Raw genomic sequence first — 288358 nt, 5'->3', positions numbered from 1 at the left:
CAAAATAGGGGAGAGAAATTTCTACCCAAGTGGGAGCGTTTAGCTTTTAGTCTGCCTGAAAATCCTTAAAGTTAGTTCAAAAAATAGGGAAGACATGGCTGGTTCTGTGAGGCGTCACTACGTCCTTGCACTGACTGATTGCCTCACCTCAACCAGCCCCAAGTGTTTGGACTGAATAACTGGCATTTAACCTCGATTTCACATTTCATTGGATGCCAAGTCCAAAGGCTTTTATTATTCAATAGTTCATCGAAGCAGAAGGGCGCGACTCTTTGCAGAAACTGAGATTTCATACTTGATGAGTATCAAGCTACTCCTTTATCACATATCGAATTACTTTATGATTCCTAACAGCACAGGATAGACTGTCCAGGATGTACAGTAAAACCTTGCCATTCATCAGCAAATACTATAAATGTGACCTTATGTTCCTCGAATGAGCTGTAGATGCAGTTCACAATTCCCTGACCCCAGCTGTCGCCTATTTCGCCTCTCCTGAGACCTCTCCCGGCTCCCTAAGGGCACCTTTTCCAAGAAGTAGTCAGGTCCCTTCACTTCTTTCTTGGTGTAATGAACTAATGTCTCCTTACTTCAATCTGCAGGCCATACATTCATGCCAGCTGAGCACGATGCCCTTTAGATGCTGTGGGACCTCCTCTGAAATTAAATGCGTGCTTTGGGGGTGCATAATTCAAGCAGCCCTTCTCTGGTGAACTGAACCCTGGTTTCACTTCAGGCTCAGCTCCTCTGCATGCCAGTTTTTGCAAGTGAGAATTTCCTCTCTTCCCTGCTCCAGGAATCAGGCGCTGAGCAGATTGCTGTCTTTCGACTGCTCTCCTCTAAGCTTTGGCAAACAACCCTGTTGCTGGGCTGAGGAGCACAGACCGAGGAGTCACCTTGAGACTGTAAATGTGTTTAAGGGGATGCTGCTTAATTAGAACACTGTTTTGATCTTTCCTGCACCTTTTTTTAGCCACCACTCATGATCTAATGTTAATCATTTAGATAAGGATAGTCTGCAACACAGACTCACTGAAGTTGTATGATATGCAGCTAAGTAATACATATTAAAGCTCAAACTTCGTGCTAAGAAGCTAATGATCCAGTTATCTACGTCAAGGACACCTTGACCTGGTAACCTGAACAGAGACAGCTTCCCTTTTACTGTGGGCAGATGCAAAGGGCTGTGCTTGTGTGATGGTGACTAATAACTTTAAAGCAGTGTTTTGCCCAGAGATTTCTATTTTTCCCTCATCTCCTGCAGCACGATCTTGGTTATTTCCCACTGCTCTATCAGTCAAATGCCTTCTGGATATCAAGATTCAAAGTATCCAGAATGTGCATAAAAAGTCAGTGTCCCAACAAAATGCAGCAGAGACTAACCTCTGTAATCGCTTCTATACAGAGGCATCAACATGTTCGAAAATCAAAGGTAAGAAGGAAGGGGTGCATTTCCCAGCCACTGATGACCTTTTGTCATGAGAGCTATTGCCTTCCCTTCTTTGCCCATGATAATTTCATGTTTGCTGCTCTCCCACTTTCATCCTTCACTGGCATCATTTTCTTTGAAACCAGTTGATCTTGCTGTTACTCTTTTTTTTTTTTTTAATTTTTCTTGTACACACAGTCTTCTAGTACAGAGAAACTTACCTCTCTTTTATGTTCATGAGAGAATTTTTGAATAAGAAAGGATTAAAAAGCTTGACCTTCCATTTCTCCACCTCCATGGATTTTAATCTGTTTATACTCGTGGTCTGTCCAGCACAATATATCTGCTATCTGCTGACTTTGCTCATCTGGGTCTTTGCTTTGTAATCTGTATTTTGAGAACTAGCATTTTGCCACTATCAAGAAACTATGCTTAAGTAGGGAAATATGACTTATTTTGAACTCCAACAGTATGAGATATTCATCACTAAATCATGCAGGAGTAAATTTTTTTACCTGAAGTTTTAGAAACAAAGAAAGATATTCTTCATATTTTCTTGAAGTAGCCCATTCTGCAATTCAATGAATGGCACCAAAATAGCAGAGTAATAACATTAAATTACACTGGGATACCCTAAACTCCCAGCACATTTGTTTAATCAAAAGTAAATGTTGTAACTACAGAAAATTTTTAACAATGTGTTATGACTACAGCATGTCTTATAATACGTTATTAAACACAATAAAGAAAGTAATATAAAAACATCTGTTCTAAGGAACAGTGGTATTTTAATGCAAATATCTTTCTATATTACCAGGCTGCTACAGATAATAAAAACTGTACTAAATATGACTGAATTATCTAATGTTTTATCTCATTATTTTCAAATTTGGCTTGGGCATCTTTCAGTTTTCAACTACTGACTGCTCAGCATGGTATTTAAGTTACCCAAAGACATATTATATAATTTATTTATATAATTGGTTCCAGCAATATGCTGAGTGTTGTTTGAAGCACAGTGATAAAAACAGCTCTCACTGCAAATTATTTACAATCTAGAGAGAGAGGCATGGTCCAATTCCCTCACAGTTTAAAAACTCAGGACACAAACATCCTTTCAAAATGTGAAGGATCCCAATATTTTCCAGAAATTTCCTTCAATAGTAGCAAGCTGACTGTGCACGTTTTGCTCAAAGTGCTTTCTGTTGTGGCTGGCAGTGTTACACGGGGTTACCTTCCACTCTGTCTAGAATCCTCAGGCATCCTCAGCCTGTTGCTGATGGGCTCCAGATCTGGACAAAAGTGATTTTGGTTGTGATTTCACTTGTTTCCAGTTCTCACACCTTGGAGTGCTGGAGTTTGCCAGCTCAGGTAAAAGACAAGGGACTTTCTCTGCTCCTTACACCAGTGAGGAAAAACCTGGTAAATCATAAAGGGAAGGATTGGTCCCTGCCCCGGGAAAGGAGTCTTCTGTTAAGCACTGTGAATCACATTAAATGCAGTAATATGATGGTTGTTAATTAAATCATCATATAAAAAGGGGTTGCTTTAGCAATTTACTTGCATCAGGCATTTCTAAAATATATGCTGTCCCACCCAGATTTTTCATGAGCTGTGATCTCAGGACATGTCTCTATTCCCAGCTGTGCAAGGGAGATAGCATTTGTCATGCAGTGAATCAGGAGCAGATGAGACAGAGCTGATTCCTGCAAGGCAGCTTAAACAGGTTACAGCACCTCACACTGCACATGAGCAAGCCTAACCAGAAGCAGAGCTTTGCACAAAGCAAAGCTTCAGGATTGCTGGCTTTTTTTTTACATGACAAGTATCGTCCAGCACTCACCAACTCTCTCTCTCTCTGAACCATGTTTAATTTATTGAATCATTTCATTTATCACACACACAGGGGTGCTTTAAAGCTTGAAATGTATTGCGTTGCTAAGGAATGCCTGCTCAAAGAGGGTGAACTGTCCTGCCATTACTGTCATTACTACGGTTGTTAAATAGAAGTTTTTCAGAGTTTTAATTGTTCTCTTAGTCATTGCATCATATCTTGTTTGTGTTAGGGCAAAATGTTTTACAGGCTGGTCACAGTTCCAAAAAGTGACAGAAATTAATCACCTGCTGTCTCATTGTGGTCCAGGGATGCTGACTCAAAGGAAAACAAACCCCAAATCACCTTTCCCTCAACAGAGGTGGCTGCTGAACTGTACAGCTCTGATTCCCCATATGCCGGTGGGAGAGGTGGACTTGGCACCCCGGCATTCCTAAGAAAAGACATACACAACTTAGACATACACAAAAGATAAACACACAATCCCTGCATATGCCCATTGTCCTCTGCCCACCAGGGAGTGGGGGTGCAATGGAAAGAAGAACCAAAAAGAAGCCTGGTTTTCTTGAGGGCACTGCCCAAGAGCTGAAGATAAGACCATATTGGTTTTAGATGGTAGCTTTCCAGGGGGCGTCGGCATGGCTTTTATCTGGCCAACTGCCTCAAAATGAGTCGCTCTAAATCAGTCGCCTGGAATCCAGGCAATGTAAACCTTTCCTGTCCCCAGCACATGCCAGCATTCACAGCTGCTGAGATGTGGGCATACTCCTGCATCCCAAAAATAAATCATGACCATAGCCGATATACCCAGCCCTACGCCTGAGACTGCAACTGTCCTAGAGGCCAGCTGTGGAAAATGGAAGGCACTTGGATGATTAGGAAGTGCTGGCTATAGAAGGTAAGAGAACATGACAAAACGCTTTTCATAACTTGTGAGGAGCCAGAGAGACAAGAGATACAAAGCTAAGACAGGGCAAGGTCTGAGGTGGACAGAATGAAATGGCTTTGGAGGGCAGAAAGCACTGACGCATTGATTTATCTCAAAGCCATTGCCCGTGTCTTCTCTGGGTGGCTTTGACGGGACTATGCTGAAGTACACCACTCAGAAGCTCTGACCCATGGGGTCAGGTGGAAAGAGAGCTTATGTGTGATAATTTCTTAGTCCTTATGAGAGCCGAGAGAAGAATGGGAGAGTGGCACCCTGCTGAAGCCAGGCAAAGGGCCAGATAAGATCCTCACTGGAGGGTCCCATCACCTCTAATATGGTGAACTTTGATTGCTGAGTCACTGGATCTTAGGAAAAATTAAGACCTGATGAACAGCAATGTCAGATTGACACCACTCAAACTATGAACTGATTTGTAACTTGAAGAATACTTCAACTGCAGGAAAAATAAATCTTGCCCAAAGCTCAGCATTCAGCCTTTTCTGCCCTTTGATCCCAAGAGATGAGATGATTGCCAGACTCCCATTTTATGCTGGTAAGGGGTGAGGCTGCTGAGCACCTTGCAGAGACAGATCCTGGAGCTATTTATGAGAAGCGTTTGCATGCAGTGACGATTTTAACCATTTGCTGAAAGAACGGTGCAGTCTGCCAAAGTCCCAAATGCGTCAGCTAAAAGTGATAGTAAAAGGAGATTATTTGATGCTGTTGACTGTGTTTAAATTCTCGGTTCTCCAACAGAAAAGAAACCTGAAAAAAATAAAGTGTATAAAAAAAATTTTATCCTACAAGAATAGCCTAGACACCTTTTGTGAAAGACAAATGGTTTAATTATAAACTGATGCTGCTCATTCTTCTATCATTGCTACTGTGATTTTTGGAGCTGCAGTTTGTGGCTATTCTTTTTAATTTTCATTTCGGGTGGAAGACAGCTCTGTTTTGAGAGGAAACAGGAAAGAAATGAGGCCAGGATATTTAAGAGAAGACATCACACAGCAACTTCCCTCTTCCTATCAGTCATGAAATAATTAATAGCTCCACAATACTCAGCATTCACCTTTCAGAGCTGGGAGAGTTACACAGACAAGACCACAGGAAACTCCATCTCCCTATAAAGTAAAGAAAATCACAGGACAGACTTCAAAATGCTGACACAGGCAGTAACTTGCTGCTCATAAAAAAAAAGACATGGTCAAAATGTTGGATAGAGAACATCGAAGGCGTAATTAGTCAGATTACGAATTTCCTGAAATCTAAAGGCAGTGCCTGTTGATGTGCCCCCTTTCACATGTGTCCTATTGTCTGACTTCTCCCAAGCCCATTATCAAACCACACAGAGTATGTGGTTGTTTTTTCCCCCCATACCTAGCCTGAATAATGAGCAATCAGTAAAAACTTCCTGAGAAGATAACACAAACCTGCATTTTCAAATGGCATAAAAACAATTAAGCATAACTGGGGATCCTGAGAGAAGAATTTAAGTTCACTGCATATATTTGATCCCATTGTTTAAAACATGACTTTTAACTGCAGAAGTAAAGTTTAAAATATTTTCAAGTGGGAAGCTACACATCCTAGTATTCCATGTACCAAAGACCTGTGTCACTTAAGATGTAATGTTCAGACTTGCTGATATATTTGGGAATCAAATTTAGACCAGGAAAAATTGAGCCATTCAAAATAACAGCAGAGGGTGCTGAGACCTGGCTGCCTTCTCCACCGAGACAATCATCCTCAAGGATTCCTCAAAATAATAAGAAAATTACCCTGAGAAGGAAAGTTCTGGCAGAGCCATTGCCATTTTACCATCCCCTGATAAAGGACTGGTTGGTGCTCAGCCATGTTGCCTGTACTAGTGTGACTAAGTCAGTCTCCACATCCATAGTTTGTCTTTTTCTGCAGGCCTCATTTCAGATAGAACCAAGTGAACTTGCTGAAGTCTGGCTACTCATTTGGGTTTTTGTTGGAATGTTAAGAGTCTTAGACTTATCATGACCATCATCATAACAGGAAGATAGAAATCTACTTGGTGAAAGAAAGGATGACCACAAAAAAAGGCTGGCCTCTTGTACCTCTGGGTTTGCTTGGAGGATGCACAGCTTCTCCTGCTGATCTCACAAACAGGGCTTGTAATGAGGTTTCTCCATGAGGGACTCATTCACTTACACATCTTAGCGCCTGAGGGAAACAAGTTAGGCTGAACAGCTCTGTCTGACATGGAGGCAGAAACAAGAGGGTCCCATGGTGAGTGTATGATGTTCCATCTGGGCTGAAATGCACACAGTAGGGAGGGCATGCTGTGAGTCTTATGTTTACATGTGACACGAGATCATATCACCATAAACTATGATGGCTTTTTTTTTTATAGCTCTGACAGATATAGATATGAGTACCCAGGACAACAAGGGTAATTGAGTTTCTCTGCATTTGTATGTCATAGATGTTCAGCTCCAAAATGCCTGAAGATTATTCATTTTCTCTTAGACCATCTGCAAAATCCTAGAAAAAAGGCAAAAACCTTTGGGTTAAAACCTAAAATGAAAGCTCATATTCTGCAAGAGGCAGAACAAAGAAGACCCTGATCATGGGGTTGAATTTCTAGCACAGATGCTCCTTTTGGCTTCATTTCAGGAGGCTTTGAGTGCACCATGCAATTAGGCAAACTCTTACCCAACATATCCCAGCACTAGAGCTCTACTGACTTGTGTCAGATGCAGATGATGCTCTGACCCTGCAGTGCAGCAGCCTCCTTCACACTGAACAAAACTGCACACAACCTTTTTTTTCTCCCTGGTGTACTTTTAGGAAAGATAAATTTTGAAGTGGGAAAAAGTAAATAACACTATTTCATTCTCGCTCTAGATCTGGTAGCCACCCTTTGCTTATTTGCTAAGCAGCTGAAGTCCCATAGATAGTTTCTGAGACACAGAAGATGGTAGCTGATCACAGCAAACTGGATTGGCAGGCAGCTTGGGAGATGTTGTCCATTCTTAAACTGGGACAACACTGGAGAATAGGAGAATACAGTAGACATTCTATTTCCCTTAGCAATAATCTCCTTCCCACGTAGGGGCAAAACTATTCAGTCCTTCAGCATTCATCATTTATCCAGTCAGGAAACATATTATTGCCTCATAAAATGGGGCACCTGTCTCATTTTCCGTTAAATATTAACAGCAGCACTATAGAAATGAACTGTAATAGTGTTATTATAGTAATGCTCTGGGTAAACCTTATTAAAGTGTACTGTGGATGTCAACAAACAGCAAGAAAGTAAGAAAAATATATGAAAAAATGCAGATTGATGTGATTTAGACACCACAGCATCCTTTTGGCACAGGTAACAGTACCGAGTACTTCTTCATCCTTCAGTGCTGCACTATAGAACTGGTAACGCTTATCACTTGTGAAGTATCTTTGTTATCAGTAGATAGCAAAGCCTTTGCTTGGGACTGCAAATGGCCTTTGCAGGGTGCTTCTGTAGCAGAGGAAAGCCAGGTACAACCACCTGGAGCCAGTTGCATAAGCTGCAAGACAAGCACTGCAGAAACAGGGCCAGCACCCTGATGCTGCTCCCTGGCACCCTCTCTTATCCACTTAGCGGTGCTTGCTATATAAGGGACAGTCTGCCATGTTTATCAGCAACTTACATCCCACACAATCTCCTTAGCTCTGCTGCCTGGCTCCTGACCTTTGTGGGCAGAGTACACCAAACCAGGGCTCTGAGAACCCTGCTTAAAAAAGTCACGTACTTCACTCTTCCCCGCTTCAGCCCAGGCAGGAAGCTGCAGTACAGAAATACCACACCAAAGGCTGTTCCTGCTGCTTTCCAAGCCTGACTTCCCATTCCTGTCCCTGTGGACAAGCGTCCTGAAGCCTCCAGGTTGTGCTGGGAGTCTCCAGGCTTTCTTGGGGGCATTCCTGTTGGTCTCAGGTTTAGCTGAGCTGGGAAATCTGCAAGAATGGCTTTTGTCCTGCCGCTGCTGTATTCGTGCTTCCCAGCCCTGCTGAAACAAAAGTGGCACAGGGAACATTTTCGGTGTTGCAGATGCATAAGATTTTCCTGGAACAAGTAAAAAGGTCAGATTTGACTCCCATCACAACTCCTGTGCTTTTCTAGCTCGTGGGCCTGTTCTGAGACTCAGCCACTTCATGCTCAAAAGCCAACCACTGCCTTTTTGCCCAGGTTTAGTCCTTTGTACAGCAATTTATTTAAAACACTCAAGCAAATAAATGGTTTATCATACTTTTGGGGACCCAAATCGGTAACTAGTGCTGTAGACATGAAAGGCAGAAAACCAATGAAGACTCATTTTTGATGTTTCTTCATGTTTTCCAAAATTCCCAAAAGCAAAGTTTTCAGATTAAATCATCCTTAATGTGCTTTGTTCTCACCAGTGGTATCCAAATGATGTGGCCTGGAACATAGTAAAGATGGAGCTGGGAAACTGAGATTTTGATTAAAATTTGTAAGGTCATAAGCCAGAAAAGATTACGAATTAGGCCAATTATTAGCAATAGAATCTTAGCTATACAGTACCTCCACACATTCTCTGAGTGTTATTTTGAAAAAAAAAAAAAATGAAGGGACGAAGGGAGGAAGGAAGGCAGGGAGGAAGGAAGGAAGGGAAGGAGGAACGAAGGGACGAAGGGAGGAAGGAAGGAAAGAAAGAAAGAAAGAAAGAGCGAGCTTATTTTTAGAAATAATTCAGAAATGTATATTTTATATAAGTTATATTTGTCACATGAATGAATTAGTCTGTGATAAATTCAGACTTTGTCATATCATACATCTACCATACAGGCCTTGAGACAGCCAAGAAAAATTGTGGTGGGTAAGTTCTGAATAGACAAAAGCTGCAGTAGGTTTTCCATACATTCTAACAATCCTTAAATGGAAGGAATATGAGAAAGAACATGTACCTGTCTAGTGTCTAATTTTTGCCTTGATTAAATTTATACCTGGGTATGGTCCCAGACAGTTTGTGGGAATAGACGGGAAAGAGGGACTTCCACTGTTGGAAAGTTTTGTACCAGTTTTGTAGAGATTTGGAGGGGGAAGTTAACGAGACTTGGTGTCTGAAGCTGATCAGGGACTTGTTTGACTCAGTTCCAGGACAGACTCTCAGGGATTATTACAATTATAGGGACCTGATAAACACTGCTTTGGACTATCCCAGGAGCCAGGTGAATGATGACAAGAAGATTTACAAATGTGAGTGTGAATAAATAACCTTACAGCTGCTTATAGTGCAACAGTTTTTGTTATCTGAGCTGTTTGTAGCGTCACGGTATTTGTTCCTTTAAAATATCTATCTGATCTGAAATTGCAAGAGGAGGTTGGTTTGCTGGCTTTTGTTTCCTCTTTTTTTTTTCCTAACTGCTCTTCAACGTTATTCTGTTAAACATTTTCAGCCATCTAGTCCAGGTGCTACAGTTATGCAGTATAGCACAGCATGATAAAAAGCCAGAGCAAACAACTTGCAAAATAACTACAGGCAGACATACCACTTACCCAAACCAGCCAGCAAATTTTTTCAACAAATGATATTTACAGGCAAAAGTAGGAAGGATTTCATGACTGGTGAGCAGTCCAGAGAAAAGACAGAATGTCACAGAAATGTATGCAATGCTGGCTTCAGTGATCTTCAATGATACTTTTCTTCCAATGTATGTTATTTATACACTATTTATTGAACTTGGTTTTAAAGTAGAACAAGAACCCATCAAGTACATTCTTTACCTCTATCGAATTTATATTCTGTCACTAAAAAATATTATTAATGGATACAACAGTGTTTTAGATCATAAAGTTCAATTCTGGATTAATAAAGAGCATGTATCAATACTATTTTATACTGGAATAAACAAATTTTAAAGGCTTTTCTTTCTATACAAGACCAGTGTTACATTTAATGCCACAAAGACCTCACACACTTGTCAAAAATGAACTTTAATTTCTGAAAAAGCTGTTGCTTAGAAAATTATTTATACATAGTTAGAAAGACAAAAAAGGGAGGCTATGGAGCTGAGTTCTGTGTAACGGCTCTGAGACTGAAAAATGTAAACAAATAGAAAAATAGAAGCAATAATACAGCTCAGTTGTGTCTAATGGCAGATAATGTTGGTGATAAGTACTGTAATATGTTCTGCCTTCTTATCTGGAAAGACCACAAATAATGACTAACTACTGATAAAAATAACAATTCCCTTTGCAGACTCTCTTTTTCCTCTCCAAATCTATGTGGACTCTGTGAACAAGAGCCCTGTGATGGTGATGACTTCTGAGTAACTTATGTGTTGTCTTGGAATAAATTTTTAATTTATGACTGTGTTGATTACCCTGGCTGCAGGGGAAAAAGCTTGAAGCTCCCAAACCCCCACCTCCTCTGCTTTTTCATCCTCCGATGTTTTATTTTCCCAGCAGTCCAGCTGTACTCTCCTCATACTGTGTGTATTGTTGGGATTATCTTCAGCCATGTGAACTATAAACATGGCTCACTGCAGCCCAGCTAACAGAGTGGCAAAGGGCCAAGAAGGAAAATCATCTTCTTCATCTGAGAGTCATCTGGAAAATGGACCCAGAGAGGGTCTTTCCCTCAGTCTGCTGGAAGTTCTCTGACACCACAATGACAAAGAAAAGCCCACAAAATAAGAGAGGTGTTATTGTTTCTAGGTGATGGAATACTCCTAGGTAATCATCAGGACCACAAGGATTTTGGTTCTAGATGGATTTTTTTCTTTTTTAAGCTATGAGGGAAAGAAAGACTTGTCCCCATTTCCCACCAGAGTCAGGTATGTTGTCCAACAACACATTTTCAGAGATGAGAAAGCAAAACTCGAGGTACTCATTTTCCAACATTTTCCAATCATTATGAATTTAGGGAGCACAACTCCTCTGCATCTCAGGTCCATCACTTGTAAACAGAGAAAGTAAATCTGCACACTCATTTGTAATGTGTCCTTGTAGCTATAATGTCCAGTGTCAAGCTTACTGCTACAGAGAAGCATTTTATTTTACTGAAGTCTACCTGGGATAAGGATAAAAACAACAAAGGTTTGAAATCACTTAACACCTCTGGTGGAAAACTAATTCTTTTTAAAATTATTGTGTAGTAGAGGACAAAGTGGAAATTAAGAACATAGAGAGCTCTCTGTATCTGTGCCTGTGGTGATACTGATATAACAAGGCGTACCAGGGCTAGTCCTTAATTAAAAGAGAATAGTTGTCTGATTAATGGGCAGCACCAGATGGTATCAAAGGAGCTGCCTTTTTTAGCTTTACTTATCCATTCTTCAAAAATGCTTATTTCAGGCTGTGATGAAATTTTTTTCCATAGGGCATCACCTATAAATTTATGTTCCCTCCGCAAATTCCTCAAGTGCCTTGGAAGCAGCGTTCAGAATAAAGCAGCTTATCAATCTTATTGGGAGTTGTCATTAATGCTCAAGCCATATTTTCACTTCCTAACATCACATGCACTTTCTATTTTGGTGAAGGAGAAAGGAGGACTTCAGCCCTGGCTACTGATGTGCTGTGCAGCCACACTGATGCTGGAGACAGCAGTGCCAGAGCATGTGTGGAAGCCCTGTCTTCAGCAACCCTCAGCACGCATCTAAACTTTAGATTAAAGGTCAAACTGTGCTTCTGCCTTTTTCTTGACTCAGAAAGCCAATATCCTCAGGCAGGCAAGCCATTTTGTTGTATTTCATCAGTTAGAGGAAAGCAGCTGTACTGCTTAGCATAATTAACGAGGAGGTCAGACAGTAATGCTTTGTATACAGTAGTGTTATATGCAGCACTAAGGCAAGTAATTACCCATAAAAACAGTATCTTGTAAAAAGAGTGGGGAAAATCTCCCTCCCCTGAAAAGAAAAAATGGGAGCACAGTACTTCCTTTTAGTCACCACTAAAAACATTTCCCCTTCAGGTTCTTCAAGGCCAGAAAATCATTTACCAAAATATTCAGGAAGTAATCCACAGCATTACTGTTTATTGAAAATTTGCAACTGACTGTTGCAAATATACATGAAAAATATCCATGTAAAAAGAAGGCAGTTGCACACCAGGCTGTATTTACTACCCCACCTGGTGTATCCAAAGGTAGTTTTAAAGATATTACAAGATGAAATTCCCAATAGTTTCCTGTAAGTTCCATTGCAGACAACTTTTGTTCAGGTTTTTGACTACAAAATAATATATTTCTACAGGCAGGTGGGATAAAAGCCCCCAGTATATGCTCACTCATGAAAAAAATATTTCCTTCCCAACCAAGCCTCACGCAGGAGGCACATTTTCAGAAATACTGAGCAGGCTGACTCATTCTTCAGGAAATAGAGAGTACTGGAGGAAATGGCAGGGTGAATGGCATCCCTCTTAAGCTAAGATTTTATAGAATAGAATAGAATAGAATAGAATAGAATAGAATAGAATAGAACAGAACAGACTATTCGGAAGGGATCTGCAGCACCCATCCAGTCCAATTGCCTGACCAGTTCAGGGCTGACCAAGTTAAAGCTCATTGTTAAGGGCCCTGTCCAAACAATTCTAAAACACTGACAGGCTTTGAACATCAACCACCTCTCTAGGAAGCCTGTTCCAGTGTTTGACTACTCTCTCAGTAAAGAAATGTTTCCTGATGTCCAGACTGAATGTTCCCTGGTGGAGCTTTGAACAGTTATCTAATTTGGGTTTGATCTTTTCTGACAGAAATGCGGACTGGATTTTCAAGAACCCAAAGGTGGTCAACGTGAGGATTCATGAATAGCCATCTGATTCATTCCACTGAAGAGATGATATTCAGGTCCAGTGAAAGGCATCTGGCTCTGCCCAGAGCATCTTCTCTTTTTACAACTTTTTACAACAGATGATAACACAAAGTGTTTCTCACATGTTCCTTTGCTTAAGAAAGCTCTTTCAGTCCTTGCTGTAAATATGACACCTGGAGAGTTTGCTGCCAGACTTTCTCACGCTGACTGTGTACAAAGATACCCAACAGGACTGGAGGATGCCAGGATCACAATATATATTACAGAAGTTACAGCAAGTGCTCAAACCCTCAGTATGGGGCTTTATTCTGTGCCAACACTGTGGACCAATGCCAGGCAGCACCTTACTCCATTTACAAGTATCACTAATTTTGGTGAGGATGTACAGTACAATATGGATCAGTGCAGCTGACCTGAAAAGATCTGGTCCTTATAAAAATTTTAGGACCCTATGTGAGAAGGTACATTAACCTATGAATTCCTCTGGAATCTTCTATTTTATACATTTTATTTGAGCTTATCAAATAGTGCTACTTGAACATGCACCATGCTGTCTAAAAGTAATCTATTCCTCTCTAGTTTATTGGGGAGGTCACCCAGGCTCATCGACTATAGAGGCAATTTAGGCAATAATTTTGAATTAGATGCCTAATGTTTGGGTGGCCAAAGCTGGTATATGCATATGTATATATGTATAAATATATAAATATATATATATGTGTGTGTGTGGGTATACATATATATTTCTAGTGGTTTTATTTATATATACATATATATATATATATGTCTCATATTACGTAAGTATTAACAAACTTTTATTATATAAATCTTACATACATATGTTTCAGCATTTACTGAAATCCATATAACAAGCCATTTTCCCTGTAGCTTATTACCGCAAATACAACATACCTGGCAAAACTTTTAACACACATTTAATGGCGTTCCACATTTTTTTTCCTGACTCTTCTTTTGATCTGAAGAAAGTTCCCTGGTAACTAGAATTAAAAGAAGAAATAAAGGGTAACTGGTGCTAACTGGCTTTGCAAAGGGCTGCAGAGACCTTAAGCATGTTTCCCAGGCAGGGCAGTCACTGTCTCCCACTCCCCAGTGTGGGGAAGGTGGCACTTTAACCTCTGTTACACAGACTTCTGCTCACCATGGCTGGGACATCAGCTCCAAGGGGAAGAGCATCTGGGAGTAAACACTCTTGTCGTGATGTGCTCTGTGAATATTTTACCTCAGAAACATTTTCACGTCATGGTGGCTTTGTCATGTCAGTGATTGCTTTGGGCACTGTAGAATCAAGCTGGAACCTGGGTTGTGGGGTATTTTTGCTGTTGGAGACTGGAATATTAGGCAAAATCCTCAGGCACGTTTTTCAGTGCACTGAAGAGACATGTTAATATTTCAACCTAAGACACAAAGTTAATAATATCCTAGTGGCTGGCTCTTGGACTCCCTCCTCACAGAGACAAATGCTACCCACACATTCCTTTGCCCGACACACAGACAGTCATAACTTGGTGATTAGCATGGTTCCAAGGTCTGCTGAGATAAATCACAGAAAAGCACTGCATTGCTTTATATAGACTAATATCCTGAACCAAGTTAGGAATGCAAAGAAAGCTGTAGGAAAGGATGTTTCTAATGAAAAGTTCTCTGTCAAAGATAACAGCAAGGAGCACGAGTGACAGATAGCACCAGCAAAATATGCAACATAGGAGAACCAGGGAGGAATCTGGAGCCCAAACAGTCAAAGATATAAAGGCAGTTTATAAATTCTCAGCTGATTCTGCCATCTCTGAGACGTGACTAATATGGAGACAATGACAGTATGTGGATGTCTCAGGGAGAAATAAAATGGTGCTGGGAAGGGAAGCAGTGTTTGTAATTTCTAAACTGAAAAATAGTAGTGTCTGTTTCCTTTTTTTTAATTAAGAATCATTATCATAGGGACATTGCAGATTTTAAGAAGAAAATACTCTCCTGGGAATGGTAAAAATTGGTGTTATATGTGAGCAGCGTCCCTACAAAAAGAGCACAACTAACACATAGCAGAAAAGGAAAAATCGGGGCATTCCTTTGTCCCTTGCAGAATATCTGAACTCATGAAAAGGATAGTTAATTGTCCTTAAGTGTAGAATAAAACAGGGTTGTATCTTGGCTTGTCTGCAATAATGCAAGGGTAACAAAAAGAGGGAAATAAAAGGTCTCATTTTATACAAAGGTTGCATCCATATTTTGCATGCATCCATACTGACTCGAGATGTTTTCTACTAGATTTTCCCTTCTCAGAAGCAAGGACATATAAAATATTGCCTGTAGATTTATTCTGGTTGCTGCTTCTTTGATTGTAAAGCTGAAATAATGTACCCTCCAAACCCACTAATATTTCTATTGTGACCAGACTTGTCCAGAGTTTTACAATCCTAATTAGTTTCACAGTTGTCTTGTTGTTTTCCTGTACTCCCCCTCTGTCTGCTCATCACCATCTGCTGTTGTCCACGGTAAGATCTTAAAGGAAGTACCATCTCTTTGTTCTGCCTCTATACAGCACTTCATAGAAATAGCTCATTATGGGAATCCAAGGCTGAAATTCCTAAACACCATGGCAATAAATGTAGTGTACAGAAAGAATAATGAGTCACAGAAACAGTAGAGAAATGCCCAACTCCTGGCTTTTGGGTAGTATCTCCTGCTTTTTGATTCTGTCTTTTGTTCCTGTGCCATTTCTGCTCAGCCCATTACTAGAATTGCTAGAAGGAGTTAGATGAGCACACAGAGCTTGGTCACAATGCAGCCTTCATTTGGGAAAAAAAGGCAATGATGGATGTGGGAACAGGAAAAGTGAACATCAGAACAAATCCTCTTTCAAACTCACACATGTGCAAATAAGGAAACATCACCTCTGTCAGTACCTGTACTTCAGACTGTCTGCTTGAGGCTTTTGTTCTGTTTTTATCAAGCTAGAAATATTTAAATGGAGACACATTAGGTGCTAGTCTGTCCCAACAGGGAATGTATGTGGGTGTGATCAGTGACAGTGTACTAAAATGCAGTATTAGCTCTAAGGATCAGCTCCCCTCATTCTTCAGCAGATCTTTCTCTCGCCAAGATCAGTCAGTAGCTGGGCATAATATTCAATGTATGCTTCCTTCTTACTGCGCTTCTGTCCCCTATTTCTCACAAGATCTTTATGTTTGTTATTTGTACGTACTAAGAACAGAAGATCTGGTTCATTCAGTACCTGAAAGAACTGATGACATAGGAACAACAAAACATAAATATAATTTCATCTGGTAAGGTATGGGTGGCCAGAACTGGGACCTCTGCAAATGAACTCTATTATAAATTCTTGGGGTTTAGGGGTCAGGGGGTTGCTTAGATTTGTGATGAAGGATATGGAAAATCTGAATGAAATGGATATTTTTCACTGTTACTTAATAGAAAAGGGTAACATTGCTGAGGCAGGTTAGTTCACAGGCCTTGCTTGGATGGAATGTGAAATGTGATCAAATTGACTCCAAAATCTGAGGTTTGTGGCTATTAGAAATACAGGAGTTTGGGAGGCAGTCTATTGAACCTCACTGAATGGGTTTTGGCACTTGAACAAGTCAACATCAAATGATTAAACTAAATATTCAGGAGGACTGGTCTTTCAGAATTCCTGAAGAGACATTCATTTTGATAGATTTTCATTTTACATTGTGGTCTGTGGTATTCAGTTACTCATAAAAATCTTCTAAGTAAAATTGCATTTTCAAATAAGGCTGAACTTGTTATTTGTGAAGGTTTATTAATACTTAATCAATTGTTACAAAGTTCATCAAGTCAGTATGTTGCTTATTCCCACAGTTCATGACCAATTTTAGCATTCTCTCATAAAGTACTTATACCGCACATTTATAGGACCATCATGTCAAGCCTGTAACATTCTTTTAACCCTATAAAATTTATAAATGCATCATTACTATAAAATATAAACTTGCTGGGTATTTATTTTTAATGTTTAGCACGTCCACTTTTTAAATGAATGTCCAGATTTGTGCTATAGTTTTAAAATTATATGACCACTTACGTAAGCTACAGCCCTGTTTTAAAGAACTGGATGTCTCTGCAACACATGCAGCCTGTCTAAGCCTAGGAAATTGCTGGGTGATGAGCAAATGCTAAGGTCACACTAGTTAGTTATTTAAGGTGACTTTAAAAGACTGAAATGACTACTCAAAAGATGACAGTGTTCCCAGGGAAGCCCCTAGCAGGGGTAACACAGCAACCCATTGTGGAGGGCAGCAATTAGGAGTGCCAGTGCTGACTGGAATCCTGGGATTCATTGTTCTTACTGATTTTCAGGTCATTCCACCCAATGGGCAGATGCTGGGGAAGTCATAATAGAGATTACCAGTTTGGGGATGCCACTTCAGCAGAGGACCGTGGGGTAGTGTGGGATTTTCACTTGTCTGGACTCTGCTAGAGGAAATAACTGCTTTCAAGAGGAAAAGCTAACTACAGTGAACACAAGAATTTGGTGTTTGGGGAGATAATTGCCATGTGCCTCTGGCACCTTCAGGGAGCCATTCGGGCTCACATTCCTTTCTCTCCTAACACCCTGTGATCACTGGGGTAAAGACCATCATTACCTGTTCCCTGCAGAAGTGCTCCCAGGAGGTACTGCCAGTTGCACCTAAAGCCTGTGGACACTTGAAAAACTTCAGAGCAGCAGTAAATGGCCCAGAAAATGCTTGCAAGCAGTTTGGCAAGCCAGCTTCAGGCACATTCCCGGGAGCTGAACACTTTCGGTACCGTCCTGTCTGTGCTGGCCATTCTCAAAGGTCAGCACGGGGCTCCCGGCAGGGTGTGAGAAAGGAGGAATTAGAAGTGAAAGGCCTCCAAGTTCTGCCACGGAAAGACCGGTCGGTAAAAATGATCTTTCTCATGAAGTAGGGCCCCAGTGCAAGAGAGGTCAGCGTACCCTATTGACATGCTCCTCAGGGAGCTGGTTTTGTTGAGCAATATCAGCACATTCAGACCATCTTCCTCCACCTGAGATGTTTCTCTCTTCCCCTTCCTTCTGTCTTGAACCAGACCAAATTAGGGGCACCTGTGTGTTCTCCTTTCCTTCCTTTGTCTTATTTTTTCAGCCCATTTGAGCTGCCATGAGGTTTTCCTGGCAGCAGCACAATGACCATTGCGAATGGGGTCAGGGCAAGGTGCATTTATGCAGGGGAACACACTGGGGGCTGCCTTAGTCTTAGCCTTCACCCTGCAACAGGCTCCTCACTGGGTAAGGCAACCAGGATAGCAGGGTCTGCCCCCACTGCTGAGGGATTACTCGTGTAGATCATGGGAATAAAGCAGGCAGATGGCATGGAGGCAGTGCTCAGGAGCATAGTGACCTGAATGAAACCCAGGAGTAGTGGCACACAGCTACCCTAAGTGGGTCTCCAAGTGTGGAGAAGGCACGTGAGAGTCAATAAGGGGACGAACAAGCTGGGGGGCACTGAGAAGGGAGATTCCTGTGGCTGCCTGAGGCAATACAAAGACTTCAGCTGAAAGATGGAAGAGTTACACTAGAAAAAGGGCGCGAAAAGTTGGAAAAGGTCAAAAAAGGGCAAAAAGAAAGGCTGGAAGGCTTTGCCTTATAGTAAATGACATAAGGATGCTGATCTAACCACTTAACAGTGAATGTAAGCAATTGTTAGCACAATTTACTGCAGAACATGGTCAAACCTAAATCACCTGAAGCCTTTAAATCAAACTAGCTATGAAAAAGTACAAGACAGATGAAAAAGACTTGAAACCATAAAACAACAAAATGATGTCCCATGCCCTGAGTGTTGGGTAATCCAAAGATGTTCATACTGGCATCTCAGAGGCTAAACATGCTCTATATCTTCATTATGAGCAACATATCATTCTTAGCTAAACTAATACCCGCGAGCTGAGCAAATTCCTTATGCTTGTAAGAAAACATCTCTAATTTCAAGCCAAAACTTATTTTTTGTGCCTATGTTTTGCAAAATTTTTCACTTGCTGTACGATAGGTCATGAGGAGACAGGAAAATTTGTGATCATGATCTTATATGGGTGTATAACTCTGCAGTGGTAAAGTATTTACTTGTAGCAGATGGAATGAATATGGGAGAACATCTAATGTGGTAATTGACGCTAAAACCTAAGGCATTAATTAAATGTGTGTTCTACTTAAGGAGTTGAATAAATGATGAGTGACAATTAAAAATGATGTCTTTATAATTATTCCAATTCCTATTTATGAAAGTGGAGTGTGACTGCATATTAAAATATGATTGAAGGTTTGATGACTCCCTATTCTTTCACAGTTAAAACGTTTGCAATTATTTCTCCCTTGGATTAGAGCAATGCATAGTGATGTAAAGTAAAACAGCGTAGGCTTGATTCTCCAGTCACTTAACACAGGTTTTATATTGGCATATGGTGACTCCCTTAAGCAGAGCACTCCTCAGTTAGGGTGATTTGAATGGACGATTAAGCTCAGTATGCTAAATACTGCAAATTCAATATGAACATCTGGGGATGCATTTAAGGGTCAATGATTCATTTTTTAAAATAATACTTGGTTAGGTTTGGAAAGTCTGCTGCCACTGTAAGAGTGGAGATTTGTCCTTCCTGATGAAGCAGTGGGAAAAATCCCTTTCCTTCACAGGGCACAAGATTAGCCTATTCATAGAAGTCAGGGTCCTTTCCCTCAATCTGCATGTGTCTAACATATCTCTTTGAAAAGACTTAATTAGTATAGCAGATTTAAACTTTGCCAAGGGGCTGCATATCACTGCCTTTGGATTACATTCACTAGAAGTCATAATTGGTTGCAGTACCAAGAGATGTTCTGAACCCAGTTCTCATATACTTCCACAATGACTCTCTAAGATTTCAGACAGTGGAAAACTCCCTTCTCTCACCAAGTTTTCAAAATTCCTCACAATCGCAGCCAGAGTTGTTTGGGTTTTTTCCTTGCCTATTATGTAGCCATTAACAGCCTTCATTTTCATTTATTCTTCAGAAGTTGTACTGCAAATATTTTTATTCAGGAACAGAAGTTTGATTTCATATTACACCCAAGAATTACAAGGTAGAGAAGATGAGTCGTTCCTTTATTTGAATTTTATTTTTCTTTATTTCTATTGTGCATATTCTTTTGCCTTTCTTTCACCCTCTGTAGTTGTTGTGGATATGCTGTGGAACCAGCGGTTCATATCTTTGAGGAGGCAATAAGCTCAAGGCTACCTGGCAATGCTGTTGATTATTTTCACTGCAGCTCTGAAAAGAAAGAAACCAAAATGTGTGTGTATGTGTACATATATCTACAGTTTTATTTACACACTAAAGATAAACATTCACTGAAGCTTTAAACCCAAAGCCAATCTTGAGAAGCTGGTTTTTGCACTGCAGTCTTTCCTAGCACCCAAGGCAAAGGACTCTACCCTTGTCTGCAGAGCAGCAGCATCCTTGCAGCCTCTTCACTTGCGTCTCTCTGGAGTGGACGGAAGGGCGGCCAAAAGCCTGCTTCATCTGTCTGCTTTTCATCCTCTGGTAATATTACCAAGCCTCTATTTTCAGCCTCCATGGCTCACTTCTCTTCTCCTATTTATATTTCCTCAGCATTTTGCAATAAAACTGCTACCATCTCCCACCTTGAGCCTCTTTGCTGCTGCCCCACTCTGATAGGCACCCGTCTGCTCCTGAGTGCTGCTGCTATACACCCTCCCTGCCTGCCCCAAGTCTTACACCCTGCACAGCTCTCCTTACTCTTTCCAGCTGCTATACAAGCATTTCTACATTTTCATTTTGTGTTTCTGTCTGGAAAACTTCTTCTCCTTCCCAGTCCATTAGCAGGTCTCAGACATCTCTTTCTTTTGTGTTGATTCCCCCACTTGCCTGGTGCATTGCAATATATTAGGTCTCTGTTTACCTCACTCAATTAGCTTTTATTCTGCTCTGAATTGGATTTTAGCCACCCGTAATTCGTGAGTATTTAGAATTAGATATATTTTGTAAGCCATTTGAAAAGCAAGGATATCAAGCTTCCAGATGGCATAAAATACTGGCTTCTGGATTTAGTACTTCTCAAGATAGAACCTGTTAAAATCATGCCTGACTGGAAGGGTGGAAAAAAAGCAAGAGGGCAGTCCAAGTACTGTGCTTCTGGGTTTTGTTTTTCCTCTTTTTGTTTTCTTTCCAAGAGGGCCTGTTCCAAGGAGACAGTTACATGGAAATAGGCAGAGAAGATCAGGCCAATCAGTTCCAGTATGCATAAGATGCATCTAAGACATGGTCAGGATGTGCACAAAAAACTAACTAGAAGCTCAGAGATTTCTTCCTCCTCTTCATGTTAAACAAGATGAAACAAGATGGTGGAAGTGCTGACATTGTAATTGGCCATACTAGTTTTATTCATATCATAATATAAATTTACCATTATAATCTTATTAAAAATAAACAGCTGCATAATTTGGGATTTATTTTTGTTCAATATATGTTAATGCTATGAATTAGACCTAAATCACAAAATAAGGTTTTTTTTAAGATCAGCTCTTCATAGCTCATTCAACCCTTAAAAAAAACCACTTTGCTTTTTGCTGGTGCCACTACATTTTGATCTTTCTTCATTTCTAGATTCCATTTTACTTTATAAAGCTACTGCTCATCACCTTATCTCCCCTGCAAAGCTCCCCAGACCTTTAATCTGTTTAGTCCACGTGTAATGGACTTTCTCCTTTTTTAATAGGTGGAATTAAAATATTCTCACTTTCTTTCTCTGGGAATCTAGATCCCCATTGCAGCTTTCTCTTGATGTGAACACTTTCCATGTGCTGCTCTCTAAAATGTCTTTGCCCCAAAGCAAAGGCCTCAGTATCATGCCTGGCTTTCCTTCAGCAGAACACAACTAATGAAACAATGTGTAAAAGAAAAATCAAAGTGGGAAGTTCCTACGTAGGGAGGGGAAAAATACTTCTATCACATATGGAAGACATCCAGAGGAAGTCAGGGTATGCTAAGTATCAAAGAGAGTAATGCTGCAGGATTTTGGACACTGCAGAGAGTAAACGCCAGAAGTCCATCCCCTGGCTGACCACAATATGACTGTGCATGGAGGAGAGAAAGCCACCGACTGGCAATCCCACTGAGCAGATGTCCTACAAGAGAAAGTCTTTTATCTCATCACCTACTGCGTCAAAAACTCCTCTGACGGCTCAACACTGAATGACCATGAGAAGAATCTCAATTGCACTAATGCCCATGTTTCCTTCACAGTTAGGCCTGCCCAGGAACTATGATATACCAGGCTACATTCAGTCCCTTCCCAGAAGCCCCATACTATTCTACATGAGCCATCCAACCCCAGAAGCACGTGCTTCAGCACAGCTGGCAAAACAAGGCATACACACGGCGGTCTTTCATTCAGCGATCCTGTTTTACAATGTTGACAGAGGAATGTCTCCATGTTCATTTGCCAGTCTGCTGTCAGTATTGTGGTATTTATATTACAGATGCATTTACATAATATTTATGTATTGGTGCTGCTTTCACTAACCGGCTTTCCCACCCGGCAGTTAGCAGTGAGGCTGGCACCCGGCAATCGCAGATTTAAATGATACTGTTGTGCTCTTTGAGGCAACAGGTACATACAGTTTTGGTGGATGCAAAGGCCAGGCAATAAGGTAGGCATCTGCAAGTTAAGCCTATTTATCGATGCAGACATACTAGGCTAAGGGAATCTTAAGAAGTTTAAAAATGCATAACGCCTGATGGCAAGTCAGAGGATCACTAACGTTGAGTAGAGCATTATCCCTTCCAAAAATTAGACGTGCTGACAAATTACTGCTCTAAACTAATAGCAGTGTTGAAGACCTCCCTGCTAACACTATCAGATAAATACATCTACAATCTCTGCTTCCCACATTTGACACTTCTTAAGGGCTTGCCTACACAACAAAGTTGTTCTTACATTGATTTTTAAAAATGTCATTTGGTTTATAAGTGATTTAGATTAACATAGTTTAAATAGATTCTTTCGAAAAACATGTGTTTATATAAAACTTTGGATGTATGCGTGAATAAAAATTCTACAGAAAACAACACCATCCAGCTTCTGACTTGGACAGAAATTGGATTGCTGCACAATTTCCATTCTTGGACGCAGATGAAGGTCTGCGCTTTGTTTTGGGTTTTTTTTAAATAAATGAAAATGTCTCTAGGCATTTTAAATTAATGCTAAATTTTAAAAAATGATATATGTGTGTGTGTATATACATATATAGGTTTATATACACACATATATATAGATATATTCTACTTCTGTTGACATAGCTAATGCTTTTATTAGATGTCTTTATCTGCTTAGAGACACTTTCACTGAATAAAATGAAGAGAAGTGCTATCGGAGACACTAATATAATCCTAGTATTTCTAGACTGAAGTGCTTTCCTCTGTGAATACAGAATGTTTAACAATTCCTTATCACTGATATGGTTGTAACTGATGTGACATATCCGTTCTCTGTTGTCCATCTGCTTTCTAACACCAACGTTAAATCAGAATTGACACAAGTGGGATTTCTCCTGTTCTGTGATGTAGAAAGAATAGCCAGTCATGGTTTGTATAAATTACTTCATAGTCACAGTTATATACAATACAGTTTCCTAATGAGGCCAATTCCCTAGGCAACAGCCCAAATCTGTAAATGTCTAAGCACAGAAATACAGCCAGCAGGATGTCTAATTCAGTTGAACTCAATGGAGATGATTTGGTACTCATAATCACCTCACCTCCATGAGCTGTATGCCTGTTTTAAGCAACGTATTGAGAAAGAAAAAAGTATTCAAATACTCATTCTTCAGGGAATTTGTTTAAAACCTCCTTATTTGCCCTGAGTATTTTACTGTCCATGTTTTGAAAAATTGTTTCTCTCCTGAAATTCAAAACAACCTTCAAGAAAAACAACTAAGAAATTAAACTGAAGAAGCCTTACGAATATTTAATACAATGCCTTGTGTTATGAGTAACCAAAGAAGTCTGCTTTCGACCATTTTATGGTTCCTGAAATAAAAAGAAGTATCAGTCTTTCAGATCACATGTCATGAGCTGATTTACTTTTCCTTTGGCTTGTCTCTTCATCATTCCACCTCTTCTCTCCCACATCTCTATTCATCTGTGTGAAAAGGTTTCCATTATAAATCAGTAGGATATTTTGTCTTGTCAGTCCTTTCAGACAACATCTTATGCACTTTTGCATGTGTAGCAACAGATGCATGTACTGTACCTTGATCAAAGTGAGACCTAATTTACTTCTAAAAGAAGACCAAACAGCAGTGAGATAACTACACGAGGATGATTCAGCTTGCTGCGTGTCTGGGGCACCACAAATTTTGGCTATGTCCTGACAATACTCATAAGTCTGAAATGCACCATTCATTGGACCTGATAATTGCTGATGTAAGTCACCACAGCATTACTGGGAAACCTCTATGAAATGGCCCCAAGATAGAAGGAAAATAGGCTTCGAAGTTATCCCTGTACCACTGCCTCCCAGCCATGCCAAGTGCTGGTCGGCCCGTCCTTGTCCAGGAACAGGTGCCACAGCACCTTTGCAAGGGCAATAAAAAGAGCAATCAATTTTTACTCCTCCTAAAGGACAATGCAAAGCATACATGCCTCAAACCCGAGCTTGAAAATAGACAGTGAGAAGGTTTTACTAGGTCATAAATGTGTGATTCATTACAACCTGTGTTACGCGATAGGACAGAGCTCACCTATGTGTTGGTTGCACTTTCGTTCCCAGTGAACCCACAGCAGGTAATATTAACCTGCTAGACATGAAAACAAAAAGAAGCTTGAGGAACTTGCAGGTACATTGCTCCCTATCTGTCAGAAAACTGCCTAGGGAAATGAGGTCAGCTATCTACTCAGAAACGTTCATGCTTGAACACGAGGGAGCCTAGATTTATTTCTCTAAATTGCAGGGGGTTTGGCCTTCCTTAAAGTGAAAGCGAAGGAAAATTCCTTGTGCACTTTTATCAAGATAGGGTCAGAAGCTTTACAAAGCACAAGGATATATGAAGCAGAGGGACTTGCTATTTGAGCTGAATGATAAAATTACTTTTAAGTGTATGCAGTGTTTATTTGTGTAGCGGTAAATGAAGGACTAAAATACGGACCTGTTTGGGTTTGCCTGAACTATCCTTCCACTGCCTGTCATTTAGCTTTGACTATCCTACTGCCAAGACCATGATCCAGTGGAGACACATTATCTGATACAAATGTATGTTATCAGGAATAAAAGGAAATTACTTTTCTTTAGCTGTATAGAGGGACTGGTAAGGATTTATGCTCATAGTATGATCTTGAATCTCAAATTGTGAACATTTTCTTTGCTGTTCAAGTAGATTTGAACTGCCACTTAGTAGGGGAGGAAATTCTCCTAGATCTGACTGGTGTCTCTGCTGTACTGTCAGTTTGCACATGAACTCCTTTTAGCTAATTGTGAGCAAGGGATAAAAATAAATAGCTATCGAAAGAAAGCCTCTACAATTATGTCTCTTTGGAACCAGAATATCCTGGACCTGTTCTCTCCTATGCAACATGTGAAAAAAGCCCTCTAATTTTCTCCCCTTTCTAACTCCTATAAAGATAGGAAGGAAGAAAATCTGTTCTTTTATATAAAATTAATAGGGGAGGTTAGGGAGAGTTCTCCAGCAGATACAAATGGAAGAGGCTTTTGAGGGAAAGCCCTTCCACCTTAAAGGCCTCTAGCAGGAAGATCCTAAAAATTGCAACAGAATCTAGATGACTAACTTCTGAGGTTGTTTGAGGACTTAGCCACAACACAAATATGTAAAGACTGCAAGGTCTAAGAACTAATCATCACACAAGGAAGAAACAGTTTTTTGTTTTCCCTGTTTAGCTTTTATGGGTCGTCTGTCACTGAACTGTGAACAAGTCTGGGAAAGCTGGGACTCTTCCATCTCTCATATTTAAAGTCATGGTGTCCAGCTCTGGATTTGGGTGGAGAATGAAGCATTTCATTGTGGGGCAACTCACTGATGGCTGGAAGACATTAGAGTTGTTGACATCTGTAAAGTATTTCAGAAATTATGAGGATATATAGTGATGAGCAACACAGAGGCCACATCAGACCGAAGCTTCATAGCCACCCAGGAGTTGCGTAATTGAGGAAGAAACATGGATTCTTTCCAGAGGATGTCAAATCAAGTCCATCTGTACCAAAGCAAGACTGAAAAATGTGCATTGTATTCAAGCATCAATTCAAGCAAAAGCTCAGTCAGAATTTCCCTTTTACAGCTCTGTCTGATGTGTAGTTCTGCCTGTACTCTGATAGGCTCCTTTACACTTCTGTAGCATACATTTCTCATTGTTATCTTTAACAAGGACAGATTTAAATCCACATATCAAATTCCACTTTCCTTCTGCTAATTCTTTTACTGTTGCATTTGCATTTCTCCCTCTTTTTTCTTTGTTGCCTTTCCTAGGGAGGTGGGAGAGCTAATTAATTAATACTCTAATTATTGGGAGGTAGGAAAGTGTAGCTGAAAAGCAGGAGCGTGACAAGTACTTAGCAGAGGTATTGTAGGGTCTGGGTGGGAAATGCCACTTCATCAGAAGTCTGGGACCTCATAGGTTTCGGGCAACAATGGTTTTATCTTCGGGTCCTGCTGTTGCATCCACTGTAGGGATTCCCCACTGGATGTCTGGTCCCTCACGGCTGACGACAGAGTGATTCTCTATTGTGGGTTTGCAGGAGCCTGTGCTGTTTTGCAGCATAAGGGAATGTTTTTTGTATGCCAAGCTGCTACCCTTCATACTGTATTTTGATTGCATCTCACTTCTTTTCTGCCCCTGCCCCATTCACCGAAGTGGTGATTGCAAAGTTGCCATTGTAGATTTCCTGGCTTGCGTCCGTGTACGTAAGGTGTAAATTCCCAGCAAACAGGGCTGCCATAAATTTAGCCACGTCTGATGAACACATTGATAAGCCTGGGTAACCAAGACTGAGGAAACCAGTGAAGGAGCCTGAAAGAGCATACAGGAACCAGTGTTGGAAAAGTGTCACTTAGGATGTCAGGCTTTGATTGAACAGCAAATTAGGATTTCTATATTACTATAGCAAATAGTTTCCACCTCTCCCACCATGGTTCTTTTATTTTTGTTAAGGTTTTTCTTTGCCACAGATCCACTTTCTCACATAAAAGCCATCAACTAGAAATTAAATTCCCTTTTCTCTTCAAAGAGAAGAGACAGACAGCCCACCCATTCTGGGGGGGAAAGGGGGTTACAACCAGATGATTTTCCTCTCTTACTAAAGTTTTTTCCTTTACACACTGTCATGCAGGACCTGCACAAACAAGGAGAACTGTCTAGCTAACAAGTAAAGACACTAAAACTTAAAATATCAAGAGAGCTGTCAAACACATTGAGTAAGTGGGGAGGAGTAGAAATTTTCTTCTAATCTCTTTCAGCTATTGTAAACACATCTCACTTGCAGCAGCACATCTTATCAACAGATGTTGGTTCTTGTTTTTAATTGCTGCTGTCACTTTAGCTTCTAGCAGTTCCTGCTGCTACAGCTCAGTTGTACAAAAGGACACTTCTCCTCTAACCTCTTTTTGCTCTGCTATCCTGCCCTGTGTGTGTGTGTGTGTGTGTGGGGTGGGTGCACTTTCTTCACAGCTTCACTTTCCGACTGCCATGCTTGCACTACAGTGTCGGTGTGTGGAGGTTGGCGCTGTAATCCCTCTGTGCTCAGTGTGTACCACCAATTCAAAGAATGAAAAGTGTTGTCTCCCATCTGGTCCCAGTCCTGGGAAGCTGCAGGAAAACTGTATGGCAGGTGCTGCTTAAAGAAAGCTCTTCTCATGCTCAGACAGGATGCCCTTTTTATCCTGCATAAAAAGTGGCAAAGTATTTTTCTCCACATAATCCTCTCAATTCCTGTCTATTTGCTGCTATTCTCTTCCTACCCCCACCACTGCCTTTTCTTTCTCCCATGGGACTGGCAGAATCTCAGAGGAAATAAGTAAAGCTTTCCTAATATAGAAGCTCATCTTCTCTGAAAACACTTCTCATTCTGTTAATGGAGTTCTGGAAATGTTTCAGTTCTCTCCCTACACGAATACTTTATTCTTTTCCTCTGATAGCTGTCCAAGCACAAGTGTCATCAGTTTTCCTAGCTTTATTAGCTCATTTTGCAAAGGAATGCTCAGGCAGTCCAACAAAATAATAATAAAAAATTGGCTGGAGAGTTTTATAGCAATGTACTCTCTTTAAAAAAATAAATATGCATCTGGAGACATCTTTCTGAGACCATTTCTTTACAGGGGTTTTACACTTCACAAATATATGTGCTCTACATAAAAATTTCAATGAAAGATAACACAGGTTAGCAGATTTACATATGTTCCTTCCCCCTTCCTCTCTTGCCCTGATATACGTCTGGCCCAGGGCCCTTCTTCCAGAGAAGACATGGACAACTATGATATCTGTGCTCAATATTTGCAAATCCACTTGTAAAATTTTATATAACAAAAGCATGAAATGCCTGCAAATCCTCTGCGTAGAAGGGAGTGCTTTTTCTGTGCCTCCCTCCCCCACAGTTGCACTAGTTCTGGGGAGAAGCATGGGAAGTGCAGAGCAGCAGACATGGAAACGCTCTTATTCTTCAACGAGAGTAGGGTTTTCCACCAGGGAGAAGGTGTGGCTTAATACCAGGGACAGGTGGATTCGCTGTGCCCAACGCTGTTCTTACAGGCTGCAGCAGAGAGGGAAGGAAGCTCAGGTACCCTCTTGTCCCCTCAAAACCCCAGCATGAAGATGGGGGTGGGGCAGGGTGAGCAGGGAGCCTTCCATTCTCAAAATAGAAATTGTGGGGAGCAAGGACATGCTAAGCATGAATGCATGTAAGGGTGGGAAGTTGGTGGGAAGTCAGTGGGAGGAGGAAGAGTTCTTCAGAATGGTGGCATCTGAGGAGACTATGGCTGAATGCAGAAGTATGGGCAGCACATAGGAGAGAAATGCCTGCAGTTGCCCTGGCAGAGAACTACTTACACAGAGAGTATGAAGCAGGCTCAGTAAGTACCTGCTTAAAATACTCCACCTGTATTTTGGAGACATTCATTAACACAGGCTACCTTCCTTGTGCTTTCCTCTAGCTGCCCAGGGTTGTGCTTTCTTGCCTACCCTTTTCCAGACACAGCAGGTGCAGAAATAGGAACTGACTGAGATAAGTACCACACAAGACATGGAAAACTGCTGGCAGGCAGTGCCCTGTCTTAATGGCTTGTCCCAAATGCACAGGATGGGGGGTAGGGGGATAGTTGTCTGGGATGGGCTTTCATTTCACACAACCTCACCCAGGGAAGACTAATGGGTGTCCCAGTCAGAAACAGCTCCAGACCAGCACATGCAAAATTTCCAGGCAGGTTGCAACATCTGGTCTGTCTGGTACCCTTTCTATTTGCGGCCCATGAGGATGCCAGCAGGGCAGTTCCTTATCTGTGATCCACCCAAAACTAAAAGTGAGGGCGAGAAAAAGAAACTGGATACCTACTAGAGTAACTTGGTTGCACGAAGTGTAGTTTGGGAAATGAACTGGTCTTGATGAAGGATGGCTGTGCTGTTATCATCATTTGGAGTGCAGATTTGGTGATAGCTATGTGCACAGAGTGCAGAGACAGGAAAAAACCTGAGCCAAAAAAGTGTGTTCTCCAGCAGGAACACAGAATTAAGGTGCTACTTTTATGCTGCATTTTTATTAGTGGTATCTCAAAAATATCACTTTCAGCATGCCTTTTTCACTTCTCCCACAGAAGCATGAAAATTAACATCAGCTAACAAAATTTTCTATTACTCTGGAGGAAATGTTGTTGAGAGCTGTTTATACATTATTTTTCTCTCTTTTTTTTTTTTTTTTACTTTATCAAGGTCCAGTCATAATTAAATGCCTGATTATTTTCATTTTTTAAAAATCAATGCATTATTTAATTTTTTTCCCCCTCCCAGAGCTTAAGACACACAGAGACACACCTGAACAAGCAAAACACAAGACCCTTCATGCAGAGTCATTTCCCATCAAATTTCACACTGGGCATGATATGCCAGCTCAGATAGAATTCAGAAGTGAAAGCCACATGGTCCCAGCACACATCTCCCAGGCACAGGCAGCAAGCTTGCCCCGTGGATGGCTGGAGAACATCTTCACCAGTTGGATTCTGCAATGTATGAGAGAATAGCTGTGCTGCTCATGGAGGTGAGGTGAGGTCACATTTGGGGGTTAAAATTCTTTATTCCCTACCCGTCCTTTATTCCAAGGGAAAGGTGTTTGAGCTCACATCTTCTTTTGGCAGTTGCTGTGCCACCTGGAGTGGTCAGAAAGGTCCTGTTTCCACCATCTTTCACCTTATCTCTTGGTGTCAGCACCACTCCTTCCAAACCAAGTGGGCTAAGGAGATATCATGACTGCACGTCCAGGAACACACACTTCCTCAGTGCATAGGAGGAGAAATCCTAAGCTTTCTGCAGCCCTTTTCCTGCGTACCAAAATCCCAGGGCATCACACCTACCTGTCTTTACCCGTTCCATGGCTGCAGAGCAGTGACAACTAGGTTTATTTCCCCCAGGCTGAAGTTCTACCACTTACAGGTAGCTTGTGCAATCCAGTAGATGAGTTAACTCTACCCCAAACAGGAACCTAAACAGGGTGAAGGTCAATTCCTGTGAAAATATCCTATGCTGCTGCTTGGTCATTCGTTCAAATTACTCAAGGTCAGCTTTTATTTAATTTTGCTTTCTTCCACGATTTTTTCCTTCCAATATTAAAAAAAAAAAAAAAGCAATGGGATAACTAAGCATATGTAGCTTGTTTTCTTGGATTGTTTCTCAGCTTTTTCCTAAATTGTCACTGCCCCTTTGGACTTCAGCAGTGGGATAGCTGCCAGGTTTCCACAGAGATGCAAACAAATTCTATGCAATAAAATATCATCTCTACATAATTTAAGCCCCAAATGTACATGGTGACAGTTTTATGTTTGAGTAATATGAAAATCCGAGATATTGGATGTGAGTATAATTTAGTATCGAGAGCTGCAAATATTTGTGTGCCCTGGAATCCAGTTAAAATGCACCATTGCACATGCCATGTTTCGGTGGTGAAGTATTGCTTGCCTCTGATTGCTGCAGGGTAAGAACTTTATTTTCCTAACCCATGATTTAGTGCTTTCCACCCCCTGTAAAGTGTAACTAACAATGTCCTCTATGTGAGCTCTGGTAGCTGAGGAGATAGGGAGAGATGGCTGCAGCAGGGAAAGGGAAAGGGAAAGGGAAAGGGAAAAGGAAAGGGAGAGAAAAGGGCAAAAAAAAGGAACATCTGCAATGGGTTAAAAAACATTCACAACTTGCCTTCTTAAAGAACTGAAAGCTGAATATTGGGCCAAAACCCCACTTAGATGGTGGCAGTGGAACTCCACTGATTTTGAAGGAGCTGAGCCAGTCTAAACCAGCTGAGAAGCTGGTCTACAGTTTCGCATTTAGTGCCCAAAGTGGATGGAGCAGGGGAGGTTTGAAACTGTACTCCTCACGTAGCACAGAGGGGCCTGCAGGAATAATGTTTGCTTTGGCATGCAGGTGGGTTAGTGTAGACCCAGCAGGTCTTGCACTGAAAGGCTCCTTTCTGCTCTGAGTGATGGGCACTTCCATAAAGACAGCAAATTCATCCAGAGATATGCCTTAACCCACATCCTTCTTTAATTTCTAAGTCCTTGCGCAGTGCAGACCTCAAGGTGAATCTGTGTGGATGCTCTTGCCCGTGTTTTCATCCTCTGTTTCTCTGCATGGCACAGATCTTGTGGTGTTTTCCCTGGACACCTATTCCAGACTCCCTCTTTAGTACAGCAGCAGTTGGAGTCTGTGTCAGGACCTGATAAACTCTGATGGTTTTGAAATGCCTCTTTCTACAGCTGTGGGTCTCAGTTAGAGAAAAGGAGCTGCTACATTTGCTCCATCTTCCCTTTGCCATATAGAAAGCCCCTAAGAGGAATTCTGTGCTAAGATTTTCCCATTTCTGGCATGATTTCTGAAATTTTCTTCCTTCTTATCCTCTTCTTTTTTCCCAGGATGCTTGCTCCGGCTCTGTCTCGTTAGAAAGATTATCTTCTCACAGCATGTGAAATTAAGAAGTAGCTGTGAGGAAAAAGTGGAGATAGATAAGAGGTTCCTCTCATCACAGGCAGCCTGGTGCAAAATGTTTCCACAGTGCAGGAAGGCCTGAATGAAGCAGGGGTGAACAGAGCTAACATCCACCCCATGAAGGCCACCTTCTTTCCAAGAGATGAGTAACAAAGCAGAAGACAGGTGGACAGGGAATAGTGCCTGATTTCTTTTATGATATAATAATCAGAGGATATCAAAAAAGAACAGCAGGCAACAGGTTTAAAATAGACAGAGATACCACATTATGCAACTTATAGCAAGTAGCTCCTCAGTTTAATGACAGGATTTTGTGAAGACTTAAAAATTGTATGGGTGCAAAATCTGATTGGCAAATACATTAAATTAAAAGAAGATAGCTCTCATGCAGGGAATCCCTGAGGCACAAAACATTAAGAACAGGGAACTACTGAAGGAAATACCACTTTGTGTTTGATATGCTGCTATATTCTCCCACGTGCATCTACGTATTGGCCATCCCTCCAGGCAGGGCACCGGGCTGGTGACCTTGGTCTGACCCAGTACCACCACTGTTATGTTCACAGGCCCAACTGGTCAGGAGCTGAGTGCCACCAGTTCTGAAGCACCGCTCTCTTCAAGAACTTTGAAAATAATAGGCTAGATCAACTTTCTATCAAGACCAAATGCTACCAAAGAATTGGTAATTCCAGATACTCTGTCCGGGAATTCTGAAGATATTTTCCTTCCAAGTAGAGGAAAATCAATGCCCCTGACAGATACTGACTGCTCATATCTCTAAAAATTCATCTAGCTGATGCATATCTAGCCTTCATACCTGAGTCAATGGTAAGATGGATATTCCACCAGTCCCAGAGAGATACATCAGTCATTCTTTCTTCACATCCCCTGGTCTCACTGTGTGCTGATATTCCTCACCTGACTGCAGCCATTGAAATGCACCTCAGGTGAGAAAAAGAAGGCATTTTTGAAAACCAGCGCTGAATGTGTTTTGTGTGGCAAAACTCCAGAGACATCTTTTCCCCCTTAGCAATTTAGAAGGGTGGTGGTGCTGTGGACAAAGAACATACACATGCCATGTTCAGGAATGGATGCCAACCCCTGAATGACTGCACTGTTTACTTCTGATGCCACATTATCTTTCTCCCAACATTATTTCAACTGACACCAGAAATCCTGACCCAGAATATGTGTCTGTTTTCTTGTGGGGGTATCTGCAGTACCATGGGTTTGTTACAAGCTGGTAACTGGTAGTCCTGTAACAGCTGAGATTTGGTGGTATATTATATGTGGCAACTTGAGCAAGATGCCGGGCTCTCAGATATAAATGCTTTATCACCAAAGGAGGTCTTGATTTGGATAAGCTCTTATGTCACAGCACACCACACCGCAATACTGACATTTTGCTGTTGAGGCTTCTCAGGATCTTAGGTACGAGTGAGTAATATTTACCATTTGAAAGCCATGTTAGTAACATGTCCATTTTTCAATAGATGGGAAAAGCTTCACAGTTCTGCCTTCCAAGTATCTAGGATTTCTTTTTAAGAAATACGGAGCAGATGCCACAGTTTAATAATCACAGTTTCTTCTAAATCATAGAATATATGTCATGATGTCAAGTCTCCTTGTCAGGAATTATCGGAAACATTTCACTGCTATCTGTCTGGAATAAATGTCTCCTTCTCTGAGTGCCCTGGTGTCAGCTAACGGGTATATTAATATTGAGCATGGGATCTTACTAATTCCCTGCTGAATGAGGACTTACAGCCTGAGACCATTTAGCAGTGGAACAGATCAATCATCACAACAAACTGATTATAAGCATTTCTAGGAAAATATAACAGCATATGCAAATTCTAGATTCTGTCACCCTTCCTCACATCAAATCCTACCTCAGCAAACACCTCCTGCTTTCCAGAGCTACTCCAAGAGCAGGATTCCTCAGTGAAACAGCAGTAGGGTATTTACAAATAGGAGACCAATGATGTGTTTCTTCCATTCCCCAAATTCTCTTGCTTCAGCTGCCTGAACGGGACACATAACACAAAACAGAGGACATATTAGTCCTGGTTCAAAATTGTGTGATAACTGAACTATGAGATGGTGCTTTAGGATTTCTGGGGGACCTACCTGGTAGTTCCTGAAGCAAATGAGGACAAGGAAGGAAAACCATTTTCTTTCGATGTGATTGATTTCAGTGGGATTGTCAGAGATTCACTTCACACTACTTGTAAATTCACACTACTTCATGAAGAAACATCAGACTCCTAAGAAAAATGTATGCCTGAGTTAACATGCTTAATTAGTGGGTGTCAGTTCAATGTTGAGGCCTGTTTAATTTAACTACGTATTTGCTCCCCTCATCTTTTTTTTCCTATTTATTACTGTTTGTCACATACCCTTTCAAGAAGATGATATCAGGTCCTAGGACCTTATTCAACTTGATGTAGACATCTATACAGCTGGCTAACCTGGTAATGTGGTCATTGCTCAATCAGACCTGACATTAAACCTTCAGAAATAATCTGACCAGACTTATCTTGCTAAATATTTAATTTCTTCACTATAAATTATACACCTAGCTGTCACAGTAATTTCTGGAAACTTCGTAACTACAGCTAACCCGGTGAGCTTTGATGCTGTATATAAAAGAATTGGGGCCTACCTCTGAGAATGAAGTACTTAAGAAGACAGATGAAGATATTTTACAGATAAACTCTCAAGTGTCAGGAAGATGTCCTAATGTACAGTTTGTTATGCAAATTAATTTACCCCATTCTGGGATTTCAGTAATTCTTCTGATCTTGCTAAGTGTGAAGTGTGAGACTGCCACTTAAATTCTTCTGTACAAATTCAGAATTTGGTTTGTTTTTGTTCTCATTCAAGTTTTGCTCCTCTGTAACTATTGGAAAAAAAGTGCTGGAATGTGGTTTCAGCATGAGGATTGTTAGATTGAGTGACTAGATGGGTCTAAAGGTGAAAAGATTTTGAATACTTACCTTCTTTTTGCATAAAATCCATCCAATCTCTTTAAATTTGGTCAATTATAGATCTAACCTCATTTCCACTTACACTAACTGGAGTTTTATCCACTGCTTCAGTTGGCAGAATCCTCTACTGCAGTAAGAAGTACTGTAGCCAAGATCGTATCAGAGTTCCCATTTCAAGTTGATCTTGAAATCTTTTCTTTTTAATAGTGTCTCTAACATCATGATGTGATATACCAAAGACCTGACTCCCTGCAGGTAATGAAAGCTTCAAGGAGTTTTATTTGGAGGGAGAAATGAGACACGACTTGAAGAGTAGCTGTCAAAGAAAATAGGAATTTAACTCTGGGATGAAGGTAGATTTAATTGGGAGACATGAGGGAAGAGGAAGGCATGAGAAAAGAGAGAGGGCATCTGTGTATATTATGAAACAAAAAAATATGTTTATAGGCCAACACTGCTGTGAGAGACGGAGGATAATGAAGAAGTCAGCATTACCTTAATCTTCCTGGTCTTTTCTTAAATAAATCATCATTTCATATGGCGAGTCTCACTTTCTTCATACCCGTTTCCATCACAGAGATTTAACAAATTGTTTGTCTTGAAATGTGCCAAAGAACATGCTAAATCCATGAGTAAAACTATGAGACACCAGTCTTCTGCTTACTTCAATCTAGATATCTTTTAGTTTTTAAATTTTAACCTTGCTGTAGTTGCCTACATGGTATTGGTTTCTGGAAGAGCCTGGAGTCGTGAACATCACAAGATGTACTAAGCTAAATTCTGTTTTCCTCAGGTGTGTTTTATTTCACTCAGAATTGCAGCTATCTCAAGGTAGTATCTCCAAAATGTTTAAAAGACAAGCAGAAAGCATGTATACTAGATCGATATCCTATAGCTATCTTACCCTTTGAGCTTTTCTTTCCACCTGAGTTCACATCCTTTCTCTTGTTCATTTCTTTATGAATGTGTGAAAACCCAAAGAAGGGCAGCAGAAAAGTGCCTGTGGTAGTTCTGTGGCACCTCTTCTGTTTGATCTCCTCATGGCTGGTCACTCATCACAACTGCTCACACTGCACCACACATCTGTCCTTCAGCCCCTTCTTGTCCCAGTCTACTGTTTTTCCCAATGGCAGAATGCCTTCTTCTCCACAGACCATCTCTTCCACCTTTCCAGCTCATTCTGGCTCCATTCCTTTTTTTTCCGATGTAGTTTTGCGGCTTGACAAGGCACATGTTATTTCCCCTAGAAACACAAATTGATGGGTATGGTCTACCACGTGTTTACGTTGACTTTAGAGATTTTTGGATGTAATTCTCTCCCTCAAAAATATGGACTGTAAAGCAATATGTTATTTCTTCCTTGTTGGTTCTAGAGTGTTCCATGTAATACTGCAAACTCAGTCCTCGCCTTGCACGCAGCATTCCGAAAGTTGCTGAATGTTGCTTCTGTGCTGTACATTTATTGACTGAAACATTTGAGTTGTTGCTTTTCACACTGGTAATTTTAGAGCGCAGATGCTTAGCATGTTTACTCACATACCAAGGCTCACATTTAATGAGCAAAATGTCAAGTATATTGTTATCCACCATAAAAACTGTGAAAAATATCCTTGCCATCTGCAGTGTGCCTTCTGCTTCAGCCTAAAAGACTTTTACAAGCAACTACATGAAATTAGCATTAAAGTCAATATTTATAAATGGAACCACCTCTAAAGGGCCGGATCTTCTCCCCTCCCACACCCCCTGTTCCTCTGGGATCTAATGAGCTGGGGAGGCTGGGTGCAGGAAGGGAGCCGAGTTGCGCCTGGCTCCTGGTTGCAGTCAGCCAGAATAATCTCCTTGCACTGAGGAAGAAGCAGAAAGAGAAGAGTGGTACTAAACGGCATTGACAGCATCCGAGGGCCAGATCCTGCGCTGGTGTCAGTTGGTGTAATGTCACTGTCCTTGCTGAAGTGCCGCAGCGAGCATAAATCAGCATGGTTTGGGTGACTGACACAGCAGCGTATTTGATCTGTGCTACCTGAGGAGGGACTCTGTAATAACACTCATGGAATAGACGGTGGGTAGCAGAGCTGAAACTGGGATTTGATAGACTGCCATCAGAAAAAAACAGCCTCCTCCAAGAAAATGTTTGCTAATACTCCACCAAATACAGAAAAAAATTGGCCATTTGTTCTGGCTTTTTATGGTGCTGAGGACAATGAAGATCTTGTCTGTTGCTAAAGTCTGTAGATCGTACTTCAAGAATAATAAAATGAACAATTACTAGTAAAGGATAACTGCTCCTGGGCCTTCTCTGGGCAGCCTATATGAACTTTTAATTTTGCTCTTGCAAAATCTTCAATCCAACCACGATTAGTGTGTTGCAGAACTGAGATCTAAGCACATTTTGAAAAACGTTGCTGTCCACTGCTGTTGTCCCAACACCCATAAGCAGCTGAAATTCCAGCCAGATCTTTATGGGGCAGAGCTGATGAACTAAAGCCAGAACATGCTCCCTCAGATGGGTGACCAAGTTAACTTTTGCCATTTGTTCCAGCTATTCTGCCAAGACGCCCACATACCGTCGGCTCAACCAAGCTCACATGAACCACAACCTAGCACAGACATCATGAAAGCTGGTCACTCCCACAACTGGACACTAATGAAACAGAGAAAGGTAGAATCATCATATAATCCATGCCACCTTGCCTTTTTCCTTGTACACATGTTAAACAAGAGGCTCAGGAAGAAAATTGCTGCGGTGATTAGCAAACACAGCATAAATATTTATCCAGAAAATTCCACATCAAATATATTTAAAAATTTTTATTTACAGCTCTTTAGATGTAAATATATTTCCTTAATTGGACTTTAAGAGGGCACTTGCATGTTCCCTTAGTGTATTTCTAATATAATCATTGCTTGGGCAATTAGGCCACTCACTAAGCCACAAATCTTATCTTTCACACCAGTGAGTCATAAATAAGGACTGAGTCACAAATAGGCCAGACAGACAAATGGTGTCAGGAAGGAAATAAGATTGGCTGTGAATATATTTAGGTTGGAAATTAGAAGATGGCTGCAGACTACCTGAGGAATGCAATTCTGATATAGTTTTCTAATTAGGAAGAACTGAGCTAAAAGAAGTAACTAAAATTGCTTTATCATTTAGCTTCGTAAGCTCATGAAAGGGATTGTACACCAACTAGGAGAATTTCTTAAGACTGAATTTGATGATAGAAATCCTCAAGTACTCAGAGTCTTCGCCTGCCATGACTACCTGCAATTAGAGGGTTAGTGGCCTGCTTACCCAAGTCATCCCAGCCAGTCCTGTTGCTACCAGTAGTCCTTAGGACTCATATGCAGCAGGGACAGATTGGACAGATACAACTATGCCAGTGTCATCATACAGTCAAGGTTCTGTGCAATACAGACTCTAGTGTTCACACTGTGAGTGTGAAGCTGTGTTGCTGTGTCTGTTGCAAAATCCTCCTGTTAGAGAAAGTGAGAACACCTTGACTTCCTATGATTGTATTCAAGGACAAGTTCAGTTATGGGCTATTCCATGATGGGGTGCACCTAGTAAAATGGAGATCAAATAATAGCTCTATAAGCTAATTAAATGTTTTCCAATGTTTGACCAGTGCAATGACTTTCTGTCATGCAATCAGAGTTCCTGGGAACTCTTGTAATACAAATAATGGGATTTATGGTGTTGGCTTACCTTTACTGGCTTCTGTATTTCTCAAGGAGAAAGGGAGACTGGGATTTTTGCTATTCATGGAAGACAATTTACTTACTTCCTTTGTGTAAATAGCACTGAATATGCTGGTGCAGCAAATAACATAGACTGGAAGGATGTCTGTATGTGAATGCTATCTACTAAATGAAAAGAGTCCTTTGTCTGTCACAGCATGGGTTTAACTGTGCCTTCCAGTTCCACATCAGCTCTGTTCTGCACCAGCAGACTTATCTTTAAATGTGATCCTTGCTTTGCTGTGACACATTATGACTCAAAAATATTGTTCTTTTAATCAGTCTCTAGAGCATGGATACACATGCCATAACATATTGGCCACATCAAGTCTTTTTACCATTTGTATAAAGGGCACAGTCTTCTCCCTCTTGTTCCCTTTCCTGCATGCCCTTTGGTCTCTGTCCTATCATATGATACAGGCACTGGTGTTTCCCAGAGATATTCATGCTTAGTTAGGCAGCAGGAGTTCATATGACATGATGTTGAAATTATATAGCCATGTATGATTCTCATGTGATACTGGGTGCCTGCATTTTGCTATAATGAGGGCCACGTTCTCCTGTGCACCTGAGTGAAAGGACACTTCCACTGCAGATACAAAGGCTATCTGACCACAAGGTTCAGTACGGGTATTGTACAGAACCCCAGAATGAGCTAAGTTGGAAAAGAGCTCTGAGATCATCGAGTCCAACCTATGGCCTAACACCACTGTGTCAACTAGACCATGATACCAAATGCCACATCCAGTCTTTCCTTAAATACCTCCAGGGACAGTGACTCCACCACCTCCCTGGGCAGCTCCTTCCAATGTCTAATCACCCTTTCTATGAAGAAATTCCTCCTAATGTCCAACCTGAACCTTAGGATCAGTTGCTGCTTGCTTTCTGAAAACTTACCATCAGGTAGTGTTTCACTGTCCTGGAGAAATACTTCTATTTCCTGCTGTTTCTTAACATTTGGTCTATCCTCACATGACAATAGAATGATGCCCTACCTCATTGCCTCAAAGTATGGGTAGGTGAGTTGACAAAAAAATATACAGACCTCAACATACCTCCCTTCAGTATCCCAGAAATAAAGACAAATTAAAATATTAGTGTGTAAGCAATCAAAAGAAAAAGTGACTTTTAACTATACAACATGCTGCAAAGTTTAGAGATGAAGAAATCAAGTCTGACTCCAACTCGCACTTTGACCTCACTGGAACCAGAACTGGATCCTAGTTTATAATGCAGCCTGCTTTCTTGAAAAGTAGCCTGGCAGGGTGTGAGTGTCAGCACTGAAATACACCCAGAGCAATACATTAATTAAATTCTATAAAGCAAAACACCTTTTTATAAAAGTAGCTTGCTCTTTGCAACACTACAAAATTTTCTAAACTGCTAGTAGTAAAATGGAATCTGACTCTTCAGAAATTTGTACTTTTTGTCTCCTATGTAGTTTGCCACTGGTTCTTTTTCTCCTTTGCTAACTTACATGGTGAAGATCATTATAAAGTATCTATGTTATGAAAAAGTCTACTTTTGAGTACCCATGAGAAACCACCCTTCCATAAGCATGAAATAAAATCCTTATGAGGAGAAACCCCACTTCAAATCATGCCAAAGTTTCACATCTACCTAAGTGTTACTGAAAACTTTGCAAACCATGCCATGTATTCCACAATCATTCAACGTACATCTGAAGATAATGTTTGGCTGATACAAGTTTTTCTAGCTTCACTTGCATAGAGAGTTTAGACCCAGTAAAGATCTGCTGTTGGGGATACGCACTGTAATTTACAGCCAAGTTGTTTGCTGTGTGCCCAATGTTGTTCGTGCTTGAGGGTTTTGTTTTTGACCTCACTGCATATTAGAATAAGTTCTGAGAAGTATGCAAGCTTTCTCCCTCTCTCAAGATAACTTATTTATACCATCCCCCAACATTTGGGCTGAAATTCTTCACATTTCAATATCATTACTGTATTGGTTACTATATCAGTGCAAGAAGTAGGAAAATCTTTCTACTTCTTCCATTTAAAAAATGTCTCTGTCATTATCCAGGTTTGCTCAGCCCTGACTAGGGAAACATACTGATGCCTATTTATGGAGAGTTTCACCATCTCAGCAGGTTCCCTGGATCCAGCTGTGCTGCAAGGTATAACAGCTAGCAGGTATTCACATTCAGAAATTCAGTTCCACTTTAAACAAGTGCTTAATTTGTACAAGAGATGCTTTTTGTGGGCAAGTTGTTTCAGGAGTAGCTGAATACTCCCCATGGGCTCACAGGGAGAGTCTACAAAGCACAGCCCAGAACTGAGCTGCTCTGAGTCCTGGTCCTGCTACCTGCTTTCCTGCGGGGCTTGGGAAAGTCTCCTTTTTCCAATGGCTTTGTCTCTGCCTCTAATTAGCATCCCTTAATTTCATGTGCTTGATGTTTGGGTGCCACGCTTGTGGCAGAATGCTGGGGTTTTAGAGATGCTGATTCTTCTTCAGATGGAGAATGGAATCTCTTGGAAAACTGTGGGCATGGGAATGCTGCAAACCTGGCCTGCATCAGTTTCCCCATGTGCTAAAGCAGAAAAATCCTACTAACTCTGCTACCAGGGCACTATAAAATTACGTTCATTACTGTTTGTAAAAGGCATCAGGTATCTGAGATCAATACTGCCATTGAAGTACAAAGTAATAGTGCTTCTCGAGGAGGAAGAGGATTGCCTTTTGAGCTGCCATCTGCTCCTGGCCTGACTCCAATTGCTTCCTAGTGAGTAAAATGAAGGCAATTTTTTAGAATCAATTTTGTATCACATTTTCACAATATGACATATGTAGCTCTAGGTCTTAAAGAGGGAGGAACAATCCACCAGCAGTCTGCCTCCCACTGTAGAAGCAAATGATCTAAATTAGAGCATAGTAATTAGGCAGATTCATTGATTTGCTGTAAATATCCTAGCTCTATCGTCACTCCATTGTGGTTCACAGAATGAAGTTTGTTTGGTTGTTTCTTAATATGGCATTTTCTACATTATCTCATCCCTGAGGCATGGATGAAATAATGGTCTGCTCAAACGCTTGCCAGACAATAACTAGGATAAGATGATCATCAAATCTTTGGGAGGAGGAGGGAGAACCTACAAAGCAATCAATGTAAGACCAGAAATGTCATCTGTCATCTTAGAACAAGGGCTGTTTGGAACAGAACCCACGCCCTTGAGGTGGGCACATGGTCACAGAGGAGCCACATTCCTGCTTCAAGGGAGCCTCAGTGCTGGAGTCCCAGTCCAGCTGAGGCCTTTTTGCCGTGCAGCAGCCTGGCTAAATCTTCACGGAGTAGTTAGTGTGTGTTAAAAAGGCTCTTGGTCAAGGAGAAAGAACTGATCTTATGTGGTGAGTGCAACTGTTCTGAAAGTCTTTTCTGCAAAGATATTCTCTGTTCACTTTCACTAAATATTTTGAGGTCCAATTAGCATATGAGATTAGACAGATGTGCACCTTTACATGAGTAAGTTTAGAAAAACAGAATAAATCAGAGCTAAACCTTAGGCTATTGGTGACAAGCTTGTTTGTCCCAAACTTCCAGCTAGAGGTGGTGAGAACTTCTTGAAGAGCACTAGTGGATTTCCTCTCAGCTGCTGTAGAGACTCCCTGAGACTTCTCACTGCCTGTGGACGTAGAGTGCTGCTGAAGATGAAGTGTCTGGACTACTGCGTTGTACCACATCTTTGTTTTCCTATTTCACATCTGCTAAAGCATCAGAGGAAAACAGTCAGGGTAATTTGACCTTAGTAACTTTAATTACACAATTTGATAGCAAAATGAAGAATCCTCAAAAATTTCCTTCTCAAGAAAGTTACAAATTGCTCTAAGAATATATGCAGACTATTTGTATACATCTGACAATCATGGAAAAGAGGTCCTTTGATAAAGAACAGCCATCACAGTTTTGAGAGGCGAGGAATCATAGAATCAACGTTGGAATGACCACCAAGAAATCTTCATTTTGTCAGAATAGCAATCACAGGGCAGTCCTTTCTGTTGAAAGACTGCTCTCTTATCAAAGGATGTATATCACTTTGTGTATATCATATAATTTGTCCTCCAAGTTTTTCCCTTTAATAAAGATATGCTAAATGCCTACTTCTGGCCAGACAGTATGAAGTGCAAGTCCCATCAGTCTCCTTGGATGACTATTTTTCCAAACAAAAGGAAATAATTTAAACCAGAGAACGACTCCTTACTCCTTTAGTATAGCTGAATAAATAGACAAGACTTGTAAAAAATAGACTTTTAAATCACTGCGGACACAACTTCTATTTTAACACAAGTTCTCAACACTCTCTTTAAGCAGCCAATCCACTGCTTGCTGTGGATGGAGCAAGGGAATCTTCTCCTACCAGATAGTTTCTGAGAAAGTTTTGGCTTAATTGGGTAAGAAGAGTTAGTGAGAGATTAAAACTTTGTGACAAGGGATTAATTTCAATTATAATGCAGTGTACATTGGTTTTGGTTTGGCAATTTTTTTAGTGGTTCTTGCACCAAGAAAGCAAAATATGACTTCCTTTGAAAACAGCAGTTTAAACACAAAGCATGTAGTTCAGACTTGAACTGACTATTAGACATCTGCATTTTGCTTATTTAAAGTCACAGGATGGGAATGCTCTCAAAACTCCATACCAGCTGCTCTGGAGAATGGCTTGAGACATGACCTGGCTGCTATGGAGAGTGTTAGTGCCTACAGCACATGGGGAGAACCTGCCTGAAACACATCTCAGCTCTGCATCCATACCCTGAAAGCCAACAAAAGGCACAGACTCCTTGCAAGGCTGTGTTGTACAGAGGTGCGTTTTAATTTAGAGGGTGCTGGGATCTGCACACAGCTCAGTGCACTCACTGAGCAAAGATCTGTTTTGTTTCCAGTACAGCTGGATTGCTGTGCCTCTTCTCTCAGCTTGGTAAAACCTACTTCTATGTAATCTATTTTTGTTTACACCATTTAAATGTTTCTGGTTTTCAGATGGCAGTAGCCTGATGATCCTGCTTCAGCTGTTGTGAAAATACGCTCTAAAAGCTACAGCCTGCAGGCAAGTTATGGCATTGAAGATTTTCTCTTTGTCTTTATTATTTTAATTACCCCTCCCTCAGGAACCAAGAAAATACTTGAGACAAAATCACAGTCACGCTAAGCTCCCTAAGAGTTTTGCCACTGACTGCAGTGTGGCTGGATTTCATTTTGAGTCACAATTCTTGTTGCCTTCTCTCCTTATCTGTGGCAAAGCTGTGAATGAGCACTACATTTTGAATAAATCCTGATTTCTCATGTCATAAATGAGAACATAAAGTATCGTTTGAACTGAATCTCCTCCTATTGCAGTATAATTTTGAATTTTTCTTCTAGTGTTATTTGGCATCCTAGTTGAAAACTTATTATGCATCAGGAAAGTAGCTGACTTTGATTTGGGGAAAGTAAATTCTTTTAAGGTGTCATTTCATTTAACACCTTTGATGTCCAAAAGTACCTATTTTCTTCATCACTTCATTGGAACTGAGAGAATACAGCAATTTATAATTCTTAGTGTTGAATCAGTCTATGTGTTAATTGTGGAGCTAGCAGTGGGAACAGATGTGTTTTTGTAGAAGGGTGGGCTGAATGTATTCATCTTTTTAATGTAGTTTCTGTTTGAATGATCAGTATCGCTTAAAATTCCCCTCTCCTCTACACCACCTTGTGTAACTGCTCTATTTTGTACAGTCCAGGAAGAGCACATCTCTCTCACTGGAGCTTAGGACTCCATCTCAAATTACAAAATGTCTCTGACTATTCAGCCTTTTGAAAAAGCTGTAAATAGAGATATAACTTACCTAGCAACAAAAAGTAGATCTCCACAATGTGGTCTATGAACACAGTGAGTTTATTCAGCTATGGTCATGCCATAGCTTTTCTTTTTCTGTCGCTAGTCTTTAGACATAGACTACAGAAAAAGTCTTTTCTATACTCAACTGATATTAGGAAATCCTCTTGATAACAACTGGGCAGAAGATGAAGTCTCTAAACATCTAAAACTAATGTATTTGATGAAGTTCTTGCTGAATCAGTTAAAAACCAGAATCGAGTGAATACTTGGTAGAAAACATGTAAAGTTTTGAAAATTTCAGTCTTTTCAGTCTTTTGGTGAATACTGAAAATCAATTTGTATCCTTTAGCTCATAGAGCTATATTTAGTGAGTCTTTTTACAAACGTTAGTTTTTTTTCTTAGTGCTTTCATTTCCCCTTTCAGCTTACAATCTCCACCATATATTGAGTGATAGAATAAACACAATGGAAAAGAAGTATGTAGACAGAAAGGAAAATGTTTTCCCCCCTTCCATCTTGATGTTAAAAAGACTTATTTTTTTTCTGGACAGCTTTTAAAAATATTTTAAGCCTTTGCTTCATTTATAGTAAAAGAAACAGAAATAATTTTGAGTTGGTTTTGTTCCAGATTAAGCTTTATTAAAATTCTACTGTGTTAGAAGACTTCCTGTCTATTTAAGGTGAAAAGCTTTGTCCATGACAAAAGAAACTTATTATCATTTCAAAGGTTGGTCAGCACTTTTGCCTATATACCTACTAGGCAATAATGACCAAGTTGACCCTTTTTAGATCGCTGGATTCTTTTATCAGTGCATTCTACTAGTTAAAGATCATGCTTAATGCCGACTTTCATATAATGCTTTCATGAAAGTTCCTTTGAGAGTGAAAGCAGTGGCCAGATTCTGATCTCTCCTCTTCAGATCTTCTGCTACTGGATTTTCATTTCCTAAATCAACGTAATAGAAAAGAAAATTATGCCTGTTCTCAGTATATATATGAAATATAATAATGTTTCTAAAGAAAACTTCATATCTACTAGACAGTTTTCATTAGTCTATTTAATAAAACTTTTAAATGACCTTTTTCTCTCTTGGAACTAACTGAATTGTAGAGCTTAGTGTCCTTTGGCTAAGTTCCAAAATGAAAAGTCACCCTGCAGAGTTCAAGTCTTTGCAGAAAGAAAACCAAGTCCACAGTATTCAAACTCCAACAGCCATTTATTATTAGTTATTGAGTCTTAAATGTAGTGCTAAATAGGCAGAGAATGCCTATATTCTGCTTATATTTTGGACCTGGTTTTGAACGCTTAACACATGAGACACTTACGTTAATGCAAGTCTCTGAGGAGTACAAATGGCAAAAAAGAGTATTTTCTGGGCTTTCTGGATATCTTGAGGAAGTACATTAGAGAATAAACTGATACCCTAAGTCCAAGTGTACCACAGGCTCTGAGCTTGGAAGCTGCAGAGCAGCAAGACCCTCTCCATCTAGGAGGGGACTGCATGTTCTGTCCTCTTCACCCCCAGTGGCCTGGATACCCTTGAGCACAGCCAGGCAGTCTCATTAGTTCTTCCATCTTCTTCTTCCATCATGGGTCAGAGGAATTTATCTTCTCTAGCCCAAACCTTAACCACTACAAAGAAGAAGAAAACAGGGAGCTGGGACAAACTTCTCCTGGGCACAAAGTCCTGAAGGCATCAAGGCTTTTGCACCAATGTTTGCCTTTACTTTTTAGACTGTCCTTGAGCAGGAATAATGTTTACATAGTCAGAGTACATTATTGCCAACATTATTTCTTGTGTGCTTTTTCTTGCAGAAAATGACAATCTTTTATTCTTAGAGAAAATATCAGCATTTTAGGTTGTTATTTTCATGGTACAGCATCGTGTAGGGTGTTACCAGAGATAAGTTATTTAAGGGAAAAGATAAGCATGTATTTCACTGCCACTGAAAAGATGCATTGCTACTTCTCCACTTAACCATTTTAGTGGTGCTATTTTGGATAAAAAACCTTATGACAGTACAGTTTTGTCTTGAACGATACAGCTGTAGTCTAGGAAACTAAACATATCTTTCCTGGTGTTTTTATTTGTCAGATGAGTATTTTCAATACTCATGTGTATCTATTTTTTTTAACCCACCACAAAATGAAAAATATTATACTAATAAGACTTGAGCAGCCATTTATTTTTGTATGTATTAGAAAGAAATTTAAGTATAGACACATGCTTAGTAATAATTCAATTGAACATTTTATCATTGTCAAAGGCATCTTTAGAGGAATCCATCAACTCTTCTGATTTCCATACAAGTCAATTTACTGTCTTCAAAATGTAATGTTAATGGCACTCAGTGTACACACTGTAATCCTTTAAAATAATGTACATGGCAAACGGATATGTTCTCATGCATTAATAATTTAAAAGTTAATTTTAGGTACTTACTCAATATGATTAACTGATGGATCAGCAGTCTTATATATGAGAAACAGTGAGCACACTCAAAGGAAGAGCAAACTGGAAGGCAGCCAGGTGGCTGCCTGCGTGATGCTTCCAAAATACCTGAGCTTTATCCCTCCAGTTTCCCTCCAGTGGTGGATGCAGAGCACCACAGTCATAAAGGTGGTCTGGTTTTAAGACGAAGCGTGTAAATTGCCTTAGAGGTTGAGGTAGCAGGACTTTTGGGGAAGAAGGGGATGTTTTGGAAGGCGGGAATCCCTGCAATGCAATCCTGCTGGTGGCTGGCTGGCTCTGCAGCACCAGACCAGTTATATAACTTCTCTCCTTTCACTTCTTGCTTTTTGAGGACAGGCTGTAATGCAGGGCTGTAAATTGATATTCTAGGGTGGAAATACTACAGATGACAAAGTATAACTGTTGCATTGCGCAGCTAAGGAATGTGCCGGGGGCAAATAACATTCAACAGTGTGTAGAAGAGGCGTGTGTCAAAGTCCTTGGCCGTGCCCACAGCAGCGGGTTCTGCGAAAGCAGCAAGAATTGGACACCTATTGCACAAACCCTGGTCAAATCATACAGGTACATGTACGGCTGCAAAAAAGATGGAGATTCTCTCTTCACAGGGAGACATAGGGAGCAGGCAAGCAGCAACAGGTACAAGTTGCACAAAGAGAGGTTTCATCTTAATTTTGATTCACTGAAAAAAAAGAAATTGTTTTACAGTTAGAACAATTACCCACTGGAAAATCATCCCCAGGGATAGGGTGGAGTCCCCACAACTGGAGGCATTCAAGATCTGATTGGACAGGGTGACAACCTCATCCCTTTCCCATAAAAAGTTGGACCAGGTGATTTTTGGAGTTCCCTTCCAATCTGGGCTGGATCTTCATGTGCAGAAAGTTTCTTAGATAAGCATGTGGGACTGTGATGCCAGCAATGCTAGTCCATCCACCTGGGGTCTAGCAGGGAGTAGGTGCCTCCTTGCCTCTGGAGTAATCCCAAGCAGGAATCTGGTACCACCTGCATTCGCTTTTTCACTAAATAATCTGGACAGGAGACAGGTTCTCCTTCGGTAAGGCACCAGCACTCTGAGGCTGGACCCACAAAACGCAAGGTCAGGGTGGATAGCGGCTCACAGCAAGTCAGGGCAGACCAGCCCGGGGGTAGGAAGAGAGGGCTGAACGGGGCTGAGAAGTGACGGCCCACAAAGCAAGGTCCCTATGGACTGGGTCAGGACAGGACAGGACGGGAGGCAGCGGTGCTGACAGACTGAAGAGCAGCGCTCAGCCACTGCATCAAGTGGAGACGGCCGAGGGAAGCGCAGTGCCGAGGAGAGGCCGGGGGGCTGGTGGCGAGAGCAGGGTGAGCAGCGAGCAGGCAGCAGAGTGGCATGTGTGTTCAAGAGGCTGAGGTGACACACACAAGGAAGCTGGAGAGATTATTTGAGGACTTGTACAGGGAGAGCGAGTGGTGAGAACAGAGAGAGACCAGAGCATGGCTGGAAACACGGGGACAGGAGGGGCGGGCTGATAAGAAAAACATTCCTTTAAATACAGTAAAGAAGAGCCACGGAAAAAGAAAGAGCAAGACCAGAGAAGGTATCCTGTTACATTTCAAAATATATTCAGCTCGGCCGCTTAGCCACAATACTCCCATTAGTGTATATGCATCTGTCTTAGGAGGAGAAGCCCAGAGATTTCTCTCACTTCTCTTTGGGCTCAATTTCCTTTTCCAGGGCTGACCACTTTCTTATGAGAAGTGTTTTTGCGTCTAGCGAAGTGAATTTTCCTTTCTTCACGGAGTGTGACAGCTCTTGTTGGAAGTCTGTAAGCTTTAAAAAGTAGCTCTTAGGGAAGCGTGCAGCTTCACTTCCCTTAAAAGAGCTTGTCCACAGTCCGAGTTATTCGCAAGGTACTTGCAGATAGGATGGCTCGGAGCTACCGGGGTGAGATACCAAAGGTCCCAATGCACACAAGTTCGCAGCAGCAGTCTGTAGGAGTGCTAGTGGCAGCCTGAGGATCCCGGGAGAGCAGGGCGCTTGGCAGTACGGAGGAGCTCTGAACAGCCCACTGTTGGCCCACGCCGGGAGCCTGCTCCGTGCTGTCTGGAGAGCAGGAAGGGGAGCTAGGGCACTTTCCCTGCGCAGTTTCGCGGGGAAAAATGTGAAAACAGCACCGATAAGGTTAAAGAAAAAAATCCAGGGACAAATGCCTCGCGTGTGCAGATGCTCTGTTGGTTTTATTTTAAAGAAAAAACAGCCCTTCCCAAGACAAGCACGCGCCGGTGCTACCTGCGGGTGAACTTTTGTTAGAGGGCAGGAGACCCGCCACAGCTCAGAGATCTGCCGCCTCCAGCCCCGCTCGCCCCGGGACGCGGGAGGGCGGGCAGACGCACCGCGCCCGCAGCGCCCGCGGCCGCCTGCACTGCCGGCCACCCCCCGCCCTCGGCGAGGCGCGGGCCGGGGCTGCGGCTGCGTGCGGCGGGGGCGGGAGCGGGGCGGGGCCGAGGCGGGAGCGGGGCGGGGCCGCCGGGAGTCAGCTGGGCGCGAGGGGAGAGCGCGGCGGGCGCCGTTAGCACCGGAGCCGGCGGCAGCAGCGCGGACAGGCGGGCAGAAGTTTTCTCCGCAGATCCGTCCCGCAGCCCGGGGACGCCTTGCACAGGCGCGAACGTCCCCGTTCGTGTTGGGTGTGTTTTGCCTGTTTTTTCTTTTTTTTTTTTTTAACTTGTTTAATTGCCTTTTTTTTTTTTTAATATATATTTGATTTTTAATTTAATTTTTTTCAGTTTAATTTTTTTCTTTTGTTATTGTTGGTTTTGAGGCGCGTGGCTCCGAGAGCTCGCTCTCCCCCGCCCGCGCCCCACTCCGCCCCGCCGCCCGGAGGATCCCCCTCCCCGCCCGCGCTCCTGTCCCCGCCACCGCCGCGCACGACCCTTCCCCCGACCCCCTGCGCCCGCCCCAAACTTGGCGGGTGCGTGGCGCCCGGCGGGGACGGTGCCGGCCGCCCGCCCGCCCAGCAGGTAAGGGGCCGGGGGACGGCGCGGGGTGCGCAGGGGGGCGGCGGCTGCTGCTGCCTCTGGGGAGGCAGCGGCGGGAGGCCGGGCCGGGGTGGGTGAGGGCTCGCCGGCTCCTCGGTGGCGGAGGCCGGTGGGAGGAGGAGGAGGAGAGCAAACTTCCTTTTCCTGGGGCCGCCGGCGAGCCCCCCCCAGTGCCCGCGGGGAGCGCCCCCCGCGCACCGCCCGCCGCCCGGCGCGGAGCCCCCGGGGTCGGACGGCGTTCGGCCCGCGGCCGCGGGGCTCCGGGGATCGGCCCTTTTCCCCGTCTCGGGGCTTCCTTGCCGCGTTTTGTTTGCTCGCCTGCTGCGCGCCTCGCCCCGGCGGTGCCGGGCTTTCCCGTCGCCCCGCGCTGGAGGAGAGCGAAGACCTGCCCCGCCAGCTGCTGGTGGTGCTGCTGCCGCCCAAACTCCCCGGTGTTCCCCGCGCTGCGTTCATCGTTGCGGGAGAGCTGGCGGATGGGTAGTTCGCAGAAATGCCACCCCGGAGTGCTGCCACCTTTCTGCTCATCCGCGGCGGGGATGTGCGGCGGCAGCCGGGCGGCCGTGTGCCCGCGAAGAGCGGCCCTGCCGCGCCCCCGCCGTGCCGAGAGCCTGTGGATAGCCCGGGAGACCCTCCCTGGGGGAAGTGCGGGGCTTCTCCTGCCCCAGCTCCCCGCCGGGGAGAGCCGCGCACGCATGGCTCTCATTGTATAACTGTGGTACTGCAAACCGGGGCTGAAACCGTGGCATCTTTATAAGAACAGTTTGCAGTTAATTGGTTTGGCAGATGAACTCCTGCACAATCCTCTTGCCCGCTTCTGTTGCTTCAGTGCCAGCGCCCCCTCCCACCCGTTTCCCCCTTTTCCCCGCTTTCCTTTGAAGCGTCACATAACTCTGTATTGCCAGCAGGATGGAAAGTGCTGATTCAGCAGCCGGGAGCCCCACTCCATCTGAAGTGGTGGTCTGCCTGAAATGCTCCCATTTGTTGAAATGGGAACATGTGTTGCTGGTATGTCAAAGCAGCATTGATCAGGTTTTCTAAAACAGACCCAAAGAAGGTGGTTTGCTTTTCCCTTCACTAAGGCAGAATGAATTTGGGTTTGGGGTGAAGCAAGAGAGGGCAGGATAGAAGGGATGTGAGCATCTGCCACCGTAAGTTGTGCTTCTAAGGGACAGCTGAAATTGTTTTGCCTTGTAAAGGTGCTTATGTGTTTTAACGGAGATGTTGCGGGATGCGTAGCAAGGATGCATTAATACTCCAGCTCCATCTATTCCTGTGTTTTGAGGCTAGTAGTTGTACTTACAGCTCTAGAAAAGGTACAGAGAAGGGCAACAAGGCTAATCCTGGGATTAAAGGGAGTGAGTTATGAGGACAGGTTAAAAAAAACCACCACAAACACATGGAGATTAGAACACCTGCTTGGAAAAGGGGAAATACGCTTGAAACTTTAAATGAGAGCTCTGACTGTGCTTGACGATTGTTTTGGGGCTGAGGCAGGGTGCAGGAGGTAAGCAGGATGCTCTTCCCATGCTGTTAGTCTTCCTGCAGGGCTTAACCTCTCAGTGCAGCATAAGAAGGAGAGCTACTCCAGAGCCATATTCCTCTGGCTACCTTTGTACGGGTATATGTTAATATCAGAGCTGCTTGGGTTTTCTTTCTCCAACACCGGACTCTTGTTAGAATCCTGCACAGTGTAGAGCAAACAGCAGAGCCTGAAGAGTGCTCTTTGGTAGCCTTACTGCGAACAGTAAACGGATAGAGCAGCAGACCCTGACGCTTGCCTCCGGTGATCATTTTACCATGTTATAGTCTGATCTATTTTCTTCACTTGGAGGTTATTTGTTTTTAAAGTAGGTCTTGTTTGCCCTGGCTACATATTAAAGATCTTGTGGTGCTTCCATGGTTTTCCTTTGTTTTGTTAATCAAACTATCCCCTCTCCTAACACTGTGTGAGTTGGCTTTTATCCTCACATACAGCCACACCTGGATTTCAGTAGCTCATTCCTGTGTTTTTTACTACGTAGTCCAAAAGTATTGCCTAAATGCAAAGTGGATCTCTGCATCTCAGTTCTGCTGAAGTGTATAATGTGCACTCTGTGAATAAAACAAGTGTTTGCAGCCCTCTGTCTTGCGAGAGCTTAAATGACTCCAGCAAGAATTGTCACAAAGATTTTTTAGAAATCTTTGGTCATGTTCTCATCTGTGCTTGGGATGTAAATGGGCAAAAAGTATCTGGATCTTTCTGGCAAAGGTATCCTTCCAAGGCAGGGAGTTCCCAGCTGGCAGAGGAGAGGCATAGCTGGGTCATGCACTGCTTCTGCCAGCAGCACCAGAGTGTTGCGCTGGGAATTTGTTTTCTGACAGCCCCAAACTAGCAGATGTCCCTCTAGACTATGAGGCACTGTCAGCTTCCCTGGGCGTGCGTAGCAGTGGCAGCAGGCAAACTGAGGGGCTCCCGGGTAGTGTCACTCTGGGTGGGAACCTGCTGTTGCTCCCTTTTGCTGTGCCTCTCTACGTGTGGTTAGGGAGGTGACCGTGCTATATGAGGCCAGATTTCTAGGTATAACTTCTGCTTAGACCAGCTCAGATCTGTCTTGGGAAGTGTGTGTGTATGTTTGTGTGTGAAATGCACTCAGGTGCTTCTTCAGACCACTGAAATGGGGGGTGGGGGAGTAGCTGGAGGGGCACCTTTTGATGTCCAGTGGTATGCATTTTTAGGATGCATTTAAGTATTTGCTCAGTTAAAAATTCCACTGGTTGCAGAAAACACTGTGGTGAAACCCACTACTATTTTCTGCTGGCCTTTTTATTCTAAACCTCTGAGTGAACTTTATTAATGGGGTCAGGGGAAAAGCTTTTCTTCGCTTTAAGCCAACATTTTTGTCCAAACTAAGACTAAGGAAGCCTGCTTTTCTTTGGATTTATCTCAGCTATGAGAACGTTGATGCCAGTTCATAGTGCAGTGTTTCTTAAGTGTGCCCACCTGGCCCAGTGTTTTCACAAACAAGGAAGATAACTCCTGAGACCTCTGCCTCTGTCAGGCTTGCATGCAGCTTGCCAGCTGGCTTGGCTACAGTGTGATTGCATAAGCCTCCTTCTGTAGGAAAGCAGGCTAAGAAGTTGGGATTGTTTTTCTTGGAAACTGGACCTGCTCCTGGCCATGTCCAAAATACACCAGTTGCAACTGTTCACCCAGGGAAATCTAGGAATGGAGATCCTTTACCAAAAAGTTGAAACCCCACAATCTTTTTTAGGAATTACAAGGAACGAGGTTACCAAGGAACCCTTTATTGTCATTGAGCTTTATTTACAGGTCTGCTGTCCTTGCACTGCCTGCTGGTCAGGAGAGCATGTTGCAGTCTAAACTTGGATGTGGCAAAGTAGTCTTGATTCCCTTTTTCTCCCAAACCAGTGGTTGTTTTGAAACATAATGTTATGAAGTAAACAGATGTCACCTCACTGACTTCTCTTTCTTTATACATGTTGAACTGTGCACTTCTGAGCTAGTGCCGTGCCAGGTCTTTCCTATTCTCATGCCATCTGTTGAATTGGACAGCAGTTCTCCCTTTAGCTCAATATGGCTCCTCTGTCTCATTGTGGATTTGGAGAGTACTGTCCTAGAAAGCCAGATTCCACTATGGGTGCATCATTAAAGAAAACTGTTGATCAGTATGAGGCATCCTGTCTACAAACAGTCTCTTAATGTCTTCAGTGATGAAACAACCGAAATAGCCTGACTTTATAAGATTTGGTTGGATGTATTTGACATTCCCTTTTCTTACATGCTTTATTTCCCTGGATACCATCTTGTCAGCAGGTACCTGGTGTAGAGAGACAGACACTACATTTTTCGTACAGGTACATTCATCTGAAAATGGTGGTGTTTATGGTTTCTAGCAGCTTTTGGACTTCAGATGTACATAGGAGCACTGAATCAGTGCCAAGGTATCCTGAAACTCTTTAAAAAAGAGATGTTCACATTCACACTAATATGCATCCATCGACTGAAAACTTCTTTCCCTCCTTGCCTTCCTAGGGTCCTTCATAAGTCGTAGATGGACCAGTTCATGCAGAGCAGATGGACATGGGTCTCAGGACTCAAGGCATTGCAAGTTCATCCCCTGCTTTAGAGTAGTGCCCTTGTGAACAGTTCTGTTTTTCCTGGTCTCTGTAACAGAAAAGACCAGAGATTTCTGATTGATGGTGAGGAGTCACTCACAAAAGTAGGAGATTTTGAGCGCTGGGTGAGTCACCTTCTGTTAGAAGGTGGCAACAGCTTTATGGCTGCTGCTTGGGTTTTTACAGGCAAGCAACCTGTAGTGGCATTGACCAGAGACTCAGGTGTAGATTGAACAAAAGATATAGTCAGGATGAATTAAGGATGTGTTCTTTGAAGCCCAACACTAATGCTCGTTTACAAGTCAAGAGAGCTTTTAATGAAATCTGCTAATTGCATCCCAGTTAGTTAACCCATGGGGAATGCAGATTACCACTCCTGAATGGGTGCAGCAAAAGCTGTCTGTCATGAAGATCAGTTGTTTTAAAGTGGATGATCTTTTTAGCAGAGTAGGACACCTTCTTCAGTATCATGGATTATACAACATGTAAGTACTGCTGTAAATTAGTGTGAGGGACCTTCCTGAATCCTTTCAGAAATCTTTGGTAAGTTGTTATATCCCTGGGTATCAAATGATAACTTTGGAGAGAGTAAAATGGTTGAGGAAAATGTGTAGTTCTCTGACATATGATATGAAGTAAAATTACAGGTTATATCAAGCTTGCAGATTGCCAAACTAGATCTAGAATAATCTAGCTGCATGGCATGAAAGTCTACCTGATTGACACTGAGAGAGGTGAAATGTGTCTTTCCTGGAAATCTTTGCAGCTTTCAAGACTGCTGTCTTTGAGTTTATGCTGTTTCAGGTATGATGGGATAAGGCATATTTGCTGGAATAGTTTGACCTGTTGGAGAAAGGATCAGCAGTGAGAAACTCCCCCTTTACCACGTGATGATGGAACAGACTGTTTATTCTTCCCTTAAGTAATAACTGGGGAGAGGGTGAGTGGGGTTGCAAGTCTTAATTATACTGTGCAGTGTATTTATGAAAAAGCTTTGGGACGATGGGGATAGTCACAGTCCTTGGATGTGGAGGTGGTGAGTGCCCCAGACAAACTTACTGGGAGCACCACTACCATCTCTGCATTCTCTTCTTGTGCGCAGATGCTGTAGAATATTTGGGAAAGAAATACGGTGCCCTATTTCTGTTGTATTCTTTTGCTGGACTCCAGGGGAAGACTGCAAGAGGTTTTCCCATTATCTTACCCTCCTGCTGTTGAGCTGTCATCCTTAGGCCAACAGCAACAAGTTGAGCAGCTATGTTTATCTTAGTGCTCAACAATTGCATTAATGGTTGCAATATTAACCATTGGACGGTTTTGTTGCTCTAGCTGTAATATTCAAACAATGCATTTCTTAGTGAGTCTGTTTTAGCTTTTTTGGAGGCCAAACCCAAGGACCATGGGGATGTTCCAAAAAAGACAGTTTTGCACAGACAGGGCATGATGAATGGGGTAATTGTAAACATATGTTTGGTTAAACCACAAGCAAATCAACCTCTCATTCTTCCCAGCCTCCATCAATGCCAGCTTCTACTAGCTCACAACAGGACAAAAATAGGAAATTACTTTCCTGGCAGACAAACCATAGAGGAAATACCATACCATCCTGTTGGAATAAGCCTATAGCCCAGTAGGAAGGAGCTCTCCTGCTGAGCAGGAGTGGGGATTTCTACATTTGTTCACACAGTAAACATCAGTGTGGTCCTTGCACTCCCTTGATGCTCTTGCTGCAGAATTTTGTGTCAGCAGAGAAATCTGAGAAACTGAGCGTCCGCATTCAAGCTGAGCCTATGGTTGCTGAAGGCAGCTAAGAAAGGGTGGATAATACTCCACGAGACCAGTATCATTCTTCCATTATGCATCCCTGGTGAGAAAATCAATAAGCAGGGAGAATCTGTAAGTCTGTAGACTCTTTTCGTGGTAGAGATTAGCATATGATGAACACTTAGAAACTTCTTTCAGTGCTCAGCGTCCAAATTCTGCCTTATTGATGACTTGATTGAGTGGCTATAGCTCTGTCCAAACTTACGTTGTTAGTTTGTAGCATGAACTAAGTTTTCATGAGTTACTTTTTTTACTTTGCTTGACTTTATTTCTAGGTCATCTTCAGGTGTTAATTTAAATTTTGAAACTATGAGGAAGGGAATCCGTAAAATGTCACTCAGATCTTTCACTGCTGATGTTGCTGTTAGTGAATGATCTGTGGTTCTGTGATTCTGATTTGACACTTAAATGTAGTTTTGGTCGGGGAGTTGCAACTGGGCTCTGTGTGCATGCTTCATATATTTGTAGGTATCAAAACTAACTGGCAGCAAGGATTTGAATCCTTTACTAGAGAAAAAACTGCTAGAAAAATTTTCCCAGATACTGATTCTAATGGAGGATAGTAGGACAAGAAAGTTGTATATTAGAAAGGATTAGAGCAGGAGTTTTCAAGTCTGAAATAAAAATGGGGTGGTGATTTTATTTTTTTCCTCCCTGCTTTCTTCTTTTCTTCTTTTCCGTGATGTTCATCTCTGTCAAACTACTAGGTATGGATTCAGATAGGAGAATGTTCTCTCTCCTTAAATGGGAATTGAGAGAGGGGGTGAGAAGGACTGGGGGAAGGTAAAATCTGTAGGTTGGTCTTGCTTAGTGTACTGTTAAAGCTCTGAGCATCCTTGGAAAGGAATGAGGAGCTTTTATTATATCAAAGCACAAGTGTGGAATTAAACTTCAAGGAGTTGGAAAAGCTAAAAATTCAGAAGGCACAAGACAGAAATATCACAAGCTTTCTTAAAAGGCCTGCTTCCCCTTCTGGCTCGAATGTATTAAAGTCCATTTAGGAGAATGTTAAGGGAGAAATATGTATTGCAAGGCTATCGATTCTTTCTGAATTAATGTCTTGTGGGGGATCATTCTTCATTCTAATAGCTACTCCTGCTGACATCACCCGAGATGTCAGGGGATTATGTCAGAATTCAAGCATTGATATTGTGCAGAACAGTGGCTCAAGTGCTGGCAGATGCTTTCTTGATGGCTCAGGTTGCTTTTGTTTATCCTGTCCATCTCTAACTGTGATGTTCCAGTTACTGTACATGGTCACAGCAAGAGATGTAGTAAACAATATCCAAGAGAAGTGTATCTGTGCAGCATGATTGTGAGGACAAAATGCTTCTTGCCTCTGCATCTTATGCTAGAGGCAGATTTGCCATAATCTACATGCAGAACGCATGCATTTTTAACACTTTATGAAAAAGCTCACCAGCTGTAACATTGTCATCTTTTGTTTTGTTCTGTTATTTGTTGTATTATTTTGTTTGTCATTCCAGGAATTCTGAAGTCCGAAAAGTTGAGGCCAAAAGGGGGTGGGTTTTGTGGTGGAGGCTTTTTTTCCCCCCTGGTCTGTTGGTTGGTTTGTTGTTGTTTGTTGGTTTGCTTTTTTTCCCTCCCTGGCTGTTGGGCACCTAGTTTTAGTTTTTAAATGATGATTATAATGAAGGCCCTTGTGGTTTAACCTGCCAGGCAGCTAAATGCTGCACAGTTGTTCACTCACTTTCCTCCACATCACTGGGACAGTGAGGAGAATTGGAAAGAAGGCAAAACTAGTGGCTTGAGATAAAGACAGTGTAGTAGAACAGAAAAGGAAGGTAAAATAATAACTAAAAAAGAGTATACAAGCAAGTGGTGAACAATGTAATCGCTCAGCACCTGCTGATTGATGCCCACCCAGTCTCCAAGCAACAGGCCACTGCCTCCCAGCCAACTCTCCCCAGTTTTTTTGTTCAGCATGATGCCATATAGTATGGAATATTCCTTTGGCCAGTTTGGGTCAGCTGTCCCGGCTGTATCCCTTCCCAGCCTGTTGTTCACCCCAAGCCTCCTCATTGGTGGGGTGAGAAGCTGAAGAGCTGTTGACTTGGTGCGAGCACTGCACAGCAATGACTACAACATCAGTGTGTTATCAGTATTATTCTCATCCTAAATCCAAAACACAGTGCTGTACCAGCTTCTAGAAAGAAAATAATTGCACCTCAGTTGAAACCAGGACAACCCTGTGAGGGGAAAGCAATCAAAATAGCCCTTTACGATGCTCTAGAAATGACTAGACTGGAATGTCACAGTCTATACTGACTTTCATGAACTGATTCTTTTGATGCACTTTACTGGTAGGCTATTATAACATTACACATAGTCATCACATTTAGCAGTTGAAAGGGTTTCCAAGAGGCATTGGGTTAACTTTCCAAAAGGCTTCAGGAGAACTGAGCAGTGAGACTGAGATGAGCTGTAGGAGTGGAGAGCAAATGCTGTTCAAGTTGCTGACATCTCTAATGTGTACTCTGACTTATTTCACATTCGGCATGCATTTTTTTGTTCTAGAGCTGATGCTAAAAAAGGTCAGGAAAAATCTCTGTGGAGCTCCTTGCTAGCAGAGGTGGATTACACTGTTAACACACGGGAAGTCAGAGGAGCATTGCAAAGGCTGCTGCAGCTGCTGCAGTTTAAGTGTGTGGTAACAGTTGTAACACCTGGTTGAGTTGTTGGAAAACTTTCCTCCTCAGTGGTCTTTGAAAAACAGTATTGATACCAGCCTTCAGTAGAAGAATGGCATTGCAAGATGTCTTGCTAATCTTAACCTTAACTAATTTTGGTATATGTGTAATTTGTCTTCATTTACTTGTTAATGGTTCAACTCTTCTTCCCAGGAGCAGAAGTAGTTCTCACAGGTGTTTGGAAAATGGATTATTTTAAAAAATTCAGTGAAAGAGTTCTGTGCTGTAACAGCCTGACTTTGTTTTGCATGTGTTCATCTCTGAGAACTTCTTGGGTCCCTCATGTCCAACAGTCCAGCTCTTCCTTAACAAGATTTATTCCCCAGGGGTCTCATTTAAGTTCATGTGAGCTAAGGTGACATATCTATGGGTGATGTGAAGTTGCCTTCCAGCTCAATTTGACAGTGCTCAACTGTGGTAGAGTTTCAGGGAGACAGCACACCTGCAGCTGTCAGAGAGGCAGATCACTTTTACCTCTTTGAGTGTTGAAATACTGATTTTTTGTGTGTGTCTACAATTTGAAGAGGTGAAGAAACTTCTCCCCTAGAAGAGAGGCAGATCTTCATTTCTCAAGGGATGTGGGCCATGTTAAGAGCTCACTGTTACCAAAAGATGATGATGTTTTTGTTGGAGTGTTTGGGTGTCTTACCTTGGGCCAGCTTGGTGGTTTGCTACGTGTGTGCATGGCTGACACTCTAACCAGGTAGAAAAGCTATACTGTGTACTTGTTTTTCCTGAGGTTGGTTTTCTTCTGGGTTAAAGGATAGGATCAGTTCTTGGAAGCATGTGGTGGGGCAGCTGAGGTGAGGTGCCCTTCCAGGGAAAGGAAGAGGAACAAGAAAGAGAAGAATAGGTCTCATCTCTTTTCAGTGGCAGCAAACTGCTGGGCCAGCTTGGCAACCCAGCAAATTTTTTTTTTTTTTCTTTGTACATTTCAACAGATCTTATGGTGCTACACAAGCAAGCAAGCTAAAGACTAGACCTGGCTTTGTAGAGGGTTTCCAGAGCCTGCTTGTGTTTGCAAGCTTTACCTGTTGAAGGGAGTTTTCTGCAATGTGTGGGGGTTAACCTTGTGTTTGATCTCTTTGCTGCCCTGGAATGTGGATGAAAGCGATGTTCACCTTAATTTAACTTATTTTTTTGATAAAATGGACCTGTGTTGCTGGGCTGTTTTCTTAAAATGAATATGAAATATGTCAGTGCTAGGTGGGGTTTTTTATTGAGCAACTCAGCCGTAACAAAAATGTTACTATTGCTGTTGTACATTTAAAGAAGATAAAAATATCACCTTCACAGTTTCAGAAGATTATGTAAGGTATGTGTAGCTGTATCTTATTATATGATCATCATAAAACAGAGCAACTGAGGAAGTAACTGGTAATAAATCCATCATTATTCATATTACGAGAAATAGCAAGCATAATAGCTGTTCAAACACCAGAGATTTGGTTGACTTGCTCTGAAACGTAGTGGTAAAACATACTTGTTTCAGACCAGTTACCAGCTGAAATGTTTTTTTTTCCTGGAATGTCTCATCTGTTCCCAGTCTCAGAATCCTAGAACTGCCTGTGAGCTGGTTTAGCCGTTCTGCTCTGATCAAGAAGGATTTCTGTAGCCAAAGTCAAATAAAGGCATTTGAGGTGAGTGCTCTGGAGTCTGATAGGAAGTGGTCTTGATGGCTGTGGGGCAGATCTTGCCCGTGAACTCCTGTGACTCTTGAGGGGCTGCCTTAGAGCTGCAATTTCTCATCCCTGCTAAGGCTGGCCTGCTTTAGCCTGAAAAAAAACCAACCAACCAACAACGCTGCAGACTGAAAACCAAAATAAGTTCTTCAGTAATTATTATTCTTGTCTGTGGTAAATGTGGAATGATTTTGGGAGCAAGGTGACATGTCATGGATTTTCTTCATTTTACCAGAGTTTAGGAAGGCCTGGAGTTCAGGTTCTTGGGTTCAGGATTGCACAGCAGTGGCTGGGGTTTCTCTTCAGAAACATTTCTGAGTAGTGTTTTCCATAATTTTAGCACAAAAATGATTGAGTTTTGATTAGCTTAGTCTTTCTGGCTGGATACCAATTCCATTATATTGTGGACTCTTAGATGGATGGAGGAAGGGATCTTTTCTCAGCCTTTATTACAGGGGCTTGCCTCATCTAGAAACAGCTTCTGTCTCTTGCAAGGTCATTTGGAGAATGACAAAATGTGTATTAAATGTTCTCCCCATGCCCTGTGTTTTACTTTGAGCATTCTCTATCAGCTGCTGAATGAACTTCAGGTTTTATAACAAATGCTACTCATAATGCTTCAGTTGCTTTGCGTAGCTGTGTTAGATTTTGGGGCTGTTGAGGTGAAGGAAGTAATGAACGAGCAGTAATTTCATGGGCACACTAATGTGGTTGCATACAAATAGCAAGTTTGTTCCTCTTCTCAGGATATCTGGCCAACTTGTATGCTTTCCTTCAGCCATGTCACATCTGTACTGACTTTGGCAGTGGTTCAGAGAAGACTCATCCAGCCAGAGAAGCATTCATGGGATGAGTACTTTTTAAAATTAATTGTTTTATTTATTTTTTTTTAAAGTGTGTGGGGACTGAAGCTTTCTTCCTGTGTGCAACTGCGGCTTGTCTAAAGTCAGTGTTTGACTACAGATCAAGCGGTGTGGTCAGAGTGAATTTTTGCCTAAACCTGTGTTAGAGCCATAAATTGTTGCGTTGTGTGGGCAATGATCTTCCAGTACCTGGTCTTAGTCACCTCTTCCTGCCAATATCCTCTACTTCTGCAGCTGTAACTGTGAAACCAAGCAAGGAAGTGTGTGTATTGTGTGAGGAGCTCAAGAACTCTTTAAATTCTGACTTACCATTTTGAAAGCCTGGAGGTTTCTGAGGTGGAACACATATATGTATAGCCCTTTTTTGGTTTCTGAGAGAGGTGTATCTCCTCTGCAGTTCAATGCATGCTACATCCAACACTTCTTTGGAATCCCTGGGACGTTAGGATGAAGCGTTTCAGCAACGTGGTGTATGCAGGGCTGGTTTGTGTTGAAGTTCTGAATGGGGCTGGGGGCTGCTGGGCTTGGTGGTAGTGTGGAAGCTTTGCAGGGCTGTGGCTGTGTGTGGAGCTGAGAGGCTTGGAGCAGGGAGCTTCGGGTTAAGTCTTTGTATAGTCTTCTGGGATCCTTTTAAAAGTAGTGCTGTAACGGGGTAACTCAGGATACCTGATACCTTAGCCTCAAGTGAGGTCCCTAGAAAACCAAGGGACTGCAAGGTTTTAATAAAAGTGATTTTCACCCAAGGTGCTGTCTCTGAAATCCATTAGCAGTTTAAAATTAACCAAATATTCTGGGTAGCTTAAATTAATTTTTATGACTTTCTGCCACTTTTATTAGATGAGTCTCTTTACAACCTTGTTGCTTTAAGTGCAGCCTGGATCGTGAATGTTTTATTTTATCAATGGAGATGATTTTGTAGCATGGCAGTAATCTTCCTAAAGATTTGCCTGGTCAATGAAGAAGTAACAGCATTTGTAAAAACTAAAGCAGAGTAGCTTTATCCTGAAGTAGCTGTATCCTAACACTGACCTAACCTATAAAGCTTTGAATTATCATGTCATCTTCCACTGGGAAACACCACAAGATCTCCTGCCCTTTTGCATCCTGTAAGAAAGAATCGAGCCATCTCATTATTAGGGAGGAAAAGCTGAATACAGACTAGAGATGTAAAATTTATCTAAGAATATAAATGAAGGCCAACTAAAAATGGTTGGATCTTTTTTTTATTGTGATACATACCAAAAAAGAAATATTAGAAACCATTTCAGTCTGGTTTTCAGCATTTGATTAACAGTTTCTAAGTGACCTCTCTGCTCATATGTGTGTTTTGTAGCATTGGGAGGGGAGAGGGAAAGCTGCCTTAAAGGAGAGAGTTTGGGAGCCATGCTGAGAACCTAGAAGAGGAGGCACAAAGAAGGGCAGTATTGATACAACTCAACTTTTTCATCCTCTTGATCTTTTGGAGTTTCCCTTCTCATAGTGCATCCACTTCTTAGCAGTGTGAGAGGAGAAGGAATCAAATTGACTTCCACAGTCATATGTGTCTTTCTAGTGTGATATGGAGAAAAGGCAAAGTAGGCTGCACCCCCACCCTCCTCTGGTGAAGATGATGTGATGGGTGGGGGAATGTCTTAACTCACAGCATGGCTAAATCATGGCTCTGAAAAAGATTACTGATATGATTGTCTTTTTGGAGTAATGCTAACACTTTCTTGGAGCTGCTGTGAGGCATCTGTATGAGAGAAGCCTGCAGGTTTTGGTGGATGTGTTTTGCCTGTGTGATGGTTGTATCACTCTGTGTTTGCTCCCACGTCCCAGCTCGTGGAAGTTAAATTCTCTCAGAGATGATGGCTTCTCCAAAGGTGGAGGAAGTGTTAGGAAAAAAATGGGGAGAGAAAGGAGTATTTATACCACAGTGCATAGTAAACATCCTGCTTGTGATACAGGTAGCTAAGTCATGTCTAAAACTTGGCCTGGCTTCTGTCCTGGTCTAAACCACAAGTGTTACTTTTGAGTGGATGTTTATGTGCTGGGTGTCTTGTGGCCTGGTGGCCGTTTGGACAGCCAGGGATTCCAGGGATAACCACATGGTGAGGCACCTGAGCAAAAGTGCTTCTGCTGAATGCAGACAGTGGCACAGTGGAACTCCATGAAATGGCAGTGTGTGCTTACCTTTCTTGACTTAAAGTGTTTACACCGATTGATTTTATTTTTTAAAATAATTTTATTTTTCCTTCTTCTATTTTCCAGCCCTGTCACTCTTTAGGAGTGACTTGTGCTTTGCCTTTGTGGACTGTCAGCCTCATGCTCCAAGATCCCAGTATCTGCAGTTGTAAATGTGCAAAGTGGAGAGCAGAGGGTCATTCCTGATGAAGAGGGATGGGCACTGCCACTAATCCTGTAAATCCACAGTGGGTCCCTCCCATGCACAGAAACCTGATCTTAACTCCTACATCTTCCTTTGCTGTGATATTTACATATAATTCCTTCTTCTTAAAACGAGAGGGAGTTGGATCTAGTCAGATTTGAGGAAAACTGCATGAGCTAGCCTTATGAATATTTATCTCTGCATCAGCATCTTACTCAGGGATACTCAAGAAAAGATGACAAATGACTGTCTTTTTGACATGCACAGTATAAAGCAAATGCAATTTCAAAGCCTCCCTTAAGCCTCTGTGGCATGCTTAAATATCTTCCAGTTGCATGGTTAAAGGCTGAAATCGGTCTTGTACCCAGGAGTGCTGGATTTGGGAGATTTGTGAAATGCCTATCCCCAGCTACTTCCATTGATGCAAATGGTGGAGGTCGAAGTGGTGTATGTGGAGAGGGGCTGGAGAGAGAAAATTGGCTGAATAAGATGATAGTGCTTGCAGTTATGTCTAATCAGAGTTCATTTCCTGTAGATATTCCCAGAGGTTTTGCATTGTGAGAACAAATGCAGTTTGGAATACACTGGTGCTCACAGTCCATGAGCTAAAAAAAAAAAAAAATTGAAGGGATTGAGGTTTTGTTGGTTACCCTTGCCACCCCCAAACTTCCAGATATGCTTGCTACTGAGTAAGTGTTAGTGCCAAGCTGCAGAGTGATAGGATTGCATCTTTCAGTACTGACTGAGTTAGCTGTCCTGGGGTAGCCATGTATAGATTATTATCTTCCACCCTCTTCTGCAAGAAGAAATTTCTCTGTTCCATGTATTCTTCAAAAACCTGATGGGCAGTGGAACCATAAGATTTTGATCCACAGCTTGTAGATTGAGGCTAAGCATTAAAAAATGCACATAGACATTACAGTCAAAGTGGTGTTTCTGCTATTTGTCCTCCAGAATAAGACTGAACAGTAAAATTTGTAGGGCTTGAGGGTATGGCCCACGTGCCTCTCTCCTGTCAGGTTCTGGTTTGTTTGTAGTGTTAGGACATAGCTGGATCCGTGTATCAACAGAGGCAAGTGCCTGTGTTAGACTTTAAAAGATACTTTAACACCTAAGGTTTTAACTTGGTTGGGATTTTCTTTTTTTTCTTTTTTTTTTGGGTCATTTGAGCCCTGAAGGTTACAGTGGGTATGCAGCTTGTTGGTATTCTCATTTTGGGTACTGTGCTTTGAAGAAAGAGAGGAGACAATGATTCTGTTAAGCTTATTTTTCTTGTAGCACAGTGCTGGATCTGGAGAGGAGACTTTACACAGGTCAACTAGTCAAGGAAAAGCTGGAGTTGTAGGTGTGTTTCTGACGGCAGCTTGGTGGCAGCGGTTGGGAAAACTGCTTATTCCTCACAGATCTTGGCTGTCGACTCTCTGGGTTTTTTTTGCCCCTTTATCAGTTTTGACTTAGTGCTTCTCTTTTATCTTTTCCCTATGCCCTCACTCCACCCAGTACAGTAATGTTTTCCTAAATCTTTGCTTTTTAAACCTTTCTGTTTCTTCTCAAAGTTGTGGGCATGGAGAACATAGTATTCCCTCTTTTCTTTGCAGCACGCTTTCATAGATTTGAAAGATTTCATCATGACCCTTACTTTTGCTTCTTTTGGCTGAGCTCCAGTTAATTCTGTTTTTTCTTTTTTCCTCCCAGATGTCATGTTTTTCTAATTCTGTGATGTTCCTATTGCTTTTGCTTGGATTCTTTCCAGTTGATCTTTTCCGAAATTTGCTGAAGATCGGGTACAGCTTTGTGCTGGAAGCTTTATCAGCCACAAGTAGAGCAGAACTGTTGCTTCATGATTCTCACATATGTTCCTCTATACATTCCTGTATGGTATTTGCCTCTTTCTCAACAAAGAATTTTCTAGTTTCTAAAACTTGCTTTGAATTAAGTCTTCCAGCAAGCTGACTGCTTAAAGTTAGCAGCTTCCCCAAGTTTAATGAGTGTCATTTTCTCCTTCATTATCTAGATCATTAGAGTTAGAATAGTGTGGGACCAGGGCAGATCTCTGCAAAGGTTATTCAGTATGTCAGGCTATTTTGTGAGTATTTCAGGTTTTTTTGACGTTCCAAGCAGATACAAGTCAGTGCAGTTGCCCAGTCACTTTCAAATCTGCCATAAAATGACTGTTTGCATTGATAACAGTATGACAAAGTTTTCTTATCTTTTGGTAAGAATGCAGTTTGAATCTTTTGATGTGGTTTCACTAATGTCAAGATTCAGATTCAGTGTCTGCTGCTTCTGTGTTCCTAAAATACATTATTCTGACGTAGCAGGATGTTGAGTTGGTTTGACTTGGCTTATACATGAACAACCAGTTTTTGTTGAGTTTAATCTTTTATTTTCTTTTTGGCCCTAGAAATGGGTTTAATGGTAAACGTGTGAATTAAGCAACAAGTATCATTATTAATGTTTTTCTTTCTACTCCTTTCCCCTCCCACTTCTGTAGGAAATCACTGTTTGCCATTCTCCAGCCTCTGCTACCTTCTCAATCCACTATGAACTTTCAAAAATGACTGCTAATGATGTGAAGCATTAAAAAAACAAAATCCAAACTGTTCAATTCATTACTGAGTTTCATGAAAACCAGCTAATTTGAGAGAAAGCTGATTCATCTCTTTATTTTTTCTTCTCCCTCCTATCATCACTAGTAATAGTTTGAGTTTGTTGTTGTTGGGGGCTTTTTCTTGTTGTGGTTCTTTTGTTTTTTAGTGGGTTTTTTTTTGGTTGGTTGGTTTTTTGTGGGTTTTTTTGTGTTTTTTTCTTTTGTTTTGGGTCTTTTTTTGAGTGTTTGTTTTTTTTTTTTGGGGGGGGGGGGGGGGTTGATTTGGTTTTTGTTTTGGTCTTGTTACCTGTAGCTTTTTTGAGAAGGTGTTGAGTTAGCTGACCTTTCCCTTAATTATTATTTTATTGCTGTGGAATTGCAGAATGAGTTTTTGATGTGTCTTGTTTCACTTTCACTTATTTTGATATTGCAATAATTGTCTGCAGGCTGTTGCTCTTTTAGTGGAGTGCAGATGGATGGACTTTGCTTGACCTCTCTACCTAACGAGGCAGACAGACTAACTGTTGCTTGCTTTTTGTCTTGTGTGGGCAACCGTAAAACTTAAATATCTTGGGTCTGAGGATTAACTAAAATCTGGAGATGAGAGAGAATGAACACTCAGTGGCAGAAGGCTCTCTTCAAATACAAAGCAAATTCTTTCATCCAGAATGAATATACTGAAATGGTTAAAGGGCAAATGCCAACAGGCTGAATTTTTGCCTCAGCTTTTTTGTCAGACTTGGGTTTGAGAACAACATTTAGTTTATGCTCCTGGTCAGCCCAGCCATAATTCAGAAGCCATGAAACGTTTTATATATGTTGCTTCTGCTACTGTCTGAGATTAGAATAATTGAAAATAGAAAGTACTGAAATATACTGATGAACCCAAAATGACTAGATAATGATATGATAAACTACAGGCTTAGTCTTGTGTCACCACCAGATCTAGAAGCGTGTTGGATAAGGGGATGTTGACAGAGTGGAGAGAGTGAACAATGCTAATGCTGTTCACAAAATAAGAACCCTTCTGAAAAGGAACGTACAGTTTCAAGAACAGATGGTCTGGTGGTAATAGAGACTAACAAATTTTTGTTGGCTGGCAGCCGTCTTTCAGGTTAGGATTTTGTCTTTAAAGCTCTTTCATAGAGTTGACTTCCTTGCTGCAAAGTGCTTGGTAAAAGGACAGAGTAAATTCCTCCTGGGAACTTGTTCTTCCTGGTCTAACAAAAACGAGATTACAGTGGAAACACAAGGTGAGGGACAGTCAGCTCACGGTGACAGGTAGGCTTTGTTGAAGCAGCCTATGGATATTTTGGATTTTGTTCTGCTCCCTGCACTTCAGAATTAGCATGCTGCAGGACGGTTGTCACCCCTGTGATGGAAGGTGGGAAGACTGACTTGGGAGCATGCACAGGTCTTGCTTTGATCAATTTCTTCTGCAGAAGAAGCATATTGTTTGTGAGACAGAGCTTACATAATCCTCCTTCTGTGGTGTGTGTAAACATATTTAACACAGGCCTTTTGTTTCTTGACTAGTTTAAATTTAATAGTGTATGTACGGTGTGGAAGGGGACAGAAGAGGGGTGAGTTAGAATGCATTTTGGATTTATCCTCTCCTCCAGTAGCCCAGAACTTGTATGGACTCAAACCAAGCAAAATGGAGATTTAATAATCCCATTCTTATCTTCTGTCTGTGCCCTAAAAGCAAACTGACTGTCTCTAACTAATCAGTGGTATTGCAACCCTCAGTCTTCCTTTGCTGGGTTTATTCTCTTGTTGCACAGTAGCTGGGAGAAAGGCTTTAAATGCAGAATTAGCATATAAGCCTGTGCCATTTTTGGCTGGCTGTTAATGTTTAAAGTCTTTAAAGTTGCCCACTAAAGACAAGGCAGAAGAACAAACGTTGTCCTGGGTATGTGGCATGTGTGTTCTTGTTTAATATCGGAATTTGTGGTATGGCCAGGGATGCTTGCCAGCTTTGGCAGTACAGGGCACAGTTCAGACACTTAAGTACTGTACTAAAAATAACAGGACTATTTTAGACTGGGACCCAATTAGGGAGAGAATAACTTGTTGCTCTGCAATCAGTAATCTGAAGTAGCAGGCAGGCTGCAATGCGCACGTAAACTTGGCTGTTTTGCTTGTGGAGTTGCCAGTTTTGACACTGCTTCCTCGCTGTTTTCCTTAGATGCTTTTCCAGAGGTTAAAAAAACCCTCAAAAAACCCCCAAATACCCTTCCTCTTAAGGCAGACTTTATGTCCTTTAGTTCACATTTTGATATTGCAGTGTTTAATAGCATTACAGCTCCTAATCCGCCAGTGTTGGTGTGCGAAATTCCTAGAAGGCAGGGAGCAGGAGGTGAGGAGCGGTGCTCTCCCTGACACAGCGAGTGAGCTTCACTCTGCCCCACAGAAGGGCAGCAAGGGTGAATCTGGGCAGTCAAGGAGCAGAGGGGCTCTTTGAACACAGTTGCTTTTCCCTTGGTTTGCCTCCTGGGAATGGAGAAGCAGGGAGTATGGTTCCCGAAATTTGTTGCTGCTGCTACTTAGTTTTCTGTGTCAAGAAATACAGTGAAAATGACTTGCACATTTAACCTCCTGAAACAAAGCATTACTTTACACTTCACTAGTTTCTCTCTGATGGTTTTATTTTTGGTGATGCTGCTGGCTGCCACCTTCTATTAGACCGCTTGGATTTCAGTGAAGCAAGTTAGAGGAATCTGAATTTCTCAGTGTACAGTGTGTGTGGGGCGATGGGGAAGGGACAAGCATGCTCCAGCATCCAAATCCCCTGGTCTTGGAGGGCTTTCAAGTGATTGGCTGCATCTGATCACAGTTTTCTGCCACTGCTCAGAGTGGGGTTGTGGATGAGGGAATGCTTTATGGAGCCTTACGCAAACGCTGCGTTGGATAGACTTGAGCTGATGCTCGAGATGAAAGCAAAATGCACCTAAAATTTCTGTTTTTGTAGATGTCTTTCTAGCATGCTATTTTGAGAACATGAAAAAGCCAGGATCTTTCTGGTGTTGTGACTCTCATGCTGTTTTGAAAGTAGCTCTACATTTTTTTTCAAAATAAAAAGCTGATAAGAAGTGTTCAAGGCTTTTTTCAGCTGTGGTCTCTTAGCAGCTTTCAATATGGTGTTGGCCTTAAGTTGTGATTTTGGGAGGACTTAATCAGGTTTCCTTAATCATGCAGAAATCATGTACTTTAAAACCTTAGATTTCAATTTGCTCTTGTCCTGGCCTGAAATGAAAAGGAGGGGTCTTCCTAGATGCCCATTATGAAAACAGCACCTTTGTATTCAGTGCTAAAACATATTGCATCATGGATGTAGTAGACTCCCAGGGAAATAGTGGGAGAGGCACTTTGGCGAAGCGGATCACGTTGTGTGTTGCGGAGAGCCAGCATTTAGGCATGTGCTTGTCAACTTGTGGGCTACATGTATTCTACCTTCTGCATACTGCAGCAGCCTGCAGGACTTGCTGTTTAAAGTAAATGTTACATGGAGGATGCCTAGCAACTGTAGTTTTTAGGTCTGTGCCAAATAGTTAAAGGTGCAAATCTGTTAGATTGGTGCAGTGTTTTCTGGAGGATGCAGTGTGGCAGTGCTGAGGTGGTGCTTCGGCACCACGGTGATGTAGCTGTTCCTCCAGCTCTCCTTCACCACCATCCCCATTAGGTTAATGTCTAGTGCCCACAGTTCTCAGCCAGGAATATTAATTAAAAAAGAAAAATGTTGGTTTGAATTGCAGTTGCTTAGGTAGAAAGACTGCAAGGAGTTTTTCTCTGCTTTTAGACCCTTCTGCTTCATGGTGAGCTGTGCTGCAGTTATCTGGAGTGTGCACATCTATTACTATCATTGCTATCCCTTACGAGCTGTCTCCAGTGCTTGCCTATATTATTATTATTTTAACACCTTCATTAATCCAGTCACCCCTCGGAAAAGATTTTCATGTTTCCTATTGATTTCAGATTTTCTGAATTTTTCTTTTGAGGGGGAATGCTTATTCTCTGGGCACTTTTTCCATATCCTCTATAACTGACTTGATGGCTGCCTTCTTTTCCCTCAGCTGTCTCTTTTCTGTGCCAAATGATCCAGGACTGTTAGTTTCTGCTCTAGGAATTCCTCTTCTCTGTACTCTTTCTAATTCTGTTTTACCCTTTCAATGTCATAACAGCCCACAGTTTTCAAGAAGTGGGTGTGCCCTGGATTTAATGACTTGTCATGATTCTGCTTTGCTTGTGGCAGTTCCTTGATTCTTAATACTGTATTTCCTTGTGAGGTATTGTCTGTTTTCTTTTCCTCCCCTCCCTTTCTCCTCCAAGATGATACTTCAAACAAGACTTCAGACTCCTGACACTTACTTCAGTGGTACACACAGGCAGGGTTATTTTTCTAGCACATTGGCTTGAGTTTGTGAAAATTAAATCAGAGTTGCCCTTTTGGCTACCCATTTGCCTGTGATCATGAGATCGTTCTGCTGTGCTTTGCATGAAGCTCCAGCTCTGACTGAACACACCATACTGCTGGCAAACCTCATGTCACCTCCCTGGTTGTCACATTTGAGAGAGCTTAAGGATGTGTTGAAAAGAATGGCCACTATGGTAATTCTGAAGACTCCTTGTATGGAAAAAAGCTCCATGTTTTCCTACCGTTAACTGTTATCCTTTGGCTCAATATTAAGGGGGGAACCACTCCTGCAAGGTGCAGCAGCTCAGGTCCTTTTAAGAGTCACTAGGGTTAATACTGAGTATTGTGTCTCATTTATACAGTGTCATAATAAACCTTGGGTAGATTTGAGTAATAACTTCTGCAGAAGGTGTACTGACTCTTGCTCATGCTATCTAACTGATTATTCATGTCTGTGTTACCTAGTTTTAGCTAGTTCTTTCAGAAAAGAAGTTTTTTCCTGATTTTTAAGTTCCCTGGATTTACCTTGAACTCATTTCTAAAAACTGACATAACTTAGCATCTTTCATGCTATGTCCAAGTCCCTTTAGGTATGACAGGGTATGTATAGCAATTAACAGCTTGGTAGTTTGATGTTTTCCTTTAGAAATCTTAACTGAATTCCTTCCATTGTGCAATTTATAACAACGTTTTAATGCTGCTCTTAAAATGTGATCTGTGAGTGGTTATTTAGTATACATGGTGCCTGCTTGGCTTCTTTATTTTGACTTTTTTTAATGAATAAATGTAGTATCTCTTAAGGAACTAAAACCAAAACAGTCCTTAACTTTTCTTTGTCACGAGTCCTTGAAGGTGTTTGCAGTTAAGGTGAGTTTTGACGTGAGAGGTGGGGGAAAGACTTGATTTCCTGTATGTTGCAGCAGAGCTGGTAGCTGATGCCATTCTAGTCTGGTTTTGGGTTAAATCTTGTGCACCAAGTTCACTCCAGGCATTTACTTGAAGGCAACTGTAAACATGAAATTGATCTTCACTCTCCTGACTTCTGGGCCTCCTGCCTTAGGTTGTAGGGCATGCCTGTTACAGCATCAGTACATCCTGTGTTGCATTTCTGAACTTGTGTCCCTCCTCTGCCTTGCCTGGTCTCAAATTACTGGGACAGCAAGTTAACATCTTCGAGTACACTTGGCAGAACAAAGTCAGAGGAATGTACTTCTTGGTTAGAAAACTTAAATCTCCAAGTTCTGCAGCAAAAAGATGGATATAAAATTTCCACACCTGAGTAAGAAGTCAGGCAAGCTTCCCACTAGCAGAGGAAAAGACTTGGGAAGCTCTCATGTATCTTTTGCAATGTTTCTAGCACATAATTAAATGCTGCTTTTTTGTCCAGTCTGAGAGCTTGTTTATGAAACCTAATATTGCCCTATGAAACGCAACACTCTGCTTCTTAATACTACAGCTTTAGTGATGCTCAATGAGGTGGACGGGCTGCTTTGTGTATCAGCTGTTTCAGGCGTCGTGAAGGCTAAATGCAGCACTTCCTTAGCTGGCACTTGGAAGCTTCACCCGTTCCCGGGGAGGGGGAAGAAATGTCAGTGTCAAGGCTCAACCCTGTAGCAGATGCATCCCTCAAAAAAATAAATAAAACAGCTGAGTCATTCGTTCATTCTTTTTCTTCCATGCTGCTGGCCAATCCCAGTACCCTTGTATTTCACACTGGAGGGAGAAGGCAGACAATACTGTCTTTTATTATTCATACCCTGCAGCTCACTATCTTCTTCACAAAATACGGGCGGCGTCTGTCTGTCTCCACTTCATGGGAAAGATTAACAACAATTAAGGTCAGCAATTAAGGTTGTGAAAACCTTTGAATAACTGCAACATCTGTTCTTATACTAGAATAAATAAAATAAAGCTGGAGCTCTAATTGCCAACAGAGTACTTGCTCATATCTGTTTTGTAATTGTGGGCTTGTGAAATTCATGTTAACTGGTCCCTCGATGGCCAGCATCACTGGTCAGCAGTCAGTGCAAACTGGCCCACTTTAGCCAAGAGCCACATGCTGAAAGTGAGGGTGCAGGATGAGAAGTGGGAATTGTGTGTAAAATGTGAGGCACTGTGGCAGTGGGGGTCAGATGGTTCCTGAGATGGCTGTGGGATGTTGTCAGCCCCTTACCTTGATCCCCTAAACTTCCCAGTCCATTTCAGTGTCAAATAAAACTGTTTTTCCTAAACTGCTCTTGACTCTGACTGGTTTTACTCTTACTTTGAGACAGAATAGAGTTGTTGAGGGGAGGGTTACCATTTATCAGCTGACTGATGTTTTTTCCATAAACTCAAATTTGATGGCAAGAGAGCACCTGAGTGCTCTGAGAAGGACATTTCTAGGAGTGGTTATTTGCAGTGCTGCCTCAGTGCCTGACTTGTATCAGAAAAAAAAATTACACATTAAAGAAAGAGAATTTTCTGAACTTCAGTTAAGACCATTCACTCACGTAATGCCATTTTGGTATAAAAGAATGTTCCTTGAATGGATCATTGAATGTCTGATAAGTGGAATAGAGTATTCCAATTGGAAGGTACCTATAGTTATCATTCAGTCCAACTGTCTGACCATTTCAGGGCTGACCAAAGGTCAAAGTATGTTGTTAAGGGCATTGTCCAAGGGCTTCTTAAATACTGACAGGCTTGGGACATTGACCACCTCCCTAGGAAGCCACTTCCAGTGTTTGACTACCCTCTTGGTAGTGTTTCTGTGTATCTAGTCTGAGCCTCCCCTGACTCAGCTGTGAACCATTCCCACACATCTGTCACTGGATATCAGGGAGGAGGTTTCTGGTAGCGAATGGTAGCGAATTACTTAATTTTGTCTGACTGTACGGGGTGATTTCTTAACTTGTCTGCAGAGCAAATGATCAGCAGTGTTGTACTTTCCATCCAGAGAATGAAAACTTCAGTGCTGCTCAAGTGCCAGGAGCTGGAGCCTAGTCCTTCTTGGCACATGTGGCCTCCACAGAAGGAGCTGTTTGCGTTCCGACTTGGCGCAAAAGCAGAGGGATTCTGCGCTTTCCAGTTGTCTTTTTTGGTGTGTTTAAAAGTGGATCTCATTAGAGATTTAAGTCTTAAAAGGTTTAACCTGCCTAAGACAGAGATCTGTATAAAGACTTAGGGATCTATCATCACAGTCTGGTAGAAAACCAGCCCTATCTTCCTGTCCCTTAGATCATGGGAGCAGTTCAGGTGCTTGTTTCCTGGTGTGCTCAATATTTCTCCCTCCCCATGCATTGGTAGTGGGTTTCTATAATCCTGCATTTCTTTACTTGAGCTGCAAGATCTTTTCTGACCAAGTGCTGCTACTTGCTGTCATGGGAAAAGTTGTGTCTGTGTCATTCCTGCGGCTTGCTTGTCCCACTGACACTGACTGGGGTGCTGCATTAGGCAATGTGTTGTTGCACTTCTGCAGGGTCAGAGTATGAGGGTATGCCTGTAGCTTAGGAGACAACACTAGGAAGTTCTGCAGCTGGGAACAGTGGCTATCATCACCTGCCACAGAGAGAAGAGCACTTCTGTATGGAGCAGCCTTCTCAAACCTGACTCTTGGGAGGCATCCAGCCTCAATGAACTTCTGTTTCTGTCTTGTGTTTTGGAGAGAAGCTTTTTGGTTTTGTATAATGAGGAGGTTGTCATTTAGTTAAATGGGAGAGTCCTCATGAAAATTGTGCTGCTCATTTTGGGCCATTGACTTATACGAGTTATTTGACTGGAAAAGATGCGTAGGCAAAGATGTTGCAGGAAACAAATGTGATAGTTTCCAAGCCATAGTGTAATTTATCTAAGACCAATAATGCCATAAAGAGGAGGCAATATCGGGCATTGGGGGCAAATTCTGTGGTACTGCTGTCCATTTGAAGGAGATGGGGAATATTACTCGCTAGTGATTGCTGAGATCTGTAAGCATCAGAGCATTAGGTGAAGGGAATTTTCTCTTTCTTCCAGTGATAGAAAGTAGCATGAAAGCCTGTGGGAGGTATTTGTGTAAAACAGGCAGTTGTGTGAAGCCATCTCTTCATGCAGAGCTGGTTTTTAATAAAATAGAACTGCTAATTAGTGAGGCTGAAATGAAAATCGAGACTTTTCTGGTGCATCTGTCAAATTGATTGTATTAATGATGAGCAAATGCTTTTATAGATCAAAATACAAAGTAGCAAGAAACCATTTTTGAATTGTTATTTCATCAATTAACAGCAGCAATTAGAAATTCAAATTTTTGATATTCACAGAGGCTTTTGCAAGAGAGCTCATCTGCTCCTTTGATAAATGTTTTGTTTTATTACACTGCAGTGTATTTTGAAGGGGGAGAACTTTTTGGAAGAGCAAAGTGTGAACAAAATTTCTGCCTCAAACAGCAAAAGAAATTCAGGGAAGAGAACTGAGACTTTATTTTTCATTTTTCATGAGGTTGACTGAGTTCTGCCAGGTCATCTTGCATTCTATGTTGCTGCTAAAGAATCTCTTCATCTGTTTATAGAGTTCACACTCACATGTAAATGTGTGTGTGTAATATATGTGTATAATATATGTATTATAAAGACACACACACTGAGTGAAATTAAACCCTTAAAGCTACTGGGAGAAACTGAAGTTTTGTCAGGATTGACTTCTGCAGTACAGAGACCAAAAGTCTGGGGATAGTGCGTGACTGGTCTGGCATAATTGTCAGTCTTTTCCAGAGGTGCTAAGAGTTTGAAGTACAGGTGCTGTACACTGGGGAGGGACTCCTCTGGCTGGTTTTGTGTCTCCAGATTATGGATGGCTACATCTGAACCAGTTTTCTAAATTCCTGTTGTTGTCAATGGAAAGAACCAGGTGCTCCAGTAGTGTGCTTCATTGAATTGTATAGGGTGCAAGTGGCTTCTTGAGCTCAGCTCAGGCAAGCCCCAGCTTTCTCTGACATCCAGATAGCTGCTGTGGAATGAGATGGACTGCACATAAGGATAGCCTGTTTCTCCTCCCTGATGTGGCAGTGCAGGCGTGTACACTTCTCCTGTACACATACCACCACCAGGGGTGTGTGACTGCCTTCATATCCTGTAATAGTGTTGTGGTCAGCTCCATGCGCAGCCTGGATGTTGGTTTGCTTCTGTGGGCAAACTCCAGGCCTATAAAACGATGTTGTGTCTGGGGATACTTATGCTCTGTCCTCTCTCTCCCTCCTTTCCACTGCTGCTAGTACCAGCTGGACAACCTTAGAGGTGGGAGAATGCAGATGAGACCTGTGTGTGGGTTCCAGGCTTGGAGTATTTTGTGGGTTAAAGCACATCGGTACACAGGGAAGGCACTACATCTGGAGCCTGCACCCTTGGAGAACAAGTGTTCCCCTTTGGTAGCTCCGGAGTCTGAAGGTTAACTAGGGATGTTCCTTGTTTAACTCATATCTAGTTAACCTTCAGTGCTGGGGATATTCAACACTTCATACCTCTGTTAAACAGCCTCATAAGGCCTGAAACAACAGATTTCCTTCATGGCACCCTGCAAGTACAGGGAAGTAGCTCTTAATGTAGGTGGCTTGGCAAAATATTCTAGTCATTTGGCCTACTACCCAGCCTTCGATATGTAATCTTTTGGTACTGCCAAAATACCATTCTAATTAAGTTGACATAGTCTATGAAGCCTGGGTGGTATTACTTCAGTTTTCTTCCCTGTGCTTTCCAACACTGCGTTTTGAAAGGGTTGGTGGAAGCTGTGACACTTGCAACCTCACCACAGCCTTCATTAAGTTGGGATTTTGGTCACCTCGTGACCTTCAGAATCAAAGCAAGAGTATTCTCTTTCTTCGTCTCTGCAGGTACAGGTTAATAGCAATAAATAAGTGTTCAGTAATGCACATGAAACATGTGATCAGTTGGCCAGATTTCAGCTTTGTTGAACATTAGCCCTTCTACAAAATATTAACCTGTTATGTAGGTTTGTTTTCTGTTTTGTTTACACTTATTTGAAAAAGCTATGCCCTGTTTGTCCCAGGGTGGTATATTTGCAAGTAGGTCAGCATACTTGCTTTTGAGATGTCAGCTTGAAACTGTTTTTCAAGGGCTAAAAGACATAAGAGGGTAAGAAAGACTTTTGCATTGCTGATATCCTTTATTTATTTATTTATAGAAATTCTTAGCCTGTATTCAAGAATAGAGCACCAGTAACATTTTAGTTGTGTTCTGAAAGCTGGCACTGATTGCCTGCTGCTAACCATAAGCCACCCGTGGATTTGAAGCTTGTGTGTTGCATAATGCCAGCAAATGCATTTGAGATTACAAAATGGTCTCTTTGCTCTAAGAAGAGATTGCTGTGATTCGTTAGTGAGGCAGCGTTAAAGTACACGTGGGGTATCTGTGACATCAGTATCTTAAAAAGCAGGTTTTTTGCAGCTGAGCGAGCTTTGCCCTGCTTTGCTTCATTGCATGGGAGTGAATGAGTGCAGTCTCCAAACTGGGTACAGTTTTTTTATGTTCCAGTCAATCAAGGGTGTATGCATTGCTTTAATTTGTGTGTTATCCCTTGCACTTTTTTATTGTAGCCCTCTTGAAGAGACAGGACTTTCTGTTCATCTCAAGGGCCAGCACAGTATTTGTTGGAGTTGCCTCCTTGCTCTCTTTGCAACTAGCAGCAGAGTTGGTCATTGCCTGCTTGCTTGGGGTTGGTGTAGTCCTGGGCTCTCCTGGCTCTGTTATCACTTAAAAGTCATTCTATGGTAACCCTTACCCTGCTGTGCATGAGAGTTAAAAGGGGCTTGCTTTTTTATTTTTGCTACTTGCTACTGTTACTTACTACGGTGTCTTTGTCAGAATTGTTTCAACAGTTGAATTCTTTAGAATAAATCATGTTTGGGAATAGTTACCATGAAATTATTTGGAGGGTGAATTAACATGCTGTTGATGGCTGGGGAATGCATTTCTGCTCACAGAATGTGATTTTTTTTTTTTAGAGGCTGAGCAGAAAGTCTTTTTTTGAGTGTTCCAACCATACAAATGAGGTATACTGAGAATAACCTGCTGACTTAAGTGTACCTCTTATGGTATCTCAGAAAGATACCATCTCAGTGAGTAGCTTGGAGTTTGAATTGAAATGTCTAAACTTGCCTTCTAGCTTCAACCATTTATATGGGATGAGACTATTTAAATAAACCAGTGCTTATTCATGAACATAAATCATAGATAACTGTAGAAGCCTCTGTCAATTGATTTTCTTCAAAAACATGAACTTGATGTCTAAATAAAAGCTTCTGATAATCCTAGTTAATAACTCTTCCAAAAAAAAATCTTGTACCAAGGGAACAGTGATACATGTACAATTACTGTGTTAGCTATCAGTATTAAACCCTGTAAATTGTCTAAGTAAAAACCCTAATGTCTGATGTCATTGGTCCACAATAATGAAGTTTTAAATCCAGGAAAAGAATTTTAACCCACCTGAAAACCCTGGAGAGCAGGAGAGACCCTAAGGAGGGATGTGAATGGTATTGATAAATATGTGCTTGTAGCTTCTGTGCACAAGTGTAAGTGTTGGTTTTGAAGTCAGCCTTATGGTCAGCCCTCTGTAGCCAGTATGGTGCAACAAAAACTAGCAAGTTCTTCCTCAAGCTACAGAGTCCCCTGCATAAAGATCCAAGTAAAGAAAAATAGGCTGTGAAGAATTGTAATGATTGATGAATGCATCATTTGGATGAAACAGGCTTAAAATGCTTGAAAAACTGATCAGTAGGTCATGGGATCGGAGATTGCCTTTTGTTCTTTGTTTTTCTTTTTATTTTTCAATATCTATGTCTTTTGCATCAGACAGGAGAGGAAAAAAAGGTTTCTGCCTGCTTTGGAATATTCTCCAAAATGAAGGAGTGTTGTAGAGAAATAAGGGAACATAACCTGGGAACAGGGCATCCTTGCTGCAGATTGCTACTCTATGAATTTAAAAGTCTCTCTATCAAACCATTGTATATGTATTTCAACTATTATCTCTCCTAACTTTTGTCAGGAGTCTGTAAAAGTAAGAGCTGAGGAGTGCATGCTACCATCTTATCACGTTAGTAAAGGCTAGTTGAGTCTGGTAGATTTTCCAATGGATGTTTATGGATAGGCATGTGGATTAAACTGTGGTTTCAGACAGAATCTGTAATGATCTGACTTTCTTAAAAAAAAAGCACTGTGCGAGGCTGATGAACTCACTTCAAATTGTTTAGAAAAATGTCTTGTGTGTAGTTTAGTCTCTGGGCTGGGGGGTCTAGAGCCCTTGGCTTTCAAATCCCACTGCAGAGCAGGGGGCAGGACCATTCACACCAGTTGCAGGTTGGAAACACAAAGGCTCATTAGAGTGTTGAATGCAAAAAGCAATGTTTGGGTAAGTAGGCAACAAAAGCAGACTTCAGCTGAGTTGGGGCCACAAGGTGAACATGCCTGTGAGAAAAACTTCATATTTTATTTAGAGATCTATCCAAATGTTTAACTTCTGTGAGATGCCTGGAATGCAGTAATTCTCACGGATGTGCAGTAGGAAAGGTTTGCCAGCTCCTAATGGCAGTAAACAAAGAAAATGGAAGTTCACAGGTTGCCTTGGCCAATGTAATAGTTTACTGCCACTAGAGAGGGGTGATCCTGTTTCCTTCCCTTCTTGCTCATGGTCTCCTGCCGTTCACATTGTGCCAGCTGAACTGCCTGTCAGATCTAAGTTTATTGCATTTGCTTCCTTAGCAGAACACTAACCCAGCAAAACAAATGCGTTAATTAACACAAGCTGAACTCATTAAGGACCATACATGACACAAAAGGGGGAGAAGGAGGGAGTGCCATGAAGCTTCTGGGAGGAGGTGGGGGAAGAAGGCAGAACAAGGGCTGATGAAGAGAGTGGGATGTCTGTCCTGTTCTTGGCAGTAACAAGCTATTAAATCATCTTGACTGTTGTATAACTTCACTCTAAGTCTTCAGGTTGGATAATAAAAGCTTAAAATAACACAAGGAAATAATTATTTAGACTGCTTCCCAAAATTATAAAATTTTGGATTCTGTTTTATGAGAAATGTGACTAGATTGGAGTGGGGAAGAAAGGCAAGACAGTGACAACACAGTGAATAGAGACAGTGTTTTTTCAGTTCTCTGGAGGCAAAGGATGTAGTGAGGAACTGTATATGCAAAATTAGAGACCATTAGTCATGGCATTGTCAGATGAAGTTAACTTTGGGCTGCCTCCCTGTGCATCTCATGTCCCAGTCATGCATCCTTGTACCTGGTCTACCTCTGCACATGGCTTGCTGATGGGTTTTGTCTCCTGTATATGATGTAGTTTTTTATTTCAGTTTCTGTCTAATTAACATTTCACTTAGACTTGGGTAAAAGTCTGTTTAGTTGCCAAAGTTCCTGCTTCAAAACTATGGATTTGAAGCTATTAGGAGACAGAAGAGGATTTTCAGTGATCAAGGAAAACAGTAAACTGCAGAGTTTTGTAAGTATTTCCAAAGTTTGTTATAGGTTTGGGATTTGTTGTTCGGTTTTTTGATTTTGTTTGGTGGCTTGTTCTGGTTGGTGGTTCGTTTTTTTTTTTTTTTTTGTTGGTTGGTTGATTGGTTGGTTGATTTTTTGTTGGTGTTGTTGGGCTAAATACTGTTTTTCTCCCAGGACTTTATCTTTGCTGTCAGTGAAACTGTTCTGTCAGGAGGTGAACATGAATTCATGGGCTATGAGTCTTGAGCCCTTTCAAAATTTTAGGCCGATTCAGGAAACCAAAAAATGCTGAACTGCATATATTTTATTTAATTTTATTTGGCAAGGCTCGAAGTGGGATGGCATCAGCTCTTCTGTGCTTCTTCTGAAGTATGTATCTGTTTTGGCTTTCAAAAGCCTGTATTGCCGTTGCCAAGATTCTTCACTTTCTGGCAAAAGTACAATGGCAAATGGCTTCCTTTACAAGGTGTAATATTTAGACTAACAGCTTTGCAATTAAGAATGGCAAAAGAGAATTATATTCCCTTTTTTTATAAGACCAGATTTTTTAGTAGGGTTTCGTGGGAGTGTTTGGACGTAACTGAAGTGCTTTTGATTGATGATTTATATTTTGAACAGTGCTTTTCATTTTAGTGCGCAACACTCCCTTGAAATTTTAGCTAGAACAATGCTTTGTTTTCAAAGATGTTCAAAGTATTCCTCTAGTTAGGCATTTGCTCCATATCATAGACTTGCAAATGCCTTTTGGGTACATATGTGTAACAAAATGCATGTGAAGATACCAACTCGTGCAAGGGAAATGGGGAGAAATTGGGAAAGCTGCAGCTATTCTTAAATATTGGCTGCTGCTAATCTCAGTAGGCCATCAGGGTGTTGACGATCATGTCATTAAGTCTTTTGTGGTTGCAGGGTGATTCCATTCCGGAGTGTTTGGGGAGATGTTTTGGAAGAAAAAACTTGTTTGAAGGGAAAGTGGCCGAGTATTGTTTTTCAGCATGGGCAAAATGAAGACTTTGGGTGTGAAGAGGGACATTCAGAGCTGGGGAGAGAAGCAAGTGTGTGTTTGAATTGAGTAAGCGAAGGACGTGGTCAGTAACACGTTTGAGGTGATGAATCCAGACCTGCTTGCTAAGTGATCCCTTGGGGAGGGAGAAGGGCGTTCTCAGTGTTGCAAATTGACACAGTCTCCACCTGAAGCTATGTCTAAAAGAGGGCAAGATGCTTTACAAATCCTTGCATGTACTGATTGCTGAAGCTATGGTGAAACCTGATGGCAAACTTGTGAGCTGCCAAGGATGCTTTAGTCTTCTTGGTCCAGCCAGCTAAGGAATCTGATGGCACTTTTTCAGCCCACATAGTCATTCAGGCTTCATTTTTGTGAGAAGCTGTGTGGATCTTGCATGCAAAAGCACATCTGGGTCCCGCAGTTTCAGTGCAGCTGGGGACATTGCTAGCTGTCAGGTCTTTCAACTACAGAAAATTCATTGGCATGCCTCATGCTGCTTGTATCCAACTTTATTTCCATTGTAACTATGGCAATAGGAGTAGACTGGTAAGGAAGTGTCAGAGTATGGGTACTCATGCCTGTGTTGCCGAGGGTTGCTCGGTGTGTCCATATAACTGCTGCGTCTTGTAAACCTGTTTCAGTGATACAGATACATACATACATACATACATATATATATATATATATATGTACATGTTTGCAGAAAAAAACAGAACACTTTCCTAGATGATATGAAGTAGTGGGGAGCCTACGGCCAGGAGAACAGTTGAAGTCTTGGAGACTGCTCCTTGTGTAGGCTAAGGAGAGGGTGTTTTTCTCCCTGGGTCTTCAAGATGTTAAATTTTAAGACCAGTAGACTTAACCCACACAGTCCTGAAGGAAACTTAGGGGAGAATATTGGATTGATTCAGTTTTAAGACTTTGTTCTAGTTTCTTAGGAAAATCCAGGTTTGGTCTGCTAAGCCTCATTCTGCATTGTGGGGAGAAATGGAATAGTGATACTTAGTGTCTGAGAGAATAAAAGGCATACATAAAAAAGAGGGAAAGATTTCTAACTTGTATGTAAAACCTGAGATCTTAGATAAAGGTCTTCAGGTCAAAATTAAGGCTATGTTGAAGCTTTCTCACCTTCCCTCTTTCACAGTAGTTCAGTTGTAGAAAGCAGAACATTATGAAGAAAAATGTTGAAATACTTAAAAGGGTATAGCATTCAACAAATTTGTTAAGTCACCTTTCATAAAAGAGCATAAATCCAGTTTTCAAGAGCTCTGGAGCTTGTCTTGCAACTCTGCCAGGTTAAAATCCTTTTTTTTTTTTTTTTTCCCTCCTCCTGTTCCTAACTAATCTGCAAGCAATTGCGTTTTAAAAATTATTTTTCTCTTGAATTTAAAGACTTTGACAGATGGCACATGTAGAACCTGGAAAACTTCCTGAATTGGCAGAGTGACCATACCCCTGCCATTTTCCTACCACAGTATCCGTAGGTGCGTAGGCTGTGTCTGCTTCCAGAGTGCTGGGCGAGATACCGTTTCCTCTGCTGGGAATGTGCAGAGAACAAGAGATAAATCAGAAAAACGTACCTGGCAATGGGCAGAATTTGCAGTTAACCAACAACTTAATCTGCTGGTTAGTTAAATAATTTGATTGTGACTTAAACAACCCATTCAGAGCAGTGACAGTCTCCAGGGTGCATACCTGCAGTGTTTTCCATGCAGGATTGATCGCAATCTTTTGGATGGTGTGAGTTCGTTTAACACTTTTTAGAGACTGAGACATCAAAGCTGTGCCTTACAATAGTCCATTCTTTATTCTAGAGAATGTCATACCAAAAATTAGTCTCATGACCTTTGAAACTTGGTTTATCATGACTGTCCTTTCAGGGCCTCTGTCCAAGGCAGAGCTCTGAAGCCAATAAAAGCAGATGAAATCGCTTGGTTCTGAATGTGCACAGGCTGTCTCGCTCAATGTTGCATGACAGTTATTCTCTCAGCTGAACGTCCCGAGTTTTGTAACAGTGATCGACTACATAGCTGGTTGTCTGTTTACAATCCTTTGGAATTTCCCTCCCCCATGTAAGGCATTTTAGGAGAAGGGCAGTAACTTGGCACTTGAATACTACTTTGCGATTTGTGCTGTGTAAATTGTGTGGCAAGAACATGTATATCTGTATGCAGCTACAGTCTCTGAAGAGAAGTGACATGCTAAAAATCATGTTTAAAGACAACAGCACAGGAAAAATTGATCTATTTTTTCTTTTTAAGTCCTAATATTTATCTACTGAACACGTGAATTGGTGTAGAGTTCTGTCCCTATGAAATTTATTACTTGTTGGTGTGGCACAAAGGACCTTAGACCAAAGGTGAGCAAAGGCTTTTTGTATTTCTGGGGTAGGACTAGGTTGATAAACTGTTTTTAGACAGACAAAAGAGATGAGATCTTAAATCAGTGTTAATATGTGACTGACCAGGAATGATATCATCTAGAGATTATTGCTTTCCTCTGTTTCTGCAGTGTTAACAAATGAATACTCAAGAATGTAGCAGTGAAGCAAATGGTTCTTGATAAACTATGCAGTCTTGACTCCAACTATTGTTTGAGGTAATTTATGATCTTCCATTGGTGTAATGGGGCTGTGGCGTAAACTGCAGCACACCCTAGAGTAGACAAATTGGTCTGGTATTGTTTAGGAACATATTTAATCTATCTTGCTATAAGTGAATTGGAGCCTTTTGCTGAAACATCAAAAGCCCGGTGTGTTGATACTCAGTCCTAAATAACCTACCATTAAATTTGCAGCAGTTGTGCCTTTTCTTGATGGCTAAATACTGAGGTGGTAATAAACAAAACTGTTGCCGTGTAAAGCTCAATTCTTTTCCCTTATTCCCTTTATGTAAACTTTAGTCTTGGTGGGTTTAGAGGCCAATAATACAGTTCTCTTTATTCTTAAAGCATTTTACCAACTTCATAACAGCTACTCCAGTGGCTTGCTTAATTTCTCTGTAGATGCGCTTACGAAAAAGAAAAGAAAATGCTACTCCCCCAAGTGAAAAGGTTTTAAAGAGCTTTTCTTAAATCTGTGCTTAATTCTCCCGGAACAAACTGGGTGATTAAGGTGAAATCTTCAGATCAATCTTTAAAACTGACTGCAAACTTTTAGGTGTGGAGAAGTAGTTAGATGGCTGTAGACCACTGTTTATGTGTTTAGCAATAGTGCAAGTTGACTAACGTGCCTACAGTTAGATGTTTGGTGTTGCCTACCCCACTTTGGATCCTGTAAGATTTTGGGTTTAATTTTTTTTTCCATTTACTTACCTAGAATGAACAACTGGATTTATGCATATTTGGTTAAATGGATTTTCAGACTTGCTATTGCCAAAACCAGTTTCCTCCTGAGGTAATTGGCTGTATGAATTGATCACAGAAAACAGCAGAAGCCCAGTAACTACTTCCTGGAAAGTTCCCAGGAGTTTGCCTGCTTTACTGATAGAGGAGGAGGCTACCATACCTCAGCCAAACTCATCCTGGGACTAGGTAAAATAAAGCTTCCTTGATGAGCGCATGGTTTGTGGACCATAGGCTGGAAGTCCTCTGGGAACACTTTGTCCAAGATGTTTTTTAACCCTTGTCCCTGACTTAACTGTCCCATAAATTTTGGTGGCAGCTTTGGTTTGGTGATAGTTCATGCTTACCAGAGAGCAGTGGGTAGCCTGTTTAAAACTTGGGCTTTTGTTTTGAGTACATAATCAATAATTAATAGTGAACGGGAGACACAACACAGGAGCTCGCTTGTGGTAGAAGTAAAAGTTCTGACTGTGCTTTGCAGCCTGCTTTCTCTTCCCCCAGTCATGCTTTTTTGATCTACTTGGAGGTGGTATCACTTGTCTTACACTGCAGGGATGTCTTCACCACTGGTTGGAAGAAATGCTGGAGCAGAAAATAGTGCTTTATTTATTTATTGTGGTTTATTTTTGTTTCCTTTAGGAGGCAGTTATAATAACTTTCTTGACATTGTCTTGCCTTTTTATTTTTAGTTCTTTAGCCATATGTTCCTCTAAATGTTTGCAGATTTCTTTTCAAGCTCTATCTGATCACAAAGTTGATGCTTTAAAGAAACACAACTCACCTTGCAAAGTTGCTGCTAATAATCACTCAGAAGAGCAAGTGCACGGCTTGAATTAATTTGTATGTGACACTGATATATTGTGTGAGAATAAAACCATGAGAGAAAAGGCAGGCAGGAAAGGGTAAAGGTTAGAAGTTGTGTAGCCAGGCATTGAAGGCTAATACTGCATAATGATCTTGGTGATCTTGTGGGTCTTTTCCAACTCAAATGATGCTGTGATAAGTGACAGTCATCTTAATTAACTCGCAGATTTCAGTGTTTTCTTTCCACAATTGAAAACATAGCCTCAGGTGGTGAGAGCCAGTTTTCAAATGGCTAGGGTTTTGCTGTGAAGGGAGGCTTTCATTTTTGCCTGAACAGTGGGAATAAAGTAGAAGCCACATGTCCTGAGAATAGTTATGTTGGGCTTTGAAATGAAATACCAAATTGAACGTGTTTGCTAGGCTACAGGCAGCAAATGTGCACAGTTTCTGCTTCAAGCTGATGCAAATCCTCATCACCTCATCTTGATCTTCTTGGTCTTCCTCCTCCAACTGTTTTCAATAATAAGTTGATGAAATGTCTTCAGTATGGTTTCTGACAGTTTGTTTGTACTCTGCAGGTCCTGGGAAGCAGTAGATGTAATTTGAAGAAAATTTGAAGGAACAAATGGCTTTAGCTGGCTGCCCAGACTCCTTTTTACATCTTCCTTATCGGATAGTAAGTTGTGAAACTGCATGTTCGTGTCAGCTTGTAGCATCATATTGCTGTGTGCCGGTGATTGGTGGTGCATTCAAACTTTTCATCAAACTGCTAATAGCTGTCTGGCAATTCTCTGGGTTTTGCTAACATTTGGAAACAGAGCCTCTGTTACCATCCTGTATTCAAGTTCTGCTGCTGAAAAAAATTGAGTTATTAATATATATGGATTAAGATTTGAAATTTGCCTTAAAAATAGCCATTTCCTATTTGGGAGAAGGCAAAGAAAAGGTGGCAAGCTACAATACCAGCGAAGTGCCTTGCATCAAAATGTATCAGTTTGCTGAATGCTATATTTGTAGTAACAAAGGCAGAGATTTTTACACTTGGTTAGATCCTATGCTTTTTGAGTCATTGTGCTGTATCTAAGCAGCCAATATGGCATATTACAAAGAGTATATTTTAAAAAACCCTCAGCTAAATTCAAAGATACTTGACAAAAATGCATGTGAAAGTTCTCTTTTTTCCCCTGGGCAGTTTTAGTTGGCATAATGCTTGCTTTGTATTTTCTATGAAACTGCAAATTGCTAGTTTGGATATAATCTTTTCTTTGCACTTTTTATCATCTGTTTTCATAATATGATTACCACACAGAGGATTCAGTTATGATTTTGGACCCTGTAGATACACAAATAATTAAACAGTGTCATGTGACATTAAAACCTTTTCCCTCTGTCCCAAGAGAGACATTGCTAGTAGTGATTACTACAGTCATGCTACTCATTTGGAAGACAAGCAAAAAACCAGACAAAAACGACAACAAAATTTCCAAAAAATGTCTTTAGGATTTATACATGTTGTGTAATATGTCAGCTTACAATTTTTTCTTCCCCAACAGGAAACCTCAAATTAGTTAAAAGTCTAATGTTAGTATATGCTGAGTTGTCAGCTGAATGTACCTGAATGCTTCTCTGGATAACAGGAAAAAACATAAGAGTTCTTTTATAGCTTCTTTTGCAGCTATAAAAATAGACTGGACTTTGAGAAATTGGATGTTCTGAAAACCTGTTACTATACTTGGATCTATGATTTTAAAGGAATATGTGAATAGATGTGCCTGGACTTCATAATTTGGATGCACTGTGAAATTATGCTTCCGATTCATTTGGAGCATCATTTGAGTCATGATGCAAAGCTGAGGGAAAGGAGAGCTATGTAAGAGAAACTTGACATTCTAGGCAGTCGTTTTTGGGCTGCAAGTGTCAATCTTTCCTGTGAAAATAGTGCCTTTAGTGGTTCATAGGAAGTAAGAATGTGAATTTTCATTGGTACTTCCCTTGCTCTGACGAACCTGGTAGATAACCTGCTTTAGTCTGGGGCAGTCAGCAGACTGGAAGTGTCAGAGCAACATGGGGTGACTTAAGATGGTGGGAAAGGCACTCAGTTATTTTTGGTCTAAGCTTACTGTGTATTAACTACCCTAAGTGCTTATAACCAGTTTGAAGACTAACTGTGGAAGCCCATTCACAACTACTGTGCCTTCTGTCAGAACTGAAGTTTGCATTAAAAAAACCCTGAACATCTGTTTTTCCACCCCTACTAAATCTGACTTAGGAGCTTTCATCAACTTGTCTTTCAAATTTGGCTGCAGTGAAAGCATTTTGTTGGTAAAGGGCTGAAAGAAGGTTAAACTAAATTTGCTCTAGATTAGAGTGTAAAGAAGTATTCTCTGTTTTCAGCACATTTTCTTACTTAATATGAATGAAAGGCTATGAAGGCCACTGCTCCAGAGATCCCAAGGTTGGGACCTTAATGCTGTAAATTCAGTATTAGAATAAATTGACACATTGGAGGTTGGGATTATATTCAAGGCAAGAAAAATGAGAACCTGGATAAGTGAGTATGCACTACAGAATGTGCTTTAGGATGTCTTGCTGCCAGTCCACCTTTTCTCAGGTTTTTTATGTTTTTGGAGAGATGGGCAAAGTATAGATCTCTGATTTTGTTACTGAGTTCTTTGTTTGCTAGGTTTGCTTCTTTCAGAAGCTTTCAGGTCTTGTTTAAGAGTCTTTTTGTTCTTTTTCTTTAAATTTCTCAGGAGTTAGCACATGAACCGGTCACACTGAGTGCATTCTCCTAGAAACAATCTCTAGGTCTGTAAAAAAAAAAAAAAAAAAAATCAATACTATCTTTCAGTGGCTTTCAGGAGTCATTTCCAAATTCTTGAACTCTTCAATAAAAATCCAGCAGTGAGAATTGGCAGTGTTTGTCTTCTGTTCCTGGAAATTCAGAACATAGTCCCAGAATTTCTCAGAAAAAACGGGATGATTTACTGTGTTTCCGTTCTTTTGCAATCTGTAGTCACAACAGTATTTATGTGCAGTGACTTGAACTCTTAGGGAATATTTAGTTCTTTAACCCTTTGCATTAATTGTACAAGTCTCAGTGACATAAATAACAAAAAGATGGGGTGTTTTTCTCGGTTTATAAAGATAAAATTTTGGGCATCTGGGAATGTTCTGTTTATCTTCCACTTTCTGCCTTCTGTTTGTTTTCTCATGACCAAGATGCAGGTATTACTTCAATAATAAGTAATATATTTTGGTTTTAGTGAGCTGAATTCTTATTTGAGAAAGGACTTGTAACTTGGTACAAAATGGACTACAAGCACTTGGCCACAAAGTAGGGAGAAGATGGAAGTTGCTTTTTCTTATGTGTACAGAACTGTGGATTTCAGGATTGCTAATAATCCTCTTGATCAGATAAGAGTGCAGAATATTGCACATCATACTTGAGAAGCTTTGTGCACTGCAAGAGTAGGAATTAAATACCTAAGAGAATTAATCAGAGGCTAGCTACTGTAATGAAAGCCTCTTTGAATGATGTCAGGTTTGTGGATGTGAAGGTGATTTGCTGCCAATACTAGAACTACAATAGTGACATTCCTCTGCCTTCATCTGGAGCAACAGTTAGGCAGAGGTTCTCCAGGTTTTAGTATGGCAGCTTTGATTCTTGTTTTCAATAAAATGACACAGTATGTTAGAAGACACCTTTGGAGGTCACCTGATCCAAGTCCATGGCATATTGAGGTTATACTTGTTTTTCTAGAGTGCTTCATCTTGGTGAGTGTGGTTTTCGGGAAACTCGCATTTTTATTTTCAGGGGTGGCTTGCTTAGATTGGGCAGTTAGAGAAGAGAGGGTTTCTCTTTTAGTGAGAGAAAAAACCCTTTTGATTTTATTAACTCTCTAATTTATTTAGAGAATTACCTTGATGGATGCAATAATCCTTACCCTTGTGACATCCAGGTGCCTTCTATATGACGCAGGCTTATCTCTGCCAATTTGGAATTGAACACTCTGTTATTTAGTGTTAATATAGGCATACATGCTGCAGTCCTTGTTTGTGTGCATAAAATGTCTTTTATCGTAAAAAAACCTGCATGAAAAACATTCGATTGCAGAACCTGTCTCCAAGTGGCCTTGGAAAGAGCTCTTGAAACCCTATGTTTTGGCCCTCATTGTCTGCCTAATGCTGTTTGAAAATCTTCGTTAACTTGGCTGTTGACAATTGTTTATCGATTCTTTGGAGATGTTTCTTGCCAGTTGTGGTAAGAAAGATGCCAGGCCAAGGTGGTGCTGGTCACTCCTCTCCTCAGCTGAGCGGGGGGAGAAAATATCATAAAAGGCTTATGGGATGAGATAAAGGCAGGGAGAAGCGCTCACCAGGTACCGTCACAGGCAAAACAGACTTGACTAGGGGAAATTAGTTTGATTTATTACCAATCAAATCAGAATAGGGTAATGAGAAAGCTAAATCTTAAAAACAGATTCCCCCAACTCTGTCCTTCTTCCCAGTTTCACCTTCACTCCCGATTTGCTCCCTCTCCTCCCCTCCAGTGATGCCGGGGAATGGGGAATGGAGATTGCCATCAGTTGTCTCTGACGATCTTTCCTCCTTAGGGGGAGGACTCCTCACACTCTTCCTTTGCTCCAGCATGGCCCCTTCCCAGGGAGACAGATCTCCATGAACTTGTCCAGTGTGGGTCCTTCCCACATGAGCATAGTCCCTCCCACGGGGTGAAGTCCTTCTGGAACAGGCAGCTGTGCCTTGGGAGGGTTACAAGGCAGAAACAGGGCCAGCAAACCTGCTCCAGTGTGAGCTCCTCTCTCCATGGGTGCACAGGTCCCACCAGGAGCCTGCTCCAGTGTGGGCTTCCCACAGTGTCACAGCCTCATTTTTGTATCTACATGCTCCGGCATAGAGCCCTGGATGGGCTGCAGGTGGATCTCTGTGGGACTCCATGGTCCCTGCAGGGACACAGCTGCTTCACCATGGTCATCACCATGTGCTGCAGGAGAATCTCACCTCCAGCTCCTGGAGCACCTCCTCCCTCTCCTTCACCGACCCTGGTTTCTGCAGAGCTATTTCTCTCACATATTCCCACTCCTCTCTTCATCTGCTATTTGTCGTGGTTTAGGAATGATGCTCCCTGATTTAGTTCTCCCACTGAGCCTCTCCAAACCCCACTGTCCCTAGGTCACTTGAGGGTGGCCAGAGAGGAGAATTTTAGGCACAAAGGCAAAGATAACAGATTAAAATAAGAACAATGTACTGCAAACAGCTATGAGATAAGAAAAGGAACAGTAACAGCAACAATATTGACAACAGAAGTATTTCTTAGAGAGTGATTTCACATGCAAAATGCTCCTGGAACCTGACTAGTACCAGGCTTGCTCATCAGGAAGGAACCCCTTCTCCTCAGACTCCCCTTTTTTTCCACCCCTGGCAATAAGGTGAGGTGGCATAGAATAACTTCAGTGTCCTCGCCATGCTGCCTCCCAGCTACTACAAAAATTAACCCAGTCTTGGTCAGAACCAGGACATAATTGAACAGAGGTGATTTTTTTTTCCTCACAGAAGCCACCCCTGTTCCTCCCCCCACTTCCAAAGCCTTCACATGCAAACCCAATACATGATTTTCAAGATTCAAAATAAACAGTAGCTTAATTTACTCTTATAAGGCTTAAATGTACAAGGATTCTGCTTGCATAAAATTAGTCCCAGGGTTTGGGTTTCTCATGCTAAGAGGACAGTATGGAAGGACCGGAGTGCACAAGCAGGCTTTCAAAGTCCTTGGGCGTAGCTGAGTGAAAAACCACCAGATGCATTATTACATTGCATCATTCTTCTACATATTGCATAAAGAAAAGCTGAAATGTTGCTACTGCCAATGCAGAAAGTCATCAGATTTGTGAAATATGGTGTCAGTCAACGGATCTTTTATTGACGATACTCTTGTTTTAACAGTTTACATGTATGTGGTGTAGAGGGTTGACGGACTGGAGCAGACACAAAGCACAAAGCAGCGTGAACATTAGTGAATGTTTTTACAAGACATGTTGCCTCCAATACGAAGTTATGAAATCTGTCTCCCTGAGTGGAGACTGCAAATGTTTTTTACAGATAGAGTTGATGCTGCTTGTTAGTTTTCATTGAAGACCAACTGAAGCTAGATTTCTAGCCTCTATTCTTCTTGGAAAAAAATCTGTTTAAAAAATTGTCCCAAAGCAAGTTGTTTTCATTAACATTGAAATAAAAGTGTGGGGCTTACCTCCTAAAGATGCCACTGGAAGTGTACTTGCCAGCACTATGGTGTATCATCAGAATACTTAAATGAAGCAAAATAACATCAAAGAAATTTGTATCTTACACTAAGCTTATATGCAATTGATTACAGTTTCCCTTCTTACAAGAAATGCTCATCAATTTTGTTTTTTGTTTTTTGCTGTACCAGTTTACCTTTCTACATTTCCAATCGCAGGCATGTACCTTTTTGCACTTCTGCTTTTGTATTCTAATTTATAGAAGTTGGTTGGCAAAACATGAAGTCTTTTTTCGAAGGTGAATGTGAGCAAGAAATTTCAAGTGGCTCAGTCCACATTTTTCAATTATATGAATTTTTTCAACCCATCGAGAAAAAAGACTCAAAGCACTCTAGTTGTCAATCATATTATTTGCTACTTGCATTACTACTAACACTGGTTAGTAAACAACACAGATGTTGCAAATCAAGTGAAGAAATAAAGTAAAGAAGTTTAATTTTGCATCTTCCTGTTAATGATTTCATGCTTAAACACTAGACTGAACCTGTTGTTAAATGCAAGCAGTCTCTTGGTTTACCTCTGGTTTTCATACATGTTTAAGCCTACAGTTTGCTACTTTTATACTTGAGAGAAAGCTGAGAGGGGATGGGATGTTAGGAATATATATAAATATATAAATACCTGAAATGTTGCAAAGAGAATGGAGCCCAGGCTCTTTTCCCTGGTGACCAGAGCCAATGGACACAATCTGAAACACAGGAGGTTCCCTCTAAATATTGGGTAGCGCTCTTTCACTGTGAGGGTGACTGAGCACTGGCAGAGGTTGCCTAGGAGAGGTGGTGAAATCTCCACCCTTGGAGGTAGTCCAAAGCCATCCACACATAGTCTCAGGCAACTGGCTGTAGGTGGCCCTGAGCAGGGGATTGGAGCAGGTGACAGCCAGAGATCTCTTCCAACCCCAATCATTCAGTGATACTGTGAAAATCAAAAGCAGTGGGTCTCTTTAGGTTCTGACTTCTATGCAACTTTTAATATGATAATTTCAGACTGAAAAAATACCCACATTGATAAAAACAGACTATTTTCTGTTCTCTCACAAAGCTTCTGAAGCAATGGTAACAATCAGTTTAGCAGACTATAGCACCAAAAAAATTCCTGTATATTTTTTAATGAGTTGGATCTTTTCCAAATGAGTAAATATTTAACAAGCTGTTTACCAACTGGTTATTTGGAGACTTACTGGTATGAGTTTTTTCATGTTAGTAACAGCTCTAGTTTAACAGAAGAGAGTTGATGTACCAGTCCTAACACAGCTTCACACTTCAAACACCTGCATAAATATAAGACAAGAAACCTAAAATACAAAGGAATGGAAGCATTGTTTTTAAAATTGCATTTGTTATAGCCAACTGGAATTATGTTAGTGATAGTTTGGAGGGGTGTGCTTTTAATGAACCTTCCTCCTACAGATGTTCTGTGCTCTACATATGAGTAAACAGTAACCAGCGGAGAAGATTATTTTGTTTTTTTAAGAGGAAGATAATATTGCTGTGTATTTGGAGCTGTCAGTTTTCAAGAAAGCACTGTGGCTTGGATAATTCTTAATGTTGTTGTCCATGCCAGTTGGCTCAGAGAGGTCTTTTCTATCCTTGGAAAAGACCAATGATATAATGTTGCCTTATATTTAAGTATTTCCAAGAAATGTATCTAGATACAGGCCTTGTGCAAAGTTATGCTCAGTATTTTCTTGCCTTACATAGTCTAAAGAGAATGTGTTTGATCAAAGGAAGGACAATATTTCATAAGCACTTATTTGAATTTTTTTTTTAAGTTAAAATTGGAGGGAGGAAAAAACTCTTCCAAACTACCACCCCAAATCCTGTGATTCTGCATCAAGCTGTTCATGTGATCAGATCTGAGAGGAGAATTTTCCTGTTCCTAAAAAGAAACTGAGGGTACAATTTCCAAACTTTATGTGATGCCTCAGAGATCTCCATTTCTACACCTGCAGGCTTTCTACTCCAAACTGAAGGTGCTGATTCAAAGAAGAAGGGAGAGCCCGAACTCATTGTGGCCTTGGTGTAGTGAAGGTGCCGCTTACTTGGTAAAGCTAGGGGTAAATATATCAAGTTCACCTAGCACTAGCTATGACTGAAAACAGTCTTTACCTGCTCTTTTTCCATCCCCTAAGAATTTTTCTTTCAGTTCCTAATATAATGTAATCTGAAATGGTCTTTCTAAAAAGTTATTCCTAGGTTCCCACAAAACCATGCCTCTTTTCGAGGTGTATCCCTATTCCTAGTGTTGCAGGTATGTTCCTGTCGTGGAGAGGTGGGATGGAGCAAGGACTTTGTTCTTGTATGGCTGACTTTGCTTTTTCGGGATGGAATTTTACCAAATTGATCAGCTTTCAGGAATCCTTCATGAACAAAGGGCCAGATTATTGGTATTAATGGCCTTTTATGCTAGATAGTATTGATATTTTAATCTGAGGCATTAAGATACAGTGTTTTTATTTCTGGTTTTGAAAGAACAGTGAGCAATCAAAGGTAGAACACAAACTCCCAGCAAAGCTCTCAGGCTTTACTGCTATTTTAAGATAGCTTTGGCCTGTGTGCTGGTACAACCAACGTGCATATTTGAAATTCTAGCCTCTACAATGAAAAGGCAAGCCCTCGGAAACAGCCAGTGGTTCTGGAGCATGCTGGTCCTTTGCAAGCTGAATGTTAAACAATGACTTAAGACTCTACTACACACTGGCTGTAGCTCTTGATGTCTTACACACTGGCTCCATTTTTTGACATAACTTTGGCAAGTGGGGGAACCTGGCAGTCCTTCATGCTGGAGGCCTTAGCTCTAATAAAGTGCTTTAGTTATTAGCACAAGTAAATAGTTGTCCATTTGTGCTTCATTAATGCATATTAGTCATACAGTAAATACTGTCATGCTGGCAAGTTCCCCAGAAGAGTGAATACTTCTGCACAGTTCAGGAGGGGGTTTCTGACAAATTGGTGTTGGCACCTTTCTTGAAGAAGTTCTTGAAGCTATTAGTGTAGGAGAGTGACAGGCTGTTATTTCAGCTCACGTGAGTTTTGTAGAATTGATACTTCAGTGGAGGCAAAGAGGTATCTTTGATTAATATTACACTGTTGCAGTAGGTTCTTCTCAAATATTCAGTTGACTTTTCTACAGCCTTTAGCTATATTGAGGCAGGTTGCTTTGGGCTGTGGGGAGTACAAATGAGGTGCCTACTCTTCTAATGAAAATAGATGTTCCAAAAATCCCGTATGATTGTCCAGCATTGTAAAATTTCAACTATATGTTTGAAGAAACCTAGTATGTGCAGCTAGATGAAATCAGAATCTTTGGTTTCTTGAGAGATAAGACCCTTAGTACAAATGGTATAAATTGCAAACGAGTATGACTTGTTCTTTGGAACAGCCAGTGTAGATTTACCAGTTGCTTGTTTTTGTCCTTTGCGTTCCTGGCAGTGACTTCCAGGGGGACTTGCTCCTTACTCTTGCCAACTTGTCAAGGCTGACCAGCTTCTGGTTCTTCATATTGTCATCCTCACCTGTTTTGAAGAGGAATGTGTTTTCTGCCTCTGCAGTCACCAGAATCATCCTCTGATTAGTGACTTACTCTTTTGAAGATAATAGGGAGTAGCCTTGCAGTGGTATTGGCGAGCTTCCTTAGCACCTTCTAACGCATCCTATCTTCTCCTATTTAGCTTGTCTGATCCATAACTTTGCTGTGAGTAATAGTTCAATCCTCCAGATGCTGACACTGTGCTCAAAGAACTGGGAGACATGAGGAGGAACTAGGGAAAACTGAGGCAAAAAAGTCATTGGTCTTTTGCATCATTAGCTGCTGGGTCCTGTGCACAATTGAGAATGAAGTAAACTAATATTAGCCATCCTTTTGTCCTTACTTGCCTGTATACCAATTCCTTGTTTTTTCTTGGCATCCTTTGCTTGCTCTAACTCTTCAGCATGTGTACAATCTCCATATTCTTTCTGCGTAACCTCCTCCTGCTTCAACCTTCTTTGTGTTTCAGCATTTAAGCTGAGGCAGGAGTTGCCTGTCCGTTCAGCTTGCTTTCTGCCATTCCCCTGTGACTTTCTGCATGCCACAATGGGCCATTTTTGAGGTTTGAGGAGGCTGTCCTGCAAGATCAGATTGTTGCCCTGTACACCTTGGTTCTTCAGAGAAGTCTGCCATGGGAACCTTGCACGCAGATCCTTGAATAGGCCAAAAATCTGCTTTCCCACAGTCCAAGACTGTACTTCTGCTGCTAGTCTTGCTCTCTTTGCTTACTCATTACTGTCATCTTTGCATCATCTCCACTGCCGTCAACCTCTTCCTCGCCAACTGGCTCTTCTTTGTCCACCAGCTGGCTTTGCCAGCTTGTTGGTCAAGCAGGAAAATGCTTCCCCAGTTGGCTCACTGATCACTTGTGATGTGAAGTTATCTTCAACCCACTCCAGAAATCTCTGTAATGTTCAGTGCTGCCTGCAGCTGGAATGGCACTGTTTGCTCGTGAGTGGGTCAGAAATGTGATTTAGCTGATTTGTGTCCAGTTTCTCCCCATCCCATGCACCTGGCTGCAAAAATGGATTTGTTTGGTTGGAGCAAGACAGGTATTCTGAACATTAATCTTCTTAAAGATGGTGGGTGCCTCTTTTGGGAAGAAGTATTGCGGTGAAAAATGAGGGACTTGGCAGCGTGACAGAAGCAAAGGAGAACCTAGAGGTGCTAGATAATTGGTCAGGTGCTTCCTGTCCCAGCACTGTCCTTTGTGGCTTCCCAGACAGGCTTTTGGTACTCAGTCTCCTGTCATGGCACTCTCCTGGCTTCCCTGTTGTTTACTCTCTCTCACAAGGCTTACATCCAAGTGGACCATCTCCTGTGCTGCTTTCTCTGAGGACCTACTGCCAGCTGTATCTCCCCAGGACCGCCCTTGGGGCGATGTAGGGTAGCTCCCCCTTACTGAGTGGCTTATGAGCTTCCACCCTCATGATGCTGCTGTCCTTTGGTCATGACTGCCCCTGACTCTGAGTCATTTGGTGGGGAGGCAGGAGAGTCCTGGCGACATGTTCCCCTTTTCTTTCCACTGTGGGCCCATTGTAGAAGAGGTGCTATCCATGTGCCGGGAGAGCAAGGAGGCAGCACAGGTCAGGGAGGGAGGGCTGACAAAAGCCTTCAAATGCATGAACTGTCTTATTGGTTGTAAAGAGTTCGTGCCTAGCCTGGCAAGGCTCACATCTCCCTTTCCTGCCTGTGGGTTTTCTACCTCTTCCATCTCTCTGGCAGACACCTGGACTCCCAGGATTTCTTTGAGTGGTTATGTTCAGGCTGATGGAGAGTAGTGCATGGATGAGCTTGGGAGAGGATGTTCTGGCCATCCTGGAAGGAGATCATGGGCTCTTTCTGGAACACATCTTGGCAATGATGATGTCAGGTGACAGTTAACTGTGGCTAGTATTTGTGGCTAGTCCACTTCCATGGCCTTTCTTTCCTAGTCACCCTCTACAGGCTCTGGGTCTCCTTCCACCTGCTTGAGAGAAGCCCTTTTATCCTGCACAGTCCTTCTGTGTGCTCCTACCCTGTTCCCCCTCTGCATATCCTCCTTCTTCCAGAGCTCTTTCTTCTTGGCCACACCACCATGACCTCTTGGAAAGATTTCTGCAGAAGGTAACTCCAGGATCATAGGTAACACATGTTACATACATACATAAATAATCCATTTATTAAAGCAACTTAGCATGTTTACTCACCCATACATGCCCTCTCAAGTTAGGTGAATTTTTTTTCCTTTTCAAATTCAGGACAGACTCAAGGAATTTTTCAACCCAAATATAAATGCCAATATTTGAGGTAGTCACCTCAAGTGTTTCGCAGCTGGAAGTGTTTGTAGAGCCTGTTTTCTAAGGTGTATGTGAATTAAGCCTTCAGAAGGCCTGTTTCTCTGCTTCTGGCCATACAGAAGTATAAGGCAGTATGTTGCAAATTTGATGGAAAAAATTCCTTTCTCTGTGTTTGCTGGTGAAATTTCTGCATGAAATATATTTTTTTTGCCATGGTCTGAGGAAAAGGTCTAACTGAAGTGTGCTAAAGATGTTCTGAACAAGGCATCTCTTGCAATCTTGTTTTTTCTGGAGTCCTCTATGTCCTCAGAATTATGACAAGCTGCTGGCTGTTGAACGTGAACTGCCTGTATGGTTAAGTCATAAACCATAACTGCTATGCTGGATGAGAGCAAGTTGGAAAAATAGTTTTCTGACAATGTATCTTTTAGAGTATGACTTGCCCTAAAGATTAAAATAAACCCAAACCCACAAGACCAGAAACTTCTCATCCATTGACTGTCCCAGTAGCATCTTTTGAAACAGGGATATTGACACAGTAGCATGTGTTATTATGACGTAAGATTATACACATGCTGTCAGCATTGTGGTGTGCTAATGAGCTTCTAGGTAATCTGTCACAGCTAATTTTCTTGTTTTAGCTAAATAAGTAGTCTTCTGTTTATCTGTATCCAGAAGGTGGCCCATTCCTCTCATCCACAGCTTGCTTCTGAAGCCTAGTTCAAAGTTTTCCCTGTTCTCCTTCTCATCCTACGATTCCTTTTTTTTTTTTTTTTTGTCATTAATCTCAGCAGGAATCTTTTCCACTACCTTTATTTCATAGACCTGCATTTGTGGGTTAGAAAGAATAGCTCAAAACTAGAGGAAGCAGTACAATAGATACTGGTTGTGCTGTAAAATATACCACCTTGAATTAATCACCATTCAGCTGAAGCGTGGTAGCTGCTCGTGTGCAAGCTGCCAGCCCCTTGAACTGCAAGGTAAACAAGTTACTTCCCCTACCTAGTCTTCAGCAGTGGTTTCACAGAAGAGAAAGAAAAGCCACTTCAATACTGATTGAACAGCAGCTCATCCAATTGCATCCCATCTTTTCTTGGAGCAAACAGTAGAAATCCATTTGCCGAGATGTTCTCGCGGTTGATGGCAGTAGTGTTTCAGTGTTGCTAAAGCCAGCATGATCAAACATTCCACATGTGGATTTATTACAACTGTGGGATTTCTTGAACTTTTCTTCTGGCTGACCAGTTTTGCAATCTCCCTTCAAATCTCTCCTTGTTTGGAGACCCTTTACCTGGGCAGGTCTTGTTCTGAGGTGGTTTTCTTGTTTTGTTTCATGTGCTGCCTTGGCACTGTTTGGCACACCAGACCTTCCTCCAGTAGCATACTGGAAGTTATGAAACCCTTTTGATCTGTTGAGGCTTTAATGTAGCCTCAGAGGCTTTGTGTGGAATTAAAGCAGCTGCTGCTAACCACGTAGAAGCACCTCAGTGTATGTTCTGATGTGCTGTGGGTAACTGCCTTGGATGTGTCCAGTAGGTGTTGAAAGAAGTGGGGAGGAGCTGTATTAAATAAGTGGTCACTTGACACACTTACACTGTGAACAACTTTAAAACAGAGCAAAACAAAAAGAAAACCTTCCAAGCATGAAGAGGTGATTGACGTGCTTGCTTTTAGTGTGCCAGCTTCTGCAAAAACTGAAGATTTATACTTTGTATTGTGTTTTCCTGGGACAGCATGCAATTTTACATGTAATTTGTTACTATTTAAATGCAAATTGCTAATCTTTTGTAAATTTTCTTCCTTCAGAGAATGTTAAGTCAATAAAGATTTTCTGATAAAGCCACCTTCTTAATGCAGGATAACTGGTAGAGCTACTTGCAATTAACTCCCTTTCCTCAAGGAGAGGAAAACATGGCAGCTGCCACCTTGAGATGGATAGATACAAATATGTATTTTTATTGATACTGGAACAAGTGTAACAATGAAGCATATCTCATATGGTACCTAGATTTTTGAAAATTAGACAGAGATAGGTAAACTAGGCCAAGCACTGAGAGAAGTTCTCAGGCTAAAAAGTACCTTTGAGGTGCTTGGATTTTACGACAGTCAAACTTAGTTACTTCTTTTTCTAAGGACAATGAAGATCAAGAAAATCAGAATCATTTACGTTGGAAAAGACCTCTAAGATCATTGAATTCAACCTATGACAGATCACCACCCTGTCAACTAGACTATGGCATTAAGCTCCCTATCCAGTTGTGAACACCTCCAGGGATGGTGATTCCATCACCTTCTTGTGCAGTTTGTCCCAATGTTTAACAGTCCTTTTCATGAAGAAACTCCTCTTGAATTCAGGTCCAACCTGAATCTCCTCTGGTGCAGCTTGATGCTGTGTACTCCCATCCTGTCGCTGGTTGTCTGGGAAAAAGGGCCGACCCCCACCTGGCTACGGCATCCTTTCAGGTAGTTGTGGAGAGTGATAAGGTCCCCCTGAGCCTCCTTTCCTCCAGGCCAAACAACCTCAGCTCCCTCAGCCACTCATCATAGGACTCATTCTCTGGACCCTTCACGGTTCTGTTGCCCTTCTCTGGACTTGCTCCAGCACCTCAGTGTCTTTCTTGTAGTGAGGACCCCAGAACTGGACACAGAGATTCAAAGCGTGGCTTCACCAGTGGCTGAGTACAGGGTGACCATCACTGCCCTGGCACTGCTGGCCTATTTTTGGTACAACCACGATGCCCTTGGCCTTCTTGGCCACCTGGGCATGCGCTGGCTCAAGTTCAGCTGCTGTTGACCAGTGCCTCCAGGTTTTTTTTTCTGGAAAACTTTCCAGACACTCTTCCCCAGCCTGGAGTGTTGTATGGGGTTATTGTGACCCAAGTACAGGAGCTGGCGCTTGGACTTGTTGAACCTCATATAACTGTCCCTTCGATCCAGATCCCTCTGCAGAGTCTTCCTGCCCTCCAGCAGATCAGGACTCCCACCCGACTCAGTGTTGCCCATGAACTCCCTGAGGGCGCCCTTGATACCCTCATCCAGATCATCACTAAAGATACTGAAGAGGACTGGGCCCAATATTGAGCCCTGCAAGTTTCTTTCATTTTGAGAAATGGGAATGAGACAGTGATGCACCGAAATAGTCAGGATGGCTCCTGTTGTTAGTCTTATCTTAATTTTTGTTTTCTTTCCAGCTGTTATGAATTGACAATTTCTATGTAGGTATTTCTGTAATGCAGACTGCAGCATCATTTATATTAGAATTTTTGTCTAACCATTGTGTGCTAACACTTGGGGGTGACAACTTTATGAAGTCTAATAGATCGTCACTGTGAGGATTTTTCTTTTTTTCAGGAAAACTGAGAACATCGCTGTGAAAGGCACAGTTATGTATGTGACTTCCTTAAAGCTGCACAGTTTAAGTGAGATTCATACATGATTAAGGAAAGAAATGCAGACATTCAGGCATCATGTTCTGTTGGTAAACATGTGGGGTTTGGTTTTTTTTTTTTTTTTTCTATTCTAAAGGCTTGCAAAGTAATCTGTTTCTGCAGTGTAAGCAGTACAAAAGAACTATTTATTTTTAAGTACCTGTATATTGCAGACTGTTTCTTAGACTCCAACATTTTTTTTCATAAATTACATTACTGATTTGCTCTGACTGTAACCCTGACATTTGATTAGGGGAGAGCACAGCAGTCTGTTCCAATACAAGATCTGATGCTGGGTGATTAATCATGAATAATTATTGTGCCTTAGGGGGCTATGATTTCTGTGGGGTTTAAGTAGGGTATAGAGCGATCAACTGAAGTGTAAAAACATTTACGTCATATCTGAGATTCTGAAATGTCTTTTTTTTGGGTAAGGCTTGCTGATGTGGAGATGTGTAAAGAGTTAATTCTGTATCTAATTGAGAGCAAGTCACCTGGACTACAAATCCCCTTGTCTGAAGTGAGCAATGAGTTCTGGGGCAGATGGGACCATGTAACAGGAGAATGGATCTTTATCTGAGCAGGAAGGTGTGTGGTCCAGGTAATTAGGATCACAGGTGTGCTCAGATGGGACAGACACTTCTAGTTAACTATGTATCTAGTGCCAAAGAACACTGTTGGGAAGGAGGGGAGGGACACCAAGCGCACCCTAAATTTCAGCAATTGAGCAAATTGGCTAGAACGTAGAGTCATGAGGTCCACATTGCTGATGGTTGAAGCAAGGAAGGATAGTAAGGTAGTCTTGTATGAATTTGTTCAACATGACACCTAGCATTGGTCAGATTTTCAGTTTGAAGACCTGAAGAGCAATTTCATTAGTAGGTGAGAGTTACTTTGCTTGCTGACTTCCAGTAAATTTTAATGGTCTGTGTGGGCACAGTGGCTCCTGTCCCACAGGAGGTTTATAATTTTGTAACTTCCGTTGAGGCATGTAAAGAACCATCTTCACTTGTTGGCCTGTTCAGATTCTGAGTTTGAAGCTGAACCCTCACAAAGACAAAAGGGGGGATAGCACTATTGCCTGTAAGAGAGCAGACCCACATTCAGTTGGTATAAATTCTTTTGTATTTCATGCTACTTCCTTTGTTAAAAGTTTCATCTGTCTTGATGTCTAGAGCTTCCTAGCTAAAAGCTTACATTACTGTAATTTACATGTAATTTAGGTTATCTGGCTGTGGGTGCCACTTCCCAAAGCATACAGATTTTAATATAAATTCCTGAAGAGAATGCACTTGTATGGAAATAGCGGTTCCTTCAACCCGGTGCCGTCTTCCCTTCTGTCCTCCCTCCCCTGGCCTGAGACACACAAATGTGTTGCTGCAGTGCCAGATCCAGAGTCCATCAGCTCATCCTTTCAAGCACTGAGCCTTCCAAGGTTATTTCAGGGCATCATTAGCCTGTGCTGGGACAGACTGTCCGAGACATTTTGCGGAACGTCTCCTGTCCATGTGGTGGAAGGATGCTGTCAAAACCTGACTCCCAAAGCCAGTGTTCTTGGAAGCAGCTGGCCAGCAGTGCTGCTATAACCAAAGCTGTAGTAGGTTTGATGCCAAGTAGAACAGATGAGCTACCTTGTATTTCACAGGTCTGAGCATGGGGAGGCCAGTGTGTTGGAAAGGATTAAATATCCCGTACCTTCTTTCTGTGTTACAGCTCCCCCCGAAAGAATTTATGGAGGGTTTTTTTTTGGTTTGTGGTTGGTTTTTGTTTTTTGTTTTTTGTTTTTTTTAAAATACAAGCTAAAAGGAAATAATTTTGAAGATGCTTTCTCAGATTGGACAGGTGTGTTAGCAAGTGTGTGACATGCTGAATTTTTCCATTGCACCAGGGTACAGATATTAATTCCCATTATGTTTCTTTTTGTCCTTCTGATGAAGAAGGAATATAGTCTGACCATGACTTCAGAAACTTGGACAAAACATGAAAAGTGACCCTGGTAAGGATTCTTGAATAGGCTAAAGGTTTTATGAGCAGCAACACATTGTTGTGGGTTGCATTACTCCCTTAGATTGCGAGAGCACCATCTGACATAGTAGTTAAATCGTATGGATTTGTGCTTTTGGCTCCATTTAAGTAGTGTAGTCTGTTAAGTGTCAGTTCTTTGATACAAGATCTCACTGAAAAGCCTATTTAAAAAGAAGAGGAATATGACATGCTGCTTTAGGTTATACCTTCTCATGGTAACAAAACTCAATTTTTAAATTACCGTGGATAATTACGGTTCACTCTCACAAAACCCAGATTTTTCAGGGACTTTAATGCTTGAGTCAGTATTGACCAAAACCAAAGAGCTTAGAACATGCAGCAAAGGATGTAGCTTTGAACATATAACTTTGTCAGTGGCAGTCCCTTGCCAGTGAAAGTGACTTGCTCTGGAGGTAAGGTTAACTTACAATTAAATACGAGCTAAAGATACTTTACCAGGTTCTGTGGGCACCAGCAGAAGAAACAAAATTTCCATGTAAGCATGCGACTTTTCTACTGTGATGAATTTCCTAATATAAACTTCATTTATTCAGTGGTGTTTTGTTGGACATGAAAAGAAACATAGTTTATTTTAAAAACATAAGTAAAAGGATGCTTTATCAGTAAGCAAATGCTTCATTTTTCTAAGTACTTTATAGGTGAACACACCTCTAAGGAGTGATTGCTGTCGCTGAGGACTTTGTGCACTTGTTTCTTTTCTGTATTTCAAGACTTTATTTAAGCTGTAAACTATGTAAACTGTCTCTAACAGCCACAGTGGTTTCAGTCTCTTTAAAAATCGAACAAAACTTTTAGCATTTCTAAGCCTGTTGGTTGGATTCCCTCCTTGCTAACTGATTAAAAGACAGCAACCATGATGCCCAGAATTTTCTTCTACCATAATAAATGGCAGTTTGGCCCGAAAAGTGCACACTGTGGAATATACTATCCAATTTCCCTGTGCAGAGTATGGGGAGACAGCTCAATTCTTGCAGAAGTGATTGGTTCCTACTAAGAGAGGACTGTATCTAATGAGAGAGTTCTTGCCAAACTTTGGGTTCAGGAGTGCTGAAAGCCCTGTTAATGCCAGTTTTGCAAAAATCAGGCTAGAGAAGCTGAGTCTGTAATGTTAGCCTGTATGCATGCTGTAAAAGTGCATTGCTGCAGCTGTCAGCTAAAATGGTGTGCTCACTCCTGCCTTGCTGGAGAAAAGCCTTTTTGGAGTAAACTGCTGCTACCAGATACTGATGGAGCTTGCTAGTTGTGGTCCAGCTCTTGACAGACTACATTAATTAATTAATTAATTAATTTCCTGGATGCCAAAGAGACACTGGGAGTCGGGGCAGGGGTGACAGGAAGAAGCTGGCTGGTAGATGACAGCGGTTTTTGGTTTGCCTTGATATCAGTTGCAATGCAGGTAGTGATAAGTCACATAACTAGACTCCTAAAAATAAATCTGAAGCACCTTCAGAAAAATAACTTTCTGGCTCAGCTATAGCAGTGGCTTCTATAACTGTGTCAGGCCACAGCTTTTAGGAAGAAACACTTCACTGGCCTGGGGCATGCACACTATGGGGTTTCAGTGTTGACAACAGGGTCCAAACCCCCAATTTTTTTCAGACTTCAAGGATTTCTGATCAGTGGGTTGTTGAAGCCCAGAGAGGGTCGGGAGAGAAGTTCCTCCAAGGTCAGACTGACAAGCCTTTCTGCCTTCCCCTGTATCATGGGACGTAATATAATTCCTGTGATTCATTTAACAAATTCTCTGCCACTGCAGAGACATGGACCACGGGCGCAGATCTGTCTTGTCTGTCAGCCTCATTTTCCTTCTCTCTTTGCTAGTTCCCGGTCTGTTGTAGCTATCATATACGTTGTGTGGTGGGCTGGTAAGTCTGCTGAGGGTTGTAGGAACGTGTGGATCACAACAGGTCTGTGTGCCCTGCCAGGTTATTGAATGTTTTCAGTGATTTGTGGCAGTGAGGATCGGAGGTGCTGTGGTGTGTCGGGAGGAATGTGCTGCTGCCTTTGCTGCTCCTGTAATCCTGAGCTGGCTTGTTTGCTCTTGGTCTCTAGGGTTATTGCTCCCTGTCTTGACAGCCAGTACTGTAAAATCAGAAGGATTCCTGCAGTTAGTGGCTTTGCTACTTCAGGAGAGAGAGCCCAACTTTTGACAAAGCTAAGTGGCTTTATTTTAAGCTCTTGTTTGTACAAGCTCTCTTAGCAATGGGAATGCTAAAATTCTAGGTTCACAGTTACTCTGTTGACTTACTGAGCCTTTCACTTGGCTCTTACCTAGTCAAATGGCTATAGTTAAGAGGCAGGAAACCAGGTTACAGGTCTTTAATTATGTAATATGTGGGTTGTCTGAGAATGCGCTTTAAAGTTTTTTGCCTAGTGTGCAAAGCTTGTGTTTTCTTTATTTGTATGACATGTTAAGCACTCTGGCAGAAAACAGTAAAACATACACGCTGTGTTTGAGTAAACTTGAAATCGTTTGCAAAGCAGTGACTTTGGACAAATCCAAGAGCCTTGCACTTCCCTCAGGACTCTTACTTGGGACAAATTTCCTCAAACTCTGGAGTGCCAGCTTGCTGAAAATGTGTTGTACTAAACAGCTGTCTGGTAGGGGACTGTGCTGCTGTATTTCTAGGAAAGGAGCATCACATGAATTACTAATTGATCTGGACTGCGGAGTTTGGATTAGAACTTGAACGCTGGTCTGGATCCTTCAGTCGGATTTGTTCTTGTAATAGCCTGTGTGTTTGCCTTCACAGGGCTAAGAGTAAAATTGAGTGAGCAGAAACTCTGGATGGCTGTAGATACCAGTAAGCTGTAGGAAAGTTTACTTAGATGACTAGCTGGCTACTCGGCACTTAGCATAATTGATTAATCTCCTCCTATTATCCTCCTCCTACACTTGATGCTTGAAGTAAACCAAAGCTGCAAAATCATGGTATAAAGAATCAGCGTAGCTTAAAAAGCAGTGCAGGAAGCTACTTTACATAAATGCAAACAGTCTTTTGTTTGGCAAGTGAGGAATCTTACAAAGCATCCTCAGAAGAAATGATGTCTAATCTGTTCATTGACTAAGGAAACTCCAGGGGCATATTAAGAATGACAGTACCGGGTCAGATAAAGAAATGTTTGTCTATCTGTGTCCTTCATCTAAGAGCAACTAGTTGCAGATATAAAGAGAGTGTAATTTCTCAAAGTATCCCCTTTCTGCTCCTGAAGCCTGGAGCTGTGTCCACTTTTCCACAGACCCTGGTGTTCACCTCTTCAGTGAATTTGTGTAATTGTTTTTTTTTCTGGGAACCACTTACGCTTGAGCACTCTGCAATAACTTCCTCGGTCTGTGGTAATATAAGGTACTTTATTTTGCTGTGCACAAGTTGCCTGAACAGAGTAAAGCTGTGGTGGTTCAAATAACGACTTCGCTAATTTTCTATTTACGCTCAGCTGGTTTTAAGACCTGTACCTTGGTGTGATGAAGGAGTACCGCCAGGTTGGCAGGGAGCTCCTGCTTGGCAGGAGTGCCCTCTCTGCAAACTGAGGCATATCTGCCTTGATAGTCTCCTAAATTGCGGTGAGACCCATCAGCACGTCTGACTTTGCTTTCTGTTGTGCTGGACGGTGTACAAACATCAGAAGTATGTCATGATCTTAATTTGTTGCTGTGGGCCTGCTGGCATGAGTACGCGTGGCTCTTGCTCAATTGAACCTTTTGTTCAGGGGCACGGCACTGTGGGTTTGCAGACAGCTACAGTAAATCCAAAAACAGGGGCTGTTGTCTTGGTGGTCTGGACATCCTCAGTCTGGCCGTGCTCCCAGCTCCTTCCGAGAAGCTGTGCTGCCACTTGTAGCCTTTCTTCATCTCGTAAACTTCCAGTGACTACTGAAATTAGAAGAAGCAGAAGCCTTCAGGGGATTTCCAGACCTCTCCAGAAAGCTGCTCTGTCTCTGCTAATGCTAGACCCCTTTCTTCGCAAAGAATGAGGGAGAAGGGAAGTATAAATGATACTTCATTATTTGTGCTTTCAAATCTGCCTCCTCCCTTCTCTATTTGCCTGTGAGATTACCCTGAATGACTGACTAGATAACCTTTGCTGAAAAAACTGGGATGAGAGAAGCAGCAGTAGAGTAGTAGCAACACACTGGTCTGTCTAATAATACTATCTCATACTCCCCTGAGCTAAAGTGCAGGTGGGAACAGTGGCACTTGGAGCCAAAGAGGTGATTAAAGAGCACCTGTGCAGACAGCAGAGCTGCTGTAGTGTATGTCTGGCTGATTCTCTGATTAAAAGATGAGATTTAGTATTTTCTTAGATAACTGAAATGCTTATTGTGCTAGCACAAACAGCAGCAAACATTGTATGTCATAGTTGAAGGAGTGCAACTTGAAAGGCTGGGTTATAGATTGAAAAATAAATCTAGATTGTCCTGGTTACTGATACGTAGAGATAACACTGTCTATGAGTGGACTTTGGCTCTTAAGGCGATGCAAGCATGTAGCATTTTGTGTCGTGCAACATGGGTTTGCAAAAGGACACTGTAATCTGACCTGTAATGATGGTGTGTTTGGCTTTATGAAATGCTAATGCTTTAAAGGACCCTGCTTCAAGTCCTTCTAGCACTCTTGCTAGTCACTCAATTAAATCATCCTTGGTTGCGGATGCTGACTGACAGAGAAAACAGCACATGCAAAAAGTCAGCGAGGGCTAATGCTCAGCTAGCTTCTAAAAATACTACGATAGCTGGATGGTACAGTAAGTTAGGTAACATGCTTTAATTTCATATTGAGACCATTTATTGGAGGACGAGGGAGAGCTGGGGATTAAACCATGAAGCAAACAAATTACTTACTTGGAGGCTGCTTTCAGCTGCAGCACGGAGATGGTGATGGACCAAAGCAGGTGCCCACCTTGCTGAAGGCCATGGCCTCAGCCCCGAGCTGGGGCCCGACAATAAGGCTGCTGGCACGGAGCAATTATATAACTTTATTTCCTGCCCCTCTCCCCTCTCTTCTTTTACCCTTGTTCCAGTGTGTGATCTCCACTGCAGCTGGCCAAGTGCCAGTTTTGTCTGTGCACAACGGACACAAACAGATTCTGGAGGGTCATGTGAAACTACCCCTGGCTCTTTAAACCTCACCGCCCTTACCTTTTCCCCTCCACTGCCTGCATTGCTGTAACAGGTGTGGCTTTGTTTATGCACGGCCTGTCGCTTTGCTTTAGCACCTGGGTTTTGCTGGCCCGCAGTGTCCGGAGGAAACCTTTGCCTCCCTGTTTTGCTCAAGCTGCAGGAGAACTCTCTGGATCTTGTGGGCAGGTGTTTGCACTGAACAAAGCAGGCAGGGGCATCAGCTTTATACGGGCAGCACCAGCAGTCATTAGTCACTGTAACCTCTGCTTCTGAAAACTTTGATCTGCCTTACCATGGCTTTGGCTCAACTTTGTGAGTAAGGCCTGTGGTTCTCAGCATCTTCTGGTACAGATGTAAGGTGATTCCAGAGAGGGCGTATCCTATTCCTGTAGATTTTTGGCAATTGCTAGTTAAAAAAAAAGAAAAGTCTGGTTTAATTGAAGAGTTACGGGCCTGGAGCCCAGTGAAAGCCTGAAATAAGGTCTCTCAGTTAAGTGTTTGTGTGTTACTGCTGTGGGAAACCCAAATGTAAAATGATGCATCTTGGCCCCATTTCACCTTTGTTACTACATAGTACTTCATGAATCCTGCCTTCCAGAAGGGACTTGTATATGTTGGGGCAACTGACAACACATTTAGGTGTGTGACAAATAACTTATAACTGGTTTTCTTGTTCCAACTTTTATTTCTCTTGGGATGCCCTGTTACTCTTCCCAGCTAAGAGGCAATATGTCACTGCATCCATGTGTTAGACATTGGGACTTCTTCCTGGGAAGTGGAACTAATGCTGCTAAACTGCATCTGTGGGGTTTTAGCTACCCCATAAAAATTGGTCATGTTGAATTTCATGAAGGGAAATGCACAGAGAAAGCTCTGGGCTGGGGAGGGACATTCTGCTGAGTTCTCCATGCCTGTGATGCTTACCTCTTAGCCTTTGTACTGAGAGAAGTCAGCTTCAGCTTTTAAGTTTTGACTGAAACTTTTCCTAGATAAGCATCTCCTCCTGCTGTTGCCCCTGGCACCTTGGAAAAATCACAACTGAACTTTCTGGGGAACAGACACATAATTTTGTATGTCCTTTCTGCAGTTGCCTTGTGCTGCAAGTCCCAGATTTTCTGCCCCAAATTTAAAGTGGAGATGATGTGGGCCAGGTCAGTGATGGCGGTGTGGTGTCCCAAAGAAAATGAGATAAATACAGTGAGAATGACTAGTGCTCCGAAAGTGAAAATAATGTTAGAATGTGATACCCTGTAGTTGTGAGGGATTTGATGAAAACAGGAGCTCCTGAGTTGCTTGTTCCTACTGAGTGTTCAGTTAGCTCCAGTGAAAGAGCCAGCAAATACTGCTGTGTTTCAAGAAAGTAAGAACAAAGGCAGTTGTGCTGATGGAAGGTCTGATGTGGTTTGGGGTTTTTTTTGATTCCTGAGAAGCAATAACAAAAACTCATGAGATAAGCGAGATGTGGTGCATGAAATAACAGCCAGTGTTGTGAAAACCAGTGCAAAGAATGTAAAGAGCTATAAGGGGAGATAGCCAGTATGGTCCCAGTTGTATCTGGCATAGATAGATAGATGCCATTTGTATCTTATCATACAGTGTTTACTCATAAAAACCTTTCTTAGTCATACCACTGTTGTCAGTTTCTGTCTTATAAATGCCTTTGGGCTCCTGAACTGATCCCTGATGGTGACGACACTCGAGAGCAGTGCTTGAGTGCTTGATTCAAAGCTCAAGCATTTGCTGAGACAGTCTCTGATGAAGAGATAGTGGTATAACTATATACAGTTCTAGTCCCCAAACACTACATCCATTATGTTTTTGAGCATTAGCTTATATTTTTTCAATGCTGGGCTGAGGGCTCATGGTTGCGCATAGTTGAATTGCCGCTCGCTGTGTGTGTTACTGCTCTGCCTTAATTACAATGTCATTTGCTTTGAAGGTGGTTCCTGTGTTTTAACATAAAAGCAGGTCATGCCACTGTGTATTTAGCCCACATTTTGCGCAGAGTAGGGTCATGTATATAGTCACGTATATCGCTGCAGCAGTTTATGCTTGGTGATATATCAGTGCAGTCGACTTTATGCACTTTTACACACCCACCCTTAACTGGTATATGCAAAGGTATGCCACTTTTTTAAAACCATGTACCTGCTCTAAGTCTCCTCATACTTCTAGAATGTGTCTTATCTTACTTTTCCTATTTTCTTGTTTGTATTTCAATTTTCCTGCTTTCTCCTAGTTGTCTTCTTTGGCAAGATCTGTGAGAAACCCTGGTATTTTAGACTTAGCCAAATTCAGTTTGTGTTAAAACTTCATGAAACTTGATCTTGTGAGAGTTCCAGTATGAAAAAAACAACAGGTTGGCATCCAGAGCCATGGATGTTTATCTAAACTGAACTTCTGATTTCTCTTGAGGTTTAGTAGTTCACTACTGAATCTGTTTCAGTCCAGTTAATTAGTTACAAAGCCCTAAGCCACAGACTTGGAATTAAAGAAAACAAAGCCCCAAGCCTCTGCATAATTTGATGCAAGAAGAAACTTTTGTTAAACTAGGAAGTGCATTTACATTCACTGTTTCTCAGTTTGAAATGCAAACTGGTGTACAGATGAGCCAACAGCACAGTCATTGATTCTGGATCCATGCCACGCGTATTAATGTGGCAGCCTAGTGTCCCCCTGTGATCTGCTCCCCCACCTTCTCTGACATTGGTTTCTCCTTTCAGAGGCATGGCAGGGCTTTTCTGTTTTGTCTTGGTGGTTTGACTCCGTGTAATGTAGCTTGCAGGGAGTACAGAATGCCTGGTTTTGGTAAGATATTCTACTCTTCTGTTTTTAGGACAATGTAGATCAGACTTCAGCTCATGGTCGGCGGGATCTGGTGGAACCGGGTTTCCAAGAACCGTCTAACCGCATCTCCCTGAACCACCAAGGTAAGGAATAGCGCGTGGAAGTCCAGGCTTCTTGGGGGAATGCAGACATGGTTTTGCCTCCATGTTGCCATTTCTCCTTCTCATTGGGGGGAAAAAAAAGTGTTCTGGATGGTTGGAGAAGGAGAGCTGAAGAAATCGGTTTTTGTCACAACTGTCCTGGGAGCTGTGAGTGAAGACGATGAAGGACTTGTATACATCTCAAACCTTGTAGCCCAAGATAGGATTACTAGCCTGGGTGACAGTGATATTCTCCTATTTTTAGGAGTGGGGAGGAGGGAAGTACTGACATTGCATTCAACATTTGTAATGTTAAGGTTGCATTTTAAAAAAATCTTTGACTGCCATAAGAATGGCTCTGGCTCAATGTCTGCAGTAGGAGAAGAAAAAAAAAAACATGTTTACTTGCTTTTCATGAGAGAAGTCAGCTCATTTGGGAAAAGATAGCCCTGAACTAGATGTTGTAATGTGGGTGTAATAGTTTAGCTTCTGTTATTCAACAGGACTGTTCATAAAAAGCTAAAACAAATCTTAAAACTCTGTCTTCCCTGATTTCTGTCTGTTCAGAGACCTAAAAGACAACAGTTACTATTATTATTTCTTTAAGTTTGAAATAATTGATAATTGATAATAGTGCTTTCTTAAGCACTGAACCCTCTTATCCTAAGAACCTAAGGGTTCCTCATGGTTTAATTTGAAGCCAAGTCCTTGAAGGTCATCTTCAAATGTTGTTTCATCAGTGCAACAACTAATAGTAATGCAGACAGAACAAGACTATTGAAACAAAAAAGTTTACAAGCACATTATTAAAATATTTGCCAAACGTGACATGTTTAACTTGTCCTTTAAAAATCCAGCTTTTTTTAATTTGTCAAGGGCAGCAAGACTTAAATTTCATGACTTGTAGATTGTCAAGACAGTTAAAGTTTCATAAACAAGTCCCAGAATGTAAGGAGGATTGTATTTTAACTTGCTCCCCTTTCCATGCTCCAAGTTTTCTGGTGTTTTTAAAGCTTTGCTTTCAATTGAAAAGAGAAGGCAACAGGCTGCAATGTAATCCAGTCTAAAACTTGCAGTAGCAGAGGCAATGTTTTGTGTCATGTTTGCACACATAGAACACATTTTATAAGTTCAATTTTTCATTTGTTTTAGAATTAATAATGGTTGTTATATTACTTTCACCTATCTTAGGATGTGCAAATTTTGGAACAGATTTATACAGACTTCTGAAGCTATTTGTAAAGATCCCCCTTTAATCAAGGGATTTTTTGGGGTGGGGGGGGAAGACATCCTGTGTGGTCTGGGTTCGTGTGCTACAGTGCATGCGGCTGCTGCTTTTGAAGTCTGAACATCTATAGAAGAAATAGGTAATACTGTGTTTTGATGGCAGAACAGCAGCTTTGCAGCCTGACATTTTCCCACTTCCTTTTCAGATCTTTCTTTTCCCCTATCCATATTGTTGTACAGCAAAAGGATCCATACGGAGTCACCTGACATGTGGCTCTTTCTCAGACACTTTGAGACAAATGTTTGTATGTGGTGGTCCAAATTAATTTAGGAAACAGAGGAGGTACTGGCAGTTCAATGCCTGCTTCTCAAGCAAGACTCAGTTAATGTTTTTCCCCAATACTTTTTGAAGTAAAGATCACTTATGCATCCACAATTTGTTTGGGATTTTTCTTCTATATCAGCTGACTGGCAGCAATCAAATCCAGTATTTCTAACATCTTTTTGATTTTGTTGCCGAAGTAAGTACATAGTACAGTATTAATCTTGACGCTGTTATGTTAGTGGTGTGGATTAAGAACTAAAACCCAAGTGTCCAAAGGTGGCCTTTAATGCTGAGCTGGGCTGTAGGACTTCTGCCTTTTTGCAGTGTTGGAGGGAAGCAAGGTACCTGCTGCTTTGGTACTGTCTTGGAAGTGGAAGCAGCCATAGGTGTGATGTTACGTCATGTCTTATGTGTTTGTTCTGTCCAAGTAGGAGCATCTACACTCTTTTCATAGCATATGAAATAAATACTCTTGTCCAAGAACTTGAAAGTACAAGTATTTTTAGAGCTGGCATATATTGTAGAATTCCAGATTAATGAATAGTACATAGAAAAACACAGCACAAAGAGCTTCAGCTCAGAGAATTGTGACATAGTCTGAACTAGCTCTCATGCAGTCATATTATTCACATAATACATAGGAAGATTAGATTATTGACATGAAATGGATTTTTATGTTCTGTGGCCTGGCCAGTGTTTGCTTTGGTTGTTCTTACTCTTCCACTAAACTTAATTATCCGTTACTTTCTATTAAAGCCTTGCTGGCACTGACACTGGTTTAAAACTTAGAAGAGTAAACCTATATCCAGAAACAACTTGCAGAACCACTGCAAATGAATGTTTGGTGGTATGCCTTGATTATGTTGATGATAAAGGTGTTTGCAACAGACTATGGCAATTTTTGCTTCCAGTTATATGCAACATTACTTGCTGAATTAAGCACATACCTATTAGGAGGCCTAAAGCTTCCTGTGATTGGCATGAGCAGAAATTGTGGAAGGATTAGAATTGGCTAAAATAATTCCTGTGTTAGGTGTTCTCTGCCTTTTTCTCTTTAGCGTATTGTGCGTTAAGTGCTTTGAGCAGCCGTAGTTGTTACGTTGTTTTCTGTGTGCACTTGCAGTTCACACCTGACCACATTGCTCAGTGAGCGCAGCAGATTTGCCAGTTTCTGTTGAACATTAACTTGTGGTCCTCTGCTTTTCACTGGGAGGGCTTTTGGTACAAGCACCTGCAATTCTGAACCAAGACTGCTTTCCACAGCCTATAAAAATGGTGATTAGCTTCTTCCCAGGCATCTGAATCCCTTTAACACAAACTGGAAAAAGCATTCAAGTGGAGACTGAGATAGCCCTGCCAACTGTCCCCGCGTGAATAAGCCCTTTCTTGTGAAGGGTATTTCAAGTACGTGTTTCCTGCTGAATCACTGTTTTTACACAAGCAGATGCTTTATAACTCTTCAGCTTCTTCTTTCAAAAGAATGTCTTGTAAAGATTGGGGAGCAGAAGATACTTCTGTAATGTGAGGAGTCTTTAGAATAGGAAGGTTTCATGTGAAACTAATGTGCAAAATTGAGTGCAGATGGAATAGTGTTTTTTCCTAGAAATAGTTTAATAACTGCTTATGTGTAGGTATGCTAATAAGCTTGCTTACTTTAACAGTAAGTGTTTTTGTATCTAAGCCATTATTTAGTACTCACTTTTCAACGATTCTTCTAATTGGGCAAGTTTTGTAAAGGTAGTAAATGCAAAGAGAGGGGACTATGATTTCTTTCCTATATTCCCCATTAGCAAATGTAATAGGAAAGAACAAGCTGTCTAGCTGAACAATACTAATATCCACTAATGCAAAGGAACAGATATGCTTCAGATACCTGAAAGTTAGAGAAAGTTAAGAACAGCCTGCCAGGATTTGGCATTTAATAACCAGCAAGTCTAAGTATTTCTGGAACAGTCTTTCCAGAAGCTGTGGCAAAGCCTCTAGGCTTGGAGAAGAAAAATATTTCTAAACTATGTGGCTTTTCTGAAGAGGAAAAGGTAGTAGGTGAAGAAACAAGCAAAACAATTATTCACCATCTTCAAAAAAACCAAGAGGAAGTGAGAGCATGCTTAGGAGGTGATGACAAGTATTGGTTTTTTAAAAATTTTTTTCCTTCTCACTTTGCAAAAGATTCAGCAGTCACAAATGTTTAAAATTTTGCAATGACAGATTTTCTGCAGTGTGTAGCCTATAGTATTTGTACTCTGTCCATCAGTGAGAGGCAGAGCTGGGGACCATAGTAGTGATTTTAGTTCTGATCCTTGCATTCACACAGGGATGCCATTTAAAGGTCTTCCAAAGAGGTGATAAACTCCAGCATTTGTTCTCCCTTGTCCCTTCCCAAAGGGTGCTGCTGGTTCTCCTCTCTCTCCAAGTACCCTGGCAGTGCAGCCCTCTGTTCCTCTAGGCTGCTCTGTGATGCTGCTGTGTAATGCTGCCAAATCTAACCTTGAGTGTGTCTCATTAGCAAGACAAAGCTATCATATAGATTTCCCTGTGCTACCGTGGAAGAGCTTTGCTATATGAATTATGATGGCAAAATACACTATGCTACAGAAAACTGTAAGCCCAACAGAATTTGTTGGCTCTTGGACTTCGGGGGGTTCAACCTGCCTGCCATGCCACTGCTGTTTCTCTTCTTGCTCTGTACTTCTGGGATCTTCTTTGCTGATGCATATTTTGGAGCTCATTTTTTCTGTTTGTTTTTCTAGCAGGCAGCAAATACTGCCAACTCCAGTCCCAGATGTGAAGTTTATGGGTAATACTTTTTATTGGTACTTGACATGTACTTTTTGAGATTGGGTAGCTACTTCTTATTCAGAATTTTAAAGCCAGGCATAAATAAGGCACATTTTGTCACCTTGCCTTTAGTGGAAGTATTAGACACACAGTTCTGGCACTTTCTGTATGTACGTACTTGTGGAATGATTGTCAGTTTCTGTACAAATGTGTTTTGCCATGGGTCTGTGATGAAAGATTTATCTTCCTTTTATTAGTGCACTCACATGAAGGCTTCCTTTCCCAAGGTGCTCTCAGCTCTTGTTGGACGTGATGCTTTTTGTCACTGCAGTTTGCAGACAGAGCTGAGCTGAACCTTACGGCACCTCTGGCTCCGTAGCCGGGTGGCTCCAGCAGCAGAAAGGAAATGGTGATGACAGTCGTTTTAGCCAACAGCTGTCCTTTGCCAACAGCCTTTGGTCTTTCTTGGTTGGTTGTGGTAGGAAGCCTTGCCTGTAGTGAGACGATGAACCTGCTTTGGTTGCGGATTGGGTGGGCATTAAGATTTCCTACCTGTGTGTACAGACCACTTGGCTCCCAGTGAAACTGGAGGGATCCGGGGCATCTGCCAGCTTGCACCATACTGCAGCCGGCTCTTGAGGTGGATGCTGTCCTGTACCTCGCTGGCTAGTCACTAAAACATTAATTTTTATAGAGACATGGTGGAAACTTCCCTTCTAGCACACTGGAACAGTCCTGGGTCCAAACAATACAAGCCCATGTACATACAGTCAGACTTTTGAATAAGCATGGGTGTAGGTGAAGTATTACAATGCCTAAGATTTAGCCCAGAAAAATAATACTGTGTAGCACTCTTTTTCTCCACCATTGTTGTTATTACTTGATTTGAATATATTTTCTTTTGTATTTGCCTGAGGATAGGCATGAGAAGTTGAGGTGATGTTGTTATTCATTCTGTAGCTAAGGAGGAGTGTGTTTAGTAACAGCCGGTGCTGCTTCTGAAATGCCTCAGTTGTGTGATCTGACTGGGATGAGTTGGTTATCTGGTGTATCAGAACTGACCCATGTTTTTTGCAGAATCCAGCTGGTACTGAACTGAAAGTGTAGAATGAAAAACAAACATTGTTTGTATTTCGGAGACAATACTGCCAGACATTCATGAATTCTCGTGCTTTGTATAAATGTTGTTGTCATTGTCCAGCCTTAGAAAAAAACCACCATTAGTGCCAAAATGATTTACACTGACTAATCTTACGCAGAGAGCGGAGGCCCTGCTTCCTGCCTAGCTCATTACAGTACCTTTGTCTTCTTTTGGAGAATGCTTCCATTTATATTTGGTGATGAATCTTGTTAGCACAGCTACTAGGAGGGCACCCATAATAGCTGTGTAGAAGTTTAACTTCCCTCATTAGATTAGTTTCCAAACCCTTGGGCTGACAGAACTCTGAAAAAAATAAGTTATGAAAAGAGAAGACAGAGTAGATTGGTGTTTAGTACAGATTGTTTCAGAGATTTGCAGTGAGCTATGGAACACAGATGAACTGAACTGTATGAGTTTAGCTGGAAGACTGTACATAATATAGTGAAGATTGAGTGAAAACAGTGAAATGAGAAGAAACAGACCAAAAATTATTTAAAATGTTGCATATTCAAAGAAAAGCATTTTTAGGTAGCTGATGTATTTTCTTTCATTTTTATTGTATTTTTTAATTTTATTTTTTATTTTATTTTTCATATATCAACTTTTTAGTATCAGCTTGCAAATCTTTGGTTTTGGACATATATAAAATTAAATGTGTTCAGCTGAAGCCACCTGATATGAATAAAAAAGCACTGTAGTATCTCATAGTTGACAAGCATGGTATTTTAAGCCTGTTTATAATCTCAGGATTCAGTGTATCAGTCTTTTGAATTTCTCTGACAAAGTAGGATTCAATGCAGGGAAGGAGCCCACTGTCTTGTTTAGGGTTTACCTTGGGGCCTTTATTCACTGGAAGCTTTACAAGTTGAGATGTAGAAAAAATGAAGAATTTTAAGTAAGCCAAACCAAGAAGTACTACAATATTAAAAATTAATTTTAAGCCTGGTTTTTTTTTTTTTTTTTCCCCTGTGGCCTATGGAAGAATGGTAAAGCTATTACCAGATGTGCAATGACCTTTTTGCTGTGCTGAAGGGGAAGATGGCTGCTGGGGCAGAGCAGTTGCATTGGAAGAGCCAGTGGAGCTGGACTGGGAAATTGGGTTCCTTGTTCCAGACAGTCCATGGCACACCATACTCGTCCCTCAGGGACTGAGGCTGTATGGGTGTATGACATCTGAAAGAGTGCTTTGGGGTTTTTTATACTGCAGATAGGTGTTCCTCCACCTTCTCTTTCAAGATTTGTATTTGCAGTTACCATGGCACAGAGGGGAGTAGATTCACAAAGTGTGAATTGAGGGTAGTTAGAAGCTCCTTTCTTGTTATTGTTAAATTCTTGTCTAAGGCTTTGGGAGAGGAAGGTGTAGATTGGGCATCTGGGTGATGAGCTTTTCTTGCTTCTTTACAGATCCATCTCAGAAAAAGAGGGCATTTACCTCCCTCGCCCTGTGCGTTACCGCCTTGAAAACAAGTTAGCTTAGTGCTAGCATAAGCCTACAGCGGTGGCTCTTTAAGAAACTCATCACAAATCAAATAGGGTGAGACTGCAAAATCAATTGTAAAATCAAATGTCCTTTTTAATTCACTTTTGTCTTTAATATTAAAGTATGTGCATTTCCTGCTGCCGCTGAAGCAGAGCAAATCTATCTGTTCTTTTTGCATCCCTTGGCTGGGTAACGCAAGAGGCAGCATGGGACACCCTCTCTCTTTGCTGGTGGGTGCGAACTCGGGGGCATCCCGTGGAGAACTTCCTCTCTCTGCTGCAGCTATTGCACAAGGGTGGCTCAGGGGAGCGGCACGATTCGGGGCGAGGGGCTGGGGTGCTGGGGCTGGGTGCCTAAACACACTGGTCTGTTGGGAGGGAGTGTCCGCTCCGTTCGCAGGAGGCTGACGCTCACATCCCGTTTCCATCCATGAGGCGATGCCACGGGCGGCGCAAACACTTCTGTGCCGCTGCTGCCGCTCCAGCTGTGTTGGGTCACCCGTGCCCTTGCTGAGCGGGCACTGTGTGTGGGCTGCCTGGTGCCACAGCCTGGCTGGTGACTCCTCGGGAGGGAGAGCACCTTGCACGGGCTGAGAGAGGGCTCCTGGAGGGAAGCAGCCTGCAGGCCCTTCATGGGGAGGATGTTATTCCAGGCATTCTGTTTATCGGCCTTGAGCTCGTGGGTCTGACGCTTCTGTTTGAAATGGTGTGCTTGGGGAAATTCATGTATCTGAGGGAAACCAGTGATTCAATATCTACCTCCTGATGAGGTGTTTCTCCCCATGTACCGGACCTGAGCTCATTTCTTGTGTGTTTGTCTCATGTTTTTTGTGAGGGGAAAAAAAAGTCTATTATCCCATGGATGGTGCACTCCCTCCTCTGTAAGTGTATTTGCTTAGCAAATTGCACCATTCCATTGCTAAAGCAGCCAAATGTGATAGATTTCACTATTTTTTAAACCATTTTATATACTTATTTATACTATCCGACAGGTATTGGGGCACTTCTGGTCTCAGGTCTTCCTCTGCCTCCTAGGCAGCTTATTTCTTCCATTTGAGTTAGTGGTCCAAAATTGAGCTTAGTGATCTGAAATATTCTCTCCTAGTTTAATCAATGCAAGTTAACTGTAAAATCTTGGGACCGGCTCAAATGTTCTCTGGCATAACTGTATTGCTTCTAAGTTTTCTTTCGTAATCTGACTAAAGTTCTACTGTCAATATGTTAGAGCAAAAGGATGGAAATTCATAATATCAACACAGGCTCTTTTGATAGCTTCTGGATGACATTTTTAACGTGGCTGAGTTGAATTCTTGCCTGTGCCACTACACCCTCTTCCTTCACGTTCTTGGGTTTTGCATATTCCCTGTTAGGGGGAATGTTTTAAGTATATTTAGCTTTATGTAAGAAGCTTTTGAACCTTTCAGTGAAGGTGTTACAGGCAAATGTCAAAACATGGCTTTGGGCACTTAAAATAATCTCAGTACTAATGAGCTTCCCAGCTAAGAAAGTTGATTTATTATGTAGCCTGGCTTTTAATCATGCCGTAACAATGGCAGTTGTTCAGTAAAAACAGTGTCTCTGCAACATCAGAATATTAACTTTGGATTCTGACACCTTAACCAAAATCAAATTCTATGTTTCAAAGGCAGTTTGACGTGTAAAGGGGAAGGGTGTATTTAGAGATGGAAACAATCCATACTCACTGCAGCTGTACTGTCTGTTATATATTTCAAAAATAATCTTTTAAGAAGTATCTCTAATTTTTGAGATAAAAGTACAATGTCACTATGCAAGGTCAGCTTTAATGGAGAGAGAACTGACTTTCAGTATCTGATTACATGGAAAGCTCTAGGGCTTTAATCTGGTTTCATGACTGTGTGTTCAAGTCCGAAATAAATCTATTCTGCTTATTCGGACTTTTAAGAGTATCATCTGTTAGAAACTGATTGCCATTTATCTGCAGCACATGGAATGTTTGAAATCACTGTGACTGTTCAGGGCAGGCTATTTTATTTTTTAAATCTCTCAGTTTTGGTAAAAGCAGACAGATTTCTCGAGAGCACAGTGTTAACTGTGTCTCTGTGCTTTCTGAAGGTAATAGGGGGAAAATAGACCCTGTTTTCTATGAAATGGATTTCCGAGAGTGTGGTAGCAGTGGTGTGGTGAGGTAGGGGCAGATGTAATGTCAGAAACTGCTCCCTGAATTGAGATTGGCTAGACTTCATCCTTGCAAGAAACCTTTCAACAGCCTACATTTAACAATTTTGGAATCAGATTTTTTTTTTTTTCAAAATGAAATGCATTTAACCAGATAAAGTCCTGATTTACTCCCACCCCTGTTTAAAGCACACTGAATTGATTTTTGTTCTGTCTCTGACCAGCCATGCACCTTTGATCTCTCTTGTGATGCAGGTAATTTTTAATAGCTGACACAGTGCAGCCCTCTTGTCCACAAACAGTTCTGAGAGACGTGTATCCACATTTTGGATTTTTGTTTTCTCCTGACCTTCAAAGTTATATTTTTGGTCTCTGTCAAAGTAGTGAGAGGATGGAAAGCAGGCAGTACAGCTCTTAGTTTCCTTCCATTGTTTGTCCTACTAAGTGTCCTAACCTTTGGTTTCTGTCTCTTCTTTCCAGTGCCTCCGGTGAAGAAAAGTATAAGTTAATTTACTTTTTTGTGAGCTTCATTTTTAAAGCAGAGCTTTTATCATCTTAGAAATGAATAGAGAACTTCACTTTGCTTCTCTTTTAAAAACTAAAAATTATTAAATGAAAAAATAACCAAGCAATGTCTATCTCTGTAACATGTCCAGGGGTAAGAAATAGAACAAGGGTGAGGTAAGACTTGTTTGCAATAGTGAAATGGGGCATATTTCTGATACCACAGTACTCCTGGCAAAGGCTTCTGTTGCTTTAGGGTTCCTTATGAATCAACCGCTTCATGCTCCTCCTTTTCACTTGTTAGTTGGTCTTAATTAGAGGAAGAATTATAAATGCTAAACAAAAGTTGGCCTTGTGCTTAAAAATTGAATGGATTTTAAAAGTGGGCTGGCAGTATTGTAGCAAATTTAGGTTAAGCAGTCTGAAGAAGTATAGAATTAGTTTAAGGTTTCAGTATCCTTTTCTGCATATTAAAATAAATTTCAGGAGCAAACGTACTAGAAAAATGGGACTGTCACATAAACACATAACACATTGTACAGCTGGCAGGAAAATGCCCAGTTCAAGTTATAGCTTAAACATGATCTTTCTTAGAAACGTCTTTTCTAATCTGTGTATAAAATAAAGACTGGTTCTGCCAGATGACTGGGAAGTTGAGGACTGCAGATTTTAAGAGTTTTCCAGCATGGGACATATATCTGTTTTAGCTGAGACAAACAAATTACACTGGAATGCATTCATGGTCTGTATCAGCAAGTGTACCTTAACTTAGTTATGTCAAAAAGAACATACACTGTGGTATATCAAAAAAAAAAGGATGTCACTAAAAATACTTTGCTAATAAATTTCCGGGGTTTTGGGTGAATGTGAAAGTAGGCTTTCTTAGTGGCAGAGTTATGTTTATTTAAGTCTCAACATGATTTTTTTTCTATGTTTAAAAAATGATTAAAGATTCATGAATGAAGTCAGACTTCAGATAGCAAGAAGAGTGTAAAATGGCACAGGCTTTGATTACAGGAACTTTCTGGTTCATTCTGTAAGCTCTGCATCTTTGAGGAGTATCCTGCCTGTATTTACAGTCAGTCCTTGCTAAAAGAATGTGATTGACCTTGGGCTGGCTGGCAGCTTTATAGGTAGCAGTGGGATGGGGGGATGGTTGTTTTTCACTCCTTTTGGAAGTCGCATGGAGTAACAATCGTCCATAGCCTGCACTGTGGGGTTGCGCGGACTCTTAGGCACAGATGGGAACGAGTGGCTGCAAACTGTAGCAGTTAATGATGGCAGCAGCAGACCTGGCTCCCGTGTGGTGGTAGCTAACCAGCTATGACTCAGGCATCCATCCGCTGCCCAGAGTAACTGGACTGCAGAATTCATGGCAGGATGATGACAAGTCTGTGTTTCTTTACATGAGAATGCAGAAGCAGCCATGGGCTCTCCACTCCACAGCCCACAACCCCCTCTGTGTAGAAGCTGGAAACACTTGTTGGGCTTGGCCATTGTGCCTGTGTGGGGCAGGGCAAAGAGTTAGAAGCACTTGTTCAACGAATCAGCTCCTACATGGGATGAAACAAATCACTGTAGATGTCTATGTACATTTTCCCCATCAGCAAAATGAGAATATTGCTATTGCAGAACTTCTGTCAAATGTGTGGTTGAGATCTGCTTAGTAGTGTGGGTGCTCTTTTTGAAGGTGAAGTCTCACTTCAGCTTTGTTCATGGTACTAAGTCAAGAGCTAGTTCTGAAGAGATGAAGTCAAGACTGAAATGCGAACATATGTGAGATGGTGTCCTAATACATTGGGTAAACCACAGGGTATTACTTTGGTATGACAGGTAGCCTTTCTGTAAATTGACTTGTTTGTATGCAGCCTATGACATGGAAGTGATGAGAGATGATGCAGCCTCTAAGTACTACAAATGTGCTTTGATTGATGGTGCATAATTCTTGACTCACAGTAGGGAGGAGGTCAGTGAATTGAGCTGAAGGATACTTGAAGCTTTGTGCATGTGGGGGTTGAAATTAAAGTTGGGAGCAGTGACCAGACTTGCCAGATGACATTGGAACATTTACTGAAAAGAAAAAAAAAGCAATTAATGTGGGATAAAGAGATAAGTTAAAAACACTTGAGGCATAAAGCATAGTGAAAAGCCATGGAGTTTCTTTAAGACGGTTTTAGTATGTAGCTGAAATGAAACTATTGAAAGAGATCTAATTTGTTTTCATTACTGTAGGAGCCAAAATGTCTACTAATACAGTATTTATGTTTGTGGTAATATCTTTCTACCATTGTGTATCTCTATAAACTTTCTGTTTAATAAAATGACTAAACAAAGCAAAACAAAAAACCTCTCAACCCTTCCTCCGTATGGCAGTAGCGCAGAGCTTTGTGGGCCAGGATACATGTCTCCTGCTGTGTTATGCTGGTGAAATACAAAACAGAGAGATCTCTTTCTGAAGAGCAAGTTTAGAGATGAATCTGGCAGACTGTTGGCTCCAAGGCAAACTGAGAGGATCAGAGAAATTTGCTGAAGGCATGTCTGGGGTGAATGCCTCCTTTCTTACAGCGAGGGTGTTTGAGCAAGAAGACTTGGTGATCTACGTGCTGATGACTTTGCCCTGAAAAGAGATGTTCTCAGACCATTTGCTTTCCCCAGGGTCTGGTGTGTCCCAGGGGTTTGGTGGTACAGCTGCACTGGCACACTTCCTAATGCACTTGTAATAGCAAAAAACCACTTTCTCTGAAGGAAGTTTATTCTGGTTTGACAAGTGAAATGAAATGCAGCAATAAAAGCATTCTTAGACACTTATACTGGGCTAGAAATACAGCTATTTTAACAGGAAAAACAGTAGAAATGTGGAGTCATTTCTATTTAACTGGTTGTTTGCAACCTTTCCTTGTATTGCAAGAAAATGTGCAGAACCTATACAAAATGCATTTTATTGAAAGCTTGTGGGAAGGCAGAGTCTTCTAGTGCATCCTCAGTTTTAAGGGGCCAACAGACAGACTTGCTAATGAGGGCAGAATTGGGGGGTGTTGTTGACAGAGTGGACACTAGAGAGGTTAATAGGGTAGCAAAGAACATAAGTAGCTCTCAGTGAAATGGTACCCTACTGTGGTGAAAGAGGAAGACAGTAAGAATGTGAAATCCGTTTGAGTAACTTATAAAAGAAAGTGTTGCTCTTCAGCAAGATAACTCTTAAAATTAGTTCACTGCAAGTTGAAAGGAAGCCCATGTGGACTGTCCACTTTGGAGGACTGTTGGAGATGGAGGAAACTTTGAAGTGGTTTCTAGTGCTTTACGTGGTGCAGAAGCTCTTAGTGCAGGTCTTTCCTGTTCTGAGACCGTATGTTAGTGTTTTATTCATTTTATGGTTAGAGTTAAGTACGTTCAGGTGCATAAACACATCAGAAAAGAGAAAGAACCTTCATTTATTTTTTACTACTAAAGATTAAAAATATTTTTAGGTAACTATACATTCTGATGTTATGCTGCAGCTGCCTTGGCTTGTGCTTTAAGTTGTAAATTTGTCAAATAAGGAAACAAAGTCTGTGCTTGTTTGTTTGTTTTTCTAGTCAGATGGTCTTCAGGTCCATCTAAGAGAAGATTAAGGAACATCAGTGAAAACATGTTGTCATACCAAAGAAAATGCTTTTGAATTTTTTAAAGGGGAGTGACATAGCAAAAGATAATATTGTAGTCTTGCATTATTTATGGTGCCTGTAGCTTTGAAAAAAATCGTGTGATGTTAAAGTTGTCCCAAAATGAACTGGAATAGTACATTTCTGTAACTCTGATTTCTTACTTTGTCTATAAAGCAGGTATAACAAGCTTGAGACTTGTTTTAAGCTCACGTAATAAGAGGAGGGGAGAAAACCCCTCAAATTCCATAGCTCAATAAAATAAGGAAAATCTGTAGCAAAACAACTCTGTTGTAATTTGCTGTCAGTTCTGCACTAAAATCTTTTACCACAGCACAGCATTGTAACAATAAGCTTCAGTCATCGCTGTCTTTCAGCTTACCTGAGATAAGCAGCGCAGTATTTATTTCTGCCTTTATGTAAACATTATGCCGCAAGTGGTTCATGACAGCACTTCAGCAAGCTGTGTCATGTGAGGATACTTGAGAAATGCATCAAAGGAGCTGACATTCTTGCATTGAGGTTGAAAAAGGTTGCAGCACTTTTCTTAAAGCCAAGAAGCTTCAAGGGGAAGATCAATCTGAATTTGTTACATTTTCTAAGTCTCTTTGTGCCTATTAAAAAGGACAAGATTCTGTCAAGATAGCTGCATTTTCAGCTAAAAAAAAAGCCAGATTTAAATGGGGCAAACCAGCTAAACAAAAAAAACCCTTTTAAAATATAGCATGAGATGTAGCTAAATTTGGAGTTCTTAACAGCAAGCAGCTGCTTAAGTAATTAAAGTATATAAGGTGCTACTGACCAAAGCAATTAGTATGTAGTTTCATTAATGGTGTTAGGATTGCAGTAACAATATTTAAGTCTTTCTGTCCAAATCAAGATTGCAGGCAGTTTGTGCCATGTCCAAGATGAGGTTGGGAGCAGTGTGGTGTTCGGGTGTGCTACAGCACCACTGTCTGAGTGGATCTGTAACTGCGCGGGAGCGTCTTGTACTGCCTGTGCCTTGTTAACCCTCCTAATTAACGTACCTTGCTCGAGAATTTACATATGCATGCACTTCTAAATTTTTTCAAGCTAGGATGGTAATAAGTTTATATCTAAAACAAGGCTTCATGAGTTCTGCTAATTTTTTTATCTTTGCAATAATTTGTGAGCTTGCTGTTGTTCAAGAACAAAAGGAATTACTGTTTTTGTGTATGTTTTGTGGTTTGTCCTTAAGTGGTTGAAAAATCTTGGAGAGCTCAGGCATAGTAGAGTCTTCCAGGTCCCTCTGAGATCTGAAGTACTGCAGATGATGGGTTTTTAAGTTGCAAGGTCTGCAACTCACAGACAAGTGGGTGATGAGCACAGTGACTACAGCTAGGTAGCTTCTAGGCTCCAGAATAACCATAAGTATTCTTCAGAAGATGACAATGAGTTTTAGAGCCTAGGTAGAAAAAGTACTCATCGGAGACAGAATGTGGAATATACTAAAGTCCTAATACAGGTCACCTCTGAGGCAAGGGCAGCATCACTGATGAGTCGTTCGGTTGGGGAGCCCAAGCTGGGAAAGCTTGCTGCTGGGACACCTGTGGGTAATACTCCCATGGTGGCTAACCTGGAGGTGCTGACTTTGTTAAAAAGCCGCCGAGAGAAGTCCTTCAGAGCCTTCGGGCTTTACAGCAACACTTCTGGCCTACCTTGAGCTCTGTCCTGTTGACGCATTGCCTCTTTCTAGGTCTAAGGCTTTCTAGGTCTGTAAATACGTGGGCGTGCTTTTGGCGGAGCAAACCAGTCTTCTCTGCTTTTCTGGGCTGTATTTCAGATGTGAAACAGAGCGAGGTGAACAGGTTGTCTCACCTCTTGAGAACACTGACCCTGTGTCCACAGGTTTTTTGGGGTGTCTCTCCTAAGAGGAGCGGTGGGAGTGAGTTAAAGCAGCGCAGTGCAGGACATTGGCGCCTTGCAAGCTCATTTGAGCATGCTGGTGACATCCTTGTCATGTGAGGTAAAGGAAGTGGAGACAGCCTCATAGGAAGCGATGGTCTGTTAACAGAGTACCCTTGAGGGAAAATATCTTGTGTCCTGCTTCCAGCCTTGTTCTGCGGGTGTGCAAGGAGGTGAGTCTAGGCAGGGGATTGGGCTCCATGAACACCGACGCGATGGAGAAGAGCAGCAGGCTGGTTTCCCAAAATCACGGGGTATGCCCTGCGTACCTGAACCAGGAATGCACACAGCTTGTGAAATCAGCCACATGGATCTCAGAAGGAAAACAGGCCTAAATGGACAAGTTTGTTTTGATTCACACTGAGCTTCGATGAGTCTTCTGCATAGCACACCTGCAGCTTTTGCCTGAGTGAGCCTGATCTTGACTGATTTTCACCAGCGCAGCTTATCTCTGGGATTTAAATCGTGAAGGACCAGGCTTTGCCTAGCTGAAAAAAAAAAGAAACTGGATTTGGTGAGTTCAGAAGAAACATTAACACATTTCTGGATTTCTTAGGCCTAAATACAGTTAGGCTGATGTTATTGATTTTCAGTGAAGTTTTGAATGGTAAATGTAGATTACTTGTTCTTTTGTATTGTTGCTGGTCTCAGGGTTGTTGTTGGTGGCGTATTCCTCGATTGGGGTTGGGGTTTTTTTAGTTGTTATTTTATGCTAAAAAAAACCAAAACAGGTTGACTAACGGGAGTTCTTGGAACCAATGTAGTCATGGTAGAGGGAGGTATCACAGAGCTTTTATAAATGACTGTTTTCCTCCTGAGTGGAGTGGGGCACAGACACCTTCAGCGGTGGCTCCACACCGCCATTTGGGATGAGACTGCAGCAATATGCTTTGCCATCTGGGGATCCGTGCGGCAGGACTGTGGCGTTCCCTTCTCACGCAGTGGAGGTTCACGCTTCGTTACAGCAGTAATTCCTCACAAATTATCCACCCTTTGCTGGCAAGGCCAGGGGAGATCTCCTTGTTCTGCACCCCTAAGGACGAGCTTTTTCAGAAGCAACTGCTCGGGTTGCCTGAAAGGAGAGCCTAAAATAGATGCCTGATTCAGGGACAGAGTATCTGTGTGTAGATGAAATTAAATGCATGCCCCAAAATGCTGCTCCTTTAGTAGGGCAAAGAAATGTGGGCAAAGCTTCTATCGAGGTGCTGCCTAGGCAATAAGAGGACATCTGGATGGCAGCTGCCTTCATCTCTGAAGTGGAGCTAAGGTAGGCAGGCTTGCTCATCATTATTTGTCAGGCACTGGGTTTAAAAGTCAAGTCAGAGGCAATTTCTAACGTTCTACAAGTAAATTCATTTTAATCCCCAACAGGCTCTTAAAGGAGGCTTTTTTTATGCAGTGTTGCAATTCCAAACAACTCTCCCCCAGTTTAGTCTCTTGTAGATAATTTACCAAAATGACAATTGTAGTTAATACTAAACTATTAAAGCAACTGATAAAAAGAAACCAAAATTACCCTGGCATTTAAGCATTTTACTTTTTCATATGACTTTGGTCCTGTTAAGTTTGACAAGAAGTACCTTAAATAAGAAATATTCCTGTTGTCTGCTTTGTAAGTCCATTGGTCATAGCTAGGTAACTATTATATGCTGAAGATGCAATATTTAATTAACTTGGAGGAATAGCTGATTCATTAATTTCTGTGTGCAACTTTTGGAACTTATATTACATCCTCAAACATGCTTTCTAAGCCAGCAACAAACCTGTTTGAAGCAAAATTTAAAACTCATGGTTTAACCTTAGTAGGAGCAAAGGTTAGCTCAGGTATCAGGTGATGAGGGACACGCCTAATTTAATAATAATAATAATAACAATAATAATAGTAATGCTTCAATGCCAGCTCTGCAGACCCATCACTTCCCGAAGAGAAATGCTAATGGACTTTCTGGTTTCATCCAGACACTTTTTACTTGAAAGCTTTGTTGAAGTTGTTGAGGAGTGGCTTTGAAATGGAACCCCCTATGCAAGGAGCCTGGGGTTTGCAGGCTGCTGGGCAGGGACTTCCCCAGGTAGTCGGGCGCTGCTGTCTTGGAGCAGCCGCCGGCACTGGTGCTGGAGCAGGCAGGGCATTGCGGGCTTTGGCTGCAGCTCCGGCAGCACGTTAGGAGGTTACGCACGATGTTTCCCGGAGCAGGGATAAAGCTTGGGCTTTCTTGGCACGATGGGAGGGACTAATCCCTGCAGTGGTACTTATATTGATTTGTAAGGATTGTTCAGCTGGGATTACTCAACTGGGTATTATGGTATTTAATCAGGGAGGGAGAACACAGGTTCCCTAAAGTAAAGCAAGAGATGCTTTGACTGTTTTTATCTTTGCCTTTAATAGCTTTAAATTTGCAAGACACATGTAGCTCTTCTCATCTATGTCAATTTTCCTTTTAAACTGTGACTTGTGTAGTAGGGTTATTTGTCTGTATTTGGTTTGCACCTTCTCTTTTTTTCTTCTTTTTCTCTGGCACGGACAATAAGAAGAAAATATCCAAGTAAAAGTTTAGAGAAGCACTATGAGTAGAAATCTGTATATGGGAAATGGTAGAATAAATTAGAAAAATAAATAATTTTTATGCATGTAAACATAAGAAAAAATTAATTATTAGATATTTTAAAGCCTTTTGTTCTGTTTCTAATGTAGGACCACGTAATCTTAATAAAAATGCAACTAAACCTGATCTTTTCTGTGTCAAATTGCAGCTCTCACTGATGCATGATATCTTCTTAAAGCCATTCTCTCATAAATATGACTATATATATAGTCATACACAGTCTAATATAATATGCAGTCATGCATTTGCCATGTGGTCAGCTGACAGTATTTCAATTCACCTCTTCATTGCCACCTGACGTTGTGCTTCCTGAGCTCTGACTTGTAAGTTCCTTATGGCTCAGTAGGTTAACATGGGTTTGCCTGTTGTCTGAAAAGCTCCAGTGGATTTTCTGTTTGTTTTGTATGGGCTGCATGGGCCAGGAGCCCTTCTGCTGCCCAGGTGTTCCCCCACCCCTGTCCTCTGGAAGGACAAGTGACAGTCTATGATCATCATTTCGGGATGTACTGACAGGGCTTGCTTTCTCAGTTTTGCTCTTGAGGTAATGCATTGAGAGTGAGGCATCGGGTTAATCTCACCAGGAAGGTAAGACTTGAATGGAGAATCCCTGGGTCAGCTGATGTCTGTGTCTCCTGTTCACTCCTTCTTTTCTTTTTTGTCCTGATTTAGGGGTGGGCCACAATAAGGCTATAGGTTCATGACTGCCCCTCACACAGTTATGACTTCATCTTTAGCTTTCCTTCTGTTCACATCTCCTTTTGGGCTGGGAAAATCCATCTGACCTATGCACCCTATGATGTGTTGCTTCCTTCGCCAATGTAACCGCTCTGTCCTTAAGGATTTTTTGACGATTAGTCTACTCCAGCCCCAGGTTTGGCCTCTGAAAGAATATGCCATTCTGCCTTCTATGGTGCTGCTTCTGTCTGGGTAACTGAGGCTGGTTTGGGTTTTCCTTGTCTTGATAAACTCAAACAAAGAAATGCTTTCTTTTTAAAGGTCTTTATCAGTCTTTTTTTTAAATTAATGAACTAAAAGCAGGTGACATGACAGAATGGTACAGGAAAACCACTGAACCTCATGTTCATGGAAGAAAACTGCAGATGTTACCAGTTACTTGAAAATTAATCTTTTCACTGGATTTTGTAATCTGTGCAAGAACTATGGTTTCCCAGAGGTCTACTTAATCTGGTATTCTGCTTTAAGTGATGCATTTACTCAGTATTTACTATAGAGCAGTGGTTATACAGGCATTGGCCTGCAAAGAGGGTTTTGAAAGGTCACCAGCTGATTGCTGTCATCAGCGATAGCTGGACGAGGGTGTGCTCCCCCAACAGGAGGTGGGCAGTCCCATTGTGCAGTCACACAGGATCATCTGGTGTCCTGTTTGACTTTGGGTTCAAACTTTGACCTGATGTTTTTTTTAGGAAGGAAGGTATTCTTTCTTTCCCCCCACCCCACTCCCGCCAAAGCTGCAAATTTCCTTTGAGAAAACAGGTATCAGGAATTCTGTTTTCTAAATGGTCTGTGTGAGTCTGGAAAAGGGACTGACCATGACTTACATATTTTAGACTGGCCATGACTTACATATTTTAATCGTATCTCCTATAGTTGGAATGTGCATAATCAGAATTCTAGATGGTTTAGATGTTCTCCTTGGATTTCAAGCCCTTCTCTCATACTGGTGCCATTAGTGCTTCAACACTTGTGTGTGCCGTACAGTCAAGCAAGAGTTCAGCAGTGGCGATGGTGATACCCCCTACATCAATTGTCTGTTGAGGCAACCAACATCCATCCATTCCACAAAGGGACCAACCTGACTCTACGATCCTTGGGTTTGAAATGGGAGCATGTACATTGGGAGGTCCTTGTGAATGTTGTCTGTGAATAGTTGCAGCATCATCAAAGGGCAAAACCATTAAAATCTCCATCAGAGACATGCTTTGCCTTAGTTTGTCCCCGTAATTAAACAAATAATCCCTCCTTGTCCACCCTCCCATTCCCCAAATGCCTAGCTTTCATCTTCTCTGCTCTTTAGGATGTCAAGTGTTAAGTATGTGAACTGGATGAGAACTGAATTTTTCATTTGTTAACTTTCTATCTTTTTCTGTCAGAATTCCTAAAACTCAATTTATGCACTAATCCACGTGTACAACTTCGTTCCTTCCTGCTGTAGGGCACCTATAGCCAGTTGCTCCTGTTACTCATTGAAGCTTTGGGTTTTTTTATGAGCACCTTTCATATGTAGCTTATTCCTATAGTTGTTACCTAGCAACATTAATTTTGTTCAATTTAGTTTGCCTTCTATTTCAAGAAATCTATCAGGTGTGTTTTAAGAACGTATCTGGAGTCCAACCATGAGCCTTTAGAAAAGAGGTGTGAAATAATAAAGAGAATTCTCTCCAGCACCTATAATTAATGTACGTGTACTTGGTGTTAGCCATCGCAGCCTTACTGGCAGAAATGGCAATAGATGCGTGTGGCATTTAAAAATTACCTGGAGAATACTGGAGCAGTTACAAGTTTGCTGTTGATTTCTCTGTGTGCTGTTTCAGTGTGCTCAAAGAGCACAGGTGCCTATCTCAATTTCATGCTCTTTTACCAAGGAGCATCTCTGTTTCTTGCCCTTCTCTCCACGGCATGGTCCATTTAGCATTTTGCAAGCTGCACATGCACTGATGTGACATTTTGTAGGCCAGCAACCATAGTTACAGTGCAAAATAGAGCATTTCACTTAAGCTGAAGAACATTACAATGCAATAAAGGAAAGGAGTCTTCAGTGCAGAAGCCCATAAGGAGACTCACAGGGTATATAAAGTTTTGGAGTTCAGGCTTGTAATTTTTAATTCAAACTGTGGCCACTGTGGAGATGGTGATGCCTCTAGGACACAAAGTTGTCTTTGTGTCTTCTGCTTTCACTTGAAATGAACAAAAAAACCCCCTCTAAGCTTCTAATGTTCAACTGAGGCAGTCTTGATATTTTTATAATTGTGTCTGACAGCCTTCTCTGATCTGGAGAGCAGTGTGAAAGCGTAGGGTTTGCAAATGTTTTTTTTATATTGCCTTTTGTTTCTTGCACAAAACTTCCCATCCATATGGAGCTTTCAAGAAATCAGGAGGGGAGAGATTGCATAGAATTGGAGCTGCTATTGGGAATGGAGGGCGTCATTCAGCTGTAGCATCACTGTAGAGGACACTGGGGTTTTAAAAAAATTGTAAGAGATCTGCTTATTTTCATCCACCTTCTGTTGCATGTGTCTCTCAGAGGTGTGGAAGCTGCCAAGTACTAAATACATGCATCCATAGGGGGCTGTGGATACCAATTGTACAAAAATTGCAGATCAACTGGTGCCTGTGGCATTAGTGGAAGCTGAAACCAGAGTACGGAGGGGTATGAGACATTTGTGTAAACATAGCGAGTGTAGTGACATGCTCAGAGGGAGAAAGCAATAGAGGAGTGTGAGTGTTACCTAGAATGGACTTCTTTTTGCATCTTTACAACTGTGTGTGGTCAGTAATAGTATGCTTTCAAAAAGTTGTAGTCATTGAGATTTCTGACAAGTCTTTTGAAAATGGCATTTGGCCATGGTACTGGAGGGATGTGCTGCAGTCCTCCTGTGCAAGGGGTCCCCTTAATATGAGGGGTCGTCTTATAAAAGGAGTTTGTATACAGATCTCGCTGTGGTAATCCTTACCTGCATTTTTGATCATAAGACATGAGATTTCCACAGTGCCAAAACCCTTGCAAAACATAATTGCATCACCAGTGTGAATCAGAGTAACTTACATGCGGTTTTGGAGGATTTGAAACAGGATGTTGAGGTAGATACCACAAGTATTTTATGTCTTTTTTTTTCCTTGTCCAAATCTGGTTAAGTTCTTCTGTTCATTTTACTATAAATGTATTTTCCTTGTGTCACCTGTGATTTACATAGTGTTTCACTGCATCATCAATGCAGGATGGTAGGGTATATGCAACTGTGTGTTCCTTTTCTTGCACTGTTTCCATCCGTCTCCTTGAGGGTTAATTCATGTGTGCTGGAGGGACTACTAACCACTTGGATGCCATCCTCTACTCAGCTAACTTCAATAAATCTTATATTAGTTATATCTTAGCTTTTTTGTTTTGTCAAGATGGCTCTTGAATGTGCTGCTCTGAAACTCATTTTGGGGAACTGATTGCTCATGTTAGCTTGTCAAATAGGAATAGGAGATCAATCAACAGCTGCCTTACTGTATCAAACCTTTGTTTATATATGTGCTGTTAGGCTTCATATAGTATCAGACTTAATTCCATGGTGACAAAAAAGTGCTATAATCTTTTTATAAATCTTCTACTAAATTCTTAGTAGCTCTTGCATCAATTATCTCTCAGACCTGATGCGAGGGATAATGCTGGGTGATTAAATTCAAAAATGAGTAAATGAGAAGGAAATTATTTATTTTTTAAACCAAAAAGTTTTTACAAGCCTCTTAAATCACAACTAATTTAGGTCCTGTGATGTTTTTCATAGTGTTCCCACATACGAACCATATGTAAAAGGAAAGGGTATTTGCTGAACTGTCATTTAGAGACATGAAATGCATCCTGGTCTGTAGTCCAAAGCTGAGATTCTTTCCATGTTCATCTTTTTTCAGTAAATAGAATTTCTGCAATGCAATGAGCCCTTTGACAGCTGTGAAAATACCTGCTTTCTTTGGGAGGCTGGCACAGAAGATGAGCAGGGATCATTTCAGCTTTATGTTGCTTCAGAATAAGTGGGATCCTGCTTAGTCTTGTTAGCTGAGCTTAGCATGTCAAGGCCAACAACTACCAAAATAAGTAAATAAATGAGGATCTAGGGGATTGAGAAGGGCTAGAAGCAGAAAGGCAAGTGGGACATGGTTATGCACAGATTAAAGTTTGCTCAAGCCTAATTTAGGGGTTATCATCCCTCCTATGTTATGCTCAAAAACATTAAAAATGTATTCAAGGTGCTTTGTTCTAGTGGAACGTGATAGCTTAGCTCACTAGTTTAGTACAGTTTTGTAACAAAGTTTTCCTCTTTCCTTGAACTGAACTTTTAAATCTTTTCTTGTAATTGAAATCATGATTTCCTTTACCAAACATATTACTTGCAACATCCAGTGGAGCTGGTTTCTGAACAAAGCCAAAGTTTAACAAGTTGTGGGCAAAGAAACAAAGTGAAGTTCAGACAACTGCCAGTGTGTGCACTTTGGTTCTTGTTTGGGAAAGAACACTGCTCGCAGAAGAGTCTACAAATCTGCCAGTACCCTGTCCACCACCAGAAGTATGTCAGAGCTAGGTTTTGCAAGTGTTCTCCTTTAAAAATGTCAGTCAAAAGCTAAGGGCTGTTTGCATGTTTGTGCATTAAAGTGATAAGCAGCCTCTGTGCTGTTCAGTTGAAGTGCAAGAATAGACCTTGAATGTCCACTTTCATACTCCTTGATCTTATGGCAGAATTCAATACAGATTAAGGAAAATACCCTTTTGTATCCCTGGAAGTGCATGTATGCAAGATGGTTGGGGAGCTAGAGGCTCCTCAGCTACCGGCAACTCTGCCTGCTAGATTCTTTCAGATTAGTCACAAAATTTGTGTGTGCATACTTAGAGGACCAGCATGGTGCTGTGCTGACTCAAAGTCCAGCAAAATTTGCGAATTTTGCTGTTAACCAGCTAGCCTTCTCAAAGTCAGCTTTGTCAACATTTTTTTTTCTGATTAGGATTGTCTTGATGGAGGCTGGATCTCACTGGTTGGTAGAGAAAGATACTTTGAAGGATCGCACTATATATGAAATACCCTTCTGAGCAGTGTACCTGCAGATGGCTGGAACAGTTAGAAATCCTGTGGAGGGCTTATTTGACTTTAATTAAGCTCTGTGGAGAGCCATCACAGTAACATAGTGGATTACTTGGCAGGCTGAGACATCTGCTGGCACTTCCGAGGTGTAGGCTACAGCAGCGAGGTTTCCTATTGCATCATGCTGAAATCTCCAAAACATGATGGTATTTAGTAGTAAATGCCATTGTATAGAGATGAAACTGTATGAAATTCAAGATTGCAGGCTTTGTCTTCAAAAAGCTTAAGGATCTTAGGAATCTTTTGCTCCTGCAAGAGGTTTATGGCAAGACTGAGGGCTGCTATTAACAGTGCTGCACCTGCAGAGAAAAGGAGCTGACAGAGGAGTGAAGCCAGATTCTGGACTTCAGTGCAGCATATTATTAGGAGAACTCTTTATGCACCTTGCCAGTGCCTGCCCTGTTAGAAATTGAGTTTAGGTGTGTAATTGATATACTTAAAAGCCTGCTAATGGTAATTCAATGCTTTCAACTATGTACTTGTTTTGCTTAGTGTTTTGCATTAAGTGCCTCATTTTATGCATATTAGGGTACATAGGACACCTTTGCAACTATTTGATTATTCAGGGATAGCTTGAGATGACTCTTAATCATTCCTCCTGTGTTACAATCACCTAAAAACTTAATGATCTTGCACGCTAATAGCTTTGTCTAAATTGTTAATAAATTAGCACCCTCAGGGACCAAGCCATATGGACTTCCACTGAATATATGCCTCAACTTTCTTCCCTTTCTGCTTTTCACCATGCTAAACAATTGCTGTTAGTTGCTGTAATTGACTCTCTGACTCTGTGGTCAGGGTCTGTCCTTTATGTCTTCTACATCCACCCCCTAAGCTTTTACTTGACAGCCATCTGACACCCTACAGCTCAGTCTTCTAGTACTTTAGATTAATGATAAAATTTAAAAGCCTTGTAATTTGGCCTCTCCCTCTTTATACTCCTACTCCTGTGGTTCCCTTGTGATTGCTCAAGAAGTGTTTTCGATACGTCCTCTCCAAATAGGATAAGAATCTGGAGGATGGAATGAAATTTAAATTGCAGCTCTGTCTCAAGATCACTAAAAATAGCAGGAAAATTATTGTAGACTTTGTCCAAGCAAAGCAAAGCTTAGATTGTTGAAAATGCATGAACTAGCTGACATACAGAGGAGATGGTGTAGCCTAGTGAAGGTGAGTCTTAGCAGTAGTATATTAGCTGTTAAATACAAAAATGAAAGGAACTTACCGTAAAGAAATGAAAGGAAGAAACCTGTTTGTGGGGTGATGTGGGTTTTTTTTTCTTTCTTTTTTTTTTGACACGTGTTCAAACCTTGAAATCCTCTTGAGTACATTTTAAGTGAAGGTTAAGTGGCTGTTGCTTTATAGTAAGGAGCCTACTGACTTTCAGTGAGAAACATGGTATTTCAGGTCACTAAACAGAGCTCAGGTGTAGGGGCATGACCAGCACCTGTTTAATTCTGAGCAGATCTTTTGTTCACCCAACGCCAAGAACTGAGGTCATCAGCATCCCAATGCAATTGCCACGTGAATGCCATGTTCAAATCTCATTATGGTTATCAAGGCACATTGTTGGTGGACAAAAATTGAGTGATGCTGTTTTAGATTATATCCTCAAGAAACATGATATTTGTACAAAATCATTTATGGTATCTAAAAAAAAATAGTGCAGTTGGTTGCAAGCTGGATAACTGCTTCTGATGGTTCATTTACCTAGAAAACATGGCAAAAGAATGGGTATTGGAAAATACAGTGTGTTTAAGCTGCATAGCACTGTGTGTTTGCCAGCTCTATCACTTTGCTCTACTTTCCATGCCTGTCATGAAGAGTTTTGTGAGACAGAAAGTTTGCAGGCAGCAATGGTATATTTTGCCAGGCCAGTCGATACAGATGGAAAATAAGGGCACATTTTTGGCTGCACAAAGCTCTGTTTGGTCAGGAGTAGCTGTTCAGGCAGTGGCTGTGCTGTAACCAGAGGCAGATATCGATGTGTGTGTTCATCAGCCCACTGAACTCCTGATAGGGAGTGATGTAACTTGTGGCTAGGGAGTAATTACAGTGCTCTGCAAGAGGAGTTCAGAGAGTGGTTAGTGCAAAGGGCTCGCAGAGTTCTCTTGTCTTGCAGAGTATTTATGATTGTTAAGGAGGAATGATTGAGCACAAGTTACTTATTTACAGTGAGGTAAGGTGGCATATATAGCAAGGTTGGTGCCCTTTTTAGGGACTGATGTTCCTTCAGCCAGCCACACCACGTCGCTGGTTGATTTACTTTGTACTCTTCAAGGTAGAGGTCTATCACACTGCAAGAGCAAGGATACAAATAGATCTTCTTATATTAAAGTCCTTGGACTGCCCTTCAAAATACCATATCACAAAAATATGGTAGGATTTTTAGCAAGATATAATGATCACTTGTATAATGATGTCTTCCAGCACGGCAGCACTGTCTTAGGTTTTTTTCCTTCTAAATTATTTGGGCTTGCAAAGTGTTTATTACAGTGTTGGGAGATCTGAACTTGATACACTGACAAGGCAAACTGAGGTATTTGTAAGTGATATGCTTTGGAAATGGGTGTCAGTTTATCAGTAAGTGAAGTGCTGCTTCACATTAACATTGTCATTATTAAAAATCCCACCAAATTCTGGTTCAGTGCAGACACACACACATATATATAGTAAATACTGTAACATTTATTCCGCGTCCGTAGCTTTTCACCAAGGAAGACGAAATAAATGTCCATTGCTGGCTCTTACTAGCTGTGGTTTTCTGCTCTGAAATAAATAAATAATTTCTGCAATAATAATTTGCACTGTAAAAACAGAGTTAAATAATGTGATAATTTTACTGAAACTTAGTCTTTGCTCTTGCCACATTTCCTTTGCCTGGGACTTCCAGGTGTGTTACACTGCCTTTATTTTGTCTTTCAGATGACGATGTGGACCTGGAAGCTTTGGTGAATGACATGAATTCCTCGTTTGAAAGTTTATACTCTACGTGCAGCATGCAGTCGGAAACCACTCCGCTCCTCCAGAATGGTCAGCTGAACCGCAGCCAGCTGCCAGCCTCGGGGTCCAGCACCCTGCAGCCCACGTCCCCGAGGCAGAAGGTGCAGCGCTCGCAGCCAGTGCGCATCATGGCAGTCAGGTAGGGACAAGGCACTCGCCTCCTTTTCCGTACGGTGTCATGAGCTGGCTTCAAAAGAACTACATTTTCAAATAGGAGATGCACTTTGGTAAGGAACTTAGTAGTGTCAGACTAGACTTTTGCATAGAAAAATGTACTAAGTAGGTGAAGGACATAATATTTCCCCGTATTATCTCTTTTAGTCGAGGTTTGATGTATCTGCGGTAGCTGATTTGTAGAAGTGTATCATTGATAGCAAGTGGCAGAAACTATATCCATATTTGGATTTTTTTCCAAACTGTCAAAACCAGTGCTCTCAAATCTGGTGTCTACTGACAGCTTATAGGTTTTATTAAACATTAGAGATTGTGTAGGTAGATGAGGGTGCACTCAGCTGCTTTTGATATACAGAAAGTACCTCTCTCTTTGTGGAGGTTTCCTGAATGGTTTAAGACCAACAAAAAAAAGGAGTACATCTTAGTTATATGTGTTCTTCCCAGAGCACTTTCAGCTCTCTCACTTGAGTGCACTAAATCATTACCAAAAAAAAAAGAATTGTTGAAGTTGTCTCCGTGTTGTAAGGCTCAGGACTGGAATTCAGGCTTCAAGTGGAAAACTCCTGATGGTGATGGGAGAGTATGTAGGTGATGTAGAGGTTCTTAAAACCTTTTTAGGCAGCAAAAGGAAAGGACCTCCTGTCAGCATGAGTAGGTAAATGATTTCTTTCCTGCTAGTTAACAATGTCTTCTCTAAAATAAGTGAAAAGTAATAATATAAGAAAAATCCCAGATGCGGAAGGGGTGACTTTTAATTCTTTACACTGATGTATTACCTCTAGAAATGGTATACTTAAGACAGGCAGCTTTTCTATTTGAATGGGAAGTATGCAGTGCAACGAAGCTGATAATGCCATCAGTTCTACAGGTGTTTCATAGTTCACCTCGAATAGGGCTGTACTAGAAAATGTACTCTCTGGAGTACTATAGCTGTTGATGTTTTGTAAATATCTCAGTCAAAACACTTAAATTATTTTTGGTACTTAAAAACTTAGCAACTCTTATTTTGAGAACACTCTGCCTTTCTGAAATCTGTGCTTCCATGCACACAAGAGCATCCTGAGTTTATCATCAAAGAAGATAATGGTGAAACTTCTTTTCACAGTTATCTGGACCCATCTTGTTTGCCACCAGAACAGAGTGATTGACTGTGGTCTCCTAGGAGCATAAAGGTTTATGTGTGTATCAGTTATGAAGTCAATGATGCACTGGCAGCAGTACAGGTGCAGCAGAGCACAGCACAGAGAATTCCCAGCTTCGGGAAACCACACCTTTCTAATTGTAGTGAGTCTGTGGTTCCACTTACAGTGGAGGTCAGTCAAAAACTTGCAGTACAGCGCACTATTGCACAGATATGACATGTCTACTGATCTGAAGAAATCTTATACTGTCCTCTTACCCTGTTCTGTAGGGAACTGCACACATGGGGACCACAAAAAAGAAAAAAAAAAAAAATGAAGCAGGTCAAGTAGTTGTTGGCATAGTTCATAGTTATGGGTGGAGCCTGTTATTTATTGCACCCCCCCAGATCTGTAAGACTCATTCATGGAACGCCAAGGCAAGTAAATTGCAGGACAAAGTTACCTGTGGAGCAGATTTCACAGCTGGTAAATTTTGTCATCCCCCAGGTTCTGGTAGAGGCAAAGACAGTGAGAGTACCCAGAGTGGGACGTGCTGCCGGGGGGCTGTCTTCCAGGCAGCTCTGTTAAGGAGGCTCTGCTTGTTGAAGGTGCGCAGAAAAATGAGAGCAAACTGAGTTTTTAATGATTTGCCTTCCAAATCCAGGAGTTAGTTGATTTGGAAACTTAGATCATTGCCACTAGATGGTGCCTTCTGCTTAGGCATTGAAGGGCAGCCTGCTGCAGTCAGCTGGTGCATCTTCAGTGGTGATGCCCTGGCATCAGGGAAACCAAAAGCCATCTGTGCGGTCATGAATAGGTCTTACAGCTTTTCTGGTAGGTTTTGGTTTTTCTTTTGTTGGTGTGGGCAGTGCAGGTGTATTATAAACTGGAACTTGAAACTCTGTTGTCTGTAGACTCATGAGTCGTATTTTGGCAGACGCAAACTCGTCTGAACAGTAACTGTACAACGGGTGTGAGGTGGGAGGGTGTAATTCCAGCTTATTGCTGAGGCTGCGTCTTTGCATTTTCATTTCTCCAGGAAATGCCAAGTTGCTTGGAGATAGAATCTGGTATTATAATGAGGTGACAATATTGGTTTAAGTCTCAGCTTAGAGAACTTTACAGTGGGGTACACATTTGTTTTCAAATCCACCTGGAATTTGGCTCTGAGTGACTGCCATTGTTTTCTCCTCTTTCACATTGGTTTGGAAGAGCTTTACTGACTTTCTGGCACACAGAGCTTAAGCTTGTAATCTAGTGCTTACAACAGTGAGTGCAGATAGATATTTCTGTTTATTTTATTTGCACAGTTACCTCAGTTACTCACCCAAGTAATCAAATTATGAGCAACAAAACAAGGAAAGATGCCTGACTGGTCATTTTTCACATGCAATTACCTACTTTGTGCTAGCAGTTGCTATAACTGTATAGTAGTTGCCTAGAAAAAGAGTGGGTTTGATTCCTTGTCTTTAGTGTCATTATCAAAATGCTGGGGCAGGAGATCCAGGTCTAGTGATGCCAGTTTGCTCCTCTTAATGCGTAGTGCTTCTGTGTTTATAGGCGTCTTCAAGAAGAAGAACAGCAATTCAGAACATCATCTTTGCCGGCCATCCCAAATCCCTTCCCAGAACTTTGTAGCCCTGCGAGCTCTCCAGTGCTGGCCCCTGGATCTTTACCTCAGAGTCAACCTGCTAATAAGCATGTGAGTATGGGATGAAGCTTTGGGTCATCCATTCGCGTGCAAACCAGCAGCAGACTACTTCATTTTGAAGGCAGAAAGAAAGCTTCCAGATAAGTAAAAACTCTTGTAGACTTTGTCCGTGAGTAGGGCAGCACTGGCCGAGAGAGTATCTTCAAATAGGCTTCAGACTTTTTTTAAAAGGTTTGTAAGAAAGAGGTGTAAAAATGAAGTAAGCCTCTTTCAGATAAATGCATGTTGTGAATGAAGCAGTAATGCTTAATATCCTTCAGATTTTGTTATTCCACATAAAGACTTACTAATTCAGAAGTCAAGTTAATTAGAGTTGGATGAGGATCTGTGCCTTTTATACTGCACATTCTAGGTGCCACAAAAACGCTGAGCAGCTGAGTTCTTTAGAGAGACATGGTGGTGCTTTATTTGCTGTTTTTCATGAAGTTGTTCAAGAAGCAAAGGTGTTGTTAGAGCTTGTAACTAGGTACAGCTCTAGGTAACGGGATTTAAGAGGAGGGTTAAGCTGGTGGAGTCATCGTCTGTGTTCTTGGCAGCTAAGATAGGACAGACTGAGTTCTCATGTGGCGCAGAGCAGTAACCTCAGTGACATGGCAGATTTTTTTCTCTGTCCTACTCCACTCTATAAGAAACAATCATCTTGTTTTGTATCATTCCTCAAGCACACTTGAAAACTAAAGCTGGGCTCAAAAACCTTTTTTTTGTAAACTGTGCTGACTTGCATGGGAATGAAAAGATGGGTTACTGTAACTGACTGTTGGCTTACAACAATTCTGTTCTTGAGTACCCAAAAATATTGAGAAGTTTTGTGTCACTGCTCAATTAGTTTGTAATTAGCTCCTACATCCTCTCTGAGAGATAAAGGGCTTGGGTGGGCCCGTTCAGCTACAAGCAGTAGACCCAAATATGTGCCCTTGCATGTTCTGTGTTGTGTTACAGTGCCATAAACAGCTGCCTGCTTTCCTGAAAGACACAGTGCATCTCCACTGGTTTTACTGTATTTCTTACACAGGCAAGACAGACAGGTAACCAAATAATGCCCTGGGAAAAAATTGAGCCATCCTGTTGGGAATTTAGCACAGGGCCCTGTCAGAGACCCAGGTACTGGCTAAGCAGAGAGGCTGTTTTGCCAAGGCAGTGTTGATGTGACTCTGGGGAGATAAAACCAGGGGCAATTTTGCCTCCTGGCACTTGCCAGCAGGACAGCAGCATAGCTGTCTTTCTGAAACAAACTTTAGTTTCTGATGAGCCTGTGTTTACCTCTTCAAATATTCCCTGGGTTCAGGGTTTCTTTGCCTTTTAGCTCTATGTTTTACTAAAATTAACCAAGCCACCTTAAACTTAGCTCTGTAAAACCTTAAGGAGCCCTAAATGATCTGTGAGTCAATTTTTGATGGAATTTAGAAACTTGGGGTTTAACAGCAGATGAATATAAAAATAACCAGTCTTTTAATGGACGTAAGAAGATGTCTAAAAAGGCAGAATAGAAGATCTTTTCCCAAATTTTACCTTACAATTAAAAAAAAAAAAATTCTACCTTACTTTAAAATGAAAAATTTTGACAAATGTTTTGAAAGCCTAAAATGAAATTGTTTTTATTGTATAGAAATGCTTGCTGCTGAGTTTTTTAATCAAAGACAATCCATTATAGTGGCAAAACCATTTAGGGTACAAGCTGAGGGGGTAAAGCATGTTGGGCAATAGGAGTTTGTTTTGTAGATGAAAATACACTGTTCATTTCAGCATATCAATTCATTGGAGGCAGCTGAGAAACACTGGCTTGGGGTGAGGGAAGGATAGGAAAGTGTTCTTTTCCTCTCCAACAAAGTATTTTCTCCTCTTTAATGAAGGATTAGAGGAACAGAACTGAAAAAAACCTTCTAGTTTTAAAGTATTACTGGGCAAAAGTAAAAGAGAGTAGGTTTGGTTTCTTCATGAAGGAAGAAAACTACCTCAATTTTAAACATGGAGTGTCGCTGGATAACAAAATAATCTCTCTGTTCAGCCTCCACATAATTTTTGTTTAACCCAATTTTAGTTCCCTTCACTGGAGTCTGCTAAATATCATGAGTAAAAAAAATTAGTAACTTAAGAAATGTTATACATCTTTCCAACTTCAACCCATAAAAAAATGTAGATTTTGGGAATTTGAGTAAATTGTTTTAGGACATGCTCTGGCTGAGATAAATGTCTGTCTATACGATACAAACTGCTGATTAATAAAACGAGTGATGAGCTTAGTTAAAGGACTGCAATAGCAAGCTTTAATACCTGGCAGTTAATGAAAATAGTGTGCTTTAAGACAAATATAAATACAATGTTAAATGCTAACCGAGGTAAAACACCAAGGTGCCTAATTTCAGGTTCTCTGCTTGCAAATTGTAAACAAAGATTTAAATTGGATATGGGAATGAGCCATTCTGATTACATGGGATATCTGAGGTGTTAGTGAATTCCTTTGGTGCTTCTTGAGCATTTACAGGTAAATAAGCAAATAGCAGTTCCAGCCAGCAGTGCTGCAGCTCTGGTCACACAGGGCATCACGGCACACGCATGGTGTGGAGGAAGTGTTGCTTTTGGTCAGCTCGTATTTGTGGTGCCTGAGAGGGTCTCAGGGTAATGTAGCCTTTGGGGATTTCAGAAAGAAGTGAGTATTTTGTTTGCTGACCATGTGAAACAGTGGAGGGGTCACTGGGAAGCTGGAGTGTCTGATGCCTTCATAAGAAAGGAAATGTTAGTATTAGTCCTCCGGGAACGCCTCAGTGTTATTTTTTAATAATTGTAAAATACAACTCTGCAATGATAAAACCTAGTAGTGGTTATGCAAGAGGAATTTAAAGATCCAGTCTTGTTAAACATAGAAAAGTCTCATGTCATATTGCCAAGCCTTGGGCCTAAAGAAATGCCAGCTCTATTCAAGTTTTAGTAAAAGTTTTACTTTTCCCCCATAGGAAATGTACATTGTTCCCCATAGGAAAAGGATGCAGGTGTGAATGAAAGAGTGAGTACAGGAGCTTTCCGGTCAGAAAGCTTGAATTATATCTGTGGCTGAAATAATGGATATTGTCTTTTCTCATAGGCAAAGTTTGATTCTGTAGCTGGAGCCTGAGATACAGTTTTCTTGTTGCTTCTGAGTCTCTTCCTTATTTTTTTCATGCAGTTGCCACTGCTTTTTTTAACAAGCAGTTCACAGCATTGCTTTATGCGCTGCTCTGCATTAGTTTCATACTCTTGGCTCAGCAAAGAAAGGTAAAAACAGTAAAACAGTGAAAAATAACTGTAATAAACCTTTCTTACTTTTTTGTGGTAGGTTCTTTTTTTCTGTCTTCTTATGGTGATGAAGCATTTTCTTTATTTTACTCAGAAAAGTGCAATAATTTCATTTTTTAAAAAAAACAATTTTACAAGATCTGTTGGGTAATGGTACTAATTTCACCACAGCAGGAAGCAATATACACCTCTAACTCTGCTGCCAGTCAGGCACTGAATACTGCTTTTAAAGCTGATGGCTGCAGCAGCGTACTGCAGCTGCTCCCCAGAAGACAGAGAACAGTGAGAAATAACAGGTCTGCAGTACTAGCACAAAACTAAAATTGTGTGTAGGCAAATGGGATAGTCATTTAATGGGAGAAGCAATCTGGAAGGTAAAACTGGAGTGTTAGGCTTATTGAAATAATTTCAGATTTGTTATGGGTTGGGTTTTTTTTAACATTGGGTAATCTTTGCTTTAGAAAACGAACCTAATCTTGTGGGTTACTTGTGAGTCACTTGTGGGTCTTGTGGGTAATTTTTTTCTGAGCACACGTAGGTTGAGAAACTGGCACATAATTTAGTAGTAAAAGATTTAGAAGAGAAATAACTGTGAACCTTTAGGTTACATTTCAAAGGCTATCCTGCACTGAACTACCTCCACAGTGGCAGCATCTGTGCTAATATGGTTGTGTGACCAAAGAAACCTGGTGATAGACATTCCAAAATTATTTGTAATTAAAGAGATGCATGCCTCTTTGGGGTTCAACGCTATGATCCTTTATCACAGGTCTGCAGGTGGAAATGGCCCACTTTGAGCTTAGTTTTACAGTGAAGAATGTTAGATGCTGACCTGTTGATAGTGAACAGCAGTAAAAATTGGCAGAGATCAAGTTTTAGTAATGTAGCCAACCAGCTGGTGAGCACCTGGATGAAAAGCACCAGCTGGTTGTGCTGTTGAGTCAGTAGCTCCTTTAACTGCTGGTGTGATGAGTGAGACAGTGCACATGTCTTGTGCTTGGAGAAAGCATGACCCTTGAAGGGGAAGCTGACAAAGAGCTCTTAAGTCCTTGAGCTGAGAGCAGCATTGTCTGTGAGCTTGGACAGGAGGCTGACAGGAGAGGAGCTCCCTGATCAGTACGTCCCAAACATTCCCCTCTTCATCATGTGCCTCATTGTCCTCTAAGTATCACCCATCTGCTCCTCACCACAGAGCCCGGAATTTCAGCACACCTCTGAGAGTGCTCCCACTTTCCGTGCTTAGGGAGGGCAGGAAAAGGCAGGAGCAGGAAGGACATGGTCTGGGTGACACCCAGTGGCATTGCAAGACCACTTGATATCTGTCTCCCTTTTCCTACATTTTTTGTGTGCAAGGGTCATGCACACCTACAAACACAAGATCACCCCATGTCTGAGGGGGGACAGTGGTTGCAGGCCAGAAGGGACAGCTGAAAGTTTTTATAACATTGTTTACTTAACAGGATAAATATGTTTGTCTACGAAAAATGGAAGCCAGAAAATTACACCAAACCGAGACCAAACATTTGTCCAAAAGATTGCTAAAAACATCAGACAGCTACCTTACTGCCAATTGAAGTCCATCTTTGTGTTGCTGGTATAAACTAAGAACTAGTTGGTAACTTAGGTTATAATTTCTGGTTGTGTACAAATATTTTGGAAAAAGCATGCAATAATTACATGTAGGTCACTGCAATGCCACAGGATATTAGGCTTAAGTATCTTGTGTGAGTCAATGAAGCTTTCAACTGTAAAAATAGGGCAAATTTCTCACATCCCCCCTCTATACAGCCCAGGCAAGCTTCCAAAAAGCAGTTTGATGTACCCAAATTATTTACTCTTTTCTAGCAAATTAAATTCACAAATGGGTATGAATTAATGTCATTCTTTTTTCCAGATTTAGTTACCCTTCAAGGGAACTTGTGTAAACAGACTTTTTAGTTTTTGTTGTTCTAATTACATGTTATGATGCACATTTTTTTTATTTTTCTTCCCATAAAACTTTTATATTGGCTCTTTTGAAGATGAGGATGTTGATTTTCTAAAGAGAAGCTGTATAAAAATATGAACTTCTGTATAATGCAGGCATTATGTACTAAGTCAGATTTTGCAATGTGTGACAGCAAATCTTGTACTTGATCCTTCAGTGGAACAATCTTTAGCAAGAAGACATTTTGAAAATAAATACTGACATCTGAGTGAGTCAACAGGGTATTACTTTCTCTAAACAGGCCAAATCTATAGCTGGATATAATCTGGTCATTTCCTTAGGTCCAAGTCCAGGCACTCCCTTTGGCCCAACTTTAAAACAAGGGTTTTTGTGAGTATCTGCCATGACACATCATGTTGTTTCTCTCAAATCTTTATTTGAAGCAAGGCTCTTACACTAAGTAAATCATACATAAATTGCTCTGCAACATGTTTAACTCAGACGCTTTTTTTGAAGGCAGTTGCAATTGTGTTTGGAAAAAATAGGGAAAGAGCAGGCTTCTGCTGCAGGGCTGTGATCTAACTGCATAAAAGCAGGCCTTTGGGTGCCCCTCTCTTGTTTGGAGAAATAACACTTCTCTGAACTAAACGAGCTAAATTTGATGGGCAGTGTAGGAAAGATGTTGCATTACTTGCCATCTTATCTCCTCTCTCATGAAAACATGTCCTGTTTCTCCTGAAGAAACCAGGGTGGGGGATGAGTTCACATCATTCTGAAAGTCTCATTTTCTCATTGCTGAAGAAGAGAGTGGTGAATATCTGAGGACAAATGAGTCTTCTGCACTAAGCTAAGGGGCGGCAGCCCTTGGTGCTGTTAGTGCTGGTCACCCGGTGGGTCTGCAGGCTCTCCAGCTGGAGCCCTGCACGTGGCCTGCTGAGGACTGGGATCAGCACCGAGGCAAAGCTGCTGTTTCTCCTTCCTCACGCCTCTTACAGCATGAAGCTTTGTGGTAGAAAGAAATGAATCTCTTTGTTCTTGCTTTTGGAAAGTGCCAGAACAGTAGTTACAGTCCCAACATGAATTACTGGAAATATGAAGGGCATCTCATGCTCAAACCCAAGACTGTGTTATTTGTTGGGATTTTTTTGTTTCTACTGACACAAACCTGGCCCAGCTCCCAGGAGCGTTTTGGCTCCCTACCCGGAAGTGATGCTGCGGTGCAGGAGCGTGCTGGGAGGAGGGCTGCGTGGTCAGGACCAGCGGGGGAACACACTGTCCAGCTGACGCTGGTCTGGCTCACAGGGCAGGATGGAACCGACCTGACCCAAGCTTGCCTTGCTCCATGTGTGCTGGTACCCCCACTGGGTCTCCAGCCACACAGAAGTGCTTGCAGTTGATTTAAAAAGCTGTTGCACAGTAATAGTACTGAGCAGCCTGTAGTATTTGCTGCAGTAACTGCATTAGTGTGTTCACTCTACATTTTGGTGTGTGCATCTTAATTACGTGTGCCCTTGCACATTTTGTTGCACAATGTTACTCTTGCTATGTTTTATTAATGGCAGAGTAAGAATATAACTTAGCTGTTCTATGCTTTGATCAGGAATTGACAGAGCTGAGGAGCGATCAGGCTGAGAATGCAGTGAAAAATGGGAAAGCATAACATGAGAGGAATTCTAATTCTCTCTGTGCCTAGTGAGGCAGGCAGGAATGGGTTTGGATGTAAACATAAGTGCAGTAGGGAATTAAAAAGAACCCAGAACTATATTGAGTAACTGTAATTATACCATAAACGAATGGTTGAGGTGAATCAGAGATGTCATAACTTTAGGCTGATAGCCTTTAAGGAGTCATTCAACAAAGTAGGAATAGCTGCACTGAATCTGTGTGACCTCTGTGCTGTCTGGACTCGAGGTGTGAGTTCAGGTCAATTTTAGACATTTTGGATAGAAGCGTTTTTGGACCTCTGCTACCCTAGTGGGGCAGGTGAAAGAAAACACCAAGTCATAATTAAGAGCCTCTGCTGTGTATCCTATGTGAACTTGTGGCACCAGGTTGTTGCCAGCAGCTGGTAGGTGAGCTGACCACGAGGTCCTTCCTGAGGTGAGCTGTGCTGGCACCTGCGGCTGAGCTGCTGGTGATCCCTGGTGGATGCTGTGGATGTATGGAGTGCAGGACTGGGAAGACGCCCTAGCACCAAGATGCTTGCTGGCATCTACTTCTGGAGATGGAAGGCAAAGCCAGTGTTTAGTTTGTTCCTTTCCAACCCATAAGCACAGTCATTGCTTAAGTATGAGGAGTGATGCTGTTCATTCACAGCAGGTAAAAGGCTTCTTTGGACTTGTTTTAATGTCCTGGACAGTGACCTGTGCCCACAATTAAAGTGGAAATCTGTTTGAAATGTCCATCTTCACTTAGGTGGTGTTTGTGTGTGGATGCATGGGGAAGAAGGAATTTGGAAGTTGGTTCATTGTCTTGGTAGTGGAATGCTCTTGCATTGTGCCAGAGCTTGCAGATACAGTTTTGTTCCATTTCCTAACAGGGGGAGATGTTAGTTGGAATTTAACAGCATTTTTGTATTGGAAGAATACCGCTGAGTTAATTAAATCATTGTGGGATGAGTTTCAGTTCTCTTTGCTCTTGATTTATAGTCTCCTATTGCTATCAAATTCTTATTATATTATTCTTCCTCCTAATAGGAGTGCAGAATTACTGTACTAAAAAGTGATTTTGTTTAATTAATGTAAGTACCTTCACTCTTTGCTGCAGCCTGGCTATAATCTGAACATCATTTACAAAATTTACATAAGAGTGAGTTTAGTCTGGACTTGCAGAAGCACAAGCCATCAATGGTTCATAGAAGCTGCATGTCGTGTTTCTCCATTGGCATTAGGATTGCTTGTTCTCTCCAGCGGTAGACCCTGCTGCTGCTGGGGTTACTGGAGCTGGTTTTGCCTGCTGCATTTCAGGAAGCAACAGAATTGGAAATACCATTGTGCTTCATGCCTGGAGTGTTTGGGTTTTTCTGGTGTTGCTGAGGGAGAAATGAATAGCACTCAGAAACAAAATGGATTGACTATCAGCTGGAAGTCGGGATCCAAGATCCCATGTTGAGCATGGGATGTTTCTGGGGAACGTGAATAAAGCAACTTTGTCACAGCAGACTTACTTCCAGTGAGATTTCATTAACAGTAAAGAAAACACTGTTCTCTAAGTTTTTATGGGAGAAGGGGATGAAAGTGGGAGAGACCTTTAAAAGCTGCTTCTGTGTCTTACCAAACAGGTGCCACTTTGTAGCACCCAGATCTTTTCAGCCACCCCGTTCATCTGCCTAGATCTGTCTGGCCAGAGTGAGGAACTGCTCTGTTTTTTGGGGTTATTTAGAGATGGACTGTGAGGACACTGCTTCACCCTGCACACACACAAAGTTTATGGTATGCACTGTCCATCCAGACATTTCATAGGAGCATTATCTCCTGCTCTGTGCCACATGCCTGCCAGATGTCCTGCGCTGCTGCAGGAGGCATTGGGCTCGCTGGATCGCGCTCAGGAGCTGCAGAGGAAGCAGCTCTGATTGCTGGGACTGATGTCTGTGCCCGACTCACTGGGGAAGGCTGGCTGCCTCACCGTGTGCTGACCGTGCTCGTGTTCCTCCTCTCGCCTTTTATGTTCACCTTTAAAAATTGTATTTCCCTCTCATCCTTGCCAGAATAGGTAGTAAGAATAGGAAAAAGCCATTCATAAGGAACAAACATTACTTAAAAAAAACTGCAGAGAAAAAAGGGCTGCAAAACATTAATGAAAAGAGTATTCTAAGCTAAATAACAGCGTCTGCACAGTAAAACACCTGGATTTAATTTTACACACAAGTTGCCCTCAGGCTGCGATGAGTCATTTGTGAGCACGTCCTCATCTGCAAACTTTAAGAGCAGCTAATTACTCTGAAGTAACTTGCTTGTCACATTGTTGCCGGTTGCGCTTATTTTTCCTTTTGGTTGCTAAAACCCACTGAAAGCAAGACAACCACAGTGTTTCTAGAGCTTGTAAGTAGCTTTACAGATGTTTTCCGCAATTCCCATTCACCAAGTACTCGGTTCTGTTGAACAATCTGTAGATGGGATCTTTGATAAGCATCAGGTATCAAGTACACAGTTTTAGCATTGAAAAATGCCTGTTGTGCTTCAGTTTATGGATGCTTTTTACTAAGTTGTCAGAAACTCCAGAGTAGTGTTACGTTAAATGTTTGAAGCATATATATACACTCACACACACACACGCACACACATATATATATATATATGTGATTGTGTGTAGGTGAAAATCAAAAGATTGCTTGCAGTACTGTCACACACCTTATAATGGATTTATGGGACAGTTTGAAAAGAAATAGACAATAAATATATAAGGATCATCCTCCTCTTCATGAGGCAAAGAAAAGAAAGCTAATGTTACAGAAATAACATCATCTAGTCATGCAGGTAAAACCTTGTATTTGATATTCTCCATGTGTTTTTCTGTGTTTTCCTTTGTGTTCCAGATAGCTGGGAAAAGGTTCTGGTGGGGTTCTTTTTCTTGTTCTTTTTTCCCTTTCCTTCCCCTTGCCCACTGCCTCCCTTCCCTCCTCGCCAGTCCAGGGAGCCTGTGGGGTGGCCCCAGCTGGTGCAAGCCCGGGGGTCTGTTCCCTCTCTGGGCATTTGTTGTATTTTGAGTTTTGTTTTTTTTATCCTGTTCTACCCTGTTTTGTTCCTATGTTAATAAACAGTTTGGTTTCTTTTTCCCACTTCCACTCCTTGTGACCCATTTGTCTCATTGACGGAGGAGAAGGGAGGAACGCTCATTCCAGGGTGGTTCCTCCTGAAGTTTTGTCTCAAAAACCAAGACACGTTTGAACTTTTTTCTTTAACAAACTAGCTTGTTAAAGCTTTGTAAAGCTCATCCAAGTGAGGCTGAGCCCTGCCTCTTGTGTTACAGCTTTGTCAAATGAGCATCCTCTAAAAGGCAGACTCAAATAATGTTTTGCTGAAAAATTGCTATGCTTGAGCTAATGTCATTCCATTTCTAGCATTTAAAAGGTCCTAAGTGTAGTTGAGAACACTTATTTCTTTTTTTCTCTTTATGAGCGGTGCTGAGACTGGGTTTTACTCCTGAACATGGATCCAGTCAGTGCTTTGGGTGAAAGTTTTGGTTTTGCTTTTTGTTTTTCTTTGAGCATACTTACCCACCATGATTTGCATCCTAGTGTATTGGGGCCTTTGGTTGTTTTTTTGGTGTTGGGTTGTTGGGTTTGTTTTTGTTTTGCCTGCACAGTTGGAAAAGGTAATCTTAATCCTGGGCCTTTCATCTTCTGCAGAGAGAGGCTCTCATTCCAAGGGAAGTGAAGTGCTTATCAGCTGTGAGCCCACAAGAGCACCACATTCAGTCACAGGGATAAAGATTGTCTATTTCTAACCATTTGTACAATGTAACACATTTTTTAGTATTTTCTAGGATATTAGTAAGAAGGGGAAAATCAGGAGGCTCCCAGCTATATTTGTGCAAATGTACCTTCAGTGTAATTTCCCGTTGCTCCCAGTGAACATTCAGTTCTGCGTTACACTGCATGCAAGTTACAAATGAGCATTTGCTTACAGGCTAATTAAGCATAGCTTAGAGCAGTACTTAATTGCAACACTTCAAGTAATACAGAGGAACTTCAAGCCAATCTGGCTAACAAGAAATTAACTTTGTGCTCTGCCCAAGGTTGTGCTAGCTGCTGTGTCTAAGGTTTCATTGTGTCTTGCCCTCTGTGTCCATGGAATAGCACTTGAATGATCTTCAGAGGTCACAGAAAAACCTTTTAGGATTTCAGTTCTTTGCAGGAAATCCTGCAAGAAGTGAGACAGAGCATGATGGAGTCTTTCAGGGAGTAGAGAAATTGCCTGTGCAGCAGGTGCTGGCTTTGGGTGTCTCCAGCAGTTCATCCATCGATGTCCAAATGGCTTTGAGGTGAAAGACTGCTTCGACAGCACATAATCATTAAAATGAAAGAGCTGAACTTCATAGGAAGCTTTCTATATGTTACCTTTATCCCTCAAATAAATAAATAATCTAGTCGCTCTGAAGATGGTGAAATAACTTTTACAGCACTGTAAACATCGTCACATCAACTTCTCTGCTTTGCCTGTTTCCCAAGCCCTCCAACATGCAGCTGTAAAGCTGTGATGTTTAACTTGTCTATCAAAATCCTCAAGGATGATGTGCATGCAAAGGGCTTGTTTCATCCCCATGCCAGGGGCCTGGAAGTACTAATAGCCCTCCATTCAAATACTAGCCATTAAGAAAGGGGAGACCCTAATAAAATTTCCAGCGAAAAAAATATAAAAAACATGTACAGTGTCAGACATGATTTGTAATGACTGCATTTTTGAGTTTGGAGCAGTCTCTGCTTTCTGCATAATTGAGTTCATCTCTACTACAGCTGTGTCTTTTCTGAACATATTAGGTGCAACTTAGTGGCAATATCTAGGTATGAGGACTGATGGATTGCAGGGAAATTAGTTAAATATCTTCATTTTTTAATTTTAAAATACGTAAATGTAGAGAAGTAGAAAGTAATTTTTTCCTCCTAAATTATGTCACAATATTTATATAAAATTTCAAACCAGTAAGGTCTCACTGAGTGCAAGAAATACATTAGAAATGTTTGAAGAGAAGGTATTTCAAGTCTGATTGGATAGTAGCTCAGATTGCTTGGCTTAGACTTGCAGTCAATGCACAACTCTGACCCTGGTTTGGAAGGACTTCTTCCATGATTTTTTGTACAAACCCAATTGTGTTGGTGCAAAACTTTTGCAACGCAAGTTTTCTTAGAGTCACTTAATAGATCTTTTGAATGGTTGTTGAAGAGTATTTCTTTGTGCTGGGCAATTCTGCTTTTTCACTACAACCATAATAAAGTATTTTTGGAGGACGTATTTGATTTTGCATAACATGGTTACAAATTAGGTTTGTATGCTGTAGCTGAGCTACCAGTATCTGGAATTAAATACCTGTATTGATTATCGATTCCATATTGAATTATAAAGGGTATTCATTACTGTCAGACAAACTTGGAGATCTTTACTACAACAAAGAAGTAGTAGGAGTGGCCGTGCTTTTCATATTATTTGATGTGTATGTTTTTTTCTGCTGGAAAGTGGCATGTAGACTAATGAACATATCCAGCATAGTTGTTTTCCCACCTACAGGGAGCCTTTTTTTGAATCTCAGCTTGGGAGAAGTGGAGATAAAAAACTTTAACTTCAAAGGAAGATACTGGGATTTCTTGGTGAAGGTAATCTTCACATTTTTGTGTCCAACTTCATATCATGAGTGGTCAAATCAGCAGTTGGCTCAAACTCAGTACAAAAGTTTCATAAAAGCTCTGTCAGAGAGTTGTGTTTAATCACCCTTAGGCTGCCAGATCCCTGCTGTCAGATCCCTGCTGTCAGATGCAGACATGGTAGTCCCAGCCTTTTACTGTCCTTCTGTTCACAGACCTCTTCAGGTGGCTGCTTGCTTCCTGTCAAAAACAACTTAATGGCAAGTGCTATTTTGGGAAGTTGTTGCATTCCGTATTTTGCTTGATGAGCCTTATGGTCTGGCCAAGGGACCTTCATGTGTGCTCTATTCCTCCTCACCTCGTATTTGGGTTGCTTGTCTCCAGTTAATGGTGAGATAGGGAAGAACCTGTCAAGTGCTTTCATGCTGTCCTAGGGTAGCAAAGCTATAAAAGATGATAAATTGCACAAAGCGCCTCTTCCTCCTTCCGTTGAGCGCAGTGGGAACCTGAATGACAGTGAAGAGGAGATGTGCTTTGACTGAGGTGGCTAGTGACAGCTGAGGTGACTGCCACCTCTGTGTAGTTCAGGTGGAATGCAAACCAGGTAGTGATCTGTGATCATGAAGATCCTTTCCTTCCCCTAAGTTACCGAGCGATTTTATTGGGACCGAATCGGGCCTTGTTTGACTGTGTGCCTGAACGGCCAATGTCTTCTTCAGTTCTCAGTGCTCAGACATTTGAGGTAGCCTTTTCAGTAGAGGACTATAGATAAGATTTAGGGAGGGAATACAGACTCTCATAGACAGATAGTTTTAGCCATTGGCACTTGATACACAGTAGTGATGCCAATTCTTGAGAAAAAAAAAATTAGTAACAAATGGGAATCTGGGCTGGGGGAATATCTCTTCTCCAAGAGCCAGTAAGACCACAGGGGAGGGCAATAGCAGGAGTTTCTAAGAAAGAGGGTTGTGGAACTGGACTGCCATTTCAGAAAGTAACTTACCTCTGATTTTCTTTCTGATTTTGTACTAGGGAAAGCTACCCTTAGCTCATGTTTTGTTTAGAAAACCAAATGCAACAAACTCGAGTTGGTTTGTGAAGAAGGAAGGAGGATTAATTTCCCCAATTGATCATCTTTGTAATGGACAATCAAAGTCATTAAGATCTCTTTCTGATGTTTTAGCTAACTAAAAAAGCTGAATTTGTCATCTCAAGATGCTTTCCATGTTGAACCCCAGAATGAGGCTACCTGGTAATTTGCCTAATCCAGTCTGTACACATGGAAAATAATGGTCTCTGCAGAGAGGATTAAAACATTTGGTCTAATGAGGCACTGTCTGTGGAAGGGAAGTGTGCTATATCATGCTCAAAGAGGATGTACCTTTTCACTTATTCTTTAAACAGGGTTTTCATGGCATAGCTGAAGAAAGTTCATGCACCAGCTATTTTGTTACACTTTGAAAAGTGAAATTCATAGGGTGCACAGGTTGGCAAAGCCTCAGTTAATGTGAGCCAAGCAAACTTGGGTTGTTTTGTGTACAGATGGGTTCACCGAAAGAAGAACTTGCAGAACTCTGGAAACAAATTCACAAACCCACTTATTTCTTACAAGTTACACTTTGGGTCTGATCACTATCTGTTATGTTGAAGAGTGTATAAGCAACAGTTGAACCAAAAATAGTTTCAGTACTGAAGATTTTTTGTTAATCCTCTGCAAGTAGCCAAAATGTTTTACTTTTACCATGTGTAATCTCGTGCAGGAAGATGGGGGGATTGTGGAAGAAGCAAGTGTTGTGACACTCTTCTATGCTGTAGAAAAGGCTAGATAGATTTTTCTCCAGTAAGAAACCATCAGTCACCATCCAAAGCCACCAACCTTCTGAAGCTTGAAAAGGCAATAAAGTTTTTCTTATGTGTAGAATTGTCTCTACATGAATGGAGAGTGGTAACTAGTGAGATTTGCTGAAGTTGGCAGATTTGGTTTGACACAGTTAGAAGTGAAGTAATAATTAATAGCTAATATTAATCATTATTGCCAGTTATTAATACAATATGTTTTTAAAAGACACTTCAAAATAAATTAATTTTCTCATGTACAACCATGTATTTAGCCTATGAAATTCTACATGGCAATTGAATGGAAGAATTAGATACTGAAATTTGAAATGTATAGGAGATATTTAAGTGTTTCTAGTTTACATAAATACAAGCCTGCAATAAGCATAGAGACTAAGGGAAGCAGTTCTTTAGTATTCAGATTCATATCAAACCCAAGCTACTGTTTGGGGCAGGAAGGGAAGGGAGAAACACTGTTTGCATTCAAATGTATTTATTCAAGTTTTGTCTAGAAGGGACTATTAAATTATTATGTTGCTCAGGACCCTAAGATCTTGAGAAGTTTACATGTCCTCTGTTACATGTTGATCTAAGTTGTACTTTTGCCCTTTAAGCCTAGCTTTCTTAAACTTGTACTTAGGTAGCTGGGTCTGTGAGCCAAGTGCACAACATTTAAAAAAATGTTTTATTTTTAAAGGGAATGGAATTTTGCACTCATGGAAATAGAAACTTCAGAATAAGAAAGATGTCCAAAGGTTGATCTACCTTCTGCCAGTCAATCTGGGGGGAAAAATGAGCTTGGGAATAGGTATTTTCCTTTAATAAACCTGACATCAGTGCCTTTATATTCTCTTTCATTTTCTCTGTGGTTCAGTTCAAGAAGGTTTCAATGACCCAGATTTTTCTCAGCATAATCCTAAAGAAGATCCATGATATAGATACAGAGCCATCAAAATCCTTTGAGAAAAAAATTATCATTCGTGCCAGGACAGAGATAAAGTTACTGGTATCTCTGCATGGTGGATTTCTTTAACCTCGTGACAATAATTTAGGGAGGGGAGAAAGGGGCAGAAGGAAGCATGCTTGTAGGTAATGAGTTTTATCTATAGCACATAAAAATACAGTCAGCTCTCTTGTCATTGCCTTTCTGAGTCTTGGAAATGGTTGGTTTCTCTATGATCAGCTACAGTAGAAAGGCCACTGTTAAAAGATTTCCCACTTAATATCATGCAGAATTGTTTTCTAGGGAGTGTATCTTCTCTTAAAAGATTTGCCCAATGTTTGGTCTTTTCCTCTGAGGAGTTTTTTCATACCCATTTGCCTACACTAAACAAAGAAACTAGGCACGTGAGCTATTTGAATATAATTGTCTTTTTGATGCAGGTAATTATTTTAAATGATTAATGGGATCCTCATGAAAATTGTTGCATAAACTTTTCAATTAGAGAGAAGGCTCTTTGATTGCATTTGTGTAAAATATTTAATTGGGTGGACAGCACAGAATACATACATTAGGAAATTATCTCAGATTACCTGCTTTTAGGGGGATGCCTATAGGGAGGAGAAAGCTTTGCTTCCAATCAACTTCAAAGATAAGATAGCTTAATTGGAAGCTGACTGTGCCTTGACAGCTTCAGAGCAGCAGTGACTTCCATGTAAAATAATCTGAAGCAGATGCTGAATGAAGAAGTATCATTTTCTTTCGTGCAGGCTTTGGCATCAGATCTCTAGCATTATGTTATCTAGTTCTATATGAGGAAGCATTTTTTTATCGTGACATTGATTTTGGCACACTACTTCACTCAGTGCCGTGGTTTAGTTGAGGTGGTGTTAGGGCATGGGTTGGACTCGGTGATCTTGAAAGTCTCTTCCAACCTGGTGATTCTGTGTGATTCTTTGTGATTTATACCTCCACTGTTAAGTTCATCAGCCTTTGACAAACAGACTGTAACACTAACTTAAAAGGAATTTTTGAACCACTTTGGCTTGGCTTGGGAAAATAGTGATGAAGAATCCTACGAAAAGACCTATTTAGGGTTCCTGAAGTATGATCAAACTAGAACTTTTTTATGCTTTTAGTTAATGTCATGGTGGTTACATAACTTTTCACTATCTGTATAAGAGATTAGAGGCTAGAGAACTGGGCTGCAAGAAAGCTCATGGAGTTTAACAAGGGCAAGTGTAAAGTCCTGCACCTTTGGAGGAACAACCTCAGGCACCACTACATGTTGGGAGTCACCCAGCTGGAAAACAGCTTGGCAAAGAAAGACCTGGGGATCCTGGTGGACTCCAAGTTGAATGTGAACCAACAATATGCCCTTGCTGCCAAGAAGGCTGATGATAGCCTGGGCTGCCAAAGGCAAAGCATCGCCCGTGGGTTAAGGGAGGTTTATTCAGCACTGGTGAGGCCACGTGTGGAGTACTGGGTCCAGTTCTGGGCTCCCCAGCACAAGAGAGACAGGGACATACTGGAGAATATCCAACAAAGGCCTAGAGAGGTGATTAAGGGACCGGAGCATCTGTGCTGTGAGGAAAGGCAGACAGAGCTAGGACTGTTCAGCCTGGAGAAGAGAAGGCTCAGGAGCATCTTCTGAATGTGTATAATTACCTTGAGGGAGGGTGCCAAGAGGAAAGACCCAGGCTCTTTCCAGTGGTGCCCGGTGGTAGGACCAGAGGTAATGGGCACAAATGGCAATACAGGATGTTCCCTCAGAGTATGAGGCAACACTTTTAACTGTGAGGGTGACTGCCTGCTCTCAGTCACAGCCCAGGAGGTTGAGAATCTCTGTTCTTGGAGATACTCCAAGGTACCTGGACGCTGTCCCGGAAAAAGGGCTCTAGGTGACCCTGCTTGAGTTACAGGGTGGATCAGATGACCTCCAGATATCCCTTCCATCCCTTAACCTCATATGAGCCTTTTCTTCTTCTTAAACTTATATAATGAAAAGAAAAAACCCAAACCAAAGAACGGTTAAAGGTGTGTTGATCTTGAAACATTTCGTCTCAGTGTTATGTCTTTAATAATAAAGTTTGGAGTTATGAGGGTAAAGCTCCCTATTAATTCATTTATAACTACGAGTTTCTAAGAGTAATGTTTGTGCTTGCCTGGCATGTGCCAGCATTACCAACACAATCCACTTGAATATCTTGTAAGAATTCTATTAAAATTTACTTTAGGGGAGGGATTTCTATGTTGAACGTTGGGATCTTATTTGATTATGAACAGTACTGAAACTGAGCAATGGCAATCAAAGTACACCTAAATATCTGTTCTATGTCATATATCAGTAAAAATAGAAGAGCCAGTCGTCTGATTTATAAATGATGAGAACCTGGACTAGAGCATTTAGAAGATGATCTGTTCTCATGGGAAGTCCTCAGCCTTGGAGGCACTAAAAATAACATCACTCAAATGCTTATCCAACTAGTCACAAGGGATAGAATGAAAGATTACCAGTTGGCAAAGAAGATGATGGAAAACATGTAAGGGCTGTGAAAAGAGGTTTATATGGTTCCGTGCAGCTTTGCACTGAAATCTGTTTGATAAGCGGCAGTGGAATACTGATAATGATGTGCCTGCAAAGGAGAAAGATGTGTAGTACGATGGGAAGGACTGGGTGGGGAGGGTGTCTTGGTGTCAGGGTAAGAGGAGCTGCTCTGGAATAGGTGTTGGTACAAAGCAGTGCTCACATCTCTGCACTGCAACCTGCAGCAGGAGGTGCAGAGAGCTGACATATTAACCTTCAGGAATGGGCTGAAGAGAGGAGCTGCAAGAGAGGAAGGATGGAGTAGTTTGTGATACTTCAAATCAGGCCACTGAGAACTGGGGAGAACATGAGAGAAGAGAGGAGAGGCTATTACTGTTCGTCTGCTATGTGGCCACAGGTCCTTTAAAGCAACTTGTGTGTATGCCTGGTGAATGTCTTTACTCATTGTAGCTTTAGCAAAGTAACCTTCTTTTTAAAAGTTGGCATAAATGCTGCAGACTTCAATCCATATAATACAATCTATAATGAGCTAACTACTTCACTTTTGAGCCACTGCTGCTCCAGGAATTAATGCCTGGAAACCTCAGTACATGTAGATGATAGGGAAAAGCTGGAGGACATTGTTGTGAGTAGGATTGTATAGAGGACCATTTAGTTGCCTTTGTTTCTCAGCTTTTGGTAAAAACTGGTTGATTCCTTTCAGTTCATAATAGGCTGAATACTAAGCTGTTTCTATAATGTCATGGATTGCTTGTTCGGCATCTTTTTAATTAGTGACATTTCATTTAGTCCAAATTAAATATGCCAGATGTAGCTGATTTAGTGGCTAACAATGATGAGTGAGGGGAGGGAGAGCTAACATATAGCCGTCTGTTCTCAGGGAAGTTTTTTTTTTATTATTTTTTTTATTTCTAGTTCCACAGGAGAAGTTGGAGTGGTAACCATGGCAGCAGGGAATTTGTCCCTGTAAGCTAAGCAAGGGGTTGGGTTGTGTGGGGTTTTTTTGTGTTTGTTTTTTTTGTTTGTGGTGCCCCTACTTAGAGGAAGGGGTATGCAAAGTGGTCTCGAGCAAGCCCTGGAGAGGGGACTTGGAAATAGATAAGTTAGAGATGCTTGCTGTGGACTTAAACTCAAGAGTTGATCTTCCTGTAGTGTGCACGGATGGATGGGTACAGCAGTGAAGCAGAGTAGTGAGAGATGTGAAAAATTTCTTGGTACCTTGGATCTTGGTGTTTTGGGGTGGGGTAGTTAGACACTGTATGCTAATAAACTCCTTGCATTGTTGGTTTTGGATTTATGCCAATATTTTTCTCACTTTTTTTCCACTGAAAATGAAAAATTCTTAGCAGGTTGGAAGAGAGTGAGATTTGCATGGGGCTAGCTGCATTCAAGAAAGAATATCCAGCTTAATTGTGGTGCCATAATCCTAGATCTTACATCAGCCCTGGAAACTTTTGCTATATCACACCACTGTTCTCCTCTGATACTTAAATCTACCAAAAATTAAACAGCAGAGCAGTGTCATGGAACAGTTTTCTTCCCATTAAAGAAATCGCTGAAAATGAGAATTTCACATGCTTTGGGGAGAGGATAACATAAGCTCTCTTCTTCCACTGACATAACTTTTCCTGGGTAAAGATCTGCAGGGGGTTAATTCTGGCCACACAATTGATGCTTACACAGTTGCACAGAAATACCCCCCCGCCACCACCCCCCGCCCAATGTGAGCAGCTCTCTTAAAAGCATTTACTATGTGCATGTGACAAACTGTCCCATAAAACATCCTGGACGTTGCAGGCAGCAACGATTAGCTGATACTCGCTGCTTGGAATCGCCGCCTTCCAGAGCCGGTAGCTTGGGAGACGGGAAGTTGAGCAATATTGCTGCACACTGTACAGCGCGGAGGCAGCTGACAGCCGGGCATTAGGGAGGCTCTGCCATGCCACTGTGGTTAAGCCTGTCACCCTCTCCTTACAAAGCACCCTGCTGCTGCTATCAGAGCAGTATGAACTCAGCCCCTTTGGAAAAACTGATTGGGGGTTGCACCTGATGCTGTCAGAGTGCGGGAATTTTGTGTTTCCAAGATGTGCTTGAGCTTTTGGGATTTTCAGCACATGGAAGCCGTTGTGATGTAGATTTCATAGGGTGTTTATACTTTAAATGGTCATCAGTCCTTGAGTGTCTGTAGGTTACAGCTGGTTTTCATTAGGAGTCTTTCTCCATGTTTTGCCCTTTTTTTTCCAGTAGCTTCCATTATCTTTTTCGCTGCCCTAAATTGTTCTCATCTTCATATTCTCACACTTACGTTGGTTGTAGCCCTTGTGTTTTGTCTCCATGTGATGTACCATACTTGATTCTTCTCTGATCTATGCATGTTGAATTCATAGAGGTTTTTCTTAAAGTTTCTTTTGTTTTGCTTTCCAGCCCCCCCTCTCTCCTGGCATCTTTGGTGTAACTTCCTGGTCTGGGATGTCATTGCTTCATCAGGATGTGTGTGTGTGTGTGAGGAATAAAGGAACTCTTGTGAAGATAGATAATTGATTTAATTCATTCTAGCCTTCAGGGATGCAGAGAAAACCTTAGGAACTCTGCACTTGCAAGCACTGGGGAACAGATTTACAAGTCCTTAAATCCTTGGCTTTTTCACTCCTTGTGATTACTTTTTTGGGTTGGAGAAACACACAGGAGTGGGAAGAGGGTCTATCTTTGTCTTCCCCTGTATTGCATTCTAAGTTTGTAATTTCTGTCCAGCCCTACATCTTAATGCTTGCTTAGATTCCTCTGCTACCAGACTAGGTAAATTGGATTTCATTTGTTCACGACAAATTTCATAACTACTCATTCTTAAAATAATGTGTTTGTTTTGTTGTGTCTGGACATTCCAAATATAGTTTATTTGGCATTGTCGCCTATTGTTGGGCTGCTGTTTTTGTTCTATTTTATTTCTGTTACTACATCAACCTAAGGTCCCATTTTATCACATAAGAGACAGTCACCGCCCCCAAGGTTTTCCCATGCTTTAAAAATGCATCTATCTTCAAATACTAATCCTCAGTCTCCAAAGACATCTTTGAAAGCAGTCCCTGGTGCCTTTCCTAATAATATGTGGCTGGACGGGTACATGCAAATAAGAGTGCTGGAGCCAGGTCTAGGTGTGCCTGCAGCCCTTAAAGGTGTTCCTGCAGAGGTCTGCTCTGCAACCTCTCTGCTCCTCTCTCCCCAGAAAAGCGTGCAAGGGAAGGGGGGTTTTGTGGACTACCCATGCAGAAGTTCTACTGGAATAATCGTAAATCAAAGTGAGAAGCCAATTGCACGTTGCCGAACCCTGTGCTGAAATGGCTTTTTGGCTCGTAGGGTGGCCTGGACCCTAGATGACAAGGGCCTCAGCTGCAGCTGTCACAGTGTACTAGTGGGAAAGAAGGAGCCATCCAAGTCTTGGGGACCTGTACCATTTTCCTAAATCTTATGAGAAGTTGCTCCCTGGAGCCTTGTTGCACCCTCTGCCAAGCTTCAAATTAATGTGGTTCTTGTGGTTGGAAGCCTGTGCAGCAAGGAAGATGTGGTAATAATTCCTTTTCTACAGAGTAATTTATAATGGCAGAGCAATTTAAAATACTCAGTAACTAGCTTGGTTACTTAAGGATTTAATCAAGAAATTATTATGGTTTTCCTTTGTATTACCCTTTCTAGGGTTGTTAGTGATTTAAATTGTTTGCAAGAACTTTTGTACTAAACCTTTCTCTTGGAGCAAATTCAGACAATAAATAATGCATTCTGTAAGCACAGCTGAGGAAAATTGCAAACTATCTAGGGATAAATTGCACAATAAAATATATGAAAGATAAAGGTTAATGCCAGCAACATAATTTAATGCCTTTCATTACATAATCAAAGGAGTGTAACAGTGTCTGTAACTGTCTTTTTTAATGTATGTAAAGGATCTTGAAACCAGAAAGGATTTTTGCATAAAAAGCAATTGCTGTTAGGAGGAGCTGTGTGGAGAGAAGGGAGCACGTTTACAGACTTACAGTCAAAACTAACAGAAAACGCTGGAACAGTCTGGACCCCCAAATCCAGGACTGAGTGAGCTGTTGCTGCACTCCCTTCCTGCTGGTGTGGACTGTCAAAGCCTATACAAATTGCTTCTCAAGCTTTCACTCTTCCAGTGTTCTGCAAATACCCTGAAGCTTCAGCAAAATTCATAAAGGCCTATTATTACTCTTAGAAGGATTGAAAATTAGTCTTTCTCCTTTCTTTTACCTAAAAATGGGAGGCAAATGAGGAATTGAGTGGGAAGATGTGAAAATGTCAAACAGGTCAAATGATCTATCTGAACATCTGAACCTTAAACCAAAGTGAGAAAGAGTTGAAACAGCTTTTGGGAATACTGTCACAAAATCGATGTGTTGTCTGTATGTAGGTATGTATCACTTAAAACTGCATTCTGCTATTTATTTTTAAAATATGGAAATTACAGGGTAGCAACTTACAGTTTCCAAACCTTCAGCCTCTAAGTATGTGCACACACATTGGAATAAATCTTTTGTTTGTGCAGGCAGTGGTTCTGTCTTGAAAATGTGCTCTGCACAGTCTTTCCTTTGGAGGATATTGCACAGTTGTATGTAAATAGCTGAGATTTTTGCAGATGCTTCGATGCAGTTGCTATACAATACTGAACCTATACAGAGAGCAATACTTTTAGATTTAAGAAATACTTCAAGTTTTGAGGAGATACAAGCAGATAATTCAGTGCCTGCATAACAAATAACCATTTTCACATGCAGTTTTGAATTAGAAGAGGAAAAGCTTTGGCTTGTTACTACAATATTTCTATTTTAAACTTCAATAGTACCCAAAATGTTCTCATTGTATATGTTCCTTTAAATGTGCTTAGTATACATGCCGCATAACACACTTTGCTTATTTCTTTAAGCTCAAATGTCAACAGTTGCAGTGTGTAATTGTGCTGGTTTTGACTGGGGTAGAGTTAATTTTCTTCTTAGTTGCTGGTATGGGGCCATGTTTTGGATTTGTGATGAAAACAGTGTTGATAATTCCAGAGATGTTTTAGTCACTGCTAAGCAGTGCTTACACACAGGCAAGGTCTTTTCTGGTCCTCATCCCACCCCTCCAGCAAGGAGGGGAGGGGAACACAAGAAGCTCGAGGGGACACAGTTGAGACAGCTGACCCCAACTACTAACCCAGGGGAAATCCTGCACCATTTGGTGTCTTGCTTGGCATATGAAGCTGGGGGAAGAAGAAGGACAAGGCAAGGGGGAAAATGTTTGAAGTGATGGTGTTAATCATCCCAAATCACCGTTACTTATGATGGGCTTTCCTGGGGATGGCTGAACACCTCCCTGCCCATGGAAAGTGGGGAATGAGTTTCATGTTTTGCTTTGCTCACGTACATGGCTTTTGCTTTCCTAATTAAACTGGCTTTGTCTCAACCCATCAGTTTTCTAACTTGATTCCCTCCAATTCTCTCCCCCATCTCACTGGGGGCAGTAAGTGAGCATCTGTGTGGGGCTGAGCTTCTGGCTGAGGTTAAACCACAATGGAAATAGTGCAGAGAGACATGTTTGCTTGATTAATCACCACAGTGGCATGAATTCAGCCAACGTAGCTTATGGCATCCAGCTTAAGTCCAGAGTCAGGAGCCTTTGTCATGTGCTTTAGATGTTAAGTTGCTCCATCTCTCTCCCTTACTTCCAGAAAGAATGTAACTCTCCAAAAGTACTGGGTGCATGTGTGATTGGATGTCCATACATGATGGCTTCAGAAGAGCTAACCCTCCAAATACCAATGCCGACTTGAACCTGGCACTAGTCCTGCCCTGCCCTTCTCTGCCCACACCGCTGTGACTCCCAAAACCTCTCTTGCTAGTACAACCCTCATGCAATTTATGACTTCAGTATTGGTTTTGGTGACCACTGAATATAAGATGATACTGTGATTACCTTTCAGGTCAGGTTATTTCTCTGACCCTTGGGAATGGGTTTAAAATTCAATGCCCAGTGAAGGAGGACAAAGTGAGGGTTTTGAAACATGGCCAACTAAAGTGGGGGGTTGTGGGGTTTGGTTTTTTTTTTTTTTTTGAGGTTGCTGTTCTGAATATGAAAGTCAAAGACTTAAGATCTTGATCGTACAACAGTTGTTCTCCTTTGTTGTTCATAGGCTTTTAAATGTGTACCTAAATATAGTATATGCCAGAGGAGAGAGTTAATGTTGCTATGAGAACCTTAACCTCAGCATTTCCAAGGGTTTTATGTGTATATGTAGGAGAAAAAAAAGCAATGATCAAATAACTCACAGGTTTTTTTCTTGTATAAGGAAGTACGATCTGATGCCTTGTGTATAAGTGATCTTAGCCACGATGTATTGCTGTTACTGCTGCTGTTTGTCTGAAGGGCTATTTTCCTGCATGAGCAGTGCAACAGAGAAGGCAAAAAGAGCCATAGGGTTGACCTATATATTTATTTCATTGCAGCAGTTGAAATTCCCATGCCTTATAAAACTGCCTTAATGCTGCTGGGCAAGTACAGGGGGACTGGCTGGTGCTCCAGCATGTAGATGTGGTTGACTGAGTTGCTTGCCTGTCAGGTGTGCACTGAGCATGCTTAGAGGCCTTTCTTTTTCAAAGGTTTGTAACTTTAGGAAGCAAAACCTTCCTTTATTTGTTGCTTTTTCAACTAGGCAAATAGCAGTTTAAGGGTAGCCTCCAGGCAGAGCTTGAGTCTTCAGCAGCTTTGAATTGACTGATCCTAATTGAAAGCTTCCCCATTCCTCCAGTGACTCTGACTCTGCTCTTGTGAGCTGATAAGCTTTGATTATAGAAAGCTTTTGGAAAAAAGATCTCATTAAAACAGGGTTCCAGTGAAAACAGCAAGTACCAGCCTGGTACATAGGTGTCTTCTGCAATAAATAGCTGCTTTTGCTTGCACAAGGTACATGCTTACATTTCAGTTCCATTTTCCTTCTATTTACCTCACCAATTGTATGATTCTCATGGCTGAACAGTCTTGATGAGTGAAATTGGGGGATGGAAGTCAAAACTTGCTGGACTGATTTTCAGTTTGTGCAGATCATAGTAATGACTCTTCAGTGTATTTTAATGGCTTTCTGTGAAGTCTCTGATCTTCATCTCTTTCCAAGGGAAACTCTTGTTGAACTGGTGCACTGAAACCTTTTAACCTTGTATCTATTAGATTTCAGTCAGAGGGCCTTCTGATAACTGGTGCTCTCTTCTTACGTGTGGAGTCATAACCCAGGATAACAAAGGTTGGTTTGCACTGATATAAATTACACCATATAATTTCAGGCTGTAGAATGTAAATGTAGATCTGTTTGCCACTGAAGATTTTCAGCATAACATCATTTAACAGAGTGAAATTCTGTGATGATTGTGTATAGTCATAGGTTTTGTTTCGAAGAAAAAGGAAAGAAATAGCACAAAAAGTGGAGAAGAAATGATGTGACCATCACATGACTGTTTTGGTTTTCTGGTTTTTGTTGTTTTTTTTTTTCCCTCCACATTCCTAAAATATTTGTATTACTTGATACACAAAAAATACTGCAGTGAGGTTGAGGAACTTAGGCTGGAAGATGAAACAGACATGAAGATACTCAAGATATGTGACCCATTATATGAAACCACTGAAGTGATGAATATTAATGTTCTTTTAAATTTTTAATTTTTTAAGTCTTTTTGTCTTTCAAGAAAAGAAAAAGAAAAGAAAAGAAAAGCTTGGGGGAAGACTTCTTCCCAGAACAATGGTGCAGTCTGTTATCTGCTCCTTTGCACTGTAAAGCACTGAATGTTCAGCCAATATAGTGCTCTGGTTGGCTTAGCATTCTTAACCTTAATTTTGAATAGAAGGTGCCTTGTGCTGCTGACGTAATTAGGGCCTTTTGTAAATCACTGTTGCAGGCAATCTGCTGTTGCATTTCACTGCATTTCTCAGAGAGATGCAGGGCAAAAGTGTCAGACTAACTTTTTGAACCTCTCATCAGGCTAAGTGTTTTCATTATTGGAGTATTTTATTCAAATGAATCCTGCTTCATTTTCCTTTATAGACAATAAGCCCCAATTCAATTTTGGAAGTGAAACACTCCAAACACCAAGTTTCTGCTGGAAGAAGTTTGAATAGGGAGCCCTTAATAGCTTAAAGTGGGAGGTGCTTCCTTAAAAAAAAAAAAAAAAAGACACGAAATGTGAGAGAGTTGGATTTGACCAACTGACTCTAAATTCAGTCCCCTCTGTGATACAGGAGTACTGTTATTGGCATCTTTTGTCGCAGAAACTGTCAGAAAGTTGGAGGTGAAGCTTTGTCATCAAGATGGTTTCGTATTTGTGGTTATATGTCATAACTCTGCAGTGGTGTGTGGGGACATAAAATCCCCTTACCTTCCATGTAAGCCTCTTGGGGACTGTTGCACTCTTGCCTCTGCAGAGACACAGGGTTTCATCTCACTTCTGCCTCTCTCCCATCCCCCGGGGCAGGGTTCAGCTCAGGCCATTACAACCCCTCCTGATGCAGTGTTTTATATCTGTGATGTCAGTGGTGATACGTGGCCTTGCACTGCCCTTGATGGCAAACACAGCACTATTAATAGTCAGTGAAGTTAACTTGCTCATCGCTGCCCACCCACTGCGCTCCAGTCCCTGAGCTTTAAAGGCACTGTTAACACCCCAAGGGCTGACTGGTCCCACGAAGGAACATATCCATGTTTGTAACGCAACTCCCACAGTGGCTGTGGTGTTGGGATAGTGGGTGCTGCCTAGAGGGCCTGGCTCTCCGGAGGAGGGAACATGGCATTACAGTAATCGCACACCAAACAGCAGTGTTGGGTATCCAGGAGTTTAAGATGCTGTGGTGCTTCAGGGGGGCTGGCATCGGCATCAGCTCAGACTCTGGGCAAAGGAGGGGGAGGGTGGGACACGTACCCATGACCCCTTTACTTCATACCGAGAAAGCACAGCATGAATGACCATAAAAGACAGCTGCAGCTTTCTTCCAGTGGCCACACGGCATTAAGGCTTTCCATGCTTGGGAACAGAGAAAAGTGTGGTGGTTGTCTTACAGTTCTCTCTTTTCCACCTGCACGGGCTGGAGAGGCACCCTCAGCAGAACAGCTTTGCCCCTCTTCTGGGACTTGGCACTGGCGATGATCGAGTGCAGTCTGTCCTGTATCACTGCCATGTTCCCAGCAGGAAAGGAAAAGGGGGGTCTGTCCTCCAGGTGTTGCAAAAGCGGCGATTGCTGTGGCGCATTCCTGACTAGGGCTCCCCGGTGAAAGCTGAGGCAGGGAGCAGAGGGCTGTGCTTCTCGTGATTAATGAATGAATGATGTCACCAGGTTGGTTCCCGAGGCAGGAAATCCATCCAAAATAGTTTAGTTTCAATACAGAAAGTGCAGTTATATGCACAGAGTAAGCTGAAAGTAGAAAGGAATTCTTTAATCACCAACTTTACGGTTTCGTCACTGCTTTCCAATCTATCGCTATACTACAAAAAGTAGAAGAAAAAAAAAAATATCAAGCGGGTGTTAGTCCCTCCCATTCCCCACTAAAACGAACAAAGTAACTACTTTCCGTCTTGTTGCATACTGGCTTTTCGGTGTGCTTGCCCATGCTGGGAGGGAACACGAGAGCTGCGCTCCCCACTCGCACGCTGCGGTGCGATGCCCGCGGGGTGTCTCGAGCATCCCTCCACTCGTGTCCCCCCGTCCCACGGGCGCGCTGCCGAGTGGCGGAGCGGGCCGGGACCGCTGCGGGTGTGATGCGGGGCTCTGCTGCGACACGGGGCTAGTGACACAACAGAGACTTGCCCGCAGGACAGAAAACGGGGCACCCCCACGCCCAACAAATTCCTGCGTGTGTGAGGATGCCTCTGGCGTGGCTAAGCGTTGGCAGGAGTGCAGCCGTTCCATTGCACAGCACGCATGCCTTCCCCAGAGCAACCGGGATTCCCCCTCCTCTCCTCTCCAGAGCCCGCTTCCGAAAGAGCTGGCTCATCCCTGCTGTCAGATGAAGCCGTTTCCTGAACGCGCGGGTTTGAGTCACTTGGGCTGGATGAGGCTTTAACTCCTCCCTCACTGGGCTCGAATTTGTGCGTAGCCGGGGCACCGGGGAGCGGGGGGGTGGGGGCGGCGCCGGCCATGCTCGCTCGCCCCCGGCCCGGTGGCACCGCCGGGGCCCGGAGCGGAGCCGGAGCCGGGCGCGGGTCGGGCCGGGCGGGGAGCGGCGGCGGAGAAGTTCAAGTGCCCAAGTTGCAGGCGATGACATCAGCGCGGGCAGGCCGGGCTGCGGGCGGGATCGGCACCGGCGCCGGGGCAGCAGCACACGCGTGCCGGGCGCCCCACACCCCGCCCCGCGGCCGCCCCAGGGGTCTCAAGCGCCCCAAGGTCGTCATAAAAAACCACATTTCCTTTGTAATTCCTTCTTTTTTTGGGGAGGGGGGGGGTGGGGGAGGCGGGAATAATTTGGAAGTCTGATAGTGTGTGGGAAATGATTACATCAGTCGGAGGGAGGGCTAGGATTGGTCTGCACAGTGTGGTTTGATTCACTACCGCAAAGATTGCGTGTAACCCTTTGAGTGGAGCTCTGGCAGAGTTGTTTCCCTCCCCAGAAACAGTCCCCATAGCAGGGGCTACGTGACAGGTAGGGTACGGCCCCCCCTGACGCCGCCGGCACCCCGGGCGCCCAGCCGCAGGCTGCAGAGGGTCGGCGGAGGCAGAGAACTAACTCTCAAGAGGCAATCCCCATTTAAAATGCCATCTTGTTCTTCCGACTGCTGCCTTTTACGTGCCGTTGAGGTAAGATTTTCCATATCAAATTACCCTCGAGGTTTTTGTTAGACTCTCCTTCTCTCACTAGGATGCGGAGCGTTTTAAACACAGTTGATTTAAATCTGGGACCTGCACGTTCGCCCGGAGAGATAATTCTGCGGCAAGTGTCTCTCGCTTGAGCAGAACAATGCAAAGAGGAAAGCATCTGTATAATTCAGGAGGTGGGGAGAAGGTTCCTGACTTGCTCTCTCATCCCCATTGATATTTAGGATGTGCAGCGTGTGCACATTTGGTTTCAAACTACTTTCAAGCTAGGATCAAAAGAGAAGTCGGCAGGGAGAGAAATGTGTGGACTGTGCTAGGTAATTGATTTGCCGGCAAACTGCAAGTGAGACTTCCCCACATGAAACAATCAAAAGTTAGTGGGGAACAAGAGAGCCATTTTTAGTCTTTGGGGTCTTGGCCTGCTCCCCTGTGAATGTTCAGAGGCCTCCGATGGGATCACAATGAAAATTGTGTGTTTGACTGGATGTGATTTCTCTCGCCCACTGTTGCCAAAGTACTCTCTCGACATTGTTTCACGTTTGCTTACCTTACACAGCTTTATACAGAACCTGCTCTCTCACTTTTCCTGTGTACGTGGTCATATTAACCCTGCTGAATCTTTGTTTAGTGCAGGGAGGTGTTGGGGAGGGGGGAGGGGAAATAGGTCTAGGGGGCATCGAGAGAAAGTGTTATAAAGTGAATCATCCATTTCATTTGTCCTGGCTGCCAAGGTGCTTGGAACCCTCACACCAAGAGGATGATGCTTTTCTACAGTAGCTGTGTGGTTTGCCTATGTTCAGAGCTGTTGATCTGTAAGTGTACCCTTTATGTTGCAGGATGTAAAAGTCTTTAGTGAAGATGGAACAAGCAAAGTGGTCGAGATTCTAGCAGACATGACAGCCAGGGACCTCTGTCAGCTGCTCGTTTACAAAAGTCATTGTGTGGATGATAACAGCTGGACTCTAGTGGAGCATCACCCTCACCTAGGATTAGGTAGGGAATGGTCAAAGGGGTGGCATGGTTACCTGGGAACATAAAATATGTGTGATTCATATAAATGTGCTTCCAGACGGAACGTTTTCTTTTCCACTGCTTTTATTTGTACAATTAGCTGAAGTCACATACGTGCTTTCTGTGTATTACAATTTGATGTGTTAAGCGTTTTAAGCCATTTAAAGTCCTTCCGTTATTTCCCATTCCGATTTTTTATTCTATAAAAAAAGAAGAATCGTCTAATCTTCACGCTAGCGCTCTGTTGCTGCCTTGCTGTGTCTGAAGCTATTGCAAATAAACAGCTTAGGCAAATTAAGCTTGATCCTTAGAGTACGGTCCTATGAAACAGCTCAGCTCATCACCAGCTGGGAGACCTGGGTGAAGAGACTCAGCCTTACATACCTACAGTAATGCTTATGAAAGCTAGACATGCTGAGGTGGGGGAGGGGGTTGGCCAAACTTGACTTCAGGCAGGGAAAAAATGGTGGCACCACCCGCAAATCCATGGGCAATTTCTGGACCAGCGGTGGTATCTGCTCTCCAGGCAGCAGCTCCTCCACCTGATTGAAATTAAGGTGTCATGGTTACAGTTTCAAGAAGGCAGCAAGAGGAAGAACCGTGGGGAATTAAATAACACCGTGAATTGGTTTAATTACAGTACCTGAAAGGATCTCATGTTATTGAGTCTTGCTTTTCCTGTTACTTTGTGGCACTGATTAGTTGCAGGGTTCTGCTGTGCAGCTTGCAACAGCGTATCGCTCAGATAATGCTATCTATAATTCTCCATAGCATGCCATAACGCTTTAGAAAGTGTAGCATTTGGAGTATTAGTCGATATACTTCACGGGGAACGTTTTTTCTAGAAAAGAGAGGAAGACAAATCATAAGCTGCAATCGCCAGCACTGGAATTGTGAATACTATCTGTAGCTAACAGAGGGGGTTTTATGTCTAAAAATGTAATTCAGAACCCTTACGAATAAAAAAAGGAAATTATTTGCTGGAATTGTGATGCCCTAAACCAATACTGTTAAACACTAACAAATTCATTGCTCTGCAGACTAACACTTGCAAAAACCCCAAACACATAGGATATCCTGATTATTGAATGGTTTTATTATCTCTCCTAATGTAGAAATATATGAAAAAATTAAGATGAAACACTCACTGGTCTATGTCTGTGATATACTTTCAGTTCTGAGGACATAGGATGAGGTGAATAATTAAGGTATAAATTACAGAATCTTTATCTCCGTGGCTTAATATGCCACATGCACTTCTGAAAACCTTTACAAATTTTCAGTTTTATCAATGCTCATTAAACTACTAGGCTCTTTTTTTCTATAGTCTCTTTCCCATCATTGCTGATTACCAAGGTATTGTGTAAACAGAAGCCTTCTCCTTTGTAACCAACATCCTTCTCCTGCCAGATTCATTCAATGATGCCACAATTCAGTGTTTGTGACATCACAATAGCTTCCATGGTGACTAATTGTGCTGTCAAACTCTGGTGTGTGACATCTCTGAATGAATCGGGCAGGAGGCTGATTAGGAAATCAAAAGCTTCTGTTTACACACAAATAACTTGGTAATTAACAATGATGGGAAAAGAGCAAGATACTTATCGGGCTGCATTTATATACATGGGGACCTGCCTGCCTTGGACCTCTGTTTCAAACTGAAGCACAAAGCGATCCCCCAGAGAAGTGGGGTGTGTAGGATGGGGCTTCAGCAGCCACCAAACTTCCTTCCACAAGGGCTGCTCCAGGGCTGTCCCCTGTAGGCAACGCAGTAGATCTGTGAGAGAAGTAATGCAACCTTTGGGGGTGTAAAGACAACAAAGAAAAAATATTTAAAGAATCAAAAAAATGTAATTATACAGATTTCACATATTTGAAAGGATGAGGACAGAAAAGGGAATAAATGAGTTCATTTAACAGGAGACAAAATCATCCAGTTTCTTGAATCTGGGGTCTAAAGTATACACTGCGACATATTCAATAAACTTCAAATATCAACTTTCATGCTTCCACCAGTTTTGGATGCAGTTTGAATTTTTTTATTATTTGGCTGCTTATTTCTAGCTTCTCTGTAGCTTAAATGCTTTCCTGTATTTTGGAGACTGTCAGATCAATGTAGTAATCTGTCTGCAACCTGGGTGAAGTTATCATCAGGTGTCTGATGTCCCATATTTGTTCCTCTAGATATAAGATTGCTAGTATAAGTATGAAACAATGGTGAATAAATACTTAGTGTGAAAAGAAATATGGTTTAAGAGCAGTCAGAATTCTGTGTTTCCAGAAGACACTATTTCTTATATAATACATCCTTGCTGACTTAATGCTGTAGGTGGTAGTCTTGAAGCCCACCAAAAGAGAGGAGTTCCTTCATTTAGTTCGCTTTTTTTTTTCCCTCCCCATATTTTGCCTAATAGTACTTTCCAAAAGAGCTGGGTTCCAGAAACAGTTCATTGTACTACTATTGGGCAGACTGAGGACAAGATCAAATTTTTGAAGCCAGCTGCATATTTATCATTGCATTGGTCTTTGAGGTCCCACTTTGTAAGGAACCCTCGCCTCACTGTTCACAAGCATAGCCAAGTTAATTCCAAATAACATGTGTGCTTGCACATAACTTTAATCAGCTATTTGACTGCACAAAGTATTTGTGTTCTCACTGTAGGCAGTGGTGGGACAATTTGCCATCAGACTTTCTTGATTTGACATTTGAAAGTGGTTCCTGCTGCACCATACCACTAATATCTAAAGCACGTTGTGGTCAATATTTAAGCAGTCTATGAAATTTGAATCAGTCCCATTATTTCATTTGCTACTGTAAGTATACCTAACCTGTTCATAAAATCTGGTATTCTCCCTGTATTCTATTCCATGCTTAACTATCATCCATTTAGGATGGGGACAGAGATCTCTGTATTGGACATTAGCACAAATAATAATGGTGAAGACATTCACGTGATAGTATGTGTCTGGACACTGAAAGCATCCCTCCCTACCTACATGCTTCATTTTTCCAGCTCCAGAAATGACTGTACATCTTACTTAAATACAGTTGAAGCAGGAAAGAACGTAGCAGGGCTCTGAAATATGGGAGGGTTAGAAGAAAGCATTGCTGCAGTTTTGTACATAGATTTTCTTGTTTACGTGCATTGACTTCCCTTAATACGAGTGAATTAAAAGTGGAGCAGATAAACACAGTGCTTGCTAAAATGCAAAGGCAGGGTGGGCTATTTCATACAGGGGTCCACCTGTCATTTGTAGTGATTCTCTAATTGGGAATTTTGGGCCATGCCCTGTGAGTTGTTCCTGATGGAATCCAGCTCCTTTTCCCACCTTGTATCACTGCTACAGTTCTGTAGAAGTTCTGATAATACAGATTAACTTGGGCGGGGTGGGGGGAAAGTTTGTTCCAGGAAGTCTGTAGAGGAGACTGAGTGGGGCCTATCAGATAAACTGAAAGGACACATTTCTGGTCACTTCAACAGCAATGCCACTTGAAGACAGACTGACCTATTGAACTGAACAGGCTGACATCTGTGCTTCTAGTGTTGTAGCAGGAAGCTCAAAGCAGGGCTGAGGCTGAGTTTCTCATGTGTCAGGTTCATCCCATTTGTACCAACCAAGTGCAAATTACCAAGGACTTCCCAAGTGTACAACTTCCATGAAGTAATAGCAAACTGACCAGGACTAGCTTCCTTTTTTTACATGCACGTGCTGTGAAATGCTGCACCTTTTTTCCAAGGTGGCTTTGACCATCAAAATGAAAATATAAACATTAAATCAGTGGGAGTATCACCACAGAATCTCAAAAGGGTCTTGATGTAGTAACAGAATACATCTAGGTCAGTTGTCTAAAGCACCTAAGAAACAGACACCGAGTATATTTACAGAAACTAAACATTGAAATACAAAACCAATTGACAAATGTTCATCTATACTTGATTTCCTCAGAACAAACAGTTTGTCCCTGACAAGCAATGTTCAGTGTGTTAGGAAAGCGAAGACCACAACTTTGGGTGGTGGCAGAAGCAGACAGTAACAGGACATGTGGTCTTTCGGGGTTCATACTGCGATGAAGTTTCATATCAATGTAATTAGATGTATTTTGGAGGAAGCATAATTTAAAAAATAGGCCCTTCACCCTATGTGTCCTCATCACAATGTGGAGGAGATTTGACTTCACCAGTTGCTTAAAAACCATGATAATAGCAACAGATCAGCAATACCTGAAACTTTATCTGCAAAGCCCCTAGATAATGTGTAAGTTTAGGTGATGAATGCTGAGGTGGTGCAAAATGTCCTTTATTAACAGCCACCCGCAGCAGTATTGTTGTGGACATTAGTCAAAGAACTACCCCTTCAAAATGGTGTTATGCCTGATGCACTAAGAAACAGCTCTTTATTTGAGAGCAGCCCACTATGGAAGTTTTTCAGTGTTAACCCCTTTGAAAATGCAATCTATAGCAAGGCTGGACATTGCAAATGCACAGTAAATGCTGAAGTTGTCAATGAGCTGGTGATGACTGACAACCTAAGTGCAGGTGAAAAAGGTGATAGATGATGGGATCATTCCATCATAGGTTAAATTTTCAATAAAAGAACATCACATAATCTGCTGAGTTTAGTAATTCAAGTGATATTTCAGAGCTTGCTCTTTTTGAGGTGCCATTGACTGCTTGCTTTCTCCTGAAAACACCCCAAGAGAACTTGGGTGGCACCCTGGCATTTCTTACCGTAGAAATACAAGGATTGCAGAAACATAAAGTGGGGAAGGGACTCCCCAAACTTCTTTGGTCAGCAAGTCAAAGGCCTTTTGTTTAAAGTTATGTTTTTAATTTTGTATTATGTAAGTCATGAAAGCACTGACTAGTTAAAACTTTTAAAAAATACCTAAATATTTTCTCAGAAAGCTCTGAAGACTTGTCAAGATAATGAGTTCATTAAGTAGTGCACACTTAGCCAGTTGCCTGCTTTCGAGTTACTGCTTTCAGTGAATTGGGTTTGTTAAGCTATCTGTTCATGCTTTGATGTCCCATTCTTTTGACCAGAGAAGTGGTGGTTATGGGGAGTTACCTTGTAACCAAATCTAGAGCAGAAAATTGCCCTGTCATGTGTACAAAACATTTGTCTCTGTCAGTATTCCTGTAAAGTAGATCCTGTGACCTCTTTCATAATAAACCCCATTGTCTAGCATCTACAATGAAGGCCTGAAGTTCACCTTGAAATGAACTGGTTTTATAGAGTGCAATCAAATACAACACTGTATTTCAGTAATAGTTCAAGACCTAACAGTGGCCTTTCTGTAACTTTTTTCCCCCTTAAACCTATCCACCTTTCCAGTTCTACAGTATACAACCAGTGCCAAAAGCAGAGGTTTGTCTGTATTATTGTAGCTACTGTACACAAAAAAAAAAATCTATTCCTGTCTCAAAAGTCTGTGCTTATGAAGCCTTGATGTAAGAATTTCTTGAAGAACACTGCCTTATAATGTTAAACTTTGTAATACATTACAAAGTAAGGTATTGCCTCATGGCAGTATGGTTTGAAAATTATAATGTGTTTTGCTAATTTCTTAAAAGGTAATGGAATGACACTGGGTTGTTTTACTTCTGTTCTTAGTTGGTCTCATTCCTTCTGTTGGTTGGCTGTGTGTTAACATCATGTTCTTTTTCCACAGAGAGGTGCTTGGAAGATCATGAGCTCATAGTTCAAGTTGAGTCCACTATGGGAAGTGAAAGTAAATTTTTGTTCAGGAAGAATTACGCAAAATACGAATTTTTCAAAAATCCCATGGTGAGTCTCATTACTTAGTTGTTTACACCACAGAGGGGTGGATTGCAATAACATTGCTGGGCACTGTTATGTCTTAAACATCTATTATTAAAAAAAATAGGCAACCAACTAACAGAATTCTTTCCAAAGAAATTTTAACCAATGTTTAAATTCCTTGTACTCTCCTCCCAGCCTAAAAACCTCAAGTGTTTTCAAGTTACCAAATATACTGGTTTCAAAATGTCTGTAGTTATGTTGGAGAGTGACCAAGACCGGGAAATCTTTATAGGTTTAAGAAAAACAACCAGAAATACAATTTACTCGTTATCTTCAAAGTTACTTGATTCGAAGCAAATTAATCACATAACATGCAGTATCCAAATCTTTTAATTTCTGGCAGTAATAATTAATAAAACACCAAAACCCATCTGGGTAACCCCTAAAGCGCTTACTTCATACAAGGAATGTCCAGTTTATCGTTACGTATATTGAACATTGTTTCACCTGTGGCTGTGCTTTACTGGCGTGGTCTGCCTTCTTTACTGACCATAGTAGCTTGCCCTCTCTATGTCCTCATATATAGCCATGCGTGATAGGTATAGGCCATAGCTATACCTATTCCTGGATTTGTAAGATCTTCAAACATTGTTATTTTAAACTGGTTACAGTGTAACTGCTTATCTGGGGATGATTTTTCACATTTTATCTAAACAATTATGTTGGAGCAGACTGTTGGCATGAAGCAATGTCAGCTGGTGTAACCCACTGAGATAGCTGAGGAAGGGTAATCCAGAGGTGGTTAGGTAAGAACAGATTTTGGGTCAGTCAGGCATTCGTGGTGCGAGAAGAAAAAAAGATGCACGAGGTCACATTTGAACTCACTGCTGAAGTAACTGCAGGTGACAAATTCATTCCTTTCCTCATAGATGCAAGTGCACAGTTGCTGCATCCTTGCACGTGTGCTCACATGTACATTTGTCATCTGCTGGTGCTTGTTTCAGTCTGTGCCTTGACTTACTCTGTGAAACATTTCTGTACATGGAGTGTTCCTAGTTTTTCACTTCTGTTGATCTCACCATCTGATAACCTATGAACATCTGAGCGTTGTACAGAAGTTTGGGTATCAGAGGAGCTAGCACATTGGTTTCATGTGGTATATTTTAATTAATAACAGAGCATGGGAGTAAAACCCAGAATGCTTGGCATTCGGTCCCAGGCTCCTGCAATCACAGAATAAATCATTCTTGTGGTGTAAGAATGCGAAGGCTCCCTATCCGTTGCATTAGCTGTTGCCATATGGCACTGTTTCTACTCAAGAGAGGCTGGTAAATGTTAGTTTTCATAACTCATTGTGCAACTTACCTGGCAGAAGGGTGATTCCTCTTCAGCCCTTCTCTTTATGCCCTAAAGACTGAAATTTATATTGCTTGAAGAGTGACAAATGTTCTAAACTGGAAATGTTTTTGTTGTGATTCATCTTGTTATAATCAGTCATTGTTTTATTTCAGGCATTTCTGTATGTCTCCATGCTTCAAATAATGTTTAAAAACCTCAAGAATGATTTCATGTCATTGCTGTGTATAGTAAATTCAGTGTACCAAAATATACAGGAATTTTGAAACAGCAGATGAAAGGGGAACTGGAGGAATAAATCTGAAGTCAAGTCATTGATGCAATAAGCAAGGAGTCGCTGCGTACTCAACTTGCAGGACTATTCATCCTTTCCTTCCCAAGAAAGTAGAGGCTGTTAGAAATCCCCAAAAGCCCTCAGTAGAAGAGGAAGTGATGGGAAAATGCACTTACGAAATGCTGCATATCAGATATTTTAAAAACCCACAATCTGTCTGCATGGGCATCTGGTGAGCAGAAGGAAGGGAAGAACTGCACTTGAAAAGCCCTAGTATTACTTTCTGTGTCAGGGGATTTCCAATTTGATTTAATAGTGATAGTTCCAAAAAAATAATGACTGAAGAAAATGTCACTAGTTCTCTGTAAGAGTGTTCAAATATAATGTGACTTCCAATTGTCTTCTTTTTGTGTCTAGAATTTCTTTCCAGAACAAATGGTTGCCTGGTGCCAGCAAACGAATGGCAGTATCCCACAGTCACAGCTTTTGCAGGTACTGTAAATTATCTGTATGGACAAAGAAAGTTTTGGAACTGGAGGGGAGGGGTTGAGAGGGAGGAAGGGAGGGAGGGAATTCGAAGGTCTGGAAAATAGTCGGTCAGAGAAAGACCAGTGTAGTGAGTTAGCATATGGGGCTAATGTTGAAAATATCTAACAAAGATCTTGCCCAGTGGCATTGAGGTGTAAATTGTAAACACAAAGTATTCATAGCTATGGTCATACATATTTGTTCCATTAATACTCAACTTACTCTGGGGGTATCTGGTTTAGCCACCTAATGTTACTCCCAAACAGTCTTGGCAGATACATTTCTAGAAAAACAAATATACCTTTTATAAAAGGCAGAACAGAAGTACTCTTCTATACTCCACATCACAGCACAGGAGAAAGTGTAAAAATGCAAGTGGATATTAGAAGATGAGTTTGAGATGATGAGAGGTTTTGCTTTTGCTTTTTGTGTCCTATGTTTGTGCCTGGCAAGAATTAACAATAAGGACCAACTTCCCCATGATTCAGCCAACTAGAAGCTCTTTTGTGTAGAAAAATAATGCCCTAAGAAGTAAGTGCAAGTAGAAATTTGTACACAGTATTTGCAAAGTAATCCCATTTAAAGCTCCCCCAGTTAAATTGCAGGGGTGTGTTCCTTATGCATATGTGGTGGTAGAGTTGTGCAATCTACGTGGTGGTGGCACGTGTGCTGCATTTATGCTGAAGTTCTGCTGTCACTGTACAGTTTCTTGCTTGCTCATAAAGGAACCGTGGTGGTGGCACAGTTGGTTGGCCTTCAAGGATGATGCTGAAGGGTGGGCTACTTCTCTGATCAGTAACTGTTTCACTTAAATCTCTCAATTTTAGCACTCTAATCTAAGCCCCATAGTGTAAATAATTTTCACTTGTTTTCTTAAACTGTGGACATTCAACTCTGGAGCCAAATTAAAACACAGTTATTAAAAGAGTACTGTACTAAGAACATAAGACCATGATGCCTGGAAGACAGTGCCATGAATAACAGGCAAATTATAAAGCAGAAGCACAAATAGATGAAGAATATATATGTACAAATAGCTGATTTTGGCTTGATTTCTGTCATTTTGCATGTTTGCAAGTATGCACTGACTTTCTGTTTAAAGATGACAAGTTTCTACTAACTTTTAAACCAGTGCACTCATTTTGTCCCTTAACTATATCAAAGTCCACTAAATTTTAGTTCCACATTCACTGACAAAATTTAAAACATTAGCATCCACTTTCATCTGGGAAACAAGCAAACAAAAAAATCAAGCCAATTTCTGGAATTATAAATGAAAGTCATGTGCAATGAGGTTGTAATCAGGAACCAAAACTGGCATGGACTGGCATTGCAACAGACTGGTAGGGAGAGAGGTCTTCATACCTTGGACCCATTTTCCCAGTAGTTTAAGTGGAGAATTGAATTTGCTTGTTAATACAAGCAGCAGGACTCCCCAAAAGAGCAAGATGTTCTTGAAGATGGAAAAGTTTTGAGGGTAACTCAAGTGGTAGCAAAAGGAAAACCTTACAACCTCATGAGGTATGAGAGTTTGCTTCTGGGAGGGCTCAGAAAGGTACAGTCCTGGAGAAGCATAAGTCATGGGGGTTAACACAAGAGGGTGGGGGAAAGAGGGTGAGTATATTCTCTCTAGTTCATTGTTTAACCACAAAAAATTATCTTCGTTAAAGTATATCTTTTAAGTACTTCTTTTCTTTTAAAAAACACACAACCATTTTTCAGAATTTCAGTGGCAGTTGTAATTTATTGAAGGTAAACCTCCTGCAGCCTTGTAGTCATTAACCATGTTGCGTGTGAGGCCACCTGAAACACTGAGCAATTCTGCTGGTTTTAATGACACACATAAGAGGAAAGAATATTAAATACCATCTCATGATATCATATACTGCAATAAGAGCTAGTATTTTTAGTCATGACAATAGCATTAAAACCACTGGGATCTGTTTTTCCTAGTCTCAACCTGGCTCAGACATGCAGAAAAGCTTGCCATCTTAGTTTACCTTTGTTTTAGCTGACTAGACAAAAAGAATCTATTCTCCTTTTGGTCTTTCCCTTTCACAGCTGAGAAGTGAATTCATAGTACAAATAGAAAGAAAATTGATGGTTCTTTCCCATTGTGTTAGATGAGATGAGGAGGAGGACTGGAAAAAAATAGGGTTTAATGCAAGTAAGAATTTTGACACAGGGCACTGGTTTTGGTTTTGTTTCCTGTGGGCATTGTCCGCCAAATAAGACCAAAACACAACTTTGAAGAATTGCAGAGACATCTGGACCAACAAGATTCCTGCAGTTTTCTTCATACTTGTCGAATTTATTAATTTGGCATTTAACTTACTGATCAAGCCCTCTGTCATTTAAAAATCCGGCCTGTTGTAATAAGGGAGCAATCCATCAGTTCTCCTACATAATTAATGCTTCTTTCCTGTGATACATCACCAATTATTCTGTATGTAGTCCTTCTACTTACGTCAAGAACATAAATGCTTCTGAATCTTGAAGTCTGCTATAACTGCTGGCACTTACTTGACTGCTCTACATGTCATTTTCAGTTAAATACTCTGTGGTCTTTTATACCTCCTGTCCTGGGAAAACTTGAAATCCTGAAATAGGCTCTTCCCTTTCAAAAACTTTAGGATAAAGATGGAGATTTTTGGCCAATGTTTCCAGTTAGACAATTTGCCAGAATTACTGTGACACGGTATTATTTTAAGAATTAATAAGCTTACTTTCTCTCCCTTCAGGCCAAGTGCAAGATGAATGGGGATACAGAGAAGCGATATCTTTTTTGAGATTTAAATCTTGATGCAGAGAATAGGAAGGTGTCACTTGCAGGAGGAGATGGCCAGGTAGATGCAATGGGAGGAGCAGGAATATCTATTTCGGTTGTAAATCAGATTAAACATCTAGGTCAGTTAAAGCCTAGTGTGAAACTGCACCTCAAGTCAGCATAGTGATTTGCCATTTTCTTCTCTGTTCTGCAAATACAGTGACAATTTTATAATTCATCCATAGGACACAATGTTCATCTACATTTTCCTCTCCAACAGAACTTTTTAAACTCCAGTAGCTGCCCTGAAATTCAAGGTTTCTTGCATGTGAAAGAGCTGGGTAGGAAATCATGGAAGAAACTGTTTATGTGTTTGAGGAGATCAGGACTTTATTGTTCTACAAAAGGAACTTCAAAGGTAAGATTAAAAAAGAAGTTGCACAGTAGTAGCATGTGAAAGCATTTTCTGCTTTTACAGGGGGTATTTTTTGCTGTTTTTTAAAAATTTCCACACAGTGTTCCCTTTTTTTATTCCATAGAAAAGGATAAGTAAGGCACGATCAAATGACAGTCAAGCCCTGGGCTCTCAATGCATGAACACAGCCATAGAGTTTCAATATAAAATAAAAACAAACCAGCTAGGCAACATCATTGGGGCCACTAAAGTTGTGCTAACCTTCAGATTTCTCTGAAGCAATGTAATAGGCCAGGCCATTTTTAATGTGATGTGTTTGCACAAGTATTTTGTGAGCTTCTTGTACCAAGCACCTTCAGCTGGTAGGCTGATACTTAGGGGGTGTGTGCCATGTCCACTCGAGGGCTGCCTGGGAGAGGAGCAGCGCTCGTGCACTGCCCTCTGTTGGAAGCTGGGCTTGAGAGACTGCACACAGCTTGCACAACATCTTCCAAAATCTTTCACTTACCTGTGCTAAATCATGTTATTTCCCCAGGAGCCAAGACATTTGCAATTGTTGGCTGACCTAGAAGACAGCAATATCTTCTCATTGATAGCAGGCAAGAAGTTGTACAATGCCCCTGCAGAGTATGGATTTTGTATAAAGGTAAACTTTCTCACTGAATTCTTTCAAAGTTCCAGACGGTGTTGGTAGCTCAGAGTCACCCCAACCCCCAGCTAAATGGGATTTGTATGTAAAACTCTGCAAGCCTTTTCTGTCATGAGGACTTGATCTTTAACATCTTTCATTTGGCAGGCATGTCCTGTGAATCTTGTCATCATTTTATGTGACACTTTTAACACTTTATCTGGTGCTCCTTTGGTTTGGGAAATTTTTGTTCAAGAGCAGCTCAGTGCTGAAGCATAGTGTGCTTGTGAGGTGGCCTTGGTTCACCTCACAGATGAAAGCTTTTCCAAGTTCTCTAATTGAATAGAAAAGTTTCTGTGGACAGCAAGCACCAAAACTAAATCGCAGCAAGCTCTGATGGGGTGCAATTTTACCATTATTGTGGGCCAGAGGTTCGCCTTTAAATAAAGAGGAAGACTGTCTTGGAAAAATGAATATAAGAATAACCAGTTGCCTTTGAAGATTTTTAAAACTGTTGTGCTGAAAGATTCATTTGGAAAGTATTTCAATGCTTTGAAAAGTGTAATTTTCTGAGAAGAAAATAAAGCTGGGAGCTGGTTTTATGACAGTAGTGAAGCAGTTTCCTTCCTAGCAGCCATTGCAGAGCTAGAAAACAAGGGTTTGCATCAAAGAGACTGGCTGCAGGACAGAACCTGAACTGATGGAAGCAAACTTTCAGTTACCTTCTGTTATGGAAACTTTCATCCTTCATCTCAAATGGGAGTTTATAAAACTTCTCACAGATTTGAAAAAAAAAAAAGATAACAAAACCCAAACCACCAAAAAACCCCCTTCAACTACCACAACCAGCAAAACTAAGTGCCCAGGTCTGGTTTTGAGTTCTCAGCATGGCTTGAGTACCTTGTTCCTATAAACTGCTAGAACTGCACATTATTTCAAATCATCGAATCATAGAATATCCTGAGTTGGAGGGGACCAACAAGGATCAATGAGCCCAGCTTCTGAAAGTCAGGAGGCACCAACATTTTATCTTGTTGGACCCAGCTGAGAAAGTGGTTTCTTTCAAAGCATGCTCAGCCTCTCCTGAGCTTTAAATTCAGTGTGGTGGGAGCTTTTTCTGGCTAATTCTTTAGACTTGTACTGCACCTTCCTTTTACCCTGCAGTAAGCTTACAGTGTTGTTGGTTTTCTAATGAATATATCTGACTTCCCTCTACTACTTTAAAGCCAAACAGAGTGAGAAATGAAACTAAGGAACTGCGGTTGTTGTGTGCTGAAGATGAGCAAAGCAGGACATGCTGGATGACTGCGTTTCGACTCCTCAAGGTATTTAATCTCTTCTAGTTTTGCAAAGCTACACCTATAGTTAAGTGGCATTTGTTATTTTGTTAATGAGAAATTACCTGTATGTTCTTAATTATCATCTGCTCCAAAACAGTATGGATAAGAGAAAAATGCCAAGCAGACCTGTCCCACCTAAGAATTTAAGCACAGGACAGAGATCTATTCCTTCCACATATGAATGAAGTATAATTTTAGTTTTGGATCCAAATTTGAGATACGTGAATGAATTTAAAAACCTGCTTAACAAGGTATTTTCAAGTTATCATAAAGCTAATGTTTTCATAATGGTAAGTGGTTCTCTTAGCCAGAACAGAATGCCTTTTGCAATTTTTGTGGTTTTTTTCATTTTTTCTGGAAGTTCTATTAGAAGTAACAAAGATAAGTAACCTTATGTCTGGGTGAAAGTTACTCATATCTAAGAGCAAACAATGAAATTTCTTGATAATGTGATAGGAGGCTTCACTGCTTTTTGAAACAAAATCAGGATGGAGAGAACTGAGGAGAAAGCTGACTATTTTGTGCCCTTTGAACCAGAGAACGTCCTGATCTTCATAGGAAAATGTACATAAGTTCTGGTTTGGTTCTAAGTCTTTTTCTGAATGTTCTGCCTTGAAAACTGCTGTGTTCTTCTGTACCTTACTATGTCCTACGTACAGAAAAAAAACAAGTTTGTTTTTAAGACACACCAAAAGATAATTAAAGGTGTACAGTCAGTGAAAATTAAGGCTGTGCCCCAAGGCTGTGTTCATAACCCTCCTTTTTATTCACCATCTCATTTAGCTTTCCATAGTCCTGTATTACCCTGTATAAACCATTTCAGTTAGAACATTCAGTAATCAATGTTGCTATACTTCAGCACTGTGCCTCTAGGGAAGGCACTGAGTAGGTGTTTTTCCTACCATCCTAGCTACTAGTGTTGCTAAAATTTATCATGTTCAACCAAGAGCATGACTGGAATTCAATCACCTTATTTTTTTAAGGATGAGAAAAGTACCAAGTGATATTTCCTGGTGAAATTTATTGAAAGAGCTAGTGAATTAGAAAGGTTCTTATTTTTTATCTTTATGGAAACCGGGTTTGGATGTCTTGCACAGATATTTTTTAAGTTCTAGGAGGTAAAAAGAAGGGAATTAATGTGTCTGTTCTGACTTCAACTGAAAGCTTGTGTGCTACAAGGCAAACATAGTGGTAGCTGAGAGTGGCAGAAATTACCTGTGTATATCACTCAAGCATGTATTTTTTTAAATAAAACTTGTGCATATTTACTCTTTGATTGCCACCTGCCAATCACTATTACTCAATGCAAATGGCTTTGGGACAGCTTCTGATCAGGAAAATAATAAACTGGTGGTACCTTGCTCCAGTATAAGTGGTATTATGAAATCACTATAGTTTTTTTCCCTAGGGCATATATTTGAATAATGATGTCCTTGTGTTTCTGTTGGCAGTATGGAATGCTATTGTACCAGAATTATAGAATTCCTCAGCAGCGAAAAGCCATGCTTCCACACTTTTCCACTCCAGTAGTAAGTAATGAACTTTACTCACTGATGTATAATGTTGGAAAAGATATATTTGCTTTTGCATTTTAAAAGTGGAAAATTTTACGCTAAGAAATGTAAATTCAGCATTGTGTAGCAAATCAATGTAAAGTTCATGTTTTGCATGAGTACAGTTCCCGTGGTTGGCTCTCCATTATCTTAGGCTTACATGATCCACATGATTGAAAAATCTTGGCTACGTCATGCTCTTTGAGATGTACGGTACAGAGACATCTGGCTGTCTCTGCAGAAGCCAGCTTAGGTCTGGCAAAACTAACACGTAAATTTCCTAAAATATGTTGGGCCAAGAGCTGACTGTTACCTACCTAAAAGGGAAGATCCTATATTTGGATCCCAACTGGTCCTGAGAATTACTGGAATATTGTAATAGGGCAAGTGGGCAACTTGAGCAAACAGATTTTATTCTGAACTTTTGAATCGTCTCCCTCCCCTATGGTTGAAAAAGAAAAACCATCTATTTTTGTCTCTGAATCTTTTGAAAGGGGAAAAAAATAAGATGTATTTTCTGTGCTTTTGAAGGAGGACTTTGGACAGTCTTCTGAAACCAAAACAGTTTGAAATGAAACTCTCAAGCTGGTTTTTTCTTTCCCTGTTTTTTGAAACAAGTGAAAATTCCTTTTCAGAGAAGTGTATCTGAAAACTCACTAGTAGCAATGGATTTTTCGGGGCAAATAGGAAGAGTTATTGAAAATCCTGCTGAAGCACAGAGTGCTGCCTTGGAAGAAGGACATGCTTGGAGGGTAGCTATCTTCTCTTCTTTTCTATTTTTGCGATCAGTAAGTGTCTGTTGAGAGCCAAAACACAGAGTGTGCTATGATGTTAGTGCAGTGCTGGTCACAGTATAGCTTAGCTCCAACCTGAAGCAATCACACTGCAAGCATGCAGATCTGAAAGTCAATATCCATCTTTAGCAAAACTGTCACATTCACAACAACCTTCTACCACTGCTTCTCTGTCCCCCTAGTGTCCAGAGGAAAGTTGAGGGGGAAAGCAGACCCACCAGAACTTTACTGCCAGTTTGCAAAACCAGTCTCTGAGGAGGAATATGTCAAATTAAATGCTTCCCCACATGGAAGAGGCTGGGGCTCTGACTAATGGCTTGCTCCCAGTAAGTTTAATTGCAGAATATACAAGAGGCAGGACCTCTTGCAATGAAAACTGATGTAACTTGTTTATAGTGTCTTGTGGACAGACAGCTGCAGTACAAGTTTTCCCACATGCTCGTCTTTTAGGGAAAAGGAGTCATTACTGAAGCATTAGCTGGTGCTTTATGTACGGGAGGGAAATACTGCTTGATTTACTGAGTGCCTGGTGTTTTGCCTGAGCAGAAACATATCAGACTTTTCTTTTTTTCTGTCTTTTTTTTTCCTTTTTTTTTTTTTTTTTTTAAGATACTGAGCTTTCATCATTAACATCTGGCTTGTGTTTTAAGCCAACTGAAATGAGCTGCTGCTTGTAGATTAGCCCCCTTCAAAGTTGCATTTCTTTTTCTCATCCTTGCATTAAATCTGCCCAGCCCCCAGTTTCCTGTAAATTAAATCTGTATTGCATGTGCACTAATTCTCTTCTCCTGAGGCGTTAGTGTGGATTTAACGGTAATTCATTTTCTCTATAGAAACGTAGCACAAGAATGAACATCTTGGGTAGCCAAAGTCCACTCCATCCTTCCACACTGAGTACAGGTAAATTCTGATGGTTTGTAACCATAGTATCAGAGGCCTCTGTGGGTAAAGAAAAGGTACATTTCATACAGAGTGCAGCCATGTAGAAGGAATGCCTTGACGTCACGTACGATCTTAATCAGTAGCTTCTGTGTCATTTAACGTCCTTACCCATATGAACACCGTAGAAGGAACTTGTTTTCCTTTGATGGCCCACTCAAGCTTCTCTTTAGGACTAGTCTTTTGAAACCCAGATTTTGTAAAAACAGACACTCCATAAATGTTTCCATTTAAAAGAATCCAGCAGTTAATTCGCTGTTTTGGACAAGAAAAGTCTATGAGTGATCTTTTAATCTTTAAAGAGTAGAAATGAGAGTTTTCAAAACAGAATTCATTCCATAATAACTGAAAAATGTAAAATATGCAGGTCCTGAACATTTCTTTGAAATTGTAAGTTTAATAAAACAACAGGAAATTTCATATTAATATCCTAGATTTCTTGGAAGAAACACAGCTATTCTCTTTTGCTATTCTGTTAACAGAATTTTAAAATACCATTTGAAAAACAAAACAATAAAGATAAAAGTATTTGGGGGTAACTCGACTCTTGAAAGCACCATCTGAAGTGCTTTTCTTTATTTGAGAGTTAGAGAGACTTATTTCTAACTTGTTCACTCACACGTTGTGTTCTAAGAATTTTTAGTCCCAACATTTTCAAGAAGCTATGAGAAGGCAATATTCTAAGAGACTTCTCTTGTTTACCTGATTGTATATCTGCAAATCAGAAAATACATGGAGATAATGCCTCTCTACTTGGTATATTAAGTAGATGCATTTTTTTATATTTATTCTTTTATTATGTAGGTTGATAGAAGATACTTTATATTCTGTAAGAGAACTATACCCACTTTTAAAATGTTTAAATAATTAGTATGTGGAATAAATGGTTGCATGTGTAACTGTTTTTAACCATCCTCTCCCTCTTTTTCCTCTCTTCTCCAGTTATTCATAGGACACAGCACTGGTTTCATGGCAGAATCTCTAGAGAAGAATCTCACAGGATTATTAAGCAACAAGGGCTTGTAGATGGGTAGGTATTCTTGTTGCTCAGTATTTATGATCTGAGAGTCTAATCTTTACAGATGAGAGCACAGCTTCTGCTGTAATGGTTTACAGGTTTCTGAGCACTTCTGAGTAACCTGATTGCCGAGTAGCCCCGTTATAACCTATGCCTGGATTCCAAAAAGTCAGAGTGTGTGTTTGTAGGAGTGGGTCCTAACTTTTAATTTGAAAAGTAAAATCTTAGGAATACACTTAAATGTCCTTCTTTTTTTCCAACAGAAGCAATCAAGTTTTCGTCAGTGTTAGAACTTGAAAATAGTTAATTCTTGTAATCTGCATTGAGGGCATATTTTTCAAGCAAAGCTGTACCTAACCATTTGCCTACAAATTTATAATCAGCCATCCATGCTCTTTTGCATGAATCAGAGCAGCTAATGGTGCTGGCTCACTATTTATTTCTGTTCTAGAGCAAAGAAATTGAAGTACCTGTTCCAGCACTCTCTAAAATGTCTGTAGTTGAGATTTAAGTATCTCCTAAGCATCTGTTTTCCTCATTTATATGCAGTTATAGTTACTGAAGGGAAGTTGCATTCAGCAATGTTTATTTGCAGGATGGGAAAGGCATGGTTGCCTTTGGTTCACTATCCTCACTGCTCTGAGGGTTAAGGTAGAAACATCCATGTTGGCTTCACAGGAGACAGTGAAATTCAAACCTTTCTTCATCGTTTTCTGATTCAAAGCAACACTAATCTTTCTGAAGACTAAAATACATTAGGGAAGTAAAAATTGCATGTATATATTCATCAAGCAGTGTTTGCTTATTTTTGGGGCAGTCTTGTCTAGGCTAAGGCAATTGGGTTTAGCTTAGCAGGTCCAACAGAGAAGAAAAGCTAAGAAAGCAAAGGAGCACTGCTGACTTTTTGGGTTTCTGGTTTTCTCATACCACATATCATTATAATCTTGGGCTCATTTTGACTCGCTGCCTTAGGAATCCAGTGGTCCATCCTTCTTGAGGTCTTCATAAATGTGTTCATGTGTTTGAGGCTGTGTTAAATTTGTGCCTGATCAGCTTACTTACTGTGGAAGGTGAAAATTGGTTAGTTTGGCCATAATAAGGTCCATCAGCAGTGACAAAAGAACCATGTTACCTATGTGCTCTGAGATCTAAGGATCCTGATTTTCAGGGTGGAAAACTCCTGCCTACGTTTTCCTGCTCTGTGTGTTCTTGAACAAAAGGAGGCAGAAAGTTAAGTTTCCTGATGGTTCATGGAAGAGGCTCAACAATGTATACAAGCAACTGATGCTGCTATCTTTGATATGTCTTGAAGCTCCTGTTGAGGGTGCATCTATCTTTGTAGTCACTGTTTGCGTGGTAGCTGGTTGCTTGCCAGAGGTTGAGTAAACAGTTGCAGCATCAGTTGTGCAAAGCTTTGCTTTGTGCCACCAGCTTACGATACCATGCATTATCTGAAACAGCTAGATAAAAAATAATTGAGATATCTGCATGAACTGCAGTAACCACAGGGCAGGTAAGGTCTTTCTCCCTCACATGGATCCTAATTTATAAATGCTTTTGTCCCTTTTCCACACATCTGGTCTTCCCAGGATTATAAAGGAATGTTCAAGTACCATGCATGGCTTCTGAGGGTGGCAAGACATGCCTGTCCCTGACTACTGAACTGACCCTGGTTATGATGGTGCATTTTTGTGGTACTGACATTTCTCAATCAGTTCTGAGGAGCTGGAGTAAATTCTTTGGGTTCTTAAGACTACAAGCAGTTCTTGCAACTGCGCCTTGGGAAAGTGTGTTCCTGGCTTAGTGGTCAGCAATTAAGAGGCCTACCCCAGTCCTGTGCTCAGCCATCTCACAAACCCACTGATTAGTGTTATAAGCCTTGTGCCAAAAGTACATTCTTGTTTCCTGTGGCGTGGAGAGGATCTGCTTCCTTAGTTCATAAATGTTAAGGGGAGGAAACACGGGGTTTCTTATCTAGCTCTTTTCCTCCTCTTCCCAGTATGGATGTTAATTAAAGTCCATTTGGGGTAGGACTTCAGTTTTGTGGGTTAACTTAAAAGTGACAGCTACATAGTGTATGATGTTGGTAGCTGTACGCCTAAAGTACATTTTTTTCCGTAATGCTGAGGGAAAAATACCATGAGTGTTCTAGAGGAAACATCAGTGTGTGTTTTCCCCATCTTGATGATGTGGAAGCTACATAACTGGGAAATAATTTTTAAAAAGTATTGAGCTGTTACTGTGCAACTGCAGCCATTTAACCTACACATAATTTTGCTGACACTGGATTTTTGTGAACTGATGCAAGATATCGTAGAGTGGGAACAGATTCCCATATATTACTTTGCCATCTACAGAACTTCAGGTTTTCTCTAGAATTAAATGATAACATTTTCTTCATGAGAGCATGTATCATTAATGGAAAGCTGAGTTAGAGGGAACCTTAAAAAAAGCCTCATAGGTACATTCTTAGGGGAAGAATTACCGTCATGTATGTTGCACCTCTTGTTTCTTCATCTGTTAATGTTGCATAGGTGTGGTAAAGTAACTGAAAGCAAATTGCCAGTTATGGAATCATCTCTTAAAGCAACTAAAGAAGAGTTTGGCAGTGGCACAGAATTACTTAGTAGTTCTGATTATTTAAGAACAAAAAATAGGAATATTCAATTTGTTCTTAAAAATGTTCTCTCCTAGATTATTTCTTCTCCGGGACAGCCAAAGCAATCCAAAGGCATTTGTACTTACGTTATGCCATCATCAAAAAATAAAGCATTTTCAAATCTTGCCGGTAAGTAGATTATTTTTGATACTGATAACACAACCCGAAATTTTAAACCATGAAGCTTTTGCCAACTTCTGAGGAGACCTCTTATTAATTACTGATGTAACTAACAAGGATGTTTCCATTAGCAAGTATGTAAGCAGATAATCTTTAGAATTGTCAAATGTCTGATTAAAATTATTGATTAACATTGCTGGAAAACTTAGTGTAAGTCACCACATCATACAAGTCTGTGTAATGCACGGAACTTGTTCTCTGTGACTGACAGCAACAACAGCAGCTGTTGTCTCCCATGTCACTTAAACAAACATAGAGTAACTTTGGGAAACTTTAAAAAGTTTTATTCTGGAGGTTATCCAATAATGTTAAGCTTCAAATAATGTTACACTGAGAATTTGGAAAACAATTTGATTTTTATCTTGATCAAAAGAAGCATGAAAAAATTTAAGATTTTGTAGACCTTTTTATTATTGTTCCAAATCCTCCTCCCTTGTTTAGCCTACCAATTTTACAAACAGCTACCAAATCCTTTTGGGGTACTTTTGTTTTATCTAATGAATGCCAGTGCTGTCTGTACAACTTTCAATTACTCCGCCCACAAGCTTTCACTTTCATAAGCAAAACGTTACAAGTTGTGTTAAGGTATGTTTTTTCTAGCGCTGTGCGTGTCACAAAGAACTGCAGGCACTGGGTTGCTTGGGCAACCAAGTGCCAACCAAGTGGCCATCATTTATTTATGTCACACACTGGTGGTACTCTCTAAGTTTTTCCGTGCTTGTATCTCTTCATGAGCAGCCTAACTTGATGTTTTGTTTTCCTAGTGTGAAGATGATGGACAGATATTTTTCAGTCTGGATGATGGGAACACCAAATTCAGTGATCTAATCCAGCTTGTTGAATTCTATCAACTAAACAAAGGAGTCTTGCCCTGCAAACTCAAACACCACTGCATCCGAGTGGCCTTATGACCTTAAATCTGACTCTCACTGAAGACTGGATTTGATAGAAGAGTAATTGTAAGAGAACGTTGACACTGGGGAATTGGCAGATTCGTAAGTTGGTTAAAAAAGATAAATATTATGCACCTTGGGACTCTGAAAGGGATGGATTCGACAGGTGCCAACAGACCAAGATTGCTGGTTTGTCTAACACCTAAGAGTGATTGCTGCTGAGTGTCCCAGCATCCCAAAAATGGGGGGAGGGTCTGTAAAACAATGAGTAAATTTAAAACAAAACTGGAAACTATCTTGGCTGGGCCACTTAACAGGAACAAGTGTGAAGAGAAATCTTTGAAAAGAACTCTTGCCCTGGAATAATCTTGACAATTAAGACTAGTGTGTTTACTTTTTGTATTGATCACTTTTTTTGCACTCCTACTTATTTTCGGATATTGTATGCAGCCTATATTAGGAGCTGATGTGGCTTTTAAAATTCATGCAGGAGTTGGGTATTAATCTGCACCCTAAAATGTATGGAATGCTTCAGCCTAAAAGGATCTAGAAGAAAATCAAGAAGTGTGTGTGTGTGTGTGTGTGCGCGCGCGCGTCTCAGTACTTTCCTGAGAGAGACCTGAGGTTCAAAGATCTGCAGATGTCTTTGAAGAAGCAATGAGGATACAATTCTAAAAGAACATACCACCAATATACGTACTCTTAAAACTGTTGACTTGTAGCATTATGGCTGTAGTATGTTGATGGCATATTAGTGGCATCCAGTCATGCAGAAACTGTATTAGATTCTATGCACAAATTTTTATTATTGGAGTGGTGGTTTGTTTTTTACAGCCTTTTGACTGTTTTCCTGAGGAAACTTACTGTTACTAAATAGAGTAGGACTGAATGACTACACTTGTATTTGAAACCACCATTTTTTGTGAGAAGATTCTTCTGCAGGTAGTCTTAGTATGACAAAATAAAAAAAAAAAAATTAAAAACCAGTGTTTTTAGCTTTATAGCTCCTTGAATTTTCAGACTGTTTCAAAGAGCTCTTTCGATATAGTAAAGCTACAGTGACACAAAGCTCTCCTGGGGATAGGGCATAAGAAGAACTGTACCCCTTCTGCTTTTTGTAGGGCCATTAAAGTTTACATGGTGAGAAGGAACATTCTGGGAATAGAAACAGATTTGATTGTGAAGTAGCTGCTGGCAATATCATCCATCGAGGTAACTGGTGATCCCTGTGTCATGTGTGCTACTGCACGCCAGTACCCGTGGCAGACAAGCATGTATCTTGCTCTGGTGCTGGTTTGTCATCAGAACTACTTTATTGTTAATGTTTAAATGAATTATTTCATGTTTACACAATAACTCTTTCTGATGATAAATCAGTATTAAAGTCAGACAAGTCCCACCTTGATCCTGCAATTGCAACCAACCATTCCTTCAGCAACTGTTTGAACTGAAATAACTTCCCAGTGCTTGGTGCCATTAGCCACAGTGAGAAGTATTCCACCCTGGGAACTTGCAGAGTGTAGTGCAGAATGGAGCATTTGTAAAATGGTAAATTATTTACACAGGCTAGTTAATCCTTAATATTTGCCACTGGGTTTGAAATCCTAGCCATCTGAAAGGGTAAAGAAGGAAAACCAATCCTACACTTTAAGGTCTTCATGTAGTGTTAAGAATAGCTTAAGACAAACCATAACCTGCCTGAGTCGTCCATATCAGCTTAAACTATGTCAATGGTATAGAAACACTGTATTTTAGTTTACAGAACACATTTAGTATTGTTTTTCCATTTAATGTCTAGATACTAAAAATGAAGAATTGATTTTGTTTTTAGTAGAAGCCTTTTTTGTTTTGTTTTGTTTTGCTTTTTTTAATTGTACATAGTGAAATGAGTGTTCCTGCTTTCTAGACAATGTATTTTTAAACCTTGAAATTGAGCTAACTTAAGTCTGACTTCACTTTGCATGCTTCTATTTGGCCCCTATTAGGAGAAAAAAGATACTTGTATTGACTACATTACCAGTTTAATAAGACCATTTATGCTGTAGTTTTAAGTTTTTCTGTTTACATAGCTTAGTGACAACCATGCATTTTTCCCAGTAGGCGGATAGTATTTGCAGTGTTTCATATTTATAAAAAAAAAAACCTTGCATCTTATTTAAATTGAGAATAAAAGTTTGACTATGAACCATGATTTTTGTATGTAGATGGTTGACTTAGTATTTTGTACTCTTCCCAGCTAAAGTGAGCTGTTTTGAGAAAGTGACCACCTTCAAAGTGGCAACAATCTTACTTAAGCAGATCACTGCTTTGTCTTCTTTCTGCTGGAAAACAGTCAATACCACCTTAGTTTTCCAACAGATTCAGCTGGCTGCCAGCTCAGAATACCAAGGACTGAAGGACATTTGACTCTTATTTTTGTATTTAAATGACATGAATGTAAAGGGGATGCTCAGGGTTGTTTTGGAGCCTGTTGAATTTTTATCTTTTTGCCTGTGATTTTATTTTCTAAATAAATACTTCATGTAGCAATCTTGAATATGTTGAGAAGGAAAATGCCAAACCATTTTGGTAATGAGGTTACTAGTTAAGTTATGTTACAATAGGTGTTAAAGTACAAAAAACTTTTTATTTGTTAATTAATCTTGAAGAAACACGTGCCTCAGTTTAGATGTTTTGTCTTATCTTTTCTGCACTAAATACCTGACAGTTTGACCAATCAATGCACCTTTCCAGTGGCAAGACTTGCTTATCGTAAATTATATTGTCACAATGCAAGATTTAGTGACTGTAAAATGGAATAAAGTTTAAAGTTTCAGGGAATGCAAAAGGTATTAACTTAAGAGACAAAACCTTTATTCAATATGCTTTGCTTCATACTGTAAATAGCTTTTTGGCTTGTGAACCTAATTGTAATCTTTCAGGTATTTTTGTACAAATAAGGGACTGATATTCTGTTTCTTGTAATTAGAAATAAACGTTAATACAATGCTATTCATTTTATATTGGAATGAATGTCGTCTTTTGGATATATCAGTACACTGTGTATCTCTTGCCTTAATTCAGGTTAATTGGGTGGGTCATGTTAAACAGCTTTTAAGAAGCGTGACAAGGAAACACAATCCCCAAGATACCTTTATCCTGGCTGTTCTGTCTTAAGATTCGTATTAGGATAGACTGCATTTTATTTAGAAAAGAACTTGTTCACCCCTTTTGTTTGAGGAAAATTACTGGGGATATTCTGCTATGAAATCTACGGTATTCATTTGGGATGGCTACTAGAACCATATCAGACCAACGTACCATGACCATCTTTAGGGTCATAAAGTTATAACTCATGGAAAATGCACACTCTGCATAAAACACTTCATTGGCCTGATAGCTGTTGGATCAGAAAACTTTTCAACAGTACTTCCAAAAAGCAATTATTTACCCCTGTAATCCTTGTATGTCATTAAAAAAAGGCAACATGGTAAGAAGATCTCAGTACGCCTCCCCAGTGCCGTGCTGTCTGCATGTTTGTCCAAACTGCCCACCTCTGCGGCAGATGCAAAATACCTGTGAAATCTGGCCCTAGGCATTAGCAGTGGCTACTTGGGCTATCAGAACATCACCAGTACAAAATCAGTCTGGGCCAGAAGTGGGTCTGTGGCACAGATTTCAATTACTTGCCTGATAGGTTTGTGCTTCTTCTACATTAGTTGCAGAACAACAGACATGATCAGACACCTGATCCCACATAAAGCACTCTGGCATGAAGTTCACCTGGCAAAACAGCTTAAATGCATTTGGACCTATAAGTAAATTCTTATCAGGCTCATGTTTTACAGCACGTGGCTGCAGGACTTTCATCCTGATACAAAGAACACTTAAATTGATTTCAATGCTAAATTGTTGCTTCAGCCTGTACCTGCAAAACCAGATGAGAAAAACATCACCAGATGAGCCATTTCTCTTCAAGTTGAACTTTAGATGACTTTTGGTCTTTGTTATTGCTAATTTAGTAATGCTTTAATCTGGTTTGACAATGTCCAGTCTGTAGATTGCGTTGTGTCTTGGACATTGTTTGTCTGACATCCTGGAAACTTCAGTAACAATGTCAGCAGCTGGACAAAAGATCTTCCTCTGAAATATCCATGTTGCCTTGATTTGGGTTGCTTCTGCATCCTAAATCTTATGTCTTCCTTCCTTAACTTGAAGCACAATTTAATTAGTATTTGAAAACCCAACATAACCACAGCTATGTCTAAGAGCTATATGATTTTCATTAGATATTGCGATTAGTCACATCTGAGACTTGAAAATGAATTAGTTTATGTAACACTCGCATTGCAAACCCTTAGCCCAAAGACAATTCTGCTCTAATTGCTTGTCATTTTGCACACATACCATCCCTTGGCTGCAAGACTCTGGTGCCACAATTGGGGAATAGGAAGGTGAAATTACAAACAGCTGCTAGCCCTGAGCCAAAATACACCCTGGGTTTATGGGCCCTGAAGCTCAGCTCAGCTGTGCTTAGAGGTACAACTTCTTAGAGCTCAAAAGAGAGACAGGGAGGGAAGTGGAAGGGAGAAAAAAAATTACTCTTGGGCATTATTGTCCACGGGATGGTTTGGGTGTGACTAGGAACACAGTGAAGACAGTGCTGTGATGCCCTGAGTGCTGCTCACCACTCCCTAAGAGTCAGTTTCCCCTCCTGTTCCCTCAAACTTGTGAAGACACTTCTACATAAAGACTTCCATTTTATTTGCCTTTTGAAACACATTCTCCAGAGGTGTGAGGACCGGCATCTTGTGTTACCAAGGAGAGAAACAGCAGTGGAATTCGTGTTCTCTACAACGTGCCCATTTCCAAAACAGCCTGTCCAACTGCCATTAGAGGAAAAGGAAGGTGGAAGTATGGTAGTATGGTTCTGCCAAAACCAATGATGGTTAAAGCAACTGGCTAAGCACAGCCCTGAATACAATACATATATCATCATACAATATCATCACTCCACAAAGAATCCTAGATACATCCTATTTTTAAAAAAATAATTATTTACACCTTTTCGTTATTTGATTTCCTCCATAATACTTCTCTTTGCTGCTAAATTTGTGCATGGCAATAATGTGCTCTGTGTGACTCTTACCACCTTCTAGTTTTCAGGTTGCTCTCAGATTCAAAAACAAATATAGAAACGAGGCAAGCTGTGAGGATTATTCCTGAAAAATGACTCCACGATACATCCAGTCATGGAAGAATGTAAATTGATAATTATAGAATTGGTGGATAGAAGACTTATTTTGGGTTTTTTTCACTAGACAGTAAGGTTTGTGAAAACAGCTGACTAAACAAGGGTGAAAGTCATTGAAAGCTCACAAAGTTTGCCTCAAAATACTTACAATCAATTGCCAGAACAAGCATTTGACCTGCTCTAGAAAACAGAGTGCTTCAGAGAAGAGCACATACCTAGGAAGGAATTGCATCCTCTCCTTAAAAATATAAGAGAGCAGGAACTCCTATGACAGCAGAAAAGGAGACTTAAGATGCAATAGAAATGGAAGAGCAAACATGAGGGTCAATCAAATATATAATAAAACAGTTCAGTGAGGTAGGAGAATAAATTTATAGATAAACATAGGCAGCTAAGCAGAACACAAAACACTTAATGATGAGATTTTTCGATGCATAAGTCACCTGAAGTATGCAGAGGACCAATTCAGGAAAACCAGAAATATTTCTTCATAAACTGCTCATGCAATCTCTTGCATTGTCCACCACAAAATGTAACACGTGGCAAAAGTTCACACAGGTTCACAAAGGGCTTCTATCACATCATGATAGACAAAACTCAGCTGATGGATAACTACAAAAATACCGTCTTCTTCTCTGAAAGTCCATTGGTCACATGTCACTAAGTGCCAGGAGCAGTCTCCAAGGGAAAAATCATTACTTGACAGCACATATATAAGTACATCTTCCCTACATGTCCACTACTAAGACAAGGGCTATAGATACTTTTTATTCGACCCAGTAATGTGACTGCATGAGGGCTGGCTCATACAGAAGCAACTGAAGGTAGCACTTAAGAGCTGAGGAACGACCAAGAAAACCTGCTCTACAGTCTCCCTTTGACTGAATTAAGGCTGCCCTTAGCGAAACAGCCATGTAAGTATTGAATTTGCTTCCTACCACCCTACCAAGTGATGCCTCCATGGTCTGCAACAGCTGTCCTGTCCTTGTTTGCCTTCCCCTACTCCAGCCTGCCACTGGGAGGGTTTGCTGAGGGTGTGGGGACTGCCACAGCAGAGCTGAGTCCAACAGGCTCTGAAGTTGTTCAAGAGTAGTGTCTGGCTTCATTCAGCCTCAAAACTGGGTCCTAAGTGACAGGGACTAAGCTGAGCTTTTGAGGTGTCCTCTAAAATGAGCTCTAAACAAAGAATAGGCGCTACTCCCTCTCAAGTCAGAAATGGGTATCCTAAAAGTTGCGTATAAATGGGTATCTCTGGGCATTTTTGTTCAGCGGTGCACAGGCACATGTTGTGAAGGGTTCTCCTGGGTGAAACGCAGCTTTTCCTACACCATTGACATCTGAGGAACAGAAAGGGTCATGCACCTGCTGAAGGCAGGTGATTTTTCTCACTCAAAGTTATGGTGCAGCTGGAGGGAGAGTGCTGTGCTGGAAGGGCAGGCCAGGTGTGGGGGGCACATGGGGAACTGTCGAGGCTCTCCCCAGCCATCCACTGCTGCTCAGGCAGGAAGAGAATGAGAGGAGCAAATCACAGAATTGTTAGGGTTGGAAGGGATCTCTGGAGATCATCCAGTCCAACCTGCCTGCCATGGCACAGTCACCTAGATCAGGTTACACAGCAACGTGCCCAGTTGAGTTTTGAATGTCTCCAGACAGGGAGATTCCATGACCTCTCTTTCCACCCTCAGTGTAAAGAAGTTCTTCTTCATGTTGAGGTGGAAGTTGTGTTTTAGTTTATGGCCATTGCTTCTCATCCTGTCTCTGGGCACCACTGAAAAGTCTGGCACCATCCTCTTAGCACCCCCCTCTGAGACATTTATATGCATTGATGAGATCAGATGCTGGTGCCCAGCCTGGTTCCATGCCGGTCCTGAGGATCCTGGATCTCCCAGCAGCAGCCCTCAGAATGCGGCTGGGCTCTGTCCTGCCCCAGTGAGGGCTCACCCGGGCTGGCCCCAGGCAGCTGCTGCCCTGCGAGGGCCCGGGGACCGCCTCTAACAAACAGGAGCTGGTGACAATGGAACCCCATTTTGCTGATTTCCAGTCTCCGATTCTGACAAGTCTAAATCCTGGAGTAAGTCGCATCAGCGCGGGCCAGCTGACATAAAGCCCGGGCTGTGCCCGGTCCCGCATCTGGGACAGGCCGTGTTGGCGAGGCCGGAGGCCCGCGGGCACGCCCGGCTCCCGTTCCCTGCCCGGGCCGGCAGAAGGCGCGGCACACGGGCCTGCCCTACACGTGGGAGCGCGGGGTTTTCCATTGGTTGGGGTTCCTCTGTCTTAGGGCGGCACCCTGGGCCTCGTCTCCTGTGAAACCGCTGTAAAGCAGCTCTAAGCGCAGGCGGGATGCCCCCCTGGTGCAAAGAGCAGCGGTGGCACACGGCTGGCAGCGGCGCCCGCCCCGTCCCCGCCACGGGGAGCGTGTCCCGGTCCGGGGACATGAGGGTTTTCCCCGCCCCGGCAGCGCCCCCGAGGCACCGGCAGGCGGGAGCCGCCGGGCAGCCGCTGCCCCGGCAGCTCTGGCTCTGGGGTTTCGCAAATTGTCCCACTCGCTTCCTCGTGTGACCCGCCAGACATCGCCGTGGCGTGGATATCCTCGTCGGCTTAACCCCGGCAGAGGCAGCATCTGCCGGGGCTGCTGGCTCGCTTCATCTCAGTCTCGTTGGATTTTTCACTTAAGGCTCTGAATAAGTGAGAAATCCCACGTCCCTCCCGTCCCAATGGCTGCGAATTGCGGCTGAATGAGCCCACAGGTTTTCTGGTTTCCCCGTGTTGAGAAAGAGCAGCTGATAAAGCTGACATAGGGCCACGCCTGGTTAATGGTTAACGAAGGAATGCAGGGTGAGCTCAGTACCCGTGAAGACTCGATAGTTGCTGGAAAAACCTTAGAAATTTCTTGATATTAAAATTCCTTAGCCACTTCTGGTGACTTCTTTGTCACAGGGAGACTGTGAACTACAGGGAACTGTAGGGAACTAAAGAAAATACGTGTTTGCAAGATACCTGGAAAAGGAGTGAGGTCCCCCAAAAGGTAAGGATTAATTCGGTAATGTCTCTGCACTTTCACCAAATAGTCTGATCCAATAAATCCACATAATTTGTAAAGTATTAAGCTCGTCAGTGTTTAGAAGTGCAGCATAATAAGCTAAGTGTAAATATTTTAATTGACATGTGCTTAAGCCAGTTTTGGTGAAATAGTCAAGAGTTCATGGAGTATTTTGAAATCAAAGCTTTGCAATTCGCTACATTTTTAAGAGAACCCCTACTTAACTGCTTCTAAAAATTGGCTTGAGGGCACTGCTGCTAAAGGGAAGCAGTCTGGAGGGATGGCAGTACCTCTAAATGATGGTGTACGGTGCAGTCTTGGAGCTGGATCCCAGCTGACAAGGTAATTTTAGTAATCTATTCATATTTGGTCAGAAGAAAAGTTCTTATTTGTTTGAAAATTTTGTGCTCCTAGTCCTTGAGCTTGGTTTCATTGTAAAAGTGTCATATGAGGTGTATCCTCTTGTAGAGATCCTGTTTATGGCACAGGGGCTCGAGTGATCCTCGTATGTTGACACTGCAATTTTATGTGGGGATAAATGTGAATCAGCAAAAATTTTTACAGTGCTGCTGGGATTCAAAGAGCAAGAAGATGCTGAAATTGGAAAAGGAAAGGTGAAATAAAATGACAATCATCATTTACATTACAGAAATATACTTTTCATGTCAATGGTAAATAAAAGCGGGGAAAAAAGATACTCTAATGAAAGTTCAGTGAAAAAACAGGTTTTCAGTATGACTGTGATACATGCTGAAAGGTTTCTTTTGGGCAAGTGACACCTCAAGGAAGAGCATCCTGGAATTCTGATATTCAAAGTGTGCATCCCCCACCAGCAACACAAAGTGAGGAAACTGGAATTTCTTGCTAAAATTGCTAAAGCTTGTTTAAAGTTGTACGAGAGTTTCTTTGAATGGTCAATTGATACAGATCCATGGGAAATTTCTGTGCTGCATTATAGTATATTTCTTACTCTGTTCCTTCCATTATGCTGTGTCCAGTTCTGGGCCCCTCAGTTCAGGAAGGACATTGGGATGCTCAAATGCATCCAGAGGTGGGCGACAAGGCTGCTGAAGGGCTTGGAACACAAGCCCTGTGAGGAACAGTTGAGGGAGCTGGGGTTGCTTAGCCTGGAGAAAAGGAGGCTCAGGGGAGACCTTTCCACTCTCTACAACTGCCTGAAAGGTGGTTGCAGCCAGGTGGGGGTCGGTCTCTTCTCCCACGCAACCACTGACAGAACAAGAGGACATCGTCTTAAGCTGCACCAGGGGAAGTTTAGGTTAGACATCAGGAAAAAATTCTTCACTGAAAGAGTGATTGGGCGCTGGAATCATCTGCCCAGGGAGGTGGTGGAATCACTGTCCCTGGATGTGTTTAAAAAAAGACTGGACGTGGCACTCAGTGCCATGGTTTAGTTGATGAGGAGGTGTTAGGTCATGGGTTGGACTTGATGATCTCAAAGTTCTTTTCCAGCCTAATTCATTCTGTGATTCTGTGAAGAACTGTTCATCTCATTCTTCTGAGGCACAGAAAATGGTATATTTTTTCAATCGCAGATAATATATTGTGTAATCAGAAAAATACATGGCCAACACTATTTTGTCATTGGTAAATAAAAAAAAAAATTAGTCCAACCTATGCAACAAACTCAATTTACTTCCAGCATATCCTAATCACAATCCTGTTATTTATCTCAACCAAGTCTGTTGCCTCTGCATATCCACAATCCTCCAGTGTTCCTCTGATGAGTGTCTCTGCATTTATCCAGTGTTTGTGCTGATAACATTTTTTTCTCCTAGCAGTGGTATCTTTCCTGTAGAAAATGTTTGGAATGAAACAACTATTTTGTTGTACATTTTTCACCTTCTTTCTTGATCCTGTGCAGATTGTATCTCTATCTATTTAAAACCAAATGAATAAACAGAAGAAGAAATATAGTGATAAATACTCATTACTTGGAAGGTAAATTGGGATTTTAGTGTTAGGCTTTGTCAGAGAGCTGGCAAGAGCACTGTATGCTTAAAAGGTTGCTCTTAGAGTTTATGATTAAATAATACTATATCATTCCCCCTTCTCCCCCCCACTCCCTGCTTGTTTTTGAAAGGAACATTTGGTTTGAAAATTCAGGGAGAGTTTGCTAAGCTTTGTGAAGGTGTAAATAGAAATTAGTTTTATCTTTCCTGGTTGTATGTTTTCAGAGGAATTGGATGATTTACAAGGAGTCAAATGTAGTTTAATGTTATTATTCTTGTATTATGTCAGACATATTACTTTATTCCTGAATTTAGTTTTTACAGCTTCAAAGGCAGACAGATACTGTTCCTAAGAAGTTGATTACTGATATGAAGATTAATGGCAGCACAAGATTTTTTTTTTCCATTTATTCTCCCTCAGTGAAGTGCCATGCTGTGAGTCTCAGTGTAGGAACACGGGATGACTTGAAGGTGAAGATGTGACTCCAGTTCTGTGTCACCTCTCAAACAGCCTCTATAGAGGATGTATCTCCCCATCTGTTAGGTGCAGCCTGTATTTGCAAGACTGGATATGTAGCAGAGAGGTTAGGAAGGTTTTGAAGTGTTTTGAACAAAGATAAGGTGGAAAGGTTTCAGTCACTGAAAGGAGTATAATGAGAGAGGACGTGAGACTCATCTGATCTTAATGCTGGAGGCAATTGAAGCCATAGTAGCAGCAACTGTGCATTCCAGTAGAAGCTGGAATATGTATAACCCTAAGTCAGGGTTATTATTAGCATTTCAGAGTTTCAAGCCAGTTGTGCCAAACTTGGGTTTGTGACATTCCTTATGCTTCAGAATTTTATTTTTTTTTTTTTTTTTATATACCAAGTACCATCTACTGTCTGATTGCTAGGGCAACGTCAAGCACTGGTGTCAGCAATACTGTCATATCATTTGGAGTTCACTTTAAAAAAAGAAAGGGAATAATCTCTTCCTGCTCAGTAGACAGACTAACAGACTAAAACTGGTGGAAAAAGAGGTCCTAGAAAAAAAATGCACTGGAGTGTATTGTTTAGGAAGGCTATAAATTCAGCATCAGACTAATGCTTTTGCTGAGACAGTTATAACACCTCCCTATGTTTTGGCCTCACTTGCACTCAGTTATGCTGTTGACAAACTGTTTCATTTAAATGAATAAACCTCACAGTTTTTAGATTTTCTTTTCTCTGACAGTGCAGGTGCAGTTAACATGGCATAACAAGAGGGAGGCATCATTGCTGTAACTACTTAGTCATGCAAAAAATCGAGATGGGAAATTACAGATATACTACATATGGTGCTTTCTGCTTTTAAAAACCATCTGAGTTCAGAAAAGTAGAAAGGATCCAGCTAATCGTAGAACCAGCTCTATGAATTTCAAGGCAAGTATACATCCAGACACATGGGACAAGCTGAAGACTGCTGAAATGCCAACATGCTGGGAGAATGGCTGGCAGACACCTTTTCATCTCGGACAATACCCTAAAGGAAATGGCCTTTCACTGTGGCAGATATTGTCCCTTTCTGTGCTGCTCCTTTAAAGGGAAGGAGAGAGAATGAATGCAAAGGATTTCAGAGGAGGTGTCGTTTCTTTAACGGCATCCTGTGTGTGCATTATCTTGCAGAGACCTTTTCCTTTGTCTCTCACTCTGATTAGCACATGTCTTTGTGCAGTTTTAAAATGCTTGGACAGTTTTCCTTGAAGAAATACATGTCCCTTCCAGCAGTTTTAAATTGCTATTGATATGTTTGATATCCTTATACATCTGCAAACCCATCAGAATCTTGCGGAGTTCTTGACTGTAGTTCTTCCTGTGGTAATTATATTTTATGCAGTTTTAACCACACATAATGTGAAAAGGTGTTTCCTTCTGTCTGTTTTTAATGTGCTATCTTTAATTTCCCAGAGTAGTCCCTCTTGGGCTTTTAGAATTTGAAAAACAGAAAGAAGTTCTTTGTCTTCTCCCTGTATTCTTTTGTTCACTTATCCTTTCCTTGGTTTCCTTCATGTTGTTCAGTTTTCAAAGCTAACCCGGCCCACTCATTTGAATCTTCCCTAGAGGACAACATAAGTGCCTTTGAACAGAAATCTTCTCTTACACTTCAGGAGGGCACTGAAGTCTTTTTGAAAGTGAAAATCTGAGAGAATATTGAATATTCCAGAAATGTTCCAACAATTGATCAAAAGTCACTAGAATATTTTTCCAATAATTCTCAGTCTTGTTCTTAGTGGATCCAAACTTCTTGCTATTCTTGATCATGCTGCTTATTAAACAGAGGTTTTCATCCAACAGTACCACCACGATTGGTTAAAGGAAGTTTGACCCTTAAGACTTCTTAACCCTCTCTGCATCCTGTGTTACTTCAGATTATTTGTACTGAGCTTCCTGCAACTCTGTACTGACTATTCAAGATGTGACATTGGTAGCTCTCCTCCCCAGCTCCTGTGGCTGCATCTTTAATAGGAAAAAAGAAGGGGGGGGAGGGGAATGATGGGATAGTGGAATGATACCCTCTCACTGCAAGATTTTGTATCTCACAAATATAAAAACCCCCAGGTTGCGGCTTTCATATCTTTTAGGCAGCTGAAGTAGAGGACTCTGAGACCTCCTTGGCAGGAACTATGGTTAAGATGGGACATAGAAAGAATGGACCAGGAGGAATACTTGCTGCAGTGGTGGGTAGTGACAGGTCTGAGATGGAAGATGATGAGTAAGGCTGTATTCTAATAAAAGATAAACTAGCATCTAAGAGAATTTGTGGGAGAGAGAGAGAGGAATATTGTGTGTATCTCTCTTATGAGGATAGGCTGAGGGAGCTGGGCCTTTTCAGTCTTGAGAAGAGACAAGTGAGACGGGACCTCATTAATGCGTATAAATATCTGAAGGGAGGGTGTCGAGAGGGTGGATCCCAGTTCTTTTCAGTGGTGCCCAGCAACAGGACAAGAGGCAATGGGCAGAAACTGATGTACAGGAAGTTCCACCTAAACACGAGGAAGAACTTCTTTCCGGTGCACTGAGCACTGGAACAGGTTGCCCAGAGAAGTTGTGGAGTCTCCCTGACTAGAGATACTCAAGAACCATCTGGACACACTCCTGTGCCATATGCTGTGGGATGATCCTGCTTGAGCAGGGAGGCTGGACCAGATGACCGCTGTGGTCCCTTCAACTTGACCCATTCAATGATTCTGTGGTCTGTTGCCCATGGTTATTGACACATACTGAAGATGTTCCATAAGATGATAATATTTGCTGCCCAAGTATAAAAGACCAGCTAATTTTACAGATTTCGCATTGCAAGTGGAAACACCCAGGGAACAAAATAATTAATTTTTGGAAAGAAATAAATTACGGCTAGAGAATATCTTTTTGAAACATCTCTCATGAAAAGTAGAAACTAGGAAGGTGTTACAGATGTCTTCATATTAAACAGTAAAAATTTAATAATTAAAAGCAACTTAGCGATGATGCTAATCTATGAGGAAAATCCCTTCATATCAATGAGTTTCCAAAATAATGTGTAAAAAAATTTACTATTACAATGTAAAATCAAAGAAAATACTTGATTTTGATAGCTTTAAAACCTCTGCCTGACTGCTTAACACTATTATTATTGAAGACCAATGATAAACTGGTGTATGAAGTCAAACTTCATAACAAATGTAGATACAGAACTATAATTGCCCAGAAATAGAAGTCCTGAGACCAAATACATTTTTTTGGTATTTATTCACGTTAATTAACCAGTTCAATTATCAATTCAAAGTAACCTATTAAGCGATAGAAAGCATTTGTGAAGCTTTGTAAGCAATTACAGCATAAGCCTAGCTTTGAGGAATGTGAACACTCGAACAGAGAGCGTTTTGCACCCCAGCTAGAGCACCAGTACAGGCGTCCCCAGGCAGTCACCAGCCAGCAGCAGGGCCCTGGCCTGAGCCAGCAGGCAAAACCAGCAATCTGTGACTGGATGCACACATTATGCTTACTGCTGTGGTCTTCCTTTTTTAATGCTTTTTTAGCATTTTAATCCTTTTTATTATGGCATAATCTCCTGTTTATTCACTATTCTTTTTCCTCCAAGGAAATTTATATTTAATGTTGGCATCTGTCCCTAGAATCCTTCTTTTGATCATCACAGTAGAATTTATTTAATTATTTAGCCATACGTTCCTTGTTTGTTGAGGCTAATGACATACAGCCTTTACTCAGGTGGGTATGTAAGTACATGCTTACGTATGTTAAGCTTCTCTTACAAGATCTTTTCAGACTCTCAGAAGTCCTTTATTTGCTGGTTGCTAACATGACAGGTGCCTCACGCATTCTCTCTCCTGTGTTCTGTTGCCTTGCACATGCCAGGATTTTTTTCTTGGCACTGCTCACGGAGGCAACGACTTGTCTCCTCGTGTGCCTGCCCTGCCAGCTTTTAAACGGGCCCATATTGTGCCAATCTCTTTGGGTATCTGGAGACCAGGTACAAATATGTTCATTCCTGAGCAAGTATTGCAGGACCACATCCTGAGGCCTGCCACACCTGCCAGGATAAGGGCTTATTTTTGTGCTAGGCTGCTGAAAATGACATTTGTTACAATGAAAAGTTTAAGTTCAAAAAGTAAAGCCCAGAGCCTTGAAAATGTGTTTGGTGCTAGTGAAAGATAAGGCACAAAAAATAGAATGCATTATTATGATTGTATGTAAGTGTGAGGATTCTCTGTAGCTGCATCAGCAGCTCAGCTAGTTAGTTATAAGGCTGATCTCAAGAATATCTGCCCACGGCACACAACTGTTGTGTGAATTCATGCCCTGGGTTGTTCTTACGCCTACCTCTGCCTCCTCCTTTTCAAGGTTATTGATACATATTTCTATTGTACATCCTAATGAGTATGTTCCTGCCTTTGGGTGATTTCCATTCTAGCTCTATCCAAAAATCTGAGATGCAAACATGTTTTTTATCTGTTTAATTTTCTTTTTTCTAAAAAAAAAAAAATTTTTTTACCATTGCAGTAATTTGTTACCATGTTGACTGCTGTTCTGTTCAGCCCAGTAATTACTTAATTGTGTACTAGTCCTTAAATGACTTTAAGATTGAGTGGTGAACTACTCATTTGCTACTACTGTGGCTTTCTCACATGTTTCCTTTCAAGGTTAAAAAGAAAATAAGACAAAAAGTGCCTTCTTTGCCACAGCTTTTACTTTATTCTGAAGGTTCCTTTGGACAATGATTTTTTAAATTTTTCAAGAGCAGATTTCTTATGCTTTTGAATATATGTTTCTTAAAAATACATCGTGCCCTTTTGGAGCAACAATTTTTGATGTAATCCATCTTTATGAATAGTCACTTTAAAGGCACATAAATTTGGGCAAAATTTCGTAGCTGGCAGAAGGAGTAAGATATTACAGGTAGTATAGAGAAGCCAGTATTATTAATCTTACAAAATAAAAAATGCCATTACAGATTAGTAACTGTGTTAGTGTAATACTATTACAGATTGGTGTGTTAGTGCCTAGTTCTCACCTGTTCTCATTTATCCTGCTCCTGATAATGGCTGTTAAAAAAACACTTTTTGGTTGCCATTTTGTTATTTAGAAAATCATCCCTAGTTTGAATGTTCCATTGGTTTTGAAACTTAAAATGATCATGATATTCTGCAGGTTCTTGTTTGTGCTGTTCTAATAGGAAAGGTATATTGACACATCTTTAATTTATCTTGCTTGTTTTGAGGATCAAGTTCCATCACAAGAACGAGGCTATGTAGGCTATTTGCTGCAAATGGCTTTTGAGTATTTGTTTTTAGTGTACGTATGTTTGGTACATAAATTGCAAAAAGAAGTTGTGTGAAGAAAGGTGTTTGCTATTCTGAAGCTTTGAGTGTTATTACATCACGTTGTTACAGCATAATTACAGTACATAGATTTTCACATCTAGTACAGCTGACCTTGCTGCCAGGTTCTGATTTGTCATCTCTTTGTGGTTGCTACTGCTCAGCACAACTCCATGTTAGAAGTAAATCCAGTACTTGTTTACAGGAGAGGATTAGGGGTTTTTTTAAAAAAATACAGTTCCTACAGACAACTGGTAGTTACTTTAGCAACAGAAGCCTCTGGTAAGTAGTGGAGATGTTTTGAAATCGTTGAGATGATGAATCAAAATTTATTGTAACCAAAGCAGGCTAAAGTATTCATTTGCTCAAGAAAAGTACCTGTTAAAGGAAACTGGAAGGAAAACAGAACAAACATAGACATAGAACACCATTCATTTTTTGGAAAAGCAGCAGGAAGGTTATCTTTCCAACCAAATAGGAAATGTTATGAATGTGAATGGCTTATTCAATAGATGTTTAGCAGGACAAACATAAAGAGAAATATGAAATAGGTAGTGCTAGATGATGGAGTGTAACTGAGCTGTAAGTACAGGAAGTCATGTCCCCTGCTGTAATTTGTACATCATTCCCTTCTTCACTTCTCAGTGCCTCTACACTCCCATTTCAATCCCAGGCACAATATTCAGCCCATTTTTCACAGAAGAAAAAAATTGCTTTTAGATGCTTGATGAGGATGTGAACAGCTTTACTTTAAGAAAACCCACAGCTCCACCTATCTCTATTTCAAATTCAGCAGGCAGAACCGTAGCAAATGTTTTGAGTCTTAACACAGGTTCTGGATCCCTTATTCCCCAATCTTCTTCCACATGCTAGTTGAGGATGCTTCTGGTCACCTTGTCATCACAGTTTTACAGCTTGTCTTCCTGGATAGCAGCAGTAGCAGCCAGCAGAGCTGAAAGCTGCAGAGCTGAAGAGAACTGTATTGTCTTGAGCATCCAGAAATACTGCCAGGTTTTTTGTGACAGCTTGCTATTCTAGGATTGGTAGAAACCAACTCTTCTTTGTAAGTATCCATTGAATTTAGTGTAACACTATTTTTCATGGGGTTTTTTCAGTGAATGGGAAGTAAGGAGATCATGTAATTCATCCTTTGTTTAACATCGCTTTGAGTTATTTCCTTTATCTTAGCAGTGTTGCAGGATTGGAATGTGGTTGATGTGCATTGTACTCACAGCTGAACAATCTTGAGTTAGGCTTTATTTTTTTTATATAGTAAAAAAATTTCCACAATTATTCTTCTTGAAGACTATAGTCACATAAAATGTAGACTACTGACCTGGCTTGTATGAGTTTATTATTGTGGAAGATAAAATAAATAGATCATAATTTTGATGAAAGATTAGTGTGATTTTACATGCTGAGCATACATATTAAGAAAGAAAATTAGCAACCAGTGTAAAATATTAACTGCTTTTAAATCATTCACAAGTCAGAGAATGTAGATACGTAGCAGTTTTCTACTTTTCGCTTTATGGGGCATCACTGATAGGTTTAGACTGGTATGTTGTTGAAAGAGAGAAACTGAAAATATCCCATAGAATTCAGCAGAAGCTATGGGCAGGTAAGTTATTGTGCTTCATTATATTTTGCAATGTATGTAACATAAAATGTGGTAGTGATTCTCCTTCCCTAAGCATACTTTCACACCATTCTGTGTTCTCTGAGCACTGAAAAACAGTGAAAAATGACATTTCTTGACTGCTTCCTGCTGACAAAAGCTAGCTTGGTGGGAGAGATGCCTCTTCAGACTATACAGATCAAAATAAATAAAAAGATAAATAAAAGAGAGAGTGCTTTTTTAAGAGTTGCCAGGAAGGAAAAAACCAGAAATCTGAAAATTTCTAAAACTTTCCTAGACTGTCTTTCAGAGAACTATGCAGAATATCAGACTGCTGTAAGAACAGTTTGCTTTTAGACTGGCACCGTCTGACCTCAGCACAGAGAGGTTCAAAATTTGTGCCTCGGACCAGAGACAAACACTGCCAGAATTCTGACAGAGGGTGCTGCCACTTTAAACCTGGCCTAGATTTAGGCTGTTTGGATTCCAAATCCAGCTGGAGCCAAACATGGTAGCACAGAAAAATAAGCTGGAAGAGAACAACCCTTTCTAGCAAAATATTTTACGGAAAATTCCTCTCAGAACTTACCCAGAATTTCACAGCATATGGCAAAGACTTGCATCTGTACTTGAAAGCAAGAGCTTGAACTAAGGCCTCTGAGCACAAATGTAGTGAATACATTGGACTGTCCTTATTTAACTGCCTGTCTCTGCCAGTAAATCCTGGCTAAATGAGAGCCTGTCTCTCCTAATGATAATGTGGAAGCTGTGATTATCTGAGGTGTGGAAGTGAAAAAGATCATAAGGAGAACAGATGGCAAGCAGTTCTGAGTGGGGAGATGGCTGGCTGCACTGTGGTGAAGCTACCTGCAGCAGCTTAAGCTGTTATCTTTCCTGGCTCACTGTTTTCCCTCCTAGCTGGAGATGATTGCCTTTCTTACAGAGTTGGCAGGGTGGAGTGTGTGAACACTTGGTGGCTCTGTCACCTAATGTCACAGGGACAGGCAGATTCTTTTAGGGATCTTTGACAGAAGAGAATTTGCCACAGGGCTTTAGGTACAATTAGACCTTTATTACTACAATTAAACACTTAATTTTCAGCATAGTTTATTGTTATCTACAATTTTTAGGATTTAATGTAGTTTATTGTTGCACAGTTTTTATGAATTATACTTTCAGTTAAGCAAAATTTCTAGTAATGATTGTAGCTTTCTTACTATCGAGAGTCTTTATTTACCTACACTTTTAGTCACTTGGACCCTCTGCAGATCGTGTCAAATTCTCATTAATCAGTGCATGATACAATAATCATAATCTGGACTCAGACTTTACCTGGGAGAACATGATTCACTCAGTCTTCAGAGGAAGAAGACAGCAGTGGCTGTGTCCCAGACCACTGGGGGATCACAAATTTTGCTGTCCAGCATCAGGACTTGCAGCTGTTTGATTTTATAGGCAGTATCTCATATATGGTTACATTTTTGTGTTCCATAACAGATGTCACCACATCCTGGCAGCGGTCCTGCTTGGGCAAATATTTTCTCAGTGATGACAGGGGATCTGGCTGTTCTGTCGTGGGGGTCATCACATCTTGGTGACAACTACAGTGTTGAAAAGGGGAAAAGAGAAGGAGGTGATGTGTGACCAGCACACTTACATGTTATGACTGTTTGTCTTAGGAAATGGCGTTGGTTATGCTAACTATATTACCAGGAGTCAGGAGCAGGGTCACATGGCTACAAGAGGAAGCCTCATCTTAGTGTAAGTGCATCTTCCTGCGCTCAAGCAGGTGGGCTGCGTACATATATCACTCCCAGCTCTGAGGTGAAGACAATAACCCAGAGCAGAAGGGAGCAAACATTACCTTACTCATGGCTTCAGCTGTGAATGTGTGTCCATGACCAGGGAGACTGGTGCATGTGGAAGATCCAGTTCCCACTCTCGTTTTGGGATATGTGTGTAGTGGTTAACCCTCACCGGATCCTAGCACCCACCAAAGCCTCTCTGTCACTCCCCTCTGCAGCTGGGCAGGGGAGAGAAAATATAACCAAGGGTTCCTGGGTTAAGGACTGGGACAGATCACTCATCAGATATCATCATGGGCAAAACAGGCTCAAATTGGGGATATTAACTGAATTCATTACTAAAAAAATCAGAGCAGGATAATGAGAAGTAAAATAAATCTTTAAAACACCTTCACTGCACCCCTCTTTCCTTCCCAAGCTCTACCTCCTCCTTCCCCAGTGGTGATGAGAGTCAGGGAATTGGGCCTATGGTCAGTTCATCACAGGTTGTTTCTCCCACTGCTCAGGGAGAGGAGTCCTTCCCCTGCTTCAGCGTAGGGTCCCTCGCACAGGACACAGTCCTCCATGACCTTCTCTAACGTGCTCTATTAAGCATAAAGTCTCCTGAAGCTTTGCCTTGGTCTTTCTGGAAAGGTGCATGTGTTAGGACAGACTGAATGGGAGCCAGAGACACCTCTGCAGAAAGGCTGACAGGGAGGAAGGGCAAGAAGCACTACAGTACTTGCTGTAATCTCAGACAACTAGGCTCTTTGGGAGGAGACTCTAGTGATGTTCTCATCCTTTCAAGAATTATTCAAGTCTTATAGTGGTGGCAAATACTCTTCCAAGTTTATTGCAAATAGGGCATGGTAGTGCATGGCCCTCATGACAGGGCATTAATCACACTCAGTGGCAAAATACCGTCTCAACCAAGCATTTTGGTTGAGATATCTCTGTAAATAGTGATCCAAACAAATCACTTGCTCAAGAACAAGCACTGCATTGTGTTCCCTCTGTATCTCAAGCCATCTTTGTTCCTCATGTCTCACCTGGGTCTGTCTTTTCATCCACACAGGGGGTTATTCCATTCATAAACTAACTGCTCCAACTTGCTTTTCTAACACGAAGTCTTCACAGCACATTTAGGGCCTCAATAGCAGTTCATCTATCAGCCACAGTGAAGTTCACAGTAGTCAGTGCTGGAGAACACTCTGTGAGCAATACGTGGCTGGACGAGTGCCCTGGCAGTGCCTACGCCCCTAGGTAAGCACATAGCTCACAGCAGAAGCTATTCCTATCTCTGTATTGGAAGAGTCTGCCTACTGTGATTGCAGCCTGCTCTCACTGTCTCTGTGACTCTTCACAGCCTGTCAGTTTTTCTGTTGACACTTTTTCAGTTCATCACAACCTCTCTTTTCTGTAGGCTTGCTTCCATAAGAGTAATATGCTCAGGCTGCCTCGAACCAGCAAATGGTACATTAACTCCTCTGAAACTGTGTGTGTGAGTCTGTGTCCATGTTCACTTCGTTAGCAGTTCCTTTTTCTCCTTCTTTGGTTTACCTTCACATGTTCACACAGCCAGCAATAGGACCTGAACAGGGAAAACAAGTCACACAAAAAATATTTATGAAAAAAGAGGATAGTTACTTTCCCGGTTTGTCAGCTCTGTCTCAGATTCATCTCCTGGCTAATCTGTTGCAAAGTCTACTTATGTTCTGCAGGAGACTTAGGTTTTATCCTCATACGTTGCAAGTAATCCATCTATTTGTGTGTGAAGGCTTTATTTAATTCTTTAAGGCTTTCTTTAATTCTATTTTCTTCCAAAGGAAACACACTCTTTGTTTTAAATAGAAAATTGTTAGTTGCACATTTTAGCTAAAATATTCTCTTCTTTCTTGTCTCATCCTTATGCTTATGCAGATTTGGACCTTATTTATGGAACATAAAAGGACTTTTCATTCCATTCTCATTTTTTGTCTTTTTTTTAGCTTCTTGTAAATAATTTTCTGTTATTAGTATTTTTACATTAATGGAAGAATATATGGGGGGAAGAAGAAAGACAAAGACAGGGTTCTACTACTGTTCTCTTTTTGAAGGAGCAACAGCAAGGAAAACTGGAAAAAATGCCTGCAGCCTCCAAATAACATCCTCAGACTACAGACACAGAGTAAACCAAATAAAACAAGCCAGTGTTTTTTCTTATGCATAGGCAACAGTGACTGTTCCTTTGATACCAAATGTGGAAAACAGGCACAAACATTGTGCTAGATCCCTAATTAATTGTTTCAAATTATTTTCTCAATATCTAAGATATTGAGTATATCTGAGTCCATTTAAAGCCCTTCACATTATAGCTCAGAACAGGTTTGGTCAAATAATATTAGGCTCAGTGAACTACAGCACAAACACATCCTCAGATTTAGTACCTAGAGCCACACCATGAGGTTAGCTTGAGAAGAGTGTCAGGCCATGCAGGTGAGGGAGAAACAAAGTTGGAAGTAGAACCATCTAACCATAACTGGTCTAAAAGCCTGGGGACACTGCTTTTTCATTTCTAACCTGCACTGTCCAATGGTGGAAGAGGTGAAAGCTGTTAGGAAATGGGTACAAATGTTTAATCCCCTCTGCTTTGATCCATGTCTTTGCACACGGACTGGCAGTGGGACTGCAGTGACTGATAACACATTGTCTGCTTCATTTTCTGGTGCTGTGCTGGAGCCTCCTGTTCAAACACAGCCTCTCTCCCACCTTGTTTGCAAACCAAAGAGTTCAGTAATGGTAATAAATTGGTGCCATTACTGCATGGGCACAGAATTGTTTGTATATCATCATCAGGGTGACTTCCAGATGCAAAAACATATTGAAGCTTGTCTCTTGTTAGCTGTGAAAAATAGGTCTGGTGGGTGCTTACCAACAAGCCCCAGCCTTTAAACCTTTTGGGATCATCTGTTATTTCTCACACACTGGTATCCTGAATTTTGGAACAGTTTGGCACTAAAGGTGGGATCTCTATTCCTCGTGTTTCAGCAGTAAAACAAGTTGTTCTCTGTGGCAGTGAGAGCAGTTTGAAGGGTCTGGAACAAATTCACAGGGCCCCATCAGATCTGACTTAGCCAGCACCTATGATAGAAAACTTAGTGATCTTCTTTTTGTCCACCACAGAAAGATTCTGCTAAACAAAGATTTGTGTATTGCTAACAGTTGATGATGAGGATTATGAAACTAGAATGAGCCAGAAGAATTTCTAGAATTGTAGGAGAGAACATGGAACATGCTTTTTAGAAGGGCATTTCATTCCCCTTTTCCAGCTTGCTTGTGTTACCTTCACACTTTGTTTCCTTTTTCTTCCTGAGAAATTAAAAAAAGAAATATCTTAATGGAAAACGTGACTACTGCCTCTTCACAGCAAGCTTTACAGGTACAGGAGAGAAATAAAAACACATCAGGTGACTGAGGTTGTATTTCAACACTGATTAAACCAACATTTTAATACTCCAATCTTAATTGTAGTTTCCATTTTTAATTTCCGTTGAAAGTTATTTACCTTTTGCAAGCCATTTGGATGAAACACTGAAGTGAGATTTCAGTTATCTTTATGTTTACTGGAGACAACTTCAATATTTGCATCTCTTATACCCTCACAACAAATTTTGAATTTTTAGCCTTTTCAGTCAAATTCAGGGTGAAAGAAAAAAAATAGGAAAAGTCTCCAAACCACTTGTTTTCCTATGGGGTCCAGGTTGTAACCCTGTGCTCTCAGGAGTTGATTTGAGGTGGAAAACGTCTCAAAGCCTGCTGCAACTGAATGGGATTTCTTGATGATTTTCAAGATTGCAGACTAATCATTACATCAGCCAACACATGCATTGGAAATGCGAGTCAGATCATAGAGTAACATCCTGGCACAACAAGTGCAATGACACCAGCAAGCTCACCTGGGGAGCTTAGGTCCTGTTCTTAATTTGAGTAGACTCTTCCAGAATTGTAGCAGAGTTGTCATTGGTCTTGTAACATTAGAAGAGCAAACACAGCCATGACAGTTTTAAAAAGCTGGGCCTTTTTCCTCCTTCACAAAAGGTTGGGTGTAATACTGCAGTGGACTGGAGACTGGTCTGAGAGCACTGACTGTCCCAGATCTGCCACACTACCTGGTTATAAGCTGTTGAGGACTATGAAATGCTGATAGTATTTTTTTTAGATTAACTTGAACGAAATAAAAATGACAGGCAGTGACCTGGATTCATCTGGGAAAGAGAACTCCCCATAAAACATGTAGAGTAGGAAAAAAAATGTTGAACACTTAGTATTGCTTTTAAGTGTGCATATGATTAAAGAGAGAAACAGGAAAAAGTTGGATAAAGCTTATCTGAGAATTAATTCCACAGCTATATACCTGCTCAGAGCTTGCAGTCACTTGAGTGGTACATCAGCCATATCCGTGTATCTTTCCTGGCAATAACATTTCACAGAAGTGGATCAAAGCACTTGCTTTTACTTGCAGCAGCCTCAGCAGAAGTGTCCCGGAGTGTGCAGCACAGACGGGGAGCATGTGATCAGACACTCGGTGCTAACGAACGTGTGAATGGAGCTCCTGGAAGAAAACACACGGCACTGCACAGCTAACCCAGGCAAGGGCCGTTCCTCGGCCAGATCCAGCTGCCTTTTGGGGAGCTTTCTTTGCGAAGTACATTTTGGAGGAGCTGTGGGAGGAGGGGGAGATGCTGCTGCTGCACGTTCAGTGCAAAGCCCGTGGCTGTGATAGGCTGAAGGGACATGGATACTCTGCCTATATATACTGGCAACTGCATCCTCTCCGCTTTATAGCTGTCACTGAGGAGCAAAGAAAGACAGTGAGAAGGGCAGGGGAGAAGGAAAAACCTTATCAACTCGCTGTAAGTAGCATCCTTTGTCCTTAAGGCTTTATGGTTATTAAATTCAAGTAGGTACATTTGGATTAATGCAACAATTGGTTATGGAGAGTGGAAGCTCAGTTAATAAACAGCCAGCTTGTGTTATTAGGGATAATAATAATAATAATAATAATAAAAAGCAGCATTATTTTTAATCTAAGTTTGCACAATGTAATGTGCACCTCTTGTTTTATGTTTGCTTGTTTTTACATCTGATGTATGTCAGCTGTGACTCTTTATATACATTTATGCAGAATCCCATGCATACAAAAGTTTGTATCTTGTCTTTCCAAGTACAGCAGTGCTTGCAATAACCAAGCAGAACTTGAGAAATTCTCTGCCAAATATTCTGAATAATAAAATTCCAAGATAAATTAAATGCATGACTTTTTAGGGTGAAGTTTTCCTCAGAAATAACCCTTTCCCATCACTGTAGTAAAACCTCAACAGGGAAAACTATGGAATTGGAGACTCTGTGCCAGTGACAGTAAATGAATACAGCCAGCAACTTCTGGAAAATGTAATTCTTTAAATAAAATGTAGGGACTGTAACTTGACTTGTGCAAAGGTAGAAATACAGAGTAGATCCAGTTCCTTTTTACTTGTGCTGAAATCCTTTGGCCCTTTTTCTGGCAATATCCTACTGCCAGCAGGGGAAGTTCAGCTTAACAGTGACAACAGCTGCAAAAACCTTCAGTTGGGTTCAGTAGCAGGAAGTTCTCATGGCTTCAGTGGTGTCACTGAAGCACCACGAGCCCTTAAATGACATTTTGTTCTGCAACAATCAGTTGGCAGAACAGAAAATGCACTTGACTCATGTACTGGAAAGATACAAAGTTATTACTTCTTTTGAGCAAATGCAGCTATCAGTTTTAGGTGCTACTAATGTGTCTATGCATTCTTCCTGTCTGTGTTTAATAACAGAAGCTGCTAAAAGATTTTGTTTTGTTAGCTGTTGTTTATTTTACTTTGATGAACTGGAGAAGAGGCAGACATAAAATTTTAATGCATCAAATATACCATCTCTCCTCATTTGTTCTGCTTTTCCTCTTTTCCCTCTTTTTTCTCATTTTTCATATTTTTTTCTTTTTCTTTCTCGTAACAAATTTCCTGGTAGCATTTAGATATATTTTAAACTTATATTTAGTAAATATGAAAAAACCGACCCAGATTCTAAAATTATATACAATACTTTTTAACAGAAATAATGAATAAGCTGAATGTTATCAACACAATATACCTATAAATAACTTTAATAATTACTGGTGTGTAAACTACTCATTTGTATGGTTCAGTTTCAGATACAGTAGAAAACTGCTTGCAAATGAACATATGCAATCTAAAGACTAGCAACTAGAATTTTTGGTAACTTCACTAAAATAAAATGCAGCTATATTCTAATTTCATTGCACTGAGGTAGAAGGAGTAGTTTAAAAAAAGCAACAAAAGATATGTCAACTTTAGATTGTGTAGTGTACTTGTCCTCTGACAAATTACAGCAAAATCAGACCAAGGAGTTTCTATATGAATGAATAAAAAAGATACACCAAAATAATTTAAGGTTTAACATGATTTTTCTTGGTTTCACCTGCAGTGTAGAGCAGAACTCAATCTTCTCCAGTAAAGTAGGATTTGATCTGAAGTATGCAATGGTGACAATAGTCATTGATTCTTGCTGGGAACAAAAATGCTCAGGCAGAATATATGCTTGGTAAAAGTGTATTTTATCAATCAGAGTGAGGCTGTCAATGAATTTGCATACAGACTGCTCACAGTGTGGTAGAGGTTGATAATTAGGCAGGGCACCTCCTGAGGAGCTGTGCTCTCCTCACCTGGGGTTCAGCTGGCAGATACTGAATATGCTGAAACTCATCCTCGGAGGTGTGGGATCTCTGAAAGCATTTCTCACTCTTTAGAGGCCTTCAAGATTATAGACCACTATTAAATACTTTAGAGAGAGGCTTAGTTTCTCTGAAATTTCCATTTAGTTTTGGAAACTTGGGTTGTATTATTTTGCAGTTTAAGTTCCTTTGAGTTAAGTGGATATTTTGAGTGCATGCAGACTATAACACTCATCCCTTCACAAAATACAGATTCTCTCAAACAGTGTTTTCATTTTAAACCCTAAGTCTTGAGTTGTCTGAAGTACTTTTCTTCTTAGAAAATCTCTATATTTTTAAAATATACTGGCGTAGAGGTAAGGTCTCTCCCTATGCATTGTGTTGTTGCATTGTACAGGAGTTGTATGTGCATGTAAGAGGTAGAGATATTCTGTACTGGTAGAGACGTGAAGTAATTTGCATTTTGATAGTACTCACTGGTGAGCATTACAATTGTCTGCTGGAGATGGCTTCCATAGCAAGTAGTACTTTCAAGGGGATGAAGTGAGATCTATAGCGAAGAGTTCCGGAAGAGAATAAAAATAGGGATGAAAGTGTAAGTGGGTCTTGTCACTCACAGAAGAACAGATATAAAACAGGAGGTGAAAAGGATGACCACGGTGTTCCTGCAAGGAGTATGCCTTCACAGTTCCTCCGTGAGATACGTATATTACTGTAGGTATGGAATTTTCAGGGATGGACTTCTAGGAAAGAAGATGCATGAATAGAAAAAAATAGATTTTAAATTTCTTGGTATTGTCTTTGGAGGAAGGAAGAATTAAGTACTTTGCTTCATACTGGAGCAGATTGACATATTTCACTGGATCAAACTGAGTTGTAAGAATGTTAGAGGTTAAGTAAATACTAGTTCATATCAATTTATAACACTGCAACCACTGTAGCACATTTGGGATGGAAGGCTCAATCTTCTGTTCTTAATGCTTAAGCCTCCTGGTTCAGCTACTTCTTCCATGCAAAACAGTGGGTTTCCCCTGTAGTTTAATTCTTTATCTGAATTTTGCTATTGCAACAGTGATTTATGACATTCTTGGGAAAAAGTAAAGTTAGCCAATAACAAACAGGATCTCAGTGACTATACAAAATGTGTATTTTGTCAAATTTGAATTCCATAGCAATAGACTGAAATCACAGAATATGTATCTGATATTTAGATATAAAATTTATTTGCTTATCCTGATATCCAAAAAGAACTTTGTCCAAAGTTCAAATAATAAAAATGACAATAAATTATATCAGCATACTGTGTAGCACCAAGATGATGTAAATGTAATACGAATTTCTGGAAAAAAAAATTAGTTCGTGGAAAACTGGTCGCAAGCTATAAAAAATACCATCTGTGTTCTGGTAATATGATAAAGTAAATTCACTTTTTTCTGCATGTTTGGGAGCTGTTTTGAGCTTGCACACAATGTGATTTAATTTATGCCATTTGATTAGTATTTTAAGCGATCCACAGCACTTTTGATGTTAAGTGGTGCCCTATATTTGATTACTATGAAGTAAAGCTAGAGAGTAGTTTAGTGATGCTCTTACACAGTGACACTCTTACCTTTCTTGATGCTGTACTTAGCGTTCACTGGAACCACAGATGTGGAACGAGATACTCAGCAGAACTGATCCGTGTGTGGAGGTCTGTAGGAATAACTAACACAGTGGTGAGCAGCAGTGGTGCTGGAAACACCAGTCTTCATGTTCTGAGTCAGTTCAGTCTCAGGCATCTCCCACTAATTTGTCAGTTGTGTGTTAAATTCTTTTTTTCACAGCTTTCTTCTTTGAAACTAGAGGAAAAAAAATAACAGGTTACCTCATGCAAATTCCTTAGAGCATGCTATAGCAATGAACTCGTGAATGAAGTAGCATAAAAGAAAACACAATAGAATAAGTTAAGGGTTAAGTTAGAGATGCATTGAAAAAGAAGTGCAATAGTACAATATTTAGATTTCTTCTGGCAAAAATATTTAAACCAAAGAACAGAGCCTTGGGGTGTAATTAGATTGCTGCCAGAGATGCATATTGATTGCTGCAGTTCATGCTGATTTCTTTAGAAAGATTATTAAATTTTTGAACAGTGAACAAAGATGTGTTAAGTGAAAATGCACATAAGATTTAGGGGGTATGGAAGAAACTGAATCATCCTGATTTTAGAGGAGTAGAAACAAAACTGCTTGCTTAAACACAACTTTTCAAAAAGGGTTCTGACACACAAAGCTGCTCACTGGAGACTGTAAGGACTGCAGTGACCACTGGTAATGTATCTCCAGCAACTTAGTAGCAAGATATGAGAGAGGTCCTAATGCCCCTTGATGAAAGGCGTAGACACAGCCAAATAAACATTTACATTATGATTAAAGAGAATACTAAAACTCTAGTAAAATAGCAACAGGAACAGCCATTCTCTGGGGAGTCTAGGAGTCCCTACTGTGCAGATCCTTGCTCTCCCAAGTGTTTCATGACCTACAGCAGCATCTTGCCTTCTTAAGTAGCAGCAGCTGCTGCTCCACACAAATCCCAGATCCTCTATTTGTAGCAGCAGAGATGTCTCTAGGACAGTGCTTATTAACGATGTCTTTCTTTTGTGATGTTACAGTACTAATTTAAATGTAATAAAGCCCAGGAGTTTCTCTTTTCTCAAAATGGTGTCCTCAGTTATAAATCCTTACCACAAATACTTGATATCTGAAAAATTGTCTCCTAATTATCTAATATTCACATTGTGCTTAATATAATTATTTCCTTACAAAGCGAAGATCTAAAGGTATGTGAGCTAAGCACAGTAGTTCTTGACACCAGCAAGTCCTTTTTCCACTTGCCGATCTTCTTACTAGATCCCAAGGAACAGTATCCCTCAACCTGAGTTTGTAAAGATGCTGGGACACTTTTTAAGTACTCAGTGAATACAAAGTTTCAACTGTATATTAAATAAGTACTCAAAATGCACAGCTACACAGAGTAAAAAGGTTGGGTGGGCCAGGGGTGGCAGGAGCAGACACCCTCGTATCACAAATTTGTGTTTGCAGAGCACTTTGCAGGTGAACTCCAGCTCATCTCAGCTGAGCCGCAGATCACCTTGGGTGTGCTCACACAATCTCCCTACCTCAAAGAATGCCTGGAGCTGCAGCCCAACATCTTGGAAACATGGACAGCCCCAGACAGAGACTCCTCAAATTCTCCTGCAAAATACAGTACAGATCAACTTGAAGTGAATTCTGTTTGAAACCTCTCAAAGAAACAAAGTTTTGTAGATGACACAGCATGTGCATTTACAGTGAAAGAGTAAAGAAGTTAAATCTTGAGGCTAGACAGGAGTCAACAAGCAGATAAAATGACAGGGCTGCACAGTGGATCACTGTGATAACTGTGGTTGTTACAGTTTGTTATTACTGATTATAATAGAGACACACAGCAGGCTGTTGTCTTAGACCTCTTTATAAGGCAGGAGGGAGTTGATTATGTGCCACTTAACAGTGCCACATCCTTGTGTCAACCAGCAGCTGTAGGGATTAAATGTGTAATTTTGAATCTTCATCACTGTGCTTCTACTGTTCTTCTGTGCTACACTTACTGTCTATCTGTGTTAAGCTAACCTATATCATGGCCATATGAGTCTTCCTATAAATCATCTGAATAACAGGCTTAAAACTAGTAACATTTTCTTTCAAAAATGACTGTTTTTCCCTCTTTTCTAAAGTGTTTTTCTGAGAACAAGACCTAAGTGCTGATACCCATGGATGCTGCAGAATTCCGCAAGAGAGGGAAGGAGATGGTGGACTATGTTGCGGATTACCTGGAGAAGATAGAAAAACGACAGGTCTTCCCAGATGTGGAACCAGGATACCTAAGGCCCCTCATCGCAGACTGTGCACCCCAGGATCCTGAGAGCTTTGAGGATGTCTTTAAAGACATTGAGAAGATCATTATGCCAGGGGTAAGAAAAATGGAACTGTAGTGCACTGTTCAGTACTGCATTTAGGTTTTCAAAGACCTTAAAGAAAGTGTGGGTTGAAGACTGTGCAGCTAGACTTTACCAAGATAAGGACCCACACTGATTAACTTTTAGAAGGCAGGAGTCAGCTTTACATGTTAAATATGATCTAACTAATGTTTTCTGTTCTTCCTAGAAATAATCAAATCATTCTTTTCCTTCATGCATAGCTTACTTTTGGAAATAACTCCCTTTCCTCCCTTGAACTGGTTAAGGCAAAAGTTCATAACTTTCAATTTCATGTGATATTTTTACTACTTTCATAGCACAGTAAATATTTTACAAAATAGTATTTTTATTAGTCTGCTGTGCCCAAACGGCTCCTTCAAGCTGATCTTTAAATGTTAACATTCTCTTAGGAGATTTCTTTTTATTACAGAGTTGACTGGAAAGGATTCTCCCTAATACTTATTCTGTTGACTTACTCTCCTAAATGTCAACTTCTTCTCGTAGCTTTTAAGGCAGACAGCCACTGCCTAAATACTAGTCCTTGAATAGATCACTACTGGGCAGACAATGCAGAACAAAGCATCTGGCATTTGTCCAGGCCTGAATCTTTCTTCTTCTTCCACTCATGGTACACCTTTTTTATTTTAAGTATATGCTTGTCTCCTAAAGCCTCTAAGTAGCTTGAAGAGGGCTGAATTATTAGTACATGTCAATGAGGAATCTCTCCTTTGGATCTCTGCAATAAACACTTTGGGTTTCTTCTCTAGATGCAGATAGGTGATATGATTGTGATGGGAGTGGACATCACAATCTGGAAATGTCTTTAGTCAGTGTAGTATAATACCAATTCCTTTTCATTGACCAATATAATTATTTGATATTCAATATGACTTTATCTTGTTTTCCTTGGAGCCAGCCCTGCTGTCCTTTAACAGGCAAAAGCTCCACTGAAGTCAATTGAAATCTCTGCACTCTTTTCAAAAGTTTGTGGATGACGTCTTAAATCCAAGAGAATTAAATCAATGCAGATTAGATAAGAGAATTATGTCCAACACATGCAAATATTTTAATTGCTGCTCATAGGTATAATTGCCTTTTCTTTTTCATTGGAGGAAAACAGTAATGTCTGTGAAGTAGAAGAGCAAACACTTTGAACACTTGCAAACTTTCAAACTTTCAATAAAATAATAATGGCTTAGAAAATAAGAGATGAATCATTTGAGAATAGAAAGCGAGACATTGAATTCTAATTATGTCATCAACATGTCATGTTCCCTCTTAACTAAATTGACTTTTTCTTGATATTTACGTGCCCTGCAAACAAATTTACTTTTACAATGTGATGCATTCTGAAAAAAATATTCTATCCTAAATTTTTTCACCGGTGTGAAATGACACAAAGAGCACAATATAAATCCCAGTTCTTAGAGTAACTCTGATTCTACCTGTCTTGTTTATACTCAATTCTGAAGACTCACATGAGCACAGAATCACGAGGTCATAGTACAGTAGAGATTGGATGGTATCTCTGGAGGTCATTTAGTCCATCCCCACTGCTCAGTGCTGAGTCAGCTAGAGCAGGTTGTTCAGGACTATGTCCAATTGGTCATGAATATCTCCAAGGATGAACTCTGCTGTCCTGTTCCAAGGCTGGATCATCCTCCCAGTAATAAAGCTTTTTCTTACATTCAAGTGGAATTTTCTGTATTTTGATTCGTGCACATTTCTTGATGTCTTCTCCCTGGGTACTTCTGAGAAAAATCCAGCTTCATCTTCTATACACCCTCCCATGGGGTGTTTATGCACATTAACAAAATGCCCCCTGAGCTTCCTGCAGGCTGAACAACCCCAGCTCTTTCAGCAGCCTGTAATATGACAGATGCAGAAATTAATTATCTTCATGGTCTTTCACTGGAATCACTCCAGTATAACCATGTCTTTGTTCCTTGTACTGGAGAGCCCAGAACTGGATGTGGCATTCCAGATGTGGCCTTACCACTGCTGCATAGAAGGGAAGGATCACCTCTTTTGACCTTCTGGCAACAGTTTGTTACCATGGCCCAGGATGGTCTTGGGTCACACTGCTGCCAGGGCACACTGCTGTTCAGCTTGGCCACCCGGATCCCCAGGTCCATTTCTTCAGAGCAACACTGCTGAGGGTGCACTCTGTCTCATCACTGAGGTTTATAGTTAAGATCTTAAACAGTATTGGCCTTTCCCCTTCATTCTCCATCTGATCTAGCCTTGAACACTTCCAGGGATGGAGCACCCACAACCTCCTTGGGCAACTGTTACAGTGCCTCACCACCCTCACAGTAAAGAATTTTTTTCAAATATATAATCTAAAGCTACTCTCAGTTTAAAACCATTCTGTCATGTCCTATCACTACATGCCCTTGAAATGAGTCTCTCTCCATCTTTCTTGTAGGCTCCCTTCAGGTACTGGAAGGCCACAGTTAGATCACCCCAAAGCCTTCTGTTTTCCAGGCTGAGAAATCCCATTTCTCTCAGCCTTTCTTCACAGGAGAGGTGCTCCATTCCTCTGATCATCTTGATGTTCTTCCTCTGGACTCGTTCTACAAGGTCCATGTCCTCCCTATGCTGGGACCCCAGAGCTGGATGCAGCACTGCAGGTGGGGTCTCACCAGAGCAGAGCAGAGGGGCAGAATCCCCCTCCCTTGCCCTGCTGCCCACGCTGCTTTGGATGCAGCCCAGGACACTGCCTTCACCAATTCTTTTCTGTTGGTAAATGTGCAGTCCCACACCATGGGAACATTTTCATCAGTTCTTCCACTTTTTCCCAGGCACTCCAGAACCCTCCTGGACTGATTGTGTCCTGCTGTGTTGTCTGCCCAGCAGATGTGAGGACTATGACTTGTGAACATGAGGTTTCTTCCAGCTGTCTGAATGGTGCACTCATGTGCTTCTTCTCATCAAGTGGTCTGTAGCAGACACGCACCCCCAAATGTTGCCCATCTTGAGACCTTCACCAGTCCTGACTCACAAGTTCTTGACTGGCTCATTGTCCATTCTCAGGCAGAGGCCAGTGCATTCCTGCTGTTCTCTTGCATAAAGGACCACTCCTCTGCCTCACCTTCCTGGTCTGACCTTCCTGAGGAGCCTGTCCTCATCTGCTGCAGCACTTCAGTCACGCGAGCAATCCCACAGCATATCTGTGATCCCAGCGAAATCACAGCTGTGTACTTGCACACAGCCTTCTGTTTCCTCCTGTTTGTTCCCTATGTGGTGTGCTTCAGAGAGGCACCCATTTGTCTTGATTTCCCAGAAAAGATGTGAGCCCCTCTGTCCCGCCCCTGCCCTAATGCTGCCCTCTCAGCACTTCCTTATTTATGTGGGTGCATTGGGGAACAGTCTGCTTTAGCCTTAGCTCCTTTTTGAGTTCTCTCATGTCCACGTTACGCTTCACCCTTTGCTTGCCAGCTTGGTCTATCTTCCTCCCTTGATTGTGGGTTTTTCTCCCCTTCCCTTATCATTCCTGGTTTAAAGGTCTCCTTACCAGGTTATCCAGCCAGTCTGCAAAGATATTTATGCCCTAATTGTTCAGATTATATTTTCCCTTAATCTTCTTCCCATGTTTTTCCTGACAAGAATAATATTTAATTTAAAAGTACATCTAGTGTTTTTCATCTATAGCATTTTTCCACTGTTTCACCAGGGAATGTCTTATATCCGTTTTATAAATGAAGAACTTCAGAAAGGGCTTCTTCAGAAAGAATAAATTATATGACATATCATAAACCCTTGTTTTGCCTGTAAGCTATTAGTGGCCCGTAAGTGATTCTTGTTTCATTCATGCTGACACCTTTACTGTGTTAGCTGTGTTCAGATATTTGCTCCGTATTGTATGACTAAAAATGTGAAAATGGTGTTCCTTCAGAAGATCAGGGATCAATTAATTGTGTGAAGCAATAATAATGTAGTATCTGTTGCTATCTTTACCCTGTAGGACAGGGTTCAAGCATTCATAAGTGTTGAAACTTCTTTATGAGGACTTATTGTGAAATGTAAGGTAAACCTTCAAAGGGTAGTCCACCAAATGATAATGACAATAATGGTGGTAAGTTCCCGATACTAACACAGAGACAGAGGGAGTAACTGCAGAACTCTGATCTCCACAGCAGGTAGACAACATGGAAAGGACCTGTATGTAAAAATATCAATCAGAGTCGCCTTTCTCTCTTAGATTTGCTTTGTTCTCCTCCTTTTTTAGAGCTGAATATGATCAAGTGTATGTGTAACCGCAAATAGCAGTACTAAAGATGCTAATTTTCCTCACATTGGATCCATTAATCTATGAAGCTTCAGCTGAAGCACCTATCCTTAGTGTGTGGTAAAGGAAGACTATTGCTTAGAGTAAGCAAGCCAGAGAAAGACATCCTTAGAAGAAATCTTGGAAATAAAATGTCTCTGAGAGGCACTAGAGTGGTAATTAGAGTGAACCCAAGACATTTGTGTATCATTATTTATCAGCAGAGGGCTGAAAAAACAGGCATCAATTACGTCGGGCTTTTTGCAATATCTGACTAAGTGCGTCTGTTCCAACATGGTGAAAAAAAAGAATTTTACAGCTGCTTCAAGGGACGGGGGAAGGGGAGGCAGGAGGAAGAAGTGCAGCTGTGCTTGCCCCAGGGCTTTTAGCTTTTTCGCTTTGTGTGAGTGGTGCAACTGGAATCTGCTGTGTTTCATCAAACAAATGGCTCCCAGCAAGCAGTCAGTTTAACTTGATTAACCCAAGATGAATGTCACAAGTCTTACAGATTACAGAGGATTAGAGCTGGGGAGATGAACAGTGGCAGCTCTGGCTCATTATGGACATCAGTGAAAGTCTGTGCATGTGGATCCTAGCAGGGACCATTGCTTCTTGAATATTTTATTGTTTTCCTGTGAAGCACCATGACCCATCTGGGGTTTTTTTTCTGACTTGTGAAGAGAAGGCATTTGCCACAAGTGCTCTAAAACTTTGTTACAGCAAAGAAAGATATCCTGACCCAATATGAGATACAGCTGAAAATATTCACAGTGGCTTGTCTTTGGATAACTGATTTGACAGGTTTGAATCTAGTGACCAGTAAAAATGAAATCTTGAACATACCAGATACAGGGCTAGTTTAGACAGTGGGAAATTGTAACGAATAGGAGATGTTTTCATGTGAAAGAGATGGGGGCATCTGAAATTGGTACACTGCATCAGGGAAAGAGATACCTAATTCACTCTGTGAAGAGTTGAGGCAGTTTCCCCTTAACATGGACCACATCCCTTAAAGAAGAGCTGGTTGTTGGCATGAGGAAGGTTAGAAGAGGAAAGAAAGGGATTATTTGCAGCATGCAGAACAGTGTGGTACAGCAATCCATGAGATTGCTCCAGAACCAGAAATCTTACCACGGTCTGGGAGAGAGAGCAGTGTAAAAAGTAAAATTCATCAGAGGTGGGAATGTGGAACAACACAGCACAGAAACAGGCAAGAAAGAATGTATATTCTTACTGTCCTCCAGTTGTAACAGAAGAATTCCAGTATTTTAAAAAAAAGGAAACAAAATGGTGTAAGAAAAGGCTAGCCTTCAATAACTCAGCAGCCTCTTGATTTCCAGCCGTGAAAAAAATCTTAAATAGATTCTGCTGAATTCTTGCTTACAGCTCTAGAAGCATTTTTTCAAAAACTCGCCTTTTATCTTGAATGTGTAAGCAGTTTTTGCCAAACGTCTCACATACCCCATTATTTCCACTGAACATTACAGTGTGGCTGTACATTTCCTGCTTTTGAATTTTATTAGATTGGAGTTGTGGAGCACTATCAAGTATCTCACAGATCCTTAAGATTGCTTGGATGTTACATAAGACAATTCTAATGTTGCTTTGGCAAGACAATTGACTACCATTTATGCATGTTGTTCTCTCATATTAGTACATACAAAGTGAAATTGTCTATAAATCACAACTTGTTAAAGGGAGATGAGAGTTTAATTTTGTACAGAAGGTATTGTATACTGGGATGGGTTGTTTTTGTGAGTCATGGGACTTTGTGGTGAGGAGCTGTTTGGCCAGATTCAGTGCCTGAGTATTAGCAAATAACACGAGAGTGTGGGTAAGAGTTCTGTGGACCTCTTCTGCACTGAAGACACTCTTCCTATGTCAGTTGCAGGACAGAGATGGAAAAACAAAATACCAGAGAGTCCCTGATGGTAGAGGCTTAAGAACAGTGTACTGCACAGCAGCTCAGGCTGCCATGGCCAACACAATCCTTGCCTTCTAGGAAGATAAATGGAGAACTCTGATTTTGGAGCTGTTTGGGGGTTGGGGTGACAACTTACTTATTTTTAATTTGGGTAAAAGATAGATAAAAAATCGTGAAAAAAACAAGGTAAGTTTTTCTAAAAAATGGGATCCTGTGTTACAGCCAGGTAGTCAAGAACTGCTGGCTTGTCACAACCTCTAACCTTTTTTTTGGTGACAATTTGTTTCTGCTTCCCTTATTAGTTAAAAATAGCTATTTTCCCTTTGTTACAGGTGACTCACTGGCACAGTCCGTACTTTTTTGCCTACTTCCCTGCAGCCTCTTCCTTCCCGGCTCTTCTTGCAGATATGTTGTGTGGTGGAATAGGATGTGTGGGCTTCTCTTGGGTGAGTTTACTCTGGTGTGTGGTAATGGCGCTTCACCATGCCAAGATTTTAAGCATTTCAGTAACATTCTACAATGAAATTATTGATCAATAGCAATGAAGTCTCAGGAGTATTTTTGTAGGTAAATTTCTTTGATTAATTAAGGGTTTGTACGTAGACACCCTGAATGATTCCAGGAATAAGATTTGTTCTTGAAAAATCACCAACATTTAGAATTAGTGGTAGCAATGCAAACATACTGGTAATCCAGAAAGAAGTATAACTATTGTTTAGCACCCAGTGTTGTTGTTTCTCTTTTCATCTGGATGAATGGAAAATTGTCTTTAAACCCCCACATTCATGTGAGGTATACTCTTCTCAGAAGAGGCTGGTATTTGATTTAAAAAAACATACGCAAGATGCAAATCCTGCTTTGACATTTGATCATCGTTGTTCTATGTAAGGGCTATTTTGACATTTTTTTAGTAAATGTTAGAAACTACATGCACAAAATGGTCTTCAGGTCCCTAACTTGGCTTGTGACGTTAGTCTGGTCTCTTCCTTTATAGTCAAAAGAAAGAAAGAAAGAATTATTCTTCCTCTGGTAGATCTGATTTCTCTTCACGGTCTAGTGAGATTATTCCCTCTGCCCTGTTTTTCAACACAGGCTTCAAGTCCAGCTTGCACTGAGCTGGAGACTGTCATGCTGGATTGGCTAGGGAAGATGGTTAATTTGCCTGAAGAGTTTTTAGCTGGGAAGGATGGCCAAGGTGGAGGAGTCATTCAGGTAAGAGGGGACATGAAAAAAGAATATGGATTGAGTTAGTGAATTCATGATTTTGTTAAGTCTTTATACTAAGACACTAATGAAAGAAATACTTTTTTTTTTCTGCTGCCACATGGGTTCCTTTCAAATTTTCAGAAAGACTGATGGTCTGTGAGAATGTCTATAGGTGGGCAGGATCATTCATGAAAGTAATGCTTTTGTTTTTAGAGCAACCGATTTCTAAAACACTTCTCAGTGAAGAATTGCTAGTAGTTCAATTTAAAATTTAGGCTTAATATTCAAATCAGAATAATGTAGGATGGAGACTTTAATTTGTTACTCAGTGAATTGAGCTCATACTAACCAACAATATGCAGCAATGTTTCGTAGCTGAAGTTAGAAGTCTGCCTTTTACATGTGCAATTGTTTACTTCAGTTAGTTTCCACAGAACACTGGAGATAAACTTTGATAAATAGAAATAGCAGAATGTAGTAGAAAGTCTATCAATTTTTGCTAAAGAGATTGAAATTATTTCAAGTTTTTCTTACATAACAAAAGGAAATATCAGAGTATTATAAGAAAATGAAGAGCTGCTTAAAATTTGAATCTAAGCAGTTCTATCAGTACATGATACAATTTTGAGACTACATGGCATATCCAAACTGGAAGAAAACCCCAGACTTTGATATTGACTGCTTAATGAAACTTATAATGTCCGAACAGATAACCTGAACAATAATGAATATATCATTAATGGGCAATCTTGCATGCATAATAAAGCTGTATTGTTTGTCAACCATGCCTCCACTAGCACATGGTCATTCTGCAAATGCAGCTCTGGTCACAGTTATTAACCTATCTAAAATAGATCTCTACTATGAAGAAGATTGAAATTTAAATAATTGTTCTGTGCTCCTTTGATAATCTCTGGAGTCTGGTCATTGCAGGCCAGGGCACAATCCATTTTATCCTATGACAGGCTTCTAATATACATCTGAATTAGATGCTAGAACTGGGGGCTTCTTTCTTTGATCTCAGCTGCAAATGCCTACAGCATATTCCAGTGAATTCTTCCCAACATCTTCCCAGGCAAGAATGAATTTAACCCAAATGCTGTCATTGTCCTAGATGGAGCTGTACCTACACCAGTGTATATCCAGTGTAGTTCTTTACCCATCTGCTTGCTCTGTTAGTATGTTTATCATTACGATTGCTAGGGAGGGCTTTATGTTCAAGAAATCAAGCTTCCCTCCTGCATCTTAGCAGCATCTATTTTGTACCAGTGAAAGCAAGCAATTATGCCTGATTGTTATCAGCAGGAAATGTTGCCCCTCCAGGCTGACAGTGCTGGATTGCCCATAATTTTCATCAGAAACCAGTCAGTTTCAGAATCGAAAGTGGGCTCTGTGTTCCTGCTTACGATGCAGTCATTTGGGCTGCAGATCCTCTTGTCTTGCTCTTGAAACAATAATGATCCAAGCCAGAGAGCGTGAGGCAAAGACAATGTGAGTGCGTGAAAGTGCCAGTCATTCTGTTCGTAAATGCCAAGTAATTATTGTGCTATTGGATAAAACTGAGCCTGTGAAAAATTGCCTCTTAATTACATTTGAAAGTCTATATCAATATGAAGCACTTTGTTGTTGTGTGCAAGATGACACTTCAAAATGGCAAAAGATGAAAGAAAATTTCAGTTCAGAGCGCTGGTGGACATGAACATCAGCTCTTGCTGATATTTCTTCCGCCTCTTGAGCCTGCTTGCCATGGCAACCTTTGTTTGACTGTGGTAAAAGCAGAGGTATCATCATCCTTCACTTAATGCAGAATACAGCATTCAAGAGGAGAAAAAACAGCTTTCAAAAATAAGTGAGAAAGCAACTTTCTTCCTGAAGTTTGTATCCTGCTGTTCATTCTAGATAAATTGCTGGAAAGTGTACCTGCTTTGAATTTTAAAGAGTTTTCTTGCTCTGCAAAGAAGAAGTATTTTAGGGGTGAGACAAAAATATCTTTGGCCTGGCAAAGAACACTGCTGGTTTATCTTACTTGTCAGTTAGCCAAGTAGTTCAAGAACCAAGGCGTTTTTTTTCCTCAAAAATTTTTAGCAGAAGGCTTTGGTGCCAAGTGTATAGAAGAGCGTTGCAAACCAGGATCTGCAAGCAGTGTAAAAAGCTTCAGTGTAAAAAAGGTGACTCAGTATAAAAAAAGTCATTTACGGAAACTGAGGCAAGGGGAAAATGCCTGGGTCTATCGTGAGACATCCAAAAACATTTCCCTGTTTTGGATTCAGGTGCCTTTAGGCTGCATCCCAGCTGTATATCAGGAGGCAAAATTCAGCTGGGCAACAGGCCCTTTTCTTTTCATCCTTGTTTCTGTAAAAGGAAATTCATACAAGAACTGTTGTGTACATTGACTATGCACCAACATAGATGAAGACCCAGGATATCTTGTGGCACTCCTCAGAAAGACGAGGCTATTCTTCAGCCAAAGTCATCTGCCCACCCAGCCAGACTATCACCAGAATAGTGAGGCCTAAATTTCCAGATCCCAAATTAATGCCTTAATCTTTGAAATTTCTTACAGTCATTTTCTTCTATATATTAATGCCCATTTTTGTAACATGCGTATTCCATACATGTCCTGGAAATACACTAACAGTGTAAATAGTTATTTTATTTCAGCTATTTTGACTTTTTAGACAGAAAAAGTAGGATGATTTCTCCATGTTCTGATATTCTTATGAGAGCTCTGTCCAGCTACAGACCATATACAGAATAACATTAAAGGAGGAGATTGCCAAATTATGTTTTCTGTTATTAATAAACCGAATTTCCTTCACCCCTTGCCTCCACATGGAAGTTCTACCTTACTTGACCAAAAGGAGTATTTGTATCCTTATTCCATACTGTATCTGTAATATTTCCCTCAGTTGCCATAATACTGTATGCAGCAACAGCAGCTATAAAAAATGCAAAAAAGTACACAAAACTGTCTCCAGTTTGTCTTTTTGCCCTGGGGTCTACATTCCTCAAATCTCACACCACCAGAAAGGTAGATAAAATATATTTATCATTGCCAATACATTCAGTGAATGTTTGGGGACTGTCCTTTTCCCTGTTTACTCCATTGATGAGGCTGTTGAATTTCAGCTGGATTGCACTCATTCACTGTTGAGATGTTGACATGTGTAGAAGGCAGCTTGGTCTCATACGAATAGTTCAGCTAACTTCAGTATAGGAGAAAGTCTGAATTCACTGGGATCATTCTCACATATGAAATCTGTCAGATCAGGCCCACCTTCAGGGAAATAAGAATATTTCTCAAATACTGAAAAATTTGTTGTCATTCATAAATATACGCTGGTCTTCAACAGAGGGAAGGGAGAATTAGTTTGTTCACACTGGGGATATTTCTGAGACATAAATATTAATATAAGTGACTATTCATCGCACTGTTATGAGTCACATGATGTTTGATCAACTTTGAAAGTACCTAAAAACTTCATCTCGCATAGAGACACCCCAATACACTGAAATTTATAAGCATGTATTTACAAACTGCTACTTACAGTTTAAAAGAGCAGTTTAGGGCATGTTTCAGGTGCATGTTCTAGATGGAAACCGTATAAAGAATTTCTGGGAAGTTGTATTCTGTGAAATTTACTGATAAATTGATTCAAAAATTTCTCCTTTCTGTTGTCACAGAGTATCCAAGACACATTTTAAACTGATGTTTTGTGAGTCAAAGTGCAATTTAGAAATAATGTGTGACCGTTCCTTTCATCTTTGTTGGTGATGAAGAAAACATACATAACTAATACTTTGAAGTGCAGTTAACTATATTGAATCATAGCAGTTTTGGTTTTTCAGTGGTTTTTTTCCCTTTTAGCCACAATAATTTACTTGCCCAGGGTAATTCTAATATGAAAGAAGGCATATAATTAGGCATGTTGCTTGATAGAAGTGAGAGTTGGAATTCAGGTTCTGATGGAAGTTAAATGTGCAGAAATCAACAGTTACTCTGACATTGTTATGAGTTAACATCAGATTAGTGCCTGGTTTGAGAGTCTTTTCACATACATTTGAGTTTATTGATGCCTTTTCCTAGTCTTAAAATCAAGAGTCAAACATGGTTAGAGGGGAAATAATGATTTTACCTTGGTATTTATTTTAAGGATCCTTAGGTGCACTATGTCCAGGTCGAATGCACCGAAATGCACACCACAATACCCACCCCAAAAGATCGGATATAACCTTATAGGTTTTACTAATTAGCATATCTATCAAAGATTCCCCAATGAGAGGCTCGAGTGAGCCCCCCTCCCCTAGGAGCCTTTCCCTGGATGGTTCTGTCTTAATTTACAGAATGTGTGCTGGAGAGGACCTTGGGGTCTGGGGCACACTGATCCCTAGCTACGAAGCTTCTAAAATGTTTAGTCTCCTAGCTGAACAAACACGAATGTAGGCAAAAAGCACTAGGAATACAGAAGTTGTAAAACGGTACAACAGGGGTGTAAAAGAAAAGGCAACAAATCATCATGGCATCACTGTGAGTCCAGCTTTCTAGCACTGATTGCAAGGCTGTTGCCTAAACTGAACAAGCACAGAGATTAAAGAGAACAGGCAAAGGCATCCAGGAGGAGACCAAGATTAAACAGAGATTCCTCCCTTGCTGTCAGACATATTTTTAAAAAAACTTGAGATTGCACAGTTTCTCATCTGCAGTTTCTGTTAAGAACTTCACAATTCATGCAGAATAAATGCTGCTTTTCTTCTTCTGCAATGTTTTGATTTTGAATCTTCCCTCAATTTGTCCCACAGGGGAGTGCAAGTGAGGCCACCCTGATTGCACTGCTTGCTGCAAGAACAAAGACTATCAGACGGGTGCAGTCAGAACAGCCTGAGCTAACAGAAGCAGAGATCATGGGCAGGCTGGTGGCTTATGCTTCTGATCAGGTGAGTACCTCTCATTAACGTGGAAACACAGTGTCTATACTTAATAATTACAGCCATCTGAATAGGCAGGTGAATTTGGTATTAACTCTGGATTGGTGACTATTTGATTTTGGTTGTTTAAATCTTACTGTACATCATAAGTGTGTTCCACAGTGGTCCGTATTGGGATCAGTGTTGTTTATTATCTTCATTAATGACATAGACGAAGGGACTGAGTGCACCCTCAGCAAATTTGGAGATGACACTGAACTGAGTGGTGCAGTTTACACACCTGAGAATGGGATGCCATCTAGAGGGACCTGGACAAACTTGAAAATTGGGCCCATGGGAATCCCATGAGCTTTAATAAGACAAAGTGCAAGGTGCTGCACCTGGATCTGGGCAACTCCCAGTACCAACATAGGCTGGGGGATGAACAAATCAGAGCAGCCCTGCCCAGAAGGACTTGGGGTTGCTGGGGGATGAGAGGCTGGACATGACCCAGCACTGTGCACTCACAGCCCAGAAAGCCAAACGTGTCCTGGGCTGTATCCAAAGCAGTGTGGGCAGCAGGGTGAGGGAGGGGATTCTGCCCCTCTGCTCTGCTCTGGTGAGACCCCACCTGCAGTGCTGCATCCAGCTCTGGGGGCCCCAGCACAGGGAGGACATGGACCTGTTGGAGTGAGTCCAGAGGAGGGACATCAGGATGATCAGAGGATTAAGCACTTCTTCTATGAAGAAAGTCTGAGAGAATTAGGATTGTTCAGCCTGGAGAAGAGAAGGTTTTGGGCTGACCTAAAGCAGCGACCAAATTGTGACCTAAAGCAGCCTACAAGAAAGACATGGACTTTTTACAAGAGCATGTAGTGACAGGACAAGGGGGAATGATTTAAAACTGCTAGTAGGGTGATCATATTAAAGAAATTCTTTACTCTGAGAGTGGTGAGGCTCTGGAACAGATTGCCTACAGAAGTTGTGGATGTCCCACCCCTGGAGGTTTGCAAGACCAGGACGGATGAAGCTCTGCGCAACCTTGTCTAGTGAAAGGTGTCCCTGCCCGTGACAGTGGGATTTGTACTAGGTGATCTGTAAGGTCCCTTCCAATCCAACCCAGGCCATTCTATGATTCTGTGATAAGTGAACTGGAATTTCATGTGTGCTATCATAATATAAAGGTCAAATATCCAGATGTCAGTGTTAAATATCTTTATGAAGAGCTTGCTTGAAGTAAGTAAAGATATAATTAAATAAGGTAATGATTTCAGTTATTTTAGTAAGTCTAGGCCATCTTTTGTTACATCCAGTCTTCTACGTCCATCTGTGCACACAGCATTTTCCTCCTACAAGCTCATGTGCAAACAAACACACATACATCCTCCCCCTATATGCATGCATGGGTAAAGATGCATGTACACAGAAAAACCTAATGTGTGAATATAAAGAAAATTGGTCACAGTACTTGAAGAAACCAAAATATTGTTTTTTTTGAAAAAAGGAAAACCTTTAAGATATCCATCTGTCAATCCAACTAAAAAAATCTTACAAGGAAACAGAAAACGTAATCCTTGATTTCTGACTGTGAGTGGTATTTAACAGACTGAGTTACACTAAATTCTCAGCAGGCCATGACTATGAGGGGCTTTTAATGTTAATGAAAACAAATTCTGCTCATGTGAGTTCTGCTGCTGCTACATTTCTGACACAGTAATCCTACTGAAGGGCCATCCAAAGTTGTTTCTCTTAATATCTGTGACATTTTCTTACCTACATGTCAATGAGACAGAAAATAACCCCTCTCTTAGTACTTAATGTTTATTTTAAACTAATATCTGATATGCAGGGTAAAATGGCCAGGTTTCAGCCTTACTTTGATTTACTGCTAAGTGTATGTTAGAAAGTGTGGTAGAAGAAGTTAACACTATACTTGCTCTTTGCTGGTGGGAAGAGGGACTACACTTGCATGGTGAGAAGATTCAGGACAGGAAACTATGACAAAACATGACTGCTTTCAAGAGGCACAAAGGATATTTAGCCTTTTTTTTTTTGCTTGGGACCCTAAGGTCAATATTGCACAGACCACCAGTCCCAGAGCTCTGACCGACCCAGTGATGCACAAAACCTTTTACTTGCTTTGACTTTTTTGTCCCATATAAGAGACTGACCTGAAATGAGGACTGACAGGCCTTCCTGCCTACTGAAGGTCAGAGGATCTTATGTTTACAGAAGGATTTGCCTTAAGATACTGCTGACCTTTCCAAGCAGATTGTTGCCGAGCTCACTGTTCCTTCTGCATTAAGAACAGACCTGTGTGACTCACAGGCAATAATCCACAAAAGAAAGTTAAACGTAAGCCATTCTGTGGGAGGGAAAACCATTCACTGATACAGCCCAGCAATGCAAGAATGCGTTTGGAAAGGAATCTTGCTACAATTTTTGAGTCTTGATGAAGCTATTTAGGGGTTCTGACTGGCTAACAACCTCAGTGTATTATTATAGTTTGCTTATTTGCAATTGTAGTATAAATAAGTTCTAAAATACATTTTTCCATTGTACACTTGAATGAAGTATGGTACCGCTATGCAACACACCTTGTTTTCCGCTTAAAAAGTTATATTTCAAGTCTAGGCTTCCAAATTTTCTCAAGTTGGTGCCTAATTAGTTACCAAAGCACTTTAACAAGAGGCACTGCTGAGATAAAAATTAGTGGTACATCTGTCTTTAAAACATGTCATTCCAGGGATATGTGAAGTTGGAAGGCAAAAACTTGATCTAATCTAGTTGAAAAAAATTCTGGATTGTTATTTTTGTGATTGTATGCTAAATTAAAATAGAATTAATAAGCAGTCTTATAGGCACTGCCAAGAATCAACAAGGAGATTGTGAATGAGAATAGTCATGATATGAAAAGATGAGGAATTTTCCTCTTTCAAATTAATGATGATTAATGAAATTGTAGAAGGTAGAAGGTAAAATAGCTTTTATGTTTGTTTGTTTAAATCATGTTTTAAAGGAGAGTATTTTGAGGCTAAATGTATCTTTCATTGTCAATGGAGTTTTTATTCGTGTTATTATTCTATTGTACTTCACAAATGTATAAGAATTTCTTAGTGATATCTTGTTTTTATTTACTGAGATGTGCTTTATTTTCTAAAACAGTATTATTTCAGGGGAATTCAAATGAAGGGGGTTGTAAATGAAATAACATATTGGGAATGATTCTTACTTGCCTAAAAAAGTGAATGAATGATCGAACCACAATTGAGTCAGTATGTAATCTGAAAAAAATGGACATGTAAGAAAAAATCTGTCTGTACCATACTGTGACATATATAATTTTAGAGTTCAGCAAAACTGTACACCATAAAAATATGCTAGCAAGCACCTGAATCATTATCAGACAAGATGATTGTCTGCACGTCTTTTGATTGATTTAGAGTCAAATCCTGAAGCTCTACATCAATACTACCACGTAAATTAAAGCTCTCTCTGAGGTTAATGGAACTCTTGTCTGAATGGTGTCATGGCAATGGTCTCAAGGATATGTCAGGGTTGCTATTAGTTTATTTATTAGTGTGTATTTATGTATATACATGTATTTATGTATATTATATGTATATTTATGTATATGTATGTGTCCATCTACATATATGAAAGGTGGAGAAGTATGTATCTGTTACATATCATCAACAGTCCAAGGATCTCAAGTATGCCTTTACTTGAAAGGACTTAATTGTTTTCTTTGTAAATTCAGATGAACGTCTTACATTCCAGTAAAAGGTGTTGGTCTTAAAACTTGCCCATTTCTTTCTAGGCTCATTCATCTGTGGAAAGGGCTGCACTGATTGGCGCTGTGAAGATTAAAAATGTTCCTTCAGATGACACATTTAGTGTTTGTGGTTCAGCCCTGAAGAAAGTTCTGGATGAAGACAAAGCTGCTGGTCTTATACCATTCTTTGTGAGTACTGGATTTTAATTAATCAGTGGATTTAATGCTTCTGTTAAGACGCTTTTGACATGAATAGATGATCTCATCCCTAACAGAGGCACTGATAGGCAGCTGAGTTAGAATACTAGGAGAGGTTCCATGAGTGTTCTTCACATGCCTTTCTGTGCAGGAGGAGAAACTAATTGGAGCAGCTGGTTGCAATTCTCAGTAAAATTATGTTTGGGGTCAATTTTGTAGTTGTATGTAGTCCTGCAGTGTTATAATCTCCTAACCCCTGAATTCTGAACTGTTTGCCTTTATTTTTCAGGTTCCAACTTACTTACAAATAAAACAAGTTTAAAGGCAATAAATTAAATGATGCTATCTCAAGCTCAAGTGTCTTCAAGAAACAATAGTTTCCCTTTGATACTACTTTAGCGAAGAAATGAACCTCCATAATATACCCCAAATATCATCGAGATCAGACATTGTCAGTCAGGTACTTGTATGTAACTAATCTCTAACAAGTGAGCTATAGAGAATGCAGCTGTGGAAACTTTAGGTGTCACCATTTCTTGTTATCTCTCCACTTCCTTTTCCAGAGATGCCTGCTTCCACAGCAGGACAGCAAAGGCAAATATAGTTATGTCTCAGTAGCTTAAGATCAAAATCCCCCAATTTTTGACGTAGAGCATTGTTAGATTAGATAAAATTCTAAAGTTTGGTTCTACCATGATAAGTACCTGATCAAAAAGAACATTTGCTTATTCATCAGATCTACTCCTCCTGCCAGTTCAGAACACCATGTTATTACTTCAAGTTAAAACAAGATTTTGCCATTTGGTTTTTTCCCATGAAGTAGGTAACATCTATTGTGGTTTTGTACATCATCAGTAAAATTCTTTTTTCACTTCCAAGCATTATGCTCTACTAAACTTGATACAGACCATGGGGTGTATAGATCTATTAATGGGTATAATATGCTACAAAGAATATGTTTTTACTGGCCTCCACTGAACAAAAACTGAAGAGAAAAACCCCCACACAACTAATTTAGAAACTGAGAATTTCAGAAATGGGATTTTTTAAGAGACTGAAAAATAAGTCACTTTTTTTACCCACAAAAGTCATGTCTGACAATGGTTGTTTCTTTTCTTTAGTCTTCTAACATTTTGAAAAGGGATAATATGACTTAAATTTTCTATGAACTGTTTTCAGAAGAATTAGAAGATTAAGCTTGCTTATAGTCATGGATAAGTGCCAAATGGGCCAAAGAAGCTTAAATTTCACCAAGCTCTTTTGAAAATATAATCTTTTTACTCTTCTTGTTATTAACCTTTAGAGAATGTTTTTATGTAGTATGAGGATTACTAGAGTGAGAAGTGGTTTTCAAATGTGCAGAATGCTGCTAATTTCTAGGCTGCCTAGAAGCAGCAAGTCCTTAGAATGACCAAGCACATCCTGTCAATTGCTTTACAATATAACAAGATTCTGACTGAGAAATAAAACATCTCTAGGGATTCCAAAAAGAACTTTTTTCTGTGGGATGCACCTATTGAGGTGAAGAACATGCCACAAGGTGTGTTTTATTTCTCTGTGTTATGATCCCAGCTCATAATACCTTGCACAAGATTCTGTTTGTGTATCTCACTGTTAATTGTAAATAATTACAAGTACAGTACGATATCACATCTTCATGCAGTAACTATAAAGTTAATGTGTTTTTTCCTCAGCTTTTGTCCATTAGCAAAAAAAATACAACTTTCCCCTCATAGATATTCATGCCTTATTAATTCTTCTATGCATAGCAAGAGGAAATAAAAAATTCTAATTTATTAATTCAGTGACACCTTTACAAAAGGTGATTTACTGCTGTTTTTCTTCCTCTGTTTGTTTAGCTGTGCAAAACCGGCTTTCAAAGACAGTAGAGGCTCTGCCTGAGTTAATACAGCCTGTATCAAGTCTTCCATTTATTTGTATACATAAAACATGTCCGCTTAGATTAAACTCGATCTCATTATCGGTATGGTTGGCCTCTTAACTCAAACGGTGTGTTAATTCTCTGTCATGCTGAGCAGCAGTCCATGCACTGTATTAGTGCTCCCTTTTCTTGCAGATTTCAAAAGCCTTTCCATTTCTTTTGTTCTTGAGTAATTTGGTGCTGTTGTATTTTGTTTTGGCGACAAAGATATGCACATTGCCAAGGGAACACCTTACAGCCACTTGATTCCTTGTCTCCCCGTATTCACTGATCCTTCACTAAAGGGAGTGATTCAACATCAAAGCAACAAGTTTGATGGAAGAAATTCTGCCTGAAGAGACTTGTGACAGCAGAGACATCATTCCTAATGAAGATGTCTTGTTTGCATCCAAGCTGTTACGGTCTCCCTTAGCAACAAGAAAAAGTTTTGTAAGGGATTAAAAAGAAAATACAAGTAAGTTGCAATGCCTTATAGGCATGTTTCTCCTCTTACACTTAATGAATAAATGAAGAATCATTATACTGAACTTGATAGCAGTGCTTTCCCTGTAGAGGTGAGTGGAGAATCAGGGTCAGGTTTGCTTGATGTGAAACAGGTTCTGTCATTACAGCAATCTGTTAATTAAAGGTTTGCTTTTCACATACATAGGATTTGGCAGTCAGCCTTTTTTGGGGAGAGGCATTGTCTTTAAAAGGAATCTTTGCATTCCTACTCACCGTAAATATCTTGTAGCACTATTAATGTGTCTATCATTTTGTTCAGTAAAAGCTGTTGCCACTAGGGTGCCCAGATCTCTACTTTTATTTTCTTTCTTTTATTTCTAAGTTCAGACTTTTTAAAATTTGTCTCTTTCAAAATACTTCTGCAGAAACTGAAACAGAGATATTTTCATATGCTAAAGCAAGCAGACTGTGCAAACAAAGCGCTTAACCACGTCAGGTGTTGAGGCACTAAAGTTGCCATAATTTGCTGAGGAGCCATTTCCCAGCATGGATGATGTGCAGCCCTTCAGCTGGCCCTGAGTTCAGGGGGAGCTTTAAAGCACGTGCTGAAGTCATGTCCATTTCATTAATTGTGAACACACACTGGTGGTTGAGCCCATGTGTAAATGCCTCTCTCAGTTGTGCCCTATGCTCCCAGCTTGAGACAGGCCTCTGTGCTGGCTGAAGGTTAGTTGGGATGCTCAGAAGTGAAGACCACTAAGTTAAGCACTTCTAAACTCATATAGAGTGCCCACTGCATTCAAGCTTAGTTTACCTGAATGTGTGTAAGTGGCCTGTGAGCTTTGTGCTGTCTTTCATAAGTCAGCACTGATAGATTGCAGCTGGCATATGCAAGGTACAATATACTTCAGCGACCTCAACCATATAAAGCTGCTACAACACAATTGCCTGCTGCCCAGCATGAAATCTCTCTGGTTCTAGATGAAATGACTCTTCTGAATGATGATCTGCAGGATATTAAGAAGCAGGCTGTTTGTGTCCAGACTCACTCAGGAAACAATAAATCAGAATCAGACTGACAGAGGAGCCATCTTTTTAGTAGAAGTTAACACTTAGATCCTGACCACAGATTTCCATTTGGAAGAAGCATTCTTGAGACATGTACAGATGTCTGGGGTGATGTTTCTTAACCCCTGGTTTGTGAATGACTGCTGTTCTGTAAAATACTGAATGGTGGTTTAGAGAACTGTTGCAGTTTTCTTCAGGCCCCAGACATTCTCATGAGTGCAAGCTAGCAAGAACTGAATAGGAGAAAATAAAAACAGTAAGTGACCATTGAAAGTTCTGCCTCATTTTAGTTATTTGCAAATGAAAAGCTTTGTGGTGGAACCATGCAAAATGTGTCCACATCTTTTTCAAAAGCTGTAGGAGGTCTTCCCGTTGAAAAGATTAAGAGTAATTGCTCTCAGGAAACATAAAGATTCATGCATGTTTCCTGACATAGGTCTCCATTTCAGGAAAGTAATACATGAGTTGACTGAGGCAAGCATTTTAGCTGCTTTGTATTCACAACCAAGGGCTGAGTCAAATTTGAAGTGCACAACCTGAAAAGGAAAAGGCCTGCAGGCTATACTGAGCCATCAGTCCCATTTCTGTGATGCAGCCTGTCCCCTGCCCTTTGCGCAAATGTGATTTTTCTGGTGTTACACAGGCTACAAATTGAGTTAGGTTGATTCTGTAGTACTGAGGCGGGGTGATGAGAGTCCTGACAAGAGCAGACACTGTCACTTTAAGTGGTTTCTGAGAATTAAAGCAAGTAGCTTTGAGGCTTAGACACCTGCAGAGAGGAAAACAAATTTATTTTAGAAATTGAGGTATACTTTACAGAATAAGACACTATTTAAACAAGTAAGCATATGTTTTAACTCATATAATCTCTCACTGAAAAAACATACTCCTCATCCTGATTAGAAGAAGAATACCTAAACTGCAGTACAACACTAATAACAAAAATGTGTAACTTTTTGTGGTGAAATTTCCATTGTTATTTTAATTGGTGGACTAACCAAGACAATTTCACTCTAATCATGTCAGAAAATTCATACCATATTACCATAAAATATATGTGTAAAAGCAGAGTTAAGTCTATAGTGCACTCTTTTTGTTTATTTCCCAATCCAATGGGTTATATCTTTATGCATATGGAAAAACTGTCATTTTCATCATGGTACCCTCCATTTCTTGTGATCCAATGTATAGATCTGTAGTTCAGCCAAAGATGAAATGCAGGTTTCTTCTGGAACATTCTAGGCAGACAACAATGTGATAAATATATTTTCACTCCATACATATGTGCCTTCTTAGGAAAAATAGGGACCAAATTTATTTCTATTAAAAAAAATCCTGCAATCTTTTCAAAGCAGCCTCTCTCAGAGGGTGATGAGTCTTCCAGAGAAGTCATAAACGTACCTCAAGGCACTTCAATTTTTCTGTTTTTCTCATGTGTTTCAGGAATATAGGAGGGCCCAGTATAGACAAAGATTAGATTATCTTGAGGGAAAAATATGTTATCTCACAATTTTACTAACTGTATACATACAATATGCTTCTCATTTTCAGAACTGTATTTGTTTCAAACTCTGGTTCTTAGTAGCTTAATATAGAAGAAATACTGAATTGTCCCTTTATTATTTTAATAATGACTTTTTTCAAGTTTTGCTGTGACAGAACGTTTGTTTCTTGAAAAGTCTGGTGGATGGACAAGTATTTATGTTTTCCTTTCTCTTCTTATTGGTCTCACTATGAATTTGCTAAGGGATGTGGGCAGACACACACACAGAAAAATGTGGCTAGTTCCAGGTATATAGGGTAAAACTGTAGGAGCAAAATATGTTGCATTGATGGTGTACTTGGCAGAAAAGGTAATCAGAAATACTAAACTAAAAAAAGCAAAATTCTGGGCTTGGCATTTTATAATCATCTCCTAGCTGTACTATAGTTTAAGTGTGACCTTGGATAAATTATCTAATTCTTTTGTACTTTAATACTGTGACTAAAACATAGCATACTTTGTCTATTTAAACGGTAAAGTGTCTTTTATTATGTAAAAATCTAGTACAAGACAAAAACCAGACTCAGCCTTTATTAGTGCTTTCAAAAATAAGACAGGGTGTTTAAAACATAAGTGTAGCAATGAAAAATAAAATAATGTTTATATGCCCTTGGTAGTTGGTTTTTTTTGGTAAAAATTCTACCTGCATATTGCAAGTAAATTTCAATAGCTCATTTTCACCTAGTTATATTCTCTTTCTACTGTGAAACTTCAGCATTTATTTTGCCTCTTCTTTTGGACCACTGGTCACACAGAAGAATACATTAAATGAGACATTAACAGAACGAAGGAAGAACTGTTCCAATGTTTTAGGAGGAATCTGGGAGAAGAAGTTTCTCTGGGAAAAAGTCTTGCAAGCCAAATAGTGAACATATGCTACTAGTGAACAGGTTCCAGGTTGCAGATCTCTTGAGCATAAATTTGTTACAAATCTCTGTTGCAGAGCTGTGGCTCTTATCAAGACAGCAACATTTGTCTATCTATTCTGTCAACAATAATTCTAGCACCTTTGAGTTGCTCAAGTTCAGAACTTGCTTATATACCCTGAACTGCGAATCGTTTTGATGGGATTTGCATGTGTTAGGGTAGTATTGAGCCACACGATAAGCATGTGGAACATATAGAAATTATGTAAAAAATAGCATTAGCACAATACTGTACTATATTATAGTACTTATCACTCAATTTTATATTAAAATTTGATTTTATGCATCTACTTCAATGGACTGTTACAGGCGCTTTGGAAAAAACCCACCCACAGTCAAAAATTCCACCAAGGGCAGGTAATGACTAACATCAGTTTTTTGCCCTATAATCTCTTCTTTTTGTTTATTGCTGCCTTTGCAGACAGCTTTTCTCATTTGGTAATTTTCTATGCTGTAACACTTTTTTTTTGTTTTTTGGCTCTACAGTTCTGCGCAACACTTGGAACCACCCCTTGCTGCTCCTTTGACAAATTGTTAGAACTGGGTCCTATTTGTAAGTCTTCACTGCTTCTTTCTAAAATTGCAGATACTAGTGTAAGCCATGCTGAGTCATTTCCAGGACATTATGCAGAGTCTGTGTCCAAATCCAATAAAGCAACTTATAGACAAGACCTTCAGTTATAGTTTTATTTCTAATATTAGGTCAAGCAGCAAATGTGCATTCTCAAACTGTTAAAAGAGTTAGGAGACATTGCCTCAAGGGTTTCTTTTCTGGGGGGGTATATTTTGGAACACTGTCAGTTAAGCATTACTGTAAGTGCCTCAGTTTGTAACATTTTTCTTCTAGCCCTTCTACCTGCAAGTGCATCTAGAGCAATGCTGGAAACTGGGGAAAAGTCGAACTCTTAATTCTGCTCTGCACCAAGTGTTTTGTTTCTGCGTGGTTCTAACAACTATAAAAAGTAGGGAAATATGCGCCAAAAATCCCCATGTATTCTTAATCCTTACTCTCCCCTCCCCAATTTCCTTCCTCTTTCAAGAAAATAGGACAAATGCCAGGGTGTTTAATACAGTGGTTGAGTCATGGACTCTTCCTAAGTGTTTCTGAGTTATGGTTTGTTGTGTCAAGCTTTGATCTGCAGCAGGGCTTGGTCAAAAGCACACGTTTGCTGGCTGATGTAAATGCTACCAAAGTGCACCATATCTCTTCAAGTGTTCATTTAGAACAGGAAAACCATAGATGTAAGCACCTGGAAGCAGCTTCATAGAAACACAGCTTGATTTGATGTCCTGTTAATTTACTCCGGTGAGGTTAAAAACTTTGGAGCTTATGTGGTGGTCACTTTTACACAGCTCTGTGAGGTCTCCTGCCCTTCAGCACAAGCCTCAGAGACTCAGTTTTACCCAATCTTTCTTTTTAAACAGGTTCCTAGTAGTCTGCTTAGCAGCTACAGATTCTTTTGCTGTTTGGGTTATTCCTATAGACCTGACCTAATAAAACAGTGACACCAATAAGTTTAGGCATAGCAAGTAATCGTTTTTCACCTCAGTCATCCCCTGCTTGTGCAGCAGAGCCCAGCAGAACCATGGCAGTGAAGTCAGAAGTCTCATGCTAGCTTTTCTGCTTAATTTTCTCCTTAGCATACATGAGCAGTAGTCCTGTGATATAAAGGCAGTGTCTCAAACCAAGTATATATAGAAAAATAGATAATCAGTTAAACTTTTAACATGTGTTCAAATAAACCTAAGTTGTGGATGCTGTGTGTAGTATTTTATTAGCTTTTCCCAGAAATTCATGCAAAACCAAAATTTTGTTCACAAGAAGGCAAATTTCAGCATGAACTTGGTGCCCAACTGCAGATCTCAATGGATATACCTCTCTATGTGGAAATAACCATCAGAATTATTTGGTGACCAGTTTACAGATGTTATGTGGGCTTCAGCCATCAACTGGTAGACCAGAATTGTTACTGAGTGCATTAAAGCAGTGATCTCTAGTAGACTGTGAATACTAAATTACAGAGTATATGTGAGCTGTTCATATGCCAAAATATTTCTGTAGAAACCATTCAGTGATTAATCAAAAGTAGCACTTTCTTAGCATGTCAGTGCTTGCTTTTGCATAAATGTCTCTGTCCTTGAAATAAATAGTTTGCTGCACATAATTCAAAAGCATGTGCATGCACATTTATCAATATGTAAAAAACACTGTTTAGAAACATGTTTGTGATTCATGAGTTAGAAGTGGGGAGCACAGCTAATATTCTAGCTCCTTCTGCTAAAGTAGTTTTATTACCATAGATACGATAGCTAAATCTCTAGATACGTTTTTTTTAAAGTGTATTTTATAATGGTTCTTAAATCAAAACCACAAAATAATTTATGTTGCTTAATTTTAGTAAGAGAAACCTAGAGATGATGATCCTTCTGGGTCCTTTCCAACGTAGGATATTCTATGGTTCTGTAACTTTGTTCCATTAGAAGTGGGAAGGAAAAAGAATACGTTATATATACATTTTTATATATTAATGAAAACCCAGATGGTGGAAACATTTAATCTCTTAATTTAATTTTAAATTGGGAAAATAATAACATCAAAGAGAAATCTCTCAGGCACTTGGTTTCATGCAAATTAATTGGGCTTTTTAATCTGCTGTTTAATTTATTTCCTTCAATTATTTTTTTAGGTAATAAGGAAAATATATGGATGCATATTGATGCAGCCTATGCGGGGAGTGCTTTCATCTGCCCTGAATTCAGGCATCTTTTAAATGGAGTGGAGGTGAATGAGTGTTTTTTCTCTAGCAGCCTGCTGAAACCTTGCTCTTTCATAGAATTTGTGGGTTTCTTATGCACCCAAGATTAATGGCTCTTCCAGAATCTCCGAGTAAGCTGCACCTCGGTTTGCACTACAAATCCCTGTGTATTCTATTATGTTACTTAAATTTTTACTGGTTTATACTGGGAGTATGCAAGCACCTCTCTATAAGAAGTTTGTCATTCAGAATTGCAAGTAGTACTGAATCAACAAATAGAAAAGAGGAACTTTTTCCCAAACGTCGCTAAAGACATATTTGTGACATCCTAATTCTACATTACACAAAGAAAGAGGAAAAAAATAGTAATTTTGACAAATTAATGAGCTCATTATGTCTGTTCATTTTCTTACATCCTGAAAATCATATAGTATAGAGCCAGTAGCTGTATCTCAAACAGACAGGGTTTAATAACCAGGAGACCTAAATGAAATATTCCCCCAACAGCACTGCTGTTCCTTTTCCGCTGCCTTGCTGAGCTACTTGGCATTCAGTTGCTTAGATAAGAATACTTCAATTTCCTGCTGCTCCCCTCAGACAGTCAGATAAGTCCTTGTCTTCCATGTCAGTGGAGAAAATATTACTGTTTGGTAAAGCCAGAAGTTTAAACACAGCACTGATAGGCAGTGACTAATGAAGAAGAGGAGGGAAAACCCCCTCACAAATAAAACATTTCTTTCTGTCTCTTTCTTATCAGCAAATGAAGCTTGTTGTAATTTCCTGTGGGGGAATATTTTTAAAATTATTGTTATTGGTTCCTGAAGGAAATGAAACAGCATCCCTTGTCTGGGCCAGCATTTGTCATAAGAGTAAATATTTAACAACCATGAATAGGTTTCCTACCTTGCATAGTACAGGGTGATAGCTAGATGGATGTATAGATAGATAGATAGACAGATAATATTCTCTTATTAGAGCAATTATTAATTGTTTACAGGTGACAGGGAAGGTTATGAGAAGCAAATGAGAACAGAAAAGTGCTATATGGAATAGTCAGACCTTGATGCTGCCAGGTCCCCATCCCAGGCTTTTTAAGGCTGGTGACTTCTGCCTTTGTTAAAACAGAAAACATGGATGAAGCCTTTCCCACATGGTGTCCATCTTACCCACCCGGCTTTCTTCTGATGCCCCACCTAAACATATGTCAAGTAAAGTAGGCCAGGCACATGGTGTATAAATATGTATTGCGAGTGCTTACTCTTTGGTCATTTTTCTTTTGATTTAAATGAAACAATAATTTCTACTGAAAGAAAATACTCTGTCAGAAAAAAAAAAAAAAAAGAAAAAAAAATTCCTAGTCAGTTGTAATTTTTTGAAGGAACATGATGTGCAGATTCGGAATTACATATATAATTTATTGCTATATATCTGAATTTTGCATATATTATTTTAATATTCTTGGAAATAGAAAGCTTAGGGAATTGTTATTGGAAAATGTGATATGAACCCCAGTGAATGTTTCTGAGTATGCAGATTTATTTATTTATTTTAGTTCACAATAAGATATATACTTTTCCATATATACGTATCTAGAAAGTGTAATTGTAAACAAGTGCTCGTAATGTTGATAATACCACTAGCCTAACTGCATACCTAACGTGAATTCCACTCCCAAAATAAATGAAGATTGAACTACAGCAGTTTCTAAATAAGGTGACATCAGTATGAACATTTTAAAGACCCAGTTCAGGAACTGATTCATAGTTACACAGACAATTTGACAAAGTTGTATCATTAGCAAGTGGATCCTTTTCTCTTTCATAATTCTGTTTTTATTTATCTATTCTCAGTTTGCAGACTCATTTAACTTCAATCCTCACAAATGGCTCCTAGTGAATTTTGACTGCTCTGCTATGTGGTAAGTATTACAGTAAAGGGAAACATTACAAAAGACAAAACTGGGGTTATATTAGTCTTCCTTTCTAGCAGTAGACATTTAGTTACATTTCTCTACTGAAATGAGGAGAACTGGATAGCTTTAACTCTTATAAATCATTTACAGAATTCAAACTTTCGTTTAATCCAAGGTTCAAAACCATGAAACTTAGAAATAGGCCTGAGCTCTGCATTATGTTCCAGAAAGAGAGAGAAGTCCCAAAAAGTCTGCAGATTTATACATAATCCATTTTGGGGCTGTTTAAAATGTAAATAAAAAACCTTACTTTAAAGATATCAGTGCAATGAACAGCATGCTAAACAGGGCTTTTTTTTTTTCTTCTCTTGCTTTTCCATAAAATTTCTTTTGGTTTGAGCTTTGATTCTTTTAAAAGCCTTTCTAAAAATGTTTTAAGATTTGGCTGATGAAAAGCAGCTGATTTCAAAAAGGACTATTTATGCAATTTTGTAGTGACTTTCAATTTTCCCAGATGACACCAGAGACAACATTTTGGTATTAAAAGATGCCAAAATAGAAACTCACAGACATACTTTCAAACAAAGCAAAGTATCATGGCAGTAATAATAGCATGGGTTTGTTAAGAACATTCCATAGTAGATGATCCTATTTTGTCCCAAACTAAACGCTTACCAGCATCACAACTAATGATACTTATTAGCAAAATAGCTGTTCAACAAATGCAGACTATTTATCAAAATAAATGAAAATATTAATTTCAGTTATAATAGAAGGAAATTTGCAAAAGCAAAAAAAAAGAAGACTCCAAAACATCATCCAGAAATAGGTCACCTTATTTAAAAGAAGAATAAATGTAAGACAATGGTCCCTCAGTTGCTTTTGGTTAACCTTCATCCCTTTTACTTTCCCTGGCAAAGTAGACTTTTCAGGTTAGATATTATGGTTTTTACTTTAATATTTCAGCTGGTGCAGTCATTTCAAATCTTCCAATACATTAGGTTTTTTTTCTTTTCCTTAGGGTAGATGGCTTACATTTTGACCTTAATTCATCAGTAGTGGCAGCACCCCACAGTGTGCTGTGTCTCTGTGTATAAGGAAGTAGGAAGATGATGAAACAAACTCCTTTGCTAGTTCCTCCCATCTTTTTCTTATCACTCAAAGACACTGTTAAAAACAGAGCCACTTGCAAATAAGACAATACACTATCATTCTCTTTGATGCTTGTAGAACAATTAGGAACCACTGTCTATTCCCTAACAGTTTAGTTTCTCATTAATTCTGCTTTCCCTGAAAACTCTGTGGAACTATGTTAAAGGCATTTTACCTGGTTTTCCAGTAAAACAAGGTATATGCAATCACACTGTGAGTTCCCATCTCAGATGATTTTAGGTTATTCCTAGTAAAGCTTAGACTTTAGACTTAGGAAAGTATTTGTCTGCATTTTGTTTCTTGTTGGTTTTTTTTTAGATAAACCATTGCATAAAATGCTTGTTTTCATAGGTAGGAAGATTCCAATACAAGGACTCTGAAGAGATCTTGCAACGTCTCCTTACTCAGAGTAAAAGTTTCACAACTAAAGCCACTCGGGCTTCGATTCAGCAAGGCATTTATGTATAGGGGTTATTCACTTAATACAGAATAAATGTACACTTAAACTCTTTGACTTAAAGCCAAGTCCATTGTCCAGCTAATTCTAAGACCCATGTCCAAAATTCACTTGTTTTACCAACTGTTACACTCCCTGAGAAGGTGAAAAGTAACAATAAAGGATGGTAAGAAAAAGTAACTGTGAAGGATACATAGTCCTCTTAGGATCCATGAAAAGTATTAAGCATGATACTATGGTAGTATGGAAAGAGTTCAGCAAACACTGAACACCATTTCAGAATCAAAGTAATCTGAGTTCCACTGATGGGCAGACTTCAAAATAACCCAGACTCCTCAGCACTTTCCCCAGTAAACATTCACATTTCTTTTCGCTGCAAACTGATTAAAATAATCTACCCATTAGATCTGTAATGTAATTATTAAACTACTCAGTGCAATATGTGGCACTGATGTCATTTCAGATTTGGAGGCAATTTCATTATAAACCTTTTGTAAAATATTCTCAGACTTCCTGATGTACAGAAAAGAGCAGTCAATTTCCTATAAAAAGGAATTTAATACAGCCAGTCCAAGAAGGGTGTATTTTCTATATTCAAATATTAGAGTCCTTTAGAGACTGTCTTGAAACTACAGTCAGTTTTGCCTGACTTGTTTAATTGATACTCTGGAATATTATAAAATAGGAAGAAGTATCTTCATTCAGAGGGAATAAAAATAATAATTTTGCAAAGTCTTGATATTTTTGATTTTTATTACTCTTTTCAGGGTTTAAGTGTTAACTTTTGATTGGGAAGGATGTTTCAGTAACTGAAAGAAGGTGCTTACAGGAAATACTTACCTGTAGATCATAGAACACAGAATAGTTTGGGTTGAAAGGGAACTTAAAGGTCATCTACTTCCAACCCCACTGCCATGGGCAGGGACACCTTCTACTCGCCCAAGGTGCTCAAAGCCCCATCCAGCCTGGCCTTGGAAACTGCTTGAAATGAAATTGTATTTCACTTCCTGACTTCAACTGAAAAAATTTGAACGATCCACTTGAACACAAACAGAAGTGAAATTTTCCTGTTGGTTCATAATATGAGGTCACCTTTTTATCTGTCACTAAAAATGCACAAAATAGAGAGGCAGTTAAAAGCTGCAGATGTGCAGTTCATCTAAGTCACTCCTCACAGATTTTCATCACTTTATTCACCAGGACTTTTGTTGTGCATTTTGTATTATGAGTACTTAATATGTGAATCTGTGCTACTTAAGCTAGGTCTTGGTCTATTAGCCTTAAAACAATTCTAGTTTACCAGTATCATTTGTGAAGTACATATTCACAGGATCACAGATTCTTTAGGGTTGGGAGGGACTTCTGGAGATCACTAGCCCTATGATTTTCATCTTGAGAGGTAGTCAAGGAACATCTTTCAGGCTGGTGGATGGGTGCCTCAGAGTCCCTTAACAGGGAATTGCCCACTACAGTCACTCAGCATTTCTTTTTACAGTAACCACCACGTCCTCATGGTGTACATTCTCCTTGTTTGCCTTGCTCACAGACATCAAAAACCTCTAAAGCATCATACCTGATTTTGGTCTGAATGTTGGAGGGTGGAGGTTGGAGCCCTGCTTTTGTCCAAGGTGTCTCAAGCTCAGAGTTATCTACTGTAGGTGTATGGTTCTGGAGCCACACATCTAGCTCTGTTTCAGTCCCTCTACTACCACACAGCCTATTATCTGTGTCTTGTAATGCAGCCACCTGCCACAACAGGTCATCCACACTTTGTGTAGGTCGCAGCCTTTTCTCCAGGAGAAGTATCTGCGCATCCATTGCAAGCTACCAGCTGTACTGATGTCTCCTTCCTTACCAGTTCTGCCTGATTGGCAGCATCAGACTTCTCACGGGCTGCCTCCGTAGACACACTGGGCTTGGCTCTGAGGTGGGTGCCCACCATTATGGCAGAGACCTGGAGCACTCAGCACTCTGGTGGGGACCTCCTGAGCACTTAGGACTTGCCTGAGGTGTGGACCTACTTGCAGAATGCAGCAGCACCCTTCCTGCGTGCCCTGCCTACGGAAACTTCCATGTCATTTTTATGTCTTCTAAGCTAGATGTTCCTGCAGAATAGTCATCTGTTCCATTGTTTAATACAGCATCTTACAGGAGAAGAGATTAAGCTCTCACAAAACAGCTAAGCACATTGCTTGTAACTTGGATTAGCTGCATACAGAATGAGCTACTGAAACACGAATATAGCAAAGTAATCAAATATTTCAAATGAACTACAGTAGAGCAACTTAGAATTTGTTAAAAATATTTATCCTAATTAAACCTCTTTTCAGTTAATGTTTTCTTCCTTTTGTCCACAGGACATTTCTAGCAATAGTTAGGTTATTAATTGTTTTTATTTTATCTGAAAATCTGTTACTACTGTCATGTGCATAAGTTTACTTATTTTCAGTTATGTACTTCCCATACCTGAAGGCAAATACTTGGCTGTTACCTTGGTACTTCCCTGATCATTAGGGAGAGGAAGGCTTTTTGTTTGTTTGAATAAGATGTTTTATGACCACAGTCTAAATGTGCATGAGAGTGGGAGTATGTACTGGCCTGTGCATTTATACATACACACTAAAATATTGGAAATTAGATTTTTACTTAGAAATTTACAATTCTATATTAAACCATTAAAACACAGAAAAAAGCTTTGGACTTTTGTCTTTTAGAGTATCCCTGTGCTGATATGATTTTTGCTTACTTTGTAATATATTTATAGGCATAATCTAATGATGTAACAGTCTTTCCCTATTTGATTTATGGTTTCTTCTTCTTCTGCCTCTATAAACCCCAACATTTGTGGAGGTGAGTCAGTCTTACACAACATGAGGCATGAACCAGAAAAATCTTGTTGTTAATCACTGGCAAAACATAGCTTATTCTCCCTAAAAAGGACACACTGGCTTTTGAACCTCAGTCCAGTCACACCACCCCTAGCTGGCAATAGTAAGCTATGCTTCCCAGTGTAGCATTGTGCTGTAGAATGTCAGGAATTGTGTGTTGGATCCAGCTCATGGCAGGGTGGTACAAGAGGGGAGCCTGAGGCAGGACTGGGTGGCTGGTCCCTTCCGGTGGCTGCTGCTGCTGCTTCCCCAGCAGCACGGAGAGACAGTGGCCAGCACCCCCCGCAGCCTCAGCGCGATCTGTGCGGTGTTTAGGAAGCAACAGCTCTTCCCACGCAGCTTTGTACTGCAGTAATTTCAAGACAACTTCTGTTGACTGCAAACATTAACATTGCTTCAGCTAGTCTCACATTCTGGTGTGAGTGTCTATCACCATAAAAAGATCCTCTATGTCTGTTTCTTGTCTGTTTTTAAATATGCAGTCGTGCAGTCATGCTGCCCGTTCCTGCTGAGCCTTACACTTAACTACTTGTAAGTACAGTACTGATATGGCTGTGAAAAAGCACTGAAAATGGCACAGGCTGTGCTCAGGAAATATGCCAGTTTAAACACATTCAATTTTACTTCACTTCTTGTGGAAATTTAATCCCTTAAGTCTTTATTCTTAAATTTCTCAATTTGATTTCTTTCTTTTTTTATACAGGGTGAAAAAAAGATCAGATTTAATAGGTGCCTTTAAATTAGAACCTCTTTACCTGCAGCATCACCATCAGGAGTCTGGTAATTTTATAATTAAATGAGATTATTGTTATTTTGTTTGTTCTCTGTTATGTAATGCAAAAAAAGGACTTAAGATGAAAACGCCAATCCTTAAACTACCCAAGTTGTTTAGGAGGCTGTTTCCATTTTCTGAGCACTCTAGGGAGCTAAGCTCATTAAAGTGCAAATACGTGTCTAGTGAGATTTTAGTTAGTTGAAAGCAATAGAAGGAAAGTAATTTCATAAACCATTGTATTACTACTTTTGTATTGGGATTTCCCCAGTTTCAGACTTACCACTGATTGATTGCAGGAGTGTTGAGAAAATTCTTATGATCTTTTGGCTGTCAGATAAACGTATTATTGAGTGTTGTGTAACAAGCTCCTTAACCTGTCTTCCCCACCACATCTTTCTCCAGAATGATTTCAGGATCTGATTTGGTTTTAGAGTTCCTAAGCTCTGTGACTTTTTTTCTTAGTTATTCATGCAAGTTCTGATTCAAATTTTTCAGAAACCCATGTGAGGAGCAAACACTCCCTGAAACTACAAAGAAGGGGTGAACTGTGTTTGCTGTCTGTGCTCTGCTTTTGAGTGGTAGCTTTCTGGGACATTATGCTGTAGCCCTCATGCTCTTACACTGGCTGTAGAGAAAGGCGGTAAGAGTGGACTATCTGTCTTGTACAAAATGCTCATGAAAGCTCTTCACAAAATGCTCACAAAGAACTTACAAATCTCAGGCTCGGTACAAAGCTCCTTAGTGGATTTGTGCTGGTCCTTGCACATACCTAGCAACTGCAGAGTGATATTTGCCCTCCTGAAGCCCATTTTTACACATTTGGTTATTAACAGAGTAATTGTGAAGAAGGTCATAGCAGTGCAGTGTCAACATGTGGTGGATGTTCCATCATAACTTTCTCAAGAGGCTGAATCATCTGTAGAAGGTTTTACCATATGCTAAACTGCATCATTTTCATGGAATTGCTGGTGCTCATCTGTGTACTGAAGTGTATCCTGTTATGGCTATGAACTCACTGACATTTAAATTAATACCATCCAGAATTCCACTATTCACTAAAAAGCCCTAGGAAAAATGGATTCATGTGCCTTAATAATGAACTGGTATAAACCTTGCATTTTATTGTTTTCCTCCATTTCCAAGCAATGCAAACATAGAACAGTGCAGCAAACAGGAACATGTAGTAATTCTGGAGCTGAGGTTCACCCTCTAAAGGCTCTAATTGTTAAGAAAATAATGTATACTTTTTTTTGCCTTTTTTACTGAAAAATACAAGTTACAGCAAATACACTTAAGGCACTATCTTTTACTTAACATACATAAAAAATATTTCTCTTCAGGAGAAGAAAATCCAGCCTTAACTAAAATGAAAATATGTTCTTGGGACAACTGACAGTGCTGATACAAAAACTTTAGGTCTTACCTAGGTTAAATAACACTTGAAGAAAATCAAATCTTTCTTAAAAACAGGTGGTTTCAGTAAGGCCACCTAGTTGACCTGAAAACTTTATCACCCCAGTTGGATAAAGAGTATTTTAGCCTTCATCTTGCCTTCAGAAGGGTGATAGCATATTATGTGATCTAACACAATGATTTCAAAGAGATCAGCTGATTACTAGCAGTTTAGGAATGCTAATTTTTTTTCTATGCTCCATTCCCTTTCAATATCAATTCTCTGAAGAGTTGGACAACGCTTTTCAAATGCAAATGCCTCTGGTTAAACTTCCAACCCACACTTATGCCTTCAATAAACACAGTCAAATTTGCTACACGAAGATGCTGCAGTACTCATTGATCCCTGTGTGATTTATGGAATGTCAGCACTCCTGGAAATATGACTTGTATGGAGGATCCTGAATTCTCCACATTCTCAGGTCTCAGAATTCCTATCCTGGTTTACTAAGTAAATGAAGTAGTATTTCTGAATTCACTCATCTCTCACTCAAGAATTTAAATGAGCGGAAAAATATCTCTATCTGTGAGCAATTACTCTTAATAACCATATGGCAATTATATGTGTCCCCAAGGGGAGAGTCTTTATTTTGTCATTAATTATAATTTTATGTGATTTGCATCATCACACCAGGAAGATTATACTAGCTTGCCTGGCAACCCAGGATATAGGTCAAATCCTCATGGCAGTGTTAGAAGAATGCAGCTTTATACTCTATTGTGAACACCACATACACTCCCACAATGCAATTCCTCCTGGTTAAATACAGATGTAAGACTAAGGCTTGTAATCAAGGAATCAAGGACTAATCACTGATTACATTCTGCTTCACAGCTTGGGAAAGGCGTTGTTGTGGATCATTAGACACCAGCCCCTTACAGGAGCGTAGGATTATTTATCTGTCACCAGTTGCTTTACTCTCTTTGCTACCAGTCCTGCAGCTATCAAACAGAAATGGCTGCTACAATTGGCTGCAGAAGAATATGAATGTTATCAATTTACCTTGTTACCAAGCAGAGACAACCATATTCATTTCCTGAAGTTCAGGAACAGGTTAATCATTGTTGGTTGTTTTGTGGGTTTGGGGTTTTTTACCACCTGGAAACCAACATAGTAACAGGTTAAAGAACCCAATGGCCTTCTGTTACAGGGAAAGAAGGACCATGTTATTTCCTATGCTTTGGCTGTATAAATGAGAGGACATTGGCAAGAGAGCTTGTAACACAGGAAAAAGTCTTTTTTTTGTTCTTTCCTAGAAAACATAAAGGCTGAAAATTATGTAAATGCCATAGACTGGTCAAATTCAGAAGCTACAGTTCAACCTTCCAGTTGACAGTTCCAGGAGTACTTAGCGTTTTCCCAAGGAATCCAAGTACATATTCTCCTATGAAGCTTATACTCCACTGCAGAGAAATAAAGCAGAATAAGGAGGCTAAGCAGATGCTTCCTAAAGAAGTGCTTTAAATATTACGTCAGTTTAATTTCTGTCACTGACTTACAGCAAGTAACTAACTATGTTCAAGTTTCCTTTACTGTGAAATCAGTTTAATTCCTTTATTTAAAAAAAAGGTAGGTGAATCCTGACACCATGTGCTTCTATAAAGGATAACTAATAATGCCCTCTGCTTGCCTCCCTGGACTGCTCTGTGGCTTAGTCCATCTGTGTTTGTAAGGGGCTTGCACTACATCAGAAGAAAAGCCATAAAAAATTGCAGAATACTATTCTCCAAGTAGGAACAGGTCAAATTCTGAGTGAATTTTTCCAGCCACGTATTAGACATGTTGAAGAATTAGCAACAAATATATGTATGAGTATAAAAGGTATTTAAAAGTGGATTATTTTTAGAAGTGTTACCAGTACAGTAGGGTAAAGGTGATGACATTTCATAGTAGAGCATGAGTTATGAAGTGAGTCTGGGGATCCTGCAAACTGTTTAAACCAAAATTAATAATAGTTGCTTCATCTACTGCTTGTTTTCCCTACAGGAAGAAAATAAACATAGTATTTATTCTGTCATCTCCATAGTATCTGCAGTATAACAGAAAGGAAAATAGTTTCTTCTGTGAACTGTTTGCTAGTGGTATATTCTGACTAGCTAAGGAATGAAGGTTATTAAAAGCACCTTCATTTAACATGCTGCCAAGTACCTGGCTAGATATTTAGTGGTCCTGGTGACACTGATGATGCTGAATTTTGTTGCAGATGTAAAGGACAGCTAAGATGCAGCTTTTTCAATAACATTTGAATGATTGAAGTCTTTGGCTGTTGTGATGATGATGCAATGTGAACATTTTTTCTTTAATTTCCAGGTCTTGTAACAGATTATCGGGTAAGTACAGTACCAATGTAATAATTAATACTATTACTTGTACAGACTGGTATTTTTAGGACTTTTATTTTTTCATTACTATCATAAACCTCCAAAATTTAAGTTTCTTTTCAAGAAGGATGCAGCTTTATAAATTTTTAACATTCCTTGAACAGAAATTTGAGGTTGTGTTTTTTGAAAAAAAAAATTGTTTAAAGGCAGAAATTGTCTTGCATGTGCAATATCTTTAGATTTAGGCAGTAGAAAGAAATTTCCTAAAGTTTTGGGTTTGGGTTTTATTTTCTTTAACATAGTGAATAACACAATTAGAAAAAAAATTTAAGGCATCTCTATTTTAATCTTTTACCATGGAAACACTGTTGTTTTGAAATGGAAAACATACCTGTCTTTGTAGATGCTAGCCCCACAACTTTAAACGAGCCAATGTACATGAGTTTCTCAGATACTTGTTTTTCTAAAGCCCTTGAGGAGAATTTAGGATCCACAAAGAAAATTTGGTTTGCCTCATGGCCCTTTCATTCTGACTCCAACTTCCTTTGCCAATTTTAATTTGAAAATTTTGAATATTAAATGGTATTAATAAACAGGGATTAATAAACCAGGAATAGATATTTCTACTCTTATTTGACCCACCTCTGGCAACTGCCCATAGGATGTGGAATGTGGTCCACTTCAAAACCATGGCAGAACATACTTTCTGCTGTTTCACTGCAATGGTGACTTCTGACATGGGCTCTTCTCTCTGGTTGCAGCACTGGCAAATCCCCCTGGGCAGGAGGTTCCGCTCCCTGAAGCTCTGGTTTGTGCTGAGGATGTACGGGGTCAAGGGGCTGCAGGAGCACATCCGCAAGGTGACTGGGAATTGCCTTCTTGGGTACCCTGTGGTGGGACAGCAAGGGAAAATGAGCTGGCCATCTATCTACTTTCCATGACTTCTGTACACATCAGAAAGCACAGGAAATAGTTTTAGGCAGCTCAGTTCAACAGGGGTGCTGCTCGTTTGCCCCATGTAAGGTCACAATTTCATATCATGGCAGGCTTAAAGGTGCCGTCTATTTTGTGCTTGTCTTCAGGAAAGAAAAGTCTAGGAATTTGGAATTTCTACAGTATGGTACTATAGTTCCCTCTCAAATTAAGCCAGAGCACATCCATGGTTTTGTTGTGGAAACACATGGATATTCATTTCTTCATTATATTATTGATGTGCATGCATTGATAACATGTTTAGATTATGATTAAGGGATACAGTGACTTATCTGGCATGTCTACCTCTGCTGTTGCTTTCTTTCCTGTTTAAAATACATTTAAAAAAAATGTGTACAATTTACAGTTTGTTAGTATTTTTATAAGTACTAAGTTCATTCTTGATGTAAAAAGGGAGGTTTTTTAATCACTAAAAAACATATGTGGCGCCAGTCTAAATTATATATATACTTCCTCTGTAGTGGCAAAGTCAAATTCAAGCATAGCTTTTATCTTTATGAAGTTCAGGATAACCTCTAGTGAGGGGAGATCCATGACTTGGCTCTAAATATTTACAAAAATATCCATTAACTAAGGGCCTAGCCTAGCATACCAAACTCCCTGCAGACACACATTCTTTCCAATTGTGGTACTAAACAGAAGAATTCCTAAGAAAGGCTTTTTCCACTCTTGTAAAATCACTGTAGAAGGAAGTATCTTTTCATTTGGAAAGGTTATGGGATAGACAGTACCCTCTTTGCTTCTTATTTTAATCACACTAAAGCTTTCAACTCTACAAATACCAAAACTAGATTTTTGTCTTTAATGAGGCTTTCAGAAATAAATTTTGGCAGCTGTGGCAATCCTGATGTTCTTGTATGAATCATCCTTGTATCAATCTGATACATATCCTTTTGATGAAAAATTGATTTGAGGTTTGTTATCCCTTTATTAGTATTACCATTACCATTCCTAGTAGCATTTTCTCTCTGGTTAGATTTCTTGCGACTGCAATTATTGCAGTATGATGCTGTTTTTAAGTAGGGCTAAATCTCTCACTGGGAAAATAGAGGGTTGAAAGACTCATATCAACTGCATGGCCTTTTGTCAGGCTGGTTCCCACAGGTTGGTATTTACATTCAACAAATTCCCACTTTCCCTGTGTCCCAGGTATTTCCCGGACTGTCCAGGCAAAAGCTGCGTGTCTTCACAGAATCATAGCTGAGGACCAAGCTTTCATATTTTCTATCACAATACAGTTCAGGAAGGCTAAGCCAATGAATCTCTTCTTAAAGATACTGATTCCAAAGTAAGACCCTTGTATCTTTCCTCATTTGTAAAGGTAATTCAGACAGCTAAGATTTCCAAGGGCTTGTTGAAATGAGTGTGTTTGGTTTATATTTCATTAAGGACTAAATTGTTCTTCAGTATAAATATAAAAATAAGTTATGAAAGGGAAAGAGGGATAATTAAGTGAAGAATTTGGCTCACTGTATACATCTTCAAGCTGGAACCATTAAAGTAATTTATCCTCATACCCCCTTGCCCACTCCCAGTGAATGCTGGTTCAGTGGGTTCCAAAGCATCTTTAAAAAAAAATGTAATTTGTATCTCCAGCAAGCCTCTGTTGAACTTAAATTTCAAGAAATAATTGTGTTTCATTTGCTCCCTGCTCTAGCAGAGTTTAAGGTATCTCTTATGACTTTTCAGCTATGTTGGTAAAATTATATCACTAGCTGCAAAATAAAAATTAAAAATGTGTTTAATATCCTGTACTTTTTCCTCTCTTCTCAGGAATTATCATGAGCTACAGGTAGATTGTGATGACTTTTCTTTTGGTAGAGTAGTAATGAAGTATCTAAACCAGCCCAACATTGGTTTAAATTTTTAAACCTACAGACAACTTTCCAAATGAAAAATAATTTGGAATTTAGCTTCACTTGTTAACTGAACTTTAACACTGCTCATCCGCATGCCTGGCCGTGAGAAGCTGCTTTCTTTTAAACATGCTATAGCATCTTGCAAGTAGCAGCTTTTATATTCCCATTGCTGGCCAAGGCAGTCCCAGGCAGTTCCTGGATGGTACTGTCTCCTGTGTACTTGGGACTTTTAGCTGGGTTTTAAGGGAAGCCTTGTAGGTGCCAGAAGTATTTCTGAAGCAGTATATTATGATTTGGAGATGCATTTGAGTGGGTGATAGAGTGGACATGTAGAATGAAAAGAGGCCCAGGAACAGTGGCAGAGGCAGGTATTGCAACTTTCCAGTGGAGAGCGGAGGTGCTGGAGCTGGGGAAGCAGGAAGAAGCGCGCTCTCTCCCTCTCCCTCTCTCTCTCTCCCTCCCTCCCTGTCTCTCTCTCTCTCTCCCTCTCTCTCTCTCTCCCTCTCTCTCTCTCTCTCCCCCCCCAATCTCGTATTATTAAGGAGTTGCCCCGGGGAAAGGATAACAGAGTCGGGCAGAAGAGTAGAGGTTTGAAACAGTTCCTTAGGCTGGAATCTGGGGAAGGAGATGCCTATGTTTGCTCCTAAGTCATGGAAAACTCTAGGAAGATCTGTGCAGTGTTTATAGATTTCTAGTTTGGCTTCTTTTGTGCAGCCTGGTGTTACTTACAAAGGGATTTGAGATTTTCAATAGTGGTGAGCTTTCTGACATGATATAGATGGAAAAAACACTGTTTATCCTTAAGAAGCCACCCTATTTGTTGTGTGTTAGCAAGTTTCTGGGTGGAAGACCAAAGACATCTGTAACTATCTCTTCACAAACTTCTTTTCTTGAGGTGAACTGTCACTAAAATTTTATTAGTGTATTTTAAGGAAAATATGTTTGTTGTGTTTGCAGCCTTAAGGTCTACATCAAAATGACTGGATAACCACTGCAACTTGGCATTTACTTGAGGATGGCATTTAGGAACTAAAATATTCCCAGGAGATGAGAATGTGTGACTTGGATTTAGATACAGTAATTTTTTTTGTTTTCCAAACATTCCGGTTATGCACTCTTTTCACACACAGCATGTCATATTAACCTATTGCAAAGTATAGGTTTTAAAGCAGTGGTAAAGGGGAGGATAGTCATCTTTGAAGGATGTGGGGAGAGACGAATACAAATTTTGGAGGTAAGTCCCAAAGCCACAGAGGAGATGTAAAAAGAGGGCAAAACCAACAACAACAACAGTCTTCTGGACTGATGTCAACCACTCAGAGTCCGTATAAATGTGAAATCCAAATGGCCCATTTGCAAACCGCTTGACCATCTATTTATTATTCCTTCGTTGGTTTAAGCCCTCTCAAAGAGCTCAAAAGTAGTTTGAGACATTTAGGAGTTAGTGTGTTTTTGTATGCAATCCCTATGAATATTCTGACTCAGCTGAATCCTCCTTAGGACCAGAAGTAATCAGTGTACTGAGGATAATGAATTCCATTAAAAATTAACAGTAGAGTCCAAGAAACTGGAACTGTAAAGAACAGCAATGCTAGAGATAGCATTAAAACTGGAGAGTGGCACGGTCCAAGTGGCTGTTAAGAAGACTCTTTTGACAGCATTTTCCTTCAGTGTAGTGGGATGCAGGCTAAGGCAGGCAAAGAGGTGAAATCTATAGGAGGAAAAGTACAAAGTGATCAAGACTAGGCCAGTATGTGTATCTGCATATACACAGTAGTGTACTCTGATGCTTCAGAGAAGCTCCCTGCAATCAAAAACTATTTTAGCTCTTGAAGACTTTGCCCAGAAATTAAAATTCAGCTTGAACATGTCAGTGCAGAAGCATTTATATTTGTATTTATATTTAAATTTATATTTATAATGATTTTTATTTTTATTTCTATTTATTCACAGTATATTTACAAGAATACAGATTTTTTAAAATAGAGACCACATTCTAGTGCCTTGCAAGTTTACTGCTCCTATTATTATGTAAGACATTTCCCTTTATCCAGAATAACCAATTTAATTAGATCCCTTGTTTCCTTTCTCACTGCAGAAAAGCAATGGTTATTTACCTGCGATAATAGTGACACATAAAAATTCCTTACAAGCCTCTTTTTCTCAATCAGGTAAATTTCACTGTAACGACTGGGGCTGTAATTCTGTTCCTATATACCAAGATATTTCAGGACACTAACACAGTCCATGTGATTCCACTTTGAGAACCCCACATGATGAAGGGATTGCCCAAATGGTATTTCTAGAAACAGTATGTGAGCTGGTTTGTGTATGTCCACATACACAATCATATAAATTAAATCATATGTTAAATCATATGACAACTCTAGATAAAATAATTTTGAAAAGTTAAATAATATTTGAATGCCAACTTTAGTTAATGGTGCTAGGGACACAGCTTGACACATATGTCAAAATCAAAAGTACTTGGAGATTCAAGATATCCATAGGTCAGGCTTGGTATGTACACATTCAGCAGAAAACTGAGAGCAGCCTGTCAGTCTTTTACTTCTCCTTCTTTCCTATCCTCAGTTTCGTGCCTGCAGTTTTCCAAACGGGACTTTATTTTCACAGTGTACCTGCCTGTCTTGAAAAGCTGAGGCACTAAAGTCACACGTGTCCTCCTGTGAGTTACTGCCATACTCATGTCCAGAGCGTGGGTACAGTTTTTGGACTTAAGAGAGGCACGTTTGATACCTAAATGCCCTGCAGTTTTACAGGGCTTGAACTTCCAGGCTTAATAATATTTAACTTTACTGTTGCAGCAATCTTTGTAAGAGCAATTCAGGATAATAGCTTATGGTTCAAAGGTGCAGGGCCATGGGTGACTGTACTTAGGCAAAGCTGTACACGTGAAACTCCAGTTAAATCACCACTTTCTCTCCTTCCAGTTCTGTAAAACCTAAAACGCTTGGTGCCCCCCAGTGTCTTTACCAATTATTGCTGGCTTTTAAGACTTGCTGTGGATATAAGTATTTGCATCCAGACATGAATGCAAAATACTTCTAGAATTTTGGTTTGTGACGTAACTAAAAATTTTCTATTTTCCCTTGCTTTTATTTCTTTCAAATTCCTGAAAAATCATTTAGTTCAAAAACTGGACGTAAGTACATGCTATAAAATGCATAGCTTGGGTCTGGAGTTTTCTTGTACAAAATTCTCACAGTAAGCCAAATCTTAAATGTTTGTTTTATTCAGTTCTTACCCAGACAAATTTGGATGAAATTCAGCTGGTGATTACATTCAGCTGGACAGTTGTGACATTCTTATCTCATTGAACATGATTTGTTTTATGGATTTGATTTCCAACACACGGTACATGCAGTGCAGAATTTTGCAGAGCTGTGTAAAAGACATGTTTGGTTAAAGCTACAGAACGTGAGCACAGGAGGAGACAGTAAACAACCATTGCAACACCTGTGCCTATTTCACATATGTTTTTCATGCACTTATTATGCATACAATTATCTGTATGTATGCAGATACTTCTGGTTGGATTTCACAGCTGTAAATCCATGCTCTTCATATTAGCAGAACATTCAAACGCCTTGGAAGGGATTGGACATTTTACTGGTCTCATTCCTGACTCAAAGAGCTTTCAGGCTAATTTTAGAGGGAGATGATAAATGGATGTAACAAACAGCAGAGCGGAAGTGGTAACAACAGGAAAACGAGCTGGTTGCATAGGGTACCAGTAAGCGCAATATGAAGGTTTGAAGCAATGTTTTGATTCAATCTAAACTATGTTTTTCTATTTTAAGAAATAAAAAACCATCTGAAAGCTATGATTAAGATTGCAAAATGTGTTGGCCTTTTTTCCTTCTTTTTTTTCCTTTTCTGTTATTTCTGTTTTGCCTTGGTTTTGTCCTTTCGGAAGAAGTTCCTCTGAGATGAAACATTCCACGTTTAACCCTGACCCAAAGTGATATGTTTCATTTTTGTTTAATAGCTGTCCTTGAATTTACAAAAAGTCAAAGTGCAAAAGCATGGGCTTAGTTGTTTTTTTTTTTTGTAAAACTATTTGCAATCCTAAATATATAAAAGCTGAAGAACCTTTAAACATGATTTTTAGATGTTTCAGATAATTTTTGGTATAGACTGGCTATTGCATGAAGACAAACTATAATTCAAATGGCTGGTTGCTGTTGCTGTCTTATCTTTTTTGTTTGGTTGGTTGGGGTTTTGGTTTTTTTTATGATAGTGAACACTAAGATAATGACAAAGCCAGTAAGAGGGGGACTGGATAAAGTACTGCAGGTACCTGATGAGGATATGGGTTGGTTTTTTGAAAATGCTTTTAAATTAATTTTCTACTTGGAAGAAAGCAAAGCAAAACATGGTGTGAGTGTGCAAGTATCACTGACTGATGTTAAGACTTCCCAGCTGGTTTTTACTATGTCTGTTGGTATTTTTCCTATTTATTTGAATTTTGGGTTCATCTGCTTCAAAATAATTGCTCTGGCTTGGTGCCCCCTGTAATTCATTTTTGCCTCGGTAACTTCTCAACAGGTTTGCTGAGATTTGCTATCCATTTTCCTGATAATACTGCCATCAACTTTCTTTTCAACTGAACCTGAGCACCCAGGTCAGAATAGTGAGCAAGTTCTCCCTTTCTTCACAGATTTCTCATATTAAGTGAGCTATTCTAAAAAAAAGTGTATCTTTCCAGCTTAATTTGCACTGAAACTGTGACCCTTTTTTCCCTGCATATCTGTCCATTTCCCCCTTTCCCTCTAATGACTTCTGGACTCTTCAGCCATTCCCAGCCAAAACTAGCAGTGGCATAAAAACTAAAGGAGAATTACCTAAAATTATTTACTCTTAATGTGGTATCATATCAAATTGTGCTGAAGTGTCTCAAGAAGTAGACCAGTACTGCCTTTGACAGACTGAGATACTAAGACAGCAATGGCTCCATATGGTCTCTGGAAGTCATAAACAGGATGGAAGTTAACACAAACAGATGGCAATATGTGAATATTATCACACATCAGCAGAAGGAACAGAGCAAAGGAATGGCAAATCATTCAGCACACCTTTTCTCTTGGTGAATCCAATGTATACAATATAGATACTCTCATTCTCTTCTCAGCATGTCAGGCTGTCGCATCAGTTTGAACGCTTAGTCCTTCAGGATGAAAGGTTTGAGATCTGTGCTGAGGTTGTCTTGGGACTGGTCTGTTTCCGGCTGAAGGTAAGGCAGCTAAGATCTCCTATTTCTGCTCTCATGGTTTCTAGCAACACCGTAACCTGCAACTGAATACAGTCTTTGTAGTTAATATACTTGATTATTTTTTAAGGAAACTAAAGGGAGTTCGTTTAGAACAAAGCAGATGAAAGAGAAAAGCTTAAGACAATCTTGTTAAAACTGAATCAAATGCTTAAGAGAAATTAAAGCATATTAAGGCATGGAAATATATAGTCAAGGCAAACAAATGTTGTAACCTGTCATCAAAATGACTGGTACATTCTATGCATGATGAGCTTTGATAAAGATGATTGTTTCAGTATATTTCCCTAGACTTCTGTGTATGATGAGTGCATATTACCTGTCTCTTGTCAAGTTAATTTCTTATGTGAATTTATTTTTCAATTTTATTAAAAAATTACTGTCACAGATGAAAATTAGAGCACTAAACACTTTTTTATTGTTTTCTTTAAAGACTGCTTTTTTATCTATAAAATTCTGTGGTCAAACTGGGAAAATTGAAGCAAGTTATGTTTAAACAGGTTATATGGGAGACCAGATTCCCTGCTGCCCTTGGCTGTGGTCTGCTTTTTATTGCTGAACATGATCCTTTTGCCCTGTTTGGCCTTTTATTCCCCAAAATCTCTCAAAGTGCCAAGTTCATTGATGTAGAGACCTTGCCCAACAGAAACTAGAAAATACATTCTGCACTTGGAGCATAAAATCTGCAGTAGTTGGGAGAGCTCATTTGTTTTAATCAGACATTGAAAAGAGATCAGTGTCTTAGTTTAGGTAATGAACTCATTTTTTAGAGTAACTTTCAGCTAAAGCCTCTGTAAAGGACTGGATTGTGACACTGAATCTGACCACCAAGCAACAATAATAATAACAACAGCACTAGTGTTTTCTAGTTATGATACTTATTTCTAGTTCACGATACCTAAATGAGCTTTTAGCTTTTCTGAAGGCTTCCAAGCACATCTTTTCTCCTTCTGGATAGTGTGTTATTATTAATTTTTAACAAATTCTTTTCCCAATCATTCAGTTGCCCCAGTTACCTGAGTTTGATGCAACTGGCTGAAGAAGCTAACAATTAAATACTAAAGTAAAGGTGAATTCATCTGGAATAGGAAAATGGTTTTTTTATAATTTATATTGTTTAAAATAAAATTGAAAAAGACCCTGTGTCTAGGGGATCTGACAGATTACAGAATGTAGAGTTTTTTCAGTAAGTGGAAACACAAATATAATGCCTTTCCTAAAAAGAACTTTTAAAAGATATTGAGGGATAGATTCTTTGGCTTTTATTGCTCAATAACAAAATGTTGGTTGCAGTCTGCTCTCTCACATGGAACTAGCAAACACTAGTTTTGCAGATCCAAAGGCAGCTGTTAGTCAGTGCTCTACATTTACTTTGAAGGAACAGTTCTGGTGAAATAGAGCATAGCAACACAGGAATTGTCACTTTTGATCAGACCAGTAGCTCATCCTCATCTGTTCTCCTGTCCCTCATGATTCAGAGGAAGAAATCTCATCTAAAGGGGAAGACAATTTTACAATAGGAGGTAAATATTGGACCTTTAGCTAAGAAACCTTTGGACAAGTTGTAGGATGAAGGCCTGATTCCACTGAAAAAACAGTGTAGAAAGAGCAGTGTTTTCATTTCTTGCCTACCTGATCCAAAAAGAGAAAAAGAAAACTAGCAAGCTTTCAAATTAAGAGTTTTTTATAGGTATTTTAACAGCTTTATTTGCTTTTTATATCACTCCTTCAAAAATCTTTCTGTCATTTTTATAATTCATATTAAAATACATCTTAGAAGCAGGGTATTTGTAACTTTTATGTAGTTACAGTAGGACCAAGGATCAGGGGCCTTGAACAATATAATGCTGCACAGCTGTAAAAGTATGATTTTTTTTTTCCTCCTTCCTTTGTGCTTGAGAAGCCCTTTTTTATTGTTTTGCTTAGCTGTAACTTTTAATTTTTTGCCTTTCACACTGTTGAGCAAATGGACTAATTACCTATGACTTTCATATTATAATTATTTCATCAAATATGTTATGCCAAAGGGTTAGTTTTAGGCCTCCTTGTCATGACTGCAGATGAATACAAGTCAAGCTAGTAATTTCTCCAAGGGGGTGTGAATGCTGTCTTATTGAAGCTCACAGACTCAATCAAAGCTGGCTTCTCAAAGCTCTGGGAGAGGATTAGTCACTACCAACTTCAATTTGACGTGACACCCGAGTGTCACAGCAGCCCTAAGGTGGAGCTGTGAGAGTAGAACAGAAGAAAGCTAAATGAATCTTTCTCCTTCCTCCCCTCACCCCTGCCAACTTAACATCATATACCTGCTTGCATTGCCTGAAAGCCAGTGCTGTGCATTTGATATTAAAGGCAAGGATTGTCATTTTAATAAGGCATTACCTTTGATAAGAAAGCAGGACATCATTGTCAGTGACTGACCAGGAATAGGTGGGGACTTGCAAAACACCAAAGCTGGCCCATTTTCTTAGGAGCAGTTCAGTTGCATAAATATCTCCTAGAAGAGTAAGGCTAAGCCATGAATTTCAGGACATCACACAAAATTCCTGACAACTTGTGCTAAGACAGAACAAGGTTTTGACTTGGGTTCAACTCTAACTCTTAATACGATCTAAAAACTTGAGAATGATACATTTATCCTTGCTGCCAATGGGAAACTGTCAGCCTTATGCTTTGGTTTTGTATGGAAAAGGCTAAGCAGGAAAGTCACAACTGCCCAGATTTGAGAGAAGGTGTTTTCTGATCAGGAAGTTTTCAAGAAGACCAATGCTGCCCCAGTAACACAACTGCTGCGGAACAGACGGATTTGGCCATTTGTGACTCTTTTTTCACAGTCCGTGCTCAGTAAGGGGACACTGCAGTAAAAGTGCAGATGCTCCCAGAATCTCTTGCAATTGTGTGTTACCACCAGTGTAATAGAGAGAGTAAAGGATGCACAATAGCTAAGATTCTTCCTCTGATGGATTCTGTGGTGGACAATTCTTATAGAACTTGAGGCAGATACTTTTTTAGGGTGTTGACTAATAATATGAAACCTACTTATGCCAGGGATACATTACCTTAAAAATTTTTTAATTAAGGGTAAGATTTCACGTTCAAAAGACTCTCTCACAGCAGCCATGCTTAAGTGAAGACTGGAAGGTTTGTTTTAGGAAAGTTAGTACAGTTCACTGCAAAGCTTCCTCCCATGTTTGTTTGATTAGATCCAAGAAGAGTGTAATAACATGGATACAATAATGAATGCTTTTAACATAGCTCATGATCTTAGGTCACAAAAGGGCAGCTATCACAAATGCCCCAGTGTGAACACTGCTCCTAAAGCCAAGATAATCCATATATCTCTTTGTGGCTCAAAACTTCTCTCTTACATCATCATCTTTTTGATATCCTTTGACAGCAAAGGACTGAGAGATGAGAAAATGGTTGCTTGTTACTGGTGCTACTTGGGCTTGGCTGCTTGGTGGGATTTACATTTTCCAGGCTTGTTTCTGAAATTCATTGTCATATCCATTGAATTACAATGATTTCAGGGCTCAAATGAACTAAATGAGGCACTTCTTCAAAGCATAAATGATGCCAAGAAGATCCATCTGGTCCCGTGCCACCTGAGAGAGAAGTTTGTGCTACGTTTTGCTATTTGTTCCCGCACAGTGGAATCCACCCACGTCAAGTTTGCCTGGCAGCACATCTCACAGCTGGCAACTGATCTTCTGAAAACATGGGAGCAAAACCACCACCAGCAGTAACAGCAATGAAGTATAAGTGGAGATGAGGTAATTAACTGGCTTTCTCTGTGTTGCCAAGTTTTATTTTAGGTGCAGGTGGGAAAGTCAAACTATGAAGGAAAAAAATACAAAACCTGTTGTTATATAGCCCAGCTGCAGTAGCAAAATCCTTGCCAGCAAGTTGTGTTGTAACCTTAGTCATTCCTTCTCTGTACTGTAGTTTCATCCTGCTTGTTTCCAGATGCACATAGACAAGGAGACTTGAGCTGTCATTTCTTACCAGTTTGTAGCCAAGAGCATTTGTTCAACCAAGCAATGGAAATGGAAGGGTTGGTGCTCCCTCTGTTGTCCCCATTCACCTCTAGCATACCCCCTCCTTTCCTCACAGATGAAACTGAGAGGTGTTTTAGCCAATTAATTTAACATTACTATGAGTGCAGAAAGAATCCAAGTTGGGGAAGTTCAGTAACCTGTTCACGTTTAAATATGTTAATATGTTATATTAATATCTGAATAGGCATGCACAAATGTAGTTGCCAGGATTTGGGGCACTATCATGTCACGACACACTTGCTGCAGTAATTTTGTAAATGAACAAAGGACAAAGGACTTCAAGACTTCCTTCACTGAATAGCCAGACCCAGGGGAATGAGAACTAACTGATTACTAATAATTCTTCTGGCAGGTTCTCTACTTTCCCCTAAATGGTTTGCTTGTAAAACACTCATTTTGTCCAATACCAGCAAATAGGTTATGCTGGCTATTGGTTTCCAGATTGATCATTCATAATGAGGTCCCTGAAAAGCGCCTCCTGAAGAGTCTCGTCAAAAGCCATGTGCTACCCGGTATTCTATATTTTTAATCAAGTTATTATCAGCAGTGATTACTTGAAAATAGTCTGTAAGATACGTTCTGTGAAACTGACTTGTGATTTGTTTTTATGGCTACCATTTTGATTACTTCATTGTGTAATAAATCTTTGACAAAATGTGCTAAGGAATATGATGTCTAAAATGTTTAGTTTCTCAAATTAGCTAACAAATGAGTAAACAAGTGACAATTAAAATAGAAAGTAAGAGAACTAACCCCCAAAATCTGCTGTGGTTCCTCCATCAGTGGTTTTCTTCCATTAACAGTGATGAATGGAACATGAAAATACTGGAAAACCTCTTTCAGAGAAAGTCAAATCGTATGTATTTGACACAAACCATTGATATGTCATCCTGTCGAAGGTGGGCACAGTAAAGAGCTAAAATGAAAGTTAGAGGTCAAAGTCAGAACCTTATCAATTCAAGAAGTACTTTTGCCATTTTAAAAGCAAATTCCAGACAGTTGTTTCTGTGTCAATAAGAACAACATAAATAGCTGCTCCAAGAAAAATAATATGTAGGATTAATTCCTACATTTGCATTTCAATCTTCCTTTTAATGCTCATATTATCTTCTAAAGCCTCTTGAGCAACTTGCACAATTATTCATCTTTCTTCCTTCATCCCTTTCAAATATACTTCCTATGGTTGGGAAGTTGCAAGTAGACCAGGGAACATGGATCAGGACAGTTAATTTGGCACATGGTCTGCTTCTACCTCTGTCTTTCCAGAAGACCTTAACAAATTTGAATGTGGACCAGGTAGATTTTTCTGGTGATTCCTAATCTCTCACTTCTGGGGTGCAAACTGGGAAGGATTACTATTTCCTTAAGGAACTGATTTCCCTGGTAACAGATGAAGAAAGGGATGACCAATGATTTTAGTAAAACACAGTAATATTTGAGCAGGTGACTGACACAAGACACTATTGTCAGTTGCAGAAATTTTGATAGCATCATTCTCTTTAGCAGAACCAATATGAAATCTAGCTTTTCTGTGGTAGCACAATGCAATAGACTGGTAGACTGAAGAGACTGAAAAATGCTGGCAAATTGTTCCCTTTCTCTGTTATCATTTTTTTTAAAACAACATTATTCAGATCTCATGACCTGGAAAACAATGTTCATCCGTAACACATATCTTCCACACTGATACAATTTTACAACTTTTACATTATGAAAATTCTAGAATCTTGGAGCCAGAGAAGAATTACACCTTCTCTGTGAGAGAGACCAGTATTTTGTATGTGAAATATATAAGCAGGTCTGTCTGGGAAAAAAAAAAAAGGGAGAGAGATCAGATTTGGATCAAAGCTATCACAGAGTAAATCCAAGGTAATTCCACTGAAATGAAATGGAGTTGCTTTGGGCTTAGGTGACTATAATTGAAATTAAAAAATCTGACTAATAAGTATTGGAAAAGAAAGGCGTAAGTTAAGGCACCACTAAACTGAACATAAGAAGATTCTGCTGGAAATCTGCTCCATGGAAACCAGCACACAGACAAATGATGTCCACCTGTGTGAGCCTCAAACTGATGGAAAACTGGGATGCAGGAAGGATGCACATCCAAACCCAGAAGAGGTGAAATGTCCCCAACAGCCCAGAATTAGACATAGATCCCTTTAGACATTTGTGGGAAAATATTGCCAAAACTGACATTCAATTAAACCTTTTTCAGTATCTGGATATCAGTTTTAGAAGTGGCTGTTGTTCAGATAGCAAAACTCCTCTTGGCGAAGAATTTAAGATAAAGGCTAATTTAAAATATAGATGGAGTAAAACTTAATTTTTGTTTTCTTTTTTAAAGAAGTGATGTAAGTGAATCTTCTAATAAACAGCAGTGATGAGACCCATGGAATTACATTTCCCCATGGCTAGTCCAGTACAGAAACCTGAAGTTCACAGTTCTGGTTTTTTGGAAATTCTCAGATGATTCGAATATGTAACTAGTGAAGGCCTTCACAGTATTGAGTCTCTCATACCCTCTTTTCCCCATGTGATAATTCCTTCCTAGACTATTATCAAAAAAGGAAATCTGGGCTATGTAATCAACTCAAGAACAAGCACTGAAAGGAGCATTTCGAAAGAAGAACATAACTGGTGTTTCTGTTCTGTAGCTTTGCAATGTATCTGTAAGTGAGAAACACTGCATTTATTAATAGTTAATATGTTAACCTGGATTTATTGTGCCTTGTGTGCAAAAGCTAATACAGTCTGTGCCGATGAATACTGTTTGATATTAAAAATAATTACAGAATCCCAGAACTGTACTTTAGTAGAATATCCACATCTCAAGGAAGACTGTGGCTATTAGAGAAGGAGGGAAAACACCTGACTTTTCAGTAACCTAAATTTATTTTTTTTTAAACTAGCAGAGTACAGTACTTACATTCTTAATGACAGATTATAAATATATTTTATTGCTGATGGCAAAATATTGAAAATATATGTATTTATGAAAGTATTGGTAATATATTATACTCTGAACTCCATTATAATTATTAAATTTCCAATTTGTTCTTGCCTTTACATACAAAATTCTGCTCATGGCCATTTTGTTGTTGTTGTTGTGTTGTTATCACCATATGTGATGAGTAGCACTCACATTGAAGTTGCCTTACACCAGCAGTCTAAACCGTGAGAGGTATAAACCTGAATTACTCAAAGACAGCAGCAAATGTGAAATAAAACTGAGAATCCTGAAAACCAGGGTGGTTGGTGTTGGGATAGTTAAATAACTGTCAATGGATAATATCTACATAGCATATGTAAAGTTTGTATGTTCTAAATGGAAAAATAATCAGAAATTCAATGCTCTAATTATAATTTGTGAGCTGTCGACTCCCTTTAAAATCTGTATCCAAAACCTGCTGAAGAGACATACAGGTTTTAACTGGCAATATTAATAAATGGAAACAAAACTAAGACTATTGTCTCTTTGTACTTAACTAAGCTCTTCCCAACTCATTCATGCCAGATGCACTGTAAGAGGTCCAACTTCCCCACTCATATCAAGTCAGTGCCCTGATTTTCACCACCGGGGACTTTTTTTCAATGTGTCCTTCAAATTACTTTGCAAATGGGAGTTTGCAAATTTTCCTGTAGGAAGTTTCCTTCTCAGCAACAGGAGTCTGAAAAATACCTGGCCATACCCAGGGCCAATGCTGACCCTTCTGCCAAGTTCTGCACAGTCCTGCAGCTGGATCTGCCACTGGAGCCAGCTGCCCAGCTTCGGCTTTGGTTTGCAGCTCCGGTGCCATCAGGTAGGACAGGGAAGGGGCCCATGGCATGACCCCTGCCTGGCTGCAGCCTGTGTCCCCAAGGCTCCTTTGCTCCCTACCCCTGTGCAACCCCAGGGAAATCGGGCAAGCATGCCTTGGGAAAAATTTGATGGCAGCAGAGTCACAAACTATATAAATGTTAGCCCAGCTGGGCCTGAGATGATAGCCTGCATACCAGCACAGACAGTTTAATGTAATATGCTGTCTGTGCTAATGGTATAACAAGCCTGATGCGTAACAAAAACCTGACAGTAACTGCAGGAAAGGTTCCTCACGGGAAATGTTCACCCACACAGAAGTGTCTGTGTTAATATCAGAAGTGTAACTGCAGCTTAGAGTGCTAATTTGCATCTAGGTTGGTGCGCTAATTTGAACGTGGGCTGGTGTGATACAGCTGAGGACTCCACCACCACATTCAGTTCATGGGATACATCCACCATCTTTTGCCCTGTAAAACAGTATGTCATTCATCTTGTCAGATGTGTTCTCCCAAAAAGGCCTGTCCAGCAGCTGTTGTTTTCAGGAGTGTTAAGACAGCATCCCCTTCTGACACTGCCGTGGTGGCCCCACAGCCGCTGCCACAGGGGCAGAGATGAAATAGGTGGCCATGGTGGTCAAGTGCTTGTGTGCATAAGGGCCAGATACCCATCACTGGCTGCGAAGTCACCACCAGGAGAGCCGGGCTTTGTGCTTGGGCGATCATTCATGGAACTTGCCTCCTGTGGAGCCCGTCCTGCGCGGACGGCTGTTGCCAAGGACAGAGCCCGGGACGCCACTGGCCTGGCTGCCTGTGAGCAGAGCAAAGGGCATCCAGAGGGGCTTCTGAGTGAGAGGAGAGGAACAAACAGCGGGGAGCTGGGGGATGTTGATGGGAGGTGGCTGCCCTGCCATTCTGGGCTGCCAGACTCGAGTTTGACACAGGAAGAGCCACAGCAATTCTGCTCCTTCAGCCGCCGAACTGAAGGTAAAGGCTTCGTCTGCCTCACAAACTGCACATCTCCACGTTTCCATTTCCTACCGCTACTGAAAATGGCCTGGATAGGCAATGAGCATGGCAGAACGCCTTACACTCTCCAGCCTCTCCATTCTCGGCTGCTCTGACCTTCAGCTGAGGAGCCAAGCCTTTATCAGGAAAGTTATTCCGAAGCTTGTGAGCAGGGCTGGCAAGGCGCGGGAGCACCAGCACCAGGGAAGCGCCCGGGGCCGTCGGCTGGGTATTCGGCGGGGAACCCTGGAGGGAGCCGGGAAGGAGCCGGCAGGGAGCCGGGAAGGAGCCGGGAAGGAGCCGGGAAGGAGGCGGCAGGGCCGCAGGCACGCGCCGACCCGCGGAAGGCACGCGCGCGCCATGCCACGAGCTGCGGGTGGCGCGGGCCGGCCCCGCCTCCCAAGGCACGGACCCCGCGCCCATTGGACGGCGCGCGCCTCAGGCACAGCCAATAGGGAGCGCCCGCCCTGCCGCGCGCCGTCCCTCCCAGCGCCGCGGGTGACGTCAGCGCAGCGAGCCCGTCCCTCCCCCACTCGGGCCGCCCTCCCGGCCTCTGATTGGCTGCGCCTCCCGAGCCTTGCTATCCGATTGGCGGGCGGGGCGGGGCGGGGCCGGCTGCGGAGCGGGCGCGCGCGGTTCGCAGAAGCGGCGGCGGCCCGGTGGGTGCGGGGAGCGGGGAGCGGGAGCGGGGAGCGGGAGCGGGGAGCGGGGAGCGGGAGCGGGGAGCGGGGAGCGGGAGCGGGAGCGGGAGCGGGAGCGATAGCGGGAGCGGCAGCGGCAGCGGCAGCGGCACGGCCGGGACTGGGGGGAGGGGAGAGGGAAGGGAGGGAAGAAAGGAGGGAGCGAGCGAGCGAGCTGCGGGACCTCCTCGGGGCTCTGGTCTCCGCTTCCCGGGGCCGTGAGAGGGGACCCGCCCGTCGCTCCTGAGCTGAGGGGCCGTGGCTGCCGGCTGGGTAGGGGCGGCGAGGGCTCAGCCGTGCCCGGGCAGCTCCCCGGCTGGATTCCTGGCCTGAGGGCAGTGAATGGGCGGGTGTGCTCGCGTACTTGCCCGTGGTTCCCTGGCTCGCAGGCAGGCGTGCCCTGTGCTGGTGTGTGAAGGCAGCGGCACCAGCAGCAGCTCCCGCCCGCTCCGCACCTCTGTGCCAGAGATCCATTGGTGCCAGTGCCTGGATACGCCCCAGCTTCGGGCATGCACACGAAGTAGGGTATCCTCGTCTGGGGACAGTTCTGAACAGTTCTGAACAGTTCTGCCTGAACGTGTGTGCATGTGGCTCTCTTGGAGAGAAGTTGTAAGGCTATGAGGACAGTTAATAGGTATTAGAATAGGGGGAGGTAATGTGATGCTAGACGATGCTTAAGATGTATATAAATAACTAAAGGGAGGATGTCAAGAGGATGGAGCCAGGCTCTTGTTGGTGGTACCGAGCAATAGGACAAGAGGCAGTGGGCAGAAACTGAGGCACAGGAAGTTGCACCTGAATACAAGGAAGAACTTCGTCACTGTGCAGGTGACCGAGCACTGGAACAGGTTTCCTAGAGATTGTGGGGTCTCCCTGACTGGAGATACTCAAGAACTATCTGGACACAATCCTGTGCCATGTGCTGTGGGATGACCGTGCTTGAGCAGGGAGGCTGGACCAGATGACCACTGTGGTGCCTTCCAACCTGACCCATTTTGTGATTCTGTGAATAATCAAACTAAACAAATTTCAAACTGGTTACCACTGTTCACTTGTTATGACCTTCTCTCAGTGCTATGAAGGGGACCATTGAATCCTTAAGGAAGTGGTGGTGAACTTGAGATTTTGTGTTCTGAATGACCGAAGTATTTCTTCGGAGCAAATACCTGCTATTAAACTTTTCCTGAACTTAAGCTTTTATGTTGCTTAAGATATTTTTGGTTCAACAGTTACAAAAAAGTTATGTGCACAGTGATAGCTGTTTAGAGAAAAGAAGTAGAAAGCTGCAGCCTTTCTCTGTTCACCTGTCACTCAGCTATGGAGGGGTTATGATGTGAGTTTGTATCAGATTCTCTAGGTGCGAGTTAGACTTCTCACGGTGCAAAAGTTGGCAGTAACTTTTTAGAGAGAAAGCCTTGCTTTTGTGGTTTTGTTTTGTTTGTTTGAATTGGATTTGCTTGTAGAGGTGCCAGATTTGCAGGTAATATGTATTTTGACTTTTCTAAACAGCTCTACAAATTTGGGCTGTAGTAAAAAAAAATATTCAAACCAAAATGATTTACGTCCTTGTTATTCATCATGTGCGTAACCATATAATCATATGAGCAATAATCACATTGTGCCCTCTGTTGTCTAATGCTGATGCCAGACTTTTTGCCAATAATTAGAGAGGACACCCCCAAATACCCTTCAGTTCTGTCTCCCCAGCCTTGTATGGACATTTCACCTGTACCTCCATCTGCATTCCTACATAGTCCGTACCTGATCCAGGAGATTGCAACTTGATTCATACTCTGTTGGAAAGGGTGCAGAATATATGGACATGAAACTTTGCAGAGAAAGAAAATACATCATGAACATGAGCGAATCATTTCAAGTCAAACAAAATACTCCTGAGCCAAATGTTATCCTTCCTATTTTTTAAAAAAACCCCAACACTAAAGGAGTTTAAATTCTGCTTTTTAAACATGCAAGAGCTTTTTTTCTCTAAAGTGTAAAATGGGGGCTTTTTAGAGCCTTCTAAATGGAATAAATAGTTTTGAACATTTGCTAGTAGTCTGTTACTATTTTATTAATCTGAAAGATTGCTACATTCAGGATTATTCATTCCATTTTTATCTCCCCTCAGAGAGTCTGCATACAATTTTACTTATTGGCTTGTTTCATTTTTATTACCATCACTGCAATAAATGAAATCATTCCGACAGTGGTGTATTCTCTGTCCCCCGTTACATTGTGCCGTAGTCTGTCAAATAAGAGTGAAAGCACTGGTGATTTCATTTAACAAGGCCAAGTTTTACTTGGCCATCTGTTACCATTCTTTGCAGTTCACTTACCTCCCCAGGAGACCTCTGGTTAGAAGCAAACTCTCTCTTTTTTTTCCCCCCCCACTTTTTTCTTCTTCTTTTCTTTCTTTGAACAAGGAAGAAAAGAGAACCTCAGTCTAAATGCCTTTGCACCACAAAGCTGGTTGCTTTTTGAAAACAGTAAAGTGTCCAGACTGGCTAAGTAGCTTTCAAGACCTCCTGCTCTGTTTCTCTCAGTTAAAATAATGTAGGTTTTCCCATGTAAGTATTTAGGAAGGGGGGGAAGCAGACCGTGCAAATGGTGTGAGATGGCATTTTGTAACTGCAGGTATTTTCTGTCTGTTCCAGTGTCAGTGATGGAGGCCCCCACCCCCAGCGCAGTGCACCTGAGTGACTGGCAGCAAAGTTACTTTGCTGTCACCTCTGGCACCTGCACACCCAGGCAGAAGGCAGATGGATACCGTGCCAAGATCCTGCGCATTCAGTATGCATGGGCAAACTCCGAGATCTCCCAGGTCTGTGCTGCCAACCTGTTTAAGAAGTACGCAGAGAAATACTCTGCGATTATTGACTCTGGCAACGCAGAGACTGGCTTGAATAACTATGCAGAAAACATTTTGACTTTGGCAAAATGTCAGCAAAGTGACAGTGACAAGTGGCAATCTGCCTTGACAACAGATAATGTATTTGAGTTAAAGTGTGTGCAAGAGAGGATGCAGGCTGGCAAATTTTTCCAGAGCTCTCAGATGGCACCAACAGATGCCTGTGTGCGAGCTGATAAAGGGGTCAGTGCCTCCCCTGCTCCAGCTCTTCCTAAACTTGATGTCTTCGGCAGTACCAGGGAGACTGAGCTCAGTGCTGGCTCAGCAAAATGTGCAAGTCAGGGACCAGATCTTCTTGAGCATCCCTCATCTTCAAAGTCCCTTCAAAGCAGTGTGCCTCCTGTGACCAAAACTTCAGACACGCTTCCTGCCGCTTCAGCCTCCTTAAGCAAACAGGTTCATCCAGGTTTCCAGGCAACTCCGCTCTTTGGAAGTAAAGAAGCCACTAACAGTAGTTCTTTGAAAATGTCAGGTAACTATTGTGGCGCACAAAATTTGTCTCTTTTCAACCAGTCAGCTGTACCTGCCTGGTCTGCAAATTCTGGGAAAAGAAAAGCATTCTATGGTCTGGCTGATGAAGGCAGCACAGCTGTTCCTAGCCTTGCTCCATGTCAGGCTTCCCTTTCTACAGAAACCAGTGGTTTTTCAGGGCAAAGAAACAGAAATGAAGAGGGCAGTGCTCCTGGGTTTAAAACTGCAAAGGAACAGCTGTGGGTGGATCAGCAAAAGAAATCTCAAAACCAGCGTGTACCAGTCTCATCATATGGAGGTGTGAAAAAATCCCTGGGTGCAGGCAGGTCTCGGGGTCCGTTCGGCAAGTTTGTGCCTCCAGTTCCGAAACAAGATGGAAGTGAAAATGGAGGAGCACAGTGTAAACCTCATGTAGGGGTATCAACAGGTCCATCACTGCCTGTGGATGAACGGCTGAAAAACATAGAACCAAAGATGGTTGAACTCATCATGCATGAGATCATGGATCATGGGCCTCCGGTCAGCTGGGATGACATTGCTGGAGTTGAGTTTGCCAAAGCTACGATAAAAGAAATAGTGGTGTGGCCCATGCTGAGGCCAGACATCTTCACCGGCCTGCGTGGTCCTCCCAAAGGAATTCTTCTCTTTGGCCCCCCTGGGACTGGCAAGACCCTCATAGGCAAGTGCATTGCATGCCAGTCTGGAGCAACGTTTTTTAGCATCAGTGCCTCCTCTCTGACTTCCAAATGGGTGGGTGAGGGGGAGAAGATGGTCCGTGCGCTGTTCGCTGTGGCGCGGTGTCAGCAGCCAGCAGTGATTTTCATCGATGAGATCGATTCCCTGTTGTCCCAGCGTGGAGAGGGGGAGCATGAGTCGTCAAGGAGAATAAAAACTGAATTTCTGGTGCAGTTAGATGGGGCAACAACCTCCTCTGAAGATCGTATCCTTGTGGTTGGAGCAACAAATCGACCCCAGGAAATTGATGAAGCTGCCCGAAGGAGACTGGTGAAGAGACTGTACATCCCTCTCCCAGAAGCCTCTGCCAGGAAGCAGATTGTCACCCGGCTGATGGCAAAGGAGCGCTGCTCTCTAAATGAAGAGGAAATCGAACTCATAGTCCAGAAATCCGATGGGTTTTCTGGGGCAGACATGACACAGCTCTGTCGGGAAGCTTCTCTGGGCCCTATCCGCAGTCTGCAGTCCATGGACATTGCAACCATCATGCCGGACCAGGTACGGCCCATCTCTTTCCTGGACTTTGACAGTGCCCTGAGATCGGTGCGGCCCAGCGTGTCCCCCAAAGACCTGGAGCTCTATGAAACCTGGAACCAGACATTTGGCTGTGGTAGATGAGCTGCATCACAGCTGTTTCACAGGAACAGTTGAGGACTTCAGCACTGCCACATGTTAAACCCGTGGCAGTTCAGTGCATCTGCACTTTTTTTTTCTGTCTTGGAATTAAACTTTCTTATGTTATGCAGGCAGATGTCCAGGCTCTGGCTGAGGCTTTGCCAGCTGAAAAGATTATGAGGAGCTGCTGGTCATGATACGAGAAATTGCTGAACAGCAGTGGGAGCAAGAGGCTGATGGAATTTACAGATTGCTGGGAAAGATGGATCAATTTCACTGGTGTTTAAGGGGAAGGTGATCAAACCTCACAAATAATTGAAGGGAATATTTGGGGAATCTTGCAATGTCCACCAAGCTGTATCAGTAAGGGATTCAAGTAATAGCAGAAATACCGATTTTGGGTAGGGATATGGCAAAACTGAGACAGATGGGGAAGAGTAGTTAGAGGCAGTTTGGGAGGAGACAGGAGCAAAGGGAGGAGGGGTGGATGTGGGCTTGTATGGAAAAATGGAAGGGGGGAGAAAAGAGGAAGGTCTCTTGAGCATTACTCTTGTCTGACAGCCTTGTGACTCATCACTGCAATCTATCCCAGCTTCTCATTAAAAACTTTTTCTGATGATTTTCTGCTTGACCTTGCTTTCTGTGCTGCATCAGCATGTGCGGCTGTGTTTTATTGGGAGGTCTGGACACCTGCAGCTGGAGAAGATGCTGTGGGGCTTTAGGATCGGGGACTAGCCATGGAGTAGCCAGTGTGGCCAACCAGGTGCTGTAGGGATCCAAAACTCACTGCCAAACTAAAGGCTGGACAAGCTGGCAAGGAGGAAAACCAGCATCTGAAAAGAGCCTTGCCAGTGGCAGGATAAGGGGGCTCAGGGTCTGAGCATGGGTATTTGATGAACTTAAATCCCATGGGAGTGTCTGAAGGCTCCGTGAGTGAGATGTCCTTGTGAAACTGGAGAGTGTGGGGGTTGTGTCTCACGCTTGTGACCTTGGGTCCTGTGAGGCTGGAGCTGAGGGACAGGGTGGGGCTGTGGGTGGATGTATGGGAGTGCGTTTGTGTGTGTGCGTGCTGGGAAAGACACTGCTCCCTCTCTGTCCTTGTCTCTGTGTGTGGTGTGGTTTTGTATCCACTGGTTTGGATTAAGGGGCTCAGCCTTGCTCCCTGCTGGACCCCAAGCAGAAACGGCAGCAGCTGCATCCATCAGATTAAGATGGAAGATGCCTTACTCTGAGAGTGCTGGGCTCTAGCGGTCAGGAAGGAGAAATCCCGTGTCTCAACATCTCCTGGGTTCTACTGCTCCTTAAAAAATCCTCATGCAGCAGTGGTAAAATTGCTGGCTAGCTCATATTTGGCATTCATACCTAAGGTATGAAAGAATGCATGACCCTTTATTTACATAACCTGTCCTTGCCCACTGGCTCAACAAAGCTGCCCCTGAAAGGAAAATAAGGAAAATAAATGGAAATCTTTCCTTTGGATTCCTTTGTTAGTATGGCAGAGCTGGCTGCTGTGCTGTCTGCGCTTCGTGTTCAGTTTCTCTAAAGAATGTTTTCTCATACTGGGGAAAAAGCAGAGCTTAAAAGCTGCTCTTCCTCAGATTTCTCTGGATGAATGCTGTTTAGCTAGCATTTTTAAAAGACATTTGGAAACTACAGGGCCCAGGAGACCACAGTGAGCCTTGAATTCAGAATAATTTGGAAGGCTTAGAATTTCTTAGATCTCATCCTGATTTAAACAAATGAGTCAGTTTTGCTTGTAGCTCATGTTTTTAGTAAAGTCCAGTATATATCAGAAATTGTTTTGCAGAGATGTAAAAATTCAGGTATGGGAATTTACCTTCATTTTTGAAATAGTGGGAGTAAAAGAATTAGATTATTTTGTAAGAATAAATGTGTGGTGTGGTCCAAAACAACTGACTTTTGTGCCACTTGGGTAAAGATTATGAGATTAAGCCTGCTCGTACAAGTTCAGTATTGGAGAGCTATAAACACATACTAGGTAAGATTTTTTTCTCTCTCCAAACATTTCTTTAAAATCATTGCTCAGGAAAGTGAATGAAACCCCAGAGAATTTTAACTGTTTAGTAAAATCTAAGGGTTGCTCAAGGGTTAATAAATGCCTTACATATGATTAAATAATTGCCTTATTTATGGTGGACTTTACTCTGGTATGCCAAGGGGGCATTCTGTGGTCATCTGTGTATCTGAATAGTCACATTTTGATGTAAATGCTCTACAAGGAGGGGCCAGTGAGTGATAAGAGAATAAAGCTCCTCCTCAGGTGGCAAGGACTGGGACAAAAGTTCTGTGCCTCGTATTTGTCTCCTGCAAAGTGAAACTTGTCAAAGACATAAAAGTAGAACCACAGCACCAGACAAGGCTGTTCTTCCAATGAGGAAGTATACGCACAGCTTTTTACCGGCTAGGCTCGTAGTTCAATACCTTAGAAAGCCTCGAGCAGCCTAGAGAGGTAGCACGGGCAATCCAGCATTTCAGTAGCTCTGAAAGCAGCAAAATGGTAGCTGCAAAGCTGATACCACCAGTGGAAACAAAGAGGGAGAAATATAGTCTTCAGCTTGCCTAATTCCCGCAATTGGAAGCTTTCAAACAGAAACAGAAACACACAGATGTTTGCAGAAGGATTGCAAAGCCAAAGAGGGCGGGCCCCCTCTTGGGCCCTTCTTCTATTCAGAGAAGGGGAAAGGGGAGGACTGGGGGCGGACCCGGGGTGAGCGGCCAATCAGACACTGCTAAAGAGTTTGAGTTACATTTGGTTTTGCCCGCGCTTGGAACAAAGGAGTTCAGAACACATGGCAGAGGCAAGTCCTGGCTTGTCTTGGGGAGGGGGAGGGGAAGCTCAGAACAGGCAGCCACATTCCTCCTACTTTTTAGGTTATTCATTACATTAATTACATGAACATGCCTTTTTTTTCTTCGGAAACACATAGAAACAGTGAAAGGGAACATTAGGTAAAGTTTATTCTGTTTTGGTAATGATGCAGGTAACACGACCATCTCTTCAGCCATGCAGCATCCTTTGGGCTTTGCTGCAGAGCTCAGAGCCAGCAGGACTTGCAGTGTCAGCCCAAGATGAGTTTCATAACCCTCTGTAACAGTGCCTCCACACAGTGATTCGACTGCCAGGAACATAATTTCGCAAAATGCAGAAAATTGCACAGAAATAGGGCATGATTGTAATTTAAGGGAAATGGTGCAGATAAATCCACTCTAATGGATCTGTTTAGTGTATGCAGAAACCTATGTACTTCATTATTTATTCTTTTTGGCTGGCTGATCTTTGGAAGAAGAAATGCAGGACTCTCCTCTGGTTTTGTGGTTCAGCAGCGTTGGGTGCGCAATCTCTCAGTTTCTTTTAAAGCTAAATAATTGCAGTCCTGAAAAAGTAAGGTCTTATTAATAAATGAGGCAATTCAGACTCTCAGTCCATCTTGAATTTGAGTTAGCTAAATTGTCTCAGAGCTGTATGAAGTCCCTGGGGGGATTTTCATTTACAGAAAACTGTGACAACACAAGTAGGGGAAAAAGCTGATGAGGCAGAAATGATCATCACCTGCTAATGGTAAGTGGATGGAAACCAGACTGGCCTCTTACGGGCATCACTAAGACTGTCCTTTTGACATAAGGCAGTTTTCCTTCTAACAGAAATTATAGAACTTCTCACAAGCCAACGTGACATTGGAAAACAACCCACCAAACAAACGAGCATGGGCTGTCCCCTGGGCTGCAGTGCAGGCATCTGCTCTGTGGGTCTGCTGGGCCCAGCCGTGCCCACCCCAGGGAGGGCACCCCTGCAGCCCTCCCCGACTGAAACCTTCACACTTGTGCCCAGCACTGAACAATTCACATAAATGCAGGGCTTAGGGAAGAGGCAGACACAACATTCCCAAAGTCGCAATTTCTTAGCCTGGCTTTTTAATATTTTATTACCATTCGGTATCTTACCTGTAGAAAATCAGTCATGTAAGATGCTGTAGCTATAAGCAGCTGTAGTACTAATAGGTCTCTAGTACTTTTTTTTGTCCCATTAGGTGAGAAACTTCATAGAATCTTGGGTCATAGCTGTGAAGCCAAGATAGCATTATCACAGAGTTCTGGGTCTGGAAAGGACTCTAAGAAGTCCTCAAATTCCCACTTCATGTAAGGTGAATTATTTGTGATGCCTGATGCGTGTTTTGCTTGGTTTCTTCTTTAAAAATGTTCAGTACTTATAAAAACCTTGGTCTCTTTTTGGACTTTATTCCCATACCACACTCATGGTCACACTCAGGACTTGATGTATTCAGTAGATGCTGCTATGCAAGCACAGAGTGGTAAATGTTTAGTGTTAGCCATTAATAAAGTGGCTTTCTTGCCTGGATTCTTCTTTAGCAAGATTGAAGGTTATTAAAATTCTTCCGCAGTGCTTCATCTCTGTTACTGTGGTGCAAATGTTCTGTGCCTTATCCTGTCTGTATTGCTCACATCATGGACACAGGGAAAGGTTTAATTGTCCCCTGTGTAGCAGGTACCTGAAACAGTTGGGATCTGTTTTCATTTGGCATTACAATACCACTCTTTTTGGCATTACAATAAAACTCTTTTTAATAATACCCTGTTGTTTAGACTTCCAGTCGTGTGTGTGCTCATATCTCTTCAGTGTTGAGGTACCCCAAATGACAGTGCTCGGCACTGATAAGGGACGAAACTGGAGCAGAGTAGGACTGTCCATGGGTGCAGGGTGGCAGATGGATGAACTTTTCAAAGTATCGTTCATTTGCAGCAAAGTTGTTCTGAAGTTGCTGTGTTCTCCCATCTTGCCCAGGCTGGTTTCAACAGCAGCCTTACACAGCAGAGTCTCCCTCTTCCATCACTAATGGTCACCAAGGAATCCATCGTCAGTGCTGCAGGAAAGACCCAAGTGAAATCTCGGACATGCCTTGTTGTTTGGCTCTTACCGCACTTTGATTATGGCTTTACAACTAACTGGGCAGAGCTGTTACAACAATTGTATGATTTCTGTCTTCAGAAAATATCACACGAGAAAGACTCAGAGCAGGTGTGTCCTGTGTCCACATTCCCATATTGCCAAGGCACATAACCTGTTCCAGAGGAATATTAAGTTGTTTTCCTGTGGCAAAGATGGAGCAGTAAGCAAAAGGCAATATTGTTCTCTTCCAGAACCTGAGGGTCAAGGAAAGTGAATGAAAGCTGCAGGGATGCTGTAAAGACACCAGACCTTCTTTCTGGCTGGGGGAGAGATGATGCCTTGCTTCCTCACTGTAGGTCACTGGGGGAAAGGGGAACAACTGCCCTTTCTTCACCCAGGCATGACTGGAGTCGTTAGCTCGGCAGGGAAGGGGGAGAACAGAAAAGAGGAACCTTCAGCTGTCCCAGTTCAGGCAGGGACAAGGCTGCTGTGGATGTGAATCTGTTGTAGCATCACAACCACGAGCTCCTGGGTGCAGCTGAGGTGGTCTCTCAGATTCCCAAGCAACACCCTAAGCCCAGGAGAGCCCCTCCATTTGAGTTGGGTTGGTTTGTAGTGGTCAGGGGTAGGGTGGCATCTGGTGTTCTGTCGCACCTCCGATCTTATCACATCCTCCTTTGGCTATGACGCGTGCAGAGTAATCAAACACAGCCAGGCTGCTCTGAGGCTTTTCACCAAAGCCATGTGAGAAGAGCTCCCAGGGGCTCAGGCTTTCCCTAAACTGTGCTGATAGAAAATTCCAGTTTCAGATTAGTTTGCCTGGTTTTGGAATTGGCATACTTCAATCAGAAATTCTCTCTGGGCTTTGTAAAATAGAAACACCTGAGCACCTAAAATTAAATGATGGCCAGCCTGCTAATGCATTGCTCTGAGAGACTGAATGATTGTGTGTTCATAGGGGAAAAAAATGCTGGCTTTTTTCTTTTCAGAAGTAGATCACAAAATTCTGGGTAGTGGCTTGTGAAAATTCCTACCCAATTCTTAGAGGTTTTGATGTACTATGGGTTAAAATGTAGTAAGAGATTAAATTGCCTAGGCTTCTGCTTTTAAATTTAGAATGTTTTTTATGATTTTCGATTACTGGCATTAGTAAACCTGTCTCTTTATGACTTTTTGCCTACAGCCAAAGGCAAGTGTGCCTCTGCCAGCTGGGACAGTTCCACCTAAACCTGTTGTGCAGAATCATTTTGAGTAATGAATGTCACCAGTCCCAATATTCCTCAGTGGTGGTTAAGACCTACAAGTCTTTTTTCTCCAAATGAGTAATTTTATTTTGTGACACTTGCAATTAGTGACTGCTTCTCCTTGCTGGTCTGATGTAACCAGTGAGATTTCTTACAAGAGTTGTTATGAAATGGCTCGTGCTCACATACTTAATTCAATATTCTGAAGAAGGAGAACTTATTTGACCTGTGGATTTTTTTTTTTTTTTACCAAGTATGAAAAGAAAAAAGAAGAGGACTAAATATTGACATAGGGAGCTTGATTCTCTTGATATACTGTAATTTTTTCACACCAATTCTTTGTACTACAGAATGGATATAGATCTGGTGTGATGAAGGATATAGATATTTATATAGCATTACAGATACTCCTGATTTTTCTTAAGTGATGGAGAATTGTTTTCCAGAGAGGGCATGGACTCTGGAAGCTGGTGTCTGCAAGCTATTCTGGTGCCAGCTTCTTTTACTAAAAAAGAGAGAACATTCAAAAAGAATCAACAGAGAAAATTGAAAAGTGCTGTGGGTGGGGAGATCGATTACATGTAAAGACAAAAATTAATGTATACCTTCAGATTATTTTGCCATTGATGATATATTTTTCAATACCTGTTGATGGCTTAATGTTATATAAAAACGTTTAGTGGTGATGGCACAAAAGAAAAAGAAAACTCCACTTTCAAGGTCACAGAACCTCTGGGCTGGCATAGCTACAACTGGAGAGAAAGAAGAAGCTTTTAGTGATAATTCTGTAATCAGTTCATTATTTTCTGCACGTGCCTTGTGATTTTTTTTTCAGTGATTTTAATGCTAAATTTAAAAGGTTCCACCCTGCTTAATGTGGTGCCTTACTGTCATATGACAGTGAGTGTGAGAGCTGACTGAAAAAAATTAGATGTGATAATTAAAACATTGTGATATCAGAAGTCGTTCCAAACCCAGAAGTTTTGCATCAAAGAAACAGAAGACCAAATTTTCAGAAACTTTTGCTGTCATCTGCTGAAAGTACACACTAACGCTGTGTCTGTAGATGTCTCAGAAGGGACAAGGCTGAGCACGCTGGGGACTGCTCCACTGTGGTTTCATTCATGAAAACTATTTCTCATGTGCTTTTAAAAATAGTTGTGGTACTGCAACTCTCCAGATAGTCATGGTAGTACAATTCACACCTCTAGTCACCCCAGAGGAGGGGGAATTCATGCCAGGGAATGTTACCTTTTGTCTGTAAAACAATCCCATTGAAAAATAATCCGTGTTTTAAGAGTCTTTATTGCCCTTAGAGCAGCAGAAAAGTGATGCCGCCTTATTTATGTCGCCACAGAGGAATGTAGTTATTGTCTGTGGGTGAATCCCGATATCCTGGACGCATGTGCCTGCGGGTGCAGGTGGCAATGGCACTGCTGCTCCTCATCTTGCACAGGCGGGGGATGGCTCGCTGAGCGCTGCCAGCAGCAGAAATTGTGCGATGGGATATGGGAGCCTGATGAGCTCAGGCGCTTTAGCTCTGCCTGCACTTAGTACAGGCTTAGCAAGCCTGAAGGACGCCTCGCTCCACTTATCCTATCTTAGAAATTTATGGAGAAATAGTAATCCACACAAATCCTCTCCATTTCCAAGAACAGCAATCTTTTCCGGGGAGAGGAACACCGCTGTAGTGTTGATTTTTTTTTTTTTTTTTTTTTTTTGTAGCCTGCCACCAGATGGAGTTCTTTTTCCAAAGAAGTCCATCCAATTTCTTAAGGAAAGCCCAGGGGTAGTCAATGTTGTTTCCTGGTTTTGTCACTTAAAATCATCCAGTGTTAATGACTTGTAACTGGGCTTTTATTAATTATTGTATTTATTGTTTTCTCGTTGGGTGAGCTTCGATTTTTAAGATTTTTTTGAGAGATCTGCAAAAACCAGGGTGACATTTATAGAACTTCCTATTTAACCAAGGCAGGGTTCTAAAAGATTAATTTTACTTTGTGTCTCAGGTCAGCTGGAGCTGGGAAAAGAGGTGAAAATCCTGGTACAGTGCATTTGTATTTAAAACTGATCCTTGATTGGGAATTTTAACAACAGAATA

At 40.9% G+C, this 288358-nt stretch overlaps 3 protein-coding genes and 1 long non-coding RNA gene across 19 annotated transcripts; 3 read left to right on the top strand and 1 right to left on the bottom strand.

Moving 5' to 3' along the window:
• Positions 1–49773: 49773 nt before the first annotated feature.
• On the top strand, positions 49774–194533 carry GRB10 (growth factor receptor bound protein 10). 5 transcript variants are annotated; one of them, XM_032118689.1, is made up of 17 exons: positions 49774–49914; positions 86040–86137; positions 111020–111113; positions 137675–137891; positions 140608–140749; positions 170249–170405; positions 176098–176213; positions 178237–178311; positions 181395–181532; positions 182065–182175; positions 183384–183482; positions 184949–185026; positions 185686–185802; positions 186678–186744; positions 187726–187813; positions 190496–190589; positions 191405–194533. In XM_032118689.1, exons 2-17 carry the CDS (start codon positions 86087–86089, stop codon positions 191549–191551), a joined length of 1791 nt encoding a protein of 596 aa, XP_031974580.1. In that variant the 5' UTR covers positions 49774–49914; positions 86040–86086; the 3' UTR covers positions 191552–194533. The 5 variants fall into 5 exon arrangements, with proteins under 5 accessions (XP_031974580.1, XP_031974572.1, XP_031974601.1 ...); XM_032118681.1 differs by having other exon boundaries at positions 49774–50247; XM_032118703.1 differs by lacking the exon at positions 49774–49914 and adding an exon at positions 76914–76937.
• LOC116448410 lies at positions 86132–92603 on the bottom strand. 4 transcript variants are annotated; one of them, XR_004241935.1, is made up of 4 exons: positions 92403–92603; positions 91730–91786; positions 89409–89773; positions 87956–88271 (listed from the first exon to the last, which is right to left on the bottom strand). It is a non-coding gene; the product is annotated as an uncharacterized LOC116448410 (long non-coding RNA). The 4 variants fall into 4 exon arrangements; XR_004241934.1 differs by lacking the exon at positions 87956–88271 and adding an exon at positions 86132–86314 and having other exon boundaries at positions 91730–92545; XR_004241936.1 differs by lacking the exon at positions 87956–88271 and adding an exon at positions 86132–86311 and having other exon boundaries at positions 91730–92545.
• Positions 194534–199381: 4848 nt separating the features above from the next.
• On the top strand, positions 199382–273336 carry DDC (dopa decarboxylase). Of its 8 annotated transcripts, XM_032118654.1 has the most exons (16): positions 199388–199791; positions 215519–215645; positions 221517–221753; positions 228286–228399; positions 229046–229165; positions 233960–234094; positions 237885–238028; positions 244447–244513; positions 246648–246742; positions 248567–248634; positions 253829–253905; positions 257664–257683; positions 258436–258534; positions 265679–265780; positions 269347–269589; positions 272426–273336. In XM_032118654.1, the coding sequence occupies exons 3-15, from the start codon at positions 221553–221555 to the stop codon at positions 269560–269562; spliced, it is 1458 nt and encodes a 485-aa protein (XP_031974545.1). In that variant the 5' UTR covers positions 199388–199791; positions 215519–215645; positions 221517–221552; the 3' UTR covers positions 269563–269589; positions 272426–273336. The 8 variants fall into 8 exon arrangements, with proteins under 8 accessions (XP_031974556.1, XP_031974564.1, XP_031974545.1 ...); XM_032118618.1 differs by having other exon boundaries at positions 199390–199791; positions 269347–273336; XM_032118640.1 differs by lacking the exon at positions 199388–199791 and adding an exon at positions 208481–208678 and having other exon boundaries at positions 269347–273336.
• On the top strand, positions 269509–280705 carry FIGNL1 (fidgetin like 1). 2 transcript variants are annotated; one of them, XM_032118602.1, is made up of 2 exons: positions 269509–269589; positions 278012–280705. In XM_032118602.1, the coding sequence occupies exon 2, from the start codon at positions 278020–278022 to the stop codon at positions 280087–280089; it is 2070 nt and encodes a 689-aa protein (XP_031974493.1). In that variant the 5' UTR covers positions 269509–269589; positions 278012–278019; the 3' UTR covers positions 280090–280705. The 2 variants fall into 2 exon arrangements, with proteins under 2 accessions (XP_031974493.1, XP_031974485.1); XM_032118594.1 differs by lacking the exon at positions 269509–269589 and adding an exon at positions 275294–275336.
• Positions 280706–288358: the final 7653 nt, after the last annotated feature.

Source organism: Corvus moneduloides, chromosome 1, assembly GCF_009650955.1.
Source record: "Corvus moneduloides isolate bCorMon1 chromosome 1, bCorMon1.pri, whole genome shotgun sequence".
Lineage (NCBI taxonomy): Eukaryota > Metazoa > Chordata > Aves > Passeriformes > Corvidae > Corvus > Corvus moneduloides.
Note: the sequence above shows the minus strand (reverse complement) of the source record. Positions and strands in the feature narration are given on the sequence as shown.

Excerpts from the sequence above, each read along its gene's own strand:
- GRB10 (XM_032118689.1), top strand. The coding sequence starts at position 86,087 with ATGGCTTTAGCTGGCTGCCCAGACTCCTTTTTACATCTTCCTTATCGG. Across the intron at positions 186,745-187,725 it reads TCCTTCCACACTGAGTACAG|TTATTCATAGGACACAGCAC; the intron begins GTAAATTCTGAT and ends TCTCTTCTCCAG. Across the intron at positions 190,590-191,404 it reads AGCATTTTCAAATCTTGCCG|TGTGAAGATGATGGACAGAT; the intron begins GTAAGTAGATTA and ends TTGTTTTCCTAG.
- DDC (XM_032118654.1), top strand. The coding sequence starts at position 221,553 with ATGGATGCTGCAGAATTCCGCAAGAGAGGGAAGGAGATGGTGGACTAT. Across the intron at positions 234,095-237,884 it reads TGGCTTATGCTTCTGATCAG|GCTCATTCATCTGTGGAAAG; the intron begins GTGAGTACCTCT and ends ATTTCTTTCTAG. Across the intron at positions 244,514-246,647 it reads GTTAGAACTGGGTCCTATTT|GTAATAAGGAAAATATATGG; the intron begins GTAAGTCTTCAC and ends TTATTTTTTTAG.
- FIGNL1 (XM_032118602.1), top strand. The coding sequence starts at position 278,020 with ATGGAGGCCCCCACCCCCAGCGCAGTGCACCTGAGTGACTGGCAGCAA.